Here is a 234,306-nt window from a genome sequence, read left to right as displayed (position 1 = left end):
GGGGGAGGGAAAAGGGAAAAAAGGGAGTGGAAGAGAAAAGTATTTTTAGGAAACACAGAAGTTGGGAGAGGCTGCTCGTTTGTTCCCAGCCACCCTAAACCAAAATAACCACACAGAAACTACATTATTTGCAATATTGTTTGGCCAATAGCTTAAGCATATTTCTGGCTAACTCTTATATCTTAAATTAACCCATTTCTATTACTTTGTATATCGCCATGTGCCTGTGGCTTACCAGCAAAGTTCCAGTGTGTCTGTCTCCTGCAGGTGGCTACATGGCTTTTCTCTGACTCTGCCTACTCTCTCTATATATCTTTTTCAACCTGGCTATATTCTGTTAAGCCATTGGCTGAAAGCAGCTTCTTTATTCATTAACCAATAAAAGCAACACATACACAGAAGGGCTTCTTCCTACACCACACAGATTGCTGAGTTACATCCCCAGGGTCTCCAAATCAGTGGGGAACATCTGAAAGCTCCCAGGGGACAGTGATGCTGCTGTCCCCACTATCCACAGACTGCTGTAAGGCAAATCTAACTCCTCCAGGAGACTTCTATGGAAGTTTTTAACACATAAGGAAGATAGCCTATGTGAACTGAACTCAGGCACATTGGGAGGGAAAAAAGCAGGTGGCCTTTTAAAAGTTGGCATGTGGTGAAGGCAAGGCAAGATGGGTGGGAAGGAGACAAACTCCTGGTATATTGGGTATAGAAGAGGTAGCAATGTGAGTTAGAGCATTTGTCAATCAAGGTTGGGCCATCAGAGATAGGTGCAGACCAAGAATTGTGCGGATAGTTCTGAGTGGGAGAGCGCTTACATCTCAGAGGATCAGAGAACTTGACACTGCAAACTCTTTAAAGTGACTGCTCCAACAGGGGAAACAGGGGGCTTTCTGCCTATAATGTTTAGCTGGCAGAAAGTACTGGAATTTTTCTGGTGCCACTGGGCTTTTTCAGATTAAAAACTATGGAGCTGAGGTTGTCACCTTGGGAATGTGCGGTTGGGCTGTTCAAACTGTTCTCAGGTCTGCTCACATGTCTACCATGTTGAGGGGAACTGCAAGGGGATGAGTTTGTGCTGTGTTGGAAGTCATATCGAGAAGAGGATGGAGTAAGAAGAGTTGTTCATATTTTTGATAGTTTCATCCTGTATGTTGAAATAAATCTACAGGTGATTCTATCGACCATGGCTAATAAATGATCACAACAGTGAGATTTACAATTTTAGCAAAAGGAACAAAATTTTCTTAAAGGCATTCTTCAGATAAGTTGTCCCTAATACACAACTGCAGAAGCAAGCGGCAAGCAGGGAGGATTCTGCACCCTGGCACTATGTGGCCATGGAACATCTGAGAGAAGCCACAACTACCTAATCTCTTCTAATGTGGCACAGGGCACACCAGTTTCAAGTCAAGGAAGGCAGGAGACTGAGAAGTCACTGCAGCAAACACCTGGAATTCAAAATTCAAATTCCTCTGTCTGTCTGTCTATCTACCTACCTATCTCAACATTAAAAAAATACATATTCAAGATGACAGTGAGCGCAGAAGACACAGTATAAGCTCCCTGCCTCTCTCTGCTCCTTAAAAACCCTTCCTCCATGCCCAGGGAGATTCATATCAAATGCTATAATTGCTACAGCATTTTTGTTCAAGGAGAAACATTAAACTAATGCCAAATGCAGCCTTGAATGAGATTAAAAACAAAAATGGAAACGCAGCCAAGGGGAGAATTCCTTTGCTGATGGTAAGGACAAACAAATTATGGGATCTGCTATGAAATTAATTGTGTTCCCTTCGTGCCCCAAATTTGTGTGTGGGAGCTCAATGTGATGGCATTTGGAGAGATCACCTTACCATGGATATGATCAGGGAAAGGTCATTCAAGGACACAACCAATGGGTACATTTTCGTATGAGATACCACCAATGGTTTACTCTCTTACTGGGTTGTTTGCAGGCTAAATAGAAAATATACTAATGTATTACATTTGTATTTGCACCTACAAACTAGGTTTCCCTTTTTTCTTTTTTAAGATAAGACCTCCAAAGTTGACCTCAAACTCAGTATGTATCCAAAGAAACCTTGAACTCCTGAACCTCCTGCCCGTAACTTTTCAGTGTTGGAACTACAAGTGTCACTGTGACCTCAGTTTACATGATATTGGAGACTAGAACCCAGGGCGTCATGTACACTAGGCAAGCATTCTACCAACCGAGCTACATCCCCAGTCCTGTATGAACCCAAGTTCTAAGGCTGTTTTGATTCACCCTGGCTCTTGGACAGATCCCTTAGAGAGTTGCACATTATCTCGAGGGTCTTCTGCTTCCCTACTCGGCTCTGGCTGGGCACTGTCTCCATCTACCTGCATCTTGCCTATGAAACTGTATCCCTCACACTGGAGCGCTTACAAATCCCCCAGCAGGTCTCTTAAAGAAATATTTTGATTTAGTACATTAAGGAAAACCAAGTATTTTGTCTTTCTAGCCAGCTCCAGATATTAATGAGGCTGAGACAACGCTTTGAGTATGAATACATTAAAGTGTGTGAAGGACCTTACACACCCATTCCTTTGTGAAGAAAAAATCATCAGACAAATGAGGACAGTGAGTGGTGTGGGAAGTCCTTCTATACATGTGTTGCTTTTATTGGTTAATGAATAAAGAAGCTGCTTTTGGCCAATGGCTTAACAGAATATAACCAGGCTGTATTAAGAGAGTAAGTGGAGTCAGGAGACACCATGTAGCCAAAAAAGGGGAAAGATGCAAGCTGCCAGCTGGAACTTTGCCAGTAGGCCAAGAGCTTATGATAAAATATAAAATAATAAAAAGGGGTTCATTCTAGATGTAAAAGCTAGCTAGAAATACACTTAAGTGATTGGCCAAGCAGTGATTTAAATAATATAACTTCTGTGTGATTATTTTGGGAGTCTGGGTAGCCGGGAATGAACAATAGGCTTCCTCCCACAACAAATGAGAAATTTATAATAATGAAAGAGATATCTCCAGAATGAATTTTCTCTACCCTGTGTCCAGTGGTTTCTAATTCGGAAGTCTTCTAGAGGTAAAAAATAAAAAAGTACTACTAAGTGTAAAATGTGCTACTGAGTTCAAATAAAAGTTATCAGATTAAACCTGACTTATTTTCATGAACTGTTCTATAAACTTTAACACATGCATGTGTGTAACCACCACCAGAATGAGGGTAGAGAATAAGTTATATCACTCCCAGGAATACCGGCCTGATCCTTCACAGACACACCTCCTCCATATCTGACAATCGCTAACCACTTGTATTTTAATCTTTGTGCTTTTGTCTTTGTGGGAGTGCCATAAAATGGATAACATTGTACATATTAGTCAGCTTTCTGTTTCTATAGCAAACACCTGAGATACTCAACTTACTGAGAAAAAAAAAAACACTTCAGCTGCTCAAGGGGCTATATACGGTCTAAGTTAGGATTACTATTGCTTTGATGAAACACCACGACCAAAACAAGTTGGGGAGGAAAGGGTTTATTTGGCTTACACTCCCATATTGCTGTTCATCATTGAAGGAAGGCAGGACAGGAACTCAAACAGGGCAGCAGCCTGGAGGCAGGAGCTGATGCAGAGGCCATGAACAGGTACTGCTTACTGACTGGTTCACAATGGCTTGCTCAGTCTGTTTTCTTATAGAACCCAGGACCACCAGCCCATGGATGACAACACTCACAATGAACAGGGCCCTCCACAATCAATCACTAATTAAGAAGATGCCCAACAGCCCAATCTTATGAAGGCATTTTCTCAATTGTGGTTCCTCCTTCTCAGATGACTCTAGCCTGTGTCAAGTTGACATAAAATCAGCCAGCACATAAACCTATGATCCCAGCACTTCAGAGGCAGAAGGATCCCTGCAAGTCTAAGGTTAACCTGGTCTACATAGCAAGCTCTAGAGCTATATAGAAAGACCTTGACAAAAACTAAAACAAACGAATGAAAAAGTAAGGCGTGAGGGAAGAGAGGACAGGGATGTGTTTACCGTGATTCATATTCCTGAAGGTTCCAGTCCATGATCCATTGGCCCCATTGTGTAGGGCCTGTGAGGCACAGCAAAGTATGGGCCCATAGCAAAACAAAGTCGTTATGTCATGGTCACACACAGAAAGTGACAAATAGAGAAGGGCACAATGCCACAATCCCCTCTGAGGGCACACTCTCAGTGATCCAAAGGTCTCTCTAGGCCCCATTCTGTAAAGAGTCCCTTTTGATCGTGTCATGCTAGGGACCAAGACTTTGACATGTTGACCGCTGGGCATATTGAATATCTAAAGATAGCAAATTTAGATGTTTCTGAAAAAAAAAATCAACTTAAAGGAAAAGAATAATTACTTTGGTTTACAGTTTCAGAGATTTCAGTCCAGGGTCCTTGTATCCATTGCATTTGGGCCCCTATTAAGGTAGTTTATCATGGGGAGGGGCACTTGGTGGAGCAAAGCTGCTTACCTTATGTTTGAAGAGGAGAGAGAGAGACAGAGACAGAGATAGGGAGAGAGAACATACCCTAAGGGGACATGCCCTTAGTAGTCTTTCAGTTGAGCTTTACCTTTCAATCACTTCTAAATACCAATCAAGCTATGGACCCACAAATGAACTAATTGGGGAAGTTGGAACCTAATGAATCAAGGCCTTACAAGGGCCCCATTTCTGAACACTGATTGGGACCAAGTCTTTAACATACAGCTTTTAAAGAGTAGTTCCGATACAGATCGTAAGAGCAAGCATAGAACTATTTTTAGATAATTCTCTCTTATTCAGCATACTGCTTTTTAGGTGGACCTAAGATGTTGTATGTAGAAGCTATCTTTAACTGTGTCCAAATGACATGAATGTCCTAGTTTTCTTTATATTGCCAGGATAAAACATTCCAACCAAAAGCAGCTTGTGGAAGAAAGAATTTACTTGGCTAACACACCCCATCACAATTCATCATAGAGGGAAGTTAGGGCAGGAACTCAAGGCAGGAACCTAGAAGGACGAAGCAGAGACCAGAGGCTCCTTAATGACTTGTGTTCCATGAGTCAAGCTCAGCCTCCTTTTCCATAACTCCAGGATCAGCTGTCCAAAGGTAGAACTGCTCACAGTGGGCTGGTTTCTCTTACATCAACTGCTAGTAACAGAGAATTCTCAACAGAAGAATTTCAAATGGCCAAAAGATACCTAAGGACATGCTCAACTTCCTTAGCTATCAGGGAAATGCAAATCAAAACAACTTTGAGATACCATCTTACACCTGTTAGAATGGTTAAAATCTGAGCCTGTTTTAATTGTCCTCACAGAGATATACATTTTGTTTTTTGTTGTTTTTGTTTTCAAGTCAGAATTTTCCCTTTGTAGTCCTGGCTGTCCTGGAACTCACTCTGAAGACCAGGCTGACCTCAAACTCACAGATCCACCTGCCTCTGCCTTCAAGTGCTGGGATTAAAGGCGTGTGCCCCAACAGCACCAGGCCAGACAGACCCTTTGTTAAGTGTTGAACTTTCTATGTAAGAACCCTTTTCCAGAGTTGCCGTACCATTTTGCACTTCTGTCGGCAAGACGTGCGAATGAGATTGACCTACATCCTGACCCCTCACATTGTCAGCATTTTTTATTTTAGCTACTTAGCAGGTGTACAGTAGTATCTCACTGAAGTTTTAATTTGCGTTTCCTTAATGGGCAATGATGTTGAATACTTTCTTCAAGATTTTTATCAAGTTTTAAATTGTGTTGATTTTTCTATTCTTGAGTATTTTAAAATATTCTGTGTATAAGTCATTTGTCAAACAAGTAATTTTTCAAAATCCTTTCCTCATTTTCCAGTTTATTTCTATTCTAGTTTGCATCTCCTCATTGTGATCAAACACTGATCAATTAGGGGAGGAGGAGAAGAGGATTTGTTTGCCTTATTCTTTCGGGTTACAGTCTATAGTTCTGGAAAGTCAGTCAGAGGCAGGAGTCCGGGATCTGCAGTGAATGCTGCTTACTGGCTCACCTTTTCTCATGTAAACCAGGCTCACCTACCTGAGGATAACACTGCCTGTAGTGACCTGAACCCTCCTACACCAATTAGCTGACCCAAGAAAATGCCCAAAGATGCACAGACCAGTGTGATGGAGACCACTGCACAGTTGAGGGTCCCTACAGCTTGTTTCAGGGTGATGCAGCCATTCAATCTCTTGTTGTATTTTATGGTGTCTTTTAGACATGGCTTTTAAAAATTGTAGTTTGTCAATGGGTTTTCTTCTCTTTAGGGATTATGCTTTGGTTGTTATATCTAAGGTTCTTTTTTGTTGTTATTCTTTTTGTCTAACCTCAACTCACAAAGACTTTCTTGTGTTTATATCTAAATGTTTTTGAGATTTGCATTTTACATTTTGATCTATTTTGAGTATGGTTTTTTTTGCATAAAGTGTTGTTTTGCATAACAATAGGTGATGTGGGGTTCCCTCTGTAAGCTGTGAATATGTTTTATTACCATTAATTAATAAAGAATCTGCTTTGAGCCTCTGGCAGCGCAGAATAGAGCAAGGCAAGAATTCCAAGCAGAGATAGAGGGGAAAAAGAAGGCAGAGTCAGGGAAACGCCATGTAGCTGCCAAAGGAGACAGACACCCTGGAACCTTACTTGTAAACCATGAGCCTTGTGGTAAGACAAAAATTATAGGAATGGGCTAATTTAAGATAATAAATAACAAGTTGATAATAAGCCTGAGCTAAAAGACCAAGCAGTGTTTTAATTAATAATGTTTCTGAGTTATTATTCGGGTCTGGGCAGCTGGGAAACAAACAAGCAGCCTTTGTCAACAAATCGGTGTGCCAACATGGGGCAACTACAATCACATAATACCTGAGAGAGCTTAAAAATAAATTCTAGACACAATAAAAGAAAGTTTAGCACAGTTTCTTGGTAGTCATTTTTTTTTTCTCTAATGGGCTTTTGTTTGCTAGTGGTGAGTAGGGGTGTTGGCTCCTTTAAGAGAGGTCTTCCTGACTCAGCACTGGAAGCAAAGGCTGCATGGCTTCTTTAGGGGAGGGCTTCCAGGTTCATGCTAGTTACACATACAGCTCTGGTTCTTTAAGGAGGCTGAGCACTTAAATAGGGTCTGTGAGCAGAGTGTTACAAATTGCTTAATGATGACATAGACATGCTGCGATCCTGGAGCTGGGGTGGTGTTCAATTTATTAATGTCAGGCTTTTAGGCATTAAAGGTCCCATGGATTAATTCGTCTACTTATTTTACTTCATTTTGGAGACAGGTCTCACTCCTGGCTGTCCTGGAATGCAAAGAGATCTGTCTGCCTCTGCCTCCTGAGTGCTGATACCATACTTGGTCACTGTGAATTTTTTTTAAAAATTCTGATCTCATCAGAAAGATTAGTACTCACCAAGTCATTAGGTCTGGTGAGATGACTCGGTCGCCTGATCTAGCCTGCCTAGTCATCTAGCCTGATCATCTGAGTTCAATTTTCCCAGAATGTTCATGGCGGAAAGAGAGAGCTCATGAAATTTATCCTCTCATTTCCACATATGCATTGTAACACTTGTGCACATGTGCACGCACACACACACATAAAAGAATCACTAGTGTATAAATTATATTTATTATTGTACAATTAATGTACAATTTTATATATTTTATACAATTATGTATTATATACAATTAATATTGTATTATTGAAATTAATTTTATTATTGTTGTTACAATAATTATTGTAATTAATATATTTGTTGTGATATATTATATACAATATGTAAAATGTTGTATAATTATTGCATATTATAGTCAATTAATATACAATTTTATAATCATACACATTAATGTATAGGATAATAATTGCAATAAAAAGTTTAAAATATTTAACATTTGATTCAATGTACTCGTAGTTGAGGGTAATTTCAAAAGAGGTGACGTGGTTACATATTATGACATTATACTACTGAAAAGCCATTTTCAAATGGATGCATACACATACATGATTACAAAGGAACAGGACAAAATTATTAGTAAGAGCATGCATGCACTCTGGCAAGCTACAAACATATTTGGTTCTGACACATTGTTCTAGTGAACTCTAGGTTCAGCGAGGGACCCTGCCCCAATATATAAAGTGTGAGGTAGGAATGCGGTGACAAGACAGAGGGAAGGAGATAAGTGTCACCTCTTCAGGAGGTGACAGAATTTTGAAGGGGCTCTGAAGGTTGGGAGAGCTGAGGAGAGTAAACAAAAGTCAGATGGTGGCGGATACTCCAGCTGCGGGAGGGGAGATGGGGTGAGAATAAAACACAGGGGGAGATCTGAAGGTTCTCTGTGTGAGTATGTGCAGCTGGGGGACGGACAAGGAGCTCGGCGACAACGGGCTAGAGTCACTTACAAATGAGGGCTAATAATGGAACCTTCATTTGGGTTGCTGTATTTTTCCCATAATAAGCTTATATAAATATTAACTATTAATATCACTACCGTTGAGAAATTGGTTGGAAAGTAGAGAGTGGCTGAATATGACACTCTAAAACATTCTACACTGGTACACTATTTTGAAACAAAGGCAACTAGAAATACACACAAGGAAACCTCTCATCCCCTGCAAGACTAAAGACTATTTCACTAAAACCAGCATACAAATTTACAAAAGTACCCTCTTCTCTTTATCGAGAGGTCGATAACTGAAGACAGTTCTGGATGCTCACTGGCCTAAAGACCTCATCAGAGAAGTCCCCAGCATACAAATTTACAAAAGTACCCTCCTCTCTTTATCGAGAGGTCGATAACTGAAGACAGTTCTGGATGCTCACTGGCCTAAAGACCTCATCAGAGAAGTCCCCAGCATACAAATTTACAAAAGTACCCTCCTCTCTTTATTGAGAGGTCGATAACTGAAGACAATTCTGGATGCTCACTGGCCTAAAGACCTCATCAGAAAAGTCCCCATGATAACCTTTACTAAGCAGTCTTTATCTTCCATTTCCCCATGTTTACTTCCCAAGTTCTTTTTGTTTACCTTGTTACTTCTCTAAAAGTGTACCGTTCCTGAAGATGCCTCCAAGTCCAAGTTCTAAGCAGCCCACTGTTGAGTAGCCATGTGTCCCCATGACAGACAGACATGTTAGTAATTGCTTGCTTGCTCTTGTTTACCTGTTAGTCAGTTCTGCAGGGCCCTGGCCAATGAAGCTAGGCTGGGTAGGTTTTTCCTTTTCCACATTAAATCAGGGGACAGATCATGCAAAGTTTGAAAGCTGAGGGAATTCAGAGACCACATGAAAAGCTTCTGGATCATTGTACTTTCAGCCAAGTAAACATGATATTAAGTAATATTTTTCCAACCACAGTCAATTTCATCCATCCTTAATTAAAAACGTAGTCCATCTTTATTTAAATTTCATATTCTAAATATATTTAAAAGAATCATGATAGAGTATACCGAGAAAGACACACTAACGTTCAGAGCAAAGTCTCTTATTGCTTTTGTTATCTGCTATTATTTGGCTCCTTAGAACCAAAGTGGGAAAGTTTTTCAAAGCAAGAAGCCAAAGCAGACAGCATACAGCAAGGTTACTGATAAAGGAAAAATAATGAGAAAAAAAAAATTCAGAGATAAGGTGAGCAACTCAGAAACAGAAGTTGAAAGTTTTGGAAAACTGCAAGGAACACTGAGGAGGCTTACTTAAATAATTGAATAATCCAAACATTACAGATAAAAAGCAAAAGGAAATGTAGAGAAATACCTGTGCACACATTCAGGTTCCTATACAACACCTGAGCTTGTTAGCCTCTGGACAACAGCAGACTAAACACAGCATTTCCCATTTATGGTCCATGAATATCAGCTCTACTCTAGAATCTAATCCCATCTTTGCTTCAAGTCACTTAACATCTTGAGTTCTGAGCAGGTGGGAGTGCTGCCCTCCTGAGCATCCCCAGTCTATTCCCACCTCTTGGGCGGGGTTCTAGGCCCAACAAGGGAGAAACTGGAATGGTCCCCTGAGAAAAACCTTACCTTCTGAACAATTAAGTCATATCACAGGAGTGTTTTTTCCTAAAGTTGAAAATTAAATGCCTTAATCTCAATACCAGTGTAACTTATCCGCACAACCTGGCTTTCACTCAAAACCTCGCATTTCTGAGCATTTTATCTTTGATGCCAATTTCCTATTAACTGTCCCACCCACCGCTAACATATACCTCAAATCTGTCCCCCTTCTCTCATCTCTAAAATCTTTTAGAACTTTCATAAAATGAGTGGAGCTCTTATCCTGAGCAGATGGACCAGCCCAGCTCCACACGGCCCTTGTATAAGATATGCTCTCAAGGCTCTGCTTGGTGGCCATGGGTCATAGAACAAGCCATCCAGCCCCGCTGTGACAAATTCTTCACTGTTCAGGCCACATCCTTGCTGCGTCCCCTCCACTCACCATACAGCAGTGGTATTAAAATTTTTTAGGAAATTTCATGCATGTATGTATTTTGAAACCACCAATTTGATCCTGTCATCCCTCACTTAAAAAAAAATCTTCAACAGATTTCCATTGCTGTAACCCAAACACATAACATGGCCCACAAAGTTCTTATGATTTGCTCTTAACTTCCTCTTGATCCTTGTGCCCACACCTTGTTTTGTTCCTAAAATTTGCCAAGAGGCCTCCACACCAATAAACGGCATAGAAAAGTCTTCGCTGACTTAGTTTAGCTAATTTCTCCTTTCTTCAGGGTCCAGTTTATCTGTCCCTTTTCCTGGCTAGTTATCCCTGAATCTAAGGTCTACACAAGACTGCCTGCTGGCACTCTTTAATCAGACTTCACACCCACTTTGCAATTACATATCCACTAGTCATTAACTTAGCCAGTCTCTACCTACTACGTTCAGTAAGCTACCCAAGGGCAGATATCATAGCTGACTTTGTCTGATGGCTTTCATGTATCCGAGTTTCTATCTGACAAGTGTTATCATGAGAATTCCCTGTGCCCGTTACACAGTAGATGGTAGATACAGGAGAAAATAGATGAGGTCTTTGCTCCTATGAGAGAAGCAGGCAACCAACAAACAAGTAAGCAAGGTGACAAAATGGCTACAGATGGTGACGAATGCAACTAAATATACTGTGAGCTCTTCAGAGGCAAGGATTTCTTATCGCTTATTCTTTTTTGTTTTCTGGGTTTATTTTATTTATCTATTTGAGCTTCTCTGTAGCCTTGGCTGACCTAGAACTTGCTCTGTAGACCAGGCTGGCCTTAAACCCAGAGGACCACCTGCCTCTGCCTCCCAAGTGCTAGGATTAAAGGCATGTGCCCTGCCCGTCTTCTGTTGCTCATTCTTGACACGCATGTCTGCTGCTTAGAATAAAACAGCTAAACACGAGTTTACTTTGATCATGTAAAATTCAAAAAAGGTACTCATAATGATGTTCTGCTCCAAGAGTAATTGGCAGGCCCAGAATGTCCTTTAATTTGCAGTTCTGCTTTCCTTACTATGTGGCCACGGACAGGAAAAGGGAATGGGAGGTAGTTTCTCAAAGTCTCTGTTTGCATAGGTTTGCTTTTACGAGCTAAACCTACTGGCTACATCTAGCTGCAGGGAAGGCTAGAGAAGGTTAATGCAGTTATGAACTGAGGCAGGTTTGCTGATCTGATGGTATTTACAGTGGAATCTGGCACAACCCTGGCACTATGAAGCAAAGACAATTCAGAAATGGAGTATGCTCCCCTAATGTATAACAGAGGGGACGTTATTATTTGGTGTAGGAGTACAATGAAGCTCTAATATCCAAGAATCTGGTGTTAAAATGAATGTAATGGATTTATGGATTTCTCAGGACAAACACACTTTAAACCAATTTCTTAATATTTAATTAATTGCTTAATATTTAATATTTGATTAATTGCTTGTCACCTTCAGATTTTCCATTGTTATTTTCTTTGGCTTTTTGCATGTCCCAAGTCTTGTCACTTTGCAGCGTTTACATCTTTCTGCATTAGGATGGCTGCTTTAGGATGAGTTCACAGCTAAAGCATCTAAGGAAAAGAACATCCTAACAGGGACCCGTGCTGCTGGAGCCACGCAATAGCTTGGAACTTAGAGATGCGCCCCAGATCCCCTTGTAAACTGTCTCCATTTATTTCATGGGATTCTTAACGTTTTCGCTCAGAAAGAAGCACTGCAGAGCTGTGAATTCTTTGGCTTTAAAACAGGCACAGCATGGTCACGAGTATCAGTTCGTACTTAGAGCTTTTCCATTCTGAAACCGGTTTTCAAATCCTGAGCGGAATCTCAGGATTAAAGGTACAGAACCCTACCGGGGCCTCTTGGATACCTTCTGCGCTCACAGTAACTTCAATCAGGAAGGACGTGAAACCCAGGGCTTACTTTCTTATCTTACAGAGAGATAAGAAAGTGAACACATTCCTGAATCCTCATCCATTGGTTTTTAGCTTACGTTTTGCAAAAGAGATCGTCCCTGAAGTAATCGGAGGGGTCGGTCAAGGATAGCAATTTCCTAGACCTGGGAAGGAAATTTAGACCCCGTGCGGCAGGCGGAAATCAGCTGCGTCTGAGGGAGCGACGCGGGTGTTTCTGTGGCCCCAGGACCGCGAGGGACTTTGCTCCTAGCGACGGACTATCCAGGAAGTTGGAGAAGCCATTGCCCGGTAGCCAGGGGTCCTCTCTGCCCGGTCTCGGGGGGCTCCCGGTGTGCTGCTACCCCGCAACCCCAGCGGCCCGCGGGAGCCCAAACCCCCGCTCCACGCCGCAGGACGCCCGCCACGCCCCACACTGCCCTGCAGGCGAACGCGGGAGGCTGCGAGTCCCCGCCAGGCCGCCGTAGAGTCGCGGCTCCGGCCGCTCCTCCCGCGCCGCCCTCCGCCCCTTGCCTCCCGGCGCCGCGGCAGCTCTGGGCTGGCACGGCCGCCGCCGCCGCCGCCGCTTCCTCTCTGCAGCCGTTCGGCCGCTGCGTGACGCGTCGTTTCCTCTCAACATGGCGTCCGGGGCAGGTCGGCGGTGATGGAGGCCAGTCCGCGGCTGCGGCGGGTGCTCGTCCCCACGGTAGCTAGGGCAGCCTCGCGCTCGCCGGGTGTGTGAGGCGCTGCCGCCTAGGCCCTCGGCCCCGGGAAGACGGCCGCCCGGGCCGCGTTCCGCCGCCGCCGCCGCCGGGCCGGAGGGACGAGTGAGGCGGGCGGCCGGGAAGCGACCCCCGGGCCGACAGGCGCCGAGGCCCGACGGGCGCGGCCCCCGAACGGCGGCCCCTCGAGCGCGGCCAGGCTCTCGACGCCCTTGCCGTCCCCGCGGCCGCTCCGTGTCGCCTGCCGCTTCCTGGTGGCGCCGCTGCCCTCCACGCCTCCTCGCCCCCACCGCCACCTCCTCGCCTTTCTCTCTCCCCGTCCCCCTCCGCCGCCTCCCCTCCAGCCGCCCGGACCGCCGCCGCCGCCACCACCTCCTCCTCCTCCTCCTCCTCCTCCTCCGCGTCCATGTATGAGGGCAAGAAGACGAAGAACATGTTCCTGACTCGGGCCCTGGAGAAGATTTTGGCCGACAAGGAAGTGAAGAAGGCGCATCACTCCCAGCTGCGCAAAGCCTGCGAGGTGGCCCTAGGTGAGCGGGGAGGAGGCCGCGGCGCGGGCAGGGGCCGCGGAAGGGGGGCTGGCGGACGGACGGACGGACGGACGGGCGGGCGGCTCGTCCTGGGAGCCCTTGGCCCCGTCGCCCGGCTGGAGTTGACAGCAACTCGGCTGGACGGCGGGGCACCGGCAGGGTGGAGGAGGAAGGGCGGCCAGGCGGGGCCCGGGGAACTCGAGATGGTTCAGGATCGCGGGGCACCTGTGTTCGAGCGTTCCACCGGACGGAGTTGGGGGGGCTTTTTTGTTTTGTTTTGTTTTTGGTTTTTTGTCAGTGGTCCTGGCGGGGCGGACCGAATGTCATCCTTTGTGGTGGAGCAGAAGATGAGCTGTTGTTTATTAGCTTAGAAATTGAGGTGGGGCCGATGTGACAAGCTCGGGCGTGGGGGAGGGTTCCGTATCGTAATTACAATAACTTTATCGTTTGGCGTGGTACTTTGGGAAAGCTAGGCTGAAGTTGTTCCCTTGTTGGCAATCTCGAGAAAGGGGGTTGCAAAAGGTCCCCGAGTTCTGTCTTCTCTCTGCCACAGGAAAATGAGTAGTGATGTAGCCTACTGGGCTGACCTGGAAGAACAAGACCGGGGATTCAGGGGTGGTGGTGGCGGTGTGAAAATGGGGAAGGAAAGAACCTTTAGATAAACTGGCTTTAGGTAACGCAGAAAGGGGTGTGTGTGGAATGAGCGAAATGTAAAAGACAATGACACCCACCAGCCACATGTCTGGACAGTGGCAGCTGCTCTCAAGCTTCAATTGTGATTTATAGTTCAGACAGCAGAGACCCAGGGTAATGAAGCCGCAGCAGGGAAAAACCCAAACAATACCTAGAACCACAGTAGGCAGATAATGATTTGTTTGAGGGGGCCCTTGGTAGGCCTGGTGCATTCAGCAATGAGGAAATTGTTAAGGGAGAAACCAGGACATTTAAAGTACAGATAAATTCCTAATGCTTACACTTTTGTTTTATAGCCCTGAGTGAGAGCATTTTAGGTTTGCAAGAAATTAAGCTGGTTATAAGTGGGTTTTGAAAAAATATTTTGAAGGGTTTTGAAAAATATTTTGAATAACTTTATGCTAAAGTAAGGGGTCAAGGCAGCGTAAAAACAACTTTGCATCCAAGTCTTGAGATCCGTGGGAGACTATCATTTAACTTGTAAATGTTGTAGTTTCCTCCTTTTTTTCCTGAATTCTTAAAATTGGTAATATGAAAAACATCAAGTGGATTTCAGTTTAAACGGCATTTTTGTTACTGTTTTATTTTTAATTTTAATGTAATAGTCTAGTGGACTTAAATAGTTTTTTCTTTTACCCCTTCCATGGTCTTAAGTTCCCATTTTGTTCTTGTAATGATACATCTAACTCAGATGAGTGAGAATGCTGTTGTATAGTTGCAAAAACTGAATTTATATTTGGTTTTGGAAAGGAATCATTATTAATTGGGGTGATATGAGTGGTTTTAGAATTTTTAAAATAATTGTCCTCTGTAGGGTTATCAATAACATGGCAGAGCAAAGAACATCAATTCAAATTAAAAGCTTTAGTATTTAAGAACTAAGATTTGTCATGTTAGAGTGTGTATGAGCAATTTTTTTTTTTTTTTTTTTTTTTTTTGGTGGAGTGGTAGAAGCATGGAGACAGGCTTTAAGCAGGCTGGGCTGACATCCCTCTGTAGCTAAGGACAACTTGAATTTTCCTGAACCACCTGTCTGGCCTAACATCCCTTTGTAGCCAAGGACAACGTGAATTTCCCTGAACCACCTGTCTGACCTGACATCCCTCTGTAGCTAAGGACAACTTGAATTTTCCTGAACCACCTGCCTGACCTGACATCCCTCTGTAGCTAAGGACAACTTGAATTTTCCTGAACCACCTGCCTGGCCTAACATCCCTTTGTAACCAAGGACAACGTGAATTTCCCTGACCCACCTGTCTGGCCTAACATCCCTTTGTAGCTAAGGACAACTTGAATTTTCCTGAACCACCTGTCTCTGCCTCTTGAAATCTGGGATTAAGATAAGCACATCGTGCAGTGTTTTAGAGGTGCAATACAGGGGTTGGAACTCAGGGTTTCATACTTGATAGGTAAGCATGCTACCACTGGAACTATAGCCACAACCCAGAATATATTTTCACTATGTTAAAGCTTAAACATTTACAGGTTTTAAGTAGTTCCCCTTTCTGAATATTAATAGAAATAAACATGTTAATTAAAGGTTCATTGGAATGAAAGTCATGATCCTTAGTTTAAATCCTAGTTTTAGTACATTGCAGTATTACTATGCATGGAATTTCTCTGTCAAATGGAGTATTGGACTTAATGAATGTGCCATGAATGTGAATGCACTCTTCTGTTAATGTGTGCATCTAGTGTCCTTGCCATCGTTAGAAAGTCTGTAACTCCCTTAACTGAGGTCCTGGCACTTCTAGGCATAGGAGTTCCTAAAACTCTGTGCACCAACTGCCATGGTTCTTTAAGACAGATTTTGCCAGTTAACCAGCACCAGAGTACTTTCTTTATAAGAGGCATTTTCTGCGTTTCATAAAAGTTACATTTAGCCCTCTATAAAGCACATTTTCAGTATGCAATCTCATGGTAAATAACCCTGATGACTTTTTTTTTCTTTCTTGTCATCCATTAATGTTAAGTTTGGGATAACTCCTATATATTCCTGGCTGACTCATTATGTAGACCAAGCTATCCTTGAACTGTGGGACTTGTGGATATCTCTCTGCCTCTGCCTCCCAGATTCTGGGATTACTGGTGTATGCTACCATTGCAGGTGTGTGTGGCTGTTGTTAAAATCATTGCTTTATGGTGGTGGCACACACCTTCAATCCCAGCACTTGCGAAGCAGAGGCAGGCAGATCTCTCTGTGAGTTCTAGGTGGGCATGGTCTACAGAACTAGTTCCAGGACAGCTAGGGCCATACAGAGAAGTCCTGTCTTGAAAAACAAACATACAAAAAAAAAAAAGAAAAAAAAACTTGAGCAGATTCCTGTTTATATTCATTCCGCCTTCAGATATTATTGAGCACTTAACATAGAGCTGAAAGGAGATGGACAGTAAGCAAGAAAATAGGCTGTACTAAACTTTGATCCTTTCTTTTTTTCAGTTGAAAATAATTGTATTGGCTTTTAAGTAGAATTCAGATCATTGGTATTTGCAATAAGTTTATCCTTTTATTATAATGACCAATTAAAAATAAGTTTTTTGTAAATAACATTCAGAATTATAGCTTATCATGAATTCTTAAATTGTGTTTTGACTTAAAAGTAACCTTTTGTAACTGTATAAGCTAGGCGCAGGGGCTGGTGCACAGAGTTCCAGCAGATGGATCGCCAGGAGTGAGCTGTAGGCCCACTTGTTTGGGTTTCATAGCAAAATCCTTTTCCACTCTCAGACACTACACAAAGGAACTTTTATTTTTACAAACAGCATAAATTTAAAGGGTATACAATTGTTTAAAACTTATTTCAATTTTTTTAACATGCTAAATTTTGTTTTAAGGAATGGTTTTAAAAGAGCCTTTCCCTGTTAAATTGGTAGGAAGCCCACAGGCCCAGGAACAGCTCCAGGTTGCCCTCTCTTGGTCCCTGCAGACTACAGTTCTGTGCAGTGAGCGGTGAGGGGATTCTAGGCTGCTCTAGCTTAGTGTGATCCATGCCTGCTCTTGAGAATCCTGCATTAAAAATAGTCCGGCCATCTGCTGGCAGATGAGACAACAGCTGAGCTATTTTTAGTTTCAAAGAATTTAGGATTGTTTCAGGATTGAGCTTGAAGGTGGCATTGTTTATCTTTAAGGTGTAGTTGGGACCTCCCCCAGTGAGACTTCTAGGTTGAGGAGTTTCTTTGATGTTAGGCTATAACTAAGCTAGTTTAACTTCTGCCTCTAGATAGCTGTGAAAAATGGCTACCGATGTCAGAATTGAAGTTGATGGCTGAAAACTGACACTGGTATAAAGTAGGAGAGAAGGTTTAAGAAGTGAAGAATTTGAGTCAGTGATAGGACAGGGAGAGCTAGAGGGATGCCAGAGAACGATAGAAAGAAGAACCCTTTAGAGAAGTAAGTTTTGCTCAGAGAGGATATGAGTTTCTGTTGTTCATCATACTGTGAAGTGATCCTATTGACTTAGCTTTCTTATGAGTCTCTTACCCATGAACATAATTTACCCCAAAACATATAATTTATTAATTCTTTGTTTGTTTATGTTTTTGACAAGGTCTTTCTAGGTATTTTTGATTGGCCTGGTACTAGTTATGTAGACCAGAGTAACCCAAACTGCAGCGGTCATCCTGCCTTGGCCTCCCTAGTGTTGGGATAAGTGTGAGCCACTTTGACCTTGTCTAGTCAGAAAGAGGAATTTAATATCATGATGCAAATCTTACAGAACTTCCTCATCTCTGCCTCAGGAGCCACTCTTATTTCAGGTGGTAGTATTAAAAATACGTGTGTTGGGGGAATTACTGTGCACCATTTACAAGCATGTGACATCACTGAATAACTTCAGAATATTTATGTCAGTCTGTGTGTGCATGTTTAGTTATGGGTATATTTGCTCATGTGTGCATGCGCGGATGCTACAAGCCAGTGTTATCTTCCTCTGTTACTCTCTCTCTACCTTATATTTTGAGACAGTCTTCTATTCAGCCTGGAAATTACCATCTCTGTAAGTCTGGCAGGGCAGTGAGGACCCTCAATTTCCCTGTCTCCACACCTCCCAGCACTGGGATAACATGCCACCGTGCGTACCTAGTTTATGTGGGTGCTGGGGTCCAAATTCAGGGCTTCATGTTTACCCAGGGAGCTGCTCCAAGCCCCCACCCCAACACATTTAAGTTTAAATCAGTTAGCAAGGCTACCTTGCTATTTAGAGTAAAAGATAGCAGTCAGTACCTGAGCTGCCTGAATTTTTGAGTTGGCTAGGGAAGAAGAGTTTATGTTATGAAAAGGGAAATCAGTTTATATTGGTCTTTCACATTTCTGGTTGTTTTAAGGACCCTTGATTCAAAATAGCCTTGAATACAATGACCAGTGACACTAAGGCCAAGCCTTAGAGAAACTCTTACCCATAAATTTGGGTTGCCAAAGTAAGTTCAGGTTGCAGTCGGGTATAATCTTGCTCCCATTTTGGAAATTTAAAATGCACATGAAAGATTCTGAAAAAAATCTCCAAAAAAACCTGCTGAATTTTCTTTAGCTTTTTCATAAACTTATTTGACCTTGTTTTTCAGCCTCTTAATGTAGTTTATGTCTCAAGGATACATTTTCCTTTGAAACACCACTTAAGAGAAAAGACTAAGTAGATAATACAGTGGCCGGAACTAGACAGTCCTGAGCAGTCCTGTGTTGGGAAAACAGTAATCAGAATTAAGCAGCTGGAAGCCAGGCTTGGAAGTGCACGCTTGTAATTCCAGCATTTGGGAGGTGGAGGCAGAATAATCTTAGGAGTTTTAGGCTGGCCTTGGCAGCACAAGATCCTGTCTCAAAGCAAAAAGAGAAACAAACCAAAACCAGCAAGCTCAATTGGTGAGTTCTTATCTAGTATGCAGGACACCCTGCCTTCATTTTCCACCAATGCATAAACCAGGCTTGATAATTTATACCTGTAATCTCAGGACTCAGGAAGTAGAGATAGAAGGAAGGGTCAGGAGTTCAAGATCAGCCTGCGCTACCTGAGACCTTTGTTGGGAAGGTACTTGGTATGGTCAAGGCTTGTTTTAGTATTAACTTAGTTTTTGTTTCTTTTTTTCCTCCCACCTGGAGGAATATATAAATTGACTCTTCTGATAATCTTTATCTTATAGATAAAATTGTGAATAGAAAGTAATTTGAAGAAGTGTTTGTCATGATATTCCTCACATAATTGAGGAAGAATATCTGACAAGGTAAAATACACAAGCAAATTATTGTTATTTTGAACAATTTTTATTTTATGTATATGAATGTTTTGCCTGCATGTATGTTTGTGCACCACACAACTGCCTGGTCTGATAAAATCATCAGATTGTCTCCAATTGAAGCTATAGTCAGTTATGAGGGGCCATGTGGGTGATGAGAACCAACCATACCCAGGTTCTCTTTGAGAGCAGTCAGTTCTCTTAACTGCTGAGCCAACCATCTCTCCAGCCCCACAACGTATATTCCTTCTGATTATGCTTATAGCTCCACCTCTTAGGAGGCTGAGAGAGTAGGATAAATTGAGCCCTGGAGTTTGTGACTGTCTAGGCAATATATAGTAAGACCTTATCTCAAAGGTGAAAAGAAATTAATTAGGTGGTCGCTTGCTTAATTATGGGATTCTTCATGTTTCGGGTAGTGCACCTATGTTGGGCACACACTGTGAACCAAGCTTGCCTTCATAGGAGTTAATGTTTTAGTAGGGGGAGGATCATAGAAACTATTGATTAATAAGTATTATCAGTTGTTATCTGAAGAAACATCTCAGAAGGGGCTGCCTGCCAGAAGAGGCTTCTCTTTGTGACAACATTGAAGAGGAAAAGTGACAGAGATTCAGTCTTCTTTCCAGACTGATACCTAAATGAAGTAACGGACAACAGAGAGACCTGTGTTGTTGGGGGAAGTGGGAAGTGAGAAGAGCAGGTTTGGGCTTTTATCTGTGGGAAAGCCAGAGAGGATTTTTTTTTTTTCTTTTTGTGAAAGGGGCTCAAAAAGAGGCAAACTGGCCTAGAATTTCCTGTGTGGGTAAAGTTGACCTTGGTCTGCTCTTCCCAAATCCTACCTCCCAAGTGCTAGGATTACAGGTGTGTTCTGTGGTATCTGACCTCTGGAGAGTTGGGGGTGGGGACGACAAGCTGAGGAGATACATTGTTCCCATTGTTTTGTGGGTTTGATTTGTTTTTTGAGACAGTCTCTCAGTGTCTAATTTGGTGATCCTCCTGCCTTAGCCTCCTAAGTGGTAGGATTGCATGCATGTAATCACCAGGTTTGGCAGAAAAAGTGGTTGTGTATGTGTTGACTTTGTTATTTGGTTTTGGCTTTTGAGGCTTCTTTTGTAGTAAACATTATTGTCGTGTATTTACATATATTTTATTTATATTTTTTAAAGCAGTTTGATATTTTGATATATAGTCTGGGCTATCCTTGAACTCATCTCCTTCTCCCAGCCCCCATATGCCCCCTCAGCCAAGTGCTAAGATTACAGATGTGCTGTATTATGCCTTGCTTTAGATTTTTCCCCCCTTTTTCTAGGGGTTGACCCCAGGGCCTAATACACACTAGGAACGCTCTCTACCATTGAACTACATTCCTGATCCTAGAATTAAAAATAAAAAATGTATTAGTTCTTTGATGTCCAGTGTGTTTTGATCATCTTCACCACCTATTGCCTGCCCCTAGATACACGCCCCTTTCCCAACAACCTGACTTTGTGTACTCTTTTTTTTTTTTCCTACCAAGTCCTTTTGTGTTGTCTATGTATTCTTAGATATGTGGCCATTCGCAGGATCATAGTCAGCTTACCAGGTGCTACACACTTAAAGAAAGCTTGCTCTCCTCCCAGCAGCCATCAGTCAAAGCTCTGCTAGATAAGGGACTTCATGTCTACTTCCACTTTCCATGCTAGGATTGGTCTGGCATGCTGTCACAACCCTGTGAGTTCATATGTGTTGTATCCAGAAGACACTGATGTAGTGATATTTTGTTTGTGTTTTAACAAGTAAAGCTTGCCTGAAGATCAAACTGCAAAGCTAAGCCACTAGAGGCCAGAGAGTGCTGGCACACACCTTTAATCCCAGGAGACAGGCAGAGGGATCTGTTAGTTCAAGGCCACCCTGAGCTACTTGAGATTGAATCTATCTAAAAGAGAAATAGAGCTCACACAAAGGTGAGGACAGGAGTGATATGGCTGGATGGAGAGAGGACTATAAGGCGTGAGGAGACAGGAGCTCAGTGCCAGTCTGGTGTTTGGGGGAGACAGATGGAGTCTGGAGATGCAGTCTGAGCACTGGTAGAGGTAAACGGTCTCTGTAGTGGCTAGCTGCTGTGCTGCTCTGATTTCTCAACCCCTAATATCTGACTCCAGGTTTTTATTACTCTGCCTCTTACAGTCTTTCCACCCCTTCAGGTCAGGAAGCATGTATGTATCATATGTATGTATGTATTATATATGTATGCATGTATTGTGTGTGTGTGTGTGTGTATATATATATATATATAAAAACATCATTTCCTGCAAAGCTGTCTCTATCTCCTATTACCTCCTTTGGGAATTCTACGATTTTTTCCAAAGGAGATAACAGGAGATTTTATACTAAGAAAAAGGACACAATTCAAAATATAGTGGCTGTGATGGTCAATTTTCATTGTCACACCGACAAATTTCAAGTCACCTGGAGAGAGTCTCTCAGTAAGAGATTTTCTAGATCAGATTGGCCTGTGGGCATGTCTGAGGGTTATTATCTTGATTATATTAATGAAAGAGTCACTTAAAAGTGGGCTGCACTAGTCCTTGGGTCCTAGACTGCATAAAAGGAAGAAGTGAGCTGAGGCAAAACATGGGTTCATTCTTTCTGTGCTCTCGACTGGACTATAGTCTGAAATTGGGAGCTAAACTCCATTTCTCCTGAATACTCTTGTTGGTATTTTATCATGGCAACAAACAGAACTAAGCCAGTAGCCCATATCTGGAATCTCAGCATCTACTAAGAATGATATAAAACAAATTCAAATATGAATTGTCAGAATTTTTTTCAATGAAAAAGTTTTTTTCTAATGAGAAACTTTTCCCTTGTCTGGATCCTTCTGGAATTTTGCATACACAATTCATTAAGGATTTCAGTATGAGTCACTGCGGATTTAGAGTGGGCACTACAATCCAGTAGCTGTCGCCCTTACAAGAAGAGGGTGGAACATGGAGGCACACAGAAGGCACTGTGAAAATAGAGGAGGAGTTTGGAGTTATGCTGCTGCGGTCAAGGGAAACCACCAGAAACTCATCGGAACTTTTCCCCAAAACTGAGAGAATAAACTTTTGCTGAAGTCATTACGTTTATGGTATTTTTTTTTTTTTTCCGAGACAGGGTTTCTCTGTAGTTATTGGTGCCTGTCCTGGAACTAGCTCTTGTAGACCAGGCTGGCCTCAAACTCACAGAGATCCGCCTGCCTCTGCCTCCCAAGTGCTGGGATTAAAGGCGTGCGCCACCACTGCCCAGCCGTTTATGGTAATTCTAAGGAAACTAGTGAAAGTTTTTCCTAACCTCTCTGACCAAGTTGATTTTTTAATTTGGATTTTCATTTTTAAAATACAGCAAATATATTAAATTATATGTTGGGCTCTTCCCTGGTTGTCTCAGAATCTGGGAAGCAGTCTAGGGCTTGGTATGTATTAATTATAAAATATGAGACTTTAATGTACATTAATTAAATGGAAAAAGAGTCTTAAGCACAATTACATACATTTACATTCTCATGTGTAGCAAGTCTATGTAGATAGATGATACTGTTAGTCTATATAGCCTACATTATCTTATCATTCAGAAAAAGAATAAACATTTTAGAAATAGTTTCTATCACGATATCAACTGTAGGAAACTATGAAGTCATAATTCTTTCTTCCAATTCTGAATCCAAATGTCATATAATCAGCTGTTCACAGCCAGTGCCTATCCAGAATTGTCTAAGAAATGAGATAATAAAAACATAAGTAGCCAAGGTATGAATGCCAAATACTTTTTAATTTTTGATGCATGAGTTAGAAATGAGAATTTATATGGCATTTTCTGAAGTCTATTTATATTTATATAAATATAATTTCATTAAAATTGGCAATTTAGTTTTCACCTTTTCTAAAAAAGACAACAGACAATTCTTTTGAGGTTTTTTAAAAAGTAAAACTAAAAAAGAAATACCACCAGGATGTTGTCAATGTGGGAATATGCAGTTCTTTCTTTTTCTTTGCTCTTTTCTCTTCCTTCTCCCCTTTCCTTTCTTTGGTTTTACAGTGCTGAGGATGAAAACCAGGGGTCTCATGCCTGCTAGGCAAGAGACTAAGCTGCATTTCAACCATTGTTAATTTAGTAAGTAAAAAAATGAGGCTGGAAAGATGATTTGCTTGGTATTGTGCTTGATTTGCAAGCACGACAGCCTGCTGTCATCCCTTCAGCTCTTGTAAAAAGTCCCACTGTAGTAGTACACTCTTGAAGTCCCAGCACCGGGGGAGCTTAGTTTGTGAATCCCAGGTCCTATTGAGAGACCCTGTTGCAAGAAACAAAGTGAATCCCAAGGAACAAGATGTGCAGATAGATTTTGGTCATCACATACATGCACGCGTACCTGTGCATGCAGACACCAACTTTACTGAAGTATAATTTATATACTGTAAATTCTACCTATCGATGTGTTTACTGAATTGTGCAGTCACTATCAATTCAGTTCCATAGTGTTTCACCAGCTCAGTAAGACCCTAGTGCCCATTGACATCTTTGTTGCTTCTCTTCGTTCCACACATTTCCTAATGTGTCTCTAGAAATGCATTTTCTGAGCATTGTGTACAAATGGTCTACATTGATGAGGTTTTGTGTTGTTGAGTATGCTTTTGAAGTTCCCCTTTGTAGTTAACGACTCTGCTGAGTGCAATGGCACACATCTGAAATTTCAGGAAATTGAGGCAGGAGAACTATAAGTTTTAGGTAAGCCGGGGTATAACCCTATCTCAAACAACAACAAAATCAACAAACCTCAATTTTGTTAATGAATAGGAAAATATAGGTCCTTTATTTGAAATACTTGGGATCCAAAGTGCTCTAGACTTCAGAGTTTTTCAGATTTTAGAATATTTGCATAGACTTTACTGGCCAAGGGAACCCAAACCCTGACATTTGAAATGCTCTAAAGCCTGAAATCTTTTGAGCACTGACATAATACCCAAAAAGTTTTCAATTTTGGAGCATTCCAGATTGGCTATGTTCACCCTGTACCACATTTTGTTATCTATTCATCAGTTGGTGCACATTTGGGTTGAATGAAGAATGCTGCTATGACTGTTTGGGTATAAATCTCTGTGGACATAAGTTCTTATTTCTCTTAAGCAGATAACCTAGGAGTGGAGCTGATGGGATGTATAAGATTATATTTGAAGGATTATTTCATTGAAGCACTTGACATTTTGAAATGTTTATTTCCAGACCTCATTCTACACATATGGACACTGTAATATGGGCACGTACACAAGTGTGTTCTTTTTTAGAAAGGATTTTTGTGTGTGTGAGTTCCTGTGTATATCTGTGCACCATTTTGTACTATGCCTTCAGAGACTAGAAGAGGACATCAAATCTTTCTGGAACTGCCGGTATGGATAAGGTTGTTAGCCACAGTATAGAAGCCGGGAACTGAACCAGGTCCTCCACAAGAGCAGCAAATGTTCTTAAACATCGGCACATCTCTCCAGCACCCAGAAATATGCTTAAAAAAAAAAAATCACTGATTTCCAAGGCAGTCATAGAAAAAAAAACAGTTAATTTTGTTTAGTGTATTCTGGGTTCTATTCCAGTTAAATACGTATTGACTTTATCTTCCTTGGTCTTCAAAACTCTCCTGAATGCTTAAGAAATTGAACTATTTTCATTTTGTAGACAAGAAACCAAGTTTGGAGTTGGAATGTGGGCCTGCACTATTTAGGTAGTCCTTGTGTTCTGACCTAAAGTCAGAAAGTCCTGATCTGTAGTGTTAACAACTGCAATGAATGTTGGTAAGACAAGTTGCAACTGAGAAAAGGAAATTGAGAAAGAAAGGAACTATCAGGAAAAGAAAAAGGTTGGGCATTTTGCATGGCTATAAAGATTGCACATCCTGCAGCCTCAGCATTTGACAGGTGTAGGCAGGAGGGTCAGGTATTCAAGGTCCTCCTTAACTGCATAATGAATTTGAGGCCAGCTTGGGCTACTTAAGAACCTGCCTCTACAAACAAAACTTTACCAGTCAATGAGTAAAAAAACCTTGGGGCTTTATTTCAGAGGGAGACCACTTGTCTGGCATGTGTGAAACCCTGGGTTCAATCCGTGGTACTAGGAAAGGAAAAGGGAAAAGGATGAAACAGAACTAATAGGCAAAGGAACAAATGACATCAATAGTTATATACATTTCTATATAGCAGTACTGCTCTATAGAATTTCAGTGACTCTCTCGGGTATGTATGTTCTCTGGGTTTGTGGTAGTGTTGTAAATTCATCATAAAGATAGAATTTTAGTTCTGTCTTCCACTTAAGAAAGCAGGCGGATTCTTCTGTATTCACAAAAAGTTTTGATAGTGCATTTGAAAATTTGAAGAGTTGTGTAAGTTTTCAACGATTCTGCATAGACCGACTTTTATTATACCTGTAGTTCTACCCCCACCGTTTATTATTTGTGTGTGTGAGAGAGAGAGACAGAGACTCTCAGTGATCTTAGTTGTTTACATGTGCATAGGTGACGGATTATTTACAGGTACATGGCCAACTTTACCAATAGCAACACCACAAAAAGAACCGTCCCTAGCAGCCATTAACTTCTAGTGGCTCCTCAGGAGGGTTGAAGCCAGGTGAGTTTTCCCCTCATCCATGGTGGAATGCTGGTAGACCTAGGCTTGTGTGGGTCATGTTCAAGAAGTCACAGTTGTGAGTTCATGAGACAACAGCCATATCATAGCTGGAAGACAGTGTTCCACAACACTCTTCCTCCTGCATTCTTTGCACCCTCTATTGCCGTATTCTCTGAACTCTGTCTTATTTAGGGCCTATGTTCAGCACATTGATCAATTAGGAATCTGAGTCTACAGTAAAACTTCGGTCCACTCCAAAAAGAAGTTTTTCTCACCAAAGCAGAGAGCAGCACTAATCTATGAGATAAAAATAAAATATTAGGCCGGGCGGTGGTGGTGCACACCTTTAATCCCAGCACTCGGGAGGCAGAGGCAAGTGGATCTCTATGAGTTCGAGACCAGCCTGGTCTACAAGAGCTAGTTCCAGGACAGGCTCCAAAGCCACAGAGAAACCCTGTCTTGAAAAACAAAACAAAACAAAACAAAAATTTAGAAAACAGTTTTATGAGTACAACATGTTCTCTTAGCAAAACAATAGCAGCTTCTCTACCAGAGGTTGACCTAGTAGAGAATTTAGCCATAATTTTTTTTTTTTTTTTTTTTTTTTTTTTTTTTTTTTTTGGTTTTTCGAGACAGGGTTTCTCTGTGGTTTTGGAGCCTGTCCTGGAACTAGCTCTTGTAGACCAGGCTGGTCTCGAACTCACAAAGATCCACCTGCCTCTGCCTCCCAAGTGCTGGGATTAAAGGCGTGCGCCACCATCGCCCGGCTAGCCATAAATTTTTGATCAGGTTTATAATACACAGGCATGAATTCAGCCTGTGCAGCAGGCTTCAAATCCAGTCAGAGAGCATTTGGTTACCCTCATAACAGTCATGCCACAATATTTATTCATAAGGCTGCATCTGTGTTTGTTTGCTGCTTTTTGTTGTATTGTAGTTTTGTTTCTTCTGAATTTCATCTTGCTTGTTACCCCTTTTGTGAATTTATAAAGCCCTTCCTCTCTCTCTTAGCAATGGGGTCTGTTTTTTTTTTCTTATTTTGCTTCTACTTCGTCACATAAAGGCACTGTCTAATCTGTCTTATTTGGAAAACTGGACAGCTAGGTATTTTTAAGCAATATAAAAGAACCCACTTTTCCTTATTTGATGTTAATATGACCATCCTTTTGATATCTTTTTCCATCTTTTAACCTACCCTTATCGATATACTGTGTTTGAGGTTAGTATTAAGTAGTAGTGTTAAGTACAGTGGTCTGGCCTTACCTGTGGTTTTACTTTGTTCAGTTATCAGTCATCGACTGCTGTGTAAAAATATTAAACTTGAGTTTGCAGAAATAATTACCAATTTTTCAATCTTGTAGTAGCTCTTCGTCCAGACTGTCCATTCCTTATATGCTACCCATCCACTAGTGCAGTGGTTCTCAATCTTCCTAACGCTGTAACCTTTAATACAGTTCCTTGTGTTGTGGTGACCACCGAACAATAAAATTATTTCACTGCTACTTTATAACTAATTTTGCTACTATTATGAATCGAATGTAAATATTTTTGGAGAAAGAGGTTTGTCAAGGGGTGGAGACCATGGGTTGAGAACAGCTGGACTTGTTTGTCACTACTATCTCAGATATCAGATCCTCTGTCACAGTGCAGTGCTTGTGTTGTTTTTACTTAGTAATGGACTGAGAGTGGTGATGTTTGGATATGCTGAAAGTGAAGCTACAAATTTTTCCTCTAAGTGAAAAATGCAAGTTCTTTTTTAATGAAGAGTGCAAAAAATCATTTTAAGGATGGTGTGATCACTAATAAGAATAAATCACTACTCATAAGTTTGTGAATAAGGTAAAGAAATTTGCACTGGTTTTTATGTAAAAGTCACAGTCCTAGTTGCGTAAGTACCTAGTTAAGGTGGAAAGGGCATCAAGCTTGTATATTGATATATAGCAGAAGAAAACATGGAGGACTTGGTGCTGTCTGTCATTTAGGCACCTACTGATTGTGTTGGAATTTGTCTCTGTTGGTGTTAGGGGACACACTATAGTGTCTTGTGGTTTTAAAATTCAATTTGCCATTTTTTTAAAGAGAATAATTTATGAAATATACTGCAAAAGGGTAAGAGGGCAAGCAGGTGTCAGCAATAACTGGAGAACCAATCTGTCATTTTACATTGCTTCCTTTTCCTCTTTTCTCTGATTCTTGCTGTTATGTAAGTCTTAAATGTTTTTACACACAGCAAAGAGCATGCGACAGAATGACAAACGTCTCATTTATTGCTTCAGTCGTACTTCTAAATCTGAAGAGATAAAGATATTGTTATAGTTTCTCTTTTTTTAATATACTTTCTTATTTCCATTAATTTATTTTCTAATTTATAAAAATTTAAAGTGTTACTTGTATGTGTATGTTTTCAGAGCTGGCTGGCCATTTGGTACTGGATAATTGATTAGCGTGCTCCTGTGAAGTCTATTTCTCCCATTGTTAGGTATTTCTCAGTTGTCTGTAGATCTTTGTGTAGGGCTGAGGCCTCTTCAGCAAATAGACAAATTAGTGTGTCTATTGATATCATTCTTGTTCAGGTCATGTTTTGGCAGCCATGTTGGTGAGATAGATTTCATAGATTGGATTTCTCTGACATTTGTAGGAGTTACAGTCTCACAGCAAACTTCCTGTTCCTCTGGCTCTTCCAATCTTTCATCCCCTCTTCCACAGTGACCCTGATCCGTAGGTGTAGTTGTGTTGTAGATGTATCCACTGGGACTGTGCTCCATAGTTCTGCATTTTGTTCAGTTGGGGTTTTCTGTAATGGTCTACATGTGCTGCAAAGTGAAGTTTTCTTTGATGAGACGTGAGAACTACACTTACCTGTGGGCAAAGGACAAATATTTAGGATGTAGTGAGGGAATATGCTGATTTAGTAAAATGGTTGTTTCCAAGTTCTGTAAGATCCATGACTTCCTTGGCCCTGGGTAGTTGGTTTTGTTTCCAGTACCACAAAACGATTTTCCTCTTGTCTAGTAGGTTTTAAGTCCAATTGGAGAGCTGTTGGTTGCTGCCAAGATATGTGAGACACTACTGCACCCTAGAGTTAATCATGCTGTGGTGACCATTGTTGGGGTTTGTGGACATCATGGCTGGGGAGGACTATTGGTTGTCTCCCTTTGGAAGCTTTCATGCTTCTCAGGAAGGAGACTTTCAGGTCAAATCCAACTCAGGTCCTCTGGGTCCTGTGTCCAAAGTATAAGGTATCTTCAACAATTGCAGCTTAAATCTTCCACCCCTGGAGGAGAATGGCAACAGCAATTAACCTGTAATAGTTTAGGATCCTTTTGGTCATCCCTAACAACTCAAAAAAGGGTTTCTCAAGCCTAATGTTGGGATTTTTGTTAGTCTTTCCTTCTTGAGGGGGGCATTGACAGCCCATATGGGAAAATTTTATTTTATGTATGTATATACATCATACATATATACACATATTTATAGAGTTACATATGGTATAGGCATATTCTTGTGACTTTTTCAGACATCATTATTGTTTTATCTTTCTATCTTTTGTATTTATATAAATTTTTTTTATGTTTCAAAATTTTTTTTACCATGTCTATTGTTTGAAGAACATTTAAATTCCTTTTAAGGTAACCCTAGTGGTGATTTTTCTTCAGTTACCTTTAATTTTACAAGGTCTTTTTAAAAATGATTAACTTATTTTTACTTTCTTATGTGCGTTGGTGTTTTGCCTACATGTATGTATGTCTGTGAGAGGATATTGGATCCCCTGGAGCTGGAGTTACAGATATTGTAGGTGTCATATGGGTTCTGGGAATTGAACGGGGTCCTCTGGAAGAGCAGTCAGTGCTCTTAACCACTAAGCCATTTTTTTCCAGCATAGAAGGTCTTAATTTTAGGATTTATTTTTCCATTGAAAACAATGTATAAATCTGAAAATGTGACCAAATGTTAGCCTTTATGTGAATTTTGCTACCATCCAAATCTTCGCTTGCACACAGTGTGTCATTTTTTTGTACCCACTCTCACTGTTTTTCCCTTTCTTTGCTTCTCTGAAATTTAATTATAATGTATTCTGGCATCTATTTCCTTGGATATCTTTTTCTTATTTTCTTAGCTTTAAAACACATGGTTTTGTATATAGCACTACATTTTGTGTTTGTACTTACAAAGCTTTATTAGTTATGAAGTCAGTTTTGTAGTTAATAGCTAGTATTATAGCTTATAAAAGAATACAACTTGAGAATATATTCCCTTTAATAGAAAAATTAATTTTTTATATGAGGTATGTTCTGAGATCCAAAGTGAAACATTTCTTCCTGTGGTTTTTTGCAAAATAATTTTGAGAACTGTTGATTAAAATCATTCACGTTTTATTTTGTTTGAAGAGGGCTAATTAGCAGCAACCCTGGATTTGAGACTGATGCTGATAAGCAAAGAGATGGGATTTTTTTTCTACCTCCAAATTACGTAGTTTTCATAGCTTGTTTTTCTAACCAATTAAATCGATCACAGACTGATGTTTTTATACAGTTAAGATCTGAGTAAATTAAAAACAGCCTTCAAAGCATTCAGCATCCGTCTGTGTCCTGATGTTAGATGGAACAACTGAAGTAGGAAAGGGTGAGAAAAGGAAAGAAGGAAACACAAAGTGTATCCCATTTAACTGAAAATTTTAACCTCCCCTCCCTCCCCCCGTTATCAAGTCCTGCATCCTCTAAACTCCGGTGCCACTGTTCTTCATTGCTGTGCGTTTGCCTTTTTAGGGTTCCATGTGCAAATGATTGCTTGGTATTTGTCTTTCTATGCCTGTCTTATTTTTCCTAGGCATTGTAAACCTTTATTAACTTGTGTCTTTAAATAGTTCAAGTAATATTTTTGCACCGTCCCTCCTTTACTCTTACCTCTGGTAAAATGGAAAGGCTTTGGTCCTCAGGGAACTAGACTGAAATCCTGAATGTCTGGCACATAGTAGCCAGTGAGTAAATTGTATATATTTTATGAGTCAATGCTATAGTAAAGTAATTTAAGGAGGTTACTTTATACTTACTATAGTGCTTGGCAATAGCAGGCAGTAAGTAAATCATTAAATTTTTTTTTTTTGCCATATTTTTTTTCTTTTTTTTTTTTTTATTCTTTTTTACTTAAAATTTCCAACTGCTCCCCGTTTCCCATTTCCCTCCCCCTCCTCCCACATATTGCCCCCTCCCCCGTAAATCATTAAATTTAAAAGTATTGCATTACTCTTTCTGAAAAGAGACTTAAATATCTATTTATCCCCATAATGGATCAAAGAAATGATTCCACCAAAGTCTAGTTTGTTGAAGCAATTAGTTTAACTGCTTAATTTAGAGTTTTAGAAGTATGGATAAGGAGTTACCTTCAGGCATGCATGTGTGTGTAGGAGTGTGTGTGTGTAGGTCATGAAACTAGAAGGAGCACTGTGTGTGTGTGTGTGTGTGTGTGTGATGAAACTAGAAGGAGCAGTGTGTGTGTGTGTGTGTGTGTGTGTGATGAAACTAGAAGGATCGCTGTGGCAGTGAAGGAAAGGATCTTAAAGTAGAGGGGAGAAATAATGGAATACATGTAGCATGAAAGTAGAAGGGAAGCTTTTCTGTGGGAGAAAAAGAACCAGCAGGGGTGGGGTGTGGCAGGGGAAGGAAGGGTAATGAGGGAGGAAGAAAAGAAAGTAGTATGAAAATAACTTTACATTACTTTGCAGGCTAAGTTATAATATTAATTTAAAAAATTGGGCATGCATATTTTATAGGGCTTTTAAAAATAGTAATCCTAACTGGAAAAATTAGTTACTTTCAACACATATAAGCATTTTCAAGAAGTTATAATTCTGTTCATAATTTTCTTGAGGGGCGCACACGTGCTCTCTCTCTCTCTCTCACACACACACACACTCACACACGCACGCATGCACACACACCCAGAGGGAAAGAGAGAGACAGAAAGGTAGAGGGAGGAGTGCACATGTACCTAATACATTGTAGTTACAATATTTTGTTCCTCGTACTTCCGGTTAATGTAGTTGTTGGGGGGATGGGGAATAGTTTGATAATTCAAATTCTGTGGTTGTTGACACATATTCTTTGTGGTTTTTTTATTTGTACATTTAAGTGAAACAAAATTTTGGAGCCTGATTTTTTTAACTTATATTTTTTGCTGTTTTGTTTTTAATGTCCCAAATGAACTTCTGAAGACTAATCAAATTACCTAGTGAACTTTCTGCTCGCTTGTGCTAATGTTTGCTTTTTTTTCTTTTTGCCCTTACCAGAGGAAATAAAAGTTGAAACTGAGAAACAAAGGTTCGTATGATTTCTTTTATGAAATTAATTTGTATACTTGTGAGTCTTGGCCAAAGTAGTAATATAATCATAGGTATTTTTATAATTACAGATCTTCTTTATATAATCTTTGTAATAAAATCGAAATAGTTCTTAAGAAACAACTTCATATAAATTAGACATTTCTGAAATATCATGAGCTGACTTCTTTTCTTGAAGAATTTAATGTATATTTATAAAAATTACTAGGTGTCTTTGACCATGTTAGCTTCCTTAGAACAGAGCGGAAGTTATTCAGAAGTGTACTTCAGTATGAAAGCATGTGGAAAGTCTTAAAGCTGCTTAAAATTCCATGATATTGTGTTAGGTTCTTTGAAATGATTGTTTAGTGGACTGTGGGCTCTTTGGAAATAGAAATTTCATGTTGTGTTTGGCAGCTGTGGTGGCTGCCCTTCTTTCTGTGGCAGGCTGCTGACCTCTAGGCTTTGCTGTCCTTGTGTACTTCACAAGGACACAGAGTGGTTCCTATGGTTCCTTCTATAACTGATTTTCTTAATGAATTTGTCATCATTGAGTAAATGTGATATTCTAACTAAACTGTCCTTTTTTATTTAGTCCTCCTCATGGAGAAGCAAAAGCCGGATCAAGTACCCTTCCACCAGTGAAATCAAAAACAAATTTTATTGAAGCAGACAAGTACTTCTTACCTTTTGAGTTGGCGTGCCAGTCCAAGTGCCCCCGCATTGTTAGTACATCTCTAGACTGTTTGCAGGTCTGTATAAAATGATACCTAAAACTGTCTATTTTCAATGTATTTCTAATACTACTCATAGTTGGCTATTTAAGTATGTCCGTAAAAGCCTCAAATACTCTTTTTGAGGCAAGAAACAAAATGTCATTTATATTCCAGATAGACAGTAGTTTCTTCCTTTTTTCTTATTAATTTATTTTGATAGTAGTTTCAAAAAGATGTTTCTGATTAGTATCAACAAGAAACCCTTAGCAAACAAAATCTAACATTGTTAATAAAAGTGTTGATTTGTTCTCTTTCCATCAGTGATATAATGCTGTTGCATGTATAGTTCTTGAGATGAGCACTTGTATGTTCCTGTGTGATCTTGAACTCCTAGTTTCAAGAAGTCATCTGTCTCTGCCTCCTAAAGTAGTCAGGCCCACAGGCGTGCACCGCTGTACTTGAGTCTTCACTAAAGCCCTGTTATTTTATAGAACGCACCATTTTGGTGTTGACACTGTTTGCCTTCTTACTATTTCCCCACCTGTAGCATTCATTAATATCAGAAATATTCATGAGTGTTTCCCCTTTTTATTCTCACATACAAACTCACAGTATCTTAGATATTCTGTGAGACAGTCTTCTAGATGTTGAGTGTTTTTATTTGTTTTCAGAGATTGTCATTGTTTGAAGGTTGTACATTCTGCTAACAACTTAGTAGCTAAGAAAAAATGATTTGTTCTTAAGGTAATTTAAAGATAAATTCATCTTATTTCTGACCTTGCTTTCACTTATTAATAGCATTATTAATGCCCAATGCCTTCCTTCTCAGCTAAAATGTTAATAGTAAATGGATAATTCTGAGATTTTTGTAGCCAGTATTTGGAAACTAGATTTCATGAAGATTGATGATATAAGTTAGAAAGAGATTTGATGTCATTTGAAAGTGTCAAGATAGCACCCTTCCCCCAAAAAACTATTCAGTAAAACCTTGTTTACATAGAAAGTAGCAAGCAGTTCTAACATACCACAGACATGTTCTTAAGGCTTGGCTTTCTAAAAGTATTGCCTAATAGTTTTGTTATTATCAGACTGTGTTTATGATTATTCCAGCTACAAATAGTTATCCAATTTTAGATAGTACACTATACAGGAAAAAAAAGGCATAGTCTTTGGCTTTGATTATACCTTGATGTTTTTGTTTAAAAATTAATATACATTCATTCAAATGTATTTTTTTCATTCAAATGTATTTTAATTCATAGTCAATTAATGTGTTTATTAGTTAGCTTGACAAGCTATTTTGTTATGACTGTTTCAGAAACTTATTGCTTATGGGCACCTGACTGGCAATGCTCCAGATAGTACGACACCAGGCAAAAAATTAATTGATAGAATTATTGAAACAATATGTGGCTGCTTCCAGGGTCCTCAAACAGATGAAGGAGTTCAGTTGCAGATAATAAAGGTAATTAATTACATAAAATGGGTATGTTATTTATTATGTATACTTTTTAAACCAGAAGCTTTTTGCTTTGGAAATATTAGGAAAGGTTATTTTCTTTGCATTCTGGCTATGATAGACCATTGGGATAATACTTAGAACCGTCATGAGGTTTGCTGTTTTATGCTAAGAGTTTATTAGAGGAAAACTACATTCCATATCTCTTCTTTTGCCACCCTAGTCAGGATGATCCCTGGGGTCTTCACGATTTTTTCTGTGCCTATTCTGCTTTTTATACATGTTCCATCTTTTAAGTTTTAAGATGATTCATAAAACTGTAACCATATTCATTTTTTTTCTATATTGCTAGATCCCACTTGTCTTCTTTCTCAGCCCATGTATCACTAAGTATACTGGTTTTCTTTTGGCTTTCAGTATCCTCTTTTGCTCATTCACCTATTGAAAAAAATACAAGTTTGTGCTATAATGAACCTGGATGGTTGAAGTTGAGAAAAACTAGTCATGTTCTTGTTAATGTTACAACTATGGTAGTGGTAATATGTTTATATATTGATATGATAATTGTGTGAAACATAACTATGCTCAGTTGTGATGAAATGAAATATTCTGCATTTTAGTAAACAAAGAGTACTATTTCTAATAAAATTTAGCTAAAGAATGTTCTGGAGTTTATAGGCCGATAGGAAAGCTACTTTCTGAAATGAAAATTCATGTCTTTGTGCATAAACTCTGGATGCAGTATTGCTTGTGTTTTTTTCCTCTTAAAGGCTTTACTTACTGCAGTAACATCACAACACATAGAAATCCACGAAGGAACTGTCTTGCAAGCTGTGAGAACATGCTACAATATCTATCTAGCCAGCAAAAATCTCATCAATCAGACAACAGCCAAAGCCACTCTTACTCAGATGCTAAATGTTATCTTTGCACGCATGGAAAACCAAGCGGTGAGTAATGTTTGGAGTAGTTGCAGTGAAACGAGGTTTCCCCATGCCTTGTCTTTTGTGGACAGTAAGGCCTCCCAGTTCCTTGTATGTTTTAGTCTTCGCTTTACCAGTATACTGTACTGATTTTAGACAAGATGTATTTTTAATTTACAGATAGGATGTATAAGATTGAGTATCATATGCAAGTATTTGTATATTGATATTTTTACCAAACTTAAGCTTAATAAAGTATATACAAAACTACCTCATTTGATATGTTCAAGTATACAATGATTCATTAAGTCCAAAAACAATAGTGCATTTTTATATTGATGAAGTACATTTTATTTCTTCCATATGTTAAAGAGCTGTGATATTACTCATTCTTAAAACTATTTCAGGTTTGTTGAAAAGAGATTAAGAACTATAGACTTAACTTGGTTTTTTAATGTATTTTGTTCTTCATCTTACTGCATAGGTCTTCATAATTAAAGACTGAAAAAATAATTGAGAGATATTTCTTTTCCACCCTTGACTTTCTGCTTTTTGTTTGGTTTATAAATTTTGTGTATGTATGTGGTATATGCTGGTATGCTCCCCAACATGTGGCATCATGAGTCTTCCTCCATCAATTGCTGCATTTTTTTGTTTTGTTTTTGCTAGGGTCAGGTTCAGGATTTGTCTTTCCCTCCCAGCACTAGAATTACATGTTGAAGGAGCTGCGGGCCTGCTTTCCTGCCACCCAGCTCCCGTCCGCCTGGCTAGCTTATGCCCCAAAATAACAACACACAAACTGTATTGTTTTAAACACTTCCTGGCCCATTTCTATTAATGTGTGTAGCACCTTGAGGTGCTCTTACCAGGAAGACTCTAGCCTACGTCCATCCTGGGTCTGCGCTTCATCACGTCTGCCCCAGAGAGGAGAGGAAATGGCGTCTGTCTGAGGCATCTCACCTCACTTCCTCTTCCTCCCAGCATTCTGTTCCGTTCACTCCACCCACCTATGTTCTAACCTACCAGGGCCAAGCAGTTTCTTTATTAATTAACCAGTGACCTTCCTCCATCAGACACATGCCACTGCCCCAGGATTTTAACTTAGTGCTCATGCCTTCATAGCAAGCACTGTGCCCTGTGCCATCTCCCAGTGTGACTCCTGAACACACCCATACCAGGGAGTTAACTCTAGGGTAGAGCCTTACTTGGATTTCATTAGTCTCGTCAACAGCATCTGGTTTCTGACCTAGGATTCACACAGTACATTCAGTTGTTAGGACTTTGTCTTCTCCATTCTGTTAAAACGCCTCAGTGCTTCTTTCCTTGTTTAGAATAAGGCTGTACTTTTTTTTTTTTTTTTGGCTAGAAATATTTCATTTTACATACATCATGCCAAGACGTTAATGCCGATTCCTTTTTTGGCTCATGATATTAACCTTGACCATTAAGAATGTTTCTGCCAGAAGCTAGAGAGATGATGGTTTATCTGTTGAGAGCACTGGCTCCTTTTGCAAAGGGCAGGGTTTGACTCCCAGCACCCACACGTGTTGGTTCACAACATGAACCACTCTCATCTCCCTCCACACCTCCTCCTGGCCTCCTTGCATGTGTTGTACAGGGATATGATACACAGGTAAAACACCTACATACATATAAGTAAAACATTCTTATAAGAAGGAATATATCTCTCGGGTTCCTCCAGTGGAGGTTATTAATCTTTCTTTTTGGAAGGTATTTTAAGACTATGCAAATATCTTATTTTTCCCTTATACCCTATTTTAGTATCTTTCAATAGTAGATCTTGTTGGGAATAATTCTTACTCTGTTGTTTCCTTGGTGTTGTTTATTTTGTTTCCTTCCTTTTCTGTTTATTAACTAGAGTCCTCTTTTTGCAATTTCCCTATTTATTCAGGTATTCAAATAAAAACTACACCTGGGTCTTTATTCTATCTTACGTATAGTAACCTGATATTATCATGTTTTGCCCATGTTATTTCAGTTTGATATCCTTTTGCTCATTTGACAAGATCCCATTCTGTTTTAAATACCTCAATACTTTCCTAAATCTTAAGATGTTTTATGCTCCTTAAAAAAATACCCTTTGGGGGCTGGAGAGATGACCCAGCCGTTAAAGGCTAGGCTCACAAACAAATAAGTTTCAGTTCCCAGCACCCATGGCTGTCTCTCCAGCCACACACACACACACACACACACACACACACACAAAATATTACCCTTTTGTAGGCAGTTTCTCCATGTCACAGCATCTGTTCCCAAATAACCACTCAGAGACTTATTGATTATAAGAGCACCGCTGATAGCTTATGCTTGTTTTTAGCTAACTCTTTTAACTTAATTAATCCATTTTTATTCATCTGTGTGCTGCCCCAAGGCTTGTTTACCTCATGTACGTACTTCCCATCCTTTTCAGTCTGCGTCTCATGGCGTCTCCTCAGACTCCACCCTTCTTCCCAGCATCCTCCTAGTCTGGTCCTCCTGCCTAACTGTAGGCCAGTCAGCCTCTTTATTAAACCAATCACAGTGTACCCTGGGGCATGGCAAATGACCAGTCCACATTCCTAAAGAAACAAGACTTTTGCACTCCCAGTAGCCACCAGCTGCCAGTGGCTCCTCAACTAAGAGTAAAGCATAGTAATATTTCATTTGTATTTTAATAAATAAAGCTTGCCTGAGGATCAGAATGCAAAACAGCCCCATTACTCAGCCATACAGGCCAGGTACTGGTGGCACACACTTTTAATCCCAGCAGCCACATGAAAGATGTTATAAGTAAATCAAGGAGAAGACTAACATGTACTCTATGATGGTCACATACAGGTGTAGAGATGGGTGGAGGAGAGACTAGAATAGGGGCATATTTTCTAGCTGTATTTGCTCAGAGAGCCGGAAGCAGGAACTCAGAGACAGTAAACATACTAGTTAACTCGGTTAAGTTCCACATCCACTGTAGCATGGGCAACCTACCAGTGGTGACATCCCCTAAGAAAATGTATTCTTTCTTTCCTAGCAGCCATTAGTTGCCAGTAGTCCCTCTGCGGGTGCAGAGCTCATGAGCTCCTCCTTCATCCGTGCTAGAATGCTGGCTGGTTTGTTCTTGTCCGTATTTTGCAGGTAGCTGCAGCTGCTGTGAGTTCATGAGAACACTGTCCTCATTGTCTCTAAAAGATGTATTGCACAGCTCTCTTCTCCATCTTCTGACGTGTAAACTCTTTCCATTCCCACTTCCCTGATCCCTAGGTGGGAGAGGTTGGCATAGCTGTTCCATTTAGGGCTGAGCATTCAATAGACTCTTACTCAGTGCCCTGGTGAGTTATGACTCTCTATATTAACCACTGCCCACTGCAAAAGGAAGCTCTTCTCATTAAAGTTGAGAGCAGCACTGATTATTTTTTTTTCTTGAGTTGGTGGCACTGGGTTGAAAGGTGATGCTCTCAGATTTTCTGGTATTAGCAAACTACATACGCTGTAGTGTTGGTCTCAGAATTGTTTTCATTCTAATTGTCATAGTATGTGCTTTTATTTGTAAAATAAGAATTTGGGACTATTAATTATAAGGTTCTTTTACCTTTTTAGACTTTAGAATCAGTTAATTCAATTTTACTTATATAAATTTATATAATTCTATGTAATTTCAAATATTGCTGAAGATTATGAAATGATATTGATACTGTGAAATATTTATCTTTGTGGAAATTAATTCTTTGATAATCCTTCATACCAGCTCCTGAATGCTGAAAGAGATGTGTTAGGAGCAATAAAGTTCTAAAAAATAAAATCCTGGGATCCTAGTTGATGTTTTTATTAGCATCTTGTTAAGTGAGCCAGTTTATTAGGTAGTATTACATACACAAAAACGACAGATCTTCTAAAATAAAATTCACTGACACAATTATTTTTATGATTTCTAGATGACTGGGCAAAATGATGTAAGCTCTCATGACAGTTTTACTTACTAAATATAGTTTTAATACAGTGTTTAAAAGGTGTTTGATATGATGTCAGAACATGTTACAAAAGGGTATGTACTGAAAAGTTCCTACCCGTTTTTCTCCATTTGATCATTCCCTAATCTCCACCCCATGTAGATGTTTCTTGTGTATCTTTCTATACTTTTTATTTCCAGGTTCAAAAACAAAAGAGAGGGCGGGAAGGAGAGAAGGGAGCAAGAGAGAGAGGGAGAGAGACAGAGAGCATAAATGTGAAAAAGTATTGTACTTTGTTTTTGTTTGTGGGTTATTTATTTGGTTTTAGGTAAATATATTATTGGCAGCAATCCAGTTACTATTTGGCGGCATTAAAATTATTTTCATTTAGATAGTATATTTCTCAGTATCAGACATCAAATACAAAGTCTGAAGACTGAGTAGCTAAGAGCACTTGCTTCTATTCCACAGGACTCCAATTCGGTTCCCAGCATTCAAATCAGGTGGCTCAGAATCCAGCTCCCTCTCTTCTGGCCTTCATGAGCATCAGCACACATGTGGCATTCAGTCATGTGGATACTCACATGTAAATAAAATAGTAAAAAATGAACACCAAATCAAAGGACTGTGTCAGTGAAGACTTCCTCTCTGTTCTTATGCACCAATTTCCAGACTTCTAAGGAGTAGCATGGTTTCTTTTACTATGTTTTACTTTGGACTATAATTCTCAAGCCCAGAAAAAAAGGATACATTATATAAAAAATTTATAGTTAGGTGAATTTCAAGCTACTTATTTTACAAATACTGAAATCATCTTGTTCTTTCCAGTTACAGGAAGCCAAACAAATGGAAAAAGAAAGGCACCGGCAGCAGCATCATCTGTTACAGTCTCCAGTAAGCCATCACGAGCCTGAATCACCTCATCTTAGATATTTGCCTCCTCAGACTGTTGATCAACTATCCCAGGAACATGAAGGGGATCTTGATCCCCATACACACGATATGGATAAAAGTCTTCAAGATGATACAGAGCCTGAAAATGGATCTGATATTTCCAGTGCAGAAAATGAGCAGACAGAAGCTGATCAGGCAACTGCAGCTGAAAGTAATCTTGAGATGGGGCTGTGGGTGCTCGCATGTGAAGGGCAGAGGTGGGATGAGTTTCTGATGAATATGGAAGGAATGACTTAAGGATTAACACAAACTTTGTGACGATTGTGAGTTTCTCTGTCAGTGGTAGAGCTAGTTGACTAACCTGCAGAGTCTCTCTTAATGACTCATTGCATCTCATGAGCATATGCTTTGTAGACTTCTTTTTAAAGAGAGTCATAAACATCCGTTACAGAATTGCATAGGTACTCTCGTTTTCTTTTTTTACATTAGTTTTATAGCAAAAGATCTACTTAGGGCTTTTAGAATATGGTTGAAAATTTCATGCCATTATTAGTTTAGGAAATATCATGCCTGTAATCTCAGGATTTAAGAGGCTGAGACAGGAAGATCATGACTTTGAGGCTGGCTTCGTGTACACAGCAAGAACTTATTTCAGAAAAAGTAGCAAAATTAAATCTAAAAACAATTTTGATTAAGTAAATACAAAAAGTTCATTTAAAATATTTTTATATCTTTTTGTATATTAGTAAGGTTTGTGTGTAAGAGTGAGTGCAGGTGTGCCACAGTGCGTGTGCAGAGGTCAGAAAACAATTTTGGATGTCAGTCTTTGCCTTTCCACGTTTCTTAAGGCAGACTAGCTGACCCGGGACCTTCCAGGAGTTCCCTGTCTCCACCTCACATCTCACTGTAGAACTGAAATTACAGACAAATGACATTTTGTGCATTCTAATGATTTGAACTCAGGTCTTTATGCTTGTATAGCAGGTACTCTACCCACTGAGCTAAGTACCTAGTTCTGTGATACATTTTCCAAGAAAGTTTCTATGTGAGTGAAGTTAAATTGTCATAAAAAAAACTAATTTTTAGATAAATTTTTATATAGAAATAAGCACATGAAATCATTTTCTCTTTATTCTTTCAGCCTGCCAGAGAGTTTGAGTTGTTTCCTTTTTTCCCCCTTAACTTGATTTGAAAAATGATAGACATTGTGCTGCTTTGTGTTGTAGATAGGTAGGGCTTCGTTAGACTTTATCTAAAATCTTGGCTTTGAGGGAAGAACTCAACTCTTTGTTTTAAAACTATGTTTTCTGGAACTCAGTAGTGGCATAAACAAATGTGTATGTGTACCTCCTTTGATGGAGGCAAAAAGGGAACCAACCTAAAGAAACTTTCCTTGGGTACTACCCATTTTATATATTTTATTTTTGAAATAGGGACTCTGACTAGCTTGGGGACTCCCCAGTTAGGCTAGGCTGGCTGACCAGCGACCCCAAGGATCTACCTGTCTTCACCTCACCAGAACTGGTATTCTAAGTATACACCACCATGCCCAGTTTACATGTATACATGTAATTCTGACTACTCTAACCTCTGTTCTCTATAGAAGTTCCTTTTCCTTATAACATGTTTTTGTTTTGTTTTGTGACCCAGTGTGTTTAACCAGGGCCATCTGTGTGACTGGGTGTGTGACTCTCCATTGGAGTCTAGTAGACTCACCAGTGAAGACCCAGCTGATGTGGCAGTGACCCCCCCCCATTCCAGGATTTATCAGTGATCACTAGTTCAGTCAGGCCTCAGGGAAGGACATCTCTTGCACCCCTCCCCCATCTGACTGTTAACAGGCCTATTCTTGTGCTGGGTGTATGTAGACCAGTCCAGTTGCTTTGAGTCCATGGTTGGAATGACAGTATCATGCCTAGGAGAAAGGTAGCATTCTGAGGCTCTTGTTTCTGTGTTCTACTCTTACTTTGTCCCGTCCCCTTGTCTAAAGTTGGCCCTTACAGGAGGTGCAGCACTTAACCTCCATCTGGTCTCGGCACCTAGTATAGTAATGAGTTCCTGCACAGAGGGTTTTCTCTGGTTAAGGCGAGAGTATCATTTGCCTTTGACACTCAACTGGTGTTTTGTTTTGAGGCAGTTTTACTCTTAACAGCCCTGGCTGGCCAGGAATGTGCTAGATATAGACCAGACTGGCCTTGAATGCATGGAGATCTTCCTGCTCTGCCTCTGTAGTGCTGACATCTACCTTTTTCATGTGTTCTGAGTATCAAACTCAGGTCCTCTTGCTTTCCTGAGAAGCACTTTACTGATAGCACGGTCTCCCCAGTCTTCCTTTTGCTGTATTTGAAAAGGCTGCCTTAGGCAGACCAGCCATTCTCACTACTAGGTAAGCTACCAACTGGTGAACTCAAGTGCTTTGTCTAAACTGCTTTTGCCATAATCGCTCCTGCTTTTCACTGTGTTTAAAGTTGATTCAAAGGATGATCTCTGACATAGGAGGGGTTTTATTTGTTCCTTCATTTATTTATACATTCAGCAAACATGTTGAGCATTCTGTGTTTTATACTCAAAGTACTAGAATTTGGGGTTAAGATGATAGATATAGCTATTGCTTCTAGTGTGTTTGCTGCTTTTAGCCATCCAATGGATCAGATGAGCGTGAACAGGTATAATAGGTTTCCTAGAAGAGGCATGCTGGGAAGTTAGGCTGAGGAGAATTAGGAAAATACCTTCATAGAGAAGGCAATGATAGTTTAGTTGAGTTGTAGTAGTTAAAAATGACTAGAAAAACTGGGAAAATTTCGAACAGAAATAACAGGCTATGAGACAGGAACACATGCATGTGAGAGGCACCACTGTAGATGTATGTCTTCAAGAAGGCAGGGTTATCAGTAGGGTAGTGTGATTATTTTGACCATGAAGGCATTGTTCTAACAGTTTAGAGTGCGTGTTTTAGAGGGCAACTTCATTAGCCATGTGAAGTTGCACATAATAGCTGACTTCTCTAGGCAGTTCTTGTGTTTATAAATAATCACACATTTTTGTCAGTTTGTGAAAAATTTAATTTACTGTTTTGTGATTTTGTATATTTACTTACATTGAAATTACAGTTTTCATTTTCTGCTGTTTGTGAGACAGAGTTTCACAAACTCTTGGAACTTACTCTGTAGACCAGGCTAGCCTCAAACTCAGAGAGATCTGCCTGCCTCTGCTTCCCACATGCTGGAATTAAAGACATGTGCCACAATTTTCAATTTCAAGCTGTTTTTAGCAAACTGCAGCACAGAATTGAAGGCTTATAAATGGTAGGAAAAATACTTACCAAGACACTTACATTTTTAATCCCACAAAGGAATCTAAAGGCTATTTTTTTTCTGGTTTATGATCTAAGTATACTGATTGAACATACTTATTTAACAGATTTCCTATTGTGACAGTTAACTTTTTTTTAGAACATGGCAAATAGTAGATTAAAAACTGTGCAATAGATTAAAAACAGGGAGGACAGGCTCTGGGAAAACAGCATTTTTAAATCATAATCCTTTCTAATAGTCTGCATGGAGACCAGTGTAGACATTACTGTAGGCAGCAATATAAAGTTGGCTGCCATTTGTTATAGGGAGGTTTTGCCAGGTGCCTGGAGCATCCTGAAGTGCCAATTGAACCACCTTGAGATACTTTCAACATTTCGAAAGCCCCAGGTGTAATCCTGTTTTGGTCTGTGGTCATCTGTACAAGCTATCAGATTCCATCAATTTCTTTAACTGTCTGAAACCTGTTTTCATTTTTATTAAATTGTATAATAAAAAATTTTTTTAGCATGAATTCAGTTTTACATTGGAAATATAGATCCTTTTGTGAAGAAATAGTGAGCAAAACATTAATATTGTCCAAAATGGCCCAATCTCTGTCTCATTAGGTTTTTTTTTTGTAGTAAAATGCAATGCTGATATTTATATCAAAAGAAGCTTCAGTTACTTTGATGCTAGATATGACAGAGTACAGACATGTCTTTACCAAGTACATGTTAATATGCACAAGACATTAAAAGCACACATTACTTTTACATCAAAATACTCTTTGACATTTGGTTCTTTTTAGGAATAATCTGTGCACTCTCATTAGTTGAGTAGTAGTTTAATAGCTTATCCAATAGAACCTTGTTAAAATGGGTTTGAATTTTAAAAATGCTTAAGTATTGTCTTAATTATGAATTCTGAAAATTTAACAATATTATAGTTTCAATTTTTCAAATTCATTTAATTTTTGTCCAAAATTTTTTTTCATTGTACATGTTTGGTAAATGTTTCTTAGAAAGTTAAAATAATTTCTTGATTTTTTTCTCTTTCAAAGCATTATCTAAAAATGATATATTGTATGATGGAGACTGTGAGGAAAAGCCACATGATATTGTCCAGAGCATTGTAGAAGAAATGGTGAACATCATTGTTGGAGGTAGTGTACTTACTTGAAATTAGTTTATTATTTTTAAAGGATTTCATCTGATCATGCATGGAAAACCTTTAATGAGAATCCAAAGAAGTGAAATTCTCAAGTTACTGTTTGTATGTGTATGTTTGCCAAATGCAGTATGCCCTGCCCCCATCCCTACAGTATGCTTTCTAAGGTTGCTAATGGATGCTCTCTTTCCCCAGATAGCATCAAACCCAGTACCTACCCCTTTTCCTGTGCACGACTGCACAGGTGTGATGATGCCCTTCCCACGCCTGTGGTCAGAAGCTCCGTGTTTTTCTTTTTTGTTTTGTTTTCTTTTGTACTGAGACAGTGTTTTGGTATTAAAGCCCAGGCTAACTTTAAATTTGTGATCCTTCTGCTTCAGCCTTTCAAATGTTGGGAGAATAGCTGTGCACCCAGCTTCCGAATGTTGAGATCATAGGTATATGCTGCCACATTTGAATGAAAATCACGGTTTCTTAAAATATATGGATGCTAAGCTTGAATTGACATAGGATCAGTGCTTCACCAAAATATTACACTATAAAATGCTCTATATGGTCAAGTTTGTTAGGCACTTCATGAACTCATGTTTCTCATAAATAGTATTATTATAGTGAAGGTCAGATTTTTGGTAAATCCATTGAAATTTCAATTTATGATGATATGCACAGGGTAAGCAGAAGACCTAGGGAATATATTAGATGCACAGGATGGATTTGAACATTGCTATTTAGCTGTAGTGACTTACCAGCACTCTCAGTATTTCTCACTCTCAGCTCCAGGAGCAGCCTTCATGTGATTGCCTTCTATCTTTTCCATTTATCATTTTGTCTAGCACAGTCCTATGTTGTGGGCACAGTTGTATGTCTCTGTAAGGGGCACATACATTAAGTCAAGATACATTGTACTCAGAAGGACAGGGATTGTGGAATGTCTGTGGATAAGAAAGAAAAGGTTACATTCCATCATTAATGAATAGTTAGAATTCAGCGAAAAATGAATGATTTCTGCTTAAAGTGAGCTAGCAGGACTTCATATAGTAGGTAACACATACAGGGGATGGCATGCATCATGTAGTTATGGAAGAACGGCAGTTGATATACTGGAAGAGAGGACTGCATTCACGTGGTGATTTGGTACAATACATGAAGTGCCCTAAAATAGGAGAGAAATCACAGGAGCTGTTTAACAGGGTTATAAGTTACAGGGTTAGGATTTTAGATTTTACTCTAAGGACAAAATGAATCAGCGTTGGTGATTTTAGAACAAAGAATTTTGATAAGAAGAGCTATACTTTAAGAAACCAGGGCGGAAGAAAGGAAGACATTACCAGACTTGTATCACAGGAGTCCAGGGGTCTGGTCTAACTGTAAGAGTGGAAATGAGAGAAAGCAGGAGTGGTAAATAAGGTAACAGACTTTTAACCAGTTAGGTAGCTGAAGAAGAGAAAGCATGTATGTCACAGGTTCTAGGGCTACTTCACAGTGTACTGCTGTTGTGGGGAGCTGCGGACTGCGTTTCTGCCACCCAGCTCCCGGCCGCCTGGCTAGCTCATGCCCCAAAATAACGACACACAAACTGTATTCTTTTAAACACTGCCTGGCCCATTGTATCTAGCCTCTTCTAGGCTAATTCTCACATATTAATTTAGCCCATTTCTAATAATTGCGTAGCACCACTAGGTGCGCTTACTGAGAAAGATTCAGCATGTCTGACCTGGTGGCTGGCTGCATCGCGTCTGGCTCTGAGAGGAGCTGCCCCGCATCTGAGCTCACTTCCTCTTCCTCCCAGCATTCTGTTCTGTTTACTCCACCCACCTAAAGGCTGGCCAATCAAATGAGTCAAGGCAGTTTCTTTATTAGCCAATGACCTTCCTCCATCATACTGCTTCACTGAGAAGACTCAACAGAGAGTTAGTTGTCTTCATTGATAAGTTTTATTATAGCCTAAAGTTTTAGAGTAGTACCATTAAAGGAAAAGATAGATGAGATATATGAAGTAAAGTCTAGAGGGAACCAGGTATCCTGATCTATTCGTGATGCCATTCAGGATATTCTTAATTCCTCCAGTTTCAAATTGTGGGATATTAGCAAAATGTTTAATATGTATTTGAGATTTCAGGACCAGAATTTTAAGTGCTCTCACATCGTACCTTTTGCCTAACATGCACTAAAATTCCAGGCTTCCAAAAGAAAAATTGGTTTGCCATAGTGTAAACTGTTTGTACAAATTGTTTGGACTTAGTGACCCACTTTGATCATCTCTGGATGGAAACACTCCCAATGTACTATATCAAAAATTAGCCAAAGAGCAATACTTAAAAGTATGCTTTTCTAAGATGAGCAATAGACCTACGACTCTTTTCTTCATCAGTAGCCTCTCTGTTTAAAACTCAATACATTAGATGTTTAGTGATATACTCTTAGCAGAATTAAGTGATAGTATAGAATTACTTGTGGAAAAACACTAACACTTTTATCTGGCATACGGATTTGACCTTCCGGTCATCTATCTGCATAGTCAAGTATATCTGCATGGTTAAGACACACAGTAGAAATGAGCACGTTGTCCTCCTGATGCACCATGTTAGTAAACTTTATGTCACTGGTGGGTGTTTGTGGAAACAACTTAAAGGGAGAGCGTGTTTCTTTTGGTCACACTTTGAGAGATTTGAGTCCAGAGTCCCTCAGTTCTGCTGATCCTGGGCTGTAGTGAGGTACACATTTGTGCTGGAAGCATGTTGTAGAGCAAAGCAGCTTATGTCCTGGCAGGTAGGAGTGAGAGACGACGTATCTCCCAGTGACTGCTTCCTCCAGCCAGTTCCCACTGGTTGACTAATGCACCTCCAGAAACAGTACCAAAACCTCAGGACCAAGCCTCAGCACATGAGCCAGTGAGGGACATTTCATATTCACATATAACACTCTGTTCCTTGCCCCCAAAGGTCCATGGATATCTCATGATGTAAAATGTGTTTAGTCTAATTCCATGAGTCTTCGAAGTGGTAACAGTTATAGCATTGTTTAAAGGTCTTCACCGAAGCGAATTCATAACCGTGAGTCCCTTAAAATTAAAACAACAAGCTATATAACTTTCCTTTCCAAAGGGAGGACTGGGAGCAAAGAAAAGCTGCAGCCCATCAGGACAAACATCAAGTCCTGGCTAGCCATTGCCCTCTGTGGCTTTGTCCATGCTCATTTTCTGGCCAGACTACAAGTTTTCAAACCCTTATGTTGGGTTTTTTGTTTTTAGTTTTTTTGATTTTTTTTTTCCTCTCAGTTCTAACTACAATCTGATTACAGGCAGCTAATAATCACTATGCTTGCTTGACTGCTGAACTGCCTTGAGGTTTGTTTCACCAGGTCAGTCTGTCCCTGTAAATTCTACATTTTACAGAGTTGCAGGACAAAAACAAAATGTAGGCAAGTTTGTTTGCTTTTTTTTGTTTGTTTGTTTTTGCTTTTGTTTTTGTTTTGGATTTTTTCCCACCACATTGTAGCATGACTGACTTCTAGGCCAATTCCTGATATTTTCTTGATACCACACAAGTTCCTTCTTCACTGGCTACTCATTTATCAGCATTCTGGTTTTCTGACCTCCCACCAGAATTAGCCATTAGAGTCTACTTAGAACACTCTAGGCCAGTAGTTTTCAAACTGTGGGTCATGACCCCATTTGGGGGACAAATGACCTTTTCACAGGGCCACCTAAGACCATCGGAAAAGACATTTAGATTGCAATTCTTAACAGTAGCAAAATTACAGTTATGAAGTAGCAACGAAGTCATTTTATGGTTGGGCGTCACCATAACATGAGGAATGGTATTAAAGGGTTATAGCGTTAGGCCGGGCGGTGGTGGCGCACACCTTTAATCCCAGCACTCGAGAGGCAGAGACAGGCGGATCTTTGTGAGTTCGAGGCCAGCCTGGTCTACAAGAGCTAGTTCCAGGCCAGGCTCCATAGCTACAGAGAAACCCTGTCTCAAGAAACAAAAAAAAAAGGGTTATAGCGTTAGGAAGGTTGGGAGGCATTGCTCTAGACCTTAGATGTAAAACAGTTTGAGAAAGCAGAACACTGCTAAGTAATCACACCTGCAGCTTTGATGGCAAAACAGCATTACTACTCATTTTTTTTGTCTTAGACTTTTTGTCCCAATAACAGATATCTGGAAGAACTAATATAAGAGGAGGAAAGAATCATTTTTGCTCAGTCCAGGGTTGTCGGGCTCCATGGTGAGACAGAACATCATGATGGGAAAATATGTGGTGGGTCAGAGCAGCTCATCTCATAAGGACAGAAAGCAAAAGGGTGGGCATGACAAGACAGCCTTTAAGGACATGCTACTAGTGACCTCCCTACAAATTAACGTGGCTTCTAAAGGTGCATCAGCAACTGGAGGCTAGGCCCTGAACACAAAATCCTGGTAGATCTGAGTCACAGCAGGTAACAGTCTATTTAAAATGGTAGTTAAAATCCTAAGGTTATCCAATAGGAAAATGTAGAGACTAAAACAAAGCCACTGTGGTATTAGGAATATTAATTAAAAGTATAAAACATTTTAAACTTTATAGAAAAAAAGGAAAGTGTTCTATGCCTATATATTCTTTTAAAATAGTGTATTATAGGCGCATGTCTTTAATCCCAGCACTCGGGAGGCAGAGGCAGGTGGATCTCTATGAGTTCGAGGCCAGCCTGGTCTACAAGAGCTAGTTTCAGACTCCAACGCTGCAGAGAAACAGTCTTGAACCCCCCACCCCCCGCCAAAAAAAAAAAAAAAAGAATTGGGTCCTGTAGCATTCTAAGCCAGTGTTCTATATTGAGGTACATCTCCAGCCCCACTTGTTTTTATATATAAAGTATTATTGTAACACAGCCATGTTGCTTTTGCAGTGCCTTCCATAGTTAGAATAGAGACTGACTTATTAACCCTAAGATATGTACTGTCTAATGTTTTACCAGAAAACATTGCCAGTACCTAATATAGGTATAGGCTAGGAAGTAAAAGTTCTTTCATTGTTCAGCAACATTTCACATAGAAAAATCTCAAATCAAGAGAAAATGTCAATGAACAGGATTATAAGCACCTTTGTCTGGATTCATGAATGAATACTTTTGCTACCTTTGCTTTATGTCTTTATACACACCTCATGCATATATAGGTCTTTGTTGGACCATTAGAAAATTGGCTGTGTATATTATGACATTTTACCCCTATATAATGCCCAGATATATTTTTAAAGTTAGGACATTATTATATGTCACCTCAATTTTATTTCCACACACAGGAAAACTGCCACCTTTTAAAAGAGTATCTAATACAGTTAAGAGTTTTCCCACTTGTCCCAAAATGTGTTTCTGATGTTCTTTTCTTGCTTCTTTTAAAGCCCAAGACCTAATCTTAGCATTCTTCATTTTCTTCCTTCCTTCCTTCCTTCCTTCCTTCCTTCCTTCCTTCCTTCCTTCCTTCCTTTCTTTCTTTCTTTCTTTCTATCTATCTATCTATGTACATATGTATATGTTTGATCTCTTTAGTTATAGTCCTCTGATCTTTATCAAAAATAATTATTTGTTTGAGAAGAAATGAGTAATAGCTGAAGTTCAATAAAATTTCTCACTGTGTAGTGTTCATCAGAGCCCAGTTTAGTGAGCTAGTGTAAATTTAAAAGTAGGCCTCTGTCTATGTACATCTGGAATAGCCTTCTGTCAGATAGGTGTGCTTATTCACAGTACAACTTACAGACCATGTTGGGAAGCATGCCAAGTGCATGTTGCACCATAGTAAATACACTACCTTTTAACAGTGCCCATATGTATTTCACTCTGCTTTCTGGCCACTGTTTCATTTTAGATACTCTATGTTTTTTAAGTGCACTCTGGTTTAGTCAAAGATGCTTGAGTGTCTTTTCTTACCATTGTAGATATGGGAGAAGGGACTGCTATAAGTGCACGTACAGATGGCAACATTGGAACTGTAGAGGACGGTAGTGACAGTGAAAACATTCAAGCAAATGGAATCCCGGGAACACCGATTTCTGTTGCATATACACCATCGTTACCTGATGACAGATTGTCTGTCTCTTCCAATGATACTCAGGTGAGAGAAAGAAATGGGTGGACTGCCAGTATCTTAAGCAAATCTTCCCAGTTGATGCTTTTGGCTGATTTCCATTTGTGGAAATAAAAGGCTGGGTTTTGAGTGGATTTCTTTCTTTCTCATTGCTATAACTTAGAGCAGTTTGTTCTCTTAAGATGTATTAATAGCTACATTCCAACTCTAAGTTGTGTTTCATCTGTGTTCACAATCCCTCACCCACATTGAAGTTACGTTGAAGAGGAACATTCTTTCCACACATTCATGGGAAAAAATTTACAGTATCACAGGACAAGGGAAAACTTAGGAATGTGAAACATTTTATCTGAGTCTTTGTGCAGTCAGCATGGACGGGAGTGACAGGCCTTGCTCGTGCTTTTCTGCTTTCCATGATTCTGGTCCTTCTGTGTGAAGAGGGATTCTAGAGGATTTCATGATTGGTAAATGACTGTAAAGATTACTCCACTGTCTTATTCTGTCAGTGTCAAGTAAAAAATATGAACTGGTTACATTTTAGGAGTATGCCCGATGTCAAAGAAGGGATTTGAGGATTTTTTTTTCTTTGTTTTTTGATACAGGATTTCTCTGTGTAGCCCTGGCTGTCCTGGAACTCGATCTATAGACCAGGCTGGCCTTAAACTCACAGAGATCCACCTGTCTCTGCCTCCCAAGTGCTGGGAATTAAAGGCGTGCGCCACCACCACCAGGCCAAAACCGGAATATTTTAAAGACTATATTTTGAAGGTATTAATTTAGTGTTGGGTATGAGACTAGATATCAAAGATCAGTGTGGCAGATTCCACTTCAGGTTGTTTTTGTAACAGTTGGGGAGAACCCCACGTCAGAGTCAGTTGAATAATATACTAGAAGGCTAAAATGATTTACACTGGGATATGTCTTCATTTTCATGGTATATTAACTTGTTTAGGAATCTGGAAATTCTTCAGGACCTTCACCTGGTGCTAAGTTTTCCCACATTTTACAAAAGGATGCCTTTCTAGTATTCAGGTCATTGTGCAAGCTGTCAATGAAACCACTGTCGGATGGACCACCAGATCCAAAGTAAGTCACTTCGCTTAAGTTTTTAAGCTTAAAACTTACTGTTAATACATTTGTTCTTCTGTCCTGTAGAATCTTGAAAATTTGCTGAAGGGAATATTTTATTTTAAAAAATACATACCAAAAGTAGTAAGTTCAAAAACTATTGAAATATATACCTTTCACCACCACCAAAGGATGGGCAGCAATATAGAATAGTGAATACCTGGTACACAATAGGTATCAGTATATGTTAGTGAGTGAATAAATCAGTGATTTCATATTTTCACTTTTTGAGTAACTTTGGAACTATTAATGCCTAATGAATTACCTTACGATGATTTCTGTTGACACTGTACTAAGTACTCTGATAAAAGCTAATTATCTAATTCCCATTAAATATAGTTTGTATTTTGGGTGCTTGTTTGTTTGTTTTTGATTTAAGCTGGAACCATCTAGGAAGAGGAAGTCTCAGTTGAGGAATAGCCTCCATTAGACTGGCTTATGAGCAAGACTCTGGGACATTTTCTTGATTGATAGTAGATGTGGGAAGGCCCAGACTTCTCTGGGTGGTCCCAACTCTAGGTCCTGGGTTATAAGAAAGCAGGCTGAGCAAGCCCTGAGAAGGAGACTAGTAAGCAGCATTCTCTCCATGGCCTCTGCATCAGTTCCTGCCTCTAGGTTTCTGCCTTGAGTTCATGCTCTGGGTTCCCTTGAGGATGGACTGTGTCAAAGACAAATGAACTCTTTCCTCTCCAAGTTGCTTTTGATCAATTTAAAAGAAACTTTTTTTATTGTTGTTGTTTTCAATTATGACACATAGGAAAGTGCCATATTTTGTAGATCATAATGTTCATATGTATTTATATGATTCCAGTGAAACTTATTTCTTCTTGGAGTTAATAGAATGGCCTGTTTTTTGTTTTATTTTTTTGTTTTTACTATTGTAGCAAGATATAGTGCACTTGACAGTTTCAGGAGAATTTCAGGAAAAAGGATGTTTGGAGGAGTGACGTAGAGAAAAAGATGCTGAAATAGGGGGAATGTAATCATTCCTCCTTCAGTTCAACAAAAAATCTTTGGAGTATTTGAGTTTCTAATTCAGCTAAAGTCTGGAGAGTTACTACAGAAGGTCGAGAGCTAGGGAGATTGTAAAGTAGTACTAGGGAATAGTAAAGCTCTTGCTACCCAAGTGTGAAGACCTGTGTTCGGCACCTAGAATCCATGTAAATCCTCAGAAGTCTGCAGGCCAGCTAGCCTGGTACACACAGCTGCAAATAGTGAAGAGACCGTGTCACAAATAAGGTGCAGGGTGAGGAATAGCACCCAAGCCTGTCCTTGCCACAGTTTGTTTACATTCATCTGTGAATGTGCATGCGACACAGACACCCATGATATATATAAACACACTCATACACATAGGAAAAAAGCTTTTTTTAAAAGATTTATTTATTTATTTATTTTACAACATTCTGCCTCCATGTATGCCTGCACACCAGAAGAGGGCACCAGATCTCATTACAGATGGTTGTGAGCCACCGTGTGGTTGCTGAGAATTGAACTCAGGACCTCTGGAAGAACAGCCACCACTGAGCCATCTCTCCAGCCCCTGGAAAAAAAGCTTTTAAAACTTCGTAACGTAGCCGGGCGGTGGTGGCTCACGCCTTTAATCCCAGCACTTGAGAGGCAGAGGCAGGCGGATCTCTGTGAGTTCGAGACCAGCCTGGTCTACAAGAGCTAGTTCCAGGACAGGCTCCAAAACCACAGAGAAACCCTGTCTCGAAAAACCAAAAAAAGACAAAAAACAAAAAAACTTCGTAACGTTCTGCAAAACACATTATATTTTCTATAGTTTTATTTTGTCACATTGTTCTGTTTAGGGAAAAGCTTGTTTTATGTTTAGAAAGAAAATTTTAAAATATTTTTAGGTTCAAATCTCAAAAATCAGAAAAATAAGTTATTGCTTCTTCAGTTTTTGAAAATAGGAACTTTGCAGAAGTAGAATTAAACTTAGTAATTGTATACTAAATAAGAATATTTTTAAAACACCTTTCCTTATGGAAAATCAACATTCTCATTAAAAATTTAACAACTTTGGCATTTCCTTACAAATTGATGAGGATCTTCTTTAAGAAGAAAACTTGGTTTCGCTCGCTGAAACAGTCTACGAATGGGAGCTCACCAACTCCAGCTGGACTGGGAAGGACCTGTAGGACCAAGCTAGTTCCTCTGAATGTGATTGACAGGTGCATGGCTGGGGCAGACTACAGGGCCACTAGCAGTGGCACCAGGATTTATCCCTACTGCTTGTACTGGCTTTTTGGGAACCCATTCTCTTTGGATGGATACCTTGTTCAACCTAGATATAGTAGGGAGGGCCTTGGACCTTCCCCAAAGCAATGTGCCTTATCCTCTCTGAGGAGTGGATGGGGAGTAGGGTGGGAGGGTAAGTAGAGGGAATGGGAGGGAAGAGGGAGTGGGAACTTGGATTGGTATGTATAATTAAAAAAAAAAAGATAGCTTGTTTTCTTTTAAAAAAAATAAATAAGAAGAAAACTTTTAACAATTATGAGTAAGTTAACATCTCAGAGAAAATCCAGGTTGGATTCCTGTTACCCATATCAGGCAGCTCATAGCCAACTGTACTCCATTTGAGGGGATCTGATGCCCTCTTCTGATTTCTGAGGACACTTGCATGCATGTGATACACATAAAACTACTTAGGCAAACACACAATAAATCTTCAAAAAAAATTTTTTTTGAAGGATTAAGTCCAGGGAGAAAGCTCAGTTGATAGATAACATGCTTGCCTTGCTAGCTTGAGGACCTGAGTTTGTTTTTTAAAAAAGCGAGAATGTTGGGGTGTTTTTAACTCCAGTACTCAGGAGGCAGAGGCAGGTGGAGCTCTGTGAATTCGAATCCAGAGCAAGTTCCAGGAAAGCCGGGGTTACACAGAAAAACCCTGTCTCAAAAAGCAAAAAGCATGTACTTATAAGCCCAGTGGTGGGGTTACAGGACCAGACACATCCTTAGGACTCACTGGCCAACCAGCTTAGCCTGTTTGGCAAGTCCAGGCCAGTGAGAGACAGTGTCTCACAATTTTAAGAGAGGTGTGGATAGTGCCAGAGAAATGGCTTTCTAAGTGATCCTTTAGGCCCTACATGGACACATACTCACGAAAGGGGTTGGGTTTACTGCTGAGGATCATTTTTGCTGTGGTTTGATAAAATGCTAGAATTTCTGTAGTTACATAGTTTTGTCTTTGCTTCTGTGTTCTTTCTTGTTCTGCTTACTCTGCTAAGCAGTGACCAGCTTCAGTCATTATTTGAAACTAACTCATGAAAAATGGCCAGCATGAAGTTTCCAGTTTGGTGTAATTTAGCCCGGCATGGTGGTATACTCTTGTCATTCCATCTCGTGGAGGATGAGGCAGGAGGATTGCCATGTGTTCAGAGCCAGCCTGGACTATATAGTGAAAAACATGTCTCAGAGAATGTTTATCATTTATCAACATGACAGTCATTTGATCCTTACTTTTGTTAGTGTCTTGTAAGAACAGGTACATAAATGTCTAAAAGACGTTTTGTTTAATGCTAAGAATAGAAAGTTAAAGCATATTTATAACAAAAATCATTAGATCTAATTTATAACAAAAATCCTGCAGATCTAATTATTATAGTTATTGAGCAAAAGGACAACGTGAGGTAACTTAAAAGTAATTGTATGGAGGCCTCAGAATACCCACCACGAGGACTTTTCAGTAGCTCTTTCCAGTCTTGCCTTTCCTTGTTTGTAATTAAGAACAAGCATTTGGGGGTACTAATACTTTTGTATTAATAATAGTTACTAGACTAGAGTAATAGTTATCTTGGAAACAACATTAAAAGGCTCTGATACTATTGACTCAAGCATTATTTCAAATAGAAAGTATTTTTGGTGATGAACTATTGATATAAAATTAAGTATTGCTTTTTTAGATCTGCAAATTGCTGACACAACTATAAACATTTTAAGGAAGAAATCAAGAGCAAAAGGTTTCACACACTATGTGAATGTGACTGAATATAGTATTTGGAATAAGTTTTGAAAAATAGTTCCTATAACATTTAATGCTCTGCCTTTGAAATACTGCCTCCAGTGAATTTCTTTGGTCTTTTGGAACTAAGGGATAGTTTTCAGTGGGAGGAAAAAGCAGAAGCATGACACAGAAACTTAACTAGAAAAAATTGAGAAAAATTTCGGCCAAAAATTTTTCAGATTTTCATTACAGAAATGTTTAGAATAAGTGTGTACATATTGAGGTAATTTTAAAATTTCTAAAGGTTTCTATTTCAGAAGAGTAACAAGAATTTCAGATATTTATTGGGAAAGTATGGTTGAAATAATGCTATATTTCTAGTGCAACAAAAACATTTTTATTGGTGATTAGGGATTCTGATTAACATAACTAGAAAAAGATTACATTGGAACCACTTTATACTAAACAGAGCAGATATCTTCACTGCATTCATGTCATCTATAAGAAGTAGAGTTGTGTGACTTTAGTACCATGCTTTAGAAAAATAGTGAAATAGGGCGTACACCTGCAAGTTATTTTTATCTCTTCTACAGGAATAGTAGGCTTATGTTTAAAATATTTATAATTTTTATGCATGGATATGTGCATATATGCCCCCCTATTAACAATAAAGGAGAAGCAGAGGCCATGGATCTTTTTGTCATTGTTTTTTTCAGTTTTGGAGACAGGGTTTCTCTGTGTAGCCCTGGCTGTCCTGGAACTAACTCTGTAGACCGGGCTGGCCTCAAACTCACATAAATCCACCTGCCTCTCCTTCCCTAATACTGGGATTAAAGGCATGCACCATCACCAACAACCACCCACCTCCACCTCCTATTCTCCCCTCACCCCTAAAAGAGGTCAGAGAAGGGCATATGGGAAGGTTTGAAATGAGGAAAGAGAAATGAGAAATAATGTGATTATAATCTCAAAAAATAAATTTAAAAGCAAAGCATATGAAATTATGTGTCTCCAGAGAAGCACTTGGTGTTAATGGCCAAGTTTATGAATTTGTGGAATGCAGAATGTCTTTAGGTTAGGATGTTATTACCAAAATGATGACCTTGTCCCTATACTGTGCTTTGTGTTTCACCTCTTAGGTCTCATGAGTTACGGTCCAAGATTCTTTCATTGCAGTTACTTCTGTCCATTCTGCAGAATGCAGGACCTGTTTTCAGAACAAATGAGATGTTTATTAATGCTATTAAGCAGTATCTGTGTGTTGCACTCTCAAAAAATGGAGTCTCATCTGTTCCAGAGGTTTTTGAGCTTTCTCTTTCCATATTTCTTACTTTATTGTCAAACTTCAAGACACATCTGAAGATGCAAATTGAGGTATGTTCTAAATTTAGACATTAAAATTTAAGGTTACTGCTGGCTATTTTGTTCCATGTTACATTAGCAGCACATGAACACTTCCCATACCATGAAGTAATGTGTGTGTGTGTGTGATCATATGTTTCATTTTGTTTAGTTGTTCATTTAGCTGACTTGTGTCTCTGAAGTACTAGATGTTGGCTAAGCAGTAAGAGTACAAAATGAAGGAACAGCCTTTGTGTTTAGGAAATTTGTACTAGTTGAAAAAAATAGGTTTATCCTTTAAATGCTGTGAAATAATTTGGCGTGCTCTTTCGCTGTCTCTCTGCATGTAGTGTGTGTATGTGTTTGTGTTTTGAATGTATGCACGTGTTGGGTGTTCATACCCATGCAGAGGCTATAATAGAATGTCTTCATCTGTGACATTCAGCTTATTTCCTTGAGACACCGTGTCTCTATGAATCAGAACCTTCCATTTTTAGCTAAGCTGGCTGTTCAGCCTCCTTCTAGGATCCATTTGTCTCCACCCTGGAATGCTGGAGTTATAGGCATGCACAATCAAGCCCAACTTTTTATGTGATGTTGGAATTTGACCTTAGATCCATAAGCAAGCAGGTACTCTTATCCACTGAGCCATTTTTTTTCCTGCCTGAATTTGGCTATCTTAAAAGAACAGGCAATGCTCTTAACCGCTGAGCCATCTCTCCAGCCCCACATCATGTTATTCTTAAGGTCTTCTCCCAAGATGTTGAAAGAACAACAATTTTTAAAGTCTTAACAAAGCTAAATTAGTGGATATTCCAACTATGTCTGCATTTATTATGCTGTTGGATCAGTTCCTAAGTTAGATTTTTTTCTTCATCTTGGGATAATTCATTGTTCAAAATAAATGTTTTATGCTTTTGTTATTTGGTAGATGCTTTTCACAACTTCTCAAACTACTGTTTTGATCCAGGCATTATATATTTTAGAAATATTCATTTTAGTGTTGGTCTGTTTTCACCTTCGTATTATGTTTTATGTGATAAATAGTCTTAAAAATTTGTGGTTGCAAGCATGTGCCCATGGAGACGATGTTGGTGTTGTCTGTCTTCTTCCGCTGCACTGATTCTGGAGCTTACTTGTTGAGCTAGATGAGCTGGCTTAATGTGGGGCTAGGGATCTGAATGTGGGCTTTACCAACTCAGCCGTGTTCCCAGCTGCTGTGTGTTACGTTTTATTTTTTGTTAATTTCATACTAATAGAAAATGATTAATTAGCTCATTAACGATTCCTTTCCTCTACCCTTGACATGGTTAAAATAATTGCATTATCTTTATAAATTAATCTTCTGTATTTTCCTTTTTGTTTGTTTTGTTTTTCAAGACAGCTTTATAACAGCTCTAGCTGTCCTGGAATTCTCTTTGAATTCAGGTTGTCCTTGAACTCCCATAGATTCGCCTGCCTCTGTCTCCTGATTGCTGGGATTAAAGGCATGTGCCACCACTGCCCAGTCTCTATATTTTCTATCAAAATTCATTTAAATATTGTTATGGAACTTTAAAATTTAAGTCTAACGTGCAAAAATTTGCACCAGTTGCCTAATACTTGTTTGTCATATATCTATGAAATAATACCAGGCATATGTAGATTAGTTGTTTATTTATATAGTTTTGTCCATTATCTTCAAGAACTACAAATAAAATAGAGTTCCAAGCAAAATATTGGGATTTTTAATGCAATAGCAACAAAAACCTTCCATTTGAAGATGAGACATTTCTCTTAAGATTAGATCATTTGGAGGAATTTGGAATACCGAGAGTCTATAGGGGCTCTGTATATTAGCCACATGACATTTAAATTCTTACAGAACTAAGATTATAAAATTAAGTTTTGGTTACTATTTTTTTATAAAAATTAATTTAAAAGGAAATATACATTAGAAATTAACTTATTTCATAATGGTAGGTTTGGGTTATAAAATTTTACTGTATTCTAATTTGTATTTTCATTTTTACTTTTTGTTGTTGTGAGACAGTCTCACTGTGTAGCTTTAACCAGCCTGTATACCAGGCTAACTTCAAACTCACAGAGATCTGCCTGCTTCACCACTTGAGTGCCGTGGTTAAAGGTGTGCACCACAATGCCCAACTTGTTCTAATTTTTTCAAAGTTTTTTTTTTTTTAATTTCCCATTATATCTTAAAAGGAGATAAATGATATAAGTATGGGTTTATTTGTAATTGAAATTTTTCTTGGGCTACCAGCCAACTCCCAAACAAAGACACAAAGACTTCTTGTTAATTATGAATGTTGAGCCTTAGTTTAGGCTTATCCCACTAGCTCCTTTAACTTAATTTAACCTGTTTCTACTCATCTGTGGTTTGCCTTGGGGCTTTTTTACCTTTCTTTCTTGCCTCTATAAATCTGCATTTCTTATTTTATAAGTCAGAATATTTTAAACTTCCTTGATTTGCATATCTTATGGAAAGATATGACACAGTGTTTCAGAACTGTGGCCACGGCTATAGATACTTACTGAGTATTTGTATATAAGTCATGTATTGTGTATACAGTCTTACTGAGAAAGCACTGCTCTATTTTTGTAATGCTTACTGTCCACAGAAAATACATGATTAAGAAATACTTGTTTTGAGTTTTTTGAAAGAAGAGTACATTATGGGGCTGACTGGCTAACCCATGGGAGACAAAAAGATTGTCACTTTTAAAATATAGTCGTTTCTGGATTCATAATACATATTGGACTTTCCTAAGTCAGTCACTTTCCCCAAATTATTTTAATTTTAATATTCTTAGCTTTCACATTGACATTTCTTCATTAGATTAACTGTACTTGATAATATTCATTATAAAGACTTGTGAGAAGTGGTGCTATCGTAAAGATTTTCACTTCTATGAGTAATTAGAAAAATATAACAGCATATGAAAACTAGATCTTTAGGGCTGGAGAGATGGCTCAGAGGTTAAGAGCACTGACTGCTCTTCCAGAGGTACTGAGTTCAATTCCCAGCAACCACATGGTGGCTCACAACCATCTGTAGTGAGATCTGGTGCCCTCTTCTGGCCAGCAAGCATACAGACAGACAGAACACTATATAATAAATAAATAAATCTTTAAAAAAAAAAACTAGATCTTTTTTAGAGTTCAGTTACATTTAAATCTAGGTGCACTTAGGATTGCTCTGAACAGGGGTATCTAAAATGATAACTGATGAATGAGAAACAGTTGTTTAAGACATCACCCAGAATAACTTCATATCTTTGCCATTCCATTTGTCATCGCTGCAGTGGCCATCAAAGCTGGTGCTCTTTTAGAGTTACGTCTTCAGAGACAAACTCAAAATTGCAGTCCTGTTCTAGAGCTTTGGGACATTTAAAAGACAACCATGCATCTGCATTTAAATAGTACTTTAAACACAAGTTTTCTTCTGGTCACAGGTATTCTTTAAAGAAATTTTCCTATACATTTTGGAAACTTCTACAAGCTCATTTGATCATAAGTGGATGGTTATTCAGACACTGACAAGGATCTGTGCAGGTATTTGGAATTAATCTTTATTATTTCTGGTAATGAAGTGTGTTCATACTGTAAATGCTCATTCTGAGATTATTGTATCGTCACAGATGCTCAGAGTGTGGTGGATATTTATGTAAATTATGACTGTGACTTAAATGCAGCAAATATATTTGAAAGACTAGTAAATGACCTGTCAAAAATTGCCCAAGGAAGGGGCAGTCAAGAACTTGGTATGAGTAATGTTCAGGTAAGAGCTTATTTTTTTTTTTAATTTAAATATTTCTAAGAATGAGATGCACATTTCTTTAAAAAGTCTTTTTGTCTTTATTCTGAATTATAGGAATTGAGTCTGCGGAAAAAAGGATTAGAATGTTTAGTTTCAATTTTGAAGTGTATGGTTGAATGGAGTAAAGATCAGTATGTGAATCCCAACTCTCAGACTACCCTTGGTAAGATAACATTTTGAGTGTAATGTTCCAATATTTTAAGTCAGTGATACATTGGAAGATGTTTAAAGTAGTCTTGTGAGCTGGGCAGTGGTGGCGCATGCCTTTAATCCCTACACTTGGGTGGCAGAAGCAGGCGGATCTCTGTGAGTTCGAGGCCAGCCTGGTCCACAAGAACTAGTTCCAGGACAGGCTCCAAAGCTGCATAGATACCCTGTCTTGAAAAACAAAACAAAAACAAACAAACAAAAAAAAAACAACAACAAAAATAATAATAGTAAAATAGTCTTGTGTTATATTTATGTATGTACGTATACTGACAAGTCTTTAAGCATTAAAACTATTTCAACTTGCACTTAAATTTTCTAGTTTAGTTCTGCTGTAATCTTCTATATTCACATTTCTTCTTACAGGTCAAGAAAAACCCTCAGAGCAAGAGATAAGTGAAATCAAACACCCTGAGACTATAAACAGATATGGAAGTCTAAACTCCTTAGAATCCACATCATCTTCAGGAATTGGCAGCTACAGTACACAGATGTCTGGCACTGATAATCCAGAACAATTTGAGGTCTTAAAGCAGCAAAAAGAAATAATAGAACAAGGAATTGATTTGTAAGTGCCAGATTTGAAAAAGAAATGTTACAGAATATTCTTCAGCCACAAATGTGCCATCCCTACCCCCAGTTTCCCTACATCTTTCTCTCTCTCTTTCGTGTTTAGAATTATTTTTAGCTTGGTGGAAGGGTGTTTTGTTCTAAAACTTTTTCCCGGGAAGAGACATTACTACACACAAACATGCGGGAGCATGACTCAACCCAGGTAGGTGGCCCATGAGAGGTCATAGTTCAGATGCCACCAAAGTCTAATTTGGTGAACCATGCGTTTTATTAAGGTTGCTTTCAGGAGCAGAGTGACTTAGAGACAACTGCATTACCAAAGCCTCCCCCAGCAAAGGATTCCCAAAAGCTAGGAATCTAGAGCTCACTCCACACCCTGCAGTCAGCCCAACAGTTTGGAGAGTGTATCTTCTCAGTGACTGTGGTCTAAACGTTTTCTGGGCAGCATGGCTGGTTTCCGTTTCTTCCAGGCAGCTGGTCTGGTCTTAGAATCTTCTTAGCAGCTTTGCTCAGCAGAGTGTTTTTATGCAGGTTGCCTTGGCTTAGAGTCCTCTCTGCAGTTGGCTCATTTACTACTGGAGGGCAGGATCTAATGAATATGATCAGTTTAAGGGACTTCCTGAAGCTATTGGAGTTGTGTACCTTTCTGCTTAAGGCGCTTCCCTGCAGGATAGATTGTTTCAGTCTCAAAGGAAACTGTTATACAAAGGGAAATATGTCTTTAAAATTTTCTAATTTTTATGAGATTTATTCTATTTCTACGTGTTTGTGTGTGCATTTGCTGTTGTGATCTTTCATGTACTTGTTGGAAACTGAACCTTGATCCTCTACAAAAGTAACAAAATATTTACAGATTGTAAAATGTAAATCATCCGTGTCTTTTTATGACAGCTTTTATTATATTTTATACAGTTTAACAAAATAAATTTCATTTGAAGAAGGATCTGTTAAGATATTGGCTTAAAGTTTTGTTTTCCTTTAAACTTTTTAGAGTTCATATTTTAATATGATTCCTTATAAAAGAAGTGAACATTCATTTAATAAAACACACAGAAGCAGGGAGCCAGTGGAGGGTGATGGCAAGTGCTTTTAACCACTGAGCCATGTCTCCAGCCCCTGAATTTTTACTTTTTTTATTGTTTTGCTTAATTTTCTCCACTTAGGTGAGTAAAGAATGTCATTGTAATTTTGGTGGGGATTGTGTTGACTCTGTATTCTAGACAGTCTCACAATATTAGTTTGTCATTCCATGAGGAAGATTTTCCAACTTCTGGTATCATCTTTAATTTTTTCCCTTGCTGTCTGAAGTTTTATTGTAGAGGTCTTTCACCTTGGTTAGGCTTATTCTCAACTATCTTTTTTAAGCTATTGTGAATGGAATGTTTGCCTTTGTGTGTGTGTGTGTGTATATGTGGAAGACAAATGGCTTGAGGGGGGGCAGCCAGTTTTCCTTCTACTGTATGGGTTGCAGGGATCAAATTTAGGTCATGAGGCTTGGTGGCAAGTGCCGTTAGCCACTGAGTCATTTTCCCAGCTCTGTTTATAGTCTTTTAATTTCAATTGCTTGGGCCATAGGTGTCAGGAATATACCCATCTTCTAGCTTCTCCAGTGTTTTAAATTTTAAATTTTGTAAGCCTTCCCTAATTACCTTTTGTACTTCATTTGGAACTCCTCTTTTATTAATTTAAATGTTCTCTCTTGTTATTTTGGCTAGTTCTCCATCTTGTTCATCTTTTCACAGAACCAACTCTTTGGTTTCTTCTGTCTCTCTTTTTTTTTTTTAAACAAGGTCTTACTATGTAATCCCAGATGGTCTTGAACAGGTTATGTAGGCCTGGGTGCCTGACTGGCTTCACTTATCAGAACCTGTGTCTCCTAAGTGCTGGGATTGAAAGGCATGTACCCTTAGGATCTGGGTTTTTCACGAGGTTTATAGTACTAGGCAGGAATTTCCTCCTGTGAAACAGGTCTTAAATCCAGTCTCTAGTTGTTTGAGTTTTTATGTGTGTCTTTTGTATATGTTTACGGGGTCATGTTTGCCAAAATATGTGTTGGAGTCAGGACATTCTGTAGGTGTCAGTTTTTTCCCTGGGTCGTGTGGACCCAGATATCAAAGTCAGTTCAACAGGCTTGGCTGCAAACACTTTTACCTGCTAAGCATCTTACATGCCCAGGTATTCCGCATAGTCTCCAAATGCATTAGGTTTAGGGAGTTCGGTAAGATATATAGGAATAGATAAGAGAAGAGGGTAAATTGAAACTATACTGAGAAAAACGTTATGTGATAGTCTAATCTGTTTAGGTATCTGTGGCGAGTCAGAAGGTACAACATATTGCAGTGAAATGCCTCTGAAGTGATCTGTGTCTGTGCTAATGATACACTTCCATTTGAAGTCTTTCCTAAGAAGAAAAAATAAACCTGTGCCGTGTAATGATTCTGTGTGCATGTGTGTTGGTTCCTGTTTTCTATATGCAATTAAGAAAGTAATTTACTGTATTTCAAAATCTCAGGGAGTATGCGTAGTTCTCTTTTTAATCTTTCTATTAACTTCATCTAGATTTAATAAGAAACCAAAGAGAGGAATACAGTATCTTCAAGAACAAGGGATGCTTGGCACCACACCTGAAGATATAGCTCAGTTCTTACATCAAGAAGAAAGACTAGACTCTGTAAGAATACCATTTTATTTCATTCTAACCCTCTGTCTACAATTTGTAAGCATATTAAAACAGTTGACTTGTCACTTCAGTCTGGAGTTTGTATAACCAGGTAGTCAAAACTTGTGATTCTTGGGATTTTCTGCTTTGTAAATGTTATGTGGAAAATGGAACATGACATTGAATATTAAGTTCTCTTCTTTGGTTTTACATTAGACTCAGGTGGGTGAGTTCCTGGGAGATAATGATAAATTCAATAAGGAAGTCATGTATGCATATGTGGACCAACATGACTTTTCAGGAAAGGACTTCGTTTCAGCCCTTCGTCTGTTTCTGGAAGGATTCCGTCTTCCAGGGGAAGCTCAAAAAATTGATCGATTAATGGAAAAATTTGCTGCAAGATACCTAGAATGTAACCAAGGGTAAGTAAGATGTGTATACTTTTTGATGGTCAGTTATATCCATGGTAGTCAGACTCCTTCCTTAAGACAGTTTATATGGTCTGCTGTTTGGCAATGTTAAGACAAATTCATCTATAATATTAATAATAATACATGAGCGTGTTAATCCTGAGAGAGAACATTAAGAATAGGGTTTGAAATGACTTGTTTATAATGAAACAAAGCTTATAATGTGACACAGTATTTTTATTTTTCAGACAAACTCTTTTTGCTAGTGCAGATACTGCTTATGTTTTGGCCTACTCAATTATCATGTTGACCACAGACCTTCACAGTCCACAGGTATGTTTTCATCTACAGCAATATATACAGTAGGTAGTGAGAATTAAATGTATTCTTTTAAATCTGTTAAGTATTAGTTGAAATTTAAATTTATGTGGTTAAACCAATTGCCAGAATTAAAATGATAGCCATTTGATATTTATTCTAATAAACTTAAAAGTATTTGTAAAATATTTGTGAGTCTCAGGATTCAAAGTTACACAAAAGTTAAAACAGATTTTAACCTAAAGAATGTTTTAGGTCTTTTGAATATTTATTACATAGAAACTACTGTATGTTATCTGCCTTTTTAAAAATACATTTCAAGTATGAACAGCAGTAAGATTAGTATTTAAGAGATTATATAGGATAGAATAGGATAGATTATATAGTACTATTGGAATTGCACTGAATCCCACAGATGTGGTCAATCTTGGTGTTGACATACATACACACACACAGATAATATTGTCACATCTCAGTTATATATTATTTCTTTGTCTTTTAGTATGTGTCTCTGAAAGAGACACACTTTAAGCATAATCACTACCATCTTAACTAAAACATTGAACAAACATTTAACTATAGGTATGTAGAAAGTGTCCCAATTTAGTGACCATGCTTAATAATCACAATTCCTTAGTCTTTCTTATTAAAGAACAGTTACTTGACTTCTGATACCTACTTTAAGATGTTGCTTTTGAAGTTTACAGTACTTTTTGCTTGATTTCTAAAAAGCACATTTTGGTATTATTATTAAATTGTCTCTATGAGTTAATTTATAAGAATTTTTTTAGCTATTAGTTGGGTATAATGATACACATCTTCAATCTCAGGACTCAGGAGGCAGAAGCAGGTGAATCTCATGAGTTCAAATCCCAGTCAGGGCTACAGAGTGAGACCTTAGTTTAAGCATATGGGAATAAAATTTAAGAATAATGTGTTCCATACAAGATTTCAAGAGAAGAAAAGTAGAATTGGTTTACATTGCTTTCCAGAATCCCACCATGGTGGCAGTGTGCAGCATGTTTGAATGGCTAAAAGCAATATTTTCTCTGCTCCCAAGGGAGCCCTTAACCCAAATACAGACACTTAACAGTTACTTCTTATTTTCCATAAGACATTGTCCTATCTCCAATTGGCACAACCGCCAAAATATTTCTCCATAATTCCAGGTGATTTTTTTCTTCCTTTAATTCAAATTGTGATCACTTGGAATTTTTTTCTATTTTTTCTTTCTTTTTTTTTTTTTTATAAGCATCTATCTGTCAGAATTTATGTAAAACGTCTTGCTTTTTGTTTTTTAAAGCCAGGACCTGAGATGAAATTTGAAAGTTAGGATATTCTTCGGTTTAAAAATTCAGTTTAAAAATTCATGATAATATTTTTGTAATTTTACAGGATAAGCATTCCTGTTCAGATTTCAGCATGTTAGATTCTACTTGCGTAGTAATGTAAACTTACGTCAATATATTTGCCGATTCTATTCTGTCTTATATTATACTATGTTATAGATAGTGTTCTGGGCTTTCCCACATTAGACCTGTAAGCCTTGCTGCATTATTGCTCTGTGTGCTTTAATGTTAGTCTGTAAGGACCTTACCTTTAAGAAGTCCACTAATTCTTGATGGCAGGTGGCAGGAATGTGTCTAATTAAATATTTCTTCAGAAATATATTAAGACAACTGGGTTTTGTCTGTTTTTTTTTGCTGGAGATAGAGTATAATAGACTTTGCTGTGTTAATTCCATGTTTTACAATTTTGCTACCATCTTTCAAATTACTAATTTGTAGTCCATTGCTTTATTAAGTTGAACCTCCCTGTTGAGGATGTTTAAACGAGACAAAACATTCTAAAGATTCTTCATCCGGGTCACCTAGTATAATGCAGTTGTTGTGATAACTCAGAAAATGTTAGGTAGTTTTAAGTAATACTCAACTATTGTTATTTTTGCATTCACTTTTTGAGATAATGAAATTCCATTTCATTTGCATTGTTCATATCATTCTGAACTATAATTTGAATCCTTTGGTGTTTCTAATAGTTTGTATGGGCCTTTCTAAGAACCTACTAGAAGTCTTGACACTTGGGGCAAAATCAAGTCATTTTTTTATTCCCCCTTCCTTCAAATTATTCAGTATTATGCTTGGTAAAGCGTATGCCAGAATGTACACTGTCCTTGTTTTCCACAACTTTCATCTTTATATACATTTTGTTGAATATTTTTCATTTCTAGACTTGAGAATACTTAGTCTCTTAAACAGCTATTCTAATTCTTTGTTTGTTTGTTTTTTGAGACAGGGTTTCTCTGTAGCTTTGGAACCTTTCCTGGAACTCACAGAGATCCTTCTGCCTCTGCCTCCCAAGTGCAGGGATTAAAGGCATGCACCACCATCGCCCGGCTAGCTATTTTAATTCTTAAAGATGAGTAAACCTTTTATGTGAGTTTTTAGAAATGATAATGGTTTTTCATGTCTAGGTTAAAAACAAAATGACAAAGGAACAGTACATTAAAATGAATCGAGGTATCAATGACAGTAAAGACCTCCCTGAAGAGTATCTATCAGCCATTTATAATGAAATAGCTGGGAAGAAAATATCAATGAAAGAAACAAAAGAGCTAACAATCCCTACAAAATCAACTAAGCAGAGTAAGTAGAATAATCCTGTCTGACTGTTCGTGGAAAGACATGTTGGGTGTGTTCTGTTTCTGGAAGTGGTTGTTTTAAGACTGGCTCCCCTGCGTTTCTAAAAATGATATGGAACAGGGGGAAGGTGTGTGCTTGGGGATATTTGTTTTGATTTTGTTTGTTTGTTTGTTTGCTGTTTGCTTAATTTAAGAAACCATGTGTGTGACTTGGCTATTTTGCTGAGAAATGTTATGATGGTAATGGAGCTGTCTTTTTTTTTTCCCCAAGAAGAAAACACTGGCTAGTGAGTAATTAAAAACTAGGTAGTAACGTGTGTTAGGAGGAGTGTTTACATATTAACTTGTCCATTCATCAGTTCATCTCAGCAGGGATTTGGAATTTAAAGAAATTGCTTAGAGGACACTGAAGAGATGGCTCAAAAATTAAAAACATTTTGCTCTTCTTCCAGAATATCTGGGTTTGGTTCCCAGCACCCACATAATTGCTGACAAACATCTGTAACTCCTGTAAGGGGATCTGACTCTTCTGCCTTACTTGGGTACCAGGCATGCATATGGCAAACAGACATGCGCAAAACTCTTACATAACATTAAAAAATAAAAGTCTTCTGCTTTCTCATCATCTATAAGCAACATAATTCTGTCTTTTTAAAAATTAAACCATAACACATACATGGAAGCTGGATGTGGGCATGACTAGAAGTAGGAAAAGTTATAGTATCAGTGTTGAGGGTGACTATGTCCGACTGTATTAGAATGCTGTTGACTCCTCTGTCTAACAGTACTAGGAACCCGGCACTGCTCTAGATATTCTATATACATGTAGACAGTGATGTTTAATTCAAGCTTAGCTCTGACTACAGGATGGGCATGCCTGGGCCTATGAGTGTTATAATGGCTCTAGAATGTTTCTCGTTCAGAAAGAAGATTCTACCCTTTCTAAGCACTTTTACTTGGAGTGAAATATCAATTTGAACATATTATTGGTAGCAAAATATTTTTAACATGAGGCAATTGATAGGTTTTTAGGATAAATCTGTTTTGAAATTTTAGAATTGTAAGAACCCAGAGCATTAAGGAGATAATGTCAGTTGAGTATAACTGGCCTTATCCTTTGTCTTTTTTAATATTCAGAAAGAATATTAAGAAATTCTCTCTGTTTATAGACAAGGAAACTCAAGCACAGACAGATTAGGAGAAATAATCAGAATTATTTTTTCTCTAGTAGTCATACCTACCTACGTAGTCCTGCCTCTACCTTCTCTCATCACATCTACTTTTAACATTTACTTATGTGTAAAAATAGAGAAAAAAAGAATTATGTTGCTTGTGGGCAGAAAAAAATTGAAATCTATGCAATGTAAAAGACAGATACTGAGCTGGGTACCATTGGCTCTTAGTTTACTCCAGTATCAAGTAAAAGTCAGCGCTGCATCTGGTGGTGCTTTTCTTCTAGCATTGGTGTTTTAAACCTTCAGCTTTGTGCTTAAGCAAATGTCTGTTTCCTACTTTGATTTCATTTGGCCTAGAGTATAACACCCCAATACCATATATTTTTCTCTTCTTCATTATATCTATGATGGGTGAAGTCAGTGAGAAACCTGATATGGGAAGAAGGTGTGGTGTGCTAGGGATGCTAAAATTACTATTTTCAGTTTTTTGTTTTGTTTTGCTGAGGACAAATGCCAGTGTGTTTACCTCTCTTCTGTTCTCCTTCCTGTGTTTGATTCCTTTCCTTGATACTTTAATTTTGAGTGTTGTACTCTGAGGTTTTCACTTACTCTTAACTATTTATTAGTCCAGTACTCTACCATCCCCAAGGTGCAATTTACCCTTTAAAAAAGTGATAATTCAAAGGGAGAAATTTCAGTGGTATAGCACTTAGCTAGCATGAGCAGGACCCTTAGCATGACTGTCAGTCAGTCAATAAATAGGTAAATTGGGTGGTTCTGTTGGCATTTAGTATGTTTACAGTGCAGTAGTACATCCATCTCCTCTGGCTAAGACTAAAACATTTGGTTACTCCAAAATAAAACCCTGCACCCATACATTAATGCTAGAGTTCCCTCTGCCTTTGCCCTGGCCAGCACCAGTCTACTCTGTCTCTCTGGGTTTACCTGTTTCAGATACTTCATGTACATAGAATCAAGCAGGTCATTCTGTCTAGCCTCTTAGGGCTATTATTAATTAATGTTAATTACTGGCATTTACTTTAAAAGTGTCATCTTAAAGTACTTTCTATTTTAAATGGTAATATTTCTTATTTCAGACGTAGCCAGTGAAAAGCAAAGACGACTTCTGTATAATTTAGAAATGGAACAGATGGCCAAGACAGCTAAAGCACTCATGGAAGCTGTGAGCCATGTTCAGGCGCCTTTTACAAGTGCAACACACTTGGAGCATGTGAGGCCCATGTTCAAGGTTAGAATTACTGGTAACTTTGCTACAGTATATATTTATATATAATTTTGCTTAGCATATTTTAAAAATATAATAATAGAGTCTGTTTGACCTAGAAGATACCCCTGGTTGTTTAGAACTTAATTAATATAAGTTATCTCTTTATTAAAGAAAGTGAAAGGTGGTATGCAGTCTAAGTAATTGGTAAGGGTATAATTTCAGAAATGAGAGATAGAAAGCTTTAGAGAATGGTCAGTAATCCTTGGCTTGTTTTTTTCCATTATAAATGATTTATTCCTAAGTCTTTGGTATTCATCTCAATTTCAAAGTGATCCTGAAGCTCAGATTCTCGTCAGCACTTCTATCCTCAGAGTTAATACGGGGATTCTGGGTAGAACTGAACACTAGCTCATACATTAGGAAACAGATGGGAATGCCTTCTCTGCAATGTAATTGATACACCACCGTCACTTCATTGAAGGAAACTAACTTTGCCCTCTCCAAGAAGCTATCAATTGCAAATAGCTTCGTAACTCGAGGGTAGGACTTCATGGGCACTATTCTTCCACTGTGCTGTGATTTTTGTCTGGCTTGAGTTTGTACAGGTTTTGTGCACGCTGTCACAGTCTGTACATTCCTATATGCGTATGCACTTTTGTGTCTGGAAAACTGTTTCCTTGAAGTCATCCGCCACTTCTGGCTCTTCCTGACCCCTCTTCCACTTAGATCCCTAATCTTATGGGGGAGGGAGCTGTCATATAGACATTCCATTTCAAACTGAGCATTTCAAAGTCTCTTATGCTCTGCATGTTTGCGAGTTTTGATCCTTATGCTACAAGAAGAAGCTTCTCTGTTGAAGGTTGAATAATGCACTTATGTATGAATGTCGCAATATGTTATCAGGAGTCACTTTGTTGCTATGTTCATTTAGCAGAGTAATGGTAGGAGTTGTCCCCTAAGACCCATGATCTACATCTAGTCTTAGCTTCTTGACTTTATTGACAGTGTAAGTATGCATTCTATCTCATGGAGTTGGCCTTACTCCTAAAACATCCATGCCACTGATGCACTAGTGAGCATACCTTGCTAGGCAGATCTCTATTGTAGCTGGGTAAGATGAGTACTTTTCTCTTCCAGTAGCAAATCTAGCACCTTCCAGCACTATAAACACTAACCATTAGGGTTGAGGCTTCCAGTTGAGCACTAGCTATATTTTTCCTTCTCTGTGACATAAGTGTGTGATGTCTTCAGTGATAGGGTTTTAACTGTCAGGTTGTGGAGGGTAAGCAATAGTATTGTCAGTAGCCTGTGACATTTGGGGTGTGAGGGATAGGGATCCTGTGGCATCACATTAGCCAACAACTAAAATATATGGACCCCATTCCTGGTACTGGGTGTTTTATTTAGTAGTTTATAATGTCTAATTGGGGTATTATTCCCCATTATATGGTTAACTCCATTTAAACTCCTCTTATAGATGAATATATATTTAGGAAATGGTAGATTTCCATATAGCTTTTCACAGGGCCTTTAGTGTTTGTTATCCCCCTCCATATTTCCTCCACCCTGCCCTCCCACACTGCCCCCATTTAATCCTCTATTCTGACTTTCCCCATTTTTCACTATACTCTAGTTCTCTACCCCACTAGTCCTTCACCAGCTACCTAACCTCTGTAGGTTTGTTTTTCTAAATGAAACACACACATATAAAGTATAAAACTAACATCCTATATGAGACAAAAATTGACTTTCTAGGTCTGAGTTATCTCATTCAGAATGATTGTTTTTAATCTTATCTATTTTTCTGCAAAGTTCACAATTTCATTTTTCTTAACAGCTGAATAATATTCTATTGTATAAGTGTGTCACATTTTCTCTAGCCAGTCATCCGTTGGCAGACATCTAAGCTGTTTCTGATGTCTATTTTGAATGAGCAGCAATAGAGATGGATAAGCAAGTATCTCTATGGCAGGATGGAGCATCCTTTGGCTATATTCCAAAAGTGGTAGTGCTGGGTCTTGGTAGATTGATTCCTAACTTCCTAAGGAACTGTCTCAAAGATATCCATAGTGGCATAAGTTTTCACCCCCACCAGCCGTGGATGAGCATTCCCTTTACCCTACGTCCTTACCAGTGTGAACTGTCATTTTTTTAAAAAACTAATTTTGGCCATTCTGACAGATATAAGATAAAATCTCAAAGTAACTTTAATTTGCATTTCCCTAGTGACTAAGGATATTGTACATTTCTTTAAGTGTTCTCTGTCATTTGTGTTTTGTCTTTTGAGAATTCTGGGGTTTTTTTGTGCCACATTTTTCAATTGGATTTTTTAATCAATTTTTTTAGTTCTTCATATATACTAGATGCTAACCCTCTGACAGATAGATAATTGGTAGAAATTTTTTTCTCCTTCTGTAGGCTTCCACTTCTTGAATAATGATGTCTATTGCTGTACAGAAGCCTTTTAGTGTCACGTGGTCCTAGTTACTAGCTGTTGATTAATGCCTGTCCTATCTCAGTCCTATTCTGGAACTTTTTTCCTGTGCCAGTGAGTTCAAGCATATTCTCTACTATTTCTTTGTCCAAATTAGGGTATAAGGTCTTATGTTGAAATTTTTGATCACATTTTTTTTCTTTTGGTTTTTCGAGACAGGGTTTCTCTGTGGCTTTGGAGCCTGTCCTGGAACTAGCTCTGTAGACCAGGCTGGTCTCGAACTCACAGAGATCCCCCTGCCTCTGCCTCCCGAGTGCTGGGATTAAAGGCGTGCGCCACCACCGCCCGGCATTGATCACACATTTTTTAATGTAAGCATTATTATGAGGGAAGAGACTATGTTCATTTCTAATATCTCGTATACTTCTTGGCTTATAATTCCTCAGTAAATAAGTTGGTTGGGGGACAGGACTAGAAAGTAAATTTATAATTTTCTAGAATGTGGTTTATGATATTACCAGATATAAGCATATGCATGAGAACATTTTATATCTTGCTAAATCTTATTTTAGAGAGATTTATGCAGTTATGAACAAACAATAGTTTTACTATCTACTGAGTATTATTTAGGTATAATTTGATCGATAAATACTGTTCTTGATGCTTGCACATTATCTGGGAGCAGCATCTTCAAGTGTTGTACATGTAGAGTGAGGCCAAGGAAGAACCAAGGTGCTGCAGCTTGTGTGCTGTGCACAGATTTTATCGTTTGCCTTTAATCTTTCTGAACTTTAAAAGAAAACTCCAAGGAACTTGCATTTCTTAGAAGTGCTACAAGTTTCATGACCCTATAAAAATTAATCTCTTCATATCTATAAGACACTGGTAAAATATTTTCACCTTTGTAACTTTATATACTTACAGCTTTGCTGCTCAATAAACTATCAAAAGCAACATAACTCATATCAGATGTTTCAGAGTTATGTGGATTTCTCTTGTTTGTTATCTATGCTAAGTGAGTACTCCACCATTGAGCTACCCTACCAAGTCCTTTACTGTTTGAGAAATTGTCTCACCAGTTATCTCAGATCATCCTTGAACTCACTCACAGTCCTGACTCCACGTCTGAAGCTCAGATTATAGATGTGGACCAGAGCCTCCAGATGAGTAAATATTTTAAAATACTGTCCAACTAGGAATCAAATACTGCTTTTTAATATAAGTACTTAATAGTAAAAGAAAGGCTGAATGATGTTTGCAGAGCAGGCTTTGAGAAAAGTAGGGCCACTTGTTGCAAGTAGGAAAATGACTCAGAGGATTGTATTGGAGTTAAAGAGTCAGGGTTATTGCAAAGGTCAGCGCCTGCAAAGAGAAATGAATTTTAAGTTAGTGATACGACTTTATATGAATGTTAACTATTCCTGTGTTTTCATTGTTGTGAATAATTTATAACTACTGTTCTTAAAATAAACCTATGGTTATTACTGAATTTATGATCATTTCCATTTTTTTAAGTTCAAGATACATAATTTTATCCTTTCTTTAAGAAAGCGTTCACACATACTGTGCCAAGATTCTCAATTACCACTTGATGTTCATGGTATATTTTAAATTTTTAATTTTTCTAGCTGGCTTGGACTCCTTTTCTGGCCGCTTTCAGCGTGGGTCTACAAGACTGTGATGATACTGAAGTAGCCTCTCTTTGCCTAGAAGGGATAAGATGTGCGATCAGAATTGCGTGCATTTTCAGCATCCAGGTAATGGAATTTTACTTTCATGGCAGGTTTGGAAAACACATGCCATCAGTAGCGTTCAACACTTGGTATTTTTTCCTGACTTCCTTAACAACTTCACATTTGTGATGGAATTAAATGAATAACTTCTGAGAAGCTCTTTCAGAGCAATTCTGTATGGTATTTTTCTAGGCATTGTAAGTATTTGTTTTAGATACCTTTTGGCCTAAGCCTCAGAACTAGTTATCTTTAAAAGAACCAAATTGTAGCATGAATTCTAATTGGTCTTAACAATAAAAACCTGGAGTCAGATATTGGGGTAAATGCTGAGAGATGAAAGAAGTAAAGTAGCAGCCACGGCCACTTGTTACCAGTAACTCTGTGTAGCTATGGAATCTGTCCTGGAATTCTCTCTCTAGACCAGGCTGGCCTTGAACTCACAGAGATCCTCTTGCCTCTGCTTCCCAAGTGCTGGGATTAAAGGCGAGTACCACCACTGCTTGGCCTCTTTAACTAATAGCTAGCTCAGCACCCTGATCCTCTAGCAAGCTTTGTTAGAGTACAAACAAGATATTGCCACACCAAGTACCTAACATAACTTTCCATGAAAGCAGCCTTTGTAGGACTTTATGGACTTTAAGGATGACTTTTAGCTAGATTTTTTTTCTTAACCCATTTAATACATTGTGAATGTTATGATTTAGTATATTACAAAATACAGCCTAGCTGTAGAGGAAAAAAATGAACAAATTCATAAAGCAGGTTTTTGCTAATATAATTGAAAAATCTTGTTCAGTAAACTTGTTTTCACTGTATGAATTCATTTATTGACTACTGAAAATCTCATTGAATTGGTACTTCAAATTGTGTCTAGATTTAAGAAATTTATGAACTTCCTGCCTTATTTTAAGATTTAATTTTTTTTTTAGTTTTGTGTGTAATCCATGGAATGTCTGTTAAAATTTACTAAACACATAGTTTGTTCAACATGAATTAGAGGTCAGTCAGTATTCTGTATTTTCAACCATGTAAATAAAATTTTCCCTTCTTTTGTAGTTGGAAAGAGATGCATATGTCCAAGCACTAGCCAGATTTACCTTACTTACAGTGAGTTCTGGAATTACTGAAATGAAACAGAAGAATATCGACACAATAAAAACACTCATCACAGTGGCTCACACTGATGGAAATTATTTAGGAAACTCATGGCATGAGGTAGAAATTCTTTTAACTTTGCAATTCAATTTCTAAAATGAGTTGATGCTAAATATTCTACCACTAGTAGGCTTAATTGTGGAAAATAATTTAGTATATTTTAAATAAACAACATTTGGTAATGATTTATAATGTAATATGTGTTTAAATCCTAAGTGCATATATTTTAAGATATATATTGTTAAAACCTCCCCTTTTTTCCTTTTATACTAAAGATCCTGAAGTGTATCAGTCAGTTGGAGCTGGCACAGCTTATAGGAACTGGAGTGAAGCCTCGCTACATTTCCGGGACAGTGAGGGGCAGAGAAGGGTCACTCACTGGAACCAAAGATCAGGCCCCTGATGAATTTGTCGGTCTGGGACTTGGTGAGGGGTTTTTAAATTATTTTTAGAAAATATCAAAATTTGTTTTTAAACCTCTGGGTTATGTAATTTTTATTGTGCCAATGAAATATAATTAGAGAAATGAGATAAATTGCCCTTTGCCTAATATAATAAAGCAAGATGACTAAGTAGGAAATTAGTCTTTTTCAGTTGGTCTGATTTACAATATTAAATGCTTAGTTTCTTCCTTGTGACTATGAGAAGGATACACTCAACTTGCTTTTAAGACTAGGCAAGTAACTTAAATGTGTAGGCTAGTATAAAATAATAGATAATTGGGGCAACTAGAGAAACCGTTCACACGCAGACACTTCAAAGCCACTCTGTAGGTTACCCAAACTGTTGTCAGGATGGAACCTCTTCCCCAAGCTTTCAGAAGAGCTTGGAGTGGCCAATAGCACAAATGAAAACATTAGCAAAGGTAGATGCCAAAAAAATGAAAGATGGTACATTTTCAGTCATGAATGGAGGGAGCTCCTCAGGGAGGAAACCGAGACGTTGACCTTGACTTCTGTGCTTCTGGGTTTGAGTTCCCTTCTACTTCTTTTACACTTAGACACTAGCTATGTTAGTTCTAGATTCAGTTTCCACCGTTGCAAACTAAAGATGTCATGTAATTGTAGATCGTTAGAACTACGTAAGAATATGCACACGAGGACTTAGCCCAGTGCCCAGCGCCTTAGAGACCAGGGAGTAGTGTCTGACCGTCCTCCCCACTCCACCTCCAGCCCTCCAGAAACTGGACTTGAGTAGAGCAGTAAGGGATATACCAGGGAGTCAGCAGTGTTTATTTTTTTTAAGACTTTGTAACGTAACATTATATTGTGAACACTTCCTATATTTATCCTGCAGTAATGTCAGTTATTGTTAGCAGTCCTTAGGAAATCTAAAATAGTTTCAAATCTGAAAGTGTATCCTCAGGAAAAGATAAAGGATTAGGACCATGTTTTGATTTCAGGTTGGATTAAGTAAAATTAGTTTCTGGGTAGTTCATTCTGATATAATTTAGCAATACAGTCTGGCTGTCTCTCAGGGATCCCATAGCAGAGTGTGAAGTAGAAAGTCTGGCTGCCTCAAACTTGTGATTCTCTTACCTCCACCTTCAAGATTACAGGGGTGAGCCATCATGCCTGCTTTTTGTGTAAACTCTATCTATGTCATAGTTCTCTTTTGGATTTTCTCTATTCTCTACTCATTTCTGGTCTGTCAGGCTTTTATTTCTGTCTGTGCTGTAAGAAAACTGCTGCTGACTTGGGCTTTTGTGAGCAGAGGCCTCCCTTGGAGGTCATTGGTTTCCACCCAGCCTGAGTAGCGGGGTAGTCAGCTCTCGCCAGTGCTCACACACACAGCAGATGCTCTGTTGAGTAGGTGCTCTACTTAGAATTCAAGCTGGAAAATCTGCGTGTATATATACCAGCCGAGCCACTTTAAGCTACTATTTTTCTGTATTAATCAGCATTCACACATCACACATTCTATGAAATCTTAGTCATTAGTCACGGCTGTAGAGGCAGTAGGACCTGGGAGAATGGAGCCTATTGTTTTAACCTCTTTACAATGGCTGCACCTTCATCAGCTGCTATTTCAGCCAGCAATTACAACTCTGCAGTTACGGGCCTGCTTCTGTAGGAATGGCCTGGCCACTTAGACCACAGCCCGATGGGAATTTTGTCCCACAGGCACTGGCTCTGTCGCTGCCTCTAAAGGTAGCTTTAACTAAATCTCTGTCATTCTATTTATAAATAAGACTCAAGGTTCAAAGGCTGGGGTAAAAAATCTTCTAGCTCAAAGACATTGGGTTGCAGTTAGCTAACTTTTCCCCTTGTAGTCTCGGAAGGACCTGTGCTTCTGCATTGCCAAGCCAGAAAATGCACCAGTCCAAATCCCACCTTCTTGTCTCTGTCTCTCCCAGATGCCCTCTGAGGCTCTATGATTACCTTCTGTCAACTAGTTGCTAAGGTAGCCTCACAACCCAAGATTAATTTTATTAATGCAAATGCAAACTCAGGGTGATTGGATATCCCCCAATAGGAGCTGATAAATGAGGTAGCCAACTTTATTCAGAGCCTCAGTTTATACCAGAAGGTTAAGAAAGGCCACCTGAGTAAGTTCTCAGGCATTCAAGCTGTACATAATCACAAGGACAAGCCTCCTGTGGCAAATAAAAGATAGTCTAAACATTTAATTAAAATAACAAGAGCAAAAATCCGAAGTAAACTCAGTCCTATCTGCTACTCTTGGGAGGAGCATGAAAACACATTCCAAGAGCAATTTCCTGTTTTGAAGAAGCTGAGGTTGTTGGAGCATTCTCACAAGCAGTCAGAATTCTCCTCACATGACTCCGTTCCGGGACTGTTCTGACATTCATGCTGTAGTGTCTATGGGGATTTGAATCCAGGGCCCCTGGAGATACTTAAATCCTGGCTGCTCATGTTCCTTCCATTAAGAGTATAGTATATCCATATAACCAACACATACCCTGCTGTGAACTTTAATCTCTAGACTGCTTATAATATCAAATAGAAACAAATCGATGCAAATAATTATACAATATGCATAGAAATGAAAACCATTTTTTAAGTGTAGTACGAGTAAAATTTTTCTCCCAAATATTTTTTATTTATATTTTTTTATTTACTTCTTTCTTTGTTTTTCTAAGACGGGGTTTCTCTGTGTAGCCCTGACTGCCCTTGAACTCAGAGATAGACCTGCCTTTGCCCCCCAGGTGCTGGGACTAAAGGCCACCACTGCCTGACTTCATTTTATTTTTTAAATTAAAATATAATTAAATAACTTTTTCCTTTGTTCCCTCTAATTCCCCCACAGAAATTCCTTCAGATATTTTTGATAGATATGAAACTCACATGTAGAGGGAAAATTGTATATGAAAGAAGTCTGTAGCTTTATGTTTTAGGAATAGAAACTTTAAAATCATCAAGAACTCAAGCCTTGGGAGGGTCAGCAAGACGAATTACTTAGCCTTGCTTGCTGTCAAGTTTCATAACTGAGAGTTGGGTCCTTATTTCCATCATTGCAGAAACAACAAACAAAAACACCACCCCAAATATAAAAATGTTTAGCTGGTCATGGAGATGCACATCATAATCCCAGCATCTGGAAGACTGAGGCAGAAAGATTACAGGTCTGAGGGTCGTCTGGTACACAGTAAAACTGTCTTAAAAGATTCATAGTATATAAATTTGAATTAGAGACCTTATGGTGTATATTAGTATTGGAAAATTCAGTGGCTTCAGCCACATAAGTCTTTAAGAATATATATAGCACATCTTTCTTATCCTAAATATAAGTAATTTGGTAAGATGAGAATTGTTTGTTGCTATATGAACTTTACTCTTAGTTAACAATTATGTGATTAGTCTATTTCAGCCATGGAGTAACCATTATACTGTATTAAAATTTATTGTGTGTGTGTGTCTTTCTCTGCTGATAAAGTAACTGAGTACAGTTGTATCTTTTTTATATTGTTCAGTTCCTAGGATAGAATTTGAATTCAGTGGCTTAAATAACATCTGTTGTCTGCATTCAGAAGAGAATTTAGTATTTGGTCAATAGGATCAACAAATACTTGTTAAGTACTTACTTTGGTTTTAATATGGATTGGGTAGGAACATGGGAAAATGTATTTAACTTGATTCTTTCAGGGACTTTTAGTCTGGGTGAGAAGGCACTATTAACATTCCTAAAGCGGTTTGTACTATGACTCCCATGGGAAGCCTCACCTTCTCTGAGGAGAGGATGGGGAATGGAGTGAGGGGAAGGTGGAGGGAGTGGGAACAGGGATTGGTATGTAAAATGATAAAAGATTTGTTTCTTAAAAAGATAAATAAAAAGAATAAATTCTAATCTGAATAGTAATTTGCTAAATAAGATAAATGAGAACAATTGAGTGAAATTGTTTCATTCACATTGGGTGTGATGACAGACACATACTGATTAAAATGTTAAAGAGGAGTACGTAAATGACAGCTGAAGAATCTCTACCCTCACATAGTAAATAAAAGGACGGTGATGATTTAGGAGCGTTGGTCTTGTGAGAGAATGAAGAGATTGTAGAGGGAAGTAAGTCTGAGAACTTTCATCAGCCTAGGACTGAGACTGAGAGAGCCTGAACTATGTAGGAAGAGAAATACGTAGCTGTGAAAAACAGATCTAACGATCTCAATGTAAAATTAAAAATGTTACATACCTTCTTATTCCAAGAAGGAAGAACCAGGGCATAGTCACAACCAAGTCGAGCAAAACAAGCTCCATTAGTATGAATAACTCGGTGTCCAATGCCGGGGATTTACCCAAGGTCTTCTGGGTTCCAAAAGGCTTGGACGCTCTCTGCAATTCACAGTACCTGTAGTGTTGTGGTCTCAGACCAGCTATGCCCCACACTGCTGCTGTCCTTGTGGCCAGGTCTCTGCTGCAAGGGGTCTACATAAACCACTTCTGGAACCTTTCCAGGGCCTCTATTGCCGCCACGCCAGCTCAGCCTCTCTCCAAGGCACCTTCAACCCTGGGCTTCTGCTCAGCTGAGGCTGCCCCATCACTAATTGGTCTCCCTGACCTCTCAGTGCTAAGCCTCAGCACTTATGGTCCCTTAATGCCTTTAAAAGTGGTACCACCTGGAAGACTCTTCGCTATTTCCAAATTCAACTGCCAGTGTAAGATACAACTTTAGCTTCCTCTGTGTGTGGACCCTGAGGACACACTTCTCAGAAGATGGTACCTCAGTGATGCTGGATTCTTCCTAACCATCACTGCTTTCTCAGCTCGACTGACTGGCATGGTTAGTTGTCATCTCCATCTCCAGATAACACAGATTCTTAATACAAAGTGTCACACAAGCAGTCCAGCAGTCTGAAAGGGGCTTTCAAACTTTCCTCTGAAACCTCCAGATCCCCGTCATTTGTCCTGCTCTCATCAATGTTCCTAGTTACCACAACAGCTCGCTAAAGCTTTGAAAACTCAGTGGCTTTTCCAGACCAAGTTTTCTTCCACAGTCCTTCCCCAAAACAGCATGGTCAGGTCTGGTAAAATGATTTACCACTTCTGGTAACAATTTCGTCTTGGTTAGGGTTTCTGTTGCTATTATAAAATACCATGACCAAAAACAACTTGAGGAGGAAAGGGTTTATTTCATATTACCACTTTCAGAGAATTCAGGGCAAGAACTCAAGTAAGGAACCTGGAGGCCCGAACATCGTGACGCAGAAACCATACAGGATGTTTGCTTACTGCTGACTTAATCCCCATAGATTGTTCTGCCTGCTTTCTTATAGCACCCAGGACTACCAACCAGGAGGTGGCACCGCCCACAGTGAGCTGGGCCCTCCCATATCAGTCATCAATCATGAAAGTACACCACAGGCCAATCTGGTCTGGGCATTTTCTCAGTTGACGTTCCCTCTTCCCAAATGACATAAAAGTACTCAGGATGTATACCAAAGATAATCCTAAAGTACAGTTTAAAATAAAACTAAGGATGTTGTTTTTCTGGCTAAAATGAAATAGTTTTGGAAGGAGTGGATAGTTACAATAGCCAAAGAGAATGTTGAATAAACTCTTATAAAAGAGGTTGGAGATTAACAGAATTCTGCTGCCCAACCAGAACCATCTACAGAAATCAGTAGATCTGCTGCATTTCTTGGTGCCGCACTTCTTAAAGATTAAGGAAAATTTTGCCCGGTACCATCAATTTTGTGATCTGAATTCATAGTGGTTTTAATTTGTGTAACCCTTGCAAGTATGTTTTATATATTATGTAGTACATCTCACTGAGTGCATGTGTCCTTGCTTTGTAACTGTCATTTCTTTTATTAGTTAAATACCTGACTTTAGAAATGTGTTTTAGAACACTTAGAGCACTAAGTGCCTTCTTTCCTTGAATTGTTTTCTAACTGAAACGGCACATACTCTCTTATGTGTGGCAGTTGGAGGAAATGTGGACTGGAAGCAGATAGCAAGTATTCAGGAGTCTATTGGCGAAACCAGCTCTCAGAGTGTTGTGGTTGCTGTGGATAGGTAAGGTATTCACTTCCTCCCCTTCTCACTGGAATACTGTTTCAGCACTATTTTGCACCTTGTTTAAAAAGAAAAAAATATTGTCCAAATAACTTTTAAAAAGTAATATAAGACTATTTTGTGACATGCTGTGATATAGATGATGATGTACCTTTAATTTTGGTTCTCCAAATGTAAAATACAGGAATGATTTTAATTGCATAAAACTGTGTTACAATTGGTACTGGAACTATTAAGGAAATATTCTTGATTTAAAAACTCACAAATCTCTCTAGAAAACTATTCCCTTTTTTTTCAACTCTTGGAAATTAAGCTTAGTTTATCTTTCTAGGTAAGTGGTGTAAGTAGGTAACAGCATGCTGGATAAAGTGAATAGATTTTCCTGGGAATTCTCATTATATGCTTCTTTGGAAAGGTCTTTAAATTTTTTGCATTCTATACATTTCTAGGTATTCCCTTTTTAGCTTGTTTTCTAAAAGAAACTACATACTATTTCACTATAGAATATTACTTTAAAATGCACAGCAAATAGAACCATATTTTTTAGCAGTCTTTGATGGTTCCTTTTTTCCAGGTAATTGCTCTCAAAATTGAAACCACATTTTACAATACTAGTATTCAAATTTGTTAAAACTACTTATGTTTGAAGCTTTCAGAACAGCCTTTGATTGCTGATCTTGAGACTCAGACTGATTCATTATTTACTTCAGATAAAACTGTGGCGGGTTGGGGTGGGGCATACCTGTGCATACCCACGTATCAAGTGTCTTTTTCCAGCCTTATTTTTATTTTATTTATTTATTTATTTATTTATTTATTTATTTATTTATTCATTCATTTTGGTTTTTTCGAGACAGGGTTTCTCTGTGGTTTTGGAGCCTGTCCTGGAACTAGCTCTTGTAGACCAGGCTGGTCTCGAACTCACAGAGATCCACCTCCCTCTGCCTCCCGAGTGCTGGGATTAAAGGCGTACGCCACCACCGCCCAGCTCCAACCTTATTTTTTGAAACAATCTCTCATTGGTTGACCTGAGCTCACCACTTTGGCTAGTGTAACAGGATTCTCTTTTTCCACCTCCAGTGCTGACATAGGTTGCAGCTGCGCCTGGATTTTATTTACATGAGCTGGGGATCTCAAGCTCTTACATGAGCACTCTGTAGAGGCACTTTCCCAAGTACAAACAACTAGATTTGTCAGAGGCTCCTAATCCTGAAAGTACTTTCTGGAACTTCTTTCTTGAAACAAATTCCTAGTGTTTGGTGTTGGGTGTTTTGTTTGTTTGTTTGTTTTGTTATCTTGTGTAGACTCTAGAAATACTGCCTATCATCTTGTATTTAGCATGAAGACTTGTAACATACAGGGTCTTTGACATGTATTATTTTTTATCATTATTTAGGTTAGCAAGAGCTGAGTGTTATTGTCCTCAGTTTACAAATGAGAAAATTGGAACAGAAGGGTTTAAATAAGTTGCTCATTCTCACGACTAGTTTTGTATTGATGTTTACAGTGTTGGTTTTGTTCTCTCATTCATAGAGCAATCTGGGGCGTAGAACGTGCCTGTGGGTCTGTCCAGAGCCCTTCTTCCTCTATTCAGCTTCAGAGCCGGGTAGTAATTGCCATTTTTGCTCCCAGGCTATCTTCCATTCAAATGATATTTCCGTCTTGTAGAAAGTCATCTTTATTGTCATTATGATAATCTATTTAATATTACAAAAAGCTTGAAAAGGTTAAGGCATGACTGTAAACGCGCCTGCAGGCTGCTGTGCTCTGCAGTATGGCTGCATTTTAGTGGAACATGGCTAGAAATAGAGCGGCCCCTCAGAGGCTACCAAAGTGAGTAGGAATTTCAACACCCTTTCTTGGGTTGCACATCCCCCTGCCTTCTACCATCATGACTGGGCCTCCAGAGCCTCTGGTTGCTATGGTAGTTCTCTGTCCATGCCTTGTTCTCCAGTCTTTCCCATCATCACAGCCTGCATCTTTCCCTGCGATTGCAGAGTCTCCATTTTCTGCACTACACTTTACCATTTGCTTCTTTTTCTCTCCAGTTAAATCCTTTCTTATGTCTTTGTCTTTACTTTTGTTCTTTTTTAATGTTTAAATATTTTACTCTGGTATGTTTTGTTTACTGCTTTGTGTTCCATGAGAATACTTCTAGTTTGAGAGAAATCAGCTGCTTTTGTGCATAGTCTAGCAGTTTTTACTTTGGTTGATATGAGAACTTTGTAGTTTTTCTGTATTTTATGTTCTGGGTTCAATCTAACCATTGTACTAAATGGTATGGAGTTCTCTTGATGTTCTCCCGTGTTTGTCTCTTGATGTTCTCCCATGTTTGTTTTTTGCCAAGGTTTTTTTTTTCTTTTTGTTTTGTTTTAGCTTGGTTTGGGGTGGTGGGGCGTTGGTTATTCTCTTTTTCGTTTTGTTATTTTTCCAAGACAGGGTTTCTCTGTGTATCTTTGGCTGTCCTGGAACTCACTCCGTAAATCAGGTTGACCTTGAACTTACGGAGGTCCACCTGCCTCTGAATCTCTGATAAAGGCTTGCGCCGCCACCACCACCTGGCTTTTTTTTTTTTTTTTGCCAAATTTTTTAATTACTTACTTCGTTTTACCCAAAAGAACAGTACAGCGGGAGCTGAGATTTTACATTTGCCAATCTGTTTTGTTTCTTATTGTTACACTGAAGATTAACATTAGTTGTATGTGAGACATTCAGATTGTGTTAGAGAAAAACTAGAATATCTTGAAAATGTTTGCTGCAAGTTTAATTCATGTAAATATGATGCTTTATAAAGAGTATTTAAGGGGACTTTGAAGTCAGCCTGCTGCAGTTTAATTCATGTAAATATGATGCTGTATAGAGTATTTGAGGGGACTTTGAAGTCAGCCTGCTGCAGTTTGAATCTTGACTCTGACACTTACTAGTTCAGTGCATGAGTTTTCTGCTTACAGACATCGCCTTATAATAACTCATATTGATTATTGAATGAATATGAATATATTAAATAGTATATATATATATGATACAAGGATAGTACTTCCCGGTGATTGGTAACTACTACTCTTAGTACAATATTTTTAAGATTAATATTTGAGCTGGCTCTGCCTTTGAGGTTTCCCCTTTATCTTGTACATCTAGTTTTGAAGTTTTAACTTGAGGAATGTTATATTTAGTCTCCTCATACTCCTGCATAAAAGCCAGTTCCTGGTAAAAAGAACAGGTTCTACTTGTGTGTGCTGAAGTCTCTTATGACAGTGATGCAGAAAAGTGCTCAGGAAGGAAGGCTGCACAAAACCGAGTCTCGTAGCCTATCCTCAAACCCTTGAATATCATCAGGAAACTGCTTCAGCCAGTTCTTGGGTAAAGTGAGAGCGTTTGTCATTTTTTTTGCCATTTTTAAGTTCCAAATGAATTTTCTAATCAAATGAACATTGCTTATAAAAATAAAATATAACTATCTTAAGAGCTTGCTTAGGGTTTGAGATACATATAACTCAGTGGTAGAGCATTTGCTCAAGGCTACTAGTAGATTATCAGTAAAATTTGAAAATCCCATAATTTCTTAGTAAACCAACTCATTGCTTTCATAGATTCATATTTTCTTATCTTTAGAATCCCATGAGGTGCTTGTCTCATAGTTGTAGAAACGTAATTAAAGCTACATTGTACACTCCTGAGTACAGAATGTAAGTGGGAAGGAGAAACAGTTCAGACAACTCTTATTGGTAGACTGTGTGATGAATAAATCTTCATTTGGCCTTCTTAAAACACCTAAGAACCGTTAATACTCCAAGCCATTACTTTTGAGTTGGCATAACAGAAGGAAGACTTCTTAAGTTTTTAATTTTCTTTTTTCCCCAGAATATTTACAGGATCTACACGGCTAGATGGAAATGCCATTGGTGAGTGTGAATATTTATTCTGCTCCTATTCCATCTTTTTGGCTCAAAAGCTTTAAAATTAAGATTAAAATGTAAATGTATTTATTTTTTAGTTGATTTTGTTCGTTGGCTCTGTGCCGTGTCCATGGATGAATTGCTTTCCACTACACACCCAAGAATGTTTAGTCTACAAAAAATAGTAGAAATATCATACTATAACATGGGAAGAATACGACTGCAGTGGTCTCGCATTTGGGAAGTTATTGGAGATCATTTCAATAAGGTATTTGAGTAATTATAGTATTTGTTTACATTTGCAGTATTTTTCTTTGTTTAAATTTTCCTAATCATAATCTGATTTTTATTTCTTCTAAGCAGTTGTTTGTTACAGTTGTATAATTAAATGTAGAAAACCTTTCAGGATTGTCTTACAAACTTTTCTTACCAGCACTTTGGGTAGGTTGAGGCAGCTTGGGTTACATATATAGCAAGACCCTGTCTCAGAAAGGAAAAGGAAGGCTAGAGAAGTGGCTCTTGCAGAGGACCCAAGTCCAGCTCCGTGTCCACATCTAGCAGCTCACCATCACCTAGAGTTAAAACTCAAGTTTCAGAGGAATGAATACTGTTTTCTACTCGACTTCCTTGGACGCGCACACACATGTACAAATACACACACAGACACCACAAATGCACATTCACGTATAGTTTGTTTGTTTGTTTGTTTTTTAAGAAAAGCAGAAACTTTGAGTTGCTTTCTTTTTAGAAATGATTGCTGAAAGTTTTGACAGTTTCACTAAAATATCTGTTTTCTGTTTTTCACATCCTGGTGCCTCTGTGAAGAACCTAGGATTCATCTTATTCTGATTGTTTTGTGCTTTTTTGTAAGGAAAGAATGAAAAGTCATAGTTTTACCTCTGACATCAGCGTTTTCGTCTTGTTGTTGCTCTTACAGGTTGGTTGCAATCCTAATGAAGATGTAGCCATATTTGCAGTGGACTCCCTGAGGCAGTTATCAATGAAGTTTTTAGAGAAAGGGGAACTTGCAAATTTCAGATTCCAAAAGGATTTCTTACGGCCTTTTGAACATATAATGAAACGAAATAGGTAACATGTTTTTTTCTTTTTAGTTAAATATTAGTAATATCTTAATATGTTCTACTCCAAATAGAAGAATTTTTTAAAAAGAAAAGGGTTGAACTTTATGTGGATGCATATTTAAGCAATTACGTTACTGTTTTAGGTCTCCAACAATTCGAGATATGGTTGTACGGTGTATAGCACAGATGGTTAATTCTCAGGCTGCAAATATTCGCTCAGGATGGAAGAATATTTTCTCTGTATTCCATCTAGCTGCATCAGACCAAGATGAAAGCATAGTAGAACTTGCCTTCCAGACAACAGGGCACATTGTCAGTAAGTATTCCTTAGCTATGTTCAAGTGCAGCTAGAAAAGCTGACTGTTCAGTTGACTTGTGGTGCTGGAGTAACTCAAGGCCTGGAACTTGCTAGGTCAAATACACTAACAATGAGTTGTATCTCCAGCAGCTGGGCTCTTGAGGCAAAGCATTTGATTCTTATATTGTTCTTAACCACTGAATCATCTCCTCTGACTTTGTGGGAAATTGAAGTATTAAGGATGGAATCTTATACAAGTTTATCTTGTATAAAAGATAGTGGTTAAATGTTTGCTGTGTAAGCGGGGTGGCCTGAGTTTGGGTTCCCAGCACCATCAGAAACAATCTGAGCCTGGCCAGGCACATCTGTAAACCCAGTTTGTATTTATGTGGGGTAGGACTATCTTGATTATCATTTAGTGAGTGATTGCTTAAGTATTAAGCATTTTACTTAAGTATTTCAAGAATAAAATGTCCTTGTAGGCATGGTTAAACACAGGTATCCAAAGAGTAGTAACTCTGCATATCTGCCCAACAAGCGTTAAGGTGCACCTTTTAGTTTATTATGTGGTGTTTAGAGTGTGAACAAAATAGACACATCTTACTCAGGACAGGGTAGGTGTAAAGAGAACCCATACACATTTTTTTTAGGTGGCAAAACCCTTGACAACCTGTTAGAAGTATGTACTCCTTTAGAGATTAATATATCTTGGATACAATTAAAATAATTGAAAATGTGTAGTTATTTCTATTTATTTTTCTCTGTTTTAGCTCTTGTATTTGAAAAACACTTTCCAGCCACTATTGATTCTTTCCAGGATGCAGTGAAGTGTTTGTCTGAGTTCGCATGTAATGCAGCTTTCCCAGACACAAGTATGGAAGCGATCCGACTAATTCGCCATTGTGCAAAATATGTGTCTGATAGACCTCAGGTATAGTAGCATCATTTAGTAAACAGAATATTGCTGAGAAATGGGTACAATGTGAAGTCTGTATTTGTTTGGAAAGTTACTGTACAGGAAGCATTTATTTTGAACCCAAAATTAGTTTGAACTTGATTCTGAGTTACAGTTCTCCCAAGTAAATACTTTATTCATTTGATTTTCATAACACCAAATGGGGCAGCTAGTGTTACAGCTTTATATAGATAAGGAGACAGGTGCGAGAAGTTTTAGGTTGTGTCCATAGTTGCAAGGCAAGTAAAGGAAGAAAGAGGCCTGGCCTGTTTCTAAGAATCCTGACCTACCGCCTGTCTGCCTATGCCTTGCAGCACTGAAGTGACCTTGAATATCTGACCCTATTCTGTGTATATGTGGGGAAGGAGGTATGTGCACATGTGTATAGGCATGTTTTTGTGGAAACCAGAAGCATTAAATACCCCTGGAGCTGGAGTTAACAGGAGTGCTGGGAACCAAACTCAGTTTCCTTACAAGAGTAGGATGTGGTCTTATCTGCTAAGCTGTGACTAGCCCTGTAAAACCAACTTAAAAAAAATCAAAGGCTCTTTATAGGTAGTTATAAGTCTTCAGCTTTTTGTGAATTATTATATATTAAATTTCTCACCTTTGATTGGTAAAGCACTTAGTGTTTTTCCTGAGAAATATTACTGACTGTGTCAGAACATGTATCTTTGCCTTACTGATTGCATCCTTCCTCTTAAAGGCTTTCAAGGAGTACACGAGTGACGACATGAATGTGGCCCCTGAAGACAGGGTGTGGGTGAGAGGGTGGTTCCCGATTCTCTTCGAGCTATCATGTATCATCAATAGATGCAAATTAGATGTAAGAACCAGGTAACAATGCATATTTGAAATTTAAGTTTTGAAAGATTTATTTTTATTCTCACTAACTTTTATGGATGAACACAAGTTTACAGTTAGAGACCACAAAATTATTTTAATAATAAATATATAAAATATATAATAATAAATATATTTTAACCAAATATATTAAGAATTAGAGAGAGAGAAAGAGAGAGAGAGATACATTAATCAATCTTGCCAGCCAAGCTGTGATGGCGTACACCTTTAATCCTAGCACTTGGGGGGGGGGGGGGCAGAGGCAGGCAGATCTCTGTGTGTCCAGGCCAGCTTGGTTTACAGAGCAAGTTCCAGGATAGCTGGGGCTACCCAGAGAAACCCTGTTTTGAAAAAGAAGAAAAGAGTTAGATAGGCACATTTTAGACTATATTTATAGGCAGAAGTTTTTGTTCCACCTGATTCTATAACCATTCTGTCCCAAGGAAACACACAGAGGCTTATATTTAGCTTAGACTTTTTATTAACTAGCTCTTACAACTTGACCAAAAATTCTTAACTAGGTTTAGCCACAAGGCTTGGTACCTTTTCTCAGTAACGAATTATCATTTTGCTTCCTCTGAGTCTGGCTGATGACTGGTTCTCTAACTTTCCTCATCCCAGAATTCTAGTCTGTTTGCCCTGCCTGTTCATTCTGCCTGGCTACTGGCCATTCAATGTTTTATTAAACCAGTAGGAGTGACAAATTTTTACAGTGTACAAGATGATTATTTGTCAGCATTTCCTCTTTTATCTTTTCAAAACAAAAACCTTGAATCTAATCTCCTTTCTTTAGTTTTTTTCCATAACAACTTGTAACCAGTATGCTAAACAAAGACAAGCATCCATAATCCAGTTGGGGGGGGGGGGGGATGTGGGCGTAGTTTTCTAGGCTACTTCTTGCTGATTGGGCTTGCTGGTAAATCTTTGGGGGACCCTGAGAACATTAGGATTATGGTCAAATCCTGACTGTAGTATTCTATGAAACTGTGTCACCTCAACTTACCACCTTGAAGCTGTTCTGGATGTGGAACGCAGAAGAAACTTCAACAGAGAGCCATCTGCTCCTGTGGGGTCTTTCTTGATTGAACCTGATTTTTCTTAACCCAGAATGAATTGACAGCCTCCTATTTTCTGTGGAAATAAAAGCAAAACCTCTTCTCTAAAGTAACATACCTTTTGACTTAAATTTTGAAGTCAAGGCATTTTCAAAATATATAGGTTGGATTGATCCAGCAGCGTTTATAATCAAATGTCTTTTAGAAGCTGTTGCTCCTTCTCAGCAGTCAAACAATTCAAAGACAACACAATAACATACAGTACCCATCTTTATGTAACCTTTTAATTTTTGGTTTTTTAAGACAGGGTTTCTCTGTGTATCTTTGGCCATCCTGGAACTTACTCTGTAGGTTAGGTTTGCCTCAAAGTAAAGGAGATCAGCCTGCCTCTGCCTCCCAAGTGTTGGGATTAAAGGTGTGCACCACCACTTCCAGCTACACTATTTCTTTTTTTAAGGACTTTATCTTTTTTTTCCTCTCCCAAGTATACATATATTTTTAAACACACTGTAAAGCATTTGGAGGTTTGTTTTTCATCTGCATCGTCTTTACTGCATATCTCTATCTTTTTCTGACCACATGAGTCTTTATTTTGCTAAGGGATATGGCTAGGATTAAAGCTGTGGCTTTGGCAGCTTGCTGTGCCCCATTCCTTAGATTTCTGAGAATCTATCTTTATGGCAGAGGTACTGGCAGGAGCCGTGTTTTATTGCCACAATTCTGTGGAGTTTCTAGGTCTATGCCACTGCCAACAAGCCTGCCTTAGACTGCTCATAAACACCATTTAATTGTTTGGTGACAGAGCCTCTTAAAAGAGCCACAGGATTTTTTCTGCTTACAATGAGAAAGGAAGCCTCTCTTAAAGGAGCCACAACTCTGCTTTCATCAGCAAGACAGACCCTACCCGAATAAAGATGGTTACTAAGACGCTGAGCTTGACTCTGTCCTTGTCTGTCTAGAATCCTTTTTTAAAGCTTTCTCAGACTTTATATGGAAATTCTTGCCAAACATTTGGGGGGCATTTGTAGATAGAAGTTTTTGTCGTGCCGGGCGGTGGTGGTGCACGCCTTTAATCCCAGCACTCCAGAGGCAGAGTCAGGCGGATCTCTGGGAGTTCGAGTCCAGCCTGGTCTACAAGAGCTAGTTCCAGGACAGGAACCAAAAGGTACGGAGAACCCCTGTCTCGAAAATCCAAAAAAAAAAAAAGAAGTTTTTGTCGTGCCTAGTCCCACAGCTATACAGTTCCAAAGAAACACACAGAGGCTTATATTAATTATAAACTGTTTGACTAATTAGCTCAGGCTTATTATTAACTAGCTTTTACAACTTAAATTAACTCATAATTCTTGTCAATGTTAGCCATGTGACTTGGTACCTTTTCTCAGTAAGTCATTTTCATCTTGCTTCCTCTGCATCTGGCTGGTGACTGCATCTCTGCCTTTCTTCTTGTGTGTTCCTTTCTGACTGAATGGCTGCAGGTCTACATATAATAATATGATTACTAGATATATTAGTGGAAAATGAAATATATTACTTTACTTAAATCTGTCTTTTAGTCTGTTTAATACTGTAAACAATTTTTTTTCACTTGTTTCTACTCAGAAACTTCAATAAATGACAAAATTTTTTTCCTGGTAGAGGTAGAAGCATTTTTTTTTAATTAATTAGCTCTTGTTTTGTTTTTGATACAAAATGTCATGTAGCTCAGGCTGATCTTAGGCTCCTGATCCTCTGCTTCTCCCTCATATGTACTCATGCTTACAGAAGCTACACTGGCTAAAAGAATTTATAAAGGAACAGTCTTGAATTTTAACAAGTTGCTAAAGAGGTCCTCTGCCAAACAGTCTGCCATGTAAAAGTATAAAATAAAATATTTGATGTTATTGATATTACGGAGTTTTATGAGTAACTTGTATGGTCTGAGCCCTACTTTGGATTATTATCTATTTTGTAAGAATTTCTTTTATAACAAAAACAGCTATAAAAGTGTAAAGTTCCTCAGGCTGTAATTCCCAGCTAATTTTGATAGTTTTAACGTAAGGAAGAGAGTCACTGCAGTCTCATGTCTTGTTCCTAACATGCATTAGGTGTTGCAGGCTGGTGGGAACTTGCTGAGGTACTAAACATACATCATACTTATCTTACGTATCCACATAACATGTTTTTCGAGAACCTACTACATGTTTTAGGCCTGAAGAACACAGCAGCATATGAACTAGGCTCTGTACTAGTCGTTAGGTAATGTTTAAAGATATTGACCATTTTAACACTTCTAGAAATAAAAACTTCTGAGTTGAAGGATCCAGACATATTACTAGACAGAAGTTAACACAAGTTTTTTTCTGTTTCCCACTTCTCCCATCAAGGCCACAGCTCCTAATCCCTCAACAAGTTGCACCTTTCTCTAGTGACCAAGCATTCAAACAGATGAGCTATAGAAGCTATTGCTAGTGGACCACTGCGGAGTCCACGTACAGTCTTCAGCAGCTGAGCGGATGGGAGGGGAACAGAAAAATAAACAACCTTAACGTCAGAGCCTTTGGAGTTTTTATTTTTCTGGATGATGTATCCTAAAGGAACCTGTTAAATTAAATTGCTTTATATTCAATATATATTAACAACCAGTATTAACTTTCCTTTTTTAGTAGCTTTGTAAACTGTTAAAGCTTTCTTTTTTTGGGGGGGGGGTTTCGAGACAGGGTTTCTCTGTGGCTTTGGAGCCTGTCCTGGAACTAGCTCTTGTACACCAGGCTGGTCTCGAACTCACAGAGATCCGCCTGCCTCTGCCTCCCGAGTGCTGGGATTAAAGGTGTGCGCCACCACCGCCCGGCTCTGTTAAAGCTTTCTTAAGACAGTTTGGCTGCTTCTCATTAGAGCTTTCCTAACTGTGTTCTGTTACTTAGGGGCTTAACAGTCATGTTTGAGATAATGAAGACATATGGCCACACTTACGAGAAGCACTGGTGGCAGGACTTGTTTAGAATTGTTTTCAGAATATTCGACAATATGAAATTGCCAGAGCAACAGACAGAGGTAAGAGAACACAACATTTTCCTTAGCATAAAGTTGTAACATTCTTCAGGTTTTTCACTCAGTACATGTTAGTGTTTGAAATTAAACACACTGAACATAAAGAATTCCTAGAATATGGTGTCTTCAGTACATGAGAAATACTATTTTCTTTCATTAGCAAGGGCACTATTTGGAAATAGGACTGAATTAGTGATTGACTTTTATTTTCATTGCTTTTGTTGACTGTCAGCTTCCCTTCCGTATTTTGTTATAATCATAAGAAAGAAACACCGGTAACTTTTATTAATATTGGATGCTGAATTCTTGTTTAGTAAAGAATACAAAGTAAAATTAGCTGTAGTTATTTCGATTTATTTTACTATAAACCACTTAGATATGTATTTCAGATTCTGTGGCCAGAAAGTCTCATTTTTCCTCTCTGTCCTGTATAGCAATATGACATGGAGACTTGTGTAATTATCTTTAATGTAATTTAGGAGAGGCGATTTGAGACAGGGTCTAGTGGTTGATGGATAGCATGACCTTCTTTTCATGATCCCCTTTCCCCCCAGAAAGCCGAATGGATGACAACAACTTGCAACCATGCCCTTTATGCCATCTGTGATGTGTTCACCCAGTACTTAGAAGTTCTTAGTGATGTACTTTTGGATGATATTTTTGCCCAGCTCTACTGGTGTGTGCAACAAGGTAGGTCTGTACCAGCTATGTAAACACCTAGTGTGACATATGACACCTGAGATATGTAAATGAATTACTCTTTTCTCTTCTAGACAATGAGCAGTTAGCACGCTCTGGTACAAACTGCTTAGAAAACGTGGTTATTCTGAATGGTGAAAAATTTACTCTAGAAATCTGGGATAAAACGTGTAACTGCACCCTGGATATCTTCAAAACTACAATACCACATGCGTAAGATTTTATTCAGGTCTACTCTGTATTTATATATTGACTAGGTTTAAAAGTGAGTAATTACTAAACTGTAAAAACTACATGAAGTAAACAAAAATCTTCCGTGTTTTTCCAAAGTTTGGATCATAATGTGATGATTCTTCCAGTTTTTGAACATATCACACAACAGGTGATAGTTTGAGTTAACGAGAGCCTTCCTTAACATGTCTTTCAGTTACAGTAGATTTATTAATCTACAGAAAATCTGTTTGTAAACACTACACTGTACACTCAATTGTTATCTTTCTGTGAGAAATGAATTATGAGTAGTTTTTAATCAATAAAGAAACAGATACATTAGCACCTGGATTATTCATAGGATGGATTGGAATTCATGTCCAGCACAGCCCTGGGGCTTTCTGATTTGTATAAAGCTTTACTTGCTGTCTGAACTGTTTAAGTCTATAGATAGACTCTTCTTAGAAACATTAAATACACCCAGTGCTGATATAAAGTCATATGAAAATTACCAGCTGTTCCACTTTTTAAGCTTTGTATCCTGTTTTGTAACATGAATTAAATCTTGTTTACATTCTTGTAATAGCCTTATAAATAGTAAAATTATAAATAGAAAGTAAAACAAATCACTAACTAGAAAAGTGGTCTATACTGAAAGATGCACAATGATTTCTTTGACCCACTTCCAATTATTCAGTATATTTTCTCACTTACCTGGAGCAGGGTGAGATAGTATGAATCCTTGCTTTGCAGCTCTCCCTACTCCCTCCATCTCCATAAGCTCTTTATATAAATCTCCTGACTACGCAGTATTTTTAATTGGACCTGCATGTGTTTTAATTTGTTAAGTTACACACTCATGGTAATATATGTATATATAATTTTCTTAATAGAAAAGATCGATTTCCAACTTCTCTTTATTGCAGCAAAACCATATTTTGGCATCTGTCTGCCTGGATTCTAGAGCTTTGATTCTTAAACATATTTCTTCTGCAAGTTCCTATTTCATAAGTGGCAAGTTAATTTATCTTTGGGACCTTGTTGACCTAATTTTTCTATATTTTAAAAAAATAGAATTTTAAGAGTTTTATAGATTTTAATTTTATTTTAAGTTTTAATTCTATGAGGTTGTTGTTGTTTTGAAAAGTGTCAGACTTTTAAAACAAGTTTGCAAGCCAGGTGGTGGTGGCGCACACCTTTAATCCCAGCACTTGGGAGGCAGAGGGAGGCGGATTTCTGTGAGTTCAAGGCCAGCCTGGTCTGTAAGAGCTAGTTCCAGGACAGGCTCCAAAGCTACAGAGAAACCCTGTCTTCAAAACAACAAAGACAAACAAACAAACAAAAAAAAAAGGGAAAAAAACAAGCTTGCTCTAAGGTGATATTTAAGACATTAATATTTAGAAGAAATAAGTCTGAAATCCATGGCGCATTAGAAAGTATATTTTTCTGTGAAACTGTTATCCTTATAACTATATTGAGTGCTGCTGAATTAATCTCCAAAAGTACATCTTTAAAAATTTTTACTGAATAGATCTCAGAAAATTGCTTTTATCAGTAGTCAAACTGTAATTTTCCCCCTGCTTTAATGCCCATTTAAAATAATGTTGCATGTGGCATAGCTCTTTACTGTGGCCCAGTGACTGGTTTTGTTCTGGTATCTTAAAGGCTCCTGACATGGCGTCCTACTTCAGGAGAGGCTGCTCCCCCCTCTCCATCACCCGTGAGTGAAAAACAATTGGTAAGTAAAGCTTATGTGATTTTGTCTATGGCAAGTAATTTAACTGTAGCCAAACTCTACGTGTCAGTGTCCTAATGTGCCCATTGCTGTTACAGAATGCCTAATCCTAGGTAGTCTAGAGATACCCGAGGCCGGCTTCTCAGTGTGGAGGGCGGCTGCGCGGGGAGCAGCGTGTGTCTGCGGGAGGCTGCCCTCTGCTTCCACACTGGCCCCTTAACCTTTTATAGTAAGACGTCACCCTGTCCATAGGGCACTGCCTTCTCGTCAGATGAACTCTTACTGCTCAGAGAGGATTAAGTTTGAGCATGAATTTTGTGTCTGATTCCACACATACACTAAAGAGTGGCATATAGGAATATCTGGATACAAATATCTGAACTCTGTCAGTGAGACCAACTCTTCTTAAAAGACAGTGTAAGTTTCTTATGTGAAATTCTCAGACTAAAATTTCTTTTTCCTTTTTTTTTTTTTTTTTTTTGATTTTTTCGAGACAGGGTTTCTCTGTGGTTTTGGTTCCTGTCCTGGAACTAGCTCTTGTAGACCAGGCTGGTCTCGAACTCACAGAGATCTGCCTGCCTCTGCCTCCCGAGTGCTGGGATTAAAGGCGTGCGCCACCACCGCCCGGCCAGATTAAAATTTCTGATGATAAATTTTACATATAAGAGTTTTATACTCTGTAAGTACCATGAAGGGGATACTTAAAATTACTGTTTATTTAGGGCATAGAATAAAACAATTTTAAGGGTTATGAATGCAGAAACCAGATTATAGAGATTTTTTATACTAACGATATTAAATCTTGTTTTACCTTTTTACTTTGATATAATTTCATTATATAGAAAATAGTGAAAGAATTCCAGTGTGCCCTTCAGCCCATATATTAGATTCCTACATAGCTGTACAGGAAACACTTGACCAGCATTAAATGACTGGAATATAGAGGCTGTGTCTTAGCCAGCGCACATGTACACTTCCCTGTACCTTCGTCCTGTGTGCTGCTTCTGTCGTCGGCTCACTCCCTCACATGCTCTTTCCACGTGGTTTATCTAGTCCTTTTAGGGGAATTTGCAAATATGGTGTTCTTTAACCACTATGAGATTCACATCTTTTCTTTTGAAGATACCAAAAGGATAACTCAGATCACCACAATCAGAACATTCTTGTTGGAACTATTTTTATCCAATATGTAGGCTTCATTCTGATTCTGCCTTTTCCATTTTACCAAAAACAGCAAGAAAAAAAAAAAGTAGGTCACACTGTTCGTGTTGGTTTTCTAGCCCTTGAAAACTTTAAAAAGATTTATGTGTGTTATGTATATTTGCCTACATGAAATTTTATGCTCCACAAGTATATAGGACCCTGTGGAGGCCAGAAGCGTTGCCAGGTCCCCTAGAACTTAAGTTACACATGGAAACAAATCCAGGTCCTCTGCAAAAACTGTCAACAGTCTCTAGCCCTTGAATTTTAAGCCTCAGAGAGCGTAGTAGCAAGATAGTGCCAACTGACCTGTTTGCTTCCCATAGCTTTTAAATTTCTCAACTAATTGTTAATAGGAAAAACATAGATTACATACTAGAGTAGTATTCTGTTTCTTGTGGTATCTGCCACAGAGATTCATAATTGTTCCATAATTGATGTGTTGGTTTGATCCGTTAGACACCCCATCACTTGTTGAACATCCTCTTCTGTCACACAGGGTAGCATATGCAGTATAGGTCTGTACTGTTCTGTATGTCACTGTGGTGAAGATTAAGTCAGGCATCTCACCACAACCTCAGGCTTGGGTACCAAAGATAAGTCCCACTCGCCCCGGCTCACCTTGTGATCTTGAAGCTGCTGTTGCTGCTGCCGCCCTCTGCCCCTCAGCTCTGTTCTCAGTCTGTTTCTCTTTCCCTCTAACTACTTAGAACTGGCCAAGGTTGTCACAAGCTCCCGCTGCCACTCCTAGCTGAAGTAGTTCTTGCTGTGCACTTAAAATAGTATTTTAAAAGTAACCTGTCACTATAAAAATAGATGTAATAAAAGTATATGTACAAGAAAGAATTCAGGGCTTAAAATATAACAGTTTTTCTGCCTCCCTACTAATTGATCAGCATGCTTCCATTTGTTTCTTAGACATATTCAAATAGTTACTTTTATATATACACTTAAAAGATTTTTAAATGTAAATTCTAGTTAGCATATCTAGGCAATATTTTCACAACTACATGAAAAATTTTTCTTTACCCTAACATTCAAAAATTTCTAAAATAATTTTTCAACCCTTTGTCTTGTCACCCAGTTTTAAGTATTACTGTAAGTATTCCTATGTGTTTTTATTTTAAGCTCTTTTTTGAACTCAATATGATCAAATAAGTAGTCTGCTAGACTAAAACAATTTTTTACTTAACGTTGCTTATATGTTAAAAAGGAACTTACTTAGATTACTAAAATCCATAACAATAAAATAACGGCTCTATGATGTACAGTGCCAGAGAGAGACTCGGTGTTTAAGAGCAGGAACTGCTGCTACGGGGGCTGGGTTTGTTCCTCAGCACCCACATGGAGCTTACACCCGTCTGTAACTCCAACTCCAGGGATCCAACACCTGGTTCTGGTCTCTGAGCATCTGCACAAATGAACTCATACACATAATTGAAATTAAGTCTTTAAGAAATGTTCTCATACTTAATCCTCCTATAGTAAAGGTGTATATAGTTGTATTTTATCAAGAACTGGAAACTGTTTTCATTTGACATGTAGCCAGTTAAAATCTACTTGCTCAGCACTGTTTCTAGGAACACAAGCCTTCCACAAAGCCCAGGTGAGGCCATACTCTAGAGAAATAGCGCAGTGCTCATCCTAAAGCCAGCTTCTCCTTTCTCAGCTTGTTTCCTTGAGAACAGAAGACACTTCTCTAGCTACTCCCACAGTCCATGAAATTGCCCTCCACTTTAACCCATGTGAGCTGGGTTAGATCTGGAGAACACGTGTGCATCCTGCTGACTAGTTTTGCATGTATGTAACATCGACTTAGCATAGCACATGGATGGTATCAGCCCTGAACTCACAGAAGGTCAGAAAGGGAGCCTTTCTTTTTCTTTTAACGTAACCTTGGCTGTCCTGCAAGTCGCTCGAAGTCACAGAGATCAGCCTGCCTCTGCTTCCCTAGGGCTGGGATCAAAAGCTTGTGCCACCACCACCTGGCCTGGGCTTAGGTTTTTTAAGTTTCACTTTCTGCAGTCCAAGCTGGCCTCAGATTTGCAGCATTCCCCCATATGAACCCTTAGCTGTTGTCCTAAAGATGTTCAGCTTTTACCTGTATCTAGATAATTTAAATGCAGAATGATTTTTTTCATGGATAACATCTAAATTTTATAATTTTTAAAAAAATAGTATATTATGAATAACAGAAAGTATGTTCCTCCTTGCAGTGTGCTTAACAATAAATTTATCTTACTAGGATACAATATCGCAGAAATCTGTAGATATACATGATTCTGTTCAACCAAGATCTTCTGATAACAGACAGCAGGCACCACTGGTTTCTGTTTCTACTATGAATGAAGAAGTTAGCAAAGTGAAACCTACAGCAAGTGAGTTATTTATCTAAATAAAAATAAAATATACTTTATATAGGTAAGAGTCATTTTTTTGATACACTTTTTTTGGGGGGGAGGAGGGTTCAAGGCAGGGTTTCTCTGTGTATCTCTGACTGTCCTGGAACTCACTCAGTAGACCAGGCTGGCCTTGAACTCAGAGAGAACCTCTTGCCTCTGCTTTTGGGTGCTAGGATTAACAACATGTGCCACCATCGCCTGGTTGTTGCTCTTATTAATCAGCATATTCCGTAATTAGGTTTGAGATAACGTTTTACTGTTTCTACCCCAGTGTGGACATCTCTTGACAGATAACATCTGCAGTGTCAACCTTGGCTTATGTTTGCCTTGGGCGCAGGGGTCTTCTCTGTTCCTCTATATTCAGACCCCATTTTCTGTGTGTAAAGGTGGGAAACCCCATGTCTTCCTCTCCCTGTCTGCTGGGCACTTAGTAAAGGATCCCAATGCAGGAGCTCCCAGCTAAGGGGACCAAACCTGCACTGCTGCCTACCCTGTCTTCATGGATCACCTTCAGAATTGTCCATCACCTTTTCCCCAAAATGATTTTTTGACATCAGTTCAGTTTTGTTTGCTGAAAGCAAATAACAAATAGGAAAGACTACACCTCTTTTAGAAAAGAAGGTGGGTTTAAATGCTTTATAATACTGGAGTCTGTGTGACCAACTAGATGGCTCAACATGTAAAGTCACTTGCCACCAGGCCTGATGCCCTGAGTTTGATCCATGGGAACTCTATGGTAGAAGGAAAGAGCTGAGTCCTAAAAGTTGCCCTCTGGTCTCCACCTGCCAACACACACATGTATGTACATGTACAGTAAACAGAAGATAAATGGAATGAAATTTTAATTGAGACTATACGCACTGAACAGTGACTTTTTGCAAAGTTTGATTTCATACATTCAGAATGTTGTCAGACGCCACCCATGACTAGTTACAAAACTTTTTCATTACTACGGAAAGAAAATCCCATAGTCAATGAGAAGTCACTCCTTATTCTCCCCTTCTCTATCTCCTGACAACCACCGTTCTGCTTTCTGTGTCTGTGTCTCTGCTCTTCTGTGGGTTTTACATGGATGAAATCATACAGTGTGTGATCTTGAGATTCGTCATAGTATATGAATCAGTAACTTACTCCTTTCTATTACTGAGGTGACAATCCTCTCTGTGTTTGTACACTTGGATTATGAATAGTGCTAGTGGGAGTATTTGTGTCCACGCAGTCTGAACACCTGTTGTCAGGTCTTGTGTAAATGTACCTGAAAGTAGAATTACTGGACTATATGCTAATTCTTTGTACCATCTAAAGAACCATGAAGCTGTTCATGGTGGTAACACCATTTATATTCCTACTGAGAGTCACAGTGCAGCCTATCTGCCAAACTCTATTACTGAGGATATCTGGGTACCACTCAGAGCTCTCCCAACATCCTAATGAAACCTCTTTTCCTTAAACACCTGCCTACTGCTCAGCCCTTTCTGGGGTCCAAGTGCTACCAAAAGACTCTGGTCTGGGATATTTCGGCTAATAAAATAAAGGGGTGAGAATGTAGTGCTGGCTGTCACTGTAGCAAGGGGGACTGTGAGCCTAGTGGGGCTCTTTGTTTTTAACTTATCTTCAACCATAAGAACCAAATACTATATAGAACTACATTTCTAGAAAAATATTTGAACAGGGAACTTTCAAATGTCTCAGTAATTAAGTTTAACTTGCAAAAATTGGTACCAGAGAGGGAATTTTATAGTAAATGCTCTTTATATTAGAAAGAAACTAAGGGATTACAAATCGGCAACTGCTGGAACTCTTGCCCCGAGATTGATTAATAAGTAATTCCCCTTGGCATCTGTTGCCCATTGGAACAGGAACCAGATGTGGCCTTGCTGTCTGACCCTTCCCTTCCCTGCCTGGCCCACATCAGTGCTGCCAGTGCTCACAGCAACTAGTGGCTGAGTCCTCTCTCTCTCAGCCCCTCCATCTGCACCTGCCTAGCTGCATGGTAACTGAAAAGCTGTGCTGTCCTTTGATGCCGTCCTAGCAGGCTGGTAGACTGAGCAGTGAAGTTTGTCCTAGCTGTGGAGTAGAAGGCTGTGTGGGGAACACTTTTGAAACTGGGCTTAGTGGCAGTGTCCCTAACCCCCATGTTTATAATTTGTTTACTGGTGTATCAATTGAAAATAAGCATTAGTTTAATCTACAAACACACATGTGGACCACGATAAACCTGTCAGAAAGCTAAACTACAATATCCCATGGTTTGATGGGAATCCTGGCTATCCATGTTCTGTTTTGTGTTGATTTGGGTCCTGGGGTTTCCTTATACAGGTTTTCATATTTTCAAAGAATAGACTTGGACATCAGGAAAAGCTACTTATTTCAATAATAACCTGAATTGAAAGTAATCAATTTGAACAAGTACACTGTTCAGATCATGGAAGATATGTCCACTTCTTTAAGTAATTACCTTCTTAAACATTTCATTGATACAAAGTTAACTTTAGCAAGTGGTATCTATGAACAAAGGCAGGATATCTTCTTCAGTGTGAGCTATGCAAATGACCTTCGTACACAGTAATGTTTCCTTAGCGTTGTAATGTCATAGAAATTATAAAGGATTCAAAATAATGTTTTGTTTGCATGTGCGTTGGGGGGTTTCCTCACAGAATTCCCAGAACAAAAATTGTTTGCTGCCCTGTTGATTAAATGTGTTGTGCAGCTGGAACTCATCCAGACCATCGACAACATTGTGTTCTTCCCAGCCACAAGTAAGAAGGAAGACGCAGAGAACTTAGCTGCAGCCCAGGTGAGAGCCTGTGATGGTGGCAGCTTGCCTGTGAGAGGAGGGAGGCGGCTGCAGGCTCTGGCCTCAGACAGTATTCAGGCTAGAGATGTCATTTGGAAGACCTTCATGTAGTTGTCATTTCAAGCCGTGAGCTCATGTCATGAGGTATAAGAATGGCCATGGCAGAGAGGGAGGGTCAGGGAGTGAGCTCTGGGGCCTCATTCACCACAGTTGCCAAGGCAGTCAGTAGAGATGCCATGGAAATCAGTGAGGCCCAAAGAGGAAGAAGCAAGGTCCGGTCAAAGTCAAATAAAACAAATGTTTTAAGAAGGATTAACCAAGTGCTCTAGATGGGTCACATGACATTGATAGTTCACAGGAGTTCATAAGCTTGACATTGAACTCAGTTTAACACTGTGGGTGTAAGAGGAGGAGATGGAGACTGTATGTATTGTTAGCTCTGTTAAGGACTTGTTGTGCGAGGTCTGAAGGAATGGAGTAGTAGTGCAGGAGCGTGCAGGGGTCTCCCAGGTTGGTGGTGTGTCAGCGTGCATATTGATAAGCACCTCCCACCAGAGATAAAGCCAGGGTGGGAGGGGAATAGGTACTATCCAGTATTTCCAAGTGACTGGTGTCGAGAGTGGAGCCATCTGGAGTTACACTAAATAGTCCACTTGTGGTGGAGGGGTAGGCAAAGGATGCAGTTAGGAAAGGTGTGTGCATTTGAGGGAGGAGGAGTTTGTTGAGAAGAAAAATCCCACGCCATGTGAGGCTGGGAAGAGTGCTCCTTAGACACAAGTGTGGGAGCACTTGAGCTGGCCATCGAGAGACATGGGGAGAAGCCGGTCTAGGCCTGGGAGGACCAAAGCCTGGTGTCAGGGTTCCAGGAAGGTCTGAGACAATGGGAAGGGTGCTGGTACCAGACCCTTAAAAGAAGGCACATGTTTTCTACTTTGTTAAGATAAATTTGCTCACGTCTTGGATAGGAGGTGGAAGCTGTAGAGATGACTCAAAGGTTAAGAGCACTTGCTGCTGTTGGCAGAAGACTCAGTTTGAGTCCCAGCACTTCCCTCAGGCAGTTCCAGGTGATCCAGTACTCTCAACTCTGGCCTGTGTGGGCGGGCACCTACCCACATGGAGTGCACTTACAGATGAACAGGCATACACATAGATACACAAATAGTAAAGAGAAAAGGGCTAGGGGAGAGCGTTGAGTTTTAAGTTTACTAAAACTAGTTTAAGTGTGTATTGTGGTATTTTGTTTTCCAAAGAGAGATGCGGTAGACTTCGATGTTCGTGTTGATACTCAAGACCAAGGAATGTACCGTTTTTTAACATCACAACAGCTTTTTAAGCTACTGGACTGCTTATTAGAGTCGCATAGATTTGCAAAAGCATTTAATTCCAACAATGAACAGAGGACTGCTCTGTGGAAAGCAGGTAGGCCATCCGTGTCTCATAGTGTCACTGAGAACACACTGGCATGTGGTTGCTGGAATTTCCTGAGCCAAATAATCACCTGAGTGTGTTCATCCCCCACTCAGTCCCCTCAGTAGCTGGCTGATTTGTTTTCCTCTGATCATGTAGACTGCTTTCGTATTGCAAGTTGGCAATATACAGACTCCTCCTTTGAGAGAAGAACTTAAGTCCAGGTTCCACATGGACTCTACCATCCCTATAAGAATGACTTTGTTTCCCTAGGAATGGCCGTCCCTCGGAACCAAAAGGAATGATGTGCATGAGGAAACTACATTTGTTTTAGGAAATTTAGCAGATTTGAATAAAAAATAAGCTTTGTATAAATTACACTGGCATTTCTACAGTCAAGAAATATTTGTACCCATTCATAGGAGAAGGTCCTTAGAACATAGCCAGAAAAATAAAGAAGGGGCTGTTTCTGCATCCAGTAGAATGCTGGCTGCTATGTAGTCCCTTGCTTTATCAGCTAACATGGCTTTATCCTCTTCCCTTTACAACTCAGTCAGAGAACAGATGCTGACTTCTGACTAGGACATTCCTGTGAAGGGCACTGCTTCTCTGCCCTTTCGCATTTCTGGCTTGCAACAGCCCCTCCCTCTCTTCTTCCCTCCCTCCATAGCCTCTGCTTATGAAGCCCTTGCCTTGGGCAGAGCTCTGCACCTGCTGTTTTGCCTGCAGGGCTCCAGGTGTAATTCTTTAGGAGCGTTTGCTTTCCCAAATTGTTTTATATCTAAGGTGTAGAGCAGTGGTTCTCAGCCTTCCTAAAGCTGCCACCCCCCCACACACAAAATTATTTTCGTTGCTACTTCCTAACTGTAGTTTTGCTACTGCTATGACTCGTGTTGTAAATATGCGGCCCTAGAGGGTGGCACCCACAGGTTTAGAAGTGCTGGGCTATAGGGTCTGCTTTGTAGGAAGCCAGTGCTGTCTCCCCACAGGCTGTTGGACCCTTCTATAAGGTGCCTTCCTCGTCTAACTCCAGAAACTTCCCCTCTGCAGGCTTCAAAGGAAAGTCCAAGCCCAATCTTCTAAAACAGGAGACAAGCAGCCTGGCCTGTGGGCTGCGCATTCTCTTCCGGATGTACATGGACGAGAGCCGAGTCAGCGCCTGGGAAGAGGTCCAGCAGAGGCTTCTAAAGTAAGGCTCGTGGATGGTAGCTGTGTGGACTAGAAAGGGGACAGTAGCGGCAGCAGATGGCTGAACTTTTAGAATCTGGAAGATGAGTATGAAAATTAGCATTCAGCCCCTCTTCCCTGCAAACGTGGCGTCTCCCGGTCACAGGCTTCCTGTGGACTCTTGTGTGCTTCCTGGTGTCTGGACCACAGCATGACCCAAGCAGGTCAGGTCTAACGCACAGGAAGGACAAAGGAGAAACCTTTATCACTCAGAGACTTGATCTTGACTCCTTCCAGAGCCTACCATAGGTCTCTCTTATAAAGCAGTCGTGAAAAGTGACAGGTTGCCTTGTCTGCCTGCAGTTTTTATTAAAAACCTATTTGGAGTTTCTTGTTTTTTCTAGGTTTTTCAAGACAGGGTTTCTCTGTGTATCTTTGGCTGTCCTGGTGTTCTGTAGACCAGGCTGGCCCCAGACTCACAAAGATCTGCCTACCTCTGCCTCCCAAGTGGTGAGATTAAAGGTGTGCGCCACCACTGCCCAGTTGGGATTTTGATTAGTTGAATTTGTTTCATTCTGTTTTGCTTCATGATAAGTAAGTTTAGCTTGTGCTCGGACTGAAAGGCTGTTTTAGGAAAGGCCACCCATCCATTGCTCATTCCTGTCCTGAGAGCAGTGGTTCAGTGTATGTCTCAGAAGTCACTGTCCAATCTCCTATTTATGGACAAAACTAATCAGGTGCAGAAGAGGCTGAACCTCACAGTCACGAGTTTCAACCCAGGTCTCACCAGCAGGCCTGCACACCTTAGACAGGGGCTCTAAGTGAGAGAGAGAATGGAGATGTGGGTTTCCCAAATTTCCCAGTGGGTTCCTTTAATGTTTTCTTCCTGATTTGAAAACAAGTCTTGTTGCTCAGTTAATAAAAACAAGTAGGATCCAGCCAGTTCGGCAGTAGTTAATATTCCCTGCCCTCCTTTGTCTGGAGCTGAGTGCAGACCAGTAGGTCTCCGTATATAAAACCCAGCCTTCTCTTTTGCAGCGTCTGCAGTGAAGCACTGAGTTACTTCCTCACTCTGACATCCGAAAGTCACCGGGAAGCCTGGACTAACTTACTTTTATTGTTCCTAACTAAAGTTCTAAAGATCAGTGACAACAGGGTAAGTATGAGGCTCCCTGTGCACCCGTCCCTTGCACTAAACCTAGGCTATGCACACTCTCACTCTGTTTTCTGATCAGCACTTCAATTAGAGCAGGAAGTAGAATCCCATCAGACACAACTGATAAGATCCTCAGCATTGAAGCCGGGAGGCAGAGGCAGGCAGATCTCTGTGAGTTCGAGACCAGCCTGGTCTACAGAGCTAGTTCCAGGACAGGCTCCAAAGCCACAGAGAAACCCTGTCTCGAAAAAAACCAAAAAAAAAAAAAAAGATCCTCAGCATTGAAATCCCCATTATGACCCTTGAAAAGAGGCCTCTTGTCCTGAGCCTCTGCCTCACCATGTCTGATTCTTGGGCCTGTGTGTAGACTGCATCCAGCCTTTAGTGTATTTAGTAGCTCTCCAGTTAATCAGAGTGAACAATTATGCCAGTAAAAATAAAGATAAAAATTATCTATATGGAAATGTAGATTCAGTTTTCCTCCCTAGCCTGCTTACTTTTGCTCAATATGCAGGAAAAGTATGTTGATTTATTAAATGTCAGATATGTAAATAGAAAATGTTTTTTTAAGAGTAAAGAACCAAGTGGCCTGGGCTTGTGCACATTTTTGTTGTTTTAATTCTTTTCTCGCTTTCAGTTGTATAATCCATGTCCTAATACCTGGGCAGACCCTCCTCTCTACGATCAGGGCTGCTCTAGCTTTAAAGGCAACTTAGCTTCTGTGGTTTGTAATACAAGCGGTACTAATGGAGACATTTATCTCCTCCCCCCAGTTTAAAGCTCATGCATCATTCTACTACCCTCTCTTATGTGAAATTATGCAATTTGACTTGATTCCTGAACTTCGCGCTGTTCTTAGAAGATTTTTCCTGCGAATTGGAATAGTTTTTCAGATATCACAACCACCTGAACAGGAACTGGGAATAAACAAGCAATGATGAGAACTGAATATTTTTCTGTTGGTGTTTACATCCCTCTGCTCTACAAAAAGGACCCTGGAGCAGAGGTTTCCTACTGAAAAATTGTTTCTCTGAATTGCAGTGTCTGAGAATTAGTGGTAAAGATGCTTGCAGCTATAACTCAGTCGGAACACTCCATGCGGTCCCTTTAGTAGTCTGGTGGCTTCTCTGTCATGTTGGGCTCACGTTGAGCAGAAAGCCTGTTCAAACAGTCTCAGCTTACCTTCACGGGTCCTTCCCTGTCCTCTGAGCAGGGTGAGCCCCACACACTCTTGGCAGGTACGGAAATGAAATTTACCCAAAGAAGTATAGATATAAAGATGGAACTTCTGCAAGAAGTACAACTCAGGAGAGCTGTATTTTGAAGGATAAAATGTTTATAATTGGGGGCAGGGAGAAAATTATTGCTCATGGTAAAAGATATTTAGCAACTATGGTATTCTTACTCTGAAGATTTTTGCACACTCAGGCTATCTGAGATACTGGGAATCATCATCTTTCTGTGAAAATGTACAGAGATGCAGGTCTGTAATATAAAAATCTTAAACATATTGTTCCTTCCTGCACTGTTTGATTTATTTTCTTATCTACTTGCTAAATACCCATAATATTTTGTCAAATGCACTAAAACATTTGGGTTGAACTTTTGTCTTTTGAGGGGAATGGTCATTTTGAGGGCTTAATATGACCTAAATCTGTTGTGGCCAGTGCTTGTCAAGATCACAACAGGAGGGGAGACCACCAAGGTAGGAGGCATCCGTGCTGACAAGGACTACCTGTGACACACTCCTAGGGCTTTAAAGATGAGCCACTAAAGTAGATGACTTTTCACACAGACTGAAACTTGAATCACTGCAAAATGAATCTAGGTTGCTGTCACTTTTTCTTTTGGGTGGCGGGGCTTGATGTAGATTTTATTCTATGTACAGAATTTAATGTTGAATATATTAAAATAACAAATCTGGCATGGTTTGGGGAGGTTAGATTTACTGGAAATGTATTCATACTGTGAATTGTGCTCTGATGGTTAAAACGAAAAGCTTGTCAAGCATTCCATATTAACAGTGGATGTAGAAAATTTTTTCAGATGGATAAAATGTATATGGTACAGATGTAAAGTTTTCTATGTAAAAATTCTGTACAACTTTCTGTACAATATTGATTCTCATCTGGCATATCTAATCAGGTTATAGGTCAATAAAGTTTTTGAATTATTTCATCAGTGCAGTTAAAACTGTGTAACCTACAGCCCTGTTTTCATTGATGTTTTTTAAGTCCAAACTATAAAAATGATATTTTTTTAGCTACAAAGACACTTCTTTGCAGCCTATGCATTCGGTCCTTCACCTTAATCCTAGGAGATCCAAAAGCATATTTACTAATCAGAGATAAAGCTATTTACTATGAGACTGGAAAAGGTTTCCCCTGCCTTCGGGGAGTTTGTAATGTGACATTTTGTAAAGGAGTCAGTCCCAGCTATGCGATTAATTTCAAGAAAGGAGATGTTGTAGTCTTTGCCTCCATATCTCTTTAGAGCAGCCTTGTTCAAAGCAGGATAAATGGTAGAACTAAAAACCACTTTGCTGTCTGCTGATCTAAGCCATCTCCTTACATGACTGGCAGTAGCATCCTCTCTCCAAAGAGAACACAGTCCTTCTTACTGTCAGACACTGACAGGAGAAAACTTATCAATAGAGCAAAACTGAACATAAAAACTACATGTAGCCCCAAACAGGAATACCAGAAATTTCTCATTTTTGGTAAACTCTTCTGTCCCTGGAAATGTCAGAGAGGCAGTGGCTGGGTTGTCTTCAGCTGTCATCATGGTGTGTACTGAAGACCCTAATCCAAGTAAGGAATATTTTCTAGAAACGGAACGAGTTTTTTTGTGAAGTATCATTTACTACTGATTAGCCCAGGGTCTCGGGAGTGGACAGACCACTGCCTCTGTCCTTTCCGGGTAGGAGCTTTTTAGCCTCTAGAAACCTCAATTCTACTTCAAGTAAAGAAACTGACATTGGTGGTTAATAAAAATAAAACTTTATTTGTATCAAGAAATAGTGAAATCAGATAAATTAATAGCTGAGTATGCTTTATCAACATTAAAAATAAAATAGAGGCAGAAGATGTAACATTTAGTAATGGCTCATGGAGGTAAGATGGTCACAGATCCTTGATTCCTATGGAATCTGTAGCAACAAAGGTCATGAGAATGAGTAGCTTGTGGGTCGCTCATTTACATAGCAGCTGGACTAGTCACACCTCCGGTGGGTGTGTTCCCTAAGAACTGTTTTCTGTACAAGCTAGCAGTGGCGAGTGTGCTAGTGAAAATGTGCTCTGCTTCACGATCCTGTTAGCACTAATCTACCCCTTCTTAATGGCGAGCAGAATTGAATGCACATATGGTAGTTGAATCAAGAGTTCATTACCACTCATGGCAAAATTGCAAAAATAATTCTATACAATCATGTTATAAATCAATAATCAGGGATTTTTATATACATTATATTATATATGTAACATATCATCATGGGAAAATACACTTTATATATAGATAGAACACAAATAATATTTAGGTAGGGCTATAAGCAAAACATTCAAGATACAGCTCCTTACACTAAAAGGCACTGCTGGGTCTAGAGAGGGTTTATTTTAAGCATGCGCAGCAGACAGGCCCTGCCAAGTGAAAGTGCCTGGCTTTCCAGGAACCCGCGGCTGCTGCTCCTCATTCAGCTGCTCTGCCATGAACCGTTTCAGAGTTTCAGAGGTGCCCGGGCGGAGCCAGGGCTCAGTTGCCACAGAGTTGGATCCATCCTCACCCAAGTGTCTCATGATGTCATCAGGGTCGACCAGTGAACTCTCGTCATCTACAGGAGGCAAAAGAGACAAGTCGGGTGGCCCGTGACATACACAATGAACCTATAGTCCAGCCCATTAGAGCTCTGCATCTCTTTACAGAATCACAGCTCCTCCCCACAACAACTATCCCTTTGGCAGTAGGAGCCCATGCAATGAAAGGGGCTCTGTTGGGGGTGGGGAGAAATAAACTAACTCCATGGCACTGCAGCTACAAGAACTTTGAACTGTACCAAAGGAGACTCTACCAAACATGAGACATTGACTGTAGAAATACAGACTATCTTATTTTGTGTCTGTTACCATTAGGAAAAACAGTGGACATGACACAAGACTTTAATTTAGCAGAGTTTGGGGAATACTTTTCCAGCCTTATAGCACTGATACAGGCATGTCAAAGGTCATTCGGAGGAAATTACATCTGCACTGATCTAAAATGGCCCATTAAGAGGGGACTTGTTCATTAGCCACATCTGATGTTACTTAGTCTATATATTTGACTTAATAAATATAAAATAAATATAAAATATGAAAAAATCTGTCTTCCTACCCTGTGATGTCAATTTCTTTTTCTAAAAAAAAAATGACATCTCCTGGCCTGGGTTAGCTCAGCAAAGGGGTGTGCACTCAGTTAATGGGCAATCAGTCCACATCGTACCACAAAGCTCCTGTTTGAAAGGACAGCGTTAAAACAAATAGTTTAGACGTCGAGAACCTGAAAAGAACCTTAAGCTTTTCTATCTCTTCTCAAATATAGCCTTCTGAAGTATTAGTTCAAGTCTGATTCTAAAACAAAAGGCAATTTTAGGTGCACATTACGGGAAAATGCTTTTTCATTATCTTCACTGGTCCATGTTTTCTACGATATGAAAGGAAAAGTACTGTTCCCTCAGTTTACCATGTCTGCGTATTTGGTGGACTAGAGAGGTTTAAAAAGTTGTAACAACAAAAATACTGCAATGCAGTTTAACAGACCAAAGACTTCTGTAAACAGGCCACCCTACTAAAACAACCCTGACCATCATCCCAGGGACTGGCACCCTGTTTTTTTGTTGTTGTTGTTGTTGTTGTTTTTACAAAGGATATGACACAGGCTGCAGAGGGGTCTGAAGCTGCCCTGTGCTTCATGGAAAGTTCCACCCAGAACCATTCATAGAATCAGCTTGTTGGCTTTGATTATTAACGGAAAACTTTTTTTCTTTCTTCCTGGTGCAGAAAGCCAAGTAAAGGTAAATTTTTCCTTATAATACTACAGACTTAAAATAAGATGTGTCACTTAAAACCCAAAGCTTCTGATCATTCCTTACTTCAGTGAGTAATTGTAAGTTGGCGCTTTCCCTGATGAAGCACTGAGAACTTCATACACACCGCTCTCCTGGAGCTGCTATGGGTCTGCTCTTAAAGGGCACCTTCTAGTGTCGGTAATCTGCTGCAGGGTTAACCTCAAGCCCAGGATTAGCAGGCTAGTTATGTCCTTGACCATAAAACTCAAAGGATTTCAAAATTCTCATTTCCTCCAGATGTGCACTAGCCAGTGAACATCTGCATGGTACCTGTGTTAGTGGGTTTCTTCTGATGCTCATTTAGTCTTCTCATTCTGTCTTCATTTCTCGTTCTAAGCTGATCGATATTTACACTGGAGACAGATTTTAAAGAGAGACCATCTGGTGGTATGTGGAGCCGACTACTATCCTAAAAGAGAATTTAGAAACACTCCCAACAATCAACATAGTTTTACCCTGGATTAGTACACACCATGAAGAGCAAAAGCGCAGCATATGGATCCTGTCTCCTGTCTTTTCAAGGTCAGGTGAGACTGTCAGAGCTAAGAAGTAGCATTGTGGTGACATAAATGCTGGCAAGCTGAATAAGGTTCAGGAATTATAGGGCACAAAAGGAAAACAAACAGTAGTAGCTAAGGGTTAGTGCTCAAGATAGTGTGTCACTGCCAGGACAGACCCACAAAGCGATAGAAGAAATTAATCATGGTATTTTTCTTAATAAAGACCAAACAAAATGCAGCAGGGAAAGAAAACTGTTTTCAGTGAACAGTGCTAGAGAAATAGTGTCTGCATGCTAAAGGAAGAATTCAGACTCTAGATCCCATATGCAAAACTAGCTCAAGTATCAAGTAAATCGTCATGGTTTTATATTAAACTAATTTCTTATGTAAGACCATCAAAAATCCAAATGATAAAACTGGCAATTTGGACCTTGTTAAAAGTTAAAGCATCTATGCTTCAAAACCACCAAGATGATAAAGAACAATCTTTTTAATAAAAAAACATTTGCAAATCTAACATATGAATGAAATGTAGAAACCCTAAGTTTCACCAGTGAAGATACTACACACAATTTAAAAATGGATAAAGGTTCTTCAAAGTAGATCCACAACCAGCTAGGAAGCACATGGGATAGTCTATGACATGGGCATTTTAGCTGCAAGCAAATGGAGAAATAGGAAATTCATATACTGCTATAAGTGAAAGATGTTTGAAAATGGTGACCATGTTTTGGGAAAATCCTTCAAAATGTTAAATTCATACAGTGATCAAATAATCCAGTAATTCTGTTAGGTACACACTCAATAGCAAAACAAAAACCCATGTGAAACTTGTACATGAATGCTAAGAGCCATCTTAATCATGACAGCTAACATGTGACACTAACCCCGGTATTCATCACCTGTCGAATGAATGAGCAAACTGTAGTGTCTACATATAATAAAGAGGAAACGTATTAATATTAACACATGCTCTAAGATGGATGGCCCTTGAGGAAGAACAAGAAATGTTTATATGAGTATTTATATGAAATATGCAGGAAGACAACATGGACCAACACTGATTAGTAGTTAACTAGGGCAAAGAAATGTGTCTACCTGATAAGGCTAGCCATGCGATTATGCTAGTTAGCAGACGGTTCTTGAGCTCCTGACTACTAGTGTATGTCCTATAAATGGGAATAAAGAGCTTCAGAAGCTGTCCAAAGTTGTCTACCCAAAGAGGAAGGATACCATCAGAACGTGGTTTGTTGAAGCCTCCAACACCTTGTATTAACTACACTATAAAGCTGTGGAAAAGAACATGGGTTTGAATCTTAGCCCTCTTACCTATCGGGAAACTCACTTGACCAAATGGAGCTGCCACCATATTATGTTATTTCGAGGCCAACAGGCTTATGATAAACGCTATTGGTTGCTTTGTGTGGCTTCACTAAAGCCCATATACAGGGAATAAGATAAGTTTAGCATTTATAGGAAAGGATATCTCTGCCATTTACCATCATGAGAGCTACAGGGTCACCACAATAACTGACAGCAGAACCAAGACTCAGACCACACCCACTTTTCAAAGCAACCCTTGACTCATCTGAACTGGGATGCGGAGGGAGACAGTCATACGCACAGAATCGAGTCCTTTCAGTTTGTTCCTCCTGCGCTCCCTTGCAGAGGGCGGCTGTGGCAGTGGAGGGAAGGCCGCCTCTTCAACGGCAGGGTAGGTCTCACCATAAGCACCTAACGGGGCCACACAAAGAGATCTTGAATTTTAGAGCTAAGGCTCAAGACTCTGAGGTCTTTTAAGTGCTTTATGGAGATGCTATTTAATATACACGTTCAGTGATTTCTTCACTGAAATTGCAGTTGGATAATCATGACTATCTAGAATTTCCACCATCTCAAATAGCTCCCTATGCTCACTGGCAACCACTCCCCAGGCCCAGTCCAACATTCTCCCCTAAGATTGCACAGAGTGGAATTCTACAACACAGTCCTTTGTGTCTGAGGCTCGCGCACATCTCATTATATGGATGCATCACACTTTGCCTCTGCACTTGTCAGTTGGTGAATATTGTTACCTAGTGGCACTTGAATGATACCACTTGAGGAATCTTCAGGTCCATCTCTGTGTGGACATGATTTCTTTGGGATGGAAACTAAGAATTACTGACAGGTGTTATGGTGACTGCTCAGCATTTTGTGTGGCTGCCAAACTACTCTCAAAAATGGCTGTACCAGCCTGGCACAGTGCACACTGACAATCTCAATGCTCAAGAGGAGGAGGATCAAAGTTTGAGGTTGTCCTGGGCCACAGTTCAGTTCCAGTTCAGCCTGTGCTACAAAGAAATCCTATCTTAAAGGTAGACACACACACACACACACACACACACACACACACACACACGGGAGGGGGGCGGGGGAAGGGGTAAAATTTAACATAACACTGGTAAATTAAATACACTTACCAATAAAAGCACTATCAGATTCGAGTAATGAATTTTTTAAAAAGTTGTTAGTGTCATCTCTGGGCTAAATTTAAAAAAAGAAAAAGAAAACAATAGTCACATGTTAATGGCCAATTTTTAGTCTGGAGTAGGAAACTACATCACACTAAGAGACAGCGCAGATGTCTACTCTAACCCCCAACAAAACAACAAAGAGATGACAGGGAGGGCTGCTTCCCTCCTAACAACCACATTCTAGTATCCAGACAGCCCCACCAAGACTCCAGACAGCAAGAAGGCCTGATTTCACCCTGCTTGAGAATGACATTTACTAACTCCTTATTGCCCTCTTGTGGTTGTCCATGAAAAGCGTATGAAGCCGTGAATTGAAACGTTAAGCATTAAGTGCTACAGAGGTTCTCCTGTCTTTTGAGTGGGTCAGAGTAGTCTGCTTCCTAAATTCTTCCGTGCTAGGAACTGGGGCTATGTTACCAGTTCTGAAAAGTGGGTAGATGACAGTCCCATGGAAAGTAGGAAAGATGCTGTCATATACACACTAGCCCTTGGCACAGCAACCTCCACAGGCACTGTAGTGAGATCTCAAGTGGGAAGTTGCACGATATCCACTTTGTGTGTTATTAGGAGCCTACAACTTCCACGTGATCTCGGCACTGCGATCCAACATGCCACCGATGAATTAAGGCAGTGAATTCACTTGCTCCTGCTGACATTTTTTTTTTCGTACACTTGACTCTTCCATATATTGAACTAATATCTCCTCTGACTACCACTGAACTCCTGTGAGTCTGCTCTCCACGGGAGGCGTCTCATCACCCACACTGTGGATGGCCCGTCTGCTCCCTACTCACCCTTGCTCCAGCCTCCTCTGCTCAGTCTTCCTCCAGGGACTGCGCTGTTCTCCAGTTACCTCCCCCATAACTCAAAGTCCAGCCGGGCCAACCCTCCAGCGCCCATTCCCTGCTCTCGCCTTCCCAGCAGCACCACAGCAATGTGTCCCTCCTCTCAGAACAGAAGACAAGCCTCCAGGGAAAAGGGATTTTTTTTTTTTAAATACTCTCCAAGACTCCTGTACCCTGAACACACTCAACAGTTTCTGGACCACAGAGCAAAGGTACTTCAGGTAAGAGTAAGGTTCCACTCTTGTTTATCTTCTGCACTGCCAAATCCACTTCTGCTGCTAACAACTCTGCAACCAGTGTGGCCGGGCTCGACAACAGAGAACTTGTCAGTTCTATGTGTTATCTCCCTTACCCTACAGTCATCCTGGCACACATTCTTACTTAATAGACAGTGTACAGAACATATGCCAAACCTGTCTAGACCTTGCAAATACCGAGTCTTTGTACTGATCCTCACAATACGCACTGGGAAACTGAGGCATAGAAATTAAACAATCTGCCCACCTCCCCCAAATGACACAGCTAACGACACCAGCTCAAGCCACGTGGGTGTTATTCTTACCCATTACAGTCAATTTTCTCCACACATCTTAGCCACAGATCTTTGGACATTGCACTTGCAATGTAAATTACGTTTTAAGTATAAAGAAGAACAGTATGGACATGTTCAAAATCTAGAATACTCATTTAACATAGGCCCCAAAATCTAACTTGAAAATGTGAATTGACTGCTTACCATTCTGTGCCCTTGTCCTTTCCCATTGTAGACGGTGTCTAGATCAGCTGTAGTCAACAGAACGAGCAGACATTTAGAAAAGCTTAACAAATGAAACACATTTCAGATCTCCTATTACTAGCTTCTACTGAAAATTATTTTTACCTCACACACCACAAGTCTTAGAAATGATGCTACTTGCTCATTAAATCTTGTATCTATACTGGTAAATGACTCACTAATAAAATCTTTGTGAACTTTGATATCTAAGAAAAAATGAACACTAGGATTTCTTCTTTAACCCTCTGTCTTGCTCCTGTACTCTCTGCACAAAGCCATGCTTAACCAGGGGTTGGAGTATGCTAAACTGTGGGCAGCCAGCCCTAGGTCAGTAGCCCAGGCACCTGCAGCACGGCAGCTTTCCCAGATGGGAGTAACGGCTGCAATGATGGCCTACATCCTTCCATCTTCATGACTTAGGGAAGTGGATACTCGCAGTAAGAAATACCTGTACCTATCTGGGAACCATGTTAGTCTTGCTGTGCCTACAATAGTAAGATCCCACAAAATCAGACTTTGACACTTAAAATTCTGTACCATGAGGAGGGATGCTGTCTCTTGTACAGTGATTGTCCAAGTCTTGATCTACAAGCTCAGCCTAAGGGGTCAGATCACTTACTCCTGCCTGTCACACCTCCCGAGGTCAGGGACCTTCCTCGGATTCTGCAAGCCGCATCAGTCCACCAAGAAATGGTCTCAAGTTTCCAAAAACTAACAAGATCAAGCCTAGCCTAGGCTCAATGACTCGTTTTCTTTGGCCACTCTCAATGCCTGCAGGCTGGCAAAGAAGTGGAATACAGGTAAAGTCACCATGTCCACATTTGCTCAGGAAGGCCCAGGGATGCTGAGACAATGCCACCCTACCTCTGTGAGCACTGACCCTGTGCACCTGCGAGCTCCACGTGGCTGTAGGGTCAGATCCCTTTACAGTGTCCACATCTGGCCTCTGACTTCTCTATCATCAGCCCCTTGAGAGCGGCAGCCTAGCTTGCTGCCCATCACATCCTGTCAGTGTCCTAGTATCATTGGACTACATTTAGATAACTGGAGAATTATAAAACATACACTCAAATCTGATACTCCACAGATTTTTGTCTGTCTTTTTTTTTTTTTTTTTTTTTTGGTTTTTCGAGACAGGATTTCTCTGTGGTTTTGGAGCCTGTCCTAAAACTAGCTCTTGTAGACCAGGCTGACCTCGAACTCAGAGATCCGCCTGCCTCTGCTGGGATTAAAGGCGTGTGCCACCACCGCCCGGCTGTTTTTGTTTTTCAAGACAGGGTTTCTCTGTGTAGCCTCAGCTTTCCTAGCTAGAATCAGCTCTGTAGACCAGGTTGGCCTTCAACTCACAGAGATCCATCTGCCTGCCTCTGCCTCTTGGGTGCTTGGATTAAAAGTATGCACCACACCGTGAACAGCTGTATCCCTTGATACATGATGGCCCTTACTGGGCTAATCAGAGCACGCTATGAAATGTGTTCCTTTCCCAACTCTATGGCAAAAGGCTCGCATGAGCATGGAGCTGCCAGTGCAATGGCCTGCCTGGGATTGAAGTCAATGCAAGAGACAGTAAAAGTCAAAAAGGCTGGACAGAGTGGTACATGCCCATCCTATGAGCCCTCAGGAAGCAGAGGCAGGATGACGGCTCCAACTTCAAAGTCAGCCTAGTCTTCACAGTGAATTCCAGGTCAGCCAAGAAAATAGTCTTAAATTTTTTTTTTTTTTAAATGGTGACAAGAGGGCTCGGTTCACTGATCTCACAGGACAGGAGTTTGTTCCCGGCACCCACCTAGGGGCGCACAACTGCCAAGCTTGTTTCAGGGATCCCACACTCTGTTCTGATCTCTGAAGGTACCTTCACCTATGTGTATATGTCCCCCCAAATATAAATATATATGTATGTATGTATATTATATATGTATATACATACATGTGTGTGTATATATATACATATATATGTATATATATATATATATATACATATATATATGAAACCTTTTTTAAACAAATCTAGAAAACCAACTCCTGAACAGCTGGAGGAAGAAGGGCCGCAGCGCTGTCTGCAGCAGCAGCAGCGTGTGCAGTGCCGGCGTGGGCAGCTTACCTCCCGCACTGTCCTGCATTTTCAATCTGTTCAGTCTCTTCTGCTGCTCCCGGAGCAGGGCCTGCTGCTGAATCTCTAAGGTGTGATGATCTCGGGGAGGATCTGGGTACAGTAATTTCAGATCCACTCGTGTTTCTGAATCTGGTGCAAAAATCACAGAACTAAGTTAAATCTTGTTTCCAACTGAGATTTAAACAAAAAAATCTGAACCCACATTTCTAAATATGAAATATGGGAGCAAGCATCCAAGATGTTAAGAGAATGAGCACATTAACTGCTTCATAAGTAAACAATGAATGAAATGAAGTTAAACTTCTGCCTTTAGTTCTAAAACTGCTACCAGCTCAAGGTCACGAGCTACACAGTGAGTTCTAGCTCAGCATGGCCTACAGCGTACGAACCTGTCTCAGGAAAAAAAAAGGGGGGGGTGGGGATCAAAATGACCTATCAGCCCTGAAAAGGGACTGAGAACAGCTGCGTGTGCCTGAGTGACCAGTGCGAAGGCTGAATCTAATGGTCACAGCGGTATCGACTTTGACACTCTGTAGAGGGTGCACTGTGGGAACGTAAGGGATAAGAGGAAGTAGGGGAGAACAGGTGTAGCCAAGGACTTTCAGGCCTGTGAAACTGTTCTGTAAGATCCTACAACGGTGAGTACACGTAATCACACAGCTATCTAAGCTGAGCGAATGCACACAGAAATAAGCCCAAAGGCAAACCGTGTACAGAACGCTATATCCATCAGGCTGGTCAGTCCTCACACTGTGTGCCTCTGAAGTGCAGGTGGCCACAATGGGCAGGCTGTGCATGGGCAGAGGCAGGGATCATATGGGAACTCTGGGCCTTGTTGGGGAGAAAGCTCAGCGGTACAGCACTTCACCAGACCCTCGGCTTGATCACCAGCATTGGGAAAAAAATTAGGTAGCAATCTTGACTGCAAATCAGAACCTCAGTCAAAGCACATTACAGCAGACATGAAGTTAGAGGACATAAAACAGATGTTCTCTAATGAAAAACTTACATAAACCTGGCAGTATTATGATGAAATCCCCAGAACAAGCTACTGACTGCTTGTGTGATGGGTTTTAACCTGCTCTGCCCCAAGATGTCACCTAGAGCGTAGCAGAGTCAACATGGCAGCTTATGCTCACCTCTCTCTTTGAGCTCATTGAAGTCATGAATATTCTGAAAAGTATTAGCATCCAAGGCCTTCGGTGATGGTCTTCTGACAGGAGCTTGTACCCGATGTCTAGCCATGTCAAATATGTCCATGGGATTCCTCTCTCTTTTCCTAGAAATGACAAGCCATGATCAATATTCTTTATGGCTCGGCAACAAGGGCACATTCAATTCACTGTAAAAGCAACTTGGCATCTTTCACCACGGTTATTACAAAAATTTCAACAGTCCTGCTCTGCTGATCCCCTGTGCTAAAGACTTTATAAGTGCATGGTGTCACCTGCCTGCAACCCTAGCATTCTAGAGTTCAAGGCCAGTCTCATAATTTAATGTCAGCCTGACCTACATGAGACCCTGTCTCAAAAAAACAAAGATCAGGCATGCTACTTTTTAGCAATTGGATTTTAATGCCTTCATCTATAAAAATCTGTGCATTTGAATCATGCTGTGAGGAGAGAATTAAGAGAGATGTAAAGGACCGTGCACAGTATGAATCCGGTGTCGGTCTAAAGCAGAAACTGCACACAGAACATGCTTCCGATGCTCGGCTCCACAACTGAGGAACTGTACCCTGACTCTACAAGACCCTCCCAACAGCCTGGGCTACACGAGCTCAACAGTACCCTAGGGGTGAACACGCTGGGCAGCTCCGGAAGGAAGCTTTCGCTAAGGGTTGGCTGCTGTCATCTGCCCAAAGGAAATGGATAGAGAATGTAAACTCGCTCTGAAAATAAAAACTAAATACCAATTAGTACTTCCTTCAACACTGGACCCCCTTCTCTCTCTCCCTCCTCTCCTCCCTCCCCCCCCCCCCCCCGTCTCTACCCCACCTCTGTGACACAGGGCCTGTCTGTGTGCCTGGCTGGCCCGAAACTCACTATGTAGACCACACTGGTCTTGAATTCATAAAAGATCTGCTTGCCTCTCCCAGCATTTTGATTAAAGGATGTTTGTCACCAAAGCCAACATCTATCTTTCCAGGAAGGAAGGACGGACGGACGGACGGACGGAAGGAAGGAAGGAAGGAAGGAAGGAAGGAAGGAAGGAAGGAAGGAAGGAAGGAAGGAAGGATCTAAGTTATAGTCATAAACAATTAGACAGGAAAAGCTGGGGTCCTTTCATGGGGTTTCCTTCTCTCCCAGGGAATGTCTCAAAGGGCACAGCAGAGCCCTGCCATGTAACTAGGAGGACAATTCGAAAGAGAGCTCTGAAAAGACCCGCATCTGGCTGCTGTGAAGGAAACCTCTGAAAGCAGAGCCCTGCTGTAGAGACGGGCAGCAGATCAGCACCCTGGGAGGGCTGGAAGTTGCAGGTCCAGAGGCTAACCACCTTATCTTGGGCTAAGTTCTGGGCCTCTGGAGCAGCATTCCTTGCCTCCCTCCGTACTGGAACACCTTGCAACAATAGATAAAAGTCTTTTTGCAATCATTTAACTTAGCAGAACACTAGTTTCTGTCGATCCAAGAGCTAAGGATCCCATCAGAGCACATCGTATACCTGTGGAAAAGCTTCCCCGGGCTATACCCCTCCCTGATGTACCCACCAATGCATTGTAAATTTACCTTGATGTATGACTTGCTATGTTCTGCAAAACTAAAAAAATGTCATGAAGCTGTTTCCACATGAAACAAGGAAACTTAGGGTAACCTAAATCTGTGCTCCCAGGCCATGATCAATCAGAAATGGTTCCAGAATGAACAATTCTGGAACAATTCTTATTCCTTTAAGATGAGAGCTGTGGTTTTTGCATTGATAGCAGCAAATCTACAAAGACTCATTAAGACAATCACCAAAAGAAGCTGCTGGGAGACTCACTAATAAGTAAGAAGATTTGTTTACAATTAGGTTGTTAGATCATATTTGCATGTGGTCTGTATCTTATTTGTTCCGTGCCCAATACATGGGGAGCTTGATAATGCAGTAAAATGAAGAAGAAATTCTTTTTATGAAGTTGCTCTATGAAATTAGAACAAAGAACCAAACATTACATGTCTCTATGGTACATATTAAAAATTCTATCAGTTACCGGGCGGTGGTGGTGCACGCCTTTAATCCCAGCACTTGTGAGGCAGAGGCAGGTGGATCTCTGTGAGTTCGAGACCAGCCTGGTCTACAAGAGCTAGTTCCAGGACAGGCTCCAAAGCCACAGAGAAACCCTGTCTCAAAAAACCAAAAAAAAAAAAAAAATTCTATCAGTAATGTGTTTAACAGACCACTGTCGAAGTTATCGTAATTCCAACTCCTAAAAGTTAAAATTCAAGTCTCACAAAACTCAACCCATGCCTTTTTAAAAAATATATTTATTTATTATGTATACAATATTCTGTCTTTGTGTATGCCTGCAGGTCAGAAGAGAGCACCAGACCCCATTACAGATGGTTGTGAGCCACCATGTGGTTGCTGGGAATTGAACTCAGGACCTTTGGAAAAGCAAGTGATGCTCTTAACCTCTGAGCCATCTCTCTAGCCTCCCCTCACCCATGCCTGTCTTTACTCTTGCAAAGGAGTATGTGAGATTCAGTGAAGTACAACTAAACCACAGTTGCTTTCTGATGGGGCTACCTGACAGTACTGGAACCATATGGTGAGGGTCAGCATCGCCAACAACACAGGTGCTGTGTGCACTCTTGGCAGCATGCCATGGGAGAGCAGCTCCTCAGCTACTTAACGTTCTCCAGCCTGTCCAGTCAGAGGGCAGCTCACACACTCTCACACTAAGGAGTACAAAGAATCTCTGGCCAGGATGGAGAAACTTTCAGTAATGAAAAGCAGGCTGAAAAAAAATCCAAGACCAGAGGTGACAGAGAGCCGTGAAAACAGGACACAACACGGAGACTTGTGTGAGACCTGCACAGAGGCAGGACATTAAAAAAGAAATCCAGAAAGGATGATTTAAAGAACAGCAACATTTCAATGTTGTTGTGTAACAATTTCTTCCCAAATGGGAAGCTCCTTAAGCAGGAAGGTAAACAGCTTCAAACAGCTCAAGGAAGTCCCTGAAACTGACCAGACTCACTAGGCCCCTCTCTGTCAGAGTAAGCAATAAAAGCCAAGGGTCACAGGTACAAAGAAGCCGCTCATACACAGAGGGGCAAAAAAAAAAAAAACTGAGATCAAACCAGACCAGACCAGCCGCCCAGAAGAAGCTGAGCTGCCTGGAAGAGGTTCAGACTAACTGAAGCACCAGAGAGGACCCTTCGACCTGCCGAGAGGCCTGCAGGCTACAGTGTGCTCCAGGATCCCTACTGTGACGCAGGCTGCATGCTGGGGTGGCTTTGGTGCTGCAGCTGTCTGTGAGTCACTTCTGCTCCGGTAAGCAACCCCAACGAAACTCACTGGTTCAGCAAGTTGTACATTATTGGTATCTGTCCTTTGGACTGTCATGGGCTCCCAATCTGGGGTGAGTAGATGTGCGTGTTGTATCTCCCCAGTAAAAATCTTGTCACACAACAAATGTCAGCCTCAAACATATGCTTATAATGCTAAGATATTAATGACGCAGAGAGCCAGATGGTGGGAGCCTAGCTGTCCATATGATGTTCCCAACTTTTCTATCAGATTATCCCTAGACAGAAAGCTTATTTTTAAAACAAAGAATTGCTGTTCAGTAGCCCAAAAACAATCTTCAAGCTCCTAGAAGACTAACCTACAGCACAGAAGCCTTGTTTAGAGAAGCTGAGCCCTTGAGCTGTAACAGCAGCTTTGCTTTGCTAGGAAATAAGTATCTAACAAAACAAAACAAAACAAAACAAAAAAAAAAACAATTACATTATTGAAGGAAAATCTAAGAATCATCATAAACCACTACTGTGTGTAATCATCTCGGCCTTAGAATTTTCCATTCCTGTCTCACTTCCCTCAAGGAGCTAGATTTACATCTCATTTTCAGACGACACAGGAAGGGGGCAGGAGGCTCTAAGGTGAACCCGCCCTATTCCAGGAGGACGCAGCCAGAGCACCTGAGAGGAACTGCGTCCTCGCTGTCCAGGCGCAGCAGCCGCCCCTGCAGACGCCTCTCCTCACTGCGCAGCTGCTTCCTCATCTCCGACAGCTCCATGATGACATTCTTCTTCTCCTCTGCAAGTCCGGGGAAGAGGGAAAATATACTGAGATAAATTTTACAAAGGATACTTATGTGTGTTTTAAATATATATGCACGCATCATAAAGAACATCATTAAGACCCACAATGAGAGTCTTGATAAACATGGAGATTCTCGGGCGCACAGAGAACTACAAGGGCAAAGCAAAGGGGGTTTTGCACACTCAAAGCTGACTGTCATGGCGGCTGTACAAATTACACATAAGAAAACACCTTAAAGTCACAAACACAAAAGCCAAAAATGCAAATAAACAGGTTCAAACTGGTGAAAACCTGCTGAGTCTGTCTGTAGAGTGTACCACTATAATTTGTGCAGGATGCGATGGGGGACGGGGTAGACATAGCACTTTTCCCCACGGTTTCTGCTAGTTCCTGCAGTTCTGTAATGACTTTGGGATGACTGGAAGAAGTAAATATCCTGTAGAGTGCAGTGCACTGCCTACCCTCTGCCCGGAGTTGGTTCTTCCTGGCAGGCACCGGAGGAGACTGGGCCCTGGACATGGCGCTTTCCTGTGAACAACAGACACGGTCAGCGTTTCTTCTCTGTCCCTCGGTGTGAAAGGAAATCAACGCCACAATGTAAAATGCATCTACATCTGCTGACCCTGGTCTGTGCGAGGCTGCCTGCCCCTGGCCAATGGGAATCCCTTTCTCTGTATGCTGTGACTACGAGGGGTCTCCATCTCCTACAATTACCCTCATTTTCCCAACCTCTCCTAAGTCTACCTCTTCCTCCCAGCCTGTGCACAGCCGCCCCTGTCTTCACTCGCCATCAACGGTTCACGGGATCTTCCCTTCTCTAGTAACAGCAAATGCAGGGCTGGGAGCTGGCTAAGCAGTTACGAGCACTACCTTCCTTCCCCACTCACCCTGATGCTCAGCGTCACCCTGATGCCTTTTCCACCACCCGAGAACACTACATGAGCACAAGCGCCCACACGGCTCTACTTTAACATTACAAGGACCGTGGTGCAATTCCTACCACAGAATGTATGAACCAGACTCTCAGAAGCAGAAGCCAAGAAAATGTTCTTCTAACACACTTCTAGGCTGGTTCTGGTAGTTCACATCTTTGCAATCCACAAGCCCATGGAGCAAAGTCAAAGCCTACAACACCCCCACCCCAACACACTGCATAGAGTCTGCACTCCCTGCTCTTTGCACAAGCACATCATCAGGCCAGGCCAACACAAACCATACAAGATTCCACATGGCGTGTCCTGCCCTCCATAGCTTGCAGGCACTGAAAGTTCATGCCTTCTTTGGGTTTTACAGCAAATTCCTGCTGGCTGCTCAAGCACCAACTTAAAGGCTAACTTTCCTGGCTTCCTTTTGTCTGTAAATCAGTCTAAAACATAAAGGACTCCGCAGATATAACCAGAGCTAGTTAGAGACTCCGCAAGTGTAACCACAGCTAGTTAGAGACTCTGCAAGAGTAACCACAGTTAGTTAGAGACTCTGCAAGAGTAACCACAGCTAGTTAGAGACTCCCCAAATATAACCACAGCTAGTTAAGACTCTGCAAGTGTAACCACAGCTAGTTAGAGACTCCACACCTACAAGTACAGCTAGTTAGAATATATTTTTCCCAGAAGACTTTCTTAGCCTGGCAAGGTGGTAATCCCAGCACTCAGGAGGCAGATGCAAGCAGATCTCTGTAGGTTCGAGGTCAGTCTGGTCCATATAGCGAATTTCTGGATAGCGGGACTACAGAATGAGACCCTGCCTCACAACAAACAAATAACAACAACAACCAAAAAAAAACAAAAGGGACATTTTTCAGGAGCTGAGACAAATAAATACCGTTTGCTTTAACAGACTACGGCTTATTAATTATGCCTGAATTGAATAAGAATTAAGCTTAAGGGCACCACGTGCTATCAGTTACAACTCTAGCAATAGGCAAACTAAGGAAAACATTAGGAAATTTCACAAAGTACCCCATCTCAAATAACTGAAGATCAACTCTAAGAAAAAGTACATACGTGGATGAAGGAACTTATGATGGTGTCGACGGAAGGAGGTCTTTGGAGTTTGCTTGCGATTTTGTTCTGAAGAGCAGGAACTACAGGAGAAGGCTGTCTCAAATGCTGCAAAAGAAAATCTTGCTGTAAATACATTTCATTTTCACATGCAAAGTACATATTCAACAGTCACAGACCATTTAAGTTCAATAAAATACTATTTACAAAATAGTCAAATTATTTCAGTTGTGTGAGATCAAATTAGGTTTCTGGAGAAGAGAACCCTGTCTAGTAATTGTGATTCATGACTCATGTACCAACTCTTACCATCAGCCCTGTGCATCCAAAAGCAGTCTTTTTGGTGAATTACATTTAATATCCAATATAATACATAAAACAAAGAATCACTAGATAAATGAAACTCATGCCAAGTATTTTTGTTAGTCTATTTAGCAGCCAGTGACTCTGGTGAGCTGCTGTGAGCCAGAGCCCAGAGTTCACTTAGGCTGCACAGCTGAACACAGGACCACAGTAACAAGACTGAAAATGGCCACTCGTTAGGTGGCAGCAGCTCACAAACGAAGGTCAATACAGTGTCAGCACTGGGCTGAAAGGCCAGGGCAGATGGCAGCACCCTCTCCCCCCTTCCCTACTGCTCCCAGCTCTGCCAGGCACGCTCTCCGGGCCTGGCCTGTCTCCACCTGACACACCTTGGTCTCGTCCGCAATCATATTTTCTCTCTCACAGTAGTGCTGAAGCTGCAAGTCATGCTTTTCTTCCTCTTCTCTCCTCTTTCTTTCTGCTTCTTTTCGTCTCTCTTCAGCTAATCGGATGAGTTCTTCATTTTTGAGCCTTTGCTTTAAAATTTAAAAAGACACACCTCTTGCATACATTTGCAGCACATTTTAAAATGTGTTACTTTATTTGTCTAAAAGTAAAAGTTGAATACACAAAAAACACAGCGGTCTATAAAATGAAGACACTATCTACTTAACATCTTCTATCAGTCTACAGTTAAAAGCAATTTGTCTCTTTCTTAAATTAGTAATTGATCCCAACAAAGTAACACACAATGATGTTAACAAAGGGGTACTTTAAAGACGGATCTCAGGAGAGCAGCATTCTCACGCAGTAACGAAAGCTTCTCATGTCAACAGAACGTAAATGCTTCCCTTGGACACACCTCCTCCTCCTTCTCCCTCCTCCTCTCCTGCTCCTCCTCGTACTCCTGCTGGATCCTTGCCCTCTGCTCCGCAAGCCGCTTCTCTTCCTTCTCTTCCGCAACTCTCAGTCGCTCGCGCTCCGCTTCTTCCCTTTGTCTCTTTTCCTCAATCTGAAGAATTAGGATTAGTTATTGTTATGACAAACTACTGACATGTTAGAATATCACTTTTCCCTGGACTCTTACAGACTCCAAAGGTATGCCTTCTGTCCGCAAGGTCCTCGGTTTTGGGTGCCCTGTATTTGACTAGGAAGGGACATGATACTGTTAAAAGCTGCTAGCCAATTGCCATGTCTGCTCAACATGGACTGTGTGAACTTAGAAATGGACGTGTCCTCAATTTTCTCACCTACTAGGAGTTACTAATGTTCACTTCTCAAGAGTGTTCAAAGAATTTCAATGAGACGATAAAGAGCATATTAGTTCTTCCTGTGTATAGTGCTGAGTAAATTCTGTGGCTGCATTATTCCACAACGACCACCACTAACCTCAATGTACTTGAACTTGAAGAGAATTCCCATGCAACAGTTAACTGAGCACGTTGGTCTCTTTAGGAAAGAACCATTTCCTCACAATGCTTTCCTCCCCACTGGCCAGTTAAGAACTGAACTCTCAGCTCAGGTGTAGAGCCTGCTCAGCATGCACAGGCCCTGGGCCCAAGCCCAGGCATGTGCAGAGGCTGCAGACAGGACAGTAGAACATCAGGCCTGGATGGAAGGAACCCCTAGGAAACAGTACATAACCTCTACAGATGAGGCAACAAAGACGGTAGGATGAGTTTTTTTTTAAAAAAAAAAAAAAAAAAAACTTTCAATTTTCTGGAGTTCTGAGACAAGGTCTCACTCTGAGGTTGGCCTTGAAGTCCCTAAGTAACCCCATGATGGCCTCAAACTTAAGGTGATCCTTCTGCCTTAGCCTTTCAAGTACTAGAGTCCCAAGTGTGTGCTGCCAAGCCCAGCTGGTACTGTGTAATTATGATTATCTTAAGGTTATCAACAAATATGGAATCTTACAGATTATCATTTAAATACAGTTTACAGATCTCATTTAAATACTTTTTTGAAATTAAAATACAATTATACCATTTTCCCTATCTTCCCTCCATCCTCCCTTGCTTTAATTCATGAATATATATGTGTATATATATGTATATATGTATATGTACATATATATACACATGTGCATGTGCACTCACACACACACAGTTGTACCCAGTCCATATGATGTTTGCATGTGTATGATTCCAAGGCTGACGATTCCAAGGCTGACCACTTGGCACTGGATAAGTAACTGGCAGGTTCTTCCCTGAAGACAATTATTTCTCCTGTTCTCAACATTCCTTAGCTACCTGTAGTTCTCTGTCTAGGGTTGGGGCCTCCAAGATTTTGTCCTTCTGTGCTAGCATGTCTACTGGTGTTCATCTTGTCCAGACCTTGCTCAGGCAGCCATGTTGATTCAGGGATAATCTCAGAGAGATTGTAAAACCAAGAAGAACGGGAAGTTTGTGGTGAGACTGTGTCTCGACTTTACATTTTTAACATAGAAGACATTTTTATGCAGTCTGAAGTTCCTGTAGCTTTAAGGTTGCTGTTGTCAATATTTTACATAATGAGAACTTGAATCTTCCTATGTGAATTACGAGTTATAGCTACAGCCATTCCTGATATTCTGACACACTGCAGTGTGTGCGCAGATGCTCACAAGGACAGGTCCAGAGAAAACACCGGTGAAGCCACAGAACCTGACACTTAGACCTGGATCTTTTCTCTCCCCTTCCAGGAGAAAAAAAAAATTACAGAGAATAACTGCAAAATTAAAATCAAATACTGCTAACATGTCAGGAATTAACAGACCACACGTCTGATGTCAAGAGACGTGCTCAGTATTTTGTAAAGAAGAAAGCTATCTTCTAGGTCAGTTTTCAAGCTATGTAACACAAAAATACTTTATAAAATATACTAATTTTAAATTAAATTTTTGATTGAATTATTAAAATTCCTTAAATTTATTTTAAAGCTGTATTTAAAATCACAAACGTTACTCAGTCTGAAGAGCATCAAGGCCTCTTGTGCATCAGCTATGACTTCCTGTGCAGACCCTGCAGTAAAGCGTCCTTTCTCACCTCTAGGAACAAATCTGCACATTTCAAAACATTTATTTCAGTTCAAGCTTCAGGTTTTATCTTGTAAGATATTATTGAAAGGAATAATAAACACCACTTGGTTATTTTGCATTTCCTTAGAATTCTGTGTTCATTTTGATTGAAGACAAAATGGATTTTGTGACCACTAAGAAAAACAATTGAGAAATCACCATTCAAGAGCAGTCTATTCCTACATGCACTGAGGATTGGCAGGGAGGGCACTGAGGATCAAAAGGACAGTCAAAGCCTCCTCTCTTTCCAGAGCATGTCTGTGTGCTACCCAGACAGGTTCCACAGGTCACCTCTGTCCAATCACCCGTGCTTCGCTGCACGTCCTAAAATAGAGACTTTCTCTAGAGAGTCTGAAATGTAATAACACACTACATCTAAAGTATTCTGTGAATAAAGTGATTTTGAAATCCTAGAACATTTGATAATTATACCTCACTCCATGGCAGACATGCTAAATAAAATAAACTTCTATTTTGAGTTGTTGTCGTCATGGTAACAGAACCACCACAAGCGCCTTCAAGTTCAGCAGCTGATTCTGTACCACCCTCCACCTGCTGAGTGTCTGATACCCGTGGGGCTTCTGCTACCTGTCATGTTCTCTGTCAGTCGGTTCCATGCATCCACTGTCGCTACTCTATAACAAGCCCATGCTTCTGGTCTACCCAGCGCTCCACTGATGACTCCTAACATGAATGCCAGAGCCCACCTTCTTAAGACTACCTTAATGCCACTGTACCTCGTAGAGTCCACAACACCTAAGAGCAGAACACGTTCAACTGTGATTTATGAGGACTGAGGAGCAGGCTGGGAACAAATTAGCCTTAAATGTCAGGCTAAGGACTCTAGACATTTTCTGTAAGCAGAGAGGCAGTCAACTGTACCAGACTTTGAGTAAAAAAAAAAAAAAAAAAAAAAAAAAAAAACAGCATGAAAATAAAAATTACACCAAAGGAAATTTTACACCAGACCCTCTGAGATTTAAGTGTGTAGGTATGGAGGGAAGGGTGGGAGAGAGAGAAACCCTGAATCCCTTAAGAGCAGACATCCCAGCCATGGCGGCTGTATTCTACTCAGCTCTAAGCCAATACTGTGGGTCCCCGAGCTCACTGCTTAATAAACACTAGACAGACACTCAAGCATCTTCTCTGGAAAAGTTCAACATTTCATTACTTTAAATGCTGCCCGCCTGCATTCAATGAGGCAGATAACTGCAAATGTCATTATATTAAATGTAAGTCTACTTAGTTTTGTTACCTGAGACAGAATCTTTTCATATAACCATGACTGATTTTTCAATCCTCCTGTTTAGTCTGAGTGTTGAAGTCAATACATGTACCATCAAACTACATTGAAATTTAACTTCTGACTACTTCCAGTTTGTACTGAGACAAAGACATCACATCCGTGGAGGGTTCCGGGACTTGATTTCCTACTCTAATATGCATATAGATTCACTCTGTATCATTGAATTTTACAAATCTTAACATCACTGACTTAAAAACTACCGAGCGTCTAACAAAGTTTAGAAAAGATTCAGATAGGAGTGAAATAGTGTGATCTTAGCAGTAGCTGTACCTGATATGGGGCAGATAGCTGGTTAATTGCAAGCATTTAGAACTGAGTGCACAGTGGACAAATCCCTGCAAGTTCAGTTTATAATAATTCCACTTATTATTAAGTGTATAATAATTACATTTATTATTAAGAGCTGGAACTATGACCAAGCAAGCCTTTTACCTGAAAACGAAGAAAATTCTTGTACAATTCCTGCTGTTTAATCTGCAGCTCCGTGGGCGGCTCCCCGAATGTGTTTCCCCGTGCAAAGGGAGAACTCTGAGTCTGCACAGCACCTTCGAAAGACAGTGTGCGAAAACACCATTAGGAAAGGAGCGACCCCCCCATAAGCCCACATTACGAAAGCAGTCCTGGGGTTAGGGTCAGAGACGAGAGCTGAGAAGAGTGAGCAGAGACAGCACACTTAAGAAGGACAAGAGGAGCTGGAAACCCTGCCTACAGCAGCGGGAAGACCGAGGCATGTGCAAGCTAGCAGTCTAAACGTGGACAGCAGCGCAGGCTGCAAAATGAAGTTCATGACAGAAAAATGTACACGAATAGCTTTTACTCAAGAACAGTTCCTAGGGGTTGGAGAAATAGCTTAGGGGCAGGGCTTAGCACATGTAAGGCCCTGGATTCAATCCCCAGGGTTTGTGAAAAGGGGGGTGGGGGTGGTTATTAATCTATACTCATATCAAAATTTCCAAAAATTATTTTTAGAAATTGCTAAGTCCAAAATTGCTCATATCCATAGTGTAAATACAGGCTATAAGTCAACTATGAAATAATTAACAAATTTAAATAACTATGATAGGTTTTGCTTCTAAAAACTACCGAGTTCAATGCTAGCATACACGGGCCTTGTATCTGTAACACACACAGAATATCTTTTTAAGGGATATAAATGGAACAATAGGTTACTGGAGTATAGGCTTCTTATAAACAGCATTATAAATCTCAAAGGAATTTATTTCAGAAAAGCTATTTGAAAACCATTCCCTAGGAAGCTCTTTGAATGCAGAAAAAAATATGACATTTAAATTTAAGACTCAAGTAACTTTTATATTATTCTTAAATTACTGATTTATTCTTTTTTGTTTGGTTGGTTTTGTTTATTGAAATAGGATCTTACTATGTATCCATGACTGGTCTGAAATTCACTATGTAGACCAGGCTAGCCTCAAATCTGCAGCAATCCTTCTGCCTCTACCTCCTAAGGCTGGGATTACAGGCGTGTGTCTCCATGCTCAGTTACTCATTCTTACTGTCAATCTGATGGGTTTTCCCTCCCTTATTTGTGTGATCTTATGGAAAACTACTTGAGAGTTTAGCAGTTCAGGTCCCCTATGCCTTTGTATTTATTTAAATTCACCAATGTTTTGCAGATTGGATTAACAGATAAATCAAGTCAAATTAAGCCTTGAACATCATGAGAACTTTATCAAAAAAAAAAAAAAAGGTTCCACTGAAAGCAAACTGAGCCCGCGAAGGTTCGTTTAAATCTTGGGCGCTGTAGAAAGCGGACAGTGAAATAAATGTGAGTACCTGTCTTTTATCTTAATTTCCCTGAAAATCTGAATTTTGTGACAATTCAAAGAAAGAAATATTAGATGAGATAAATCTGTTAAAAAAAAAAAACTGTTTTCAAAGTGTAGGGAGCCACTATGATTAGAGACCTGATGCAGGGCAGTGGTGGTGTGTGCCTGTAAGCCAGCACTAGGGAGGCCGCGGCAGGGGATCTCAGTGAGTTCGAGGCCAGCCTGGACTACAAAGCAAGCTTCAAGACAGCCAGGACTGTTAGACAGAGAAACCCTGTTTTGAAAAACCAAAAAAGAAAAAAGACATGTAACTAGCTATCATAGTGACTACAAAAAAAAAAAAAAAATGAAGCCACATTAGTGTTGGATTTCATAGCAGTTCACTTAAGAACCATAAGGTAAAAGAAAATTAAGAGCATGAGTCAGGCAGGGTGGTGCACACCTATAATCCCCGCACAGGAGAGGCTATGGCCTTAATAGTGAGCGCCTGTCTCAATTTTTCACTAACAAAAGACACTGAGAGATTCAAAGGCAGGCCTATTGAGGCTGGGAGCAGTGGCACACACCTTTAGTCCTAGCACTGGGGAGGCAGAGGATGGCAGATCTCTATGAGTCTGAGACTCGCCTGGTGACACACTGAGTTCCAGGAAAAGCAGGACTACATAGTGAGACACTGTCTAAAAATAACAAAAGAACAAAAGAAGTCCAATTAAGACAAAACGTCAGAGGACAATGAAGCTTAAAAGCATAAATAAAAGAAAGTTTCAGATACATCTAAGTTTCCCAAAGCAGCACATATATATGTCCACGTCCACAGCTGTGTGCCTGTGTGCACATTTCCACACACAGCACTCATGGACATGTACACGGCACAGCACACAGCAGGGAGCATTGGGTACTTTCTTATATTTACAAAGTGAGTCAAGAAAGAAAGCCTAGGAAATTTCAATTCACATAAAATGAGGAAACCAAACATTTTAGGACAGTTTTAATGTCTTGAGGATAAAGTATCACTCCGGGGGAAAACCTGAGATACTACAGAAAAACATACAGGTCAGAGTTTGCTGGGCATGCTCAGTGAGGTTTATGCACTTGGGACGGTCATGGACACTGTACTTTGCAGTGGCTATGTCTACAAGCAAATAGCTAACAGAGTAAGTCCTGAGCTCCCGGAGCTGCAAGCCCTACTGTGCGTGAAGAGATGGGGAGACCCACAGTACCAAGAGCCCCAGAAGCAGCAGCTAGGATGAGCGGCACTCAACGGGAGCTAAAATTCAGTAAGATGAAAAAGTATTGGTTGTTCCTCCTCTATACTGAACAATTTCAGATTAAAAAAATAATTTTACAAAAATCAAAGTTTCTAATTTTAGAATTCTAAAAACTAGCCGGGCAGTGGTGGCGCACGCCTTTAATCCCAGCACTCGGGAGGCAGAGGCAGGCGGATCTCTGTGAGTTCGAGGCCAGCCTGGTCTACAAGAGCTAGTTCCAGGACAGGAACCAAAAAGCTACAGAGAAACCCTGTCTCAAAAAATCAAAAAAAAAAAAAAAAAAAAAAAGAATTCTAAAAACTGAAGCTAGACACAAACAGTAAAAATCTCCTGTGAGTTCATGCCTTTGAGCCCAGCACTCAGGAGTAAGAGGCAGGTGGGTCTCTGTGAGTTCAAGGCCAGCCTGGTCCAGGATAGTCAGGGCTACACAGATAAACCCTGTCTTAAAAGACCACACACACACAAAATAAATAAATAAATAAATAAATAAATAAATAAATAAATAAACAAAAAAAAAAAAAACCTTCTTCCACATAGCCTCAGTGCACACATGGAATGGGGCTGCCTACAAAACCAGCAAACAACCCTCTTCAAAGTGCGGGTCACAGACGAGACCAGTACTGTGATCAGCATCACAGCCCCTCTGACCTGCATAAAACCTGTTTCAGAAGAACTTCCTACTGTAAATCTTTTTCCTATAATCAAAACGTCTATAAAAGTGTAAAAGCGGAGTCAAAACCACAATAAAAAAACTATAAAAGTGCAAAAGCAGAATTTTATAGTGAATAAAGTCACTGTTATCAGCATCGATACAGTGTGAGATGTGTATTCTTTACATTTGCTTTGGTTTTGAAATGCATAGCATATACACACACATATGAAAGATGCCAACTTTCCCAGCAAACCATGGGAAAAAGATACTGAGTAATTCCACCATACAGAAACTTGGTTCAGGATGCTGCTAACGGTGCGTCAGCTCTGCCGGCAGGAAGGTGGAATCCGAGACTAAACTTTCAGGTTTTGTACAATGTGGAGGGAAAGAGATCACTTAAACAAAAACCTAGTTTCCTGTATAATTTATCACCAAATACTTTCTCACTGATGCAGTCCTGGGTATGAGGAGCAAACTGTATGTATGTGCAAAGACCGACCCTCCAGCACAGAAAGGAAAATGTTAGCAGCAGCTGCAGAGGTCACAGAGCAGTAGCAAGTCACAGAGCAGGAGAGAAATGGCCGCTGTTAAGTCACCTTTCCCTATTCTCTTTTTCAAAGAAGCTACATTAAGGAAAGAAAATACTCTATGCTTCCTAATTCATAGTAGCAAATTTTCAAAATTACAGTAAGAATTTTATCAAAGAACAGAAGTGACATGAACAGCATTAGAAATTTTTTTAATAAGAATGTGATTAAAAACCTGAGTTTTTATTTGCAGAATCTTCTAGGTTCTCAGCATTTGAAGTGGCTAAATTTTGGTCTACAGATACAACAGCCCTTTTGTCTTCACATGGTCTTGCATCTGGGTTATGGTAGGCATCTATATTCTGTTTGTGCATCCTATTCAAATCAGCTGAGAGGGGAAAATAATCCATTTATTTCAATAAACACATTTCTACAATTACTTAAACTCAATACATTTAAAAACAAGAAAGCAGAGATTAAAACAGGACAACACCGTGAGTGTCTAGATGCTGCTGCAGCTCTGAAGCACCCGCACTGAACGCTCTAAAGAGACTGTGAAATCAACTCAAGACCAGTACCCAAATTAAGGAGATATAAATCTTTGTCATTCTATCCAAGCCATATTAACACACCCACTGCCAGTTCAGAACTCAGAATTGCTTTAGTATGGAACAAACAGTGAAACTCAAAATAAGACAGAGGGAAGTTTGCTCCAAACCACCTGCTCTCCTGGAAACAATCAGCAGAAAGCGTGTTCATGTGGAGTGTTCAAATGCATCCACAAATTCTTTAGCAACCCTTCCTCAAAATGTGGAACCCCAGTCTCTTCGCAACTGCGGTCTCCGTATGACTTCACGCGAGACTAGGCCAGTGCCAGGGCACGACCTATGACGCCAGGGCTGCTCCACAAAAGACATGCGCTCCATCCTCATTAGCACTGATCTGCTCGCTGCCGGGAAAACCAACGGCCACTTTTGGTACTGCAGGGTGCTATGGAGAGATCTGGAGAGAAGAAGCTGAAGCTTTCTGAGCTGAACATGGAAGCCATGGCGGAGACATCTTATACTACAACCTCAGGCTTAAGCATCAAACAGAAACAACCAGGAAAGTGGGGGGAAGGGGGGACCCTCAAAAATTATTATCTGAAGAACCACAAAGTAGCATGCACTTCTTAGTTTGAAACATTAGCCTGGGGTGGTGTGTCGCCTAGCAACAGACTTGCTGTGTCTGGCAAGCAGCTCACACCTAGGTCTACTGGAAGGCTGTTTTTCTGACATGTGACAACTGGGTCAAGCCCCCAGTCTCAGAAACAGATCTGTACGTTTCTAGGACTCCAGTGTTAAAAGTCATATTTATAACCTACTCCTTCCAAAACACTGGAATAACAACAATAAAAGTGAGCTTACACACAGATATAAAAATTATCCACCAGAAGAGCATTACCTTCAAGGATGTATTCTGAATGTGACTCATAAGCAATATACCATTCCACACAGTCCAATTAACATGCAACATGCCCAGGAGAACACAGCTCAGAATAATGAGAGTTTACATCCTCATACTACATTTAGGCCGTCTTGGGCTTAGAAAATATAAGATCTTCAAGGTAAATAAACAGAAAAATGTGTCAATGAAAGATATCCTATTGGCTAGAAAGCCGCTTGTTACACAAGTCTAACACACATAGGAAAACAGACGGAAATGTGGTGGCCCACATCTAAACCCCAGGTCTCCTGCAGCAAGGTCCGGGAAATCTGCCAGGAGCTGAGTGTGTGGAAGCCGGCTAGCCTGGAAAGCAAGACCCCCTCCAGCAGGGCAGAGTGAACTGACTCCTGAGTCAGTCTCTGGCCTGCACATGCGTACCACAGCATGCACACCACGGCATGCACATGCCCACAGACTCTCACACACACACAACTATCAAGAAAAAGAAAACGAGAGGAGCTGGGGAGACGGCTCAGCAGTTAAAGACTTGTAAGGGCCAAGAGTTCAGTCCCACAACTTACTCTGGCAGCTCACGAACCTGGGACCGTCAGCGTCAAGGGCGCTGATGCCCTCTTCTAAGCTCCATGAACGGATAGGAAGACACGCACACACACATCCTTTTTAAAATAAAGTCAAGAATAGAAATGGGGCCCTGACTGCTAAGCCTCAGCTCAGTGTGCAGGTTGCACAGGTGCAGACACCAGCTCCCGCATGCTGTCCTCTGACCTGTGGCAACACGCACACCGACCCGACATAACGAGGCTGTGGTGAGGAGGGTGCTAAACAGAATCAAAGTACAGAATTACAGAGCTGTAAATGTCACAACAAACACGCCAAAGAGAGGGCGGGGCTGGGAAGATGGCTCGGGGTTAGTGCACTTGCTGGGCAAGCAGCAGCTCTGAGGGCCAGAACATGCTGGGTAGGCAATGGAGACCAGACTGTATGCCAACACTCAGAAGTTGTAGAAACAAAAGACTCCCGGAGACAGCTAACTTAGCTTTCTATACTGGTCATACTGGTGAGCTCTGGGTCTAGCTGGAAGGCCTTCCCTCAGTGAAAATGTGGAGAGTAATTAAAGAAAACACCCAATGTCAACATCTAGTCTCCTCTCATAGGTACACACACGTGCACCCACACACAAAAAGAACACACATACATGCACATACTTTTAAAAAAAAAAGAAACAGGCAATTTCTAAAATAGCATCAAAACATGAAAACCTTGGTGATACAACTGGCAAAATATTATAGGATTTGATATTCAAAACTATAAAATACTGATTAGAGAAATTAACTAAAAGCAGTCAGTAGATAGACAGTTCACACTAGATCAGTAGTGAGGGATAGACAGTTCACACTAGCTCACCAGCATCAGGGGATAGACAGTACAGACTAGCTCATCAGTAGTCAGGGATAGACAGTACACACTAGCTCATCAGTAGTCAGGGAGAGACAGTTCACACTAGTTCATCAGCAGTCAGAAAATATACAGTTCACACTAGTTCATCAGTAGTCAGGGATAGACAGTACACACTAGCTCATCAAAAGAGTCAATAGTGTTAAGATGATGCCTGTACCAAAATTATCTGTGTGGTCAATGTAATTCCGAAGAAAACCACACCACATGTGGAGGGAAAAAATGACCAACTATTAGTAAAATAAGTAACTGGATTGTCAAAGCAATCTTGCAAACAGCACAACTTTGGAGGGCCAAGGAGGGATCATGACATACACCCGTAATCCCAGCACATGAGAGGCTGGCACACAGGTCTACAATTCAAGGGCATACAAAACTACACAGGGAGATCCTATCTCCAAAAAAAAAAAAAAAGAAAGAAAAAAAAGAAAAGAAACTTCAACATCTAAATTTCAAACTTACTACAAAACAGACAAGTGTATGATGTAAGCACAAAGTCAGACATGAAGAGTTTACCATAGTAACTCTGAATAGTAAAAACCAGGAAGTGATGCACTATGTTGGATAGATGGACTGAGTGGTCCAGGAAATTCATAAAAGTTCATGCGTACACAAATAAACAGCCAGATACAGAGACAACTGTCACAGACTGCAGGTTAAAGACAACGGTGGGCCTATAAGAGGTTCAGGAGGTACAAGCAAGCACAGCGCCAGCCTCCACCCGAGCTAGACTCCCTATCACAGACTATGACGGAGAAGCAGAGGGACTCCCAGTGCTGCCCTCTGACCTCCATACACTGTGCGGGACACCAGAGCCAGCACTTACACATCAAACACACGTGCACGGTAATAATATATAAATTAATCAATAAACAAGACAGGCAACTAAGTGTACTACAGCATTTGGAATAGGAAGAAGACAGTAGGGGTAACTGTCAAAATTTAGATACTGTCTACAATTTCATTGACAGTACAGTGTCGATTTGCTTCTAGCTTCTATAATTGTGCCATGATTACATAAATGTCCACTATGAAGAAAACACACTGAAAGGTACTCTCATTGTACCTCTGCAACTCTTTTATAGAGTATCTACACATAGCACAGAATGGCTAAACTCAAATGCTGGGGAGAGTTCAGAGCATTGGAAAGTTTGTGTTTTTCTGGTGCTAATGAAAAAGGCACAATTTGGAAAACAGTTAAGTTTCTAACAAAGATAAAAAGAAACAAGCAAACAAAACATTATGGACCAACTGAGCCTATTCCTAAGCATGCACCCAGGAGAAATAAAAGTGTGCATTTGCACAGAGGCCTCAACCTTCCTGAAGCTGTAACCCCTTAATACAGTCCTTCATATGGTAGTGACCCCCTAATCATAAAATTATTGTTCTACTTTATAACTGTAATTTTTCTACTATTACCAATTGTAATATAGATATCTGTGTGTTCCAATGATCTTAAGGGACCCCGTGAAAGGGTCATTTGATCCCTGAAAGGGCTGCAAGCAACAGACTGAGAAGCAGTGGCTTACAGTGACTCTATTCCCAATGTCCTTAAACTGGAAACAAGCCAGGTACCTGTCCACTGTGAGCAGCCATGCAATGACAGCACCTCAGAAACAATGCAACACCACACAGTACAGAAAATAAGAATCTTGGGCTGGAGAGATGGCTCAGAGGTTAAGAGCACTGACTGCTCATCCTGAGGTCCTGAGTTCAATTCCCAGCAACCACATGGTGTCTCACAACCATCTGAAATGAGATCTGGTGCCCTCTCTGGCGAGTAGGCATATATGCAGACAGAACACTGTATATACATAACAAATAAAAATCTTTAAAAAAGAAAGAAAGAAAGAAAGAAAGAAAGAAAGAAAGAAGGAAGGAAGGAAGGAAGGAAAGAAAAGAAAAGAAAAGAAAAAAGAAAAGAAAAGAAAAGAAAAGAAAAGAAAAGAAAAGAAAACAAGAATCTCACAAAACCACTCTGGAAGAAAATCATCAAAACTGAAAGGCGACACTGGCACCCCGGAAGCAGATGGCAGGTTTCAGGGGGCAAAGGGCTGTAAGAGGACAGAGGGACTCCCCTCCTGAATGTGGTAGAAATGGTTTTAAGAAATGATTTAGAAATGGCAAACATCAGAAAATTTTCAAAGACTAATTTTGTTATATGCAAATTTGACCTCAGTAGACCTGAGGTAAAGACAGGCATTACTTTGTCAAACACACATGACAGACTGGTCAGCACACCTCTCCCAGGACTGAGAGACTACCAAGCATCTCTCGAGTGTTCAGACTTTTCATTTGGGAATTTAGTTTCCTGCTGGCCATATATTTTTTTGTGTATAACACCAGTTCTCAACCTGTGGGTCTCAATTCCTTTGGGGGTCACATATCAGGTATCCTGCATATTATATATTTACATTATGAGTCATAACAGTAGCAAAATTACAGTTATAAAGTAGTAAAGGAATAATTTTATGGTGGCTGGAGAGATGGCTCAGAGGAACAGAGCACTGGCTGCTCTTCCAGAGGTCCTGAGTTTAATTCCCAGCAACCACATGGTGGCTCACAACCATCTGTAATAAGATCTGATGTCCTCTTCTGTACTGCAGGATACATGAAGGAAGAAACCTATATACATAATAAATAAAAATCTTTAAAAAAAAAAAAGGAATAATTTTACAGCGGGGGTCACCATGTGAGGAACAGTATTAAAAGGTTGCAGCATTAACAAGGTTGAGAACCACTGCTGTATAGCTGCTAACGTTTTAACACATATAGTTTCAAGTAACACCAGTGTAAGCAGTTAATTTTTGCAAAGTTCAACCACCAAAACACCTATCTTGCCACCTTTCATATAATTCATATTCCCAACCTACAACCACGGACAAGTTCTTTAGAATTTTGCTGTTGTGAGAAAGTCATGGAACAGAAATGTACAAAGGTAACTATCAGAATGGATCTTTTCCTTATCAGAACTTTTGAGTCTCACATATTATGTGCACCAACAATTCACTCCTTTGATTTGCTAAGTAGCTCCCCCTCCACACACACACACACACACACACACACACACACACACACACACACAGAACAAGCTTATCCATTCACCTACTCGAACATTTTACAATACGTTAGCTTTTATAGGACCTTAAATAAAGAGTTCTAGTGAATGAAGAACACTGAATTGTGGTACAAACAATTAAAACAGGAGCTTACTTAAAAACGATGTGTTCTACTTTATTTCATTAATAAATATTTTCCCTTAAAAAGATCAAGGGGTGAGAAGTGAAGACTCACACCCTTTGGTTTCTCTCCATCAGAAGACAGAAAGTGAACAAAAGGAGTTAGGTCCAGAAGCAAGCAGCACCATTGGTTAGCTGCAAGCGCACAGTCGCACTTGGCCATCACAGTCCACTCCCCATCATCTCAATGCAACACCGAAGCCATGCTTCCCCATCTCTAATACAGCACCCACTGCAGAACTCAGTACTACTTAGGAGTGACTCATTACTTTGACTACAGTATTGTATAGCATCAAACATACTATACAACTAAAATATAGTATAGTATCAAGTTTCACTGTCCTTCATAAATACATTTTTCTCTGTTTCATGTGAGGATAGCAGCACGAAGTAGATTAAACATTACTAGTTAAAACAGAAACCTCCTCCAGGGTAAGCAGTTCTAAACCAGTGTCTTACAATCCAAGAATCCACACTTCACTTCAAACTTACCCCATAATTATATTGTTTTAGTCCTCCTGGAAAGTTCTGGAAGCACTGTTTCCAATGTCTGATGGGGCCTCCTCCACTAGGAACTGAGTATTTCTGACAACCCATGACTCCAGTTTCCTTAGGCTACAACTAGTCACACACTCATCGTCAGTCCCAGGCCTCTTCCTGGGCGCTAACAAAAAAGCAAACTTCGCCACCCTGAGCAGAAGCTCTTGGGAGAGGCTGGGACAGCTAAGTGAAGGCAGAGACAATGATGCTCCAGTCCTAGGCTAGGACCACAGAACCCTCCACTCATCTTCACTACTTCTGGATCCGACCCACGCTGTGCAGCCAAGAAGGAAGGGATTCTAAAATGGAGCAGTGGTTCAGTGGAAGACATCGCCTCTCTTAGAGACATGGGAACGAAGCTCGCACTGCCATAAGCCTCCGAGACAGGCTTGGCACAGCACTGTTTAACTAACTGCCTTAATAATAGGGGCTATTACAGTAACACGAGTAAGTGAATGAAAATTAGTGTCCTAACATATTCAATACATACTTCAAATAAGAAATGTCCACCTGTGCAACATCTAAAATCACCTCATCTATTAGGAAACGGCAACAGAAGCTTTAGTCTTCCAAAAGGAAAAAAATAGTTTGGGGGGAAAGAGTCACCTCATTAAGTGGGCTCAGATACACCTGAAATATATTTAACAGCAGGCATAATCCATAAGAATTCTAAGCTCTGCACGTCCACAAGTCTGTCACTCTTTTAGCGTTTCCATGGTCCTCTCTCTAGACCCTATGTGGCTTACAGCTAAACCCAAACTATCTTTACTTAGCCACAGGGAGCCAAAAATTATTCAACGTAGGTAACAATGTTTATAAACTAGCTTTTTTTTTTTTTTTTTTGATACAGGGTTAACACTATGTAGCTCTGGCTGGCCTGGAACTTGCTATGTAGACCAGGCTATCTCTAACTCAAGGAGATCCATCTATCTCTGCCTTCCAAGCATTGGGATTAAAGGGTTGTACCACCACGCCAAGCAAACATTAAAGAATGAATAAATAAATACACATAACTGAAGGATTATAACTCTGCAGCCTGCCAGAGTTTCTGAAATGAAGATGCCCCAGCACAAAAGAAGTCATATAATGAACACGTCTATGCTCTATATGAATTAAAGAAGTCATATAATGAACATGTCTATGCTCTATATGAATTAAAGAAGTCATATAATGAATACGTCTATGCTCTATATGAATTAAAGAAGTCATATAATGAACACGTCTATGCCCTATATGAATTAAAAGCAGATCCTTTCCCACAATTATTCCAGTTACTTATTTGTAATTTTTATTAGTCTAAAATAAACTTATGAGTTTTAATACCTTCAATAAAAAAATACACTCTAATATATTATACTATATTATAATTATATATATATATATATACACACACACACACACCATACTAGTCTGGATAAGCACCAACATGAATTATTTTTTGCAGTTTGGTGGTTATTACATGAATGGAAGGTATGTTATTCTGCAGAAGAAAGGTTTTGTAACATCTATTATATTCATAATCAGGAGAGCACCTTTGCATTAAATCATAAAATAAAACCTTATTATATAGTCTCAACCCCACCTCTTTCTTTCTTCTCTCTGAAAACACTGGAAACAATTTATTTAAAAGCAAGTTCTCGGACACATCATACTTATCAGATTTCCTTTGGCATCTCTGAGAGGCGCACCACCTCCGCCCTTCCCCCAGGGGTTGTAAATTCTCATCTCAGCTTCCAATTTAGCTTCATATTCTTCTTTTTCTAAACGTTCTTTCTTCTTTCTTTCTTCTCTTTCCCGAATCTTGACAACATAAGATATGCTTAAAGTAAATACTGATGCATAGGAGCCCGAGACAAGAGACCAGCAATACTACCACTTCATTTTTCTGGTTTAAAAAATGCACATTTTTAAGGACACTTCTTTACTACAAAGTTAAGAATTGCAAATAAGAACGCTGATCTAGGACTACAGAAATCTGACCTGGAACTTTAAGGAAATGCCCTCAGCCAACCCCCATATCCAGTCCACCTGACCTCTGGCCCCTTAGACATCACACCCACTGTGCTGCTCCAGGACTGGGGGAGTCTGACCCAGATCCCCTAGTAGGCACAAGACTCCTGGAAGACCCAAGTGCTGCCAGGCACTCTACCTACCCCAGCTCTCTGGCCAGCCTGGAGTACTGTGACCTGACTCTGGGTAGGGACCCCTAGACCCAGTTCCCAGGCCCACCAGTCAACCCACCCCACAGCTCAGCATGGACGCTCCACAGAGCACTGTCCACAAGCACTGTGACTCCCACACTGCCATCTAAGAACCACAGCAGAATCCAGAGAGCTCTCATTATACTTCTGATCTCAGCAGCCAGAATCTAAGCAAACAGCAAGTTTACTCCTGTCCTCTCTAGGCAAAGAAGAGCTGACAACTCCATCTACATCGACACAGTGACCCAAACCGGAAACAAACCACCGTTCAGCTGGCCCATAATCTAACAAACTGGGGCAACAGCAAAGCTCACACACATCCAATAAAGGCAAGACCAGATATCCACACCAAGAAACACCATCAACCATCTAACTCCAGATGCCCACATCCCATAAAAAAAAACACAAACATGAATAACCAAGACAGCACTCTGCCCCATTCCCTGAGAACAGCAACTTAGCTGATAAACAAAACAATGATTTCAAACAACTATATGTTCAAGGAACTCAAAAAAGTTAATGAGCAAATGCCTGAATGAAGACTACAAAAGCACAAATGAACGCCTGCATGAAATAATGAAAATAATGTGAAAACCCAGCTTAATATAGAGACAGAATCTCTGAAGAAAACAAAAACTTAGGAAGTGCAACAAAAAGATGAGCGTAAAGCCCCATCAACAGGCTGGATCAACAGGTAGAGACTATCAACCTTAAACACAAGTTAGAGGAAATAAACCATCTGGTCAAACAAAATGTTTCATCTAAAAAACAAACAAACAAAAAGACAAACCCCAGCAACAGAACACACAGGAACTCTGAAACACTCTAAGAAGACCAAACATACAAATCATAGGTATAGAAGGAAAAGAACCCCAGTTCAAAGGCACAGGAAATATTTTCCACAAAATTATTGAAAGAAATATCTCAAATCTGAGGGGGAAAGTACTAATCAAGGGATGACAGACACAAAGAACACCAAACATAAAGGATCAGGAAAAAAAAAAATTCCCCAATAGGCCGGGCGGTGGTGGCGCAGGCCTTTAATCCCAGCACTCGGGAGGCAGAGGCAGGTGGATCTCTGGGAGTTCGTGGCCAGCCTGGTCTACAAGAGCTAGTTCCAGGACAGGCTCCAAAGCTACAGAGAAACCTTGTCTCAAAAAACCAAAAAAAAAACAAAAATTCCCCAATAGCAAAGAAAGAATATTGGAAGCTGCAAGAGAGAAAGTCCAAGTTCCACACAAAGGCAGTTCCATCAGAATAGCACCTAAACTTTCAGTGGAGTGTGTGAAAGCCAGAAGGCCCTGGGTATAAAGTTCTGAAGGACTACAGACGCCAACCCAGACAGACTACTACACCCAAGGAAACTGCCATGATGGAAGGAGAAACATCTCGCGATAAAGCTGCATTTAAAGAACTTAGGCTCGCTAAGTCAGCTCTACAGAGGATACTATAAAGAACAGTTTAGTGTGAAGAGATTAAGCATACACACGAGTACAGGGAATAAATAATCCCAATACAGTTGACCATAAGAAGTCTAAGAAAACAACATCACAACAAAATAACAGGAATTAATAAACAATGATCAAAAATACAGAGAAACCCTGTTTCGAAAAAAAACAAAAAAATAAAACATAAAAAAAATTTCCAATAATAAGTGTTTCAATTTCCCAGCAAAAAACACAAACTAACAAGACTAGATTAAAAAACCGGATCCATCTTTTTGCTTGTTATAAAAAACACAACTTGCCATCAACCATAGACACCACCTCTGATGAAAGGATGGAAAAGGTATTGTTACAAATAACATGCTGGGCGGTAGTGGCACTCGCCTTTAATCCCAACACTCAGGAGGCAGAGGCAGACAGATCTCTGTGAGTTCAAGCCCAGCCTGGTCCACAGAGCTAGTTCTAGGACAGCCAGGGATATTCAGAGAAATCCTGTCTCGAAAAAACAAAATAATGATTTAAAACAATAACAACAACAATAATCATAATAAACAAGCAGGGTTGGCTAGTCTAATATCTGACAAAATAATAAATTTCAAACAAACTTAGTCAAAAGAGAGGACATTTCATACTCATTAAAAGGAAAATTCAGCGAGAGAATATTATCATACTGAACGTTTGCACACGAAGCCCAAGGGCATCCAAGTTCATAAAAGAAACACTATTAGATCTAAAATCACAACATAATGATAGTGGGTGACTTTAATACTCCACTTGCACTAAGAAACAAATCACCTAGACAAAAGCATAACAGAGAAACTCGGAAGTTAAATAGCACCATAAACCAAATGGATCTAATGAACATTTACAGTAGACTTCACCCAAACACTAGAGAATGCATGTTCTTCTCAGTACCTGTAGAACTTTCTCCAAAACTGACCACATATTAGGACACAAAGTAAGTCTAAACAAATTTAGGTAAACTGAAATAACATACCACATTTTATCTGCTCACAAAAGAATAAAGCTGAATATCAACAAGAGAAAGGGAAAAATACACAAACTCACGTGAGTTAAACATATACACTGATGAAAACTGAGTCAATTTCTAGAGTTAATGAAAATAAAAACACAATATACTATGTGTATGGACATAATGAAGGAGGAGGAAAGGATATGGCATTAGTGAGCACATCAAATAACTGAAAAGATCTCATCAATAACTTAATGATGCACTTGAAGACCTTGGAAAAACAAGAACAAAAACAACCAAAGGAATAGACAAGAAGAGAGAATTTAAGTTAGGGATTAAAAAAGAAGGAGGAGGAGGAGAAGAAGAAAAAGAATTATTATTATTATTATTATTAATGTAATGAAGAGCTGGCTCTTTGCCAAGATTAACAAGACTGACAAACCCTTAGCCAAACTGAACAGAAGTGCAGGGGTGGGGGAACAAACTTTCACAAATCAGGGATGAAGTGCAACTATTACCAAAGTTACTGAGGAAATCCAGATAAGCTTAAGGACATAATGTACAAATCTGTATCTCAGCACTCAGAAGGCAGAGTTTTCTTTGAGTTGAGGACAGCCTGGTCTACAGAGTGAGTTTCAGGCCAGTTACAGACATGCAATGAGATCCTGTCTCAAAAACAAAAACAAAAAACAAAAGTGGGCAGTGGGACTGAACACCTTCAACCCCAGCACTCTGGAGGCAAGGGAGACATGTCTCTGGTCTACACAGTGAGTACCAGAACAGCTAGGGCTATTTATTATCACAGAAAAATCCTGTCACGAAAAATAAAACAAACAAACAAACAAACAAACAAAACAAAACAAAACAAAAAATACTGAATAAAACTATTTTACAAGGGGCTGGGGCAGTCATGAGTACTGCTCTTGCACAGGACTTAAGCTGGGCTCCCACACAGCGCAGCTCACAAGTGCCTGAAACTCCAGCTCCTGGGATTCTCGCACCACTGTGCCATCAGCGCTCCTGCACACAGACATAGACACATAATTAAAAATGATGGATATATTCGTAAAAATTGACAAGGGACTAGGAATGTGGCGCTCTTGCCTAGAAAGTCCTAAGATCAATCCTTTAACACACAAACGGCAGCACCAAGGAGAGAGCAGGAAACAGGAGGACTGGGACTGCAAGGCCATCTTTTCTTCACCACAGAGCGGGTTCTGCGACACATGAATCCCTACCTCAAGAAAACAAAACAGCAAAAACCATACTCTATAATGTGGACATATGCCTTGAATCTTGTCCATGGGAAACCTTTACAAACTCCTAAGTTTGCTTTAACGAATATAAACTACAAGACAAGCCAGTGTACTTCATCAAAGTATTCCAGCAATGTATCCCCATCGGTTTGTGCCTCTGCAGTCTCCTAGATCTGAATCATGAATCATACTCAGGCTCTCCGTCTCCTCCTACATCATGCCCTATGCACAGGAGACCAGGGAAGTGTCTCTTGGACGTCCTAGCTCTCTCCCAGGAGTTCAGAGCCTTAGCCCCTCCTAGCTGATCTAAACTGATAACAGTTCACTAACAGTTTCTCTAGAGCCAGCAGGACGGCTAAGAAAGTCAAATAACCTACTACCAACCCTGACTACCTGAGTTCAATTCCAAACACATGGTAGAGGAGAAACCACATACATACATACAACACATAAAAAAGGAAGTCCCTAGGAACAAACACTGGGAAATAACAAAACTAAAGTGAATAAAGCTCCCTGACTATACCAAGGATGTCTACGAACTGACATGCAGCTCAGATACCCACTATATACGAAGCCCTAGCCGTCCATAGTCACTATATACGAAGCCCTAGCCGTCCATAGTCACTATATACGAAGCCCTAGCTGTCCATAGTCACTACATACGAAGCCCTAGCTGTCCATAGTCACTACATACGAAGCCCTAGCTGTCCATAGTCACTACATACGAAGCCCTAGCTGTCCATAGTCACTATATACGAAGCCCTAGCCGTCCCATATTCACTATATATGAAATCCTAGCTGTCTCAGACAAGACTGCTGTTTTTAACAGCACTCCAGGGTACCCAATTCAAAGCTTACCGTACCGCCTGTCAGTGTTTTCCCCTCGGGTCTAAGTTATGCTCTAAATAAATCATCAGCACCAGATGAATGAGCGAACGAATACCTGCTCCTGCAGGGCTTCTTGGTAAGACTGAAGTGACTGTTTGGAAGGTTTTGGTTTATCTTCAAAGATTAGTCCTGAATTCATCAGCCGATCACTTAAAGTTTTCTTTTCATTCTGTCCAACGGTATTCCTAACATCCAATAAATAATTTGAATCAATTTATTATATGAATAAGCAAATTCCAGAAGAAAACAAAAGCAATTCTCAAAAACTGCCTGGTATATAAAACCATCTTTAAGACAAAAGTCAGCAAGATAGGTCAGGAGGTACAGCACCTGCTCTTCCCTGCCCAGGACCACTTGGAAAAGCAAAGAAGCCCCTCCTGCAAGTTGTCCCCCGGCCTCCACGTGCAGTGTAGCACATCTGTGCACCGCACACACACACACAAAAGTAAATAAAAGGTAGGATAACAAATTTTTATTTAACCTCAAACAAATGATTAGTAAACACTTCTCTAAAGAAGATACCAACAGCCAGCAACACATGAAAATATGCTCAACATCACTCAATCAATAGAGAAACACAAATCACAACCACACTGAGGGCTGGAGTGTGGCTCAATAACAGAATGTTTCCAAGCATTTACAAGGGATCTGTGTTCAGTCCCCAGCACTACAGTGACAAGATGGACGGGGAGACAGTTCTCTCAGTGAAGTGTCTGCCAAGGGTGACGAGGTCTGGAGTCACCTAGGAGAGCATCTCTGGGCAGGCCTATGAGCTTGATTAGGTAAACAGAGGTCAGAAAACCCACCCACCCACTATGAAATGAGCATTCTCTGAGCTAAGATCCTGGAGTTAGAAAAAGGGAAAAGTAAAGTGAGCACAAGCATTAATCTTTCTGCCTCCTGATCCCACCATGCTTTCCTTGCCTGCTACCATGTTTTCCCCACCATGATGAATTACAAGCCAAAATAAACCCCTTCTCCCTTAAGGGTATTTATACAGCAATAATAAAAGTAACTAAGACACCATATGATCACAAGGACCTGCGTCTGAGCCCAGCATGCACATGAAAACCTAGATGTGTTGTCTGGAGTACAACTGTAACACCAGCAGGTGAGGCAGAGACGGAGAGACCGCGAGAGCTCACTAGCCTAGTCTAACAGCTGAGCCCCAGGGCCTAGAGAGAAATCTTGCCTCAAAAGACAAGCTAGGGAAGTCCTGAGGAGTAAGACCTAAGGTTGACCTCCAACAACACGCACCCACACATATGGACACACAATGAAATAGCACCTCGCACTAAACGAGCTAGTCAGAAAAGGGAAACTGGTGTGGAGTCTGTGGAAAAATTAGAACCTTTGTGCACTGGTAGTGAGAAGGCAAAACAGTATTTACCACTGTGAAAGTTATATGGCAGTTCCTCCAAAATACTTTTAAAATCATTACCACGTGACCCAGTACTTACATTTCTGGGTATATACAGTAATAGCTTGGAAAGACACTTATCCAGGGACTCTACCAGCAGCATAGCAACAACACCTAAAATAAGGCAGCTGCGGTGTCTGCCATGAAACTGATGGTGTGGGCACATGAGGAACTGCTGTCAGCCTTGAAAATCCTAACACAAATGACAGCACAGATGAAAACTAAAGACCTGTGCTAAGTGACATAAGCCAGTCCCAGTAAAACACCGCAGGAGGTTCTGGGAGAAGAGCAGAGACCACAGAATAGTGGCTGCCAGGCAAGTCCCGAGAGGAAATGGAGTTGCACCAGACTGATTTCACAGTACACAGTTCAGTTTGTAAGATGAGGTGCATTCTGGGGATGGTTCTGTAAAGTCACAAAGGCAATAAAAACAACTACAAGTGTTCTTTAAAGTAATTAGGCTAGAAGATCTAATATTATACATATTTTAGCACTTTTTTAAGTAAAAGAAGAAAAAATTATTTTCTGTAAAAACTTACACAACAGGCTGTGCTGCTTGGTGAGTGACAGGGGCAGAGACGTGAGGGGCAGGCTGTCCTCCAATCATTCCTGGGCCATCTTAAAGGGAAAGGAGGAAAAGAACACATTTATTTCAGAAGACTTGCTATTAGCATCTCATCCCTAAAGGAAAGTGTACAGAGTGCTTTACCACACACCAGTGTCTTTCTGAGTTAGAGTTAGCAAAAGAACAAAGGAAAATGTAAGGCAATTATTTCTTAACTCTAAGTAAAAAGGAAATTAACTATGAACACAATTAGTTTTATTTTGGTTTTAAGACTGTTGGTATGAGATATTTGTACACTGTGTGAAGATGTATTTGCTGTGATTGGTGTAATAAAGAGCTGAATGGCCAACAGCTAGGCAAAAGGTATGGGCAAAACTTCCGGGGAGAGAAAGAAAGAGGAAAAAGAATCTAGGACTGGGGGAAATGCAGGAGAGGAAACAGAAGATGGAATATGGAAGAGAGATAATGGCCAAGTGATAAAACAGAGATTAATATAAATTGGTTAATTTAAGTTATTAGAGCTACTTAGGAACAAGCCTAAGATATAAGCCAAGCTTTCAGAATTAATAAGGAGTCTCTGTGTCATTATTTGGGAACTGGTGGACAGAAAAAGATTCATTACAGACTGCGCCTTGTTTTATGACACAAGCTGACTGGGAACTTCCTAAGAGGCCCAAGATGGCCTTGAACTCATGATCCTACCTCCAGCCACAACTGGATTTTAAAATGGGTATTGCTATAGTTTGTCCTCCAAAATGCATGCAGGAGTTTAATTCATAAAACTTTATGCTAAAAAATTTAACAGAGTGGAAACTGTAGCCCCATGACTAAATCACGGTGAACTTATAAGAAGAATGAAAAAGACCAAAGATAGACACACACACACACACACATCTGCTTACATGTGCTATTTGGGCAGATTCGGCCTCCAAAACAATCTATTTTCTTCATAAAATATCCTTTACATGTATTGTGTCAAAGTAATAAAATTGGACTTGATAGTAGGTATGAATTTGTCAATAAATAGATGTTTAAATTAAATAAATTACTGTACCTTTTCATTTGTATGTTATTGCCTCCATAAAAGCAATTATCCTTACTAAACCACCAGAAAAATATGTTTACCAAATAGAAAACTCACAATAAGCAATACTGGGATCCAGTGTATTTCTGGCACCATAATAATAGTATGCATCATCATAAGGCGTTCGATAGTTAGCAGCCAGAGGGGGGAGTAGAGGAGGTGGAGGCAGAGGCACAATCCTATAGCAAAAGAAAAATGAAAAATTATTGCCATATTTTATTACTTTTAATCAAGATATTTTAATAGTTTACAAAAAGTATTATTGAAGTTAAAAATCAATCTTGTACTAATTGCTCAAAAAATTAGCAATCAAAAAGCAAATAGCAAATATTTTAAAACTTTCGGAGCATTGTGATAAGAAGAAAACAAGTTAAAGCAACTGAGTAATATTCAATAGTCACTATTGCCATGGCAAACAGAGTTTGCTCCCTGTCTCGCAGTAATAACATGGAAACGAACAACCACAACAGGACAGCATCCAGTGAAAGAAGACAAGACAAAGAATGCTAAAGGAACAAAAAGCAGGCATGCCCAGTCTCTACGGAGACGGAGGAAAGGATGCTCGAGGAATGTGGTAAGAGTAGAGATTGAGGCAGAGGACAAAGATCTCCACACCTTCAGGACTACAATGCATACAGTGCGTGTTTGTGTGTGGCTATGCGTGTGCATGTGCCGGCTTGGGTGCTCTTGTGTCCATCATGGACACAGGACCGTGTGTGTGCGGGAGAGAATGTGCACATGAGCGTGTGCCAGTGCAGAAGCTATTAGTCAGCCTGGGTGTCAAGCCTTGGGAGCTGCTCACTCGGTTTTTTGAGATAAGGTCGAACAGCGGCCAAGAACTCACTAATTAGGCTGGCTGTCAGCAAGCCTGGGTATCCCGCCTCCACCTCCCAGCACTGGGACACAAACTCACCCCAAAACACCCAACACACAGTTTTGTACATTAATGACTGAACTACCTCCCAAGCCCAAAAGGGTATATTTTTTACATGTAAAGCTTACTGGTTTTTCCCAGAAAGTCAATCATAATGTGGTTAGTTGAAAATCCATATGTCCCGATACAATCTTTAACAGTTCATAAACTGTGTGGAAGCTCACACTTCCACATTTCTTTACGGAGTAGGAGACAGCTATGTGTTTCTACCAGAACAGCATTCTTCAGTGATAAAAACAGCAAGGACAAATCATTTTAAAGAAACAAAAGGAAAGAGGGGCTTTTCTAGACTGTTACATAAGTATTAACATGGTCCCCCTAAAGTCTCTCCAACAGTGAGCAATTCCCACACTTATTAGTCATTCAGTGTGTCCAACATCAGGATCATTGACCCAGATACACCAGGAAAAATAAAAATAAAATAAAAACCCTGGTTAAATGTTCTGAAAGCAATCTGTGATTATCAGCAACTCCTAAATTGTACATATACATAGAAGAGTCAAACTTCACAACCCTCCAACTGTAGACAAGTGCTACTACCAACTTTTACAAATAAGAAAACATTTTTGCATAAAGTCCAGAAAAGCCGCCCATTCCAACCATTAATCCCATACAGAAGCCACTTCCGGCTCTGCAATTCCAGTCTTTGTCTTTGGAGCAGGGAAGTCATTAAAGGAAACAAAGGAGGCACCTCATAAAGACTGCAAGAAAAGCCCTACAATTTGTTAGTAGCAAATAAAAGACCAACTCCTGCTGGAAGGAAGGACAGTTCAGAAATGTGTTAAAGGGCTAAGAAAATGATCTACACATTTAAACACATTAGCACATCAACCATAGGCGAAAAGTAAGCACAGACCCGAAAATATCTGTGTTACAGAGTTTTCTTATGTACAGGTTAGTATAACAAGGTTTTTACCTACAGAAATGACATGCTCAATTATGTATTACAGGTTTATAAACCCAACAGCCTAGAACAAGCCCAGAGAGAACTGAGGCAGAGCTAAAATAAACCACACAGACATGTGCCATATTAGACTTTTTTCTGAATGAGCTGAACAAACAATTCAGTGATTGCCAAGTGGAAATAACGGAACGACACATACCTTCTCTATGTTAAAACATTAAAAATACTAACATGTTCTTACCAATTCACTCTAAAATATCAACCCTCTTTAATAGAAACAGTGCAGATTTTTCCTTTTTCTAAGAGTAGAGAAGAAGAGCATCAGTAACAAAGAATACGAAGAGATTATTTGGCCACCATCATCTGCTGCAGCACACCCCCTAAACAGAAGACGACACCTTACCTAATTCCCAAACACAAACGTTTGAAACAAGCACCTGGGATGCACCATGTCACCAAGGGTGCTGCTGAGTCCATTGTGCAAGTCTTCATTTTGAGAAGGGGCGGAATGGACTGGCGGGATGGGTGGGACAGACGGGGCAGAGAGAGGAGGGAGAGGAGTCTGGAAAGCTACTCTGGGTCTCTCAGGTGGTATCATCTCTTCAAAGGGTCTTGGTGCCAAACTAAATTGCTTTAGTCTATCAGGCTAAAATAAAGAAAAAGAAAACAAAAACAAAAACACACCTGTTTGTTATATAGAATCGTAAGTTTAAAGATGACAAGGACCTCCAAGGACCCTCTATCCCAGCAGGCACTTAAGACAGTTACACAATAGCAGACTTTTGCAGCTATAAAAGACTTTAAAGATCCGGTTCTTATAAGTGGGTGACTGAGGCTCCCTGAGAAGCACAAAAATCACTTAATGTCTCATGATTACTAAATAAACAGCAACCACAGGCAGACGCCAACTCCCTGCTGCAGAACAGCACAAGGCCGCTTCTCTACCAGTTGTCATCTGAGAGACCAAGTGTCCCCTAGAGCAGCCTGAGCAAGGCTCTCTGCACAGCATCAGACAGTAAGATACAAAACTCTGCAGGCCACGCAGTCTCCTTACGGCCACCTGACTCAGTCACAGTGCCATAGCAGTCCCAGGCAACACGTCAACAGTGAACAAGGCTGTGCTCAATAAAAATTTATTGCCCCCCCCCCAAAAAAAAAAACAATCCTCAGGGGCCATCTACTAATATTTACTTAAAAATATCATTCTATGTTTTTTAAATATTTGAACACCAAAATAATGTTTAACTATTACTCCATATATATTTATTTAACTTGATGCTCTTTAGGTGATTTAATTCCAGAATAAATAAGATCTTTGACACTATAAAACTTAACATCCCAACACATTACATTGAAAAGCTCAAGCTGCTTTAAAGCAATAGCTACTTTAAAGGTACTTATTCTTTTAAAGACGTATTTATTATGTATGCACGTAGGCCAGTAAAGAGCACCAGGTCTCATTACAGATGATTGTGAGCCACCATATGGTTGCTGGGAATTGAACTCGGGTCCCCTGGAAGAGCAGCTAGTGCTCTTAACTGTTGAGCAGTCTCTCTACTCCCTTTATAGGTATTTAGTGGGAAACAAAAAAGATTACCTTTGGATCCTATATATTGTTTTCTGCAAGACAATAACAGAAAGGGTTCTTTTCTCTGAAGTAGCAAGAACCATTGATTGAACCTACAGCCTTCACACTTGCTAAGCAGCAGCTCTCCTACTGAGCTACATTTTGATCCTTTTAATTTTGTTTTTTACTTAACTTTGTGCTTATTAAGTTGCCCAGACTAGCTATGAACTTACTCTGTAGCCCACAGAGATCTTGAACTTGTCTCAACCTTTCAAATAGCTTTATAAAAAGAGCATGAATCAGGCCTGGCTCAGGAAATGATTTCTAATATTAAAATTTTTATTATATGAATAGTCAGAAACAAAAAGCCAGGTGGTGGTGGTGCACACCTTTAATCCCAGCACTAGGGAGGCAGAGGCAGATAGATCTCTGCGAGTCTGAGACCAACCGGGTCTAGTTCCAGGACAGTCAAGGACAACTAAAGCTGCACACACACACACACAAAAAACCTATCTTAAACACCACCCTGCTCTCCAAAAAAAGAAAACACACACACAAAGGGGGATACCAGAGCATTATAAAACACGAGGCCCAGGAGCTTGCACATCCTAAGAACACTCAACTACTGAGTTATACCACCAGCCCTAGCACTAAATTTTTTTTAAAGGGGGTGGGTGGGTTGGTTTTTTTTGAGACAGGGTTTCACTGTATAACAGTCCTAGCTGTCCTGGAACTCATTCTGTAAACCAGGTTGACCTCAAACTCAGAGATCCACCTGTTTCTGCCTCCCGAGTGCTGGGATTAAAGGGGTGCACCACCACCGCCTGGATAACACTAAACTTTTTAAAGCAGATACTTCAAGGAGCAAACACTTAAAATTAAGTAAATCCAAAGTCATCTGTAACTGAATAATGATTCAGAAAATGGTAATTTTAAGGATTTCCTAGAGACTGAAGTTTTTAATAAAATTAGGTCTTAACCATAATTGTAAGAAGAAACAAAAACTTGCAGAAAAGTAACACTACACATCCATCAACAAAAACATGCATTGTGGGAAAGCAATAAATCGTTACCTCCTCCTTACTTAACTGCAATGATGTGTGTGGTTCATTCCACTTAACGAAGTTGCGAATTGCAAAATTGAAGTAAAAAAATTATGATTATCCTTCTTGTTTAACAGTAACAAAATGAAAAAACATAACTTACAGGTTTCTTGGAAATTACTCTTATAAAGGAAAATAAATTGTCAAATATATTTAAACATAGTATTAACGTCAATTTTAAGTTACACTGAGATAATTTTCCTATGGATGTGTACACATGAACAGAAGGCAAAATGAACTCTAAAAACTGAGACACAAATGAAAAGATCACCCTAAACTAACAGGAGGCTGTAATTACCATCAGGACTATATCACCCTAAACTAACAGGAGGCTGTAATTACCATCAGGACTATATCACCCTAAACTAACAGGAGGCTGTAGTTCCCACAGGACTATATCACCCTAAACTAACAGGAGGCTGTAGTTCCCACAGGACTATACCATCCTAAACTAACAGGAAGCTCTATTTACCAATAGAATTATATTTTCAGTTACCATTTCTTTAGTTCACAGTAAGCTATGACTGACATTTATAAAAACAGAATTTGGGTCACTATTGTTCCAACTGAATTGCTTTTTACAGTACCCCAAAATGTTGAGCCTCACCTGCTACTACCACATTTGAGGCTTATTTAAATGAAATATTAAACACTGAATGATGCCAAGAACTCTTACCGATTTTTCAGGGTCTTGTACACCACAAGTTGCAATTGAAAGTCGTAAATCTTTTTCTCTAAATAAAATTAAGATTTTATAAATTGAAAAATTGTAGTAAACACACAATCAAAATTATAGTCATCAACGAAACAGATTTGCAGAGAAAGTCTATATATATAGTACATCTCTAAATACAAATAATTCCTTTAACTGATAATAGTTTTAAAATCAAATTTAATCATAGTCCGCATTACATGTCAAATGCCTTAAAATACATATCTCAAAATGAATACCAGAGGTACTTCAAAGACAAAGTTGTTTACACAGAAGAAAAGACAAAAACATTTTATGAAAAAAAATTAAAGCCTCTTTAAGACCACGTGTATATGTTCATGCCAATAAGGCTGGCAAGATGGCTCGGCAGTTCAGAGCCCTTGTTGCTCCTCCAGAAGACCTGGGTTCAAGTTCTCAGCATCCACATGGCAGCTCACAACCACCTGCATGTAACTCCAGTCCTAAGGAATCAGACACCTTCTTCTGGCCTCCAAGTAAACCAGGCACACACAGTGTACATACTTACATGCAGGCAAAACACTTACACACATAATATAAAAGTCTTTAAAGAAAAGAAAACCTCAATAGTAGAAGGCTTGCTTAACTAACAAGTACAAGGCTCTGAGTTCAAAGCCCAACACTAAAAAAAAAAAAAAATGGTATTTTATAGTTAACAGCAGATATTAGGATATTAGCTTCCTCTTGGAGGTGAGGGAAAGGATAAGAAGATAATTCTCCAATTCTTTAGAACCAAGATTTTTATTCATAACTATAATAATAATAGAGGGTCGGGAGGATTAAAAGTCATTAGCTACATCTCTGAAAACTGTCAAAGGAAAAAAATCAGAAAAACGAAAAAGATTATAAAGAGTTGAATACAATACAAACACTGCGATTGCTGCATTTTATGCTGCATGAGTGTATGCTCACTATTTCTTGTATTCAAAGACAAACTTCTGCTAATATGTGAGCAATAAGCTAAGAGGCACAGGTAGGTGGCTTGCAATCAAGTCACACGAGGAGAAGCTGCCATCCTCCTTCACATCCTGTCACTGCACACAATGCGCTCTGCTGAATGCAAACCTTTCATTACCGTCTCTTCTTCCGCTGCTGCTCAGCCATCTGCTCCAGAAGTTCTTGCCTATACTGCTCTTTCTTTTTCTGGATGAGTGCTCGGTCTTCGCCTCCTACATAAGAAAGTGTTAAGACACTTAACTCTTATGTCTCAAACACAACTAAAACTCAAGCTTAAGAAATTCAGTTCTTAATTATGTTGGAGTAATCACTATAAAAGAAAGAGGAAAATCACATCAATACATCGCTTACTTTCATAATTTGTGACCGCTGTTTTTTGTTTTTTGCTTTTTCTATTTTTTTTTCTAGACAGGGCTTCTCTGTGTAGCGTTGGAGTCTGTCCAGGACCTTACTCTGTAGACCAGGCTGGCCTCAAACTCACAGAGATCCACCTGCCTCTGCCTCCTGAGTGCTGGGATTAAAGGTGTGCACCATTACCCCCAGCTAATAAATGAGTTCTTATCATGGGTCAAACATGTATGTATTAATAATTCCCAAGCCTCTGAATGAGAAATGTTCCCCCATAGTTCTGGGCAGGCAACACTGTTTGGAGAGGCTTAGGAGGTATGGTCTTACCAGAAGTATGTCACCGGAGTGGGCGTTGAGAGTTTAAGGGCTTTGTCTTACTTCCAGTCTCCTCTCTCTGCCTCGTTCTTGTGGCCCAACTTGTGAACCCTCCGCTTTCTACTCCTGCCGTGCCGCCTGTCACCTGCTTCCGCACTGTCCCCACCATGACGGAGTCTAACTGTCTGGCTAAAGGATTTATTCAAGACCCTGGTCAGTTCTCAACTGCATACTGGAAAAATTGTTAATCTTCTTACTGATAAAATTAACATTTTTCACTCAACTCTCAGCTTGGTTCTCCTATTTTTGTCATTTCTTACAAAATACATCACAATTATATGCCTTTACTCTGACTTGACAGATAAAATTGATCAAATCTTATAAACAACAAGAACTAACTTTCTCTGGGTGATGGTAGCACACAATTTTAATTCCAGCACTCAGAAGGCAGAGGCAGAGGCAGACGGATCTCTGTGAGTAGAACAGCCTGGTCTGCAGAGCGAGTTCTAGGACAGGCTCCCAGCTACAGAGAAACCCTGTCTCAGAAAAGACAAAACAAAAAAGAACTAAGTTTCTGTGAATATACCATCTTTCTCCCAATAGTCATTTCCAGGAAATAAAAGTCTGAAAATACCATGACCATGTCTCAAAGTCAAAATTTAAATTACTGACCACTTTTAGATTAGATGAACCTTCAATGCTATTCAATTTTCTCATGTACCCTACACTACAACCAAATTTTAGCTAAGTTTTCAAAATGTCCATTCAAAGATCAACTTCATTTGTGTACAAATAGAATATAGCAAACCAAAAGGATTATATCACCTTGACCTCTAATTTTACTTTATTTTTTGGTTTTTCGAGACAGGGTTTCTCTGTAGCTTTGGTACCTGTCCTGGAACTAGCTCTTGTAGACCAGGCTGGCCTCGAACTCACAGAGATCCGCCTGCCTCTGCCTCCCGAGTGCTGGGATTAAGGGCGTGTGCCACCACCGCCCGGCTTTGACCTCTGATTTAAAAAAAAAAAAATAGAAAATTTGAATCACCATCATGATTTGGGGGGAAAAACAGACCACTTCTTCAGAAACTATACAGGAAGAACAAGGGTGGCAGTTTTAATACAAATGACCCCCACAGAATCATATCTGAATGCTTAGTCACCAGGGAGTGGAATTCTTTAACAGGATTACATGGTATGGCCTTGTTGGAAGAAGTGTGCCACTGGGGAGGTGGGCTTTTAGGCTTCAAAAGCCTATACCAGGCCCAAGCCCAGGCCCAGTCTCTCTGTCTCTGTCTGTCTCCATACATCTGTCTCTCTCTGTGTCTACCTGTCTGTCTCTGTCTCTTTCTCTCTCTCATACACACACACACAATAGAATAGTGATTGAGGCAACAAGGTTGGGAAAGGAATATCAAAGAAAATGAGCTTAAATACAAGACAATTTCACACAACCAAAGCTAATCAAAAAATCAAGGGTCACATATAAAACAGGTTAAAGAATCCATAGTACAACAAAGTCCTAATATAAAAAAGAAATTAAAACACTTTTCACTCAAACTGATTTCATCTATAAAGTATCTAATTAAGTCACATAGCTTTAAAAGAATCAACAGTAGCTAATAAAATTACAAAGCTTTAAAAGAATCAATAGTCCTATACAATGCATGCTAAATGCTTAGCACGGTCCCCAGCATAGTGTAAGCCGCAAGAAGCTATCTGTAAGGACATTCAGTTCAACACTCTGCAAAGGTCTCATCAAGCGCACGTGCTGTACATACCAAAGAGCATCCCTGCGAAGGGACTGATACTACCATCAGCACACTTGGGTGGTTCGTTAGCTTGAGCACTAGAACAATACGAGAGAGCAAATATTAAAATCCATGTGATTTTAGGAAATCTAAATTCAGCATAAAGGCCTGGAATGTTTGTGCACACCATTAATGCTTCTATTTGGGAGGCTGAGGCTAAAAGACTGTGGGTTTGAGGCTAGCCTGGAATACACAGTAAGTAAGATTCAGCTACACATAAAAACTCTGTGTCTCAAAGAACAAAATATGATTAGGATTAAGATGGCTCAATGTGTAAAGGACTTGAAAAGCATTGAGGACCTGGTCTCAGCCCTCATTACAGACAGACAGGAAGTCCACAGTCCCCCAGCTAGGGGGTGACAACACACACAGACAGGAAGTGCATGTCCGCAGTCTCCAGCTAGGGGGTGACAACAGTCTCCCCAGGTTTGCTGGCCAGCCAAGCGAGCTCCAGGTTCAGTGAGAGACCTGTCTCAGAGACCTGAGTGGAACATGATGGAGGACAGTGACCTTCACCTCCAGCTCCCACAAACACATGCATGCCCCCTTGAAGAAAACAACGAAGTGTGATATGAATTAGCCTTTCTTTCAAGTGCTAGTTAAAACTACGGCATTTTATTTCTTTAAGCCAAGGAACCCCAATATATATATATAACTTTTCTTTAGCCTGCTTCACTGGATCCACAGATTTGAAATCATTTTTATATGAAATTACCCAGTAAAAATAGATTTTTTTTTTTAAGAAGGTGGGGCAGGAGGTTGAGACCGGGTTTCTCTATGCAACAGTCCTGGCTGTCCTGGAACTCGATTTGTAGACCAGGATGGCCTTGAATTCACTGAGATACACCTACCTATGCCTCCCAAGTGTTGGGATTAAAGGTATGCGCCACTACCACCCGACCAAAAATAGATTTATATGAATGTGTGTGTTTGTGTGTACACGTATGTGTGCATCCTAACTATATTCCCACTTAGAAAAAATTATTCCTTTAGGAAAAAAAATCTTAAGAATTTTTTAAAAAAAAACAAAAAGTCTTGAAAAAAAGGAACAAAGAAAAGTCAGACCCTCAAAGAAATTTAATTGCAAAAGACAACAAGCTCTCCTACTGGCAAGGATAATTTATCCTTGGCATTTCTTCTAAGAAAGGACACTGTTACTGTCATTATATTCTACATTAGGACCATTTATTCTGCTTTCCTCATCAGCATATACCAGTTGTACAAACTCCGCTGTTTCGCTGGTTTCCACACATGCGTACAATACAGTGTGATCGTACTCAGTTCTCCATCACCTTCTCATGCTCTTGTCGTCCCCCACACACACTTCCTTGATCCTCCCCTGCCTCCCTCTCTCTGAGTTCCTCTAAAGCCTAGGAGGGGAGGCTGCACTGGTCCTCCAGCTTCCTCTTCTTAGCCTGCAATGGCGGGTGTAAGGACTACAGTGTGTAAACCCCCACACTGAGGGCACTGCTGGGATTGAACCCCAGGTTTCTCCATGACGGCCGAGCACTCTCCCGACTGAGCCACACCCCAGACCTCATGCGCTTCTGCTCCACATTTTCATCATTCTTAATTTTTTTGTTTGTGTCTAGCGTACATGTGGCATGGTTCAAGTGTGGAGGTCAGAGACGACCTTGGAAGTTCACATAATGTGATCTCCTAGGATTAACTCCTGGTGGCAAGCACCTTCACCTGCTGAGGATCTCATTGGTCCTTGTGGTTCCGTTTAGGTTCTGTTTTTTTTAGAACAGAACCATTCATTCTTACCCACAAAATAGGAAAGCACACACACAAAAAACTATAAAGTTATTAAATTTCTTATCAATACAAACTTAAATACTAATTTTGCAAAGTAAGCACTAAAGCTACCTCACCCATAAGCAAATAACAATAATAATAATAATAGCAGTAGCAGTAGTAGTAAAGTTAAAACTCACACTGCAGGGACATTTTCGATCTATTTTCAACCCAAATGTATTACCAGGCTGCCAAGATATTTTTAAAGATTTCCTGTTAAGCGTGTGCATGTGCCAGCTGTGAAGTCAGACTCCTCCAGCACTGCAACTACAGGCAGCCGCGAGCCATCAGACAGGGTTGGGACTCAGACTTGCGTCCTCTTAACCACTGGGTCATCTCTCCAACCACAATCTCAACACATTTCAAATTCATTATAACACCATCAAATTATGTTAATCTTTCCTTCATTTCAAACTACTTTATATACTTATCATTCCAATTTTAGTATATGTTCTTCCGAAGGGAGTTATATAATGAGAGAGGGTTACTCTGAAAGCCCTGCCAAGATTTAAAAAAAAAAAAAAATTCTTGAAAAGAATGATATAGGCCTAGGGATGCAACTCAGTGGTAAAGTGCTTTGTCTCACTCAATGATTTATGTTCAATCCTCAGAACAGATACGGAAAGACAAGAAAGGAAAGAGGGGAGGGGACAGAGAGAATCATAAATATTCACCCCAATAAGTCCTCACTTTTCTTCCCATTTAATCCTGTCGCTAGTAAAGGGTGGCTGTTAATATACTATGCTTTTTCTACTTCTTCCTTAACCAGTTTCAGACAGGTGCTGTTTCAGAGCGTAAAGACAAGGACAGAATTGCTACCACATACCTTTTATTTCCAGCAGATGAGATCCGTGTGTTTGACTCTTCTGTGGCAGCATCCTCATTCTCCACCGGAGGCACATACCCTTGTCTGTTTCCGTGTGGCCTTAAAAACACATTAGCTTATAGAGCACATCCCCCACACAGTGGGTCTTCTTTTCTCTCTAGGGTGTTAGCATCACAGTGAACAAAGGATTGTGCTGACATTTACTGCTAACATATCCTAACGTTAAGTCAAATCGAGTTCGCCTCAACTCTGATCTGCTCATTAACAAGATGGAGTGTGTGTGTACAATCGAGTTTGCTGTTGTTGTCATGTACAACAACAAAGTAATGCTATGACTCCATTCCCTAATAATTTTTTACTGAGATTATAACAAATTATTTCTATACACCTTTTAGAACATGTTATTTCAATGTTATGTTTAAACATTTCATTTTGTGTGTGTGAGTGTGTATATGTGCACCCTCGTGTGGGCACACAAGTCATATCTTTGCTAACCCTGAGAGGGCCAGAAGAGGGTGTCAGATCACCTAGACTAGTGTTTGTTAGTAAGAGGTTGTAAGTCATTCAACTTGGGTGCTGGGAACTAAATTCAGACCCGCTGGAAGAACAAGTGCTCTTAACTTCTGAGCCATCTCTCCGTGTGTGTGTGTGTGTGTGTATGTGTGTGTGTGTAGTTTTTAAAGGTAAGATAACACAGAAAAAAAACCATTTGTGTCATTTGGCTAACATGGGAATTACTGGGCACTTTCTGTAGGTCAAACCCTGTTGGGGCACTGAGAAGATATAGTCCCAGCAGACACTGAAGTTTACAAGAACTAAAACAAAACTGTTTTTTAATTAAGATATATATAGTCTGGTAATTATTTCCATATATATAAAACTGAGGTTCTTAACTTAAAAACTAGCACAACAAACCCCATGAAAGAACGATACAAAAAGCTCAGTAGGAAACATTACATTAAAGACAGTCTGATGTGGCAGAGATCTGAGGAGCCTTCGTTGTACGTATAAGGTCATAATGAACAAAAAGAAAGTTTAGAATTTATTTTCTTCTTTTAAAAAGCAACTATGTAAAAAGTGAAAAAATTTTCAACTATCTTTTTTTCCATTTGGCAAACACTGATTTGCTTTTATGAAATATAATTTCTCATGCCAATGAAACCAGCATAACTTCTTACATGAACATTTATTAACATCCATGAAAACCAGCATTTCACAAGTCATATTTCTTTATGTGGCTGTTAAATTATATTTTCCTTCTGAAGAAGATGAAAAGAAGTATGGTTGAGGAAATATAATACAACATTACGTAAAGTTGGCGCTGCGATTAACAGGACCGGCCATGACCCGCTGTAACGGAAAGGAAAGATTCTCCAAAGACGCAACCTATCACAGTCTGCACTTGTTCTGCCCCAAAACCATGATCAGAGTTATGGGGGGTAGGGGTTGGAAATTGGTTCAAATAAAAATCACAACAACACTGCGACTTTACCACAAACACAGGAATTGCTTCTGTTCTTTTTATCCATATCTAACACAATGCCCTACGCGTCATTCCAAATTTTACTTCAATTTAACTTTTTTTAAAAAGCTAGCTTTATTTAAACTGGAGTATAGATGCTCAATTCTTTTAAACTAACACATCAATCTAGTGCCATCCCTATTTCTACCATGTAAAGCAAATTCCAGTTTTTAATGAACAATGACCTTCTATTTAGTTATGCTACATCTATATAATCCATGTGTGCAGAAAGTCCAACAGCAGGCTTGAGACTGCCACGCTGAGCAAGGGCTGCTTTTGGAGATAGCCCTTGGCTGTCACCTGACAACATCGGTTTGAGGAGGGTCCCACCAGGCTAAGACTTCACTGTCTCTAGACTATCTGCACAAACAATAAAGACTATAAAAAAAAATTGTCTTCTATAGAAGGTCTGAAATGTTAGCTTATGCTAGGAAGGGGCATCTATACAATCTGCCCTCAAGACGAGGCTTAGGCCCTGAGTCTCAGTTCACTGATGTAGGGATGAAGTCTCCTCACTTGCTTCAAAAGGAACAAGCACCCGGTTCCCTCTGCTTCTGTCCATTCACCTTCCCCTATGTGGCTCTTCCTTCCTGTCCATAGCTAAAGGAAATCCACCTTCCCTATGCGGCTCTTCCTTCCCGTCCATAGCTAAAGGAAATCCACCTTCCCTATGCGGCTCTTCCTTCCCGTCCATAGCTAAAGGAAATCCACCTTCCCTATGCGGCTCTTCCTGCTCTTCCTTCCGTCCACAGCCACAGGAAATCCACCTTCCCCTATGCGGCTCTTCCTTCTGTCCACAACCATAGGAAATCCACCTTTCCCTATGCGGCTCTTCCTTCCGTCCATAGCTACAGTAACTCGGACAGCCGTCAGCTGGCTTTGCTGATCTGCCTGTAATCCCAGCACTCAGGAGGCTAAGGCGAGAAAAAGCTACCACATGTTTGAGGCCTGCAGGCCAGGGCAGAGCAAGCCGTTGCTTCAATAAAACTAAAATGAATAGTCACAGCCGTGAGTACAAACATAAAGAATCATCAAACCCAGAAATGGTCCTGACATGACACACAAAAATAAAATCACTGGTGGTGTAAGGAGGTATCTACATCAGTAATGATTAATATATTTATTATTAATTAATAATTATGCAAAGAAATGTAAACTTACTATTTTTAAAGCATAAATTTGGGTCTCATAATTAAAAGTCAATAAGAAACACAGATTTGTTCTAAAATTTACAAAAGAACTACAGTATCCTGCATTTTCAGCTAACTCATTAAAAAAAAATTGTATTTACAATCTTAATACACTTAAGATTTTACCAGCTAGAGCCACAAACCCACACAAAATACAGCTCATGGGCTCTTCAGCATGTATACAGATCATAAAAGCAAGCACCATATTCTTTTCAAACCATACTAAATTAACAGAATTTAACAAATTATCTTAAGTATGTTTAAGATCAAGGTTGTTGCTGGTAAGACTACAGAGCTTTCCCAGTGAACATCCAATACAGAAGATGTTCTGAAGTATTTCATCTAGTAAGAAAAACAAGTCATTCACAAGATTATAAGTAAATACTACAGAAATATTTAAGAGTTCGGGGTAGAGGAATATACACTTCACTAAAAAAAATTACAAAATCATAAGGCATCTGGTTCAATTCTGTAACTGATACAATTATGCTTATCATTTTAAAATCAGGGGGAAAAATGCTATTCACAAATAGAAATACCAAAACTTTTTAGTTACTAAAATCAAACATAATAATAACAATAATAACAACAAAAACAATAATAATAATAAAAAAACATGAGATATATAAAGCCATGCAACCAAATTGTAGTTTAGGATCTTAGTCAACCTTTTATTCTTAATGAATCTGGGACTGAGATTTCAATAGCCATATTGAATCTATACCCTTCACCTTTCTGCAGGAGTGGAGTGGATATTAAACCCAGGGCCTTGAAAATACTGGGTAGGTCAGGCAGTGGTGGCTCATGCCTTAAATCCCAGTACCCAGGAGGCAGAGGCAGGCAGACCACTGTGAGTTTGAGGCCAGTCTGGTCTACAGAGTGAGTTTCAGGACAACCAGAACTGTTATACAGAGAAACCCTGTCTCAAAAAACCAAAACCAAAACAAACAAACAAACAGAGTATCTTCCTTAGGTGTGATAGCTCATATCTGTGATCCCAGTACTTCAGAGGCTGAGGCAAAGGGATTGTCATGAGTTACAGAACAGCTTGAACTATGATGAGTCTTAAGTCAGCACATGCTAGCCGGGCGGTGGTGGCGCACGCCTTTAATCCCAGCACTCGGGAGGCAGAGGCAGGGGGATCTCTGTGAGTTCGAGACCAGCCTGGTCTACAGAGCTAGTTCCAGGACAGGCTCCAAAACCACAGAGAAACCCTGTCTCGAAAAACCAAAAAAAAAAAAAAAAAAGTCAGCACATGCTACCAAGTTAAGAGCCTGTCTCAAAAAAAAAAAAAAAAAAGCAAAAAGCAAAAAAATTAATTTAAAAAAAGGATGCAGTGAGTGATGTACCATGCCCCTGAGCTATATGAGCTTCCATGCATCCATGCATGTGAGTGATGTTCCACGCCCCTGAGTTCTGCTTTTAGAGAACTTCTGAAAAGCTACCTGTGAGCAACATCACCCATGACTTCCAGTTCCTTTCCAATCTGTGTAGTTAATAAGCATTTTCGATCCTCAACTATATCCTCAATGTGGAGGGAAAACTGTTGATATGGAGCTGGAGAAACGGCTCAGTGATGAAGAGCGCATATTGCTCTTGCAGAAGACCCTGGTTCAGTCTCCAGACCATATCGGATGGCTAACAGTGGCCTGACACTCAGCTGCAGGGGATACAAAACCCTCTGGCTTCCACCAGCAACTGTACAACATGTGCACATCAACTTAGGCAGGACACATACATACACACAGAAGTTTTAAGAATAAATCAATCCCTTTGCAGGGGGAGGTGGTTCAAGACAAGGTTTCTCTGTGTGATAACCCTAGTTGTCCTGGAACTCACTCTGCAGACCAGGCTGGCCTCAAATTCACAGAGATTTGCTTGCCTCTGACTCCTGGAATTAAAGGTGTGTGTGCGCCAACACCGCCCAGCAAATGAATCTTTTTCAAACATTTGCTAAAATGACTTTTCTGAAGAAAAAGTAAAGGTACTAAGGGAGAAGTCTTCACCAACGGCTAACTTCTCAGGCACTTCTCACTTATGCCTTACAAATTAAATCTGGAGCATCTTACACTAAGGAGGACTTTTACCTATCAGTTCATACAGATCCCAGCTTTAGAGGAAGGGTCATTTCAGAACTTTACTGAATGTCTATTATAAATATACAACTAGCAAGCATTAAATAGAAAGGAAACGCTATCCTGTATGACACATTAGTCATGCAGAAACTGCAAACAGCATCCAATGCTGAAATCTTCTTTAACTCAGTATTAAAGTAAAACTTTTACAGCTCAGCTAATAAGGAATACAGACTAGCACAGGCTACGGTTTAAGAGTCTATAATTCAAAGTATCATAAAAAACTACTTATGTTCAACTTCAGAGAGCCCTTAAACATCAACTTTACACATTAGTAAGGACACATGAACAATACACACAAACACACAGAACACAAGCTCTTAGTCCAAGTGATAACCACTTTGTTAATTATTTAAGAACTTTGACCAATTCATGGTATGACTTTAAGAAAACAACCCTTTCTGGAGAGCTTTCACTGCCCCACCTATAAGATAAGAAAAAATATGCTGTTCATCATGCATCAGGCATGTTAAGAAGTTGTAAGATAATTAGAATGAAACTCACAGCAAAATTATAAAAATAAAACATCACTATAAGATTAGAATCAATCAAAAATTTAACTTAAAGAAGTTAGGAATAAGGAAATCATAGAAGTTAACAAACAGGATTATTTCTTTTTTTTTTTTTTTTTTTTTTTTTGGTTTTTCGAGACAGGGTTTCTCTGTGGTTTTGGAGCCTGTCCTGGAACTAGCTCTTGTAGACCAGGCTGGTCTCGAACTCACAGAGATCCGCCTGCCTCTGCCTCCCAAGTGCTGGGATTAAAGGTGTGCGCCACCACCGCCCGGCTCAAACTTTTTTTTTTTTTTTTCAGGATTATTTCTTTTACTAACAAGTATACTCATTAAATATGAACTTTGGATGATTAATGTGAATTCTTTTTTTTTCAAAAAGAAAAAGTGGTTATAACCCAATTTGTCCTCAAGAAACATGAAAAATGCCTAATGCATGGAGATATGATATCTGATACATTAACAAAATGTAAATAACACATGACTTAAATAGTGTTCAGAATTGAGATCATGAGTAAGAATTCAACCTTACGTAACATAATCTCAAAATACGATATAAAGTTAACAGAAAAAGGTCATTTCATTTCTGAGATATATAATAATGCAGTCCTCAGATGATTAAATGGAATTGATTTGTTAGCTCATATGTGAAGAATAAAGCATTGTCATGAGTTTCTTATAATTCCAAACTTTAAAGTTATATTTTCATTATATTCTAGAGGTAAATATCATTTTTTTTTTTAAAAAAAAAAAAAAAAGAAAGAAAGGCTTTAGAAAGTTCTCAGGTACAGAGAAGACACCATCAAGATTCCAGGAGTACCCGGAGTTCCTAAATTAAAAGGTATTTTAATTACTTCAAATATAAGCATTTTCAAATATAAGATACTACAGAATACAGAGCATTTTCGAAACTACAATTAGATTCAGCTCACATAGAAAACTGTCGTAAGCAATTCACATTTCTCATTCTTACAGATATTAAGTTTTGAATTCAAATTATCTAAACTAAGGACAGACTAAAGACAGAATCAATGAGAGCTTTGATTGTTATCAGTAACTAAAATACTGGCAGGCTGCATTACGCCGAGAATACTTCTAAAATAGTAAAAAATTAAATATTGAGACGATTAAACAAAACAGGTCCTAAAATTTACATGTAATCCTTCAAGTTAGCAGGCCAATGACAAACTCAGGCCCTGTGATATTTCTATCTCTAATAGGGAAACATATGTCAAGTTAAATATTAAGGTAAAGGCCAACAAAGACCTATAGTTAAGAAATTCCAAACAATATTACAAAATCAATTGTTTAAAGAAAGTGGAAAAACATTTGAAAATCTGAGAAAAGTTTACACCATTTGAATTACATAAAAGTCCAATAACAATCTTTAAAATATATTGATAAAGATACTTAAGGTATACAAACATTACAAGCACATACTTTATTTCATCCATGCTAAAATGTCCCTTTTCCCTACATTTAACATTTGAAATTAGGATGGCTATCAACCTGACTTTAACCTACTGCAGAAGGAAGTGGATTAAATCCCTGACAGTCATCTGGGAAACTATGACCCAAGACAACCCAAGTCCTTAAACTTAGGCTTTCTCTGGATGCTGCTGGCAGCCAGAATCCAGGCTTCTAATCTCAGTCAATGTCTGCTTTAGGCTTCACACTCACATACGAGATTTTGGGGATTTTGTTTGTTTTTGCTGTTGTTTACTCCCCTACTTGGTCACGGCTGAGACAAGAAATTTCTTCTACGAGAATGCTGCCACCCACTTTTAAATTAAGAGTATACACTTTCCCACTCCTAGATTACCTTAGGGTCCTCATTTTGAGTGTTTTCAGTGACACATAAAGTTAGAGCACCTCACAAAATAGACAGTACAGTTGAATTAATCAAGTAAAACCGCTTTTATAAACTAAGAGCAATAGTAAGTAAAGAGAATGAAGACGAATGTGGAAATTACCTCTCATTGGGATATACTCTCAGGAGTCTTCTATCAAAATCACTTTCAAATCTAAACCTCTCATCCATTTCTTCGCTGTCGTCGGGATCCCGGTCAGATCTACAGAGCTGTCTGTCAGGCACGTGCTCCTCATTAAACCTGCGAGCTCTTCGCTCTGGAACACCAGCCTTGCTGGCAAAGCTTTGGTTTGTACCAGAAACGCCTACTTCTTCATTTGCCTGTCTAAGAAGTCTTCTATTTATTAATTCAATTTCATCTTCTAGTTGCCGGTATCTGCTTTCCTCTCGCCGTCTTCGGTTTAGCAGCTCTTCGTAAGTCGGTGCCTCAGAATGTGTGTGTGAAGTCTGTATTTGCGGAGGTAGCTCAGATTTACCGTGACTAACAGGGTTTTTATCTCTTTGACTCTTTGGCTGTTGAATTAAAGAAAAAAAAAAAGCTTAATGAGACATTATTATATAAAAGATAGTCTCAAGTCATACTAAGTCTTTATTATATAAAAGTCCAATAACTATCCTTAAAATACATTCATGTATTTCTGAACTTTGATGTTTATTCAAAAGTCATTAAAGTAGCTTTTTCCGGAAAAAACTTCAAAGAATTATTTTGCAGAAAGATGTATTATATAGCAAGAGACATCAATACTAAAATGGGTAAGTGGCTACGAAAACCCGCCAACTAAATGCAAATTCTCAGCCTTAGACATAACAGGCATATCTTAATAGTTACACAGTACTTCAAATTAAATTCTTCTTCAACATGGTAAGCTTTGCTGGGTGGTGGTGGTACACACCTTTAATCCCAGCACTTGGGAGGCAGAGAGGCAGGTGGATATCTTGAGTTTGAAACCAGCCTGGCCTATAGAGCAAGTTCCAGGACAGCCACAGCTACATAGTGAGACCTTGTGTTGAAAAAATAAAAAAATAAGTAAAATTTAGTCATGCCACTTAGGCTGACAATGGCCCCCAGGAGCCAACTGACTAACAAAAACTTCGGTGCCAGGCATGAGATACCTTCTTTAGGGCTGGTGTCTAGCGGAGTCCAAGAGACTCCCAAAACATTATGAGCTATTGCTGTTGCCCTTGGTTGCCTCCCAGAGGCTGAAGCAGGAGATACCATGCACTTTGGACACTGAAGATTAGAGCTGGATATGCTCGGAGAGCCTCCTCCCTCAGGAACAGCTTTCATGGTACCAAAAGGTGCCATGCAGGCTGCCAAGGGAGGGAAGCCACCGGGAAGTCCTACTGTGATGTCTAGTTTGTGTCAACTTGACAGAGAGAGGAGGAAACCTCAGTAAGAAGATGCCTCCATAGGAGACAGCTGCAGGCAAGACTGTACGGCATTTTCTCAAGCAGTGATTGATGAGAGAGGCCCAGCCCACTGTGAGTGGTGCCATCCCTGGGCAGGTGGCCCTGGGTTCTGTAAGAAAGTGGCTGAGTAAGCCTTGAGGAACAGCCAGTAAACAGCACCCCTTGATGGCCTCTGCCTCCAGATTCCTGTCCTGCTTGAGTTCCTGCCCTCACTGCATTTCAAGATGAACTGTGATGTGGAAGTAGAAACCAAATAAACCCTTTCCTTACCAACTTGCTTTTGGTCATGGTGTTTCACGACAGCAACAGAAGCCCTAACTAAGACGCCTACTGAGCAGTGAAGTCTATGAACCACAACAATGCCCATATAGCCTTGAAGGTGAACTTGTGGCACTTCTATCTTGAGACTAAGAGCTGTCTAATTAGTCTTAAGACCCACTCATTGGACGGAAATAAGGACTAGAAGCTTAGACAACTACCCAGGGACGATGACGTCAGAGATCTTAGAGGAGACCCTACTACCACCACTTTACTAAACCAGCATCATTTCTTCCCAGGTTCTAAATACTTATTGTACACTCACAGAAAGTGTAGCCTTCACGGCTATCAGAGCTTCTATTTGAAGCAGATGGAGACCACTATAGAGAAGCACAACTGAGAGTTGCTCTGCTAACTCAGCCGAAGAGGCTGCATCAATATACATAATATACAATTCCCATACCCACGGCTCAGGGAACATCTTGCAAGAGAAGACTGAGAGATTATAAGAGCCAAAGAAACAGGACATCTGAAGTGAGACTCTGTCGCCTAGAAATGACAGGGAAACTACACCCATGACCCCTCAACAATACAGCTGCCCAAACATGGTCTGAACAGTGACAGCACCAATAGACGCTAATGCAGATGGGGGAATCTCAAAGGGCACACCCCTAGACAGAAACCTACAGACAGCTGCTGACAGCTGAGGGAGAGAGAATTACTCCTCCAGGAGAGCGAACCCCTAATTGGTTATCCAACTCCAAGTGGTCAGCCCTGAAATCATAGACATACAAGTAACATTAAATGGACTCAACGAATCATATTTATATATTTATGCACTTTACATATCTGTAACAAAAACTATTAAAGAAAATGAGGCCACAAGCTTGAGGAGTAAGGGAACAGCATTCAAGGAGTTGAAGGCAGGAGAGGGGAGATGGGGGATTATATAATTATATTTTTAACAATGATTATTTAAAAAATAAAATTTTAAAAAGAACTTCAGCATCCAATTATTGTAGTCTTGGTAAGTCTGAATATGCATTATATGAATACACACACACACATATAAATAAAACCCAGAAGCTTGTCAATATTTAAAAATCACTTAAAAAATAAAGCCAGGGATGGTGGCACCAACACAAAACCCCAGCACCCACTCATGCATATGATATTAAAAATTTATAAATGCAAAACGTACCTCAATATTCTTTTCTACCTGTTTGACCTTTTCTATAGATTCTTCCTTACACCTGAGAAATTGATTGTATTCTTTGTTGCGCTCAAGTTTCAATCTTTCCTTAGAAAAGAAATCAAAAGGCAATGTTAACTGTTAATATCAGGCCAGAATCATACAAATCGGATTTTAGCCTAAATCAAGCTTTCCAATGATTCTAAGGACAAAAAGTCACTGAAAGGCCGGGCGATGGTGGCGCACGCCTTTAATCCCAGCACTCGGGAGGCAGAGGCAGGCGGATCTCTGTGAGTTCGAGACCAGCCTGGTCTACAAGAGCTAGTTCCAGGACAGGCTCCAAAGCCACAGAGAAACCCTGTCTCGAAAAACCAAAAAAAAAAAAAAAAAAAAAGTCACTGAAAGGAACAGGAAGAAAACTTATCAGCACTGCAGCTCCCTTGTCATATGCAATATACATAAATATATGTTTTTCAATTCATTAACACTGCTGTCAGTAACAAAATGCAACTACTTCAGTCATAAAGTACATTGACTCTTTTCCCCCAATGCTTGTCAGTGACATGTCCATCCTGCAATTCCCCAGACCAATACCAAAATGCTTAATGCTAACCATCTTATTCCCTAAGTTAAAGCACTCCTAAACACTATATATATATATATATATATATACACACACATTAAAATAATATAATGAACTGTTGCTAAAATGTAAATAAACTCCATTAGTACATTTTCTTAAATCCTAATAATATGTTCAATGTCACTGAAACAACACAATCTAAAAGAGTACTTAAAAATTAGGTCTGCTTTTTGAAACTTAGTATCTGTCCACTTTGTCTTACATACTACTTCATGTTGCTACCACCTCTATGGGAGTAACAGAAACACACAGAAGCTCAGCACCACTGTTCCCTCGCAACTGCTCAAGTCATTGGCAACTACCACACAGCACAAACTTTGTGGCTCAGATATCAACAGAAAAAATGGACTGAATTATTATTTAAGTAAATAAATACAGTAGAAGAACCAACACATTAAAAAAATCTATCACATTACATCATAATGTTCAAAAAAGTTTTCAACTGATTCAACTAGAAATAGAAATTCCATAGACTTTTTAAAAGAAAGATCATAGTCAAGTAGGGAGAAACGGTGTAACTAGAAGTATATTCTCTCACGGTTTTGAAGCCCCAGGAAAGTCTTCTCTGACCCACCTACCTTGGCAGATAACCGTTCATCGATAGGAAGAGAAACTCCCAGAGTAGATGGGTCTGTTTCACCGGTAGATAGAAAATTTTTCTGTGTATATACACATTAAAAATATACATTAGCTAATGGCTTCCGTCCATTTCAAAGTGTCTTAACAATCTATAGTCTAAACTGCTACATAATGCACAGCAGAAGGATGAAGTCAGAGACTGTGAATCAAGAAAGCACACCGAAAGTGACTGAGTGACTGCGAGAATCCCTTCACATCAACTTCCAGGACAGGCTCAAGCTTTAACTCAGATTTGCAATGCACACACACATGCACGCTCGAACACGTGCACACACACACACAAAGATGTGTGTGTGTGTGTGTTTATATATATATATATAGAATCGAGGTAATAACAATCATGAAAAGGGTTGTTTTTTTTTCCAATTTATATCCTTCCAGGTATATTTTCTTAATTCTTTTATCTCACCAGCATCTTTTTCTCCCCTTGTTTTTCGAGACAGGGTGTCTCTGTAGCTTTGGAGCCTGTTCTGGAACTGGCTCTTGTAGACCAGGCTGGACTCGACCTCACAGAGATCCGCCTGCCCTGCCTCCCAAGGACTGGGACTAAAGGTGTGGTGCTACCACCACCCAGATTCTTCACCAATATCTTCACAAGTGCCTGTAATGTTTTTTTCTTCTGTTTGCTGCAGTTATCTAAGCAAATATATCCACAAAGTGCCAAAGACTAAGCTGTGAACACCGCTGCTGCTGTGTGTCCCTCCCCCCTTGCACTCATACCCACTAAGCAGGTGCGTGGCACTGAAGACCACTGTTGCACGTCAACCACGGGAGTCCAAGGACCTAGAGCTCAGGCTTCTACAACTAACAGCACTGGCCACACCAGTTACCCCACACACATTCTTCCATAACATGAGAATGATACCTGCCCTGCACAACTAGTCAAAAAAGCTAAATAAGTCTCTGAGCTTCTCTGCCTCAGTTCCTTCGCCTGTAAAACTGGCACCAGCATCTACAACACCACATCATAAAAGCTAGATCAGTATGTGTTGGCCTATCCAGTTTCTTGCATTCATGAACAAATTAAACAATTACTAACCTTGAATGTTTTCCAATTAGTATTTTAAATGTCAAGGAAACAAGCTTATGTTCCCTCTAACCATTTAGTTAGCAAATAAGCATAAATAAGTAACTGCAATGTAATACACTATCTGCTCCCACAGCATTATACTAAAAACATGGACTGTACAAGTTTATATAGGGAAAAGGTCATAAAGCCATTAATAAATCTAGTTACAAAAGCTAATCTGAAGGTTGGCTTATGGAACTCTAATAAGCTTTTTTGTCAAAGGAAAACAGGAAGACAAAGGAATGACTGGATCCTAACTCTGCTTCCCACCATGTCAAAGCACACCATAAACTTAATCGTTTCTAAGAGTTATAAATGAGCAACCACAACAAATCCCAGTCCTCAGCTGAAAGTTTTCATCCCTCATCACAAAACAAGCTTAGGGTAATCACTCAAGTTTTCAACAAAATAAAATATATATATATATATACACACACACACACACACACCTACACACATGGCTAATATAGCTTTACAAAAACTTTTTTTTTAAGCAGAGCCTCGCTATAGCCCTGGTGCTGGCCTGAAAGTAACCTACACAGTAGTACAGGTTGACAAAGAACCCAAACCCCTACCTCTATCTGGATAAAGGTATGCTGATAACAACAAGTGAATTTTCTGTTCCGTAGACACTACATGACTGCTCTAACTCTGTCATCTCTTTGGTAGCCATCAGTATGTTAGGAGGCTTAATTGCTATAATCAAAATAAATTACTAAATAAATAAAAAGAACAGACTATGGAAAGTAAACTCTATAGCACGAGAATGAAGATGGTGATCCCGATTCCTTTTTGGACATGCTCTAAAATGCCTTTTTTTTTTTTTTTTCGAGACAGGGTTTCTCCGTAGCTTTTGGTTCCTGTCCTGGAACTAGCTCTTGTAGACCAGGCTGGCCTCGAACTCACAGAGATCCGCCTGCCTCTGCCTCCCGAGTGCTGGGATTAAAGGCGTCCGCCGCCACCACCCAGCGTTCTATAATGCTTTTAACACCTTTGATTTCAAAGAAGATAGTCAGAAAAATGTAAGGCTCAAGAAAGAGTTTGCCCAGTAAGAACACCAATGAGCCTCTATTCTGAAAACTAAAGGGGGAAAAAGTGGTATTTATTTAGCGGCTGTTCCTGCCAGTGCTTAAATGGATCTTTTGCCTTTGTTATTGTTTGCTTGCTTGTTTTGTTTTCAAGACAGGGTTTCTCTGTGTAGCTCTGGCTGTTCTGGAACTAGCTCTGTAGACCGGGCTGGTCTTGAACTCACAGAGAACCACCTGCCTCTGCCTTCCAAGTGCTGGGTTTGAAGGTGTGAGCCACCATAGTCCATTCTATGGAATTTTCTTGCTTTCAACTTCCACCTCTAGGTGTCATCAAAGGCTTTAAGACAAGGCACCATGTTACCACTGTACTTTTATGAACCGTCACAGAATCAACTCCTTCATGGGGACGTAAAGACTAGTGCTCCTGTGATCACATCACTTTTCTTTAAAAGGTAGTTCCTTCATGCCCACTCATGATGATCCAGCTTGACATGACCATAGCCATCCCTGCTGTGACTGCCAATCTGATGCTCATCTCACGCACGGCAGGATACAGGGAGGGATGTTGTTAAAGTAATACCCAGAATGCTCTATGTCAGCCATCACCCAGATGGTTTTTCTCAGCTGCAAGGTGAGTACTGTACCACAGAGCTGCATCCCTAGTCCCCAGACTGTTTTCTAATCGACAGTGGGCACATCAACTGTTTTTGAGAAAGGCTGCCTAGCCCAGACATAATCCCTTTCCTTCTGCCCTGCTGTTGCCTAAGACATGACTCAGTGGCTAATAATTCATACTTTGTATAATCCAGGATCTGCCTTGCATTCTTCAACCTTTCAGTACCCTCCTCCTTCGATAGCCAGTTCTCACAAGCTGAATCACATCTTTACGAGACATGCCCAGCGCCTCATCATTCTTTTTCTAATCTTACATCTATGAAGAAAAGTCAGAAGAGGAAGATGGGATGTACACAACAGGCCTAGGAAGTCAAACTAGAACAGGAAAGGTATGACACGCTAAGGAATTTGAATTTTTATTCAAAAATTAGTGAGAAATACACTGGACTATTTAAACCAGTTAGCCGCAGGATCATCCTGGAAAGCATCACAAACAATGGACTGACGATCAGAACTAGTTCAGTGAAAACATTAGAGATCTGTTTAAGGAGAGTCTCTAACAAGTTGAAATAACTGTTGTACAGCAGTTATGCTCTTCACGGACATTCCAGGAGCTCAACCCTTCTCAGCTCGTCACAGGCCTGCCTTTCAACAACATAAGCCTAGCCCTCGACACCGTTTCTCACCGCTCTATAAAAGGGCTATCATCCATTGTCAAGCTGGCACATGTGTCGAACCACAAACCCACAGTCCACATCTTTCTTCAGTCTGTATTCTCCATTTGAAAGCTTTCTCTGCTCAATTCTGCCTTGTGAATATCCAATTTCTTCCCATCCTGTAATGCCTTATAAAACGATACCTCCCACTGGTCAGGGTATCTTGCTGTAGTTTCTGATAGTGATGAAATATTATATCCACAGCTAAGTTTAAAGCTCTTAAAGACAGGATCTACAGAGTAATAAACTGTTGGTGTTTTAGACATCAGAATGTATGAGACTATTTTTATAACTACTAATTTTGTATAAATACTACTATTTATTTGCATAACTACTAATTCTGTTTTTCTACATAAATTAGCAAATGTGATCAGCTTGATGGTATACAAATATCCCGTAATTCAAATCATGACAGTACATAGTTCAAAACATTTTTAAGTATCTTGACTATTATCTTGTGATCAGTATAATTGTGGAACAAAAATTAACAAGCTAAAGGCAAGCACACCACAGTTCCAGGATATTTATAAAGAAGACAACGGAAACAAAAGCAAAGCAGGAACTGAGGCAATGATTGCATTAATAGAAAATTATAATGTGTGGGCTTCCATCTTGGCAAAAGCAAAGATACAAAAAGGAACCACTCAAAAGTCTCAAAAACACAAATGAAGTTGTTTTTCGACTTGATTTGAATCACATACAAATGATTACAAACTATTACACAAACTGAAAGAGAACATGATGCAGGCAACCCTACCTTTCTTTTTGCTTGTGTAATGCCCTAAAGTCAAGAGAAACAAACCATTGATAACATGTATTCAGTAAAGGTCTGTTCTTTCCAATTACAAGTCAGAGACAACTTGAAACAAGTCTTTATAAAGCAATAGAAAAGTATTGCAGATACTAGAAACATGACTGCTTAAAATATTTTTGTAACCTACAAAGGAAACTGCATTGTAAAACGTATAATAAACCTATAATTTAGCTCTTAGATAATCTGATAACTGCAAAAGGGTTCTCTGTTATATGAAACATTAAATCAAAAGCAAAGCTGCTGGTGGCCGTCAAGATTTGAATATGAAATGTCCCAAAAGGTTCTTGCTGAAGGCCTGATCTCCAGCGGGTGGCTCTGCTTTGGGAGGTTCTGGAAACCGATTAGCCCAGCCCTGCTGGAAGATTGGGTCACTTGGGACATGTCACTGGGAGGCTATCTATTGTCCCTAGACTCTTCCTGTCTGACCTCCGCTTCCTGCCTGTTATGATATGTGAACTTTGTTCTTCCTGCCTGTTATGATATGTGAACTTTGTTCCGCCACACATTCCCACCATGGCCACAGCAATGGAGTCAGCTGACCACAGGCTGGACCTCTAGACTCTCTTCCCTCTTCACACTATTTCTTTCAGGTACTTGTCACAGTGAAAAACCTGAATGAACACAGCAGTTAAAAATGTTAACTGAAAATTTATAAGCTCACATAATAAAAAAATAATTAGTAACTAAAATGCCTCACGTCATTTTAATATATTTTTTATGGGGAATGGTGGGTATGCCCCTTTAAGCGAAAATAGCTTTACAGAAAACACCTCGCTTAACATTACAACCCATTTCTCTAGTAAAGCACTCTCCTGTGCTAGAAACTAAACCCAGTGCCTTGCTGAACTACAGAGCTCCAGGAAGAGTCTATGACTCCATAGCACAAATTCTCACAACATTTTCTCCACCAAGAATTAATTTTGACTACACTAGTTGGCCTGATACCAGATATGATCAACACTTCCCAAAAACAAATTTAAAGGATAAATTCAAACAGACAAATACACAACTCATTAATAGAACATCTTACCTGAGTAAGATAGCGTCTATAATCTTGCCTCAATTCTTCTTTTAATTTATGTTTCTTCCGTTCATAGTCTTCTCCAAGTGGTAAACTTAATCCATAATCAATTCCTAAAAAAGAAAACAACTTAGGTAGCACATTCCTTTTCCAAGCAATTCTAGTGACGTCCCTGCTGTAACAAAGCACGAGAGGACTGCACTCAGTGAGGCTTCATGTCTGCAAGGCATTGGTGGGCGACACAAACAACGGTAGTTATTTCCACTGGTGAACCCAGCCTTCTGTTCTGCTTCCCAGAACACTGTGTTCTGTGTACCTATAATAAGATAAATTGGGGTTATTATATATGCAAGGGCTGTGTAAGTGTCTATCACCTTTCTCCCTGTTTAGACGAATTATCATGAAGCACCTTGTTCTTCATTTGTTTTTATTGTTGCTGCTGTTCTGAAACCTATTTCCTCCAGCAAGGCTAGACTAACCAGAGTTTCCAGTGCCTCCCAAATACAATTTTTAAATTTTTAGAAAATAAACATAATCACTGCTAAGGCTAGAGACTGGCTCAGCTGGTCAAGTATTTACCTACTTACAGGAAGCCCTGGGTTGGATCCTCAGCACTGCATAAAATACTGTACTCCACACCTGTAATCCCAAAATGTGAAAGGGAGAGGCAAGAGGACCAGAAATTTCAGACCATCCTTGGCTGCAAAGACTTTAGACCCGGTCTCAAATTAATTAATTAATTTTAAATTATTTATATAATTTATATAAATAGTTAGCTAATTATAAAATTAAAAAATGTTATTTCTAAAAGAAAATGCTTACAATTGCTCCAGGTACTACAGAAGAAAGAACAGATGAACTTATCAGCTATCACAAAGTTTCAAGGAATTACGCTCTGAGCTCTGCGGGTGTCACCTGCCCTTGTTTCAGACCATGGAACTCAGGAGGACAGGCCAAGGGTGTAACAGCATAAATGAATGTAGACAGATTATAAAAATATATACAGCTTTAATGGGGAAATAGACTTACAGGACTATAGGTTCCTGCAGAGAACAGGAAAGCAGAAAAAAGGGCTGCTCGGATCAAGCCCAGCAGATTTATCAGTAAACATTAGCCCGAGGCGAACACGCCCCCTAATGGGCGGGGCTTATCCCTACATCTCCCCCTTTTGTCTAAATAAGACAGAACTAAACCAAATACAACTATATACAATAATAACAAATAATAAATATAACAAACAATATTGAGAACAAAAGTTTTGTTAAACATTTTATCTCAAGGAGTCTAAATAATGTAGAGAGTAACTACAATTATATAATCTTTAACTCCGTCAAAGATCTGAGAAGGGAATAAATATTATTTAACAAACAAGAGATATCCAAAATGTGCAACAATTGACAGAGACAACTGACTACCTGGGCAATCATCCAAAGTCTCGTTTGCAATGTTGAGTCAACCAACTTTGGCTAAGGCCTAACATAACTGACATACCATTCTTAGAACTATCCTACCCTGTCTTGGCAGGATAAGACAATCCTGTTTTATATATTTGTCAGAGGTTGAGGTATGGGCTTTTTTTAACCCAAAGGCCAGTTCTGCCAAGAAGACAAGCTCCCAGTGGAGTGTCTTTGGTGCTCAACGTTCTCTCGGGAGTAGAGTGGCGTTGCCAGGAGTAATTGTGTCTCATTGGCACAGAATTTTAGGTTAAAGGCCATTTTTTACAGCTCTTCGAAGAGGCTGAAGATTATACTATCTATATTAAATATAATCTCTATGTATCTAAAAGACCTGATTAACCTAAAAATAAATATGACAAACATATAATTCTCAATACCTATCTAACTTGAAGACTAAAAGAATAAACAACTGTGCAATATATAAAGACAATGATCTTCAACTGTAAACAATGTCATTATATAAATAGTATCAGAGGTAGAAATGTACATTGTAATATGGTAGATGTATCAATACAATATAGACAAAGTTATAAGCATACTCTTATACAAAAGTAGAGGTAGGAACACTCACATTCAATATTCAATATATCAATATACAAGAACAATCAATATACAGTATCAATACAATTTTCTATAAACAGTAATTCACAAATACTAATCATCCCACAAAACCAGTTAATCCCCCCCTTTTTTTTTTGAAAATACCCCTAATTCCATAAAATATCATCCCATCCCCTCAACCCTAAACCAACCAGTAAAAGATGTCCCTAACCCTGAGGGCAAACTCTGTTGGCAGAGGGGACGTTGGGTGCCTACTGTTCTATACAACACTATAAACACTAATTTCTCCTGATAAAATATCTGGCCTATTTAATTCCTTGCTGACAAAGACGTTAACAGGCACAGATATCCCAACACATGCTCCCACCACCCACGTGAAAGGCACCTGAAGCATCCCTGACTATCATCCCGAAAGGAAACACTTCCCTCCTGGAGAACCTCCATGTTTTTAATGCAGAATTTAAAGGCAAGGAGAAAAACAGCAAGAGGGCTTCTGTTTTGCCATTTTTTTACACTGTGGTGCATACACACAAATGTACATACACGTGCACAAGCATGGCGGTCAGAGGACAACTCTCAGGACTCAGTGCTACAAGGCTACAGTGGAGACTCCAGGAATGGAACTCGGGTCACCAAGCCTGAGCACAGGCAATTCTACCTGCTAAGCCACTTTGCTGGCCTTACTTTTCTGTTGCTGTTAACTTTTAATTTTCTAATTAGCATCCAAAATACTGGCTTTCCTTCATATATGCATCCTGTCATTCAGCGGGGGTATGTACAAGGAACTATAGCGTAAGATCATGAAAACAGAACACATGTTGTACTCAACTTTGTAACACCTGGCATACAACTTATACCCTGAAATGTTTACCAAGTAAATGTACAAAATGAACTGGACATGGTGGCACACACACATGGTACGAGCCCTCAGGAGATGAGGAAGAAGACCAGAAATTACAGGTCATTCTCACCTATATAGGGAGCTCAAGGCCTGTCTAGGAAACATGAGACCATCTCTCAAAAATTACATAAATTTGAAAATGAATATATAAATGATTGGCTGAGCAAGAGGAAGAAATGAGAAAGAAGCAAGGGGTAAGAATATCATGCTCTCTGGTCTCAGCCGTTTGGCTGCACAGAGAGGAAGGACTCACAGTAACTAATAACCAGTTACCTATACTGTGACATGAAGTCACAATAGACACTCTATGGTGTCAAGGAGAAAATGACAGCAGTTCTGAAAGGCTGGAACCTTCCTAGAGGCCCAGCTTGACAAGGCCAAAAACAAGCAACCCGTGGCTTCCTGCAAGTTATATTTTTTTTACTACAATTTTGAATTCTAGAAGAACTGGAAGACAAACATGAAATTGTATTCATTTATAAATTACTGAGCCTATTAAGTTCAACTATTAAGAGTGTTTGGTCTTCACAAACCTAGGTACTCCCAAGCTGAAGCACATCAGAGACTCCAGGTTTCAGGTTTGCCGGAGTTAGAGTGGGTCTGAGCACAGCCTGGGCATTTAGGATACCCTGGCTCAGAAAGTCAAGAGGTTTAGGGATGGAACTCAGTGCTAGAGAATTCTAGTCTAATGGGCAAAAAGCCCTGGATCCTATCCCCAGGACTGAAAGGGAAAGTATACCTGGTTTCCACTACTGATTCAAATACTATTTGTAACACTGGCTCAGTAATCAGTTATAGAGAATGCTTCCTGTATTATTAGTAAATCTGTTATAACCTTGGAATGGTGGTCCTTTTAATTTCAGCATTCAAGAGGCAGAGGCAGTTGATCTCTGTAAGTCTGAGGCCTGCCTAGTCTATACAGCAATTTCTAAGCCAGGAAAAGATAAACAGTTTACCTTATCTCAAAAATAAATTAATTAATTAAAAATAAATGAATGAACGAATAAGTAAGTTTAGGTTTAGTCAGCACTAATCTCCATCTAACTCCTTTTGTCATCTGTACTAAAATTTTACATTGCCAGAAGTGGGTCACAAAAACAAAGGGTCTGCTGAGACCAATCAGTGCCTCGCAAGTCTGACCCGAGTTCAGTGCCCGGAACCCACAGGAGGAAAGAGCCTACTCCAGTAAGCTGTCTGCCCGCCACAGCCTATCATTACCTACACCCACATCCACACCCACACACACACACGATAGTAATCAAGGAAAATATAAGTAAATAAAATTAATGGCACAGAACAACTTAGATATTCTACTCATTTCCATAAAGTAGTGACAGTGACACGTAAACTTGAGCTAAGAAACAGTGAGACTTACTCAGCTGTTGTCCCTGATGATTCTAGTGGCAAGACAGTGCTAGTGCAGGTCAAGTGATGTCACCTCAAATAAGCCCAGTGACACTGGAGGCTAACATCATGCTTCAGGGCCACAGTCACCAAGTACCAGACTTCTGTGAATACTTGTGGGATTAAAGAAAATATTTAAACCTAAAGTATACCACCATTCTTAAATTAATTTACCTTCTAAGAAAGTGCTCAGAATAAACACTGTTCAAATTCCCATAGAGCATTTCCTTCCTTTCACGTTAACAACCAAGATAAATCATAGTGGTGATTCCAAGCCTCTGCAGACATGAACTGCCAAAGTCTCGGCTACAGAGCTGCTCCTGCAAAGAGCCACTGGACTAACGACCCAGGATGGAGAGCGCCAGCGTCGCATCTGCAGTAAGGTAACCAACACTGAGTGTGCCACAAGAAACTGAGGGTCGCTGGCTGGCATCGGTAACCTTCCTTTGCTAATCTAAATCTTTATAGCCCCGCCATTTTGCCATAATCTGAATTTTAGAACAATATAAAATTCTTCTACCACTCCTTTTCTTATAGTCTTTTTAAGTGAGAAAACATGTACTTTGTCTTTTGAATAATATTTCTTTTCCAAATTTCCATAATTATTTTGAATTTTGTTTTTAAAGTCAGGCATGTTAAAATCAGTCAAGCATAGAGAAGCTCATCAATGGGTCCCAAGACAAATCACAAGTTCAACACCACGAGCAACGCAGTAAGACCCTCAAAAACATAAGAACAAAGTCAACCACGTAGGTTCTATGAACAATCATAAAATCACTTAACTTTATTCAGCACACTGTAATCCTTTTGCTTTGTAGATTTCCAAACTGGTAACTTCAGAACATAGGTAGGTAGGTAGGTAGGTAGGTAGGTAGGTAGGTAGGTAGGTAGGTAGGTAGGTACAGATAAATCATTTATATTGAAAGCTGAAATGCTGACTTGTGGCATTTTTAAGAATCAGGGATTGTTGAAGGAAGTTTCTGTAGGGCCCAGTCCCACAATAAACACACAGAAACTGTATTAATTGCAATACTGTTTGGCCAATAGCTTAAGCATAGTTCTGGCTAACTCTTATATCTTAAATTAACCCATTTCTATTAACCAGTGTAGCTCCACATGACCGTGGCTTACCAGCAAGGTTCCAGTGGGCTCCAGTGGAGGAGTCTCCTGCGGGCAACTACAAGGTTTCTCATTGACTCTGCCTACTCTCTCTATAGATCTCTTCCATCCTGGCTATGTTCTGTTAAGCCACTGGCCAAAAACAGCTTCTTTATTAACCAATAAGAGCAACACATAAGCCGGGCGGTGGTGGCGCACGCCTTTAATCCCAGCACTCGGGAGGCAGAGGCAGGTGGATCTCTGTGAGTTCGAGACCAGCCTGGTCTACAAGAGCTAGTTCCAGGACAGGCTCCAAAACCGCAGAGAAACCCTGTCTCGAAAAACCAAAAAAAAAAAAAAAAAAAAGCAACACATATACAGAAGACTTCCCACACCAAGCATGATTTCTAGAAATGTCATCTAAAAATCACCCGTGAACTTCAGATACACAATGCATTCCTGCTCAGGGGTTGGGAACTAGAGAGAAACCAAAAAAAGAACAAAGACAAGAGAACGCTGAGAGTATCCTAAGAGCACCTCAAGCTTGAGAACTGAGCAGAATCCACAGCAGGCGGAACAACTATACTTTGTTATAGTAAAAAGATGAAAACCAAAATTAGCAATAGGAAGAGAAGTATGCAGCTAAATCCAGCAGAAACTGGGCGCCAGCTGCAAAGGGCTCCTCCCAGATGGGGTCACACAACACAGTAGTCCCTTCAACTGCAGTTGTGACAACACACATAAGTGCTATTTCCCAGGAAGCTGTTAGAAAATCAATGCCCGGGTAGGAGAGATGGCTCAGTGGTTAAGAGCATTGCCTGCTCTTCCAAAGGTCCTGAGTTCAATTCCTGACAACCACATGGTGGCTCACAACCATCTGTAAAGAGGTCTGGCGCCCTCTTCTGGCCTGCAGACATGCACACAGACAGAATATTATATACATAATAAATAAATAAATATTTAAAAAAAAAATCAATGCCCAAGATTTTATAAAAATGACCAAGATTCTAGGTTTCCCAAGAGAAAGAAAATAGCATGCATGTGTTTGACACTCACGGGGGCACAACGAGCCATTCTCATCTTTTACCAGTAGTTTTACACAAGTGTGGTTAAGTTCAAGCCCAGGCCAACCTTAAAAGAAAACTTTCTAAGGACAAGCAGTTCAAGGTCTACGACATCAACAGTTTTCTGCACAAGGAGGGACTACGAACAGAAGAGAAAAAACAAAAGTGGGCCTACCGCACCAAGCGAAAACAGATCATGGAAGAAGTGAGAAAATACTTCATAAACATGATAATATTTTTTAATTAAATTTCAGAAACAACCATTAAATGTGGTTGTGTTTGGATTATTAGTGACTTGAACTCTGTGGTTGAGCAATAAAACAGAAAGCCTGATTAAACCTGAAGAGGGGAATTAGATACAGAAAACAAACAATTCTCTAAAAGTTTTGGTTTTTTGAGACAGGGTTTCTCTGTGGCTTTGGAGCCTGTCCTGGAACTTGCTCTGTAGACCAGGCTGGTCTCGAACTCACAGAGATCCGCCTGCCTCTGCATCCCGAGTGCTGGGATTAAAGGTGTGCGCCACCACCGCCCAGCAGTACATATATGAAATTTAAAAAAAAAATCAGTAAATTTTTTAAATAACTCTATTGCTATTTAAGTTTTATTCACTCTAATTCAGATGTACAGCTGACACACACAAAAGATTGGATTTCACCATTAGAGGCTTTGCCAAAGACATAAGAAAAGCAAGATGAAATCATGCAAGGAATTCTATGAACTGGGCCACAGAATTAAGTTGTTTTGGTCAGAATATTTTATTACCATGACCAAAAGCAACTTGGAAGAGGAAAGAGTTCCTGTTCACACTTCCAGGTAACTATCTCTGAGAAGGAAGTCAGTGCAGAAACTCTAGCAGGAACTGAAGGATGGAGGAGTGCTGCCCACTGACTGCTGTTCAGCTGGCTTTCCTTCACAGCCCACGCCCACAGTGGGCTGGGACTTCTCACGTCAATCAACACAGGCAATTCCTCAGACACTGGCCACAGGCAAATCTGAGCAAGGCAATTCCTCAACTGAAGTTCCCTCTTCCCAGGAAACTCTAGGTTATGTAAAACAAATGATAAAAACAAACCAGCACAATATGTTCTATTGTTTTTTGGTTTATTTAGAGCTTGGGTCTCATGTAGCCAAGACTGGCCTGAAACTCTCTATATAGGCAAGGACAACCTTGAACTCTCATCCTGTTTCTACCCTCTTGGTGCTGTGGTAAAACACTGTCTCTACTTACCTAGCAGTAAATTTTCTTTCTTTCTTTCGTTTTTATTATTACTTAAAAAAATATCAATCCAAATTTCCACTCCCTCCCCTGTTCTAGTCCCCTCCCTCTCCCTCCACAGACCCTCCCCCTCAACCCTCCAACCCTAAGGGAGTGCCATGCACCCCGCCCTGTGGAAAATCCAAGGCCCTCCCTTCTTCACCTAGGTTGAGCAAGGTTTACATCCATAGGGAATAGGATCCCATGAAGCGGTACATGCAGTAGAGACACGTCCCAGTGTCACTGTCAGTGCCCCTCAGTCTGCCCAGCTGTCACCCCCTTCAGAGGGGCTTGCTTGTTCCCATGCTCGCTCACTCCCAGTCCAGTTGGAGTTGGCGAGCTCCCATTAGCTCAAGCAAACTGTCTCAGTGGATGACCCCCTCACGGTCTTGACTTCCTTGCTCGTACTCTCACTCCTTCCACTCTTCAACTGGATCTTGGGAGCTCAGTCCTGTGCTCTAATGTGGGTCATTGCTTCTGTTTCCATCTGTTGTTGGACAAAGGTTCTATGGTGATATTTAAGATAGTCATCAGTCTGACTACAGGGTAAGGTCAATTCAGACACCCTTTCCTCTATTGCTTAGGGTCTTAGCTGAGGTCATCCCTGTGGGTTCTTGGGCATTTTTCTAGAGCCAGGTTTCTTGCTAATTCCATAATGGCTCCCTCAATCAAGATATCTCTTTCCTTGCTCTCATATCTGTCCTTCCTCCATCTCAGCTATCCCATTCCCTCAAGTTCTTTTTAACCCCCCTTCTCCCCTTCCTTCTACTCTCTGCCCTCCTGCTCCCAAATTTTTGTCTGATTCTAATTTCCAGGTGGGTCTATATTATGCTTTTCTTTGGGTTCACCTTATTACTTAGTTTCTCTAGGATCCTGAACTATAGGCTCGTTGCCCTTTGTTTATGACTAGTATCCACTTATGAGTGAGTACATACCATATTTGTTTTTGGGTCTGGGTTACCGAATGAGGTGTTTTGGTTGCCAAGTATAAATGTGTTTTAAAACAGTAATCAGCAGAAAAGGATTAAGATAGTAGCAGTAAAATTTTAAGCTATTTGAGTAAGGTCATGAAGTTTTACAGATTTGCAGTCTTTCCAGTTAATTCATGCCCACACAGATTGTTAGACATGTATACAATAATTATTTTTCAAATAAATAGATCTCAAATGATAAATTGATCTATTTCAAGGTTTTAGATAAATGAGAACAATCCAAACTGAGAAACAGTAGATAATAAATAATATAAAGCCACATGTAAATTAGTGAAATAAAGACTAAAAAAAAATACACAGACTTGAGCAAGAAAAAACTTGGTTCTTTAAAAAAGAAAATGAAACCAACAAATCCCTAGCCAATTTAACCAAAAGAGAGAAAAGAATCAAGTTAATAAAATTAAAGATGATAAAGTAGAGGTTACTATGGTATGGATTCCAATGAAATTCAGTCACTAGGATGTATTATGAAAAAAACATTTTCACAAAAAGTTGAAAAATCTGTAAAGAAAAAAGAAGAAAGTGTATAAATTCCAACACACAGACAACCTGCCAAACCTAAATCAAGATACAACTTAATTAAATCTATAATTTTCAGAGACAGTCCCAATGAAGAGTCCACAACCAAATAATTTCACTACCAAACTCTGCCATGCTGATAACAACGCCCCTCAAACTTTCCCCTAAGACAGAAACAGAAGGAACAGTATGAAACTTTTTTTTTTTTTTTTTTTTTTTGGTTTTTCGAGACAGGGTTTCTCTGTAGTTTTGGTGCCCGTCCCGGAACTAGCTCTTGTAGAATCCGCCTGCCTCTGCCTCCCGAGTGCTGGGATTAAAGGCATGCGCCACCACCACCCGGCTGAAACTCATTTTTTGAAGGGAGTATTACTCTGATGCCAAAATCAGTTAAGAACACAAAAGAAAACTACGGAACTACGGATCAATTTTCCTGATGAGCATGGATATAAACATTCTTGCAAATAAAACTCAAGAACACATTAAGATCATATACACCATAACTGGGCTGATTAATTTCTCATCAATTTGATGTAAGCTAGAGTCATCTATGAAGAGGGTATCTAAATTGAGAAAATGTATCTATCAGACTGGCCTGAAGTCCATGGGGCATTTACTTGATTAATAACTGATGTGGGAAGGGCCCAGCCCACTGTGGGAGGTGCCACCCATGGAAAAGGGTCCTGTGTGAGGATAAGTTATAATAATCTTTTTGTACACTGTGAAGTTGTGTCTCTGTCAAGGCGCCTTCTGATGAGTTTAATAGAGTTGAACAGCCAATAGCTAGGCAGAAGAGGATAGTCAGACTTCAGGGAAGAGACAGAAACTCTGGGTTAAAATCTGAGTGGGAATTTGCAATCCAGACACTGGACCAAGTGGGATGAGGGCACTGAGCAGAGGTAAGGAGCCACGTGGCAGAACGTAGATTAACAGAACAAGCTGAAGTTGTAAGAACTAGTTGGGAACAAGCCTAAGCTAATGCCAAGCTTTCATAATTAATAAGAAGTCTCTGTGTCATTATTTGGAGTTGGCAGTCCAAACAAAGTCCTGGGTTAACAAGCCCAGCTGAAGAAGCCATCGAGAGGATGACACCAGTACTACTCCTTCAGGATTCCGCTTCAGTTTCCGCCTCCAGTTCCTTCTCATCAGGGTGGACTATAAGCTGTATGTAGACTGAAAAAAATCTCTTTCCTCCTCAGGTTGTTTTATTTCAGCAATAGAAAGCAATCTAGGACAATGAGCAATCTGATTTCACTTCGGGGATGCAAGGTGAGTTCAGCATATACAGATCCTAAATGTAATTCAACATATACAGATCCTAAATGTAATTCAACATATACAGATCCTAAATGTAACTCAACATATACAGATGCTAAATGTAATTCAACATATACAGATCCTAAATGTAATTCAACATATACAGATCCTAGGGGCTGGAGAGATGGCTCAGAGGTTAAGAGCATTGTCTGCTCTTCCAAAGGTCCTGAGTTCAATTCCCAGCAACCACATGGTGGCTCACAACCATCTGTAATGGGGTCTGGTGCCCTCTTCTGGCCTGCAGGCATACACACAGACAGAATATTGTATACATAATAAATAAATAAATATTTAAAAAGAAAACAAAAAAAAACATATACAGATCCTAAATGTAATTCAACATATAAATGTAATTCAACATATACAGATCCTAAATGTAATTCAACATATCAATTGGCTTAAGGACAGAAATTATATAACCACCTCCATCAATGCAGTGAGGGCTTTTTACAAAATTCAACATCCCTTGATAATAAAAAGCCCTAAAGAAATTAGGAATAGAAAGAATAGGTCTCAACATAAGAAAACTTTAGACACTGAATAAAGAAAATTAAAATAGCCAACACTATTGTGGAAAATGGCTGTATTACCCAAACCATCTATTGATGAAGAATATTATTTTTAGGTATGTGACTTTTGTTCATGCAGCATTTGTTTAACTCTGTGAAGCTGTGATTCTTTGCCTGTCTAAAACACCTGATGGTCTAATAAAGAGCTGAATAGCCAATAGTGAGGCAGGATATGTGGGGCTAGCAGGCATAGAGTATAAACAGAAGGAGAAATCTAGAAAAAAAAAGAGGAGCAAGAAACATCAGGAGAGGAGGACATCAGGGGCCAGGGGCCAGGGGCCAGCAGCCAGCCACTCAGCCACCCAGCCAGACACGGAGCATGAAGGAAAGTAAGATATACTGAAGAGAAGGTAAAAGCCCAGAGGCAAAAGGTAGATGGGATAATTTAAGTTAAGAAAAGCTGGCTAGCAACAAACCAGACTAAAAGCAGGCATTTATAAGTAATAACAAGCCTCCGTGTGTGATTTATTTGGGAGCTAAGTGACTTATTTGGCGGGCCCCCAAAAGAGAAAAGAGCCAAAAGGGTAAAGAGTCAAAGAGCAGAAAAATACCAACAACTACAATCTACAGATTCAATGCAATCCATACCAAACCTAAAGACATTGTCTCAGAAAAAAAAGTTAAAATTCATATTTAAAGGAAAAGGTCTCGAATAGCTAAAACGATCCTTAGTTGAAAGAGTCATGTTGGAAGAATATAAAACCTGATCTTAAATTATATTACTGACCATAGCAATGGCAGTGGCAGCCACTCTTTAATCCCAAACTCCTGCGGAGGCAGGCAGATTTCTATTGAGTTCAAGGCCAGCCAGGTCTACACAGCAAGTTTCTGGAGGGTCAAGGCTACACAGAGAAACCCTGTCTCAGGGAAGGGAAAAGCGAAGGGAAAAGGGAAGGAAAGAGAGAGAGAGAAGAAAAAGAAAAAAATTCTTTTACTGAGCCATAGTAACAAAAGTGGCACAAAAACAGACTTATAGAAGCTGAGGAAATTGCTCAACAATAAAGCACCTGCCTTTCCAGCATAAGGGGGGAAAAAGAGCAATGAGTACCTGATATCCAACACAAAAGAGGAAGAGAAATAAGAATCCTTCAGGTTTGCTACCCAGCCACTAGCCAAATCAGCAGGCTCCATTCAGTGAGAGAGAGTCCCATCTAAATAAAAGTATGATAAAGAGGAACGGAGAGATGGGTCAGTAGTTAAGAGTACTTGCCGCTCTTCCAGAGGACCCAAGTTTAGTTCCCAGCACCCACATCAACAGCTCCCAACTGCCTATAGCTTCAGCCTGGGGGGAACTGACCCATTGTTTTGGCCTCCACAGCTCCACAGGAATCTGCACACACACAGTGTATGTAAACACATAAAATTTAAAAACCAAATTTTGTGAGATTATTTGTTAGGTGTGATAGTACTCAAAAGACAGAGGCAGGTGGGCTATATAGTAAGAGCCTGCCTTCTAAAAAGAGGGGGGAAAGGTAAAGACTAATAAAGTGTAGCAGTTGCATACATGCATGCATAAATGCATAGGCACACAAACACACAGGGGGATGAGGCACAGCACAACAATGGACTAGAATAGAGCACCCAAAAATAAATCCATAGAACTGCAACTACCTAATTTTTGACAAAGCTGTTAACACACACACACACACACACACACACACACACACACACACACACTGGAGAAGGGAAGCCTCTTTAACAACTGGTGTTGGTAAAATCAGGTTTTCTTTTATATATATATATATATTTTATTTATTTATTTATTATGTATACAATATTTTGTCTGTGTGTATGCCTGAAGGCCAGAAGAGGGCGCCAGACCTCTTTTACAGATGGTTGTGAGCCACCATGTGGTTGCTGGGAATGAACTCAGGACCTTTGGGAGAGCAGGCAATGCTCTTAACCACTGAGCCATCTCTCCAGCCCTAAAATCAGGTTTTCACACACAGACAAATGAAACCAAATCCATCTCTCTCATCCTGCACAAAGAAATCAATTTAAAAGTGAATCAGAGATTCATTTTTAATATATGACCTGAAACATAATATATGACCTGGAACACTTAAGTCTAAAGGAAAACATAGGAAAAACACGTCAGGATAGAGCACAGGCAAGAATTTCCTGCACACAACTACTCCAATAGCTCAGCAGTAATCCAACAAGTGGCAAATGGGATGATGGGATCACAAAAGCTACTGCACAGGCAAGAAAGTAATCAGCAGAGCGACGAGACAGCCTACAAAAGGAAGAAACCTTTGCCAGTGACACACCAAAGGATGAGTATCCAGGGTATAGAAACAACTGCCAAAACGTAAACCCATCAAAAGAGCAGACCATCTAATCAATAAATGGGTTAATAAACTAAAAGATAATTCCTGAAAGAAGCAATAAAAGCAGCCAATTATTCAAGGAACAGTGAGATGGTTCAGCAAGTAAAAATCCATTACCCAAAAAGTCTGATGACCTCCTTCAGTTCCTGGATCCCATGGGGAGGGAGAATTCAATTTAGTGAAAACAGTCCCTGATCTTCACACAGATGCCCAGAGTCTCGTGTCCACATTTCATACACACACACACACACACTAATAAATGTAGTTAAAAACCAAGGAGAAAATGTGTTGAGGGGCCAGTTATATAGCTCAGTGGGTCCTGTAAAGAAAAGAAAGAAGGGAAAAGATTACCTGTCCTTCAAGTCCCTGTTCGGGCGCCACCTGTCGCGGACTGACTCTCTTGGAGATGGAAGACCGAGGGAGAACAGGGGTGAAGGCTTAGGAGAACCCAGGATTCGGCGAATGACAGACAGACACAACTCTAATGAGATTTGAATCTGCTGCAACTTTACCAAAATTCAAGCATCACTTTTAAGAGATTACAGAAGGAAGTTGGCAGACATAAAAGTTTTCATAGAAAAATGATTACAAACAATTAATTATTTTTAGCAAGTCTTGTGGTCAGGGCCAGGTGGGCAAAGCTTTTCTTTGAAATTCGTCTCACACCACTAACTAACTGTGCTTTCTCATGGCCCTAAATCATGTCTGCCCTCAAGGTAACCAAGGTAACCCAAACACCATTCTTCAGGATTTCACCCCCAGGGTTTGTTCCAATATTGAATGACTGACTTCATGTTATCAAGAATAGCCTGCCTTTCTTTCCTATCTAAAATGCACCAGGGGTTTCTTATTCTGGCTAGCCTCTCCATAAATGGTAACTCATGCCATTCCATACATTTTCCTTCATAATTTACCCATCTTCTACCAAATCTCCTATCATGAGCTCTTTCTGTTCTAGGGTATCTATAAATTCCCCCAGAGAGCAAACTGGAGTTTTAATCATAACATTAATGGCCTAAATCAAGGGAGGGAACTGACACATTAGTTCCTCCATATTCAAGGAGCCGTTGAAAATGCTTTCTGATTCCTTAAACAGATTAAGTTTTTGTCAAAAAAAATAAAACAAATGTGTGGGAGGAGGGGGAGGGGAATGGGAAACGGGGAGCAGTTGGAAATTTTAATTAAAAAAGAATAAAAAAATAAATAAATAAATAAATAAATAAATAAAAAGAAAGAGGAAAGAAAAGCAAAAAAAATAAAAAATAAAAAATAAAACAAAAACAAAGTCAATACAAAAAACCATCGCCAAAAACAAAATGAACGAGATCGTTGAGGCTAATCAGGCACCTCAATTCGAGCAAACTACCAGAAAACCACCGGGAGCCAAGCTCCGAAAAACACGAGCCTCTCATTTTGAGACGGCCACCACCTAAGAGGCATTTTGTCACACAGGCAAAACAGCCATGGATGTGGCAATCATCTGAGGCGGCTTCTCCTCACTGTTCGCCACCGTACATCAATCCTGTTCCTGCCTCTCTCAGCCAATAAACAAGATAAACTGGAGCTGGCTCGTTTTATGTCAATCTGACCCAAGTTAAAGTCATCTGAGGGGTGGAGACCACAGTTGAAAAGAATGCCTCCATAAGATCAGGCCTGTAGAGCATTTTCTTAATTAATGGGGAGGGCACAGCCCACTGTGGTAGGGCTACCCTGGGCTAGTTGTCCTGCGTTCTACAAGAAAGGAGGCGGAGCAAGCCAGTAAGCAGTCCTCCCTGCATCAGCTCCTGCCTCCACGTTCTTGATCTGTTTGAGTTCCTGCCTTAGCTTCCCTCAATGGACTGTGATTCATGATATGTAAGCCAAATAAACCCTTTCCTCCCCAAGTGCTTTTGGTCATTGTATTTTATAACGGCAATAGTAACCCTAGCCAAGACAAAGTTGTATAGCATTCATCAGTATTCAGTGTAAATCAATATAGTTATTTTAGTTGAAAAATCTTAAAAGGTTTATATTAAATTAAGCTCTATATTCCCAAGAGAACTGAATAAGAACACTCATTCATTCATTCAAAATTATCTTTTCCAAGCAAAGAACATGCCAAGCATTGTGCCAGCTAGCAGAAACACAGTGCCACAGCAGAAATGTCCACCCCAACCCAACAGTGAAAGCTAAAATTAGACCAGGAAATGAGAAACCACTGAAGAGTCTGACACATAGATTAATAGATTAATATATCAGATTCGTTCCTGGAAGAGATACCAAACAGCATCAGAGACATCAGAGAGCTGCACAAAAGAAAGAGAACACTGGGAGGTTAGCACACCACTCAGAGAGGAAGCCTGCGGGCAAGAGTACCAGCGGGATAGAGAAACGTAAACTCACTTGACATCAGGAATTTTAGTCTATTAAAAGCCACTGCACCTTCCTAATTATCTGATGTAACAAGCAAAGGAAAGCGGAAGTCAAGAACGAGGAAGCAGCTTGCGAAGATGGCAAGAATCAAAAACCTTGAGAGGTCATGATATCCACACGGAAGCATCCAGTAGGAAGCAAAATGTTCATAAAAGTAGTGGGGTGGAAATAAGATTCAGAAGAAACTGAGATTTGAGTACAGATTTTCAAATCAGATTTATACTGTCTGAAAAGAAAAAAGGTCTATGAGTGGATGCGGTCACTCGGGAAGTTATGAAGCAAAAGGAACAGCCTCAGTCAGAACTCCAAGTCACTCCAATTTGAGGACAGACAGAGGCTGCAGAATACTATGTTTTAGAATATTACTCATACGTAAGAGCATAGAATAACTCCCTTGCAGAAGACATAAAACACAAGATAACATTATTATTTATGGCCCAGTTACATATCAATTGTCCTTTCATACATAATTAAATACTGTCCATAACATCCCTGGGAGACAATGTCCACACTGTAAGGAAAAACCAAGCATGCCACATCACAAAGCATGACGGCCCAATCAGTCAAGCTGTAAGCCCAGAATTTCAGTGATTTTGCCTGACTATAAGGACTTAGTATCTAAAATAATCTACTATTAATTTTTTAATTATTCCTTAGAATTTTAATTTATACAAATTTTAAATGAGAAAATAATCCAACTTATTTTATATTTATATCTTTATTGTATGAATGTTTTGCCTGTATATGTGTCTGTTCACTATGTGTGTGCCTGGTACCAGAGGACATAAGCAGAGGGCAACAGATCTCTGAAACAGGTCTTACAGGCAGGCAGCTATAAGTCACTAAATGGGTGCTGGGAATTGACCCTGAGTCCTCTGCAAGAGCAACCAATGCTCTTAACCACTGAGATATCTCTCCAGTCCCCAATATTATCCAACTTACTTCATAAAGAAACTAATGAGTTTAGAGATTAAGAAAATTTACTAAAACATAATAGCTCATGTCCTTAAAGTTGCATATTAGCTAATAATTTGCAAGAATCAAACTTACCTATATCTGATACTGATAATACAGCAATCACTTTAAGTTGTTTATTAAAAAGCCCTTTAACTACCCCGTCTCTTAGCTATGCTCCCTTCCTATCCAGTGACATACTAAAAGCAGGCAGTAACAGACTACACTGTGACCACGAACCAGACCAGTGAAAACGGGCTGAACCAATGAACTTACCATATAACTTGCTTTTGTGGACACACTTCAACCACCATCAATGAATCACAGAAGATACATATTGTTGACAATATTCTTGTGTTTTAAAATTAAAATTTATCAACAAGCTAATATTTTTTTAAAAGTTTCCAAATACTTCATACTAAGACTTAATTTTAAAAATAAGTATGGCTGGAGCTGGAGAGATGGCTCAGGGGTTAAGAGCATTGCCTGCTCTTCCAAAGGTCCTGAGTTCAACTCCCAGCAACCACATGGTGGCTCACAACCATCTGTGCCATCTTCTGGCCTGCAGCCATACACACAGACAGAATATTGTTTACATAATTAATAAATAAATAAATAAATAAATAAATAAATAAATAAATAAATAGTATGGCTGAAGTACTAACTTTATAGTTCCAATCTGGTCATCAACAATAGAAGAATGGTCTTTGGGCCACGGAGCTTGCCATGTAAGCATGAGGCCCTGAGTTCAATCCCTAACAGCTATGTAGAAAACTGGGTGTGGTGCTTGCTTGGAATCCAAAAAGAAATAAGCGGAATCCAATCTCTGGAGCATGGCCAGCAAGCACAGTCTAATTGTCAAGCTCAGTTCCCGGACAGGGAGCCTGTCTCAAAAAGTGGGTCTCTCAGCCTGGTGGTAGTAGCGCACACCTTTAATCCAGCACTCAGGAGGCAGAGGCAGGCAGATCTCTGTGAGTTCGAGGCCATCATGGTCTATATAAGAGCTAGTTGCAGGCTCCAAAGTTACACACAGAAACCCTGTCTCAAAAAAAAAAAAAAAAGTGGTTCTGTCCTGAGAACCCCACCCAAGAATAGCCCCTCTGGTCTCCATGTGAACATGTACCCACAAACATACATACATACATACATACACACACACACAAAAAAGTGATCCTGAGTAACTTTTCATATACCATATACTTCCTTGATTCTTTCTTATTAAAATTATTTGTATATGTATGTGCATACCACCATGTGGACCTTGGTGGCAAGCATCTTTACCAGGTGAGTCATCTTGCCAGATACTGCAAATCTGAAACAAAGCGAGTCTACCATTTTTAATCAAAAAGCAGACTCTCTCATGTACACACAAAACACACTCAAAACTTTTTTAAATTTTGTTACTAATTTTCAGTATGTCACACATTTTCTAATATTATTTCCATCAATCACAACCAGACAGTATCAATGAAATGGGTACAAAGTTCTCCAAGTTACATTTCATATGTAGTCTGTATTGCCACGTGTAAAATCCCAAAATAAAGGTCCAAAGACATCTTTCTGTCCTGAAGAAACCTCTTTCACCATGCCCTGCTAAGGATATCTTAAAATCAGTTCCGCACACAGAGTACCATACCTAAGGATCCCTTGGGCTGCTGGCTGTTTGGTGGTATGTTCTCCTTAGCCATAGAGATTAATAGTTTACTGTTTTCAGAGAGTTTCTCTGCCGCCTTTCCCTGAAAAAGACATGATATTTACAAATCAAAGGGGGATACCACAAAATGTACAATTTATCTCAATACTCAATGTACCAAATAACTTAGAAAAAAATACACAGCAGAGAGACTGAAGTTTGACAAATTAATCAAAATTATTTACATACTGTAATAACTGTTCTGATACTTAACTCATTATCTGAGAAATAGGAGTCTCTATGAAATGCCAGGGACTGTGCCAACACGAGAAGCATAAGAGCAGAAACAAAATTGAAAGCTCCTGTTATAGAGTTTAGTGTCCACTGCTGGGGGCACGAAAGAAGTAATACTTAGTTAGAGCACATGATGTGTAAAGAGTGGGGTAGGTAAAGTGCGCTCTCTGCCAGACTGAGGACCGGAGTCTGGATCCCAACACCCATGTGGAAGCCAGGCCCAGCAGCATGTCTATAACGTGTCTGGGGGATCAGAGACACACACAGATATCTTGAAGTTCATTAGCCAGGCAGCACAGCAAATTCTAGAAACTCCAGGTTGAGTGAGGGGGTCCCCATCTCAAAAAGGAAGGTGGCAGCAACCGAGGAAGACTTCCTTCCACAATCAGGCTCCCTTCCACACACGCTCAAACCTACTTGCACACATGGGTATATCCACAAGAACATATTCATATCCCCTTCTCTGACAGGGAGGGTCTATGAAGACAAATGACAGAGCAGGATTAAAGACCCAGAAATGCCAAGGGAAGGACTCTAGGGCCTCAACAAGCAGTGACTCTTGACCTCGCACATAAAAATCTTTTAATAAAGCTGTAAAATGCTCAAACATGCAAACTCACTCTCAGTATCAAATAACTATGAACATACCATGCCACTAGGTGAGGGTACCAACCTGAATCCATCCCTCTGTCTACCTGAACAAAATATTTAACTCCTTTTTAGTTTTGTTTTGTTTACATCTAAAACAAAATGGCCCTACTTGATAAAGATATTACAACTAGATGAAGTGCACACTACACACACCAGCTCCTGACGTAACCACTTGCACACAGCAGACTGTTTGGAAGGAAACAACCACTGACAGTGCTTAAAAGAACAAGCACCTAGTGTCTACCAACTCTAGCATCTCGGTCTCATTAACTTCCCAATGCCTCAGTTTTCCTACCTGAAAAATTATAGTTAAGAGATTTTATCTCAAACAGAACATTTCAATATGCCCTTTTAAAGCTATGACATAATCTATATTTACCCCTCATATGTTGATTTATGTAAATAAAATATATGACGAGAATATCATGATTAACATCTTAGATTATCTCTATGTGGAACAGATGCTAAACCACAGAGACACTGGGAAACAGGTAAGCCAGAAATGACTTGAACGAGCCATTTTATAGAGACATATGGTACAGCAGGTGTCTTGCTACCACCCTCTAAGTCCTGAGGGATAGCACCCGTCTGCCTCTGTGCAGAGTTCCCAGAGCCAGGATGGCTCCTAGCACAATCTTAGTATTTGCAAAACGAATAAATCACTCATGTCAGAATAAAAAACAATTTAAGAAAACTTTCCAGACATTTCTCTTCAGAAACAACTGCTAACATACATGTTTTAAAAAGCAAATAGTACTGTGGTGAGATATTTGTATGCTGTGTGAAGATATATTGCTATGATTGGCGTACTAAAAAGCTCAACAGCCAATAGTTAGGCAGGAGGAATAGGCAGGATTTTCGGGGAGAGAACTCCTTCAGCCAATAGCCTTTAAGATATCGACCCACTTTGGGCATGGTCCTGTGTACTATAAATGCAGATGAAAAGCGTAAGCAGACCTCCTGGGTGGTTCTGGCTCTTTCAGAGTGTGCTACCACCAAGTAACTTGCAGCATACCACATGAGGAGAAGACACCAGGAGATACGGAGAGGAAACAGAAGGTACATGATCAAAAAGAGGTAATGTCATGTGACAGAATGTAGATTAATATAAATGTAATTTCAATGTAATATAAACATAATTTAAGTTATAAGAGTTAATTATGAACAATCCTAAGCTACTGGCCAAGCTTTCATAATTAACAATAAATAATAATAATTATTTGGGATAATTATTTGGTTGGCAGGACAGAAAAGATTCATTATATAGTACAAGATAAATTACCCCAATAAATTTACTAATATGTATTTTAAAACCTTTTTTTAATCATGAAATACTCTTTCACATAAAAATCTGAGAACTTGCTTTTACACCTGTTCTGCTTAACCTCTGTTTGGTCCTTCTGACTCCCAATCATCTTGGTAAAACACATAATCAAGCATTAGAACTCCAACAAAAGAGAATATCATGGGATATGAAATCCCACCAAAAATGCACTCAAAATCTCTCAATTCACGTCTAGAGTCTGACTCTCCAAAGCAGAACAAGGGCATACTAATCAAACTAAGTATGAGACGGAAGAGTCTCACTGCTGGAATCTTCAGAGACAGTCTCAGTGAAACGTGCTTGGTTGGTTTTTTTCATGTTGGTTGGGGTGGGGGTGGTTGTGTTTGTTTGTTTGGGACGTAGGTCTCACTATTTACCTCTGACTGGCCTAGAATTCTTGCTGTACAGAACTCACAGCAATCCACCTGCCTCGACCTCCCAAGTGCTGGGATTAAAGGCATGCACCACCACACCCAATTTAATAGACACGTTGGGAGACTACCACTAATCTTGCCTTCATCTCCATGTAAGGCGGGTCTCTTTCCAGCTGTGCTCTGTCTCTGGCCACTTTCGCTTTCTGCTCTTCAAGAAATTCATCCAAGCTATCTGTCATTTTGTAGATTCTGAAAAAAAAAGAAGTCTTCAGTGAGCACAACTATATCGTAGTGTTAAGTAGAGTATTAAGACAGCATCTTAATCCACATGGAGTATTTCATCTCAGTCACACTGGGAACTTCAACCTGGAACATGAACATAAATACCATATGTCTGTCTAGCTCTTCCTCTCCAATTTCCCAGAAAAGGTGACAACACAGGTTAAAGTACAGAAAAAGAAAGGCAGTCAATAGACCCATGCATGAAAACTTCACAATGAAAAACATTTGATACAATTATAAGCTGAAGAAATTATTAACAGAAGAAATCAACAGCCATTACCATAATCCATATTCACACAATCAAAAACAAAAAGGAAATAAGAACTTAAATCTTTAAAACACTTTCCCCCGAAAAACTGCTTCCTAACTATTTTAAATTAATTTTGAGTCGGGCAGTAATAGGGCACGCCTTTAATCCCAGCACTAGGGAGGCAGAAGCAGGTGGATCTCTGTGAGTTCGAGGCCAGCCTGGTCTACAGAGCTAGTTCCAGGACAGGCTCCAAAACTACAGAGAAACCCTGTCTCGAAAAACCAACAAGAAGAAAAGAAAATTTAATTAAAATCTTTGGGTCATTTTAAAAAAGACATGAACATGGAAAGAGAACTATCTGGAAAAAGGAACTGGGTAGGTGGGGGGGAAGAGAATAATGGAGGAGTAAATGTGACCAAGATACATTTCTGGGCACAGTGACACATGCCTTCAATCCCAGTACTAGGAAGCAGAGGCATACATAGCAAGTTCCAGAACACCCAGAAACCTTGTCTCAAAATATAAATTTTAAAATAACAGACATCTGCAAAAATGTTCTATTTAAAATAGTGTTATGTATAGTTAATTTATTAATAAGGAACAATATTATTGCCTTTATTTGATACACTAAAACTGACTAGCTTTGCTTGCCCTAAAACAATGATTTCTCAGATAGTAAGGGCACACACATGCAGAAAATAGCCATAGGACAGCATTGCCTTATTCAAACAGTAAAAGCAACACGCCCCAGGCATAGCCCTAACATGGCGAAGAGACTGCTAGAAAAGGCAATCATGAGGAAGGCTGGGAGTGACAGGATACAATCCTAGCACTTGGGAGGCAGAGGCAAGTGTTCATTCATCCAGACAGCCTGTTCTGCACTCTCAGTTCCAGGCCAGCCAAGGCTACATGGTGAGGCTTGCCCAATCCCCCCAAAAAGCAACAACAACAAAAAGACCAAAAGAGGCATGAAGCAGGAGATCCTGTGGGTAACCTAACCCAGTCTCTGTGATGAGACAAGAAGCGCAGGTCCCTGAGGTGCTACAGAGCTCCGTATCTTACTGCAGTTAAAGTGTCCCTGCATGCTGCTTCCCTGGTGCTTAACCGTGAGTATAAGCCTTGTTCTGAGACGCCAGTCTCTGTGCAACTCTCCTGACAGAATAAGAACCCACAGGGTCAGTGCCCCTCTGCAGCCCCTCCTCCCCCGAACCCAGAAATGGCTGGGGCTCTAATGAACTCGCAACAGCTGTGGTTTCCTGCAGAAGACCTGTATGCCTCTGTGTAGAGTAGTCACAACTTTCTGAAAAGATCACTTTCTTCACTGAAGCTAATTTTGTTTTTCTTAAGAAAGGGTCTTTCTGTTCTTACAGGTCTTTCTGGCCTGACTGGCCAGAAATTCGCTTCATAGTCAGGCTGGTCTTAACTTACAGAGAGCCACCTATCTGTGCCGCCAGAGTGCTGAGATTAAAGGTGTGCACAACTATACTGAACAAAAACTACAATGTTTCAAACATATATTTTTTCCTAAAACCTCATCAAATTTAATGAGTAGCAAAATATGTAACAAGAAAGATCTACTGATCACTAAAGATAGGAGACATGAAGAGCACAGAGAACCCTGGAAACACAAATCTGAGCAATCTGTCTGGTTTGGGAAAGTTTAAATTCCCAAAGACAGCTAGAACTTCAAGACTCAAATTTAAAGACATGAACCACATAAAGATACTTAAAGAGTTAAGTATTTTGCCCAGATACACTGGAACACACCTGCAATCCAGCTCCTCCCTACTCAAGACTGAGGCAGAAAGCTGGCAAATTTAAAGTGAGCTTAAGGACTTAGTAAGACTCACTCAAAATTTTGGTTTTAGAGCCGGGCAGTGGTGGCGCACGCCTTTAATCCCAGCACTTGGGAGGCAGAGGCAGGCGAATCTCTGTGAGTTCGAGACCAGCCTGGTCTACAAGAGCTAGTTCCAGGACAGGCTCCAAAAACCACAGAGAAACCCTGTCTCGAAAAACCAAAAAAAAAAAAAAAAAATTTTTGGTTTTGGATTTGTTTTGGCTTGGGAGGGGTGTTTTTGTTTTTGAGAGAGGGTCAAACTGTGTAGCCCTAATTGGCCTGAAACCTGCTTTGTAGACCAGGCTATCCTTGAACTCACAGAGATCCATCAGCCTCTGCAAAATTTTTAAAAATAGGGCTAGGCATGATGACACACACCTTTAATCCCAGTCCTCAGAAGCCGGGTGGATCTCTGTGAGTCCAGTTCCAGCCTGGTTTACATGCCAAGTTCCAGTACAGCCAGAGATATAGAATGAGGCCCTGTCTTATAAACTACACAAAAATTAAAAAGTAATAGCGATGGGAATATAACTCAGTGGTAGGACAGTTGCTAGCTTTTACAAGACTCTGCGCTCAATCCCCAATATATGCCATCAAAAAAGAAAAAATTAACTATTGTAAGATTCTAGGACAATCTACAGTAAATGAACGCAGGTAGGGGACAACCCACAAGCAAATGCTGGGCAATGTTACCTGGATGAACGGGAAGACCTGAAGAGAGATCAGCATGAGGACTAACTCCTTACAGTAATTAGCACCATTGTTACAAGCTCTGAAATTCACTTTAAGTAACAGTAACCACAACAAAATACACATTAACCAACGACCTTTTTCCTCTTGCCAAAGATTATCAGGAATACTCCTGAAGTCAAACAAGCTAGATGAGACACTTACTACATCACTGGTGTATGGATGCACCAAACACACACCAACGGCAACCCCTGAGCTTCTTATTAAGAGGGTATTAGAAAAGAATTCTATGACTGGACCTTGACTTGGGAGACTTAGGAGAGGGTATAAGAAAACAGAGCTTTGCCATGGAGGAGTGGGGAAAGTCTATGATAGGACGTCTGATGAATCTTTACTATAGCAGGAGATTAAAATGTAACTGGTAAAGAAGCCACAGTCCTGGGGATCTGTTTCCAAACAGAATGGTGAGCTCTTATGCCCAGAAAGATGATGTTATCTGATGCTGATATTCTGTACAATAATTTATTAACAACAGAATGTCATAGTGAGCCCCAAAGCAGTTCCTGGCACCCCAAAGGCCTAAACAATAAAACACCTGTAGCTGTCATGTCTGCTTTTCTCATTATTCCTAAAAATGTGCAGCAATTTATGGAAGACCATTTCAGTCACAAAATTGTGCACAAATTATTTAGTGGATAATGGGGGCTGAGTTGGTGGGCAAGACCTATATACAAAACACTGTAAGAATGTTTATAATTTAAGAATTAAATTCCACCCCCTAAATCAGGTCAAAGAAAGCAATAGGATTCCACGATGTCCAGACACTATATAGAATGTACTCCACAATGTCCAGACACTATATAGAACGTACTCCACAATGTCCAGACACTATCTAGAACGTACTCCACAATGTCCAGACACTATATAGAACGTACTCCACAATGTCCAGACACTATATAGAACGTACTCCACAATGTCCAGACACTATATAGAACGTACTCCACAATGTCCAGACACTATATAGAATGTACTTCACAATGTCCAGACACTATATAGAATGTACTCCACAATGTCCAGACACTATATAGAATGTACTCCACAATGTCCAGACACTATATAGAATGTACTCCACAATGTCCAGACACTATGTAGAATGTACTCCACAATGTCCAGACACTATGTAGAATGTACTTCACAATGTCCAGACACTATATAGAATGTACTCCACAATGTCCAAACACTATGTAGAATGTACTCCACAATGTCCAGACACTATATAGAATGTACTTCACAATGTCCAGACACTATATAGAATGTACTTCACAATGTCCAGACACTATATAGAATGCACAATTACGTTTTTCATGGCATTATTATCAGGTGCTTTCCCTTAGTAGCTACAAACAGAGTATGTAGTTTTCAGGAAAATAGTTCTGCTAAAAGACCTGGACTAGAAACCCATTGTTCATCATTTACGATTTTGGTTAATACAAGCTATGTTCTTTAAGCTATGTCTAGGATTCCTCATTTATAAAATGGAAGTGCTAACTACTACAGAGTTATGAAGAAAAACTTATGCATCACACATGTAACAGGGAATCTGATACTTGTCACCGTAGCGGTCAATTTACTGTCACTCTATTTCCATAGGCTTCACATACTTACACATTCACCTTTCAAAAGGCACAGCTCACAAAAAGAGCAAGTACTGAGCATGCCTAAGATTCAGAATCCACTTCCAAAATAACAAAAAAAAAAGACCTACTTTAACCTCCCCTACAAAAAAAGTAAAAGAGCCAGGCGGTGGTGGCGCACACCTTTAATCCCAGCACTCAGCAGTCGGGTCTCTGTGAGCTCAAGGTCAGACTGGTCCACAAGAGCTAGTTCCAGGACAGGCTCCAAAGCTACAGAGAAACCCTGTCTCGAAAACCAAAAAAAGAAAAGAAAAGAAAAATCAAGAGAAAGAGAAAAAAGGGGTAAGGGAGGGAGGGAAAGCCTCTAGATTTAAAGTATAGTGAGTTTTAAATCATTAGTTACCAATTCTTGGTTATCATAATCCAAGTCAACATAAGGGAACATGTTCTCTATCCTTCTCTCTCCCAAGTAGGACAGAGCACATATTCTCCCCAATGTGGGAGCATGAGAGACGGAACGTGACTTCTGTGTGAACCAGTGTGCTATTCTAGACTGCAAGAGATGCTACATTTGTGGGGAAGGTGGGTAAAATAAAACATGATCCTTGCCCTAATATTTAGACCATATCCCCTGCCACAATGACATTTTAGTCAGTCTGGGATTTGGGGAGCAAATATGAGATAATTTTAAAGAATTCAGTAAAAATGTCAACAATTTAAATATCTCTGGAACATTCATCAACTATATATGGAGTTCCAGGATAGCCTAAACATATCATATAGCAAGACACTGTCCCCCGCAAAAAATAGCATTATTATTGCTGTTGATATTGGGTTTGGTGTGTATGTCTATTACTGGGTTGGGGTTGTAGCTTGGATAGCAGATCACTGCCTAGCAGGTATGAGACCCTAGATTCCATCCCCAACACCTTGGGGGGGGGGCTGGTTTTTGTTTGATATGGTGGCTCATACTTTTATAACCCCAGTAATTAGTAGGGTGAAGTGTCAACAACAGCTTAAGCTATATAGTGAGATCCTATCTCAAAAATATCATAACCAAAAAATATTAAAACTATAGGAGGCAGTGGCCTGCATAAAATGACTCTACAGCAAGAGAAAAGGACTAGGGACAAACCCTCAGGGAGAAATAGGGCAGGGAGCTGTAGCAGACAAAGGGAAAGATGAAGCTTCTCATTAACCCACCTAGAAGGGCTTTCTATCCAGAAAGGGTCTCAGTCTTTTCCTCCTTGGCAGATGACATTCTCATGAACTGACTACAGATACATCCAGACTGACAAATCACTCCAAGTTTTTCTAAAAAGTATATGCTATATATTGCTGAAGGAAGAGCACAAGGCTGGAGAGCAGGACACAAAGTTGGGTGTGAATAAATACATGAAAGCATTTAAAGCTTGAGCAACTATTATCAAAACATTAACAGTAGTGGCAGGCAGACAGGAAGTAGCTTTGGCTATGCTGAATTGCTAATACACTTGGTCCAACTGTACTGATATTTTGTTTGTGCTTTAACAAATAAAGCTTGTCTGAAGATCAGAGGGCAGAGCTAAGCCACTAGAGTTCAGGCAGTACTAGGAAAGTGGAGACAGGAAGGGATATGGCTGAGTGGAGAGAGGAATCTAAGGCGGGAGGAGACAGGAGCTCAGACACAGTCTGAGCATTATAGTCTGGGGTTTGGTGGAGACATTTGCAGTCCAACGATGCAGTCTGAGGTGCAGCCTAAAGCAGTCAGGGGAGACAGTCTGAGAACAGGATCACCCCTTCCGTCTGAGCATTGGTAGATGTAAAAGGTCTCTCTAGTGGCTGGCTGCACCGCTTCTCTGATCTCTCAGCTTTCACCCCCTGATATCTGGCTCTGGGATTTTTATTATTAAGAATAATTAGAATTTGCGCTTCTACTACTCAGGAGGCACATCACAGTACATTCAAAATATTTAAAAGATAGTGTGGAGGGCTGGTGAGATGGCGGCTCACAACCAAACTGAGAGTGTGAAATTTGTAATAGTTAAGTCAAGCTTTTCTGAAAACCACATGGGGGGGGGTCCTGCAAGCATCCTTGCGCGATTGCCTTATCTAAACCTATCTGCTCCCTTCCCAGATCATCCTTGAGCAGGAGATCCAAAAGATCTCCTCCATGGGAGTATGTCAGCAGATACTCAACACCAGAAAGTTCACAGAAAAATAAGAAAAAAAAATTTACTCGGGGTTTGTTTTTGCTTATTAATACGAGAAGCCATCTTTCATATAAAATTCAGCTTCTCAGGAGAACTGGCTTTCTATAGAGCCTTACATTGTGGAAGGAGAGAGAACTAACTCAAAGTTTGTCCTCTAACCTCCACAGGCACGTCGAGGCCTGCCCTCCCCCCGCCCCCCACCCCACAAAACAAAACGTATTTCTTAAACCACTCAAATTCCAAATAAAAATACTAAAATCAAGCGAGAGACGGTTCTAGCGTATCAAGCAACCACAGTGAGGAAGAAAAAAAAAACAGCAGATTTCATAGAGATATGGAGATTAAGTTTGACTAGCAAAGTAAAAACATTAACCAGCCCCCGAGGTGCAAGCACTCAGTGAGGCTTAGCGCAGCCGCGGCGCGCCTGCCGGGGAGAAGGCGCGGGAGAGCCAGCACTGTCTCCGGGCGTCGCGGGTAGCCGGTGCCTCGGAAAGCGTCAACGCGTTGTCAGGCAACCGGCTCTCAACCACCCAGGCAGCAGCAGGTCGGGCGGCCACCCGGGAGTCTGCGGCGCGTGTGCAGGGCACCGCCCCCAGCCTGGCAGCCGCCAGCCGTGCACCTGGGACCGCGCCGGGCCACCGCCTCGCGCCCCGCGCCCGCCGACCTCGACCCGTACCCTGCCCCTCCACACCGCCCCCGCGACACCCCGCAGCTCCCCGGCTCCGCCCGGCAGGCTCGAGCCCCCGCCCAATCGTGGCGACCGGGGCCCGGGCACGTACACACCCCGCGGCCTCCCACACTCGCCGCCCACGGACTTACTCCCACCGACGCGGAGGGAGCCCAAGCCGCTGCCACAGCCGGTGTCCGCGACCCCCGGCGCGGACCAGATAACCGGTGGCCAGCTCCGGCTCCGCCTCCCGGGCCCAGCCCCCCGCCCGCCCTCCCTCCACCAACCGCCAGGCGCGGCCCCGCCCCTGCGGGCAGCTGGCGGAGGCCGCGCGGCCGAGGGCGCCCCCTGCAGTCCCGGAGGCCACGGTGCACACGCTACAGTGCCGGGGGAGGAGGGGAGTGGGAGCCAGAGTGAGATCCGTGTGACGTGGCCGCTGCTCCTGCCCCGGGAGAGTCTCCACAGTTGTCACGAGGAGTGTGGCAGGGACAGGAAGACTGGCATTCTTCTCACAGGCATTACCCCCAGCCCACCAGTCTGGTCAACTCTGTCATGGGCTTTTATTACTATTTCAACAAGTTATTCTGTGTCCGTTCTGAGTGCCTGTGCTACCTACCACTGGATGTCTAGCTTCTCAGGGAAAGGGGACTAATGATACTAATGTATTCTAGCGTCCCTAGTGTGCCCTAATTTATACTCTAAGGAGGTACGATTTTATTGTGGGGAGGGGGGACGGCTCAAATTCTTTATCCTGCAGCCTCCACCTCCCAAGTACTGTGATTTCTAGAGTGGAGCAACATCCTAATTGGTTTGTGTGATCCTTGCTTTGTTTTCTTTGCCCCTCCTCCGTGACTTTTTAGAACAGGTTTCCTGTAGCGAAGACTAACCTCAAATTGCTATGTATGGAAGGCTTTCCTTGAACTCATCCCTCCAGCCTCCACTTCCCAGCTGCTGGGATTACAGGCAGGTGCAACCACGCTCGGCTTTAGACGGTGATTAAAAACCAATTTTCTCCAACGGTTGAAGCCAATGTCAAAACCAACAGCTGCGGTGAAGAGTTTAACGATCCTGCTTTTGTCTTTAACCAACTCGTCTGCCGCGAACCTACATTAGAAGAAGCTACAACACAAAACTTGCTGAGCAAAACAAAACATTCAGGTGAAGCGATTCTAGGAAGAAGCAGTTACTGTCAAGAGTTAACGGAGGGCATCTCTGAGCTGTAATTTTTAACGAGTAGTGTGTGCTCTACAGCAGAAATGTCAGGAAGTGCATTAAAGCAACGCTTAACAACGAATTATATTACTAAGCCAAGGGAAAAGGACTAATAGAATGAAAAGCTGGGTGGGGGGAGATGACGCTGGAGACGCCTGTAGGAGCTGTGTTCGAAAAGCTATGATTTTTTTCTAAGCAAAAAAAATAAAATATTAAAGAAAACACAAATTTCATGCACGCCTTTAACTTACAGTCCTGTGAATATTGGGGGATAGGAATGGGGGAACCTAGAAACACTGACTGGAACAGGTTTCACTTTCACTGCGGGAAGAAACAGCTGAGATTCATTCTGCACTGAGAAAACGACTTTCCAGCAGGGATGATAATCTTCAAAGAGTACTAAGGCAGCCATAGCTCCTAACACTTTTATAAATGTCCCCCTTATAAACACGTCAGAAAGATAACCTTAGCAACTTCCTCGCAACAGTAGCGAAAACACAAATCGAAATACCAACCACGAGCCCGTGAGGTTTTTCCACTACGCGAAGGATTATCTTTAAAATTATTGTCACGGTTGCCTTCCCCTCCAAAACCAGTATCTAGAGATACTTACACCACTGTTTTTCTAGAAACATTTAGTATTCACAACAATTTATTTCGTCTTAAGTGCCTACACTCAAAAAAAAAAAAAAAAGGCGCGCCCACAGCTCCCAGTCCAAGCCCCACCTCCACGCAACATGGCGGGGGCTGAGTCTGCGCAGTGCGGACCGGCACGGCCGATTCCTTCCTGGCAGGGCGGAAGGCTGAACCATTCCCGCAACGAAACTTTGTGTCCCTCGCAATTCACACGTACGGTTTTCCGAGCCAGCATGTCATCCTTTCATCTGCAAAGCTGTCCTGAGCTCAGCGGCCTCTCGGCGTCTTCTGGCGCGTGGCGCCGCCGACGCGCCCCGGCCCCCCGAATGGTCTGGACCGACGTCACCTCCGGTCGTAGGTGTCATGGCTACCTTGAGAGGCCAGTGAGTGTGCACCGCGGTGGGGAAGGTGCAAAAGCCCGCACGCGGAGGCCCAGCGAACTGAAGTTGCATCTCGGTGGTGGGGTGGAGGCGACAACCTTTCCGGTCCCTCGGCCATGGCGGCTTCCGGGAGTGGTATGGCCCAGAAAACCTGGGAATTGGCCAACAACATGCAGGAAGCGCAGAGTATCGATGAAATCTACAAATATGACAAAAAACAACAGCAAGAAATCCTGGCGGCGAAACCCTGGACTAAGGAGTGAGGAGGTCCCTGGCGAGATGCAAGGGAGGGAAGGGATGGCGGGAGTCGAAGGAGGTGGACGCTTGGCTTTCGGGGGGGGGGGGGCGACCACAGAACACCCCCCACAGTGTTTATAGTCTGCCTTCTCGGGGTGGTGGAGCCTAACCCCTGTTCTGGGGCCTGCTTCCACACCCCTTCCAGGAAGTTTCTTTAACCGACTTGCCTCCAGGGGATGTACAGGACAGATTTAGGATGTCACTTTCAGACATGATTATTTTCATAATTCTCACACACTCTGCCTTGAACCTGGTGGCTACATGCACCTTGTTGCAGCCTTCGGTGGATTCTAAACTGAAGAGCGAGGCTGTTTTCAGAAATTGAATTAGCAGGCCACTTCAAAAAAAAAAAAAAAACTTTTAAGAGATTTTTTTCTTTAGCACTTTTTTCCTGTAACCAGTTTAGAGACATACCAAGCCCCTTCCCAGTTCTCTAAAATACTACTACAATGATTCATGTGAGCCAGGAATTAGGAAATGGAGTTTAATGCCTATTTGCCCCCTAACCAAATCCATATGTGTATCTCTGGGACTGAGAAGTCAAAAGATTTTTTAGAGCAGACTGTGTTAAGGAGAGTGGGGGAAACAATCACCAAACGATGCTGTCTAAAGGAATCACCGTTTCCAGTTTTGATTTTCTGTTTGTCTTGTTAGCAAAGCTGGCTTTAACTGTCAGTACTCTATTTCCATGGTACTTGTTGAGTACTTACTGCAGGCCTGGCACGTGGCTGAAGACTTTCATGTCACGTAATAATCATGACAGTCCAGTACTGTACTTTCATTCCTTTTCAGTAAGTAGGAAAACCAGCAAATGCATTCACAAATTCACCTCACGATCATACTCTAGCAGTGAGCTCAGGTGCAACAGACTGAAAATCAAGTCATTACAGCTGTCACTTAAACCGTTGACTGGCCTTAGGAAACGAAAGTTTCTAAACTTACCTGTAAGACAAAAATAAACCTAGCTGTTGGTGAGATTATGAAATAATTCAATAAAAAAATTCTAGATGAAGCCAGGCGATGGTGGTGCACGCATTTAATCCCAGCACTCTGGAAGCAGAGGCAGGCAGGCGGATCTCTGTGAGTTCGAGACCAGCCTGGTCTACAGAGCTAGTTCCAGGACAGGCTCCAAAAGCTACAATGAAACCCTGTCTTGAAAAGCAAAAAAAAAAAAGATAAAGAAAAAAGTTATAGATGAACCGTGTGTAATGAGAGCACAGTAATGATTGTCTTCTCTCTTTTCCCAGTGGAAAGAGGAGCCAGTTTTTTTAAACTTATGTCTTGATTTCCAAGATTAGGTCTCGGTATCTTTCAGCTTGTGGTTGAAATCTAGCAATAGCTGGAAATTGCACTTGGTCACTTTCTCCAGGCAGGCATCCAGAAAGCGTTGGAGATGCTGAGTGACCTGCATAGATTACCTGTTTGATCCCAAAACTGCACGTTTTAGATTGATATAAACTGTCAGTTTTCCTCAGCATCTTTGGCGTAAATTATGTCCATTCAAACATGTAAACTACATTGTGATTTTTTTTTTTTTTTTTTTTTTTTGATTTTCGAGACAGGGTTTCTCCGTAGCTTTTTTGGTTCCTGTCCTGGAACTAGCTCTTGTAGACCAGGCTGGCCTCGAACTCACAGAGATCCGCCTGCCTCTACCTCCCGAGTGCTGGGATTAAAGGCGTGCGCCACCACCGCCCGGCTACATTGTGATTTTTAAATGTGTGTGTTGTTCAGTGATGACAAACTCAAAATTGTAGTCACAGGACAAGTGGAGACATTAGATCTACTTTTTAACTTTCAAGATGATATCGGAAGGAAGCCACGTGCTTCAGCACACTGAGAGTATCTTAAGAGGCAGGTTAATGAGGCTAATAGCAGCATCTTCAATTTAGTACTTTGGGGACTAAACTAAAGTGTACTGAAGTACACTTCTTTGTGTACTTTTCATACCGACTGTGAAATACCTATTTACATAAGCATTAAATGGGCAAGATTTAAACCTAAACAGATGGATTTCAGAGGCCACGTTTGTAAAATTTGAGTCCTGCAGATCAGTAGGTAAGAGTGCCTGCTATTAAGCATGCAGACCTGAGTTTTGATCCCCAGCGCTTATGTAAAAATCCATGCTTGGTTGTCTGTGTCTTTAACCTTAGCATCGTGTGGACAGAGAGCAGAGACAGGAAGATGTATAAGCTGGTCACCCCGCCTCTCCAAAACAGTAAGCTTCCTGTTAGAGTCTCTGCCTCAAAGAAATAAAGCAGAATAAAATAAAGGAAAATGTGTGGGCGTGGTGACGCATTCCTTTAATCCCCGCACTCAAAGTTCCCAGCCAGCCTGGTTTACAAAGTGAGTTCTAGGACAGCCAGAGATGCACAGAGGAACTCTGTCTCAACAAACAAAAAAAAAAATCGAGGAAGACACCCAACAGCTCCCTATCATCTTCATGTACCATCTGGTGGCACACCGATGAACATGTAACACACACGATAATTAATTAAATTTAGGTCAGAAATTCAGGCCTGAGATGGTAATCAGAGATATGATAATTCCATGTTGATGGAGAAAAAAATTGGAATTGATATTCGCGCCCTTCAGACTCTTCATTTTCCTCGGAGCTGGGGGGGACAATAACTGTGGCATTGTGATGTGCTCTTTGCAAGCACCTTGTACTTACTGCTTCCCTTTTCCTCCCACATTCCACACCCCTTCCATCACTGTAAACCCCACCAACACTTGTTTAATGTTTTCACAAAAACTGTCTTTTAAATTGTACATTAAGTAAGAACCTTAATCACACCGTGATTTTCTTTTCTTTATTTCTTTTCTTTCTTTGTAGTCACCATTACTTTAAATACTGCAAAATCTCAGCGTTGGCTCTGCTGAAAATGGTGATGCACGCCAGGTCAGGAGGCAACTTGGAAGTGATGGGTTTGATGCTTGGGAAAGTGGATGGTGAGACCATGATCATCATGGACAGCTTTGCTTTGCCTGTCGAGGGCACCGAGACGCGGGTCAATGCTCAGGCCGCTGCATACGAGTACATGGCTGCGTACATCGAAAATGCCAAACAGGTGAAATAGCGCTTCTTAAAACTTCAGAACTCTCAAGGTGACTTCTGGGTTTCTGAACTTAAAATGGCCTTTTCACATTAAATTTTCTCTTTTTTTTTTTTTTTGGTTGTTTTTGTGAGGCTTTTTGTTTTGTTTTGTTTTTTTGAGACAGAGTTTCTCTGTAGCTTTGGAGCCTGTCCCAGAACTTGCTCTGTACAGACAAAGCTAGCCTCGAATTCAGAGATCCACCTGCCTCTGCCTCCGAGTGATGGGATTAAAGGCAGTGTACTGGCTAAATTTCATATTTTAAACTCTACAGTTTTTATGTAGAATATTAAAAGTCTGGTGAGGTTTATAATATAGGTGGCAGGGTGGGGGGGCATTCTATCCAAATAGATTTTTAGTCACTGTCAGTGTGTTTAAACAAAAAAATACTGTAGGCTAGAGGCATGACTGATGGTGGAGCTCATGCTTGGCATTCATAAGCCCTGAGTTCAGTATCCTCATTACCCCTCAGAAAGAAGGAAGGAAGGAAGGAAGGAAGGGAGAGAGAGAGAGAGAAATTTAGGAATTAAGTATTCTTGAGTAGAAACTCAGATAAATGGTGGTGCACCTATTAATAGACTATATGGGTAGGCAGGGAGGGAGGGAGGGAGGGAGGGAGGGAGAGAGAGAGAGTGAGAGAGAGAAGAAGAAATTTAGGAATTAAGTATTCTTGAGTAGAAACTCAGATAAATGGTGGTGCACCTATTAATAGACTATATGGGTAGGCAGGGAGGGAGGGAGGGAGGAAGAGAGAGAGAGAGAGAGAGAGAGAGAGAGAGAGAGAGAGAGAGAGAGAGAGAGAGAGAGAGAAGGAAAAGAAAAGCTTGCTGGGCAGTGTTGTTGCACGCCTTTAATACCAGCACCTAGGAGGCAGAGGCTGACAGATCTCTGTGAGTCAAGGCCAGCCTGGTCTACATAGCAAGTTGTAGGACAGCCAGTGCTAAATCCTGTCTCAAAAATGCAATTGGAAAAAAAAAACAAAAACAAAACAAACCTCTCAGGGCTGGAGATGGCTCAGGTGTTAAGAACACTGACTGCTCTTCCAGGACCTGGGTTCGCTTCCCAGCACCCACATGGCAACTCACAGCTGTCTGTAACTCCAGTTTTGGGGGACCCGTCACTCTCACCCAGATATACATGCAGGCAAAGCACCAATGCACATAAAATAAAAATAAATTAATTTTTTTTAAAAAAGGTGTGTGTGTATTTACTTACATGGAACAGTTCCAGAACTGTTTGTCCAATATAAAAGATAGACAGACAGATGACAGAATGTTATATGTAGTCCGCAACTATGTAGAGATGTTTGTTATTCTGTAGACTACCTCTATAAGGGCGTATATGATGCTAGAGGGATAATACTGTGCTGAGAAACAGATGGCTGAGGGGAGCTAATAAGAGGGGAGCTAAGTATCCTTGTTCTTTTGTGCCCTGATTATTTTATACTGTACACATGTATCATCTCTTCAGAATCCCTTAACTTGACAGCAGCATGTGTTGCACACTGTACCAGACCACATTGCTACATAAAGCCTGTGAACAGCCATATCTGTGAGATTAAACCGTGCCTCAAGCAAGCCTTTTCTTTCCCATGTTAGGTTGGCCGCCTTGAAAATGCGATTGGCTGGTACCATAGCCACCCTGGTTATGGCTGCTGGCTCTCTGGGATTGACGTTAGTACACAGATGCTGAACCAGCAGTTCCAGGAACCATTCGTAGCTGTGGTGGTAAGTACTTTTTATTTTATTTTATTTACTTATTTATTTTTAAGAAATAGGATATCTGCTTTTGCAAAGGGCCCTGGTTGGATTCCCATCACCGACACAGAGGATCACAACTATCTATAACTCCAGTTCCAGGGTATCTGATGCCTTCCTCTGACCTCCAAGGACACTAGGCAAGCATGTGGTGCACATACAGACACCCAGGCAATAATATATAGCATAAAAATAAATAAATCTAAAAACAGATACAGGGTCTCATATTCCAAGCTACCCTTTGTTTAACCTCCGTGTTTAGCCAAGTAGAACTCGTGATTCTCCTGCCTCTCTTCTAGGTGCTGGGATTATAAGTGTACACACATCTCTTTCTTAATACTTCTTTATTTCCACGTTAAATTTATTGTGTGTGTGCTTTTGACTGTATATGTTTGTATCAGAAGCTGGGGGAGAGATGGACACATGCTGTGTCACGTGAGGAGGTCAGTAGACAACCTGGGGAGACCGTTCTCTCCTTCCACCACGTGGGTCTCAGGAGCCAAACTGTAGTCCTCACACTCGGCAGCAAGCCCATTTGCCCACAGAACCATTTCAGTGGCTCTGGTTGTTGTTATGGTGACTGAGGTCAGCCTGGAGCCTTGCATATACTAGGTCAGAGCTCTCTCTACCACTAAGCGATATCCTCAGTCCTCCAAGCTTTAGTAAATACATTATAAACCTGGTTTTTAGGATCAGCATGGTGATTCCATGGGGAAAGGCACTTGCTGCGAAGCTGGGTGATCTGAGTTTAATCCCCAGGACCCAGGTGGTGGAAGGAAGAACTGATGTTTCAAGTTGTCCTCTGACCTTGACATGAAATAAACAAGATGTAGTTTAAAATCTAAGATTTAGCTTTGTGCACCATACCTGTGCCTAGTGCCTGTGGAGACCACAGAGGGCATTGGGTCCCCTAGGACTCCTGGAAGTTAGAGGTGGTCGGAAGCCACTATGTGAGTGCTGGAAACCAATCCTAGGTCCCTGTGTTAGAACAGCAAATATCCCTAACTGCTGAGCTATCTCTACAGCCCTTAAAAGTTTGGCTTTGGATTTGATTTAATTTGATTTTTGTTGTTGTCATTGTTTGGGGGACAGGGTCTCTATTATGTAGCTCTAACTGTCCTGGCACTGGATGTGTAAACCAGTCCTGAAACTCCCAGAGATCCGGCTGACTCTGCCTCCTGAGTGCTGAGATTAAAGAAAGGCATACTTTGCACTGGGCTTGTTTTGATTTTACTTTTATACAAAAACAGTTACTATGTTCTTCAAGAAGATTTGCTAAAAAAGAATACTAGAAAATGGAAAGAGTATAGTGAGGATGCTGCTCTGTTGTCAGAGGATGTTCCTAGCCTCCCGCATCTTACCCTCCACCCATACCTCAGTCAGCTTCTTGGCTCTTCCAGGCTTTTCATCAGGGCTAACTGGAGAAGCTGAAATGGCTAGAGCCTGTCTTCCTTTATGTCCAGAGTGTTTTAGGTGCAATCTAGATTTTTTTTTTTTTTTTTTTTTTTTTTTTTTTTTTTTTTTTTGGTTTTTCGAGACAGGGTTTCTCTGTGGTTTTGGAGCCTATCCCGGAACTAGCTCTTGTAGACCAGGCTGGTCTCGAACTCACAGAGATCCGCCTGCCTCTGCCTCCCGAGTGCTGGGATTAAAGGCGTGCGCCACCACCGCCCGGCTTGCAATCTAGATTTTTTTGGAGGAAACTAACATTGTTCATCTATTAAAGGGGACAGGTAACCTCTCAGCTAATTTATTACTTTCATTTATTCATTTGTTTGTTTATTGAGTTTTTTCTTTTGTTATTTTGTTTTATGAGACACAGTTTCCCTGTGTAGCTCTGGCTGTACTGGAACTGTTCTGTAGACCATGCTGACCTTGAACTCAGAGATGTCTACCTTCCTCTGCCTCCAGAGTGCTGAACTTAAAGGTGTGACCCACCACCACCCAACTCACCTGTTTGTTTTGAAGACATGGTCTTGCCAAGTAGCATGCACAGCTTACATGATACTAAACAGATATTCTTTGGTGATATGAGGACTTAGTTCTGATCTGTAAAGTATTCCCATTTCATTGAACTTTTCTAATGTTTGTTCCACTTTTCAGATTATTTGCTAGTTTTAGTGCTATACTTACTTGTTTGTTTGGGGGTTTCTAGTGGTGATTCAGTGGAGCATTTGATTTATGTTGACCAATATTAAGCATATATCTCTTGTAGATTGATCCGACCAGAACAATATCTGCTGGAAAAGTGAATCTTGGCGCCTTTAGGACATATCCGAAGGTAACTGGATGGAGGGGCTGTGGGGGGGGCAGTCTCTTGTAGTCTAGGCCAGCCTTGAACTTACTATGTAGCTCTACCTTGCAGTATTAGGATTACAGATACGTGCCAGCCCAGAGGCTGGCTACAGGCACTGGTGTGCCGGTCAGAGGACACCTCGGGTGTTGGTCCTCTCCTTCCACCCTGACTGGAACAGGCTCTTTTACTTTTCCCTCTGTACAGCTGGCTAGCCAGCTGTTCTGTGGAGTCTGTCTCCACCTGACCATAGATAACTAGTGAATCAGATGTGCACTTATAAGCCCAGCTTTGTGTGAGTTCTGGGGTCTAAATTTAGCTTCTCATATTTAATCAGCAAGCTTTTTTTTCAGTGCTGGGGTTCTAGGCACACACTCTAACCTGAGCTATATATACAACCTATGTAGTATCTTTGTGTATGTGTAGAAGAATTTTCAAATACAGAGTTGCAAACTGCTCCAGTCCATATCGAAAGATAACATATTTATGTTACATATTAATCTTGCCAGACAGAGGATTTTATTTCTTTAGAAACATTTGTGTGCCCATGGCATTTTGACAAGTACTAGAGAAACAAGCTAAATCCATCTCCTTCCTTGAGGGAGCCAAAATCAGCTTAGTTACAAGCACAGGGACACAGCACCAGAAACGGAAAATGAAGCTGTGAGCCAAGCCACGCCAGAGCAGCTAACAGTGTCTGGGTCCAGGAAAAGCAATTCTTTCGAAGATGTGTTGTTTGGTTTGCTTTGCTTGTAAGATAGGATCACACTCTATAGCCCAGGCTCACCTGGAGCTGGCTGTGTAGACTCTGCTGGTCTCACAAAGGCAGTGGTTGCTTTTGTCTCTGCCTCCCAAGTACTAAAATTAGCATGTGTGAGCCAGCAGGCGCCTTTAGGACATATCCTAAACATGAATATTGATGCTTACTATTTGACACCAGAGTTTGATCATGTTATGGAATATTTGTGTACACTGTAAAGATGTATCTCTGATTGGTTTGATAAAGAGCTAAATGGCCAATAGCCAGGCAGGAGAGAATAGGTGAGACTTCTGAGTAGAAGAGGAACTGGGAGGAGAAATTTGGGTGCATAGATTTGCCATCAAGACACAGAAGGAACAGGAGATGGGAGATGGAAGAGCGGTGATGCCACGTGGCAGAACGCAGATTCATAGAAACGGGTTAATTTCATTTATAAGAGCTAGTCGAGACAAGCCTAAGCTAAAAGGCCAAGCTTTCATAATTAATAGTAAGTGTCCATGTTGTTATTTGTGACCGGCAGCCGATGAAAAGGCTTGCTACGTATTCCCATACATAAGAAGCTGCAGAGAAGACGTAGGGGGCTCTGCTTTATTCTGTTTTTCATTTTCTACTTTCTCTGTTTTGTTTAGGGCTACAAACCTCCTGATGAAGGACCTTCTGAATACCAGACTATCCCACTTAATAAAATAGAAGATTTTGGCGTGCACTGCAAACAGTGAGTGACTGAACAGTTGTCGCTGCTGCAGATGTAACACAATAGCAGAGAGCTTAGCCTGCCTGTCCTTCCCAAGGCCCTCTCAACCCAGCACCAAAACTCAGAAATCATCCAAAGACATGAGAAATACTCAGACAAAATTCATTTCATAATATGTAGTACCTTTATTATTTGTTTGGTTTTGGTTTTTCGAGACATGGTTTCTCGATAGCTATGGAGCCAATCATGGAACTCATTCTGTACACCAGGCTGGCCTCAAACTCAGATCCCTGGGAAGCAGAGGCAGGTGGATCTCTTGAGTTCAAGGCCAGTCTGATCTACAGAGAGTTCCAGCATAGCCAGGGCAACACAGAGAACCCCTGTCTGGAGCGGGAGGGGGAAACGACACCATTTTGGGGACAAGATGGCTCAGTGAATAAAGGTGCTTGATGCCAAGGCTGACGACCTAAATTTAATCCCCAGGACCTATACAATGGTAAGAGAATTTATTCTCTGTTGTCCTCTGACTTCCACATGGTACATTCATCCACACTTATATGTGCACGCACAATAAGTAAATGTAATTTTTTTAAATGCCCAGTTTTCTCTTAGCAAAAGCTTTTCTCCAAGTTAAAAAAGCCAAGCCAAGAGGGCAGCTTTTATATTTTGTAAATATATCTTCCCACCTCGTCTACTGCCACCTTCACCCACGCTACCGCCCTCTGAAGGTGTCAGCATAATGTTCCATCCTACCCAGAATAAGGTCCATTAAATAGCCTTGCAGACTACACAACCCTCTGTGATTGAAGTCTAGCCCAGCTCTGCTGTTCCTTGCCGTTTGTCAGGTGAGCTGCTGACACTCACCCTCGTGGTCACTGGCTCACTCACTGGTGCACAGGGTCTGTTTCCAGAGCACCTCAACAGAAAATACACACTGACCACTTTGTCTCAAGTAGCACCTTCTGTCACGTGTACCTTTTCCTTCTTAGCAGTCACCATGGGATATTTTTAGTTCCTTGCTGTTGGACAGAATTACTCACTGCCGTGTCCTTGCATTTAAAATCAGGCATAGCACAGAAAAAGGTGGGCACTTTTAAATTGTTGCTTAAATAAACAAGTGATTATCTAATGTCCCCTTTTCTCTATCTCCTACCCCGCCCTGAAGGGATACCTTGACGCCGTGCGCTACTCCTGCTCACCGTGCACAACCCATCTGACAGGCAGCTGTCTGCTGCAATCAGCTGCAGCCTCGTATCTCCTTCTCAGGTCCCTACCACTGAGCTCCGCCCTAACCTCTCAAATCTGTTTGAAATGTAGACTCTGATATGCTAAATGTTTAAGCACATACTAGATAAGGTGTTTATATATTCCTATATAGGCTCAACAAAGTAAAAAGACTGAAGATATTCCTTATAGCTTATCTAGTTTTGATTTATTTACTTTATTGCAGTGTACACATTATACGTAACTAAGTTTCATTATGAAATTTGTATGTGCATATGATGCATTTGATCATATTCATTCCCATTACCCTTTCCCACCCTCTCCTAAGGATCCCCTTTCCTCTTCCCTACTCATCCCTTTGATGCTTATCTTTTGTGGGGTTTTTGTGGTGTGTTTATATTTTTGATGACCTGGTGAATTATATCAGGGCTGCTTACAGAAGCATGAGTATTGTGTTGTTTACAGGAGCATTGCCAGTAAGCACATTACTAAAGAGTCTCCCTCCCCAGCATCCATTCACTGTGTATAAATCCTCGGGGAAGGTGGGGCCTTGTGACCCAGTCTAGTGCAGGGAAGCACAGCTGCCCTGAGTTAAGAGTGGTCATGACATTCCTGGCAGTCGACATTCCACACCATTCACCCTCCCTCCCCTGGCTCTTTCTGCCCTTCCATGGTGTTTCCTGATGCTTGGGGAAAGGGTTGATATTGGTGTTTATAGCTGAGCATTCCACTATCAATTATTCTAACCCAGCAATCAGCTATGAGTCTGCAGTTACTGCTACCCACTGCAATAAGCCGCTTATCTGACCAAGGCTGCCAGCAGCAATAATGTACAAGTATAAGCATAGTTTAGAAGGCAATTTGATTAGCTCATTATGTCCATCTAGTAAAATAATGGCAATAGCTCCTCCACTAAGGGCGTCCAAGGACTTTTGACCAGGAAGGCAGGTTGAAGCCAGGATTCATGTGAAGTGGGCCTCAAAGGCAATTGGGTAACAGTTGAGGACCCCAGAGCAGACTTGCCTCTGTTACACTAGAGGCCACATAGTTAATAGGTTGATATCATAGTACACAGGATCCAAAACTGTTTACACAGATAAAACTGTTGATGACCGTTCTTCCCCAGCAGCCTGTAGAGCATGCTCCAGCATTATGAGAGCTAGCCGGAAAGAAGAGCCTACACCCAGTTTCTTCTTGTTTTTTCTGTGTCCTGTGTCTTAGCTACTTTTCTATTGCCAAGACAAAACACCATAACCCAGTCAACTTATAAAATAAAGCATTTGTGGCTCTTGAGGTTTAGTCCATGATGACCATGGTGTGGAACATGGCAGCAGGCAGGCATTAGGGCTGGAGCAGTGATGGGGGTGGATCTTGTATTAATCTGTTGCTTTCATTGGTTAATTAATAAAGAAACTGCCTAGGCCCATTTGATAGGCCAACCCTTAGGTAGGTGGAGTAAACAGAACAGAATGCTGGGAGAAAGAAGCCGAGTCAGTGAGTCACCATGATTCTCCCACTCCAGACTGACGCAGGTTAAGATCTTTCCTGGTAAGCCAGCTCGTGGTACTACACAAAATATTAGAAATGGGTTAGATCAATATGTAAGAGCTAGCCAATAAGAGGCTGGAACTAATGGGCCAGGCAATGATTAAAAGAATACAGTTTCCGTGTAATTATTTCAGGGCATAAAGCTAGCCATGCGGGCGGCCGGGTGCCTGGGACGCAGCCCCGCTGCTCATATTACAACAGAGCAGTAGCTGAGAGCTTATGTCTGATCCTCAAGTAAGAGGCAGGAAGAGAAATAACTGAATGGTGTGGGCTTTTGAAACCTCAGCCCACTCCCAGTGGCACACCTTCTCCAGCAAAGCCACACCTCCTAATCCTTTACAAACAGGTCCAGCCACTAGAGACCACACATTCAAATATATGAGCCTATGAGGGTCATTCTCATTCTGACCACTGCATCCTGTGACCAACCATGTGACGTCTTCAGCAGTGGGAGCTCTGATATGCTAAGTAGTTTAACTTACAAAACCTTAATAGGAGGACAGATGTTTTGTCTGTCCTTGAAGTGTGAGCCCTGAAGCCAGCACCTTGTGCCTGGTGTAGCACCCTGTCACTAAGCTTTCCTCGGGAGTTCTATTTGGTGGGTTGGTTTGGTTTGGTTTGGTTTTTTTAAGACAAGGTCTTTATACATAGCCCTGGCTGTCCTAAAATTCACTGTGTAGACCAGGCTGCTCTCAGACTCACGGAGATTTTGCTTGTTTCTGCATCCCGAGTGCTAGGGTTAAAGGGGTGGATATGACACCATTCCCAACTCCTCAGGAGTTTTTAACTAGTCTTATGTTTCAATGTTATAAGCGAACTGTTTAAAGATTCAGTGCGAACAGATAAGACCCCAGCATAGCATGGGTTTCCCTCAATAATTCTGTTCTTGTCCAGACAAACTAATGTACTTTTGGTGTGGGGGTGTGTGTGCTCATGCGCACGCCATGGTACAGGTGTAGCGAGAGATCACAGGACAAGTTCTGTGGAGACTGCTCTCTTTCTACCTTTCTGTCTTTACTTGGGTCCCAGGGATCAAACTCAGGTCTCCAGGCTTTGCCCAGCAACTTCTGTTAGTGGCTGAACCACCTCACCAGCCACCAGCCCATTAAAGACTTTTATAAGTATTACCTTGGGCTTCTCAGGCAGTTCTGGCTCCAAATGACCAGCTAGGTTCTTTTTTTTTTTGGTTTTTGTTGTTTGCTTATTTGTTGTTGTTGTTTGTTTTGTTTTGCTTTGGTTTGGTTTTTGGAGGCAGGGTTTCTCTGTGTAACAGCTCTGGCTGTCCTAGAACTCATTTTGTAGATCAGGCTTGACCTCAAACTCACAAAGATCCACCTGCTTCTGCCTCCCTGGTGCTGGGATTAAAGTAGTGCACCACCACGGCCTGGCAGAGTTCTACTCTTCTGAGAGCTAGAGTCTCTAGTGTAGTGGTAGGTGGCTGTTTTATACGTACACTGTAGCACCAGTCACTATTGGTGAGTACATTTTATCATAGTTAACTTTGATTTAATGATGAATTTCTCAAAGGAGTTTCTTGTACTTCCTATATCCATTGGTTTATAGAACACGCTAAGAGATTTAAATATCTCTATTACTTTAAGAAAGAAGGTCAGTCATGGTCATGCACACCTTTAATCCAGCACTTAGGAGGCAGAGATGGGGGATCTCTGGACATTTGAGGACAACCTGATCTACATAGTTCTAGCTTAGCCAGGACTACATATCAAGACTTTTTGTCTTTCAATAATAATATGTTTTTCAGATATTTAACCAAATTTTCTCTGGTACATCATGATTATAAATAAACCACCTTTCAAAGCAATAGAAGTTCTTCTAGGCACCTTAGGACCTACTTTAAGTTACACTTTTCAAAGAAACGCAAGGGCCTAACTTAAAAAAGGAAGAAGTAGGAGATCCGTGTGTCACTGCTCATGTGTTTACAAAGGTTGAGAACTTACAGCTGACCCTGGAGGGCGGCTCCTTTAGAGCCTGTTATAGAACTGCTGAACTCAGAACACAAATCTACACCTGTCATTTAGTAGTTCTGATTGTTACTAGCTTCTTGGAAATTTTGGGACACTACAGAAGGGTGTGTGTGTGTGTGTGTGTGTGTGTGTGTGTGTGTGTGTGTGTGTGTGTAGAAAGGTTAGTAGACAGATTTAGAGCCATGCCACCTGAAAACAAAGGAACCTGTTGTTAAACTATGATTATCTGAATATAAAATATAATTTGCTTAAATGTAACCAGGACTTGTATGGAATGTAACAGTGTATTTTTTCCACTTGCCCAATGTGTACTTTGTTTTACAGATACTATGCCTTAGAAGTCTCATATTTCAAATCCTCTTTGGACCGTAAACTACTTGAGCTCTTGTGGAATAAATACTGGGTCAATACCCTGAGTTCCTCGAGCTTGCTCACTGTAAGTACTGTACTTGTTTCCTTTGAATTTTGTTTTGTTTTGTTTTTGAGCTAGTCCTACTTGGAAGCCTAATGTAGACTCAAACTCAAGGTCATCCCAGGCACTCGAAGGTCAAGGGTAATCCAGCAGTGTCAGTTTTATCCTTCTATGTGGGTCCCAGGTTTCAGACCCCGGTTGTTAGACTCAGCAAGCACCTGTACACACTGAGCTATCCTACTGACCCCTGGTTTCTGGTGCTTAATTGTTCAGATCCCGGGTAAGTGCCATTATGCCTAACTGATTTGAATTTTAACTAGGTTTTAAAAGTTCTTTAATGCCTGGCAGCGGTAGTGCAGGCCTTTAATTCCAGCACTGGGGGCTGGGAGGAGTCAGAGGCAGGCAGATCTCCCTGAGTTCGAGGCCATTCTGGTCTACAAAAGCTAGTTCCAAGACAGTCCCCAAAGCTACAGAGAAACCCTGTCTCGAAAAGCTAAAAAAAAAAAAGAAAAGAAAAGAAAAAGAAAGCAAGCTGTTTAATATTTGAAACTTATTTCACAGAAAGACAGAAATCAAAGCTGTAACAAGATTCTCCACCAAGTTAGATGTGGATGCTGGGCAATTCAGTGGTGTCATGAACCAGAGAGACTGTCTTAGTTAGGGTTTCTGTTGCTGTGAAGAGACATCATCACCACAGCAACTCTTATAAAGAAAACATTAACTGGGGTGACTCGCTTATAGTTCAGAGGTTCAATCCATTGTCATCATGATGGGGAGCATGGAGGTGTGCAGGCAAGTGTGGTGCTGGCTGCATCTTGACCAGAAGGCATCAGGAAGTCAACTGAGACACTGGGCACTGTCCTGAGCATAGCGAACCTCAAAGCCAACCCCAAAAGTGACACTTCCTCCAACAAAGCCACACCCCTAAGAGTGCCACTCTCTGAGATAATGGGGGCCAATTCCATTCAAACTGCCACTGAGACCAAATCTAAATGTCAGATAGAATACCAGACTGGGGTAAGATCTGCTTGTGCCTTGAAGAAACTGGTAGAGGAAAAACAAAAGGACTGTGTGTGTCGCCTCAGATAGCAGGTGAGTCTCTGACACTTAACAGTATAGTTCAGTATTTCTCACCCTTTGGGTCGCAGTTCCACAGGGGTCACATATTAGAGATTTACATTATGATTCATAACAGGAGCAAAGTTACAGTTATGAAGGAGAATGAAATAATTTTGCGGTTGGGGTCATCAGCATGAGGCAGTGTATTAAAGGGTCACAGTCTTTGCTGGTTGAGAACCTCTGCCATGGTTAGAAATCGCAGGGAAGGGACTTCTTGGGCACATTAGGCTCCTCCGCAAGTGACGTAGAGTCACAGCTTCTTCGGCTTTGCGAGCCTCATGTTCAGTCTGCATTTTGAAAACAGTTGGCAGCTTTAGCTTCTGGCCTCACGACCTTTGTGCTTAATGCTGAGAAGGCAACAGCCTGCCTGCATATCCGTGCTTCTTCTCAGGCAGTGTCTCCTGGGTTTGCCCAACTTTGCTTAGACCACATGCTCTTCCTTAAGCTATGCCGTGGGCCAGAGCAATGAATTTGATGAGTGGGCCAACGAAACGGCTCACTGCTGGGCTGGAGTAAAAGCAACTATTTGAGGAGCATGGGGATTAAAATGGAAAAAGAGATCCTGAAAATTCATCTGAAGATCATTACAAATACCAGGCAAAGAAAACATTAACTCAGTCTTTCCTGATACATCATTAAAATCTGACGTGGTTGGATGGGTGTGTATTTCATAGGTGTATGTTTAGAAAATTAGGAGCAGTTTTGTTTCCTGTGGTCCAGACCAGCCTTGCAGCTGCTGCGTAGCCAAGGACGACCTTAACTTCTGAATGCTGAGATACAGGCATGTGCCTCACGTCCAGTTTTAGCGTCTGAGCCTGGGTGTGACGTGGTGGCAGTGGCACTGGAAGCATCACTGAGGCACTCTACATAAGGCAGTTAGACGTGCCTGCACTGCCCTGCACTGCGTACACTGAAGTCTCAATAAATGGTTGCTAGTGTTTTGTTTGGTGTGTTGTATTCTTGGAAAGACTCACTTGATCCTATTTATTATTGTTGTAAACATAATTGTGACAAGGTTTGCATTCTTATTGAAGTAGCAGGCTCAGAAAGAGCGAACTGGCACAGTGGCACATGTCTGTAATGCCAGTCTTTGGACCGGAGAGGCCGGGCCACATCTCCGTGCCACACTGTAAGCTTGAGGCCAGCCTGGCCCACATGTTTTTTTAAACAAAAATAAAAGAGGAAAGCAATCATAATAGCAAATATTATGTATCCTTGGAGACAAGTGTACTTGCAGTCAGAAGTGACGCTGGGGGCAGGGAGAGAACACTAAGAGCACAGTAAAGGCAGGTGGAGGAACCTGCTGTCCCTGTGGTCCAGCTTGGCAGTATGAGGACAGGTGGTAAAGTTCCTTTACCCACTGAGCTGCCTCGCCAGCCTGACGCCAGGCCTTGATGAGCCTTGATTACATTTACAGTTGCCAGTTTTAGGTGAAAACTAAAAAAGGAGATGTCTCATAGCAACCTTTTAAAAATATTACAGTTAGCAAGGCATGGTAGCATGTGCCTGTAGCCAGGCCTGAGCTAGATGAATGACCCTCCTGTCTCAAAACAAATACAGTACAATGAGAGTTTTACAGTTAAGCCTGGGGTTGCAGTTTGGTGACAGAATGTGTTTGCCTGGCTTGTATAAGATCGTAGACTCAATCCCCAGCATCAGCCATGACACAGATATATAAATTGATAGGATGAGTGTGTGTTACTATTAAATGTGTGTATGTAATTTCAATATTTTTCAATTTGTAAAACATGTAATACAAAAGAAAAATGGTATGTGTAATAGATTTCTCAAATGTAGATATGAACGAGGGCATATAACAGTACTCTAATAAGAACAGTCACAAAACTAGCTAATAATTATGTGCCCTGGACAGTCCTAGAGCTTTAAGGTAGCATTTCCATCCACCCTCTTCCATTTTCAAGAGGCCCAGGCGGCGTGGTTCAGGCATCCCTGCCAATCTGCAGCAGGGTCAGAACTTTGGCTCCCAAAGGCATTCCTCAAAGCTTTCATAATGACAAAACTTGATTTAAGCAAGGGAGAAAACTACACATTCAATCTTGAATTTTTTTTAAATCTAAAATCAAATTGATAGATTTTAGGAGCAGTTTTTACAGCTATGACCTAACTTCTTCACTATCTATCCATTCCACCTCTACATATAAATAAAATGTTATATTAATTTGCATAAAAATCAGTGGATTTTGCCGAGCCTGGTGGCACATGCCTTAAACCCAGCACTTAGGAGGCAGAGGCAGGTGGATCCCTGAGTTTGAGGCCAGCCTGGTCTACAGAGCTAGTTTCAGGGCAGCCAGGGCTGTTACACAGAGAAACCCTGTCTTTGTTGGGGGCACGGGACGGGGAATTCAGTTTTTAACCAAGTATGGTGGTACAGACCTTTATTCCCAACACTGGGAAGCAGAGGCAGGCAGATCTCTTTGAGTCCCAGGCCAGCCAGGGCTCCACAGTGAGACTCAACAAACGAGAGGGTAGGGCGGGTAGGTGTTTGGGCAGCAGGGTAAGGGGCTGGACAGAATGCGTGGTGTACCTGTAGTGCCAGCTGCTCGGCAGAGTAAGGCCAACAGGCAGCCAGCAAAGCCCTGTCTCAAAACAAATACAAAAGCTGTAAGTGTGACTCTGTAGTGGAGGGCTTGCTTTATATGTAGTGGTCCCTGAAGGCAGTCTTAGCCCTGGGCAAAAACAAAAAGAACTTTTTTCATGGTGACCTTGTTCTGTACAGTGACATGATGCCATTTCTCCACAGAATGCAGACTATACCACTGGCCAGGTGTTTGACTTGTCTGAAAAGCTAGAGCAGTCGGAGGCCCAGCTGGGACGAGGGAGTTTCATGTTGGGTTTAGAAACACACGACCGGAAATCAGAAGACAAACTTGCCAAAGCAACTAGAGACAGGTGAGCATCCGCATGCCGCGTCCTGCCCGCTCCTGTCAGTATCTGCAGACAGTAAATCCTGGTTCCCTGTGGTTCAGTCAGCTGCAATTTAAGAGATGCCCGAGTGTTATCTAATTGGACCTTTAAAGAGACATGTGTAAATTGAAATTCACACTTTGAAATTTTAGAGGACATTAGGCAAAGTAGAAAACTCAGCTCAAAGATCTAGGAGTCTCAGAGAAAACACCAAATCCCCCTTTATAGGGCTGGCCACACGGAGTACAAGGAGAGCCGGCCCCTGCTAGACCTTTGAGGGGGAAGGCTTAGGAAAGCATGCTTACCCTTTTCCTCAACTAAACAGTTCTGAGACATTAAGATTTCTTTAATTTACCAAATAGAAAAGATTCTCAAGTCTTTATGCTAAAATTCTTCTTTCTGCATCATTTTAGTATCCCGTATTTTACTTCCTAATTCCTTCCTTGAGATGTGGTCTCTGATAACTTGGGAGAGCGTGGTCTGGCGCACAGACTGCACAGGGCGGAAAAGACTCACTTGCTGCCACAAAACCTTGAGTTCAGTGTGATACAGGTAGAAGGAAGAGAGCATTTGGGCAGCTGTAAGCCAACTCACTGGTGTCTGTTTTCACATTGTTCTGTAGGGTTTGGGGGGCTCTTGCGTCAGCTCACTAGCCCATTGCCACTCTTGGCGATGTTTCCCTTTTTTCATAAGCTGTTGCTATCCCTTGCCAAACTTGAAAGGCGGGGCTTTCCTGCACCTCCTCCTGGTGCCTGCCAGGATTCCCACCTGTGTTGTTTGCTGTTTGCCCTTAATTAAATTGTCTTTGGGCATGAAACAAACACAAAAGCTTGTTCCGTAGGAAGAAGGGAGGAGGGAAGATGAAGTTATCGCGGCCACTGGAGCCATCTTATGTTGGAAATGCCTCATTCTGCTCCTCCGGTGGAGAGAAGCAGCTCATGGGTCAGACTCCCTATTGTAGCCGCCTCAACGGGTTACTCTTGTCTAGGGTTTGTAACCCGCCTGGCTGGTCAGTTATTCCAGGGTCACGGAGAGGCACCACCTGAAAGACATAGGCTGATAAGGGGAAGGAGGCTAGGCAGATTTGTCGAAGCCTCCGTTTATTAGAGTCATGGTTACAGCTTATATAGCCCCTGGATGAGGATCTTGGGGGGCTGGGGCACGGGGTCTTGCCACGTGGTGTACGTCCATCACATAGTCCAAGAGGTTACGGTCGGTCAGGTCACGATTCCTTGGTCGGGAAGTCACAAGGTGACACACCTAGTTGTCTAGATAGTTTGGAATGTGAGGCAGGTTCCCTTAACAGATAGCTCTCTATTAACAGTTAATTTGGGTGTGAGATAGGCTTGGTCAATAAGACTATTCTCAATACAATTGGAAAGTGAAGCCCTCTGCAAAAACTCCTCACGGTGGTGCTTCCTGTAAATTTTGGGGGGACACGGCTCCTGACACCCTATTGTGCACAGGGCTCTGGTTCTGGCACCACACCCACAAGAAGAGAGTGGCTGCACATTGGGTTGGCCGTTTTGTATGCAGAGCTCACAGTTGTGTCTACTTTTGTTCTCTCAATGCTGGTCACAGCACTGTGGCCTTGCTCCTGCTCCACCTTTAAGTCACATCTGCAGCCAAATCGTTATGAAGCAAAAGTTTTACAGAATTCTTGTCCTTTGTGTGTCTTGAGGTATTTGTTTCTTTGTTTTGGTTTTTTGTTACTTTGGGGGTTTGGTTTTGTTTTTATCCATTCATTCTGGAGTTTGTTATCTTTTCCTCAAGGAATTCTTCTCTTTGTAACAACAAAGTAGGGAGGCCAAGGGTAGTAATAAAAAGAAAACTTCTGGGAATTACTTTAATAAAAAGTTAACTCTTCTGAATATTGATGGAGTTCTGTCATTGTTTTGGTATTTTTCTGGGTTTTGGGGTTTTTTTCTATCATTTCTGAAGTCTTAAGTGACCTTCAACTCTCTAAAAGATGTTTATAGTTATCTCAGGAAACAGTTCTTCTAAATTATTTTTTTAATTATTCTGAGGAATAACAGATTTTCAGTCTTTTACATTGACTGCTCTGTGTGTGTGTGTGTGTATGTGTGTGTGTGTACGTACACTTCCCAGGCATGCATGAGTTCAGAGGACAGTTGGGGGGAGCTGTTCTCTCCTTCCACCACTTGGGATCTGAGGCTCTAACTCGGGTGGTCAGGTCAAGAACCCTTACCCAACTGAACCACCTTGCAGTCCCAAGAATGCTATATTTTAACATAATACTGTAATCAGTATGTAATTATTGAATATTACTATGTAGATACATAATGAATGTATACTTTTAGTTGTCTTCAAAAGCAGAATTTTCCCAAAGCCACTAAATAGCAAAAATAACTGTTAGGAATTATATCAAAGGAATTAAAGCAAAGTTTATACCGTCATTTTATGAAATGTCTAGTCAGCAGTGAAACACTTTAACAGGCAAAATAGAAAAGTCTTTTAAAGTCTCAGGGAAACAATGTGAATAGAAGTGATGGTTCTTGGACGTTCAGGGCGAGCATGAGGGGCGTGATGGAGCAGCTTTCCCTATGTGATGCTGTGTGTTTCTTCTTTCCAGCTGTAAAACTACCATAGAAGCCATCCACGGATTGATGTCTCAGGTCATTAAGGATAAACTCTTTAATCAAATTAACGTCGCTTAATTACCACTGAGTACGTTTTCCTGAAAGCTGATATGTGTGAGGAAAAAAGCTCCAGTAACAGCTGTGAACCAGTTAACCAAACTCAGAAGACCACGGTGCTGTGCGGAGTCCCGATTGTTAGCACTGTAATAAAGTATCAGGTGAAACCATCCTCTGTGGCTTTGTGAGCGGAGTTGTGTTTGGTGCTCTTGCTTGTGGGAGGAAAAACATACTAGATCTTCTCTGGGTTTGAAGTCCTGCCTATCAGAGTAACCAAAGAATGTCATCATTTCATCACACGGTGCTCAGAAAGTTTTCAAGTTGTTTTTTGTTTGTTTGGTTGGTTAGTTTTTTGTTTTGGGTCCCCCCCCCCAAAAAAAAAAAAAACAAGGTGTCACTACTCATGTTTTATTTTCCTGAAAACCACATAACTTACTACAGACAGAGACAGCCAAGCACATGGTATGTGGTAAATACTTACCGAGTGCCTTTCCTGTACCGAGGACTTCCTAGCAAGCTAGACATGCCGCCGTCCTTTCAGAGCTGAGTGAAGGCGAGATGGTGTGACAGAGTACCCAGGAGAAATGCTTAGAGGGGTAGTAAGGTAGGCTTGCCGAAGGGAAGGTCCACTTGAAAGAAAGTGGGTCTAGCCCGAAGAGAGGAACTGGGAAGGTGTCACATTCCAGCAAAGCAGTGCAGCAGCCTGAAAGAGCAGAACCAAGCTGCACTTGAAAAGTAACAAGAGTGACCCAAGAGGTAGGGCAAGGCTGACTCCTCCAGGGCTCTGCGGAGCCAACACTAACAGCGCTGAGCAGTCTGAGCTGTGGAATGTACCACACAGTCTTTCCTAAGAGCGCCGGAGAAGATGGGTAAAGGCTACGTGAGAAGCCATGGAGAATAAAGTCACAAGAGGCTGAGATTGCGGGCACAGAAGGAGTTTAAAAACCAGTCTCTTGCTGGGCGGTGGTGGCGCACGCCTTTAATCCCAGCACTCGGGAGGCAGAGGCAGGCGGATCTCTGTGAGTTCGAGACCAGCCTGGTCTACAAGAGCTAGTTCCAGGACAGGCTCCAAAACCACAGAGAAACCCTGTCTCGAAAAACCAAAAAAAAAAAAAAAAAAAAAAAAACCACAGCCTCTTAAAGTGAGATAGCCCAGTGGGTGAAAGGCCCTGGCCACTGAAGCCTGGTAACCCGAGTCAGGGCACTGGAATCCATACAGAAGCAATGAGGAAGGACAACTTCATAAAGTTGTCCTCTGACTGCCTGTCTACTGTGCCTGTGACCAAACACCATGGCCAAGGCAACGTGAAAATAAAATTTAATTGGGCTTATGGTTTAAGAGAGTCCATGATGGCAGCAGGAACTACTGAGAGCTCATGTCTCTTTTTTTTTTTCATCCTTTTATTGAAAATATATTCTTTTTTTTTTTTTTTTTTTTTTTTGGTTTTTCGAGACAGGGTTTCTCTGTGAAAATATATTCTTGCTGGGCAGTGGTGGCACACATCTTTAGTCCCAGCACTCTGGAGGCAGAGGCAGGAAGATCTCTGAGTTTGAGGCCAGCCTGGTCTACAGAGTGCGTTCCAAGACAGCCAGGGCTACACAGAGAAATCCTGTCTCAAAAATCCATTCTTTTCTCATATCTCCTGATTAGTTTCCTCATCCTCTATTGCCAGTTCCTTCTCACCCCCCCCCAATCCAAATCCACTCCCTATCTGTCTCTCTCAGAAAAGAGCCGGCTTCTAAGAGAAACAGCCAAACACGATCAAATAAAGTATGATAGGATAAAACAAAACTATCACATTGAAGTTGGGCAAGACAAACTTATAGAAGGAAAAGAGCCCAAGAGAAGACACAGGAATCAGAGACTACTCATTTGCCCATAAGAACATATATATGGAAGCCATAATATGTTCGTACAGGACCTAGTGCAGACCTGGGGGGGCCCTGTGATTGCTGCTTCAGTCTCTGTGAGCTCGTATGAGCTTGCTCCGTTGATTCAGAGGGCCTTGTTCTGGTGTCCTCCATCCCTTCTGGTCCCCATACCCCTTCCACTTACTCTTTCCCAGGGTTCCCTGAGCTATGAGGGGAAGAATTTAATGGAAACAAATTATATATGACATAAGTATATCATTAGGAGCCATTACATCATTACATTAAAAAAAAAAAAAAAAAAGAAGAAGACCAGTAGTATTTGAAGGGCTCAGGCCGGGGCATAGAAAACATGGCATTGGTAGGCCTTGCCTTTCTCCCATGCCCTCTGCCTTGTTAAACTGTTAGATCATGTTCCTAAAACAGCCACCAAAGTGTATTGCCTTATTTGACCACTTCCTCCTCCTAAGACTGACCTCCAGTTACCAAAGTATTAAAGTCCAGCAATCAAAAGTCCCTTTTGGCTCAACTAATTAACATGCCCAATCAAAACAAACCAACTCATCTTAACACAGGGTTTCCCTCTTTCTCTTTATGAACTGCCATTTGCCTTCGGGCCACATCTGTCTCCTCTCTGTCCAGAGTGGTCCTTTGTCCCTCTAGGACAAATATCCCTCCCCTTGTTACTTATTCCTTTTCCATCCTCATCCTGTATCCTCTTTGTCTCCAATTCCCTGCCCTTTGTCTTCCGGGCAAATAAATCTCCTTTGTGTTGAGAACTTGATCTTGGTGGGTCTTGTGCAGACACCAGTCCATTCAGAGCAGTTTACGTTAGGTTCCTGGGCTGTCTACTCTTGTTCTTGGTCACCCCAGCAGTATTGGGTATGGGTTGCATGTTGTGGCATGGGCCTTAAGTCAAATCAGATATTGGTGGTTACTCCCTCAAGATTTCTGCCACCATGGCCCTAGCATATGTTGCAGGCAGGACACAATTGCAGACAAATGGTTTGTGGCTGGTTTGGTGTTCCGCTTCTCTTGGTAACATGCAGAACACCTTCCTGTTGCAAGGAGCCGCTTGTTGGTTGGTTCCTGGCCACCAGGCTAGCTTAGACCCAAAATAATCACAGAGAAACCATATTATTTAAATCACTGCTTGGCCCATTAGCTCTAGCTTCTTATTGGCTAACTCTTACATAGTAATTTAACCCATCTCCATTAGTCTATGTATCACAGCCATATGGCAGTGGCTTACCAGCAAAGTTTCAGCATGTCTGACTCTGGGTGCAGCTCCATGTTGTCTTCCTTCTCCCAGCATTCAGTCCAGTTCCCTCCCTCCCTGCCTACCTAAGTTCTGCCCTATTAACAGGCCAAGGCAGTTTCTTTATTCACTAACCAATAAAAGCAACACATAGAAGGACCTCCTTTACCCCTTCCTGTACCAAAGACACTAGGACAGAGGGTGAAGGCTCTGTAAGCTCCAATTTGACTTCCCCACATGCCCACACACTTCCTTTGTTCATTTGTTTCTGCATTTATGATGTCTTTTAAATAGATGGATTTTCATGGCTCAGGCCATAAAATTTTTAACTTATATTTACTTACTTGCTTTACCGAGACAGTTTTTCTCTGTTTAGGCCTGGCTGTCCTGGAACTCACTATTGTAGGCCAGGTTAGCCTCCCAGAGATCCACTTGCCTCCGCCTCCCAAGTGCTGGGACTAAAGGCCTGTGCCAGGGTGCTCAGTTTCCAGCTTCCACTTTTTTGTGTCATTAAAACTTTTATACAGCGCTGGGCAGTAGTGGCACACGCCTTTAATCCCAGCACTTGGGAGGCTGAGGCAGTTGGATCTCTGAGTTCTACAGTGGGAGTTACAGGACAGCCAAGGCTACCCAGAGAAGCCCTGTTCAAAAATTTAAATTAAAATGTTATACAGAAAAAAAAATTGTATTTAATAACACAATTTCAGCCACACAGGCACCATATTGGGTCATCCAGCTAAGAACACTGACAAGCTGTTTAAGCTTTCTCAGACATGACTGGATAGTTAAGATTTTGACATAAGAGCCCGTTAGATGACTCCGCAAATAAAGGAGTTTGCTGTCAAGCTTTATGACCTGGGTTTGAGCCCCAGTACCACATATGATGGAAGGAAAAACCCATTCCTGAGCAAACCATTCCTTACCCACCCACACACACACACACACAAATAAATGTAACTTATAAATTTTTCTTTAACATTTTGATACAGGAGAGCA

General features: G+C 40.5%; 3 protein-coding genes across 15 annotated transcripts; 2 read left to right on the top strand and 1 right to left on the bottom strand.

The window, feature by feature from the left end:
• The first annotated feature begins 12,918 nt into the window (after positions 1–12,918).
• Positions 12,919–108,288, top strand: Arfgef1 (ADP ribosylation factor guanine nucleotide exchange factor 1). The gene is made up of 39 exons (XM_057790301.1): positions 12,919–13,602; positions 32,443–32,473; positions 33,068–33,224; positions 34,507–34,653; positions 35,418–35,597; positions 40,343–40,619; positions 44,762–44,863; positions 50,785–50,960; positions 51,886–52,019; positions 57,153–57,387; positions 60,807–60,906; positions 60,993–61,132; positions 61,226–61,334; positions 61,745–61,946; positions 64,511–64,622; positions 64,827–65,032; positions 65,269–65,353; positions 67,812–67,983; positions 70,252–70,403; positions 74,445–74,573; positions 75,606–75,764; positions 75,980–76,130; positions 82,088–82,178; positions 86,040–86,080; positions 86,173–86,342; positions 87,012–87,163; positions 87,300–87,472; positions 88,225–88,385; positions 89,116–89,246; positions 93,211–93,340; positions 93,892–94,027; positions 94,111–94,249; positions 95,912–95,984; positions 99,427–99,559; positions 102,241–102,380; positions 103,631–103,799; positions 104,838–104,976; positions 105,993–106,110; positions 106,884–108,288. The coding sequence occupies exons 1-39, from the start codon at positions 13,479–13,481 to the stop codon at positions 107,046–107,048; spliced, it is 5,541 nt and encodes a 1,846-aa protein (XP_057646284.1). The 5' UTR covers positions 12,919–13,478; the 3' UTR covers positions 107,049–108,288.
• An 819-nt stretch (positions 108,289–109,107) lies between these two features.
• On the bottom strand, positions 109,108–208,195 carry Cspp1 (centrosome and spindle pole associated protein 1). Of its 13 annotated transcripts, XR_009058409.1 has the most exons (33): positions 208,083–208,195; positions 199,784–199,892; positions 197,004–197,103; positions 178,547–178,650; positions 177,460–177,483; positions 173,214–173,294; positions 172,002–172,100; positions 169,236–169,645; positions 161,907–162,005; positions 159,254–159,321; positions 156,931–157,024; positions 155,802–155,859; positions 155,096–155,137; positions 152,893–153,101; positions 150,675–150,796; positions 149,508–149,586; positions 147,604–147,733; positions 142,438–142,585; positions 134,341–134,493; positions 130,304–130,416; positions 126,373–126,522; positions 125,900–126,046; positions 125,211–125,315; positions 123,669–123,735; positions 123,084–123,201; positions 119,097–119,236; positions 117,946–118,086; positions 115,806–115,852; positions 114,171–114,234; positions 113,333–113,442; positions 111,479–111,617; positions 110,476–110,593; positions 109,803–109,936 (listed from the first exon to the last, which is right to left on the bottom strand). XR_009058409.1 is itself a non-coding variant. In XM_057790302.1 (32 exons), exons 2-32 carry the CDS (start codon positions 199,880–199,882, stop codon positions 109,722–109,724), a joined length of 3,675 nt encoding a protein of 1,224 aa, XP_057646285.1. In that variant the 5' UTR covers positions 199,883–199,892; positions 208,083–208,192; the 3' UTR covers positions 109,108–109,721. The 13 variants fall into 13 exon arrangements, 12 of the variants coding, with proteins under 12 accessions (XP_057646285.1, XP_057646286.1, XP_057646290.1 ...); XM_057790302.1 differs by lacking the exon at positions 110,476–110,593 and having other exon boundaries at positions 109,108–109,936; positions 208,083–208,192; XM_057790303.1 differs by lacking the exons at positions 110,476–110,593; positions 208,083–208,195 and adding an exon at positions 207,348–207,439 and having other exon boundaries at positions 109,108–109,936.
• A 1,211-nt stretch (positions 208,196–209,406) lies between these two features.
• Cops5 (COP9 signalosome subunit 5) lies at positions 209,407–230,360 on the top strand. The gene is made up of 8 exons (XM_057790798.1): positions 209,407–209,682; positions 212,554–212,788; positions 214,411–214,539; positions 216,782–216,847; positions 218,249–218,334; positions 223,395–223,506; positions 227,363–227,511; positions 230,120–230,360. Exons 1-8 carry the CDS (start codon positions 209,540–209,542, stop codon positions 230,202–230,204), a joined length of 1,005 nt encoding a protein of 334 aa, XP_057646781.1. The 5' UTR covers positions 209,407–209,539; the 3' UTR covers positions 230,205–230,360.
• The last annotated feature ends 3,946 nt before the right edge of the window (positions 230,361–234,306 follow it).

This window comes from Chionomys nivalis, chromosome 16 (genome assembly GCF_950005125.1).
Source record: "Chionomys nivalis chromosome 16, mChiNiv1.1, whole genome shotgun sequence".
NCBI lineage: Eukaryota > Metazoa > Chordata > Mammalia > Rodentia > Cricetidae > Chionomys > Chionomys nivalis.
Note: the sequence above shows the minus strand (reverse complement) of the source record. Positions and strands in the feature narration are given on the sequence as shown.

What these genes read in the sequence shown, in the direction of transcription:
- Arfgef1 (XM_057790301.1), top strand. Translation starts at nt 13,479, where the DNA reads ATGTATGAGGGCAAGAAGACGAAGAACATGTTCCTGACTCGGGCCCTG. An exon ending in TACCTAGAATGTAACCAAGG is followed by an intron (nt 65,033 to 65,268) that starts GTAAGTAAGATG and finishes TTTATTTTTCAG; the next exon opens with ACAAACTCTTTTTGCTAGTG. An exon ending in GTCCAGCAGAGGCTTCTAAA is followed by an intron (nt 104,977 to 105,992) that starts GTAAGGCTCGTG and finishes TCTCTTTTGCAG; the next exon opens with CGTCTGCAGTGAAGCACTGA.
- Cops5 (XM_057790798.1), top strand. Translation starts at nt 209,540, where the DNA reads ATGGCGGCTTCCGGGAGTGGTATGGCCCAGAAAACCTGGGAATTGGCC. An exon ending in GCGAAACCCTGGACTAAGGA is followed by an intron (nt 209,683 to 212,553) that starts GTGAGGAGGTCC and finishes CTTTCTTTGTAG; the next exon opens with TCACCATTACTTTAAATACT. An exon ending in TTTGGCGTGCACTGCAAACA is followed by an intron (nt 218,335 to 223,394) that starts GTGAGTGACTGA and finishes TTTGTTTTACAG; the next exon opens with ATACTATGCCTTAGAAGTCT.
- Cspp1 (XM_057790302.1), bottom strand. Translation starts at nt 199,882, where the DNA reads ATGACAGATAGCTTGGATGAATTTCTTGAAGAGCAGAAAGCGAAAGTG. An exon ending in AGAATTTTCTTCGTTTTCAG is followed by an intron (nt 126,523 to 130,303) that starts GTAAAAGGCTTG and finishes CTAATTCTTCAG; the next exon opens with ATTGAGGAAAAGAGACAAAG. An exon ending in TGATTGCGGACGAGACCAAG is followed by an intron (nt 125,316 to 125,899) that starts GTGTGTCAGGTG and finishes TTTCTTTTGCAG; the next exon opens with CATTTGAGACAGCCTTCTCC.